Here is a 288,358-nt window from a genome sequence, read left to right on the forward strand (position 1 = left end):
GCGTGCTCTCTGATTTTGGGCTGCTCTGAGGGCTGGAGAGGTCCCCAACCTAATTTACAAAGCTCTGCTATGGCCCCATTCCCAACACACTCTACTGCCCGCAGCCCACTACCTATGCTCGAGCTTGGTAGGGGGTCTTCTGGAAGTAGCCTATTATCCAAACTTCCCAGCCAGAACTGGGGCTTTTAAGGCTCTTTTGCATCTCTCTGGCCCTATTATGCAGAGTAAAGAGGCTGCAGCAGGGATGAGAATCTTACCTTTGGTCCTTTCACTCTGATTTGTACTCTATATAGAAAGCTGCATGTCAAGCCATTCCACAATAGCTTTGGCTAACATGCACTGTGCATGTAAGCCTATACCTATAAATATAAATAACAGAGCAGAGAGAAGGAAGCTGCATATAAGGCACCACTGTATGCTCCCGTGCTATAATTTTAAACAATCTATATTCCGAGCAGGAGAAAGCTTATATGTCACATTTTCTATCCTGGTGACTGCTAGATTAAATGCTGATATTTGCAGATGGTTTTAGTAAAAATGAAGAGAAACTGTATCAGTTCTTCCCAAATTAGGGGTAAAAAATCTCATTATGTAAAAAATAATCCAAATTATGGCCATCCTCTTTTTGAGTGGGAGAGGAGGTCTTTAACAAGAAGGGGTGACTTGATGTATGTGGACATGGACAGTAGTGTGACCTGGCATTTCATACAAGTGTCAGCATCTAACATGGCAAGGGGGGCTGAGATGCCAGTGAAGGATTAGCCTTGTCATTGTGCACAAATCTGAAGGAACATCATACCATTAGGGCTTGAGTGGGAGTCTTTCCACTGACATCAATGGGAGTTGGGCAGACCCTTGAGCTTTCCTATATGGGCTTGTATTAGCACTGCTTAAGAAGTGGCACATTAAAATAAAGTTTGCAAGTGAAGTACTGCTTTGGTTTCCTTCACCAGTGTAATCAAGGACTTTGCAGGGGAGGGGGGAAATCAGCATTTTTGTTTCATTTGGGAAACAGGTAGTTTTTCTGGTTTAAAATTGGTGAGTCCTGAGAATTGGATTGTTAAATTAGATTGTTTTCTGTTGGACTCCCTATTACCCTGAAAAGGGTGGGATTAAACTGTGACTGGGCTGGAGGGCTAAATGAAGGGAGGGTGAACAACCAGAGGCCCGAAGTGGATGTCAGCAGGGGGTGCTAGCTGGGACAAGAACTGCTACACGAGGCCCAGCCATGAGTTGGTGCTCCAGGGGCAACACCACTCTTTTACCAGGTGATAGGATGCAGTGGTAAAAAAAATGCTGGTGACCAGTTTACCCTAATGTTCCTGGTGCTGCAGCAATAGTGGGAGAATTTCACATGTAGTTCCTTATAGATACAGCGATAGCATAGTCAAAGCTATTGCAGCTTGGTTCACTTGATTTAGTGACGCTTTTCTGGCTTTTTTTTTATTATTTATTACTTCTATCATTACAGAGCCAACAAAATCCTGGGAGAGAGAGCTGGAGTCTACTGTGGCTTGTGTGTCATTCCTGATATTTAAATTCTGAATGCAGAATCTGTTTTTGCTTCTGAGTGGTGAGGCATGAACCAGAAAAGACTCAGCTTAATGTTTAAAGCCCGGGTTGAGTTTACAAGCAGGACAGGAAAAACTCAAAATATGGCATTTTTCCTAAATAGAACTGGTTTGATCTGGAATTAAGGGAATAATCAATCTGTAATCACACTGTTATTTTTAAAATCACTTTCCAGGCTATACCTGCACTTTCAGAAGCTCATTACATTACATTCCTCACTGACCATACAAAAAATGTGGGGCCAGGTCTCAAGCTGGTGTAAATCAAGGCTGCTCTATTGGTTTTAATGGCACTAAATCAATGTATACAAGATGCAGATGTTGCCTATGGTTTGTGGTTTATCAGTACAGGAAGGTACACACACCTCTTTGGAGTAATTACCAGTTATCAAATCTATATGAAACATAGTTATAAAAAGATATAGTAACATTTCAGTGGCTGAGAAACCCTGCTCTTCAGAGGCTATGACATTTACAGCTGTAGATTATAATACTTTATATTTAATGACAGGTATCAGAGGAACAGCCGTGTTAGTCTGTATTCGCAAAAAGAAAAGGAGTACTTGTGGCACCTTAGAGACTAACCAATTTATTTGAGCATGAGCTTTCGTGAGCTACAGCTCACTTCATCAGATGTTTACCGTGGAAACTGCAGCAGACTTTATATACACACAGAAATCATGAAACAATAATGATTTCTGTGTGTATATAAAGTCTGCTGCAGTTTCCACGGTAAACATCTGATGAAGTGAGCTGTAGCTCACGAAAGCTCATGCTCAAATAAATTGGTTAGTCTCTAAGGTGCCACAAGTACTCCTTTTCTTTTTATATTTAATGCCTTTCATCTGAGAACATCAATGCCTCTCATGAGGGGCTTATTCTCTAAAACAAAGCTAAGATCTAGTTGTTGTCAGCTTCTTATTCATTATTTGTGTTGTGATAGTGCCTAGGAGCCACAGTTATAGACCACAGTGCTAGTTACTGTACAAACACAGAACAAAAAGTTAGTTTCTAACCCAAAGACCTTACAATTTAGGCATAAGACAAGAGACAACAGATGGCTACAGATAGATACACAGGGGAACACAAGCAAACAACACACGGGGGAACACAAAAAAAGAATAAGACATGATACACAGTGATCTGATCACGCCAGCTGCTAACCATTGTTGGTTTTTGTAGGCATCACAGCAAAAGGAGCTTTTTAAGAAGAGACTTGAAGGGGGATAATGAGGTAACTTTGCAGATGTAGCCTTCCCTGCTTATCATTACATTCTAACTGAACTTTTAGGCAAATATGGATAAGGAAGCATCTTAGAAAGTTACTTACACCAATGAATTAATGTCACATATACGTTTTTCATCGCAGGCCTTTGTTGTATAATATCAAAATGTACCAGAGTTTTGTAAGGCAGAAATCTGACTTTCTTGGCGCCTGATAGGGAAACAGTGGGGGCAAAAGACGTATCTGGTTTCAAGACTACGCTTAATAAGTTTATGGAAGGGATATGATGGGATAGCCTAATTTTGGCAATTAATTGATCTTCGACTATTAGTGGTAAATATGCCCAATAGCCTGTGATGGGATGTCAGATGGGTTGGGATCTGAGTTAATACAGAGAATTCTTTCCTCGGTGTCTGGCTAGTGAGTCTTGCCCACATGCTCAGGGTTTAGCTGATCACCATATTTGGGGTCAGGAAGGAATTTTCCTCCAGGGCAAATTGGCAGAGGCCCTGGTTGTTTTTCACCTTCCTCTGCAGCTTGGGGTAGGGTCACTTGCTAGAGGATTCTCTGTACTTTGAAGTCTTTAAACCATGATTTGAGGACTTCAATAGCTCAGTCATAGGTTAGGGGTTTGTTACAGGAGTGGGTGGGTGAGATTCTGTGGCCTGCGTTATGCAGGAGGTCAGACTAGACGATCATAATGATCCCTTCTGACCTTAAAGTCTATGATTCTATGATAGAATACCAATTGAAGTTAACAGAGCTTTTCCATTGCCTTCACTGGGCTTTGTATCAATCTCTTGTTCCCCTGGTACCTGGGTCACAACAGTCACAAAAATCACAATAGAATTGACTGTACAGTTTTACTATGCTAAGAGCCTTTACAGACTCCCAGTGTGATTCTGTGGTTGCTGACTGGTCTACAAAAGATATCTTACCTTTTTTTTTATAAATGTGATTGAGTGCAGTTCAGACAGGGATAATGAAGAAATGAGTGAATCTATAATCCTATTTTTATCGTGGGTGACGGAAAATAGAAATGACTCATGCTTTCACTCATCATTTGGCAGGCTCATCACACTCTGCAGCAAAGTTTAATCGTATTGTGTAGTGGCTTGGGCCAGGTTTCTGACTGGGAATGTGGGCTGGGGCAGCTCTGCGGCTTCCTGTCTCAGTTTTCCCTTTTGGACTCCTCAATAACCCACAAAAGGCTTTCACAAGTCCAACAACAATAGCCCTTCTTGGGGGGTCTCGTTTATTAACATAAAGTTGGAAACAAACACAAATGAGTCTTCCACCGCTGCCTCAAGTTGGACACTTCCCTGAGGGTCTGTCTGTCTTCCGGTTTCCAAGTTGGACACAGTTTTTCAGCCCTTCCCAAGTTTAGTTCAGTCTTTCCCCTTAACCCATTGTGGGATCCTTTAGGTCACTCCTGCTCTCTTCTGAGTAGCCACTCACACACCTTACTAGCTGGAGTCTTTCACAGGCGTCTGTCTGCCTTCTGGTCTCCTCTCAAGCCAGCACCCTACTGCTGGACTTCCTTCCTTCAATGATCAACCCTGCATAGGTGTATCAGGATGGGGCTAATGGAACAAGACTGACTGGTACAAGGCCTCTGGCCCTTAAAGGTGCATGCCACCCTGTTACAGTTATGCTAATAAATTCACTATTCTGGCTTCAGAGAAGCAGCATGAGATTTAAGAATCATCCCAGACTACTAAATAAAGGACTGGTCCTATAGTCATTTGACTCAAAAGAGTTTTGCTAGCATAGGAACTGCACGATTGAGTCTGTCATAGTATATGGAATTAAATGCCATCTTAAACAGGAAGTGTTTATTAAATAAAACAACTACAAACTCAGACACAATCAGACTTCCCACCCCATTGGAGTTCCAGCTTTGTCTCCCTTGTTTACAGAGGACTACATCCTCAATGCAGCATGCAGAGGCAGAGCGGCTGAATAATATTCTGCAAATAAGCAAATAATTGGAAGGCCTCATAAGAGATTCTGTGGCATTTGGAGGCAGCTCCATGATGAGGAGTGAGTGGCTTTAATCACAGAGGCAGGGTTTCTGGCACTTTGATAAGAGCATGGTATCGGAGGCAGTGGGAGGAGTGTGCCAGATACTCGAGTCCAAAGACCTTTGGCAACTGAAGCACCTACAGTGCTTGCTTCAGCCATGGTACGCCTGGTTTCATACCAGGGACTGTGTCATAGAAGTTTGGTACCATGGCATGCTGGAGACTCCATGAAAAACTGCTGTTACAATTATAGTGCAGGTTTCAGAGTAACAGCCGTGTTAGTCTGTATTCGCAAAAAGAAAAGGAGTACTTGTGGCACCTTAGAGACTAACCAATTTATTTGAGCATAAGCTTTCATGAGTGAGCTTATGCTCAAATAAATTGGTTAGTCTCTAAGGTGCCACAATTATAGTGCAGTTACCATGCTATGTAATGCAATTCTGGTGCAGTTACAGTGCAATGTACAATTACAGTATGTTACAGTGCAATATTATAATGCAAATTACTTCTACTGAGCATAGCAAATCAGATAAGCCATGCAGAAGGTTGGTTAGACTCTGTGCATAAATATATTAAACTTATCAAGCAATGGCAGTAAATCCAGATGCACATGTGGTTATACATTTGCCCATGAATTATTGTATGTAATATTTGAAAATATGCATTTCCTGGATAATATTATATAATATGGGCTGTTGATTAATTGCAGTTAACTCATGCGATTAATTCAAAAAAATTAATCACAGTTTCAATCGCACTGTTAAACAATACCAATTGAAATTTATTAAATATTGTGGATACTTTTCTACATTTTCATTTATATTGTGTTCTGTGTTGTAACTGAAATCAAAGTGTATATTATTTTTATTACAAATACCTGCACTGTAAAAATGATAAACTAAAGAAATAGTATTTTTCAATTCACCTCATATAAGTACTGTTGTGCAATCTCTTTGTCGTGAAAGTGCAACTTACAAATGTAGATTTTTTTTTGTTACATAACTGCACTCAAAACCAAAACAATGTAAAACTTCAGATCCTACAAGGCCACTCAGTCCTACTTCTTGTTCAGCCCATCACTGGGCTTGTCTACACCAGGCAGCTTTTAGCGACAAGGCTGTGTCGACACAGCCTTGTCGCTAAAAGTCAGCGTGCGTAAACACTTTGTTGGTACTTTCTTGGCACTTTTGCCGACAAAATACTTCCAGCCTTGCAAGTGGCATTAGCTTTGTAAGCAGGAGAGCGCACCTGCCGACAAAGCCACGTTCACACTGCCACTTGCATCGGCAAAACTTTTGTCTTTCACGGGGAGGCTTTTTTAAGTACCCATGAAAGACAAAAGTTTTGTTGACAACTTCGCAGTGTAGACATACCCGCTAAGACAAACAAATTTGTTTACCTTTACAGGAGATAATGCTGCCCTCTTATTATTTACAGTGTCACCAGAAAGTGAGAACAGGCGTTCACATAGGATTTTTGTAGCCAGCACTGCAAGCTATTTACGTGCCAGATATGCTAAACATTCGTATGCCACTTCATGCTTTGGCCACCATTCCAGAGGACACGCTTCCATGCTGATGACGCTCGTTAAAAAATAATGTGTTAATTAAATTTGTGACTGAACTCCTGGGGGGAGAACTGTATGTCTCTGGCTCTATTTTACCTGCACTCTGCCATATATTTCATGTTATAGTAGTCTCGGATGATGACTCAGCACACCGTTGTTCATTTTAAGAACACTTTCACTGCAGATTTGACAAAACGTAAAGAAGGTACCAATGTGAGATTTTTAAAGACAGCGACAGCACTCGACCCAAAGTTTAAGAATCTGAAGTGCCTTCCAAAATCTGAGAGGGATGAGGTGTGGCGCATTTTTTCAGAAGGCTTAAAAGAGCAACATGCCAATGAGGAAACTACAGAACCCGAACCACCATAAAGGAAAATCAACCATCTGCTGGTGGCATCTGACTCAGATGATGAAAATGAACATGCGTCGGTCCACTCTCCTTTGGACTGTTATCAAGGAGTTCCCATCATCAGCATGGATGCATGTCCTCTGGAATGGTGGTTGAAGCGTGAAGGGACATATGAATCTTTAGCGCATCTGTCATGTAAATATCTTGTGACGCCGGCTACAACAGTGCCATGAGACCACCTGTTTTCACTTTCAGGAGACATTTTGAACAAGAAGCGGGCATAGCATTATCTCCTGCAAATGTAAACAAACTTGTTTGTCTGAATGATTGGCTGAACAAGAAATATGATTGAGTGGACTTGTAGGCTCTAAAGTTTTACATTGTTTTATTTTTGAATACAGTTATTTTTTTGTACATACAGTAATTCTACATTTGTAAGTTCAATTTTCATGATAAAGAGATTGCATTTCAGTTCTTGTATTATGTAAACTGAAAAAGACAATTTTTTTGTTTTTTTTACAGTGCAAATACTTGTAATCAAAAATAAATATAAAGTGAGCACTGTATACTTTGTATTCTGTTTTGTAATTTAAATCAATATATTTGAAAATGTAGAACACATCCAAAATATTTAAATAAATGGTATTCTATTATTGTTTAACAGTGCAATTAATCGCAATTAATTTTTTTAATTGCGCGATTAATCGTGATGTAGAGGGGTTTGGCTGGGGTTCGTTCCCCTCCGGTACAGCAGGGAACCACACCGCCTCGCTACTTCCTTCCAGTTGCTGGTGGGGAATTAGCCGGGCAGCGGGAGTCTCTCGCAGTGGCAGCAATAGAGGCAAACACAAACAGTTATTCACGCCCGGCCCATGGTTTGGGGGCCATAGTGAGTCAATGGCTCAGGCCCTTAGGCTATATAGTTATATATACAGTTATATAATTGGCAGGCCCAAGCCCTGGATCAGGGCGGGGCAGCAAAGAGTCAGTGGCTCAGGCCCTCAGGCAGGGGCTGAGCAAAGGCAGCTAACCATCACTGTATGTATCCTGGGTGCTGGCAGACACGGTACTGCATTGCTACACAGCAGCAGCTTATTGCCTTTTGGCAGCAGACAGTGCAGTAAAACCGGTAGCCGTCGTCAATGTAGTCCGGGGTACTCTTTTAACCCACCTCGATGAGGTCAGGGGCGCCTGGGCAAACATGGGAGTGACTCAGCCAAGTCATTATCCTTTTAAGTTTCGTCTCATGGCGATTCAGTCCTGCCGGCAGTCCTACTGCACCGTCTTTTAATGAGCAGCCAGGAGACGATGATGGCCAGCAGTCATACTGCACTGCCTTCTGCCGAGCACCCAGGAAATGACGATGGCTAGTAGTCGAACTGCACAGTCTTCTGCCAGCAAGATGTATAAAGATAGATGAAGTGGATCAAAACAAGAAATAGACCAGATTTGTTTTGTATTCATTTTCTCCTCCCTTCCTCCCTCCCTCCATGAAATCAACGGCCTGCTAAACCCGGTTTTGAGTTCTATCCTTGAGGTTTTGAGTTCTATCCTTGAGGAGGCCATTTTGTTTCTTGCAAAGCCACCCCCTTTGTTGATTTTAATTCCCTGTCAGCCAACCCTGTAAGCCATGTTGTCGGTCGCCCCTCCCTCCATCAGAGCAACAGCAAACAATCATTTCGCGCCCTTTTCCCTGGATTGCCCGAGCAGGAGCAGACGCCATAGCACAGCAAGCATGGAGCCCGGTCAGCTCACCGCAGCAGTTATGACCATTGTAAACACCTCACACATTATCATGCAGTTTATGTAGAACCAGCACCTGAAAAACCAGACGAGGAGGCGATGGAAGCAGGGTGATGAGGACATGAGCATACTTTTCTCTAAAACTGCAGTCCCCCGCAATTTGGAGATCATGGGGTTAATGGGTTAATGGGGCAGGCTCATGCCGTGGAACACCGATTCTGAGCATGGGAAACAAGCACAGGGTGGTGGGACCGCATAGTGTTGTGGGTCTGGGATGATTCCCAGTGGCTCCGAAACTTTCGCATACGTAAGGGCACTTTCATGGAACTTTGTGACTTGCTTTCCCCTTTGCTGAAGCGCAAGAATACCAAGATGAGAGCAGCCCTCACAGTTCACAAGCGAGTGGCAATAGCCCTGTGGAAGCTTGCAACGTCAGACAGCTACCGGTCAGCCGGTAATCAATTTGGAGTGGGCAAATCTACTGTGGGGGTTGCTGTGATGCAAGTAGCCAACGCAATCATTGAGCTGCTGCTATCAAAGGTAGTGACTCTGGGAAATGTGTAGGTCATACTCGATGGCTTTGCTGCAATGGGATTCCCTAACTGTGGTGGGGCTATAGACAGAACGCATATCCCTATCTTGGGACCGGACCACCAGGGCAGCCAGTACATAAACCACAAGGGGTACTTTTCAATGGTGCTGCAAGCACTGGTGGATCACAAGGTACATTTCACCAACATCCATGTTGTATGGCCAGGAAAGGTTCATGACGCTTGTGTCTTCAGAAACTCTGGTCTGTTTAAATGGCTGCAGGAAGGGATTTATTTCCCAGACCAGAAAATAACTGTTGGGGATGTTGAAATGCCAATAGTTATCCTTGGGGACCCAGCATACCCCTTAATGCCCTGGTTCATGAAGCCGTACATAGGCACCCTGGACAGTAGTAAGGAGCTGTTCAACTATAGGCTGAGCAAGTGCAGAATCGTGGTAGAGTGTGCATTTGGATGTTTAAAGGGTCGCTGGCGCAGTTTACTGATTCGCTCAGACCTCAGCGAAACCAATATTCCCATTGTTATTGCTGCTTGCTGTGTGCTCCACAATCTCTATGAGAGTAATGGGGAGACGTTTATGGCGGGGTGGGAGGTTGATGCAAATCGCCTGGTCACTGAATACGCACAGCCAGATACCAGGGCGGTTAGAAGAGCACAGCAGGAAGCGCTGTGCATCAGAGAAGCTTTGAAAACCAGTTTCATGACTGGCCAGGGTACTGTGTGACACTTCTGTTTGTTTCTCCTTGATGAAAACCTGCCCCCTTGGTTTGCCTCTAAATTCCCTGTAAGCCACCCGCCCTCCCCCCTTCGACCACAGCTTGCTTGCAAAGGAAATAAAGTCACTATCATCGAAAAAACATGTATTCTTTATTAACTGATTATAAAAATAGAGAGATAACTCACAAGGTAGTCTGGTGGGGTGTGGGAGGAGGGTATGAGGGAAGGAAAAGGCCACTTTAAAACTTGTTGAATGACAGCCTTCTGTTGCTTGGGCTGTCCCCTGGGGTGGAGTGGTTGTGTGCCTGGAGCCTCCCTGTGTTCTTGGGTGTCTGGGTGAGGAGGCTACGGAACTTGGGGATGAGGGAGGGTGGTTAAGTAGGGGCTGCAGCAGCAGTCTGTGATCCTGCTGCTGTTCATGAACCGTTTGATCCCGCGGTAGCCCCAGCATTGCCTCATGCCTCCTCTGATCTTCCTGCCGCCACCTCTCCTAACGTTCATCGGCCACTGTCCTGTACTCTGCTATTGTGTCCCTCCACACAGCTCTGTCAGTGCCAGACGACTGCATGAGCTCAGAGAACATTTCATCGCGTGTGCGTTTTTTTCGTCGCCGTATCTGAGATAGCCTTTGGGATGGAGGAGGGAGGCTTGAAACATTTGCAGCTGCTGGAGGAAAAAAAAGGGAGTGATGTATTTAAAAAGATACATTTTACAGAACAATGGCTATACTCTTTCACGGTGAACAACACTATTCACATTACATAGCACATGTGATTTTGGTACAAGGTCGTATTTTGCATCTTATATTGAGTGCCTGTGGCTTTGGTGTTAGAGATAACACACGCAGTGCCGGGCAACAGAATTCGGCTTGCAGACAGGTATGGTAAGCCATAGTCTTTCAGCTTCTGCAACCTTCATAACAGCAGCACCCTCCTTTCCCATACCAAGCAAAGCCCATTGAGTTGGCCATTTAGTGCTGCGGTTTTCCTGTTAACGTGCAGCAGCAGAAACCAAACTAACCCCCTCCCCTCATCCAATTCTCTGGGATGATCGCTTTACCCCTCCCCTCACTGTCTGGCCGGTATCAGGGAAGATCCCTGCTAGCCTTACGTGAACAGCTCAGCGCCAATGCCCCCGCCCCCACCGTATGACTAACTGTGGGGAGGATTTCTTTTCAGCCACAGGCAAACAACCCAGTAAGAATGGGCACCTCTGAATGTCCCCTTAATTAAATTCCCCTATTTCAACCAGGTTACCATGAACAATATCACTCTCCTGAGGATAACACAGAGAGATAAAGAACAGATGTTGCTTGAATGCCAGCAAACACTGGGACCATACACTGCCAGGCTTTGTCATGCAATGATACCAGATTACTTGTTACTAGCATTGCATGGTAAAGTGTCCTACCATGGAGGACGGAATAAGGCTGCTCTCCCCAGAAACCTTCTGCAAAGGCTTTTAGAGTACCTCCAGGAGAGCTTCATGGAGATGTCCCTGGAGGATTTCCGTCCATCCCCAGACATGTTAACAGACTTTTCCAGTAGCAGTACTGGCCATGAATGCATCCCAAGTCCTCAGGGCTACTTAATTATTAAAAAACGCTTGCTTTTATAACATGTATTACATTTTAAAAGGTACTCTCACCAGAGGTCCCTTCTCCGGCTTCGTTGGGTTGGGAGGGTATTTCAGTCAGGGTGATAAAAAGATCCTGGCTGTCGGGGAGAACGGTGTGCTGTGTGCTCTCCCCAAGCTCGTCTGCCTCCTCCTCATCTTCCCCATCCGCAAAATCCTCAGGCATGGCGGAGAGTACCCCATCATCGGAGTCCACGGACAGGGGTTGGGTAGTGGTGGCGGCCCCCTCTAGAATTGCATGCAGCTCAGTGTAGAAGCGGTATGTCTGGGGCTCTGTCCTGGAGCGTCCATTTGATTCTTTGGTTTTCTGATTCGCTTGTGTGAGCTCCTTAAGTTTCACGCGGCACTGTGTTGCATCCCTGATGTAGCCTCTGTCCCTCATGGCCTCAGATTTTTTGAAATGTTTTGGCATTTTGTCTTTTGGAACGTAGTTCTGATAGCATGGATTCCTCTCCCCATACAGTGATCAGATCCAGTACCTCCCATTCGGTCCATGCTGTAGCTCTTTTTCGATTCTGGGACTGCATGTTTACCTGTGCTGATGAGCTCTGCATGGTCACCTGTGCTGATGACCTCGCCTGGCCAAACAGGAAATGAGATTCAAAAGTTCCCAGGGCTTTTCCTGTACACCTGGCCAGTGCATCCAGGTTCAGAGTGCTGTCCTGAGCGGTCACAATGGTACACTATGGGATAGCTCCCAGAGGCCAATACCTTCGAATTGCGTCCACACTAACCCTAATTCGAAACGACGATGTCAATTTCAGCTCTAATCCCCTCGTTGGGGAGGAATACAGAAATCAGTTTTAAGAGCCCTTTATGTCGAAAAAATGGCTTCGTTGTGTGGATGGGTGCAGGGTTAATTCGGATTTAACACTGCTAAATCCGACATAAACTCGTAGTGTAGACCAGGCCCAAGGGTCCCACACATGCCTAACACAACATGTGGTGTACCTCATCCAGTGCACTAAATGTCCCAGTCACAATTATGTGAGTGAAACCAGACAATCATTACACTTGAATGAACTCACACAGAAAAATGATAAAAGACAAAAACACCATCTCACCCCTGGTCAAACACTTTTCACAAAGCAATCACTCCATATGTGACCTCTCTGTCCTCGTCCACAAAGGAAACCTCACAACAGCTTCAAAAGATGAGCATGGGAGTTTAAATTCATATTTTTACTAAAAATCATGGACATAATAAAGACACTGGGTTTATGGCATATTACAATAATCTGTATCTCACCGACCACCCTTTTTAGTCCTTTGACTGCCAGATGCTGAGACTGGATGACGGGAGAAGGATCACATTATAATTGCCCTGTTCTGTTCATTCCCTCTGAAGCATCTGATATTGGCCACTGTCAGAAGACAAGATACTGGGCTAGATGGACCACTTGTTTGACCCACTACGCCCATTCTCGTACTCTGAGCTGCTAACTGGCCACCTCATCTTGAATGGTTTCTTACAATATGTGTTAGCTACTTATTCTAAACCATTTGTTCCACCTTGTACTTAGCTCTGACACTCTGAGTACTTTTCCCAGACCTGAAGAAGTGCTCTGTGTAAGCTTGAAAGCTTGTCTCTTTCACTGACAGAAGTTCGTCCAGTAAAAGATATTACCTCACCCACCTCTAAGATGAGTCATGACCTAAAATGAAACAAAGAAGGCCTTGAAAGGCAACACTGCAGAACTACAAAGTCTTGTTATTAATCATTAATAATTATTTCTTCAATGCCATGAGATAAAGAGAAAGGTTCCTGCCATCAAAAGCCTCCAAACTACAAGTAACTGAAATTTCAGCATGACTAAGAGTATGTCTATTCTGCAATTAAAAATCTGAAGCTAACTTGAGGTCACAGGCAGTGCTTAATTTGTAATGAAAGAGGTGCCAGGGCTCAAGCAATTTTTGTACATTTATAACTGATGCAGCAAGCCCAGAGATGCCGGGGCTATAAACTGCCAAGCCTCCAGGTGCCAGGGCTCACCCGAGCAAGTCCTGGCACAGATTAAGCATTGGTCACGGGGCTTGGGCTGAGGAACTGTTTAACTGCAGTATAGACATTCAACCTTGGGGACTCTCCCACCTCACAGGGTCTTAGAGCCCGGGCTCAAGCCCAAGCCCAAACATCTACACCACAGCGAAACAGCCCCTTAGCCCAGGCCCCTTGGCTTGCATCAGCTGACATGGGTCAACCACAGGTTTTTAATTGCAGTGTAGACATACCCTAATGGTGGCAGAATCAGACCCTAGGTTAAGAAGGCATTACTGTGTCCAGTGAATCACTTAGGTCAATAGGGAAGGAACAACAGGAAAGATACTGAAATAGTGACAATGGTCATGAACGTCATAAATACACAGAAGACTTTTTGAGCGTTACGGAGGTCAAGGGTGGCTGAAGGGAATAAAGAAATTGAGCAGGCAAGGGCAAAGCAGATGGAGGAAGAGATGGGAGTAGCTGAGCAGACGGATGTGGGAAAGATGTAAAAAGAAGAGAGATTAGTGGTGGGGGTGTGCGGGTGAGTATCCAAAAACAGAAGAGAAAAAAAAAGAAAAGAATTAGGTATCATTTTTGAAGAACATGATGATGTTGAAATTGTACCTTTGCAAAGATATATATGGCAGATTTTTTTTCTTGAAATGATTAAAGAACAAAGTATGCCATCCCTGTCTCCCAGGCACTCAAACGCTTCCCCCCGAAGGTCTAGGAAAGGATCAAGAAAACAGCATGTATTTCTGCTGTGTGATTCAAGTTTGTTTTCCTTCACTTGGCTGACGGATATTTTTCCACTAGACTTTGCAAAGACCTGAGTTGGGTGTTCAACTGTTTGTTTACAAATACAAAAATATCTCTGACATCTGTCTGCATTCTCTCAGTAACTACATCACATTTCCTGCAATCTCCCACAATCACATGCTAACCCTTGCCATAAACTTAGCATAGTTACATTTGCTGAAACACCCTTAGCTTTACTTTTCTTTTTAAATATCACAGCTAATGTAAATTGTTGTTTGGGAGTTGCAAATTTTAAGGGACAAAGTTAAGATGGATGGGTGGTGTAAGTCATCTGGGCTTATAGTTAGTGATGAAAGATGCATCCATTTCCAAAAATTATGGACAAATCATCAGCTGATCAGGGTGCAGTGGTGGAGAGATAAGGAAACCACCTTTGTATCTCTCCCAGTCACAGGCTACCAGGGCAAAACTGGTGGCTTAACTAACTCAGAGCAGCTAGAATAGATCCCCTAGGAACTGGTCCACTATCTGGGAATTGGTGGAACACATTACACAGTGGCTCCACTCTATCTGTCTCCTAACAACTTCCCAGGCCTGTCTCCTGCAACATGGGGTGGGCTGAATCCTTGGTGACCTAATAGTTAATTAGTAAATTTTTGCTACTTCAGTAGCACAAAGTGAATTTGGAGGGCAGAGGTTCTGGCCTTGTAATTTTTTTTTAAAATTAAGTGTGGATTTTTTGTAAAGAAATTACAATATTGTCAAGGGTGTTGGCTGGACTCCACTGATGTGCACATTCAACCTTAACTCTCTTTTAATAAAGATTTTTGTTTACGAGTATGTGGAAAAAGATCAGCGTGTGTGCCCAATTGTCTCCCAGCTCTCTGCATCCCTGCTGCAGACGCTATTTTCCAAATACAAATGCTTCTTGATTTTTATTTTAGCTCATTAGGCAATTCTTTAGGATAAAGGGGAACATAAAGAAACTATAATGGATAAAATATTGGATCACAATGGAAGAAACCACTTCAGTAACAAGATGATTCATTAAAATGAGCCAATGTTTATATTTCACTATTTGATAACTAAACAAGGATTTATTGTAGAATTCTTAGAAAAAGTTTAGAGTGAAAGACTTAGCCATCTGGTAACTGGGTATACTTTTACAGAAGGGACTGCAAAAATATAAGATAGCTGAAATATATATATATTTAATATTTAATATATATATATATTAAATTTTGTGTAGGGACAAAATACATATGGAACTTCCTGTTTTTTGTATTAGCCAACATAAAATAAACCTCATGCTGTAGAATTGTGCAGACAGTCTTAAAAAGAATGTTTTCCTGCCCCCATAACTGCAAGAAAATTGCATTTTATGTAGTAAAAATCATGAGAGTAAATGTATTTACAGGATTGCAAGTCTGACTGGAATTACAAATGAAGTGGCTTAATCAGAAATATATAGTGATCTATTCATAGCTGTTTCGAGGTGCCAAGAACTTTGCAGATGCCATTGGGTCACATTTTATAAAGCGACGGATTATAATGGGGACAGTGTGTGTGAGAATCAAACAAAACTCCTCAGAAATGTATTTTCTGACAAATAAGCAACATTATTCTCCCATGGCATGATTTCATAATTGTTAGCATTCTCTTATTTTTCATACAGATATGGGCTAGTTGTCTGATCACAGGATGGGGCACAAGGAACTCTTGGGGTGAAGTTCTGTGCTGCCCCTCTGAGATGCACAATACAGATCTCACATTTTATGGGGAGAAGGATAAGGTGGCTTTAAGCCACCCTTACCACCTTCCTGATCTTGGGCTTCTGAAAGGGCTGTAGAAGCCCACAGTGTAATTTAGCTCTGGTGCCCTATATAAATGAAGGGAGCCCTAGGGGTAGCAATGCTGTCTGGATTTTCCACAGCCTTACAACTGTCATAGCTTCTGTTCCAGGGGAATCACCTCCCAGCTGGAAGTGAGGCTTTTAGAGCCCTTTCCATGCTCTGAGCCTTTTAGCTAGAGTAAAGAGGCTGGAGCAGGAATGAGGATCTCATCCATAGTTTGGAATCCCAGTTCTGACACTGACTACTTCTGTGGGTTAGGTATGTTACATTTTTTGCCTGTATTTTGTCTATGAATGTGTACAATACTGTAACCTGTTTCTGCTAGTGGTTCTGTTCCACCGGTGGGGTTCAGAGATGGGAGTGCTAGTGTAGAATAGCCATCCGTGTTTTAAGTGCCTTGTCACCTTACCTTTCTCAGTTCTACGTGGCACAGTGCTTAAAACACCAGCAGATCTTAGTACCTTGTCTACACTAATGCTCCCATTGCTTTTACCATTGGTGGAGCTGAACCACTGGTTACCACAGTAGGAAAGGTCAGGAAAAAGTTTGTGGTGTAAACAATGGTTGAGTGAGTCAGTGACACAGCCAGGACTAATACCTGAGGGTGAGTAGGTTGAACATGGAGTGACTACACTGATGTTCATGAGAGCAGAATTGGCCTACTGTCTTCAAGTCACATGCCTTGTCCTAGAGACCACAGCATCTGTTGTTTTACTGTACGTAAATAACCTGAAAACCAAGTCACTACTGCTACATAAAGTATCTTGAATATATATTCTCATCAAGAGGTATGTTAAAGCAGACTGTTGTGGGAGAGAAGCAAAACTCTCATTGTAGCGCATAATGCTGGAAACATCCTAGTTTCCTAAACATCCTAAACATATAGTTTAGACTCAGTTTGTGGATTTAATAAGATTAGATGAGATCCATTACATTTGATTTTAGCTGACTAAATACTCTAAGAGGTGCAGCACAGGACGCACTGCCCAGAGGAAGGGGTGGGGTAAGCTTTAAGCCATCTTTGTGGACTCCTGCTCCCGGGCTGTTCTGGGGCTGGAAAGGCTCAGGACATATCTTAGATTGCTCTGAGGGCCTTTCTGAATTCTGGCAGCTGCTCTAGGCTGCTCTGCTGCCCACAGTGCTGGGTGCTGCCGCACCCCAGCTCCAACCCAGTCCTGTACAGAGGCTTACAATGAAATTCTTGGAATGCAGCCTTCCAGCTGTCTTCCACAATACCTGTGGTGGTGGAATCCTGTCTTATCTGGATACAGGGCTTTCCACTGCTCCAGCCAGCCCTTTTACATGGCATAAGAGTGCCAGAGTGTGTGTGGGTGGGTGGGTGAAATCCTGGTGCTATTGAAGTCAGTGACAAAATTCCCATTGACTTCAACAAAGCCAGGTTTTCAGCCAGTATATTGTATTTTGTCCATTATGAATGGAGTTGGTAAAATGATTGGATGGCACTGAAGAGCTATTTCCAGCTCACAAAAGCTAATGAAAACTCTGCACTAGAATGCAAGCACCAACACTGTTGCACCCAGGGATCTGACTAAGGATTAGGGGTGATGTAGAGCACAGAAGTGGTATGTGGAAATTGTAGAGATTAATTGGTACTAGTGACCTACGTTAGTCTCATTCATGGTTTGCAGAAGCAACAGCTTTTTCATATAGTTGCAGCCAACTTGGAAAGTATTATTCAGTAATGGGAAGCTCAAAATACACCATGGGAAACCCAGGTCTGAACACCCCCAAACTTTCAGTTTGAAATCTAGAGCCAGATTTTGTAATTTGAGTCCATGTCGAATCAAATAGAAATTGCCAATTTGCAGTTATAATTTATGGGTAACAGAAACAGGCAGTTGATTGAATTTAATCCTGAAATGAGCATGACACAAGGAAAGGTTGCAGTTTATTTTCATACTATGACAAATGTGGTTAGTTGGCTAAGCACACTGTACCCTTAAAATACACGATTCGCCTCTGCTGATAATATCAAGTGATGAAATCAGTTTTCAGCCGAGAGAAAACTCTAGTGCTTATTTCTTTTCGCAAGTCAAGATGATGGAAAAAGAAGAGCATATGTCACATAAATTGGAATTGATGGTATCCGTGCTTTCAAGACCTACACCCAAAACCAAACCAAAATTAACATTGGAGTATTTATCTAACACCATAATTAGTTAACTACAAATGACTCATGTTTAGTGCTTGGTTCAGCAGAAAAATTGCAAAACTGTTTTTTTGAATTTTTACTGAAGAGGCAGTTTCCCTTTAAAAGAGTAAGGGGTAAATCTGGTCACTGTACTTGCCTGGGAGGGGGCAAAGGATATATTATCTGTACCTGGAATCTGGGTTTTGAAGGAAGAGTGAACAGGCACTTTTGTTTTCTGAATAAGACGCGAAAAGTCATGACATAGAAGCCTGATGATGAACCTTAAATGTTTTTTTAAATGACTTTTTGCTAAAGGGAGCTCTAGAATCTAACCATGGAACAACCTATTCCCATGTTTTCACAGGAACATGGTATTTTGTTAGTGGAGTATAATCTGTACTAATACCACTATACATGTATTTGTCCACTTTGTCTAGTGGTTAGTTCACAGGACTAGGAGTCTGAACATGAGGGTTTCATTCGCCTCTGTCGCTAACCCCATCTGTGACCTCAAGCAAATCACTTAAACTGGCCATGCCTCAATCTGTAAAATGAGGTAGTAACCTACTTCACAGGGGGGCTGTGGATTAATTAATGTTTATAAGGCATGGTGAGATCCTCAGATCAGAGGCATTATATAAACACAAAGAATTAGCATAAATTCTGATTTCAGTTACATCCACAACCTGGTTGCTCATGTGTAACACAACATCATTTGGCCAATTTCTTTTTCTGAATGGCTTTGGTTTAACCTGCATTTGAAGTAAGATTAAGGAAAGAAATACACTCACCATTTTAAACATTTGATTTGCATAGACTGTTACTACTACCTGAGTGATTTACTTTGCTGGGTTAACCAGTTAAGAATTTCCATTAGGCCTTATCTCTGCCTGATGCTTTTCACTTCTGAGAGGGGCTGAGCTCCCTCCATTTCCACTAATTTCAGAGGGAGTTGAGGGCAGTCAACACTTCCCAGAATCAAACCCTAGATAAAACCATTTTTTATGGAGATAATTCGAGTTAATGACTGGATTGCTAGAAATATTGGCATTGACGACCAAAACATTTAAACTTTAAGAAGATTAAGCTGATACCATATAAACCAACTGTAGTTTTGCAAATACTATGCAACCATTAGGAAGCCCCAAATTAGTTAACTGTGATACCTAGATTGCCAAGGATAAATGGAAAAGGATGAAGAAATAAATATGCCAAAAGGGAACGCAAGTCAGCAGTCTATATGAGGCAGCTGTTTAAACAAACTGCTAGACGCTGGTGGTGATGTCTAAGAGGTACTTGCAGACAGAACCTTGCGTGTTCCTATCAATGGCAAAGTGTTTCACTTTGGGCACAAATGCCATTATGTTTGTCATCGGTATTTAATAATGTAAAATCAGAATGGGAAGTTTTCCATTGACTGCAATGGACTTTGGATCAGGTCCAGTGTTTCTAAAGCATTTGTCAGCATTTCATAGGTTGAAATTCACACACATTTCTACTGGATTTTTCAGTCTTGTGTATCATTCTGAAAGAGTATCCTGTCAGTGTCTGAGCTTTTTGATTGTGAGGAATGCTTGTTTTACATGGATGCTATATCAACTTTTGGACATAGCAAGGCTACGCATGGCAGAGTTTATATTTTTTACAAATACTTACTTGGCTTTTGCAGGATGGTTTGGTAATGCCAAACTTTTGGGTAAGTTGATCAGTACTGAATTCCCTCCATTTCCCCTCCATCAGGCACTGTGCTTTTATTTCATATTTAACTTCTCGCTCCTGTCTAAGGCTGACAGGGCTATGTTCAGCAGTAAAAAAAGATAAAGCTTGGTCTGTGTGTTTGACTCTCTGAAAAGACATTGCATCCAAATCAGTTACAAATCTGTAATATGCAATATCGTAGTAATGACATTTCTTTATTAGAGAACCAACTCAAATATTCATCCATTTCACTTGGTATTTGAGATTTAAATCTTCAGGATCACAGCAAGTACCCATCTAAGCAGGAACTGACCAGGCCATTCCTTGGATGGGAGACCTCCAAGAAAATCTGTTTCTGGAGGCTGAATGGAATTATATTGGTGAGTCAATTGATGACATTCTTATTCCTGATTCTGTATTGAACAAATGGCCCTCAAGAGATGCTACTTTCTTGATGAGATGTAAAACTAAGCTCTGATTATTAATGTTTCTATGGCACTTTCAGTAGGAGTGGAGAATATCTCATGAGCCAAATTTTTGGTAATTACCCTTGCCTGCCTAAAACTGCTTTAGTAATTTCAAATGGACAAGGCATTCTTCAGTTCTTGATCTGAGGGGCTGTACTCTGTCAGATTCTTATGCACTATTAAACAACTGACATGTTTCAGTGATGAGTGAAATGATTTCTCTGTATAGAGGACCTGGTACTGCAGTCTTTCCTGTCTAAACTTCTTTTGAGATCACTAGGAATTTGTCTTGAGTAAGGACTGCTGATTTGGACCTATACTTTCTAAAGCACTTTGTAACCATTCTGGATGAAAGGCACTATGGTCCAAACTAAAAGCTGTGTAAATAAATGAGACTTCACTGATGTCAGTGGTGTTTTAGTCAGTGGTGTTTTATTCCAGCTTTGAGTTTGGTCCTATGAAAAGTCATTACATTTCCATGAAAAAAAAGAAAATAAATGATAGACTCAATTCTGTACTATAATTTGGCCCCCTTTGTGTTGGTTTAGTGGCAAAAAGGGATTGGAAAATTGCTGGATCTTTCCAGCTCAAGGAAGTCCCCACCTAGTATAGCGCAAGTGTAGCTGTTTCCTATGTCACCTGTTCTGTCAGCTCCCAGTGTCTGGCTAGGTCAGGAATGGGAGGGGGCATGACCAGAGTATTACTACATTCACTTCTCAGTGTACCTTTTTCATTTCTAATCATGGGCCTGACCCTGCAAGCACAGAACTCCTGTTTACTTTGGTGGGAATTTTGTAGGATCATGCCCTGTATCACCTGGAAGCAATGGGAGTTCCTCATGCAGAAGACTTGCAGGATTAAGTCCTCTGTACTGCAGCCACAGTATTTATAAACATCAAACTTAGCAATATGTTCTAGGACTTATTTGAACAGGAAATTGTTACTGACCACGTTAATTTTGCTAAACAAATGAAACCACCACATTGCTGATTCAAGTCTATAATAAGCCACCAAACACAAAGGGAACCAAGCACTTTAAAACGGTTAGGAGAGAAGTTCTCACTTTGGCATTTAACTGACATCTAATTAAAACCAGACTCTTACAGGAGGAAGGAAGAATTAAAATGGTAACACATACACTATGAAACACTTTTCAGTCAGCATCTCATTATGCAATTTACTATCAGTATTAGCGTTTTCCAAAAGTCTATGCTGAGCATTACCTGCCCTTTAGGAGAAAAAGGCTTAGAATCTATACCAAGTACCAGATTATGTCCATTCTACTATGCCCCGTTGAAGATACCACTCAAAGAACATGTGAGATGACATGTTTTATTAGGCAGGAGACACAGCTGATATTTCATGCAGATTGTCAGCTACTTATGTTCTCAAAACTGGGCTAGGAAAATCACGTGAGAATAAGCTGTTTATGGATTTCCCAGTATTTCCTGATTATTGACTGACACCTTAAAATACAGAGTGAATACAGAGTGGTATTTTAGTATTCCCACTTCTGATTCTAGTTAAAATCATCATGTGCAGAGACACGTGAATAATCATTTTGGAGTCAGAAGAAAGAAAACGCATAATGATGTTTGTATAATCCCACACTCTACATTTGTTTGCCTTTATTCTCAACCTCAAATTTTTACCTTATAGCAAGGTCAGAATTTACATAATGCAACAGAATAAACAGATAATAAACAAACATAATAATCAGATAAATAATAAACAGAATTCACATAAGGCAAGTGGTGCTTTTATCTTACTTGAATGTAAAAGCTGTATGCTGAAACTTCATGTCTGATTGCTTTTATCTCAAAGAAGAATCCATACATGGAAATTATTTCTTCATGATATCGTGGCTCCTAAAGGACAATTAATTAAGAAAAACTCTCTCCAAAGTAAACTCAAAAATATGTGGGCAGAAATCACAGATAATTATTATTAGGAAAAATAGGGAGACATTTAACCTCATTTTGCTTGTCATGTAAAAGAAAAAATGCAGTCGCTGTGAAATTATATTTAAACTAGTGGAAAGCTATAAGCGGAGTGCAATGAAAATCAAATACAGACATTAAAAATTATAATGCTCTAGATCCACAAGAGTTGTAAGGGGGCGTTTAAGGCGGGGGGACTTTTAGGTTCAGGGGGATGTCTCTTGAAAGCCTGGGGTCTGTGTCTTATTATTCTTTGCCTCTATGTGCTCATCAAAACCAAAGTGTCTCCAATATGTATGGCAACTGGGATGGAGGAGCATTAGGAGCTTAGCCTGGAAGGATAGAGCAGGAAGGAAGGCCTTCTGTTGTGTCTGATTACAACATATAATGAATTTTCTATTCATCCAGGGTGGAATTCACCACAGTGCAGAAGGCCAACACAAGGCCAATGCCTTACTTAAGCCTTACCTAGGCCCTCAGAATTGTAAGGGAGACATTTAACCGCACAAAGCACATGCCACACTGGCAGCGCCTGTGCAAGCTTCTTCCCGCATGTGTCTCAGTCTGAGAGTGGTGTTCAGGTCCATTCAGTCACTGACTACTTCAGAGACAATTATGACAGTGAATTTTGTCTTGTAGACACTAGCCTATTTGGAATTGGACTGCAACTGCTATACATTAGATAGATAACTGTCAATTTACATAGGGTTTGATACAATGCCTATTGAAGTCAGCTCATTCCCAGCTTACCCTCTGCCGTTTTCAGGGTCCATGAATACAATGAAAAATAGGATTTTGAATTAATACACATCATCTAGCATTTCTACTGTGACAAAGTTCCTCCTCTGCCTTGGTGGGTCTTGAGCTTATTGGCAGATTTGCTTGCCTCAAAGATTCCCAGCAGCCCTCAGTTTGGCCACTTTTGCTAGTGGCTCAAACCTGCCATCCACTCAGCTAACCTCATCGCTGGCCAGCATGGGGGAAACAGAGAACAATCCCCGCAGTCTCTGTGTCCCACCTAGTGGGTCGGGAAAAGGCCATATCCCTTTCCAATTTAGGCCTTCCCTTCTGGTGTTTCTCACAGACCAGGTCAACTCCTCCTGTGTCCGATCAGGAGTTGGGGAGATAGGGGGAACCCAGGCCCACCCTCTACACCGGATCTTCCTCCTGAAGCCTGACCACACTTGAACTCTTCAGTCCTTCCGCAGCACGCCTTCTCACTCCCTGATCCTTGTGTGCCCCCCTACTAACTGATGGGAGGTCCTTTTTAAACCAGGTGTCCTGATTTACTTGCCTGCCTGGTGCTATCAGTATGGGGTTACTGCAGAGGGCAGTCCATAGGTCTGTGAAGGCTCTCTCTGCTGCGTCAGACCATCTCACCAGATCAGGTCCACGGGCCTTCACTAGGTCTGACAGAGGGCTTGCCCTTGTGGCAAAATGGGGGATAAATCGTGGGTAATACCCCACCACACCTAGGAATGCCCGGACTTGTTTCTTGCAACTTGGATGAGGCCAGTTTTGGATGGCCTCTAACTTATTCAGTTGAGGTTTTACCAGACCTTTTCTCACAATGTAGCCAAGATATTTGGCCTCTATAAACCCTATGGCGCACTTGGCAGGGTTTGCTGTAAGGCCAGCTCACCTGAAAGTATCGAGGACTGCCTCCACCTTCTCTAGGTGGGTTTCCCAGTCTGGAATATGAATGACCACATTGTCTAGGTAGGCAGCAGCATAATGATTATGGGGGTGTAACAGCTTGTCCATGAAGCACTGGAAGGTAGCTGGGGCCCCATGTAGTCCAAAAGGGAGGACAGTATATTGGAAAAGACCCTTTGGTGTAGAGAACGCAGTCTTTTCCTTTGCATCTTCGGCAAGGGGAATCTGCCAGTACCCCTTTGTCAAGTCTAGGGTAGTCAAGTACCGGGCATTGCCCCAACGGTCCACTAGTTCATCTATTCAAAGTATGGGGTACGCATCAAACTGGGATACCTTATTCAGTTGCCGGAAGTCATTGCAAAACCTTGTGGTGCCATTAGGTTTGGGCACTAACATGATTGGGCTGGACCACTGACTGTGGGATTCTTCAATGATCCCCGACTCCAGCATTTTTTTAAACTTCTGCTTTTATTTCCTCCCTTTTGGCTGCTGGCACCTAGTAGGGCCTCATTGTTACTCTGGCCCCAAGGTTCATGATGATGTGGTGATATGTCTCAGTTGTTCGACCTGGTTTTGTCGAGAACACATCTTGGTTCCGGAAGATCATCTCAGACACCTCATTCTTCTGGTCTGGCGTTAAATTGGGAGACACCCTCACCTGTTCGGAGGATTTGTTTTCTTGGGATAGGTCTTTTCAGACAGCTGTGCATGCCAGGGTTTCAGAACGTTGACATGATATATTTGCTCTTCTTTCCAACATCCTGGTTGTCGCACCTTGTAATTTACCTCCCCTACGGGTTCAGGTATTTCGTAGGGTCCTTGCCACTGGGCCAAAAGTTTACTCTCTGTTGTGGGTACCAACACCATTACTCGTTCTCCGGGCTGGAACTGCTGAACTTTGGCTTGGTGATTGTACTGAGCTCATTGGGCCTCTTGTGCCTTCTCTAGGTGTTCCCGCACAATGGGAGTGACCCGTGCGATCCGGTCCCACATTTGTAACACATGCTCAATTACATTCTTCCCCTCATTGGCCTCCTCCTCCCAAATTTCCTTGGCTATGTCCAAGTTGCCTCAGGGGTGGCGCCCATATAATAAGCTCAAAGGGAGAAAACCCAGTTGAGGCCTGAGGTACCTCCCGGAACCCGAATACTTGAAATACAAAAAAATGCCAATTTTTATGGCAAACATAACGTATGGTAGTAGGGTGTCCCAATCCTTCCCGTCTCGACTTACCGCCTTCCTTATCATAGCCTTCAGGGTTCAGCTGAACCTTTCTACCAGCCCATCGGTCAGTGGATGATAGCCCGAAGTCCTCAGGGTATGTATGTGGAGTAGATCACATAGGTCCCTCATTAGTTTTGACATAAATGGGGTTCCTTGGTCCGTCAGTATCTCCTTTGGTAGCCTCACTCGGGCAAAGATCCCCACTAGCTCTTTGGCTATTGTTTTAGAGGCTGTGTTCCGCAAGGGACAGCTTCTGGATACCATGTAGCATAATCCAGAATGACAAGTATATATTGGTGGCCCTGGGTAGTCTTCTCTAGGGGGCCCACTAGGTCCATGGCTATTCGCTCAGACATCATGGCTATGATGGGTAGGGGTACCAAAGGTGCTCTCAAGTGGGAATGGGGACTGTGCAGCTGACACTCTGGGCAGGAGGCACAGTATCTCCGCACTTCTTTGTGCACCCCGGGCCAGAAGAACCTTCGTAAGATCTTTGCCAGGATCTTCTCTACCCCTAAATGCCCCCCCAAAACATGGCTATGTGAAAGGCTTAATATAGCCTTCTGGTGTTTGTGAGGCACTAGGAGCTGCTCTACCTTCTGTCCTTGTACTGGTGCAACCCGGTACAGGAGATCCTTTTTTATAATGAAGTAGGGGCTAGGTCCCTGGGTTTTCCCTTCCATGGGAACCCCATCTATCTCTGTTAACTTCTTCCTAATGTTGTTGTACCTTGGATCTTCAGCTTGGTCCCGTCCGAAATGTTCCCTCCTGGGGCTGGTCTACCCGAGTTCTAGGGGACGGGTCTCTACTGCTTCTGCTGGTTTGGAGGCATTAGGGTTGGGGTCTGGCTCAGGTGTTTCTCCCTCCCGGGTGGCCTCCTTTTCAGCTGCCTGGGTCCACCTACCCACAAGAGCGACCCTCTGGCTTTGGGTCAGTATTCGGGTTCCCAAAGCCTTAGCTGCCCTTCTTTCCTTTTTCTTCTTTCTGCCCCACTTGGGAGTGGAGAAAATGTCTGGGGAAATTTCGGAGAAAACTGGGAGTTGATAGTCTACCGTGGATGCCTCACTAGCTTCAGGGTCCTCCCCTTTCTCCAATCCCCCTACTCAGAGTAAGTCATCAAATCCTGGAAAGTCCCTCCCTATGAGCACCGGGTAAGGGAGTTGAGACACTACACCTGTTGCTACCTCTGTAGCGTTCCCTTGGATTTCAATTTTTACCGGGATGGTGGGGTAGTAACTAATCATCCCATGGACACATGTCACCCTTGGGCATTTTGCCTGTAGTAACTGACAACATTTCACGAGCTTTTCTGAGATGAGTGTGATGGCGTTCCCCGAATCAATCCGTGCTGTGGTCTCTACTCCATTTAACCTCAGTGGCCTGGTATATTTGTGTGGGGTTAATGCAACCCCCACAATGTGAATTAGGGAGCATGGGTTTTCCTGGTTGCCTAGGTTATGTTGCATAGACTCCTCAGCATTGGGGCACTGTGCAACTATGTGTCCCCCCTCCCCACAAGCGTAACATCTGTATGGGGCCCTAGGCATTCCCTCGTCTCTCGGTTTGGGCAGTCTAACATCACGATCCTCTTCACTCTCAGTGCTTTGACTTTTGGTGGCCTCTGGTGGGCCTTCAGTCCCCCTCTTTTTCCACCTGGGCCTTCCTGAGGGCTCAGTTGACTGAGATCTGGGGGTCGGTGCCACTAGTTAATTCGGGGCACCTCTTCTTTAACTGTTTGGATCAGTTCCCTCGCTGTCCTTTGCCTCTCTACCAGTGAAACAACCTCATCGTAGGTGGAGGGGTTGCTCTGGCTTACCCAGGTGCGAAGGTCTGGCGGTAGTCCTCGCATGTACTGGTCAATGACCAGAATCTCTAGTATCTCTTCTGGACTCTGAGACTCGGTTCGTAACCACTTTCGTGCAAGATGGATGAGGTCATATAATTGGGACCACGGGATTCTGTTTTCCTGATACCTCCACTTCTGATATCACTGGGCCCACACTACGGTCGTTACCCCAGAACTGGCCAGGATCTCTGCTTTCAGATGGGGGTAGTCTGCCCCAGTCTCTTCAGACATATCATAATAGGCCTTCTGGGCCTCCCCACACAAGAATGGGGCGAGGATGCCAGACCACTGTTCTTGGGGCCAAGCCTCCCATATGGCTGGCCTCTCAAAGGCCAGGAGGTATGCCTCTATGTCATCCTCCTGCATCATTTTCTCCAGCCAATTGCTGGCCCATATGACCCGTGTCCCATCCTGGCTGCGGTTCAGCTCTGGAAGAGCCTTCACCTGGTTTACCAGTTCCCGTGACATAGCACGGTCTTGAGTGGCCTGGTCCATTAACAAGCAATTGGTCTCCTGCTGCAGCCTCACTGCCTCCTCACTGCTTAGAATAGAATCATAGAATCATAGAATTTCAGGGTTGGAAGGGACCTCAGGAGGTCATCTAGTCCAACCCCCTGCTCAAAGCAGGACCAATCCCCAATTAAATCATCCCAGCCTGACCTTAAAAACTTGTAAGGAGGGAGATTCCACCACCTCCCTAGATAACGCATTCCAGTGTTTCACCACCCTCCTAGTGAAAAATTTTTTCCTAATATCCAACCTAAATCTCCCTCACTGCAACTTGAGACCATTACTCCTTGTTCTGTCATCTGCTACCACTGAGAACAGTCTAGAGCCATCCTCTTTGGAACCCCCTTTCAGGTAGTTGAAAGCAGCTATCAAATCCCCCCTCATTCTTCTCTTCTGAAGACTATCCCCATGTGTTCCAGTCCCCTAATCATTTGTTTCCCTCTGCTGGACTCTTTCCAATTTTTGCACATCCTTCTTGTAGTGTGGGGCCCAAAACTGGACACACTACTCCAGATGAGGCCGCACCAGTGTCGAATAGAGGGGAACGATCACATCCCTCCATCTGCTGGCAATGCCCCTACTTATACATCCCAAAATGCCATTGGCCTTCTTGGCAACATGGGCACACTATTGACTCATATCAGTGTCATCCATTGTGGTGGGGGAGAAAAAAATAAACCCTCTCCCTCTTTTTTTTTTTTTTAAAAAACCCTCCTTTTTCCACAACGCGGTGCACCTGATCCCACTTTTCACACCAGTGTGACAAAGTTCCTCCTCTGCCTTGGTGGGTCCTGTGCTTATTGGTGGATGTGCTTGCCTCAGAGATTTCCAGCAGCTCTCAGTTTGGCCACTTTTGCTAGTGGCTCAAACCTGCCGTCCACTCAGCTAACCTCATCACTGGCCAGCATGGGGGAAACCGAGAACAATCCCCGCAGTCTCTGTGTCCCATTTAGTGGGTCAGGAACAGGCCAGATCCCTTTCCAATTAAGACCTTCCCTTCTGGTGTTTCTCACAGACCAGGTCAACTCCTCTTGTGTCCGATCAGGAGTTGGAGAATGCGGGGAACCTGGGCCCACCCTCTACACCGGGTTCCAGCCCAGGGCCCTGTGGATAGCAGCTGTCTACAATGTTCCCTGTATCAGCTGCATGACAGCTACAACTCCCTGGGCTACTTCCCCATGGCCTTCACCCAGCACTTTCTTTATCCCCCTGCAGGATCTTCCTCCTGAAGCCTGATCACGCTTGAACTCTTCAGTCCTCCCGCAGCACACCTTCTCACTCCCTGCTCCTTGCATACCCCCCTACTAACTGATGGGAGGTCCTTTTTAAACCAGGTGTCCTGATTAGTCTGCCTGCCATAATTGATTCTAGAAAGTTCATAATTGGCTCCAGGTGCCTTGATTAGCTTGCCTGTCTTAATTGGTTCTAGCAGGTTCCTAATTGCTCTAGGGCAACCCCTGCTCTGGTCACTCAGGGAACAGAAAACTATTCATCCAGTGGCCAGTATATTTGCCTTCTACCAGACTCCTGTACCCCACTGGTCTGGGTCTGTCACACTACTTTGTCTCATTTATTTAAAATATTTTTCGTTGTCCTAACAAAGAAACTAACTAGACTAACAAATGTAGGTCATCTTCCTTGATTTGTTTTCCCATTTAAAATAGATTACAGATCTGAAAACAGCTGCCATTTTTACAATAAAAAGTACGTGAGTAAAAATACTGGTATCCACTGAGAAACACACCAAAGCCTAGAGACTCCCACCGGACAATTTTGATTTCTTTGTTACATACCTGTTTAAGCAGCAGACCAAATCTCACAGCTTGCATAGAAAAATCTCTCTGCAATGTCATGTCACCACCATTCTCCAGCTGAAGGGAAAGGAAAATATGTCCCATTTGATGAAGTCCATTGATTCAATATATTATATAAAAGAAGCACAAAGCTAGGCACAAAGAACTTATGACTGTTTCTGCTGCTTTCTCAGTGAGGCAATCTTCATAGGAATGAGTATCCTACATTTAAATTGACAATGTATGGTAGATTGTACAGTTTTTCTTCCTAGCAGTTTGGAACAACTGAGCAATTAGTGACATGGGACCCAATTCTCCACTGTTTTGCATCTTGTGTAGTCATTTACACCTGTGCCAAGTGATTGAAAAGTGAGTGTAAAGGGGTACCAAAGCAGAATAGTAGCATTTTGCACCTACTACACAGGTATAAAAATCTACACAAGGTGCAAGACAATGGAGAATCAGGACCATAATATAAAAAAGATCTTTTTAGTGAAGTGGAGTATATTTATGTTGTGGAAAGTTATGATAAAATGTTCTGATTCAAGTTTCTTTGTCATTGTTATTTCAGTATTTTCTTTTAGAGGTAGCATTAACTCCCCTACACATTTTTCCCTCCTCAGAAAGTATGCGTTTGAGATATGCAGCTGCTGACCTGGGCAGCCAATTGCAACAAAACTCCTAAGGGAGCGGGAATCAGTGCAAACTAGCAGGACATCCTCAGTCACGGTCCAAGTTCTATGCAGCTGTGCTCTGTCTTCCTCTTCCCATTTTGCAAGGCCATTGACTTCAATGGGAGATGTACCTGCTTACGCCATGTGTGAATTTGTCCCCATCTGCTTATGTGGAAAAAACCCCCACAAATAGCAAAACAATAGAAGTGTCTAAGAAGTTGTTAATGGAAACAGACTCTCTCAGAAAGCGTAGCTGGGTGTTTGTGTATGACAGCATAAAAAACCATCATATTATCCACTATCATGCCTTAAGCTCAGAAGAAAAGATTGCCAAAGCAAAGCAATTTTACATAGGAAAAATTAGACTACAGCCTTTTTTAAGCCAGGGATCATCTGTTATTCCATTTGTACATTACCTGGCTGACACAATGAGGCCTATATCCTAACTGGGGCCTTGAGGCACTCCCTCAGAACAAAATATAAGAAAACGTCTGAGCTCCAATGAATATATACATATAAACACTTTCAGTTTTTGAACAATGTAGAAGCATACCAACTCACTGCATGGTAATGGTGGGACAGAATCTGTGTCAGCCATGGCAGCGGGAGGAAGTTAATCTGCCGCAAATCCTCCAGATGCTTACCTTTGGGATTTGGGGGGAAAGTTTGACAAATAAAATTGTATTATTAAAAGGAATTAAAGCAGACATATTACAGAGAACAGTTATGGCAATGTGGGAGGATCCGAATATAGAAGTCCACTAAAAATTCATCACCCAGCCTCACTTTTCAGACTCCCCACGTAATTCACGGAAGGGTTGTTGTGCAAATCATCCATAAAAGGAGCTAGGGAGGGGCATTCTGGGGATGGTCTCAGTGGTCAGGGTCATGATACACATGTTCGTGTGCAGACTGACACTTGCATATTAATAGCTCCTGCTTGCATCCAATTGTGCATTTTTTTCATATCCCTACCCTGTGGTAGGATTAATCCACATGGGGTGTATAAGGCTATGAAATTGGCACATGTTAACATGGTCAGCTCCAGGGATTTGGTACATCTTTAGATAAAATCCAATAAAATGGTATGGAAACAAAAACAATAAAATATATACCACACAGGTAAGTATTTACATTGATTTGGAAGGTTGCTGGGTTCTCAAGATCACCTTATTCACTTGTCCTTCACGCATTGGGTGTACATTTCAAGGGTCAATATTTTTCATATATTTCAGAGAAATCCAATTTTAAACACTGAAATATTGATTTCGGCTCACTTGTAGGAGAGTAGGAGTTTTCACTTTTAACTGTCACTATGCATTCTGCATGTGTGCAAAAGAAGTGTGCCTATGTAAGATAGGTAGACAGTTGCATAATTCCTTGATATGGGCATGCGCACTTGTGTACATAAATTGGGCTTTTGCACACAGTGAATTACTGTGAGTGTAATTTCAGATGACAGTTTGAAAGTGTGGGCCAATGCTTTGTAGGTCACAAACACACTATAAACTTACTTGAAGTTATTCCATGTAAACGAAGGGATTGAAAAACAGTTATATATCTCTGTCCTGCTTCCCTTTCCAGAAAGGAACACCTCTTGGGTAAACTAAAAACAAAACAAAGTAGCAGAAAACTTAACTTAACCCAAAATGATTTCATATCCACATTCTAAATTTCACTATTTAGGTTTTGTTTTGTGTATGTACCTCTTAACATACTAGCTTTCAGCTGGACTGTATTTGACCCATTCATAAGGCAGCTTTTATAGCATAGGAATTAAAAAGTACTGATTTAATTTCCTATCCTCTCACGGTGTTTTTTAAAGTAAAATTGACTTCTTGGAAGTTGTGCTTGGGTACTGATGGTCAGATTTGGATACACATGGTCACCAAATTTCACACATTTAAAGTAAAAAAACAAACAACCCACTTAGTGAGTCTGCTTTTAAAAATGTGCTTCAAATGACTATTACTTCTCAAAAGGAGATGAAAACATTATCATGCAAGTTTCTCAGAACTCATTTGGAAACAGGCTGTCGCTTACTAAAGGCAGATCAAGGCACGGACCAGCCCAAGACGCTCAGATTATTTTTCCATGAGTCAAGAGTTGCTCAAAACAAAAATTTCCCTGCCCATACCAAGCCCATGTTGTTGCACTAAGCTCTTACCAGCAACACTGTTGCCAACCTCCTTGCTATAGAAAAAATGACAAATGGTTTGGACAGTTTTTAAAATTTGATTCAGTCTCTCTCTCTCTTTTATTTGTGCCTCATTTCTGAAGCCAGGTGCTCTTAATATCATGAGTTCAGCTGTACAGAGATTGGAAGGTGAGGAAAATGATAACTAATATATGTAAAACATCTCTAAAAATGACCTAAAATAGCTTGACCTAGCATGTGACCATCACAGATGTGATGAACTGGGAAAGTGGTTGCATTGCTTTCTAGGACTATGTGTGACTTTAGTTTCCCTGTTCAGTTATGTATTGTTGCCTGCCCAAACACAGAAAGTTTAATCAAAGGAGGCCGTACATGGGCTGTTGATGGACCAAGTGGGAAAGGTAAAACAAGGACACAGATAAGTCAGCATCATGTACACAGCTTCAAAGAAGATAACAATGGCTGGGCCATCAGCTGTGGGGGAGAAGTTATCTAGCTGGCTCTGTCCAGGCTAGGATGTTTTACTCTTCCCAAGGCTTAGCCTGGAATCAAAGGAGACACAAAAGATCCAAAAACCCTGACTGGCAGAAAGGGAGTGGAGAAATGGTCAGAGATGCTGACCAGGACGTGTTAGTGAAAAAGCTGACATGCTGGGAGGACTCACTGAGGGTATGTCTAAACTGCACTTGAAGCCCAGGCTCTGACTCAGGTTTGAGCCCAACACCCACTTCTGTCCACACACAAATCAGTCTGACAGGTCAGCAAGTATTCATGACCTGGGTTCTAGGACCCTGCTGGGGTGAGGGTCGCAGCCCAACTCCTGTTGTCACTGAAGTGCAAACCCTGTCATTTTGCAATGTGGACGCAGCTCAAGCCGCAGTCCCAATTAAAAAGTCTGCACAGTGCAGCATAAACTTGTTAGCATGCCTGTGAAACCTGGGTCCAGCAATTGTAAACCCAAGTTTACAACACAGTGTGGGCACTCACTTGCAGGCTTGGATACACTGAGTCCATATGCCTGGGTCCCCAGACCTAGGTTTACAATGCAATGTAGACATACCCTGGAGAGACAGAAGGAGAAGGCTCAGAGATGGGGAAAAAGACAGACGGGCCTGAGCTATAAATGGAGGTTAAATTTAAATAAGGGAATACCATGATAGGTCTTTGTTGTTTTAAATCTACTTCTCCAAGCTCTGTGTACCTTTTAGTCCATAAAAATCACACTTTGTTTGATGAAGCTGTTTCTGACTCACCGCAAACACATACTGTCACAAGCTCCCAGAGAGAAACTATGGTAGGGTCCAGCCCCAGTTGGACCTGCTGAATTAGTCACAGTTAGTATTGGGGGCAAGAAGAGATATAACCTGGAGACACAGACAGAGAGTGGTTGAATTATAGGATCTTGCCCCAAAGAGAAGTGGAGTCATGGGCCTGCCACTTGAAAGGGGCGCACTCGGGGGATGAGAAGAGGGTCTCAGTGGAGCAGCCTACCCAGAGACTGTGACACTATCATTTTTCTTGTTCATCAGCAGTAACATTTGGGGAAACAGCCCAATCTCCATGATGGCTCTTTTTTTTTTTTTAATTGCCTGTAAGATTGCTCTAGGGTACATTCATTACAATATTGAAAGTCACAGTTTTCTAAGTGACTTTAAAACTCTGTTTGCAAATGAAACTTCTTGGGGCCAATGGTGGCCCCCGCTGCAGTCCCTATCAATCACTTTAAGGGCACAGAAGGACCATTAATCAGTCTCAAGGGGCTGAAGGAGGATTCCCTCAGCACAGGAGCAGCACAGACCCAACGTAAATGGCCCTGCACTGTCCTTTTCACAACCCCCAGTGTCCTGCTGAAAGCCACAGGGGATATATATATATAATGTCTAACAACTTGTGTTATGTAATGATTAATAGGAACTAGGTACTTCAAGATTTCCTTGCCAAGCTGGAAGAATACAGTCCTATGCAGACTGTATCCTAAACAAAGTTGCCAAGTGTTCACTAATCTACCCACATCACTTAGATTATATTTGATAAGACAAAATGCCTTTCCCCCTGTATTTCCTTTTAGGAGTTCTTGCAGTTGCAAGCAGTGTCCTTCAGACCTGCAGTTGCATGCTTTGCAGTACTGAAGGTTACACTGCTGAAGCAAATCAACATCCGGTAAGAGAAAAAGGCTCTTGCTTTGTTTCTTATGTAATTCACATTTCCTATAGCTTGCTCTCCATCGACATATTTGACAGCAGCCTAACCTTCAGCACTGCAAAGAATGCAACTGCAGGTCTGAAGGACACTGCTTGCAACTGCAAGAACTCATAAAAGGAAGCTTTAAAAGGAAATATCGGTGGTCTGATTCTCAGAGTTGCTTGGCCCCCATAGCTCCCACTTACTTCCAACTGTTGGGTACAATTTTTTTAAAAAATATAATTACAGACAGACTGGAAACGAGTTGTAATTCCTACCATTCATGTTTGTAATCAGTAGAAGTACCTGACCACTACTGAAAAGGTCAGTGCTGACTGGGCTTCCTCTGTTACTGTATCTCAGCTCAGAAATTGACAAAGGAACTTAAAAGGGGTTTTCCCCACTTCTATTTGTTTGGAAGGAGAAACAAGTTGTCTGAGCTACAGTACTGCATATGAGTAGAGTCTACCTAAGTAATAAAGAGGTTAACACACAGCAAATTCATGTAACCATTAGAAGAAATTGTCTTTGTAGCAATTGCTCCCTTTTAGTGTATGAAAGAATAGGTGCTTCATAAAACGTTCTTTTTAACGTACAGTAGGCTCCAGCCTTGCCTGTTTTCTCTGTACAGTCTTTATTTAATAAGGCTAATGGGCTGGGCCCTGAAAGGCATAGCCTCCTTGTAAATTCTCTGCACATTTCAGGATATGAATTAATCAAAATAATAAATGGGCTAAGTCTTGAACTCAGTCAAAATGCCCATTGAAATCTATTAATATAACAGATGGGGAAACAGAGGCACAAAGATTAATGTGTATGTCCAAAAGCATGCAATGAGTCAGTGTGAAAGCCCAGACTAGCACCAAGTTGAAGAATTCCTCTTTCTGCTATAACTCCTTAAACTGTGTGGCACCATAAGGGGGCTAGAAAAGCCTTGGATTAAATTTGGGAAGAATAACTGCAGGTTGTTTTACTAGGCCCCCTCCACACACCCCAGGGCCAGGAGGAGGCGCGACCAGGGGTGCTGGAATAATTTTTAAATTGGGGGTGCTGAGAGCCATTAAACAAACTGTAAATCCTGTATATGATGGAAACCACTTCAAGCCAGGGGGTGCTGCAGCCTCCCCCCCGCCCTGCATCCCTAGTTCCAGCACATGCAAGCGCAGCAATAGCAAATGCTGCAACACAGATTCTGGCCAACACTGCTGCTCTCTGGCAGTATGATTTGGGCTGCCTAAACTACTGTGGAGATGAAAGGGGTCAAGCTTAGGGAAAATGAACAAAAGAATCTGACCATTAGAGCAAACTCCAGTCCAGCACTTGGAATGGAACCCAAGATTCCTGAGTCTCACCATTGCTTTGCTATCAGCAAACATCTATGAAACTCACTGGCAAAGTGTCCTATTCTGCTCTAGTTGTAGTTCGTATGCAAGATGACAACCTACTACTGGTATCAGTTACTCCATTAGCTCAAGTAGCAAAGGTCAGTGTGGTGGATCTGAAGGTTCCAACCATGCTGATGAACCATGTGGGGGTCAATATGATGCCATCCCACATGATGGAATTTCTGGGGGGTTTTCAGGTTGCTTAAAAAAATTAAAAAATTACACACAAAAACCTATGTTAAAAGATAGTTAGCGTTGCAAAGTAAAGCACTCAAAAGTTAGGAAATGCCAGGATTACGGTTGCCTGTGCAACCTTAATCTGGCCTCTTGTGAATATGCATTTTGATAGTCATTAATTACATGATCATATGCTTTTCTCTTCTACAGGACTCCTGACTCATTCAGTGCATAGAATGAACCTGCTCTAGGGATGAATAATGGTTATGTAATAAAGGAGACTGTGGGACCCCTTCATCATTGGTTGCAGAAGTTGGAAATTGTGTTGTGATTCAGGCCGGGGACTGCAGAAAGAAAAGGGATGATCTCATGCTTAAAGAAGTTGAATGTTGTCCTGGAGAAATGGATGTATCCTACCTCTGTCACAGAATTCCTGTGTGATGCTGGGCAAGTTGGTTACACCAAACTTTCCACTTTTTTGAGTACCTGACTTGATATCCTAGGATTTGATTTGCAGAAGTCCTGACCACTCACAACTGCAACTGAAGTAAATGGAAGCGATATTTTGAACATATAAATGGTTATAAAATGCTGAGTAATCTGAAAAAACAGGTACTAGGTGTCTCACATTGGGCACCCTGGATTACTGAATACTTTTGATATTCATTTCACAGTGGCTCAGTTCCCCATCTGTAAAATGGGGATAATAGTAACCTCTCACCTCACAAGGGTATTGTGAAGATTAAATACTCTTTGTGAAGAACTCAGATACTATTGTGATGAGAGCCATAGAAAAGCCCATGAGGAATAAAACCCATGATGAAGTTAATAATTCTGTTTTCAGTGCACGATTTGGATAGTGTGCAGTAAATAAAGCTGGGGGCCACACAGCAAAGAATGCGGATAAAACAAAAAAATTGTAAACCTGATCACTAAGAGAGGACCGTCCATTCTGTGCATTGAATGAGGCATGGGCCTTGTGGAAAATGTGGTATGTGATCTTGCAATTAAAGACTATCATATTGCATAAGGGAGTGAAATTGAGATGGAAGACAACTTTAATTCTTTCATTTCCTAACTTGAGTGCTTGACTTTAAAACAACATTAAGTACTCCTGGGCTAAGTTCCCTGCAAGCTGCACAGGCGCACAGTAGCCTATTTAGCGCCACACAGGCGCTAAGGGAACCCGCCCGGGGACCTGCCATGGCCAGGGGAGGGACATCCCTCTCCCCCGGCCCCAACCTAGCCCAGCCCCCAACCTGCTGCGGCCGAGGCGGCCTGGACTCAGTCAAGGCCGGGGCGGCCCGGCCTTGCCCCAGGTATGGCTGGGGCAGGGTGGCCCAGCCTCAGGCATGTCTGGGGCAGTGCAGCCTGGCCTGGACCCCACTGTGGCCAGGGCACCCCTCCCCCAGCCCGAACCCAGCTCTGGCCCACACCTGGTGGGACTGGGAGAGGGGCGCCTTTCCTGCAGCCCCAGCCTTGGAGTTGCCCCTACAAGTGCTGCTGTGGGGAGAGAGAGCTGGGGGGAGTCCTCTCTCCCCACCGTAGCCCCAGAGTACCCTCCTGCACCCCAAACCTCTCATCCCCAGCCCCACCCCAGAACCTACTCCCCCAGCCAGAGCCTTCACACCCCTGTACCCCAACCCTCTGCCCCAACTCTGAGCTCCCTCCCACATGCTGAGTCCCTCGGCCCCACCTCCACCACATGAATTTTGCTATGTGCACCAATATGAAGGTAATGTGTCACACATCATCTCCATATTGGCACACATAACAAAATTCATTCTGCACATGGGTGGGAAAAATGAGAGGGAACACTGCTCCTGGGGAATTCTGCACCAAAATATTAAAAATTCTGCGCACAATATTTTAAAATTCTGCATATTTTGTCATAACAACACAATATAAGCACTCCAGTTTCAATTATTTTGGTAATTTATTTTAAAATACCTGTCAACAAGTATGTCAACAATACAGACAACAGCAAAAAAGATTCCCCTAGGAGCAGAGAGTTAAAGAAACCCCTATGACAACCTAGTTCCAGTTGGGGGAAGGGTGCTGGAGGGGGCTGTGTGGGTTCCCCAGAGCCCAGACACCTGCACTCCCATCCCCCCAGAGCCGAGCCACAGGGCACCCCCGGCCCAGACACCAGCACTCCTCTCCCACTACAGCCCAGTTGCGGGGTACCTTCTGACCCACCCACCAGCACCCCACTCCCCCCAGCCTCCAGCACCCCCAGAGCCTTTACTCCCCCCAACTTCTTTACTGTCCCACCATGGAACATGGCTTGGTGCGGCCCTGCCCTTCCTCACCCTTTGCCAGAGCTGGGTCTCCCAGACTCTCTCTTGTCCCTGGGAGACTGAGGATCAAGCAGACCATCCAGCCTCCAGCCCTGCCAGGCTGGGTGCTCCAGTCCCTGTGAGCTGGCCTCTGCTGAGTCCAGCAGTCCCTAGTGGAATCCAGCAGTTCTGTGGGGGAAGCAGGGAATTCTGCGAAATTCTGAATTGCGCAGTGGTACAGAATTCCCTGAGGAGTAATAAGGTTACAATAGGGGTTTTTTGTGTGTAATATAATATCTAAAGTGTCCAATGCTGCATTTATAGCAAACCTGCTTATAATCAACAATTGGCTTTACCCAAGGAAACCAAATGTGAAAATTCTGTATTTTTCCCAGTATTTAACAGTGGACAAAAAGTCAGAGTAGAGCAGCAAATGTATATGCTTTTATACATATTACTAATGCTCTGAAAAGGAAGTGGAAGGTAGTTCGCCTTTGTTCAGGAGTGAGGCAGAGAAGTCAAATTTCATTTCCTGAAAAATCACTTGCACAAGCTATATATAGTTTTACTCCTAAAGCATGGTTGAATAATTTATCATTTTATAGTACATTCTAGAGCTGGGTGAAATATCTGATGCAAAATGTAAAAGATGCAAAATGGGCTTGCTCCTGATTTAATGAAACTCCCTTACCCAGGTAGAGCAGATCCTCAGAATAGCTGAGCTCTGCTAAGCACAGCATTTGAGGGTGGGGAAAGGTCATTTAAAGTTACCCCTGCAATCTCCCATTTGTGGTGATGCAGCCTCAGGACTGGTTCTCACTTATGCTGGCTGTTAATAACACCTAAGCGTCTTGTGCTGCGGGGATAACCCCTGACATGTCCTCCATATTGAGGGGGGGTGGAGGGCCAACTATGCTGCACCCTGGGAAATTCCTGGCTGTCATATTTGGGCACAAAAATTATTGAAATTAGGCACAAAATATTTTGCATTATCTGATTATCAGCAAAATATACACAGTGAATTTGAAATGTGAGGTTTGAACTGGAATTATGCACATGGCTGAAGTCACAAGGTATTCCTTCTATTTTCTGATTGGCTGAGTCATTCCATGTGCTGAGAAGCCCATTTTGATTTTTCTCAGCAGGAGGGGCTGCAATGCATGTGTTTTTGACATGCTAGTGAGAAAAAATGAGCATGTCTTCCATAGGCCTGAACAGTGAAGGCCACAAGGTCTTGTGGGGCATGTCGATATCCCAAAACTTCTTCAGTTGGCTGCAGTAGTAGGGAGAAGCTCTGTGCTGTTTCCTGCTGTAACCCTCGGAGGCAGACCACTTATTTCCTCTCCACCAAAGCCATTATGGAGTGAGGGGCAGCAGACCTAAGACACAGAAGAGACCCTGCTATCTGCTAAAATCACCAGAGATGGAAGAAGGTAAGACGGCAACACAAAGTAAGAAAACAGGAGCTGAGTTGTGAAGGGATTGGGGAAGGGTGCTAAAATGCTGGCATAAAATCATAGAAGATTAGGGTTAGAAGAGACCTCAGGAGGTCATCTAGTCCAACCCCCTGCTCAAAGCAGGACCAACCCCAACTAAATCATCCCAGCCAGGGCTTTGTCAAGCTGGGCCTTAAAAACCTCTAAGGATGGAAATTCCACCATCTCCCTAGGTAACCCATTCCAGTGCTTCACCACCCTCCTAGTGAAATAGTTTTTCCTAATATCCAACCTAGACCTCCTCCACTGCAACTTGAGACCATTGCTCCTTGTTCTGTCATCTGCCACCACTGAGAACAGCCTAGCTCCATCCTCTTTGGAACCCCCCCTTCACGTAATTGAAGGCTGCTATCAAATCCCCCGTCACTCTTCTGCAGACTAATTAACCCCAATTCCCTCAGCCTCTCCTCATAAATCACATGCCCCAACCCCTTAATCATTTTTGTTCCCTCCACTGGACTCTCTCCAATTTGTCCACATCCTTTCTGTAGTGGGGGGACCCAAAACTGGACGCAGTACTCCAGATGTGGCCTCACCAGTGCTGAATAGAGGGGAATAACCACTTCCCTCAATCTGCTGGCAATGTTTCTACTAATACAGCCCAATATGCCGCTAGTCTTCTTGGCAACAAGGGCACACTGTTGACTCATATCCAGTTTCTCGTCCACTGTAATCCCCAAATCCTTTTCTGCAGAACTGCCGCTTAGCCAGTCGGTCCCCAGCCTGTAGCAGTGCATGGGATTCTTCTGTCCTAAGTGCAGGACTCTGCACTTGTCCTTGCTGAACCTCATCAGATTTCTTTTGGCCCAATCCGCCAATTTGTCTAGGTCACTCTGGACCTTATCCCTACCCTCCAACATATCTACCTCTCCCCCAGCTTAGAGTCTGTGACATTATGAGTGTAATATAATATCTCATTGAAAGGTGTCAGGGCCAGAAGGAGTTAATTAACTCACGGACTGACCTGACCCATGGCGGAATTTTAAAGACTGGTTAGGAAGATATGTAAATGAATAGAGCTTTGAAATGCAAGCCTGTATTGTTAGAGATAGAAGGGTAGATGTTTGCTCAGGTCTTGTGATGTAAGCAAACAAGTCTTGTCTCTTGCTATAGCTTTGATTCAAAGATCAAAAAAGGAGAATTAACATTTAAGAAGACACTTGAGTGAAATAGCATTATTGTCAATATATCTCTTTGAAGGTTGTGGTAACCTGTAGCTGAACTGTTTAATGGATAAATTACCCTGTACTAATTGCCTTGATGTTTAGGAGAAGGAAAGTTAAGCCTATTGTTTTCTCAGGCTAAAAGGCTGCTGGAAATGTATGAAAACCTTGCGACACGATCCTTCTTCATCTCAGATCTGCTTTGGGTTTCAAGAGGGGGAAACCTTAAGCCATAAGGATTGAGATCCCCAGTCACTGACTGGAGTCACCCTGAATATGGGCACTAGACTGTAACCTGTGGACTATTTCTAAAAGGACTTTTGGCAACTACAAGCTCATCTCTGCTATGTATCTGAACCTCAAGAATTGAATTCAAGTCTGTATGTATATTGATCTTTTAACCAAAACGCTCCCTCTTTTCTTTTAAAATAAATTTTGGCTTAGTTAATAAGAATTGACTATAAGCGTTTATTTTGGGTAAGATCTAAGTTATCATTTGACCTGGGTCTGGAGCTTGGTCCTTTGGGATCAGGAGAACCTTTTCTTTTATATGATGAAATAAGAATTTCAGCATTTATCATCATATGTTTGACATGTGTGTCTGGATGGAGGCCTGAGGCTGGGTACTTTAAGGGAACTGCATTATTTGGACTTCTGAGTAACCTGTGAGGTACTACAGAAGCTGTTTTGTGCTGGCTTGGTAAATCTAAGTATCAGAATATTCACCAGCGTTTGGGATTTGTTTGCCCCGTTCTGTTTGCAGTTCACCCTGATTGAGTGACCTCAGCTGGCTCCCATGGGCAGCACCATCGCAGAGTCATCCGCAAACTTGCTGAGGGTGCAGTCGATCCCATCATCAAGATCATTAATGAAGAAGTGGAACAAAACCGGCCCCAGGACCGACCTCTGGGGCACGCCGCTTGATCCTGGGTGTTCTCCAGTTTCATACTGGAGCACTGAGCAATCATACCGCTCTCTTACATACAGTACAACTCCTCCACCTTTTCTCCCCAGCCTGTCCTTCCTGAACAGTTTATACCGATCCATGAAAGTGCTCCAGTCATGTGAGTTACCCTACCAAGTCTCTGACATGTTCAGTGGTGACCACTGTGCATATGTGTACGTGACCACTGAAACAGCTTTGGGGAGGAAACTTGGGGAGAAAAAAAGTAACACTATACAGGTGTAAAATCTTTTTTCTTTCTTGCCAACAATGTATAAAAGATTTTTTTTCAAATATTTTACCAACTCTGTTCTAGGTTTCAAAAGAATGACATGTTGGGTATACTGGGCTTTTCACATCGTCATATTACAAAGGGAAAAATAAAAACGACCCCAAAGCCTCAAAAGAAAACTAAACCAAATAGTGAAAATTTTCACTAAAAAAATGCTTGACTTCAGCAGTCTTATTCAATCTTAACTTCCTTTCACAGAGATTAAGCTTGTTCTTTACAGGTGCTCTGATACTATGGTGATGGACATCCCAGAAATATTTTAGACGGATGGATGGGAATTTTGTCATTCCCTTCAGTGGGGTCAAGATTGTACCCTTAAGGTTTGATTCTCCACTACATCGTACCATAAATAAACAGTTGTGCACGTGCCTTGTTGCTGTAAAGTGGACATTAAAACTTTCCCCTACTGCCATGAAGTAGTTCTACACCTCTAAGGAGAGTCTCCGTTTGTTCAAAGTCCCGCTTGCTGAGAGCCAAAGTACAAATTCCAAAAAGGACACGGCCTACCTAAAACTGGGTGTTAGTAGATATAGTTCTTATACTAATTGCACATACCCTATTGCTGACCCTAAGCATTCAAAAATCATGAGTCAGGCCCCCAAACTCATGAGATTGTCTTAAAAATCATGAGAGTTCACAAAAATAATTTGGTTTCAGAGGAACAGCCGTGTTAGTCTGTATTTGCAAAAAGAAAAGGAGGACTTGTGGCACCGTAGAGACGAACCAATTTATTTGAGCATGAGCTTTTGTGAGCTACAGCTCACTTCATAATTTGGGCGTTCTTTGTATTTACCTTCTGTTTTCTGATCCTTAGGGTACACTTGGTTCAGGTTTTCAGGCTTTTCTCTGTAATCATGAAGTCTAAAAAAGTAACTTTCTTTTTTTTTTTTTTTAAGAATGAGGTTCTCACATCACTTGCCCTCAAGAGCTAGAGCTTTAACAACATATCAAATATTGTGAGATATACAATAAAGTTGTGAGACCTAGCAACAGATATATATTGCTAAATCCTGCCCTATGTTGTGTCTTGTCTATGTGTGCAATAGCATAGCAAAGATAAATTCTCTACCCTTCTTTTGAACAGAAAGCCTGCAATTACCAGCGTGGCCTCAGAGGACTGAATCAGAAATTCCAACTGTAATTTAAAAAAATATACATCTTCAAACCCAGTTTATGGTGGGAAGCATTACTTAATCTTTTGAATTTATAGGATTACTGGGATAAAAACATTGTTCAAATTTCCCTTTCCTCAAGAGGAAGCATTGTTTTCATGACAATTTTAGTTTTTCCTTTTTTGTATGTAAAAACACCCCACACCACTGTTGCATATAATTTAATTCTGGGAAATTGACTCTCCTCTCTTTCCCTCCTAACCCCCTGCCAGGTGACTGCTACCATGAAAAAGACTTTTTGGGCTCAGATGTGTCATGCATCCTGCAGTAATTAATAAAATCACTGGCTTTTCCTAAGCATCTGGCAAGGAGTCATTGCATAGGTTAAGAGCTGTCTACACTCAGTCTAGTTCAAAATTAATAAATCTGAAGGATTTAAAAAGCTATTCATCATTTTCTAATTTGTTTTTATTGGCTAAAATGCTAGAGTGAGTTCTATCCAAACAAATTAGGCAGCAGCATCTGTTTCATAACAGAATAAAATGTCAACATCTCATTTTAGAAAATGACTTTCAAGTGGCGTAGACAACACATTCAGGACTGGATGCTGATCTCACTTTCACTGGCATAAATAAAAGGTATGATCCGTTGGTTCTATTTATTGAGTTATGAGAGTAAATGAGATTGGCACGAGGCTCTTAGTTTTCTCCACTGTGTTGTTTCCCCTACTGTACCTGTTGTTTGCTCACCTTACCCATAGACTGGGCTAGATCCTTAGCTGGCGTAGTAGCACATAAGTCGATGGAGGCACACTCATTTACACTAGATGAAGTACTAGCTCTTCGAGCCAAATATTCTTTAATATACGGAGGCAGGAATTTTCAATATAATGTTTTTAAACTTTGTTTTTATAATTGTCAAGGCTCTTCTTCAGCTGCCCAGTGAGCAGTGCTGCCTCGCCTGTTTTCACAGTCTCAGTCACACAAACACACCCCCTGTTTCTTTTCCATTACATGCACCTTTAATCCTCTGTTTCCCAATAGGACAGGACATAGCATAGGTATACAGTAGGAGGAGCCTTCCGTACATCTTCTCGCCTCCACCCAAGCTAACCCTCTGAGCTTCTCCTTACCTCCTATTCCTCCCAATTACATAGGGCTAATCTTCACTAGGGGCTAAATCGGTGCTGAGGCAGCGGCATCGATTCAGCGGGTCTGGGGAAGACGTGAGCACTCTCCCGTCAATTTAATTAATCCACCTCAAGCTATGTCAATGGGAGAGCGTCTCCCATCCACATAGTGTGGTGTAGTCACCGCTTTAAATCACTTTTAGACTTACGTAACGTAACAAGCGTAACTTACATCGACTTACAGCATTAGTGTAGACAAAGCCATATGCTCCCTTTAACTGCTGGGCTAATGAGACAATTAGCTCAGTAACCACCAAGTGTAATCCCCACTAGAAACAATTGATTGGCTTCAATTAAGTCTGCAGCCTTCTCTGTGCTGCAGCAACTTGAGTGCCCAGGGTGCTACAGCTGGCATAGTACTGTCACAATAATACATGTCAAACACAGGCCTGACTTTAAAACCAGCATTCCATTTTGCACTTGTATCTAATTAAGGGTAGAAATTCACAGATGAAATGAATTGCAGGAGTAACTGATCGTTGTTGGATAAGTACCTCCTGATCTGAATACATATCAGGAGACATCTGAGAGACATAATTTTTCTCATGATTCTGCAGTTATTTGTAGGTGCAAAATGAGGGTGGGTGGGTCAGTGTTTTATACCAGGTCCCAGACTAACCTTGGCTGCCCTGAACAGAGGATGGGTACCAGTTGTGGAAACTATAACTCTGATCCTGCAAAGAGATGCACATCATGACCTCATGGAGTTCCACTGACTTCAGTGGAAGTTTATATTTACATAGGATGTGGTGAACTGGGACCTATATAAATATGTGCGTAACAACGTCTAGAATACCTGTACCTACCACTATGAGTGGAAACTATAATAAAGCACCTTCCAATTACTACATTAAATACCCCCTAAAAAACACTGCTAATGTGAAAGTTTTTACATATTGCTCTTCTCTTCTGCTACTCTTAGCATTTATTTATTTATTTGTAGCCTGTGCATGTTTTTCCACTGTCTTGTGATATAAGTCTCCTTGTTGCTTCTAGGTTTTTGGCTCCTGTTGTTGCATCAGGGTTTGGTTGCAAAGTCTGACCACATTTGATCTTCCTGAGATCTGGAACTTTTTTTTTTTAATTAGAACCTGAACCTGACAGCCCTTCGTGCCCAGTATAACTGTATGTGCATTATTTGATCTTAAAACTACAATAAATACATCATGTTCTCTCTCAAAATGTCATAGATATCAATATCGTAGCATAAAAATCCAAATGCATAAAGAATGCTCTGATGAGACAGTGATTTAAATTCAAAATATACATTTAAATCCACTCAGAATACAGTTTGAGGATTAAATTAATCAAATAAATAGGCCTGTTAAAATGTAAAATCCATGCTAAAAGTAAAACATATATGTATATATTAATGTAGGTGACATAACAGAGAAAACTCTTAGCTTATTAAAAACTTCGTATTTAGCACCTTCAATCATTTTAATCATGCATGACCCACTAACATTTTTACACAAACACATCTCAGGTCAAACTAGTAAATAATGAAATCATCCACAATTTCAGCTCATTTCCTATCTCTCACTGCAAAAATGTTGATTCCAGGCATGGAAGTGCAACTCTGAGCCAAAAAGTAATTACTTTATGGTGTTCATGACTCATAGGAAATAATGTCTCATGAGGATCATCTTTAAAAAAATCCCTAAATATACTGGTTTTAAACAAGAACGCTAGCAAACTAAGGAAAAGGGGTCAGGTTCTGCCCTGTGCTTGACCTCGGTATCCTGCCCTTGTGGCTCCCACAGAATCCTCCTGTCCCAGGAGTGTTCACCATCCAGCACTGAATTGACACAATGGCTCTATCCCAGAACCCCATGGAGTTTTTGATGCAAGAGCATATCAAAGGTGGCCCAGGAGATAGGAGAGGAAGGGACATGTGGCCAGAGCACACTGTGCTCCAGCTAATGGCCTCTTGAGGGCTAACACAAGCCAGTGCAACTTGGAGAAGCCCAGTTCAGAATTCAGGAGGCCTTCCCAGACCACTTCCTACCTTGCCCTGTGGTGGGCCTTTGCCTCAGTCTCTTCCCCGGCTCACAGTCTATCAACTCTATTCTCTCTATTCTTCTTCCACCAGCTCACCTCAGGGCTTCTTAGCCCTTTCTGCTATCCAGCTGGTTCTGCTGGAGAAGAGTTTTCTCCAAATCCCTCTCATGCACTGCCGGACTCATAATGTTGATTGAAAGGATTTCTTTTTACTCAGACCTTCACTCTGTTACCTGCTAAAGTACTTTAGGATTTTTTCATGAGATGGTATTATCTGAACCCTTGGGTTTAGCTGTAGGTAGGTCCAACAAAGAGTTGTTTTCAGGAGGTGGAATTCATTGTATGTAAACAACCTGCCAAGAAGAAATGATATATGAATAATAGGTTGGTATGGATTGCTTGTATTGTCATCTAAGGAAAAGAATAAATACCAGAGATTACTTAAAATTACAATTGAAGAGCATCAGGAGTGGATTTATAGATTAGGCTTCTAGAGATATTTGGAAAATAATAATACTTCACAATTAAACTGAATTTTGCTGCGTAAGAATTACTGTAGATCAGTCTAATGACCTATTTGCTCCCAGTATGAGATAGTAGTCAGTGCCCGATGCATCAAGGTAAGGCATCAGACTTGCATAATTCACTTACCGTTGGATGATATTCAACTTGGTGCAATAGGTCCATTACAGTTAAGGCTAAAGTCATCTTTCAAATCTTTTCTACCAGAGGGAGGGGGTCTCCCCTCTTGTCCCATATTGTTAGTGTGAAAGATGGTGATGGGGCCAGGCTGACTCACTGGCAATAATGCCATCATACAGAAGGGTTGCACTATTCCAACCTATCAAACTCACAGATTTCTCGCAGGCTAAGAAAACAGAATTTGCCTCTACAGCATTTCAGCATGCTTCCCCTCTGTAAAGCTGACTTCCTCAGGCTATATGCAAGAAAAGTGAATTTCACTCTTTGTGTGATAGTACAATATCATGGAGCAGGGTGACTGTTGGGGAACGGGGGAGTGGGGGAGGGGGAGAGAGAGAGACAATGAAAATTTCCTTCCCAGTATTCTGAGTTGTCCTTTTTATTGGAATTCTCTAATTAAATCGCCCTAGAACATAAGTGGGCACAAAATACCTGAGTTCCAGTTCAATACACAGCTCAATCAGACCCGCCTATTAAAATCAAATACCTATCACATTATATTATTCACAACTGTATCCTTCCAGTTATTGGGAAATTGTTACTTTCCTGAATTATTAAGACATGTTTTCCTCCATGGAAGCAATTTGTTTCTATTTTATGCATAAAGTGCCTGAGCATTAGGGAGGGGCAGGGTGTGGTGGCAGATGTTTTGAGCATTAGAAGGAAAAAAGAAATAGCTGGCTTTGTGAGGAGTGATAGCGTGAGAACCACAAAGTAACTTGCCTACTGGGCATAAGAGTATCAGATCTGATAAAGAAGACTGACAACTTGGAAGAGAGTGTAGAGAATGAGCTGCAGTTGTGGCGTGTGTTAGTACCAGAGATGTAGGGAAATATAGGTGAGAGGTCTTGGAAGCTAAAGCGAGACGGGTAAGTATTGTAGGAGGAGTAAGGCTACGTATTCTGTATTCCATACACAGCGCTAACTATGCATCTGGAATCCAGGCAGCTCAAATGCATGGCTGAAAAGATATTACAGAAAGGAGAGTCTCAAGTTACAGGGAAAGGAGAATCTTTCATTCATCATGCCATTTTTGTTATAACATGAACCTAGAGACACTAAGCAGTGGAGTGATATCTTCTCATTTCACATACATAGGGCACCAAACCATCATTAGATATCCTGCGGACAGGTACATACCAGGAGATAGAAAGCTCCTTATCACATAAACCCAAACTAATTTGTCCCCTACAATGAGTAGACTATGGCATTATTTGCTTATTTTTAATTGTAAGATCATTAGACTTTATTCCTCACTTCTCTTCATAATAGCAATTACCAGGTGAGATTCTGGTCCAGAGAAATAACACACAAGGGAAATATGCCCATCTACATAAGATAGAGGAGGTTTTAGGAGCAAAGAGTTTAGCACACCAGACTGTTCATGTTCTGAACCTTTAGCCAATCCACAAGTTGTTTTGAAATGAAACTAATATTAACCTCACCAGAAGTTTTCTATTTTATGGCCATCATAATTTTTCTCTGACAAACACCTCAACATAGCAGATATTCTGTGCAACAACACAGTATTTCCAGGCCTGTAAGAATGCTTTTAAATCTGAAGGGAAAGTCTTAGTTATCATCTTGAACTGCATGCTCAATAGGTATTTTCCTTTACGGGTTAAGGCAACAAAGTAATATTGATTAGAAAGGTTCACTGAGGACTTGATTCATCGTGGATAGGTATTCATTGTGGCTCGTGCATAGGGAGTAAAGAATATTTGCATGTCCAGAAACAATGAACAGCACATCAGTCTGACCTGGGAGATCTGAGCACTTTCTGCAGCAGTTCTTGTGGAAGTTTCCGTAGATGGATCTGAGAGCTAAGCTGAGGAACAAGGTTCACCTCTAGCCACCTTTCGCAGTCTGTTACCAGTGTTTCCTGTTTGTACTGTTTAAAAAACACCAAAAGAGAGAATAGAAAGAAATCTATAAACCCTGGGTACCACCTTGTGGTCAAAACTGGTAGTATTCAAGCTCAAACACAGAGCCAACCAAAAGATTGGAATAAAATGCGTTTTTTCACTGAAATGTTAAACCTTCAACTATATGTCTGTATATCACTCTGCATTCAATTAATGTTATCTTACACTTTTTTTTTACCATATTGCTCACAATCATTAGGATCTGGCCTGTTTCAAATTGAGATGGAAATTGTTTTAAAAGTTCAAAAGCCAAAGAAAAATCATCCTTTTGGGGAAAAATTTCATAGCCCAGATCATGTTGTTCATTGGAATATTAAAATATTAATTAGATGGTGAACTACTCAACATTTACATTTAGATCCAACAACCTAAACTAGGTGTTACATTTCATATCATAATTCCCAGAGACTGTTGATAGCCATATAATGTATTATAAATGTAAATAAATACCAAATATGGTGTTGCAAACAAGTCTGCACACCTGAAAGAATTTACTAATAGGAATCTAGAACCTTTAAGACAGTTTGAACTTTCTCTGGTCTGAGATATAACTTGAAGCAACCTTGCTACTCAAGTGAATTTTTTTTTAAACTTCAGTAGCATTTCTAGCTCACCTTGCAAGCAGCACAATAATAGCTACAGATATTGGCTGAGCAAATTCCACTCTTCATAATGGACACACACCTAGCACAAAGAAATAACTAGTTTTAAAAGCAAAATATAAAATATTACAGCATTAAAAAAACAGGAGAGTATGGTTTACTGGTTAAAGTACTGACCAAGAAAAAACACTCCAGTTACTCCTGATTGGGCCACTAAGTTGTACTGTAACATTAGGGGACTTAGTTTAACCTTTATGTGCCTCAGTTTAATCATCTTACCCATCAATTTATCATACTTTCCTATCATCCTTCACAGTAATAATTTATATGGTAAATTTAAACAGCTCTTTACAAAACAAGTCAGAACTCATAATGTAAGATAGACAGGAAGTTGCACACAAGACATGATGTGGACAACTGTTCAGGGAAAGGACTGCTAGGAGAGACTGTTTGTAAAATGAAGGAAGAAAGGATTCTTGAGAAAATTGGCTTAGTGAACTGAAGGGGGAAACTGTTCCAAGCACAGGAAGGGCCGCATGATGGAAGGCACAAAGCCAAGAATGCATTGGCATTTTGGGTAGAGTGGAATGAGGAGACAGAAGACAAGAAAGGAGAAGGTTACATTAGTGAAGACTAGAGGTGAGCAAAGCATTGATAAAGGTTTTTAATATTGGGGACGGAGAGAAGAGGAGATTTTGGTGAAACTGAGGGGGAAGGAATGGTGAGACTTAGCAAGGAACTGCACTTGGGGAAAGGGAAGAGCCAAAGGATGTACTAGAGTTGTGACCTGAGCTACAATAATGATAGTGGAGTCATCCGTTGTTACAGAGAAGGATGCAGAGCAGTGGACTAAGGAGGAAACGGGAGACACTGTTTTGAAAAGACTGAGATGGAGACATAGTACGTGGAATATATGTAAAGTGCTTTAATAAGTACCCATTTTACAAAGTAGTTTTACATGCATAAGACTACGTCCAGATCCCACTTAAATCACTGTAAAACTCCAGTTCATTTCTGTGTCACCGGGATTTATACCAGGTAGAAAAATGCATTTGCAGTATATTAATAACCTAAATTGTTCTGTTTGGTTGGGCAATCAGAGTTCATCACTGGTAGTGCGTCTATGTCTCGGAGTATGTCTTCACTGCGAGTGAAGGTTTAGCTTTAATCTAGCTAGCACAGGAAATAGTAGCGGACACAAGGTGGCATGGGCTTCAGCACTGGCTAGCAATCAGAGTAAAAGCCCCTTGGGTATGTATTAATGCAGTTAGTACGTGCTGAAGCCCATGCCACATTAGATTGAAGTGAGCACAGTTATGCCTATCCATTCGTTTGCAGTGAAGACAGACACACACACACACACATTACCAGTGATGGACTGTGATTGGTCCAACCAAACAGAACAATCAGAATCCAACACTGGTCGTGGGTGAATATCTCTGCAGATATTATACTAGTGTAAACGGCAGCTTCTCTGTAACTTGAAGTCTTTAAATCATGATCTGAGGACTTCAGTAACTCAGTCAGAGGTTATGGGTCTATTATAGGAGTGGACGGGTGAGGTTCTGTGGCTTGTAATGTGCAAGAGGTCAGACTAGATGATCATGATGGTCCCTTGTGACCTTAGAGTCTCACTTTGATTTAATGTGACTTTTACTTGGTTGCTAGCTTGTGCTGAAGCCCATCCCACCATGTGTACACTACTGTTATTACCTGTGCTAACGTGTATGCCTATCCATGCTACAATCACACCTTCACTTGCAGTGAAGACATACCCACAGAGAGAGACTGTGATTAGTCCAACCAAACACAACAATGAGAGTCCATCACTGGTAGCGTGCATACATATCTGAGGCTACATCTTCACTGCAAGTGAAGGTGTGATTATAGCACAGGTAGGCATACCCATGCTAGCTTTAATCTAGCTATCCTGGGAAACAGTAGTAATGTTGATGTGGTTGGGTCTCAGCATGTACTAGCTACTTGAGTACATACCCAGACTAACATGAGTATGCCTATCCATGTTCCAATCACACCTTCACTTGCACTATAGACATACCCTATGTGTTTGTAAGCATATTTTTCTCTCAGAGGAATAACTGATTCTTGTTTTTCACTTGTAAATATTCATCTCAACTTAAAAGTGTCTCCAATATTTCTCCCAATAAGCTTTCCCTTTCTATTTCTTTGGAGAACTTATGGCAGTTGTGGTCTACATTAATAATCCTGAAAGAAAGGCTTTCTGACAGTAGTCAACCCTTCAGCATCCATTTCCGGACTTCCATTTGTGGGTCTGCCTTGTCCCCTCAAGGGACCAATTGTAAATGCTGCTGAATGCTGAAATCAGCGGGACTTTAGGATGCTCAATGATTCATAAAATTGGGCATCAGTTGAGTGACTTTGATATTTTATTTTAAATATTAGTGTCCGTTAGTGTCCTTTTTGTTGTACTTTTAGAATTCTGCCCCTAGCCCAGACGTCTCAGGGCAAATGTTAGGGTGAATAGAAGTAGAAGAAAGGTATTAATTATCTCCTTTTTGTCTGTGAGAAATAAGTTTACCTATTCATAGCTCCTGAGGTCAAGTGCCCTTTGCCAAGAACTTCTCACTTGGCCAACTCAAGAAAAAATATTCAGTTGTAAAAATATTTTCCAGTGAAATAACAAACCAATGGATGATTCACTTCACGGCTGTTGGCAGATCAAGGGTGTTGTTTTGTGCTTCTGTTGGGTGACAACCACATATTTTTCCATCATCTCACCCTAAGGATGCTCACGCAAGGCCCATGTGCCAAGAGACTAAAAATATAGCCAGTGAGAAGTAAAATAAACTGTTTGTAGGATGTGAGCTACAGGCAGAGCAAAACACCCTTATGCCTGCAGGCTCATTGGCAACCGTAAACAGCAGTTTTATAGTTACTATACAGAAGTGCTAGTGTAATTCAACAAGCATTATAAGTTGAATCTTAAGTAAAAGCCATAAAGAAACTAATAGCAAACATACATGCATGATAGCAACTAACTGTGGCCCTGTCTCTTCTATGCTAGCTACAACCATGTGTAAATGCTAACATGGACGAGCATGGTTAACCTGAACAGTGTGGAAAAGAATAAGAACATTAGCCCAACTGTGCTACAGATACATCCTTCTTAGGTAGCCGAGACTACAGTTTTACAAAATGGCTAACACCATTTCAGCTACACTCACAAAAATAAAGACAAGCAAACATGATTAAGTTCTTAATCTAACTATTATTGGTTGCAAAGAATAAGAATTACAATAAACAGAAGTTCTGAAGCCTTATCGACGTAATTGGTTACATGATTTAGGGCCTGATGCAGAGTCTATTGAAATCAATACATCTTTCCACTGATGTCACTGGGCTTTGGATGAGGTCCTTAAAGAACCTGGGGGATAGATACAACTAATTGAAAAGACTGAGGAGATGCAGGGGATTTTCATTTGTTTTTCAAGCAACTTTCATGCTGGTCAAGAAGTCTCCAGTGTTTGGACACAAGGATATTGGGTTCATGTTAGTCATGGGTGTAAACTGCCAAGAGGGAAAAACACTGTTCTGGTATTTTTCATGTTTTCTATTTATTTTTTATTCTACTCTCATTACTCTGCAAGGTTTTGATGATTTACTGATGCAATAGAACCTACTCAGTTGTCACCCTGATATCATCTGTGTAGCTCTTTATTGGGGACTATTGCTAGGGAACAGTTCCAGCACGAAGTATTTCAAGGGTTCTGAATAATGAGCATCTGAATGACTGGCACAGCTGTTGTTGCCGGCAAGCCTAGTCTCTCTGGATGAGAGGTATAAATTGGTTTTTGCTGGCATAAATGCCCTGCTGTGTTATTCTTTGTATGCTGCTTCCCCTGCTATAAACAAGATGATTTTACCTTTCTGGGTGTTTTAATTTGTTGTTTGCATACTGCTATTTTAAAAGCAATTCATAAACTCCTAAGAGTGAGATAGCACAGTGCACGCCCCTCAGTCTCTGCTAATCAGAATGGTTACCCTAATCCAGCATTTTTCAAATGTGGCCACCATGGCTGCATGCAGCCACCAGGGGCTTTTCTTGCAGTCATAGCCTCCTGGGTGCTGACTGGGGTGATGGGGTGGCTGGAAGCAGTGGCCCCTCCCCCAGGCTGCCAGCAGGGGTTGGTCTCTGCCCTCTTTTGGAGCCACAAACACTATAGGAGCAGGCGACCAGGCTGAGTTCCCCACCTTCCCAGGGGGTGTGAGGCTTGGGCTTTGGGCTTGAGCCCTCAGGTGGTGGGCGGCAGGCTCTGGCCATGAGGTGGCAGGCTTCATCCCCCAGCCACAGGGCTTTGGGCTCTGACCCCGCCTCATTCCCCACACGTCACCCCTGGGCCCCTGCTGCCTCCTCCAGGCCCCAGCTGTGCAGCAGGACCCCAGGATCCAGCCCCAGACTCACCCCCCAGGTGCCCCATACCCCGCTACCTCTTCCAGCCCCCAATCCAATCCCCCATCGCCCCTGGCCCTCCTTACCCACCGCCTCATCCAGGGGTTTAATTTGTCCCCCAGCTTGCCAGGGATGAGTAAGTCTGCTGTGAAAAGTGACATTAACACATATACAAATATCACTTTTCACAGTAGCAGACTTACTAGCTAGCAATTTTTTTTTAAATCAAACAGAAAAGGAAAACATGCAAAGCACATTATTTGTGTTTTTATTCTGTTTCGGTTCAGTAAAGATTAGAGACAACTGTACATTATTTTTATTACTGAGTCTGCAAAAAATCCCTACATAATGACATTACAATGATTTGGACATGGATATGTGCATATGTATTTGTTTTTCCTGAAGTTAATTATTTTAGGAAAAATTAAGAGTTGGTGCCGGCACTCTGAGGCCTCCAAAAAATTTGTTGTGAGACCCCCTGCTAGCACATTTCTGATTCTATGGACATGTGCCAATTCCAGTTACAGCAAGAGGATTTATTTGCTGTATTGTATTGTTAAGCCACTACACGACCAAAGTTCTTCCTGGGAACTAGGTCATTCTAATATAGCTGGTGTCGTTGAAATCAATTTTCATTTGGTCCTTTCCTGCAGCACTGATTATCATCTGTTAGGGTTGCAGCCTCAGCATCAAGTACCAGCATTAATTGTTACGGTTTGCAACATGGCATAGTGTCAGTGGCTGGCCAATAAGACACATTATTAATTCCTCTTTATGGTTTCTGATGTACTCTGTCCTGCCATATAAAAAGAACTGTGTCCACCTCATTTTGCACTTTCAAATGATTAAACGTGGTCGGCCTGTTAGAGAAATTCAGTTTTCCAAGTGATGGCATCTACATTTTTACTGCCATATTTTCATTAGGTTACAGGGAAGACTCCATGCCTGGGTTTCCTTAGCAAGACCTTTGCCAGATAATATAAGGGAGTACTAGCGGGACAACTAACCCACTCAGCACACATTATACATAATACCTTAAGTCCCTACACATTAAGAAGAGCTTAGGACTTGACCCTCTAGTGGAGCAAAAGGTTATATTAGAAATAAAGCTCACAGGTTTTTAAATGCAAATACACAGGTACAGGTGAATAACTGATTATGAGAGAACTAAAGCAATATGGTTGAATAGGAGCACTAAATATATTTGGGGCAGTTTTATTTCTTTATCAAAGTGCAAAAGGGAAGATGCGGAGCTGACTTTGATGAACTCCTTCAGAGACTCTGGTGCTTCTTGGGGTTTTCAGGAGGAGGAGGAGGATACAGAACAAAATGTGACATCCAATGAGATGCTGTGAACTGCCAGCCACTGTATACAGAAGAGTTCTCAACAGCTGCAGAATCAGATGTTCTACACTTAATCTATCACAGCTATCCATGTACTAATCCAGCCATGTCAGAAAGAAGTGGCCATTTATTTTCTTGTTATAAAAATGACCAAGTATTTTGGGTTAGCCTGGCATTCTTCTTCTGCTCCCAAGACACAGCCCCTTTCTGATGTAGATTTGTGTACATTTGTGTACATAGAATCATAGAATATCAGGGTTGGAAGGGACCTCAGGAGGTCATCTAGTCCAACCCCCTGCTCAAAGCAGGACCAACCCCAAGTAAATCATCCCAGCCACGGCTTTGTCAAGCCTGATCTCAAAAACCTCTAAGGAAGGAGATTCCACCACCTCCCTAGGCAACGCATTCCAGTGCTTCACCACCCTCCTAGTGAAATAGTGTTTCCTAATATCCAACCTAAACCTCCCCCACTGCAACTTGAGACCATTACTCCTTGTCCTGTCCTCTTCTACCACTGAGAATAGTCTAGAACCATCCTCTCTGGAACCATCTCTCAGGTAGTTGAAAGCAGCTATCAAATCCCCCCTCATTCTTCTCTTCTGCAGACTAAACAATCCCAGCTCCCTCAGCCTCTCCTCATAAGTCATGTGTTCCAGACCCCTAATCATTTTTGTTGCCCTTCGCTGGACTCTCTCCAATTTATCCACATCCTTCTTGTAGTGTGGGGCCCAAAACTGGACACAGTACTCCAGAGGAGGCCTCACCAATGTCAAATAGAGGGGGACGATCACGTCCCTCGATCTGATGTAGATTTGTGTATGTTCACAGTCTGGTAGCAAGGCGGCTGGGAAGAGTGTATATTGTAGGTGTTGTGTTGTAAATAACCCATGTGCTGCAGGCAGCAGACAGTGATCATATAAATCACAATCATCTAGGGCAATTAGGCCTAGAACCCTAATCCTTCAGTTCCAAAAGCACCGGCCTCTTCCACTTGAGGTAAAGGGGAAAAAAATCACACAGCATCACACACACACACACAACCAGCATCTTACAGTGGCACAAAGTTTACTTACTTCTGGAAGAGGCTAGGGAACTGCAGCACAGATGCAGCTGCCAGGACTCCCACAACATCACCCTCTTCCACCTCTGGTTCAGTACTGTATAAATTCTTGAGTGCTATAGCAAAGGCTTCACAATGCAATATACAAACAAACAAAAAAACCTTCAGCATTAGGTTGTGCTTTCCTTTAAAATGGGGGCGGCTGCTGCACAAAGGACACGGCCCGTCTCCTGGTCAGTGTAGATAGTAAATTATTCGCTGAGACCACATGGTGGGGAAAAGTTCTAGTGTAGGCAAAGCCTTACTGTTAGCTTCATGCTCAGTTCAGTTAATGCTCAGAGACTAACCCTGGGCTTACAACCACAACCCAAGAATCTGGCAGTGCCCCTGAATGGTGAAAAGTCCCAGAAACACCAGTGTCGAGACCTTTAGTGGAAGATACTGAAAAAAAGTCCTTTGAATTTTTCAGCAAATAAATGTCATAACCCAGCTGCCCTTCCTGAGAGAGATGGTTTGCATGCTTTCTCAACATAACTGCAAATAAGTGAGATCTAGGCTATAAAATAAGCATAGGCTGCTCTACTATAAAATTAACTCCTGTGCATTGGGCTTGTACAAACCTATGTGCTGCTCCTGCTTAAATGGGATTTAAGTGGTGGATTGTCCTTATGCTGGCCCTCTGCACAGGCGTGAGTTTGACTGCTAGCATATAAAATGCCACCCCCACTCCATGGCTCAACAGCGAGTATGTCTGGTCTGATTGGCAGGGGATAGACAAGCCCTGGGGTCTTGAAAGGAGGAGGAGAGGTTAGCCCATCCCTGTTCCCTGCTACCCCATTAAAGTTAAAATTGATAATGTTGGGGTCTGCCACTTTAAATTCTATCCCTGTGTCTGCATTCCATTCTCATGTGTGTCCTGATCAATGGGCCAAATGTCAGTATCAGAAATCTCCCTAAAAACAAACATTCTAACAAAATAACAAATGCTTCTTTATATTGACATTTCAGAAGTGTCCAAATAAGAAATCTGGTTTTATTTTTGTCCCCCATAGAGCACAAAGACTTAATTTGATGTAGGAATGTCGCGGACGCAGTGAAATATCCAGTTTGCATTTGTGGTGATAGTCACTATCTAAAAGACAATTTGCCATCTCTACATTACCAATTCTAGTGACTTCTGGGTCCTGAACATCCAATGAAATGATGATCTTTTTCATTTTTGACTTCTCTTTGCCAAGTGCCTTAGTTTTCTGAGCAGCCGGGTTGGACTGTTTATTGTGTTTGCCTTCTACCAAGAAACAAATTTGAATATACATGAAGATTTCATATGCGACTTGTGGTATTGTATTCACAGTACACATTCTAGAATACTTTGCTACACAACTCACTTTGGCAACCAATAAATAATTCCTGCTTAGGTGTAATACACAAAGAATGAGATATTTCCCCTCCATCAGAATTGGCACCCGTCTTTGGCAATCTCAACAGAGAAGCCAAGAGACCATGGAAACTGAGTTATCCTGGCAGTGGTCCTTCCAAAATCAGGTTAAGGAGATATTGGCCATAAGCTGTACAATTTCCATTAACTTCAGTGGACTATGGGTTAGGTTCCATGTTTTTATTGCCATGCAGAACAGACTAGGAAAAGCTATCATGAGTCTGTGTCCACTCATTTCTCTCCTGTAGAGGAATTAACCCAGAAGTCCAACCCCTTCAGGAGCACTCAGAAGTCAGGACAGATCCATGTGACAAACTGTATTGACTGATAACTCGGCATTGTCCTTGAGAGAACCAAACCTTAATTATAGGAGATTAAAACCAACTTGGTTTCTTATTAATCTTCTCCTCTCCAAGACAACACCACAAGACTTCTGAATTTTTTCATTAGGCACTACTAAGAATACCTTTTTTGCTTTTGTGCTGGCTTTCCAAATCATTTATGTTCACTGGCTCTACTGCAGAAATTAAAAGCTGTGACAGCGTCTTGGATTTAAATAAATAGATACGATGAAGCTCCCATAAGAAGCCCAGGCACTCCAAGGCCACATCTAAAGAGACAGAATAGTTGGGTAATTATAACACTTGTGTTAAAATTCAGATTCTGATCCTAGTTACACCAGTGAGAATGTGGAGTAACTCCATGGAGCATTTTTTATTCAGATCATTATTTCTGTGACAGTATTTATCTGAGATGACCTCACCCGGTTCCATATCTTCTGTCATCTTCTGCGTGTGGGAAAAGATGACTTCTTTTGTGCAGGCTTGATTGGAGTGTACCCTCAAAGAAGAAAAGTTGAGGCAAAACCAACATTAAACATATTTATACATATTTCTCCTCTTGTTTTTTTTTTTAGGCTAGTATAAAAAGACGTAAGAAACATTTGTTACCTCTCCAGCTCATCGCCGTTCTGAGATTGTGGTGATAAACGTGGGCAATGGTCTTTTGTTTCAAGTTCCAGATCCGATGTCTGAATCTTTGGTTCATCAGACAGGGACACAGGTGTGTCAGCTGAAGAATTAAGGAAAGCACATTTCCTTATTATTGACTCAATGTATGTTGGTTAGGAAAATCCCAGGCAATGTCAGTTTAGCAAAACAAGACTTTTTTCCCACTCAGGAAAAATAGTTGGATTGATCACGTTGTTACTTAAGAACTCAAAGGGTTGAGTTCTTGATTCACAATTACAAGCTCTTTACAGTTTTCACATCATTCACAGAGGAAAATAATACTTTACTATCTTGTCAGAATTCAAATATAGCATGATTAGGGCTCCTATGTGCTATAGTTAAACAAATAATATTCTTGGGGTGAAGATGGCTAAGGCACGAGTATGGGGAGTTCAGTTCAATTCCTGGCTCTGCTAAACACATCCTTGGCTGCTCTTAGGCAAATCACTTAGGCCTTGATTTAGCAAAGCATTTAAACCCCATCTTAATTTTAAGCCCAGGATTAAAGCCCATGGACTTCAATAGGATTTAAAAATGTGTCTAAAGTGAAGGACATGCATAAGTGCATTGTTAAATAGGACTTTGCACTGCCTAAAAGAGCTTTGCCAAACTGGAGTGTAAAAAAAAAAAAAAAAAAATCTATCCTTGCCTCAGTTTCCCCATAATGAAATGGGAATAATGGTCTAATTAACTGGCCATAGGGCACAGTTGTAGTTCCAACTAGTGAAGGAGAGTAACAACTGTGAGCTTTTAGGCAGCTGCAGCTTTGCCACCATTCTTGCCCAACCTCAAAGGTGTATTGTGTGGCTAAGTTCATTGCTATGTAAAGCATTGTACAATGCAAAGTATTATTTACCACTGTATTTCTAGATAACTAAATCCTCTCTGCATTGACTTATAGCTGAAAACCCATGTCTCTGATGCGAATTGTACCTGTACTTTTAGTTTTGCCAGGGATTAGGCCTTTTTGCGGACCTATGGGTTAATAATGGCTTCACCTAAATGCACTGATAATCTTTTAGGAAGGGACCCTTAAAAGATTTGTTCAAACACGTTGCCATGTGATGAAAGACAGCTGTGACTAGGGCTGTTACAGTGGTTCAGATACCAACACAGAACTCCGTCCTCACAAAAAAAACCTTTCCCCCAGAACTGGAACCTCTTTTGAGGTTCTGAGGTGCTCAGCCACTGCGCCACCCAAAGCTCCCTCTTGGCTGGGGATCCACTCCCTTGGTCTGCAGCTGCAAAACCAGAAATGCTTTGCTGGGCTCTTTTGCTGCTGTCGAGTCTGTGAATGCTCCAGAAGGCTGTTGTTAGATCTGTTCACCATCTCTGGTCTTTGCTCCTAAATACTTTAGTGTTTAAATGAACAGCAGCAGCATTTCTGTGTCTCATTGCCAACGCCAAACATGCAAAATCAAGTCCATTCCAAAAAGGATGAGACTGGCCTTTTTTTTTTTTAGAAAGATTTTTTTAAAAAATAATAAATTTGGGGTTTTTTTCTTTGATTTCTGGTTTTTGAGTTTTTACAGTACAGGTGGTCACATTTTCAAGCTCTTCCTTGCAACCACAAGAATTAGAAACATATTTTTTTTAATGAAAGCTGAGACTCTCGTGTACTCGGTTGTCTCCAGAAATTGGGGCTTTAAGTCACACAGCAAATATGCAAAACTCACAATAACATTGCGAGAGCCGGCAACATTGCGTTGCTGCAGAACGAGAGGGTAAGCAAGCCATCTGCCTCCAGAAGATCAGCCCTACAGAGGTTGGGGAGGGAAGTGTGCACCAGCTGGTATGTCAAAGACATCACATCTATTGCTCAGCTCTAGCAGTAGGTTTACAGGCCAATTCTGAACATCCAAAGAAGGAGAAGGGATCAATTGGCTGGTTCCAAACATCTAGGAGGGTGTATAACAGCCATCTATTCATCCCTGGAATAATAGACTAGATCTGAAGGTGGTGGTTGATCAGATGGATTTTCCCCAAGTACCAAGTGGCACCCAGTTGCCGTGGGTTTTAGTTGGGAGGATGGGGGACTCTAAGTTCAAATCCAAACTTACCCAAAGTTCAGGAGTGTTTGGAGTGGAGATTTTCTTGTGGGCACATTTCTATTGAAAATGCATGAGAAATAGCAAATCATGCTTTCTCCTGTCTCCCTACCTGTCATCATCCTCTTCAGGGTCTCGTTGAGGCAGACTCTGAAAGCCTTATTGGCTTGTGCGGTTCCTAAGAGATCACAGCTTAGGCTGTAAGGGAACTGCCAGCGATTGGTGAAACCAGCTTGTATGCGGAAGTAACGTCTCAAGGGCAATGGAGCCTTAAACAAACATAACGATAAATCTTTGTAATACGTGTTTCTCAAGGTCTGGGTTTCTGCACCAAGAGTGTTCTTGGAGCACAGAAGCAAGCACTCTATCAAGTCAAAGCTTCAATGTGTACACCAGTCATCACTTCTCAGAATGGAGATGGGTGAAAACCAGAATTATGTAGTAGCTTCTCTTCCCTGACCTAGAGGTTTGGGAGATCTGATCAGATAGGACCCACATATACCACACTAGTCTTGGTTTTACTAAGCCAATACCCATCTGAAAAAGTTATGCAAACCCACCTTACTTAGAGTCTTTCTCTGACTTCTAAACTCAGTTCTTATCCCAATCAAAATTCCACTACAGGCATTGACATTCACTTGGCTTCATAACAAAAGCATAAAAAAATGCACATTTAATTTAGTTACTGTGTGAAACAATAAATTGGCCCTGGGTCACTGGTAATATATGTGAATCTTCTGATATGCTTAGGCTGAATTCTGAGATTATAACAAAACTTGAAACTAGAGGCCTTTCAAGGTCATAACAGACATTCTGCATTGCTCCAGTTATTGCCACACTTATTTACTTGCACCATTCTCTTACCCTGCTTTCTGCAAAGTCAATGGGAATTTTATACATGTATGGTAGAATGAGCAAAATATTGGCGAGAAGTGTTGATTGGGTCTGAAAAGAAAATTTTGCCCTTAGTACAAACATGTATATGCTTATATGAGAATTATTCCAAGATTTTCTCTAAGATGGCTGTGCCTTTTTCACTGTTTGATTTATGCTGTTTGGAGGTGTACTTATTTAACTATTAGTGATCAAAATGAAATAATTTGGTAGGCTGATAAATTATTTTGTACCTCACTGGATGGAAGGTTGGATTTGTGGGCACTTGATGGTGCATTGGGCCCACAAACAGGCAGTGGAGTGACAGGCAGGTTGCAGCTGGGCTTTAGGGACAAAGCTGTCCGTCTTTGATGGTATGGGAAGAGGAACATGTTGTGGGGGATACTTACATTCATCTACTGTACTGATTATTGCTTTAGGGAAGAATGATCTTTGTTGAGGCTTGCACTGAGATGAATTTGAGAGTCAGGATTTAGCAGGAATGCTGGTTGGATGCGGGCCAGTGGTGTCAGACATAAAGGAGGTTTGGTTTGAAATGCTTGCAAGGCAGCTAGGACAGGAAGCTGTCAAATCTCCTTATGTGGATCATGTCTGGAGAAGTGTGAACCAGGACATCGCTACAGTCTTATTGGACACAGGTGATACAATCACTGCATGCAGGAAAATCAGGTACAATGATCTTGAGCACTACAGGGAACTGGGCTCATTTATTAAACATGGAGGCCAATTTGTGGTTAGGAGAACTTAGAGATTGGATTGATGGAAGGCAGATACCAGGCACTGGGTGGAGGAACACGCCAAGCTAATTGCTGGCATCCCAGTGACCGTGCAGGTGAGATGCTCAAGGGTGTTCCCAGAGACAAGCATGGATGAAAGACCCTGGAGAGGACTGGTGGACTCTGTTAGCCTGGAGGAAGAAAGAGACCCCTTAAATTTTCATTGACTGAGGTGCTGTCAACCCTCCTCACAGAAAGGATCCAAAGGTGGGCTGAATTGTAGGGGTTGGGTTGAATATATATTTAGTAAGAGGCCATTTACGAGGCCAGAGGGTAGTTTAGACCTCCCTATTAAAGTTAAAGCATAATAAAATGATGGCTTTCGGCTTTGAAACCCACCCCTGCACCATTTCTGCATTTGCAGATCAATGGCACTTTGAATCTCATCAACTTCACAACTCCAAAAAGCTGGAGTGAAATCTGCAATCTCTGCCACCTAATTATCCTGTGTCACAATGGATTCGCCTTTAAGAACTGAATTACAATTACTACAGTTCTAGGGTGTCTATTGTTTTCAGGAGCCTGCCTATACAACAGTAAATACATATGTGTAACTCCCATTAGCATTATTGGTAGTTATCCTCATATATATGCTATTAATGAGAGAATAGATCATAGTCTTCAGTGCTTATAGCTACAAAAATCAATAACTGTCATATGTTTGGGAGTGACAGTTTAGAGATTCTTATGCTATTTAGACGTTTTAACTCTAACAAGACATAGGCATCAATCTGAAGATATTATACCTACCTTGGGTATTTTCTTTTCACTTGGGGAAAGTCCTCCCAGGGCTGCAAAAGGGACTGAGAGCAAATAGCTGAGAGGTAACGGAACACAGTTAAAATTTCAAAAAAACAACAACAACAACAAAAAACCTCTGCAATGGTTCTGTTCATGTCAGTAAAGCATGAGACCAAAACTAGATTTTAAAAATTCGTAATGTTCTTCACATTCTCTCTACTAGAGAAGGATCAAATTCTACCCTTTGATTTGGGTGCGCAATTCCCAGGGAATTAATGGGAAATGCATTGCCAGTTCTGAAGACAGAATTTGACCATTTCATATTTAAAATCTATGGGCCCTGGGATGCTCAGCACCTTTGAAAGTGAGATCGTGGAGGTCTCAGATTGAGGCACAATGAATTAGTGAGCACATTTGAAAATTCGGCCTTAACTTTGTGCCTTGGTTTCCACAGCTATACAATGGGGATATTTTCCTCCCAGTGCGGTTTTTTTTTAGGCTAAATTCAGTAATGGCTGCAGAGCCCTAGGAGCCCCGTAGATAAGAGGAGGAAAATGCGAGTATGTGAGACGTCAGAAGGAAGTTTTCCTGCAGCATGCATGTATCAGTTGCATAGTGTTGCAGGAATCATTTGAAAACAAAAGTCAATTCTGTGAGATGGGAAGTGATCTCTCTTATTAGACAAGGAATCATCATTCAGCAGGAAATCTCACTGCTCCTTTCAAATATATCTGAAAACATTCACTCATACTTACCAATCTGCTGGTTTAGTATCTAATGAAGGAATCTTGGGAACAAAAGTAGTAAACTGTGCTAACTCTAGTGATTTCCGACTGGAGACTAAACCAGCAGTAGTCTTTAAATTCGCCATGATGAATGCTGTTAATAATGGTAAACTTTCTTATGTATTGCTGGTCTTAAACGCAGCTGGGGAGGGTTGGGGACTAGCTGCAGAAGGATCACAGCCCCCTTCTCCTGCCATCCACTGCCTTGCAGTTCTTCTAGACAGGCTATTGCATCATGTTTCCATGGAAGACACAAGACACAGTCTGTATTGGAACACAAGGGACCGTTCTAGTGGTCATCAGACGCAGACAGTTTGTTACTATGACAAGTTCTTCCTATTATGACATCATGAAATCCTTGAAGAAATGATGTATAAAGCATCCTGCAGCTACATTGTAATAGAAACACCCCCATTTGATAATTCCCCATTGACAACTAGTATTTGAGATGTCATTTATCCAGTTCTTAATCCATTTAACGTGTGTTTTTTTATAGGATATAGACCTAACTTTTAAAATCAAAAAGCGTTACAGAAGTCGATGTATATCACATCTCTGCAGTTATCTTTTATCAATCAAACTTGTAATTTCAAAGAAGGCAATCAGGTTTGACAAGACTGTTTTCCATAAAACTCTGTTGAGTAGCATTAATTATATTCCTACCCTTTAATTCTTTATTGAATCATTCCTCAGCTTTTCCATTATTTTGTCTAGGACTGATGTCAGACTAAGTGGCCGATAGTTACCTGTACCTATGCATTGCATCAGAAGAACTGTGCTCGCTACATCCACATGTAAATGCTATTACAGCTAACTTAGCTCTAGCATAGTTATTATGAATAGTGTGGACAGAAATAAGAACAAGAGTAGCCCAGCTGTGCTAGAGACTAATCCTCCCTTGATAGCTGACGTACATTTTTACAAAATGGCCCAGATACTAGTATTATGGATCACAACTGGGAGGCTGCATGTCTGTATAATGTGAAGTCTCTGGATGGGTTGTCAACTGTAGGGCCTGAACCCAAAACCCTATGGATCAAAAAGTATAAATCTCTACTGCCTGAACAAAAAGACTGAGTTCTTAGCTTAAAGCCAGTAGCACAGTCCACCATTAGTCCGCCATTTGAAGAGACAAAGAGGCAGCATGGGTTACACTCACACTGAAACAGCCTTACAGCAGAATATTTAAGCACAGATACTGATTGACCCATGAGCTGCATACAAGTTCTTATTTCATTCGCTACCAAACAATGGTTTGAAATTGAAACTTCATGTGGAAAATGTTCACATAAAAGAAACTGAACTCCACTATACGTTCAGTTCCCAAATCCCTGGATGGCAGTTTAGATACGCACCATCATTAAAATCCACAGTCTATTTTTAAGTACTCCCCTTTAATATAGATATTAAAAGTCAGAAGCCTCCAGAGTTTCTTATTCCACATCAAGAACTAGAGACCAATCCTGAAGTTTGCTTGTAGTTGCAGGAAAATCTAAGGATGAAGCAAAGTCAACATAGATGTATAAATTCTTACAGGTGTGTTTGTCTCACAAATTAGACCAAAATTTTAAGCCTTTTTTAAAATCACACACATTTTAGAAAGACTTAATAGTAATAGGTATTTCCTGATTTTCTTTTTTCAATTTTTTATGTGGATTGAAATATTCTACTGCAGCCTTGAATCAAAAGATTTCAGTATTGAGCCAGTCTGAGTGCCTGAAACTCTTTAGAAAATGACTGCAATCAAAGGGAAACTAATTTACAGGGAAAGGGAGTGAAAGCTGTAGGGTTTGTCCATTAAGCAAGGGTTTGATTGGGGTCTGCCATTCTTACAGATGGTTACATTCTGGGAATCTGTGTCCCAGAAATACCATTCCAGAGTATGGATTCTTTTCATTGGGAGGCGGACATTGCCTGCCCACCTACTCCTCTCCAGAAGGTCCATTTAGTCACAACAGTCTCACCATCTCTGAAGAGACTGGGAAAATGAGGAAGCCCAGTCTCTGCTTCTAGTGACCAAAGGAGATGAACAAAGGAGATTTGGGGTATGTCTAAACTGCAAAAAAAAGACCCGCAGCATCAAGTCTCAGAGTCTGGGTCAACTGACTTGGCTCGCACTACAGAGCTAAAAATAGTAGCGTAGATATTTGGGTTCTGGCTGGAGCCCATGGTCTGAAACCTGGTGAGGGGGGTGGATCTCAGAGCCCAGGCTCCAGCCCAACGCTGAATGTCTACACTACGATTTTTAGCCCCATAGTATGAGCCCCTCAAGATGAAGTCTGATGACCTCAGCTCTGAAACTCACTGCCATTGGTCTTTTTTCACAGTGTAGACGTTCCATTTTGGTCTACTACCATAACAGGTAGAGATAAATGAGTGAGTCCACAAGAACCCACCTAGCCACTCCCACCTCCCAGGGAATAGTCATAGATCTCTAAGGTAATGAAGGTCAGAGGCTAGGAGTAAAACCAAACCAAATTATTGTTCCAACGGATCGCATCTTTGGACTCTCACTTTCCGGAAAGCAAGAATCAATTCCCATAATCAACCCCCATCCCATTCATCCCCATGGCCTTTCAACATTTTGGGAGGAAGAATTAGCATCCCTAACAGTCAGAAACGGGTAGACAAACTTGATCCTAGATGAGGAAAAAACTGGATGAAGTCCCTTATGTTTTACTTTTCATAAGACCAGCCCTGAACACAGAAGTTTTAGAACACTTCCCTGCCCATTTTCTCTGGATGGCAAATATTGACTTTTAGTGTCTGGTCTCACTGTATTCTGAATGGAGATCAATTTTATATGGATTTATATATTCTCCCCACCACCAACTCAGTCAATGTCTATATCTAAAATCTTTTTAAGACATCTCTTAAACGCTCACTCCACAGACATCATCCATCATTTATTTATTTATATAGATAAACAGGTTTAACATATATATTTAATTTCCAGTATTACAAATGTTACAAATTACAGTATTACAAATTAAATGTTACATGTATATAAAGGAAAATATGGTCCTTTAATGCTGAATAGTAGCCACTGAAGGAACTATCAGGTAGATCCAACTTGGCTAAAGGGCCTTCCCCAAATGCTAGCTTCAGCTGTTGGGTGAAAGGCAGCATGTATCCGAAGAATTAGCAATCTCCCCTTTTGTGCAATTTTTACAACTAACCACTACATACTTTTTTTTTCTTTTCTTTACAATATTCAAAGAATATATCCTGTTAAGCAATGTAATCAGTAGGGATTCTCTCAAGACATCTTAGCAGAGGAAGTGATTGGCAATTCCAGTTTAAAGATGCAGTTTTATTAACTAAGAAACATTATTAGACACTGCACACATTTTATTCTCTCATTAAAGTAAAAGTATGTAATGTAGAAAGACACTACTTCTGACCATAGTTTCACTATTACAGAACTGTCTGTAATAAAGACAATAAATATTTAGCAGAATATAACAGTTTCATGGAGCTGGATCAAAGTAATTCAAGCTAACAATAAAATGAAAAAACCCTGCTGATTTGCTAAATACCCTTTTATACATATTAGATTACATTTTTCTGAATAGTCTTAGTAAATACTCTCAGCTGAGTTCCTTTGTGTCGCTGCAATCTTATTATTATTCAATATTTCTATTAAGGTGGCTCCCAGGAGCCGTAGTCATAGACCAGTCTCTGCCCCAAAGAATTTACAATCTAAATACAAGACAAAAAACAACAGATGGGATACAGACAGATGGGCGAGTACAAGGAAACAATTCGATAACACTGGTCTGCATAATCAGCAATACTTTCAAAGCAGATCAGAGTTACACTATATCCTGAAGATATAGCAGCGTCAGCAATTTTATGTAAAGCAGCAATTAAGTCAAATGGATTTTACAGCCATCCTAAACAAAACGAAGGGAGTTTTGTAGATGCCTGCAGACTCCAAAGAATAAGTTATTGTCTTGCAATGATTTTCAACAAATTACTGAAGAACCAAAACTGGAAATCTAGTGAATTTGTAATTGTATTGTGAGTACAGTTGCATTTGTCTAGTGAGTTCCATAAACACAAACACCAGGTTTTTTTCAATGATTTTGTAAAGTTAGATCTCTAAATCCATATTAAAAATATACCCTCATTCAGCTATAGCAATTGGACTTGAAGCAGAAATTAACTCAGCGAAGTCCTATGACCTGTGTTATGCAGATGGTCAGACCAGAAGATTACAATGGTCCCTTCTGGCCTTAAAAAGCTATGAATATTAAGCATAAATTAAGATATTTAGGTTGCTATGGAGCACACAATAGTTGAACTACTACTAATGCCTGCTGTTTATCTAGTGCCTTTCATCTTGAATGACCCGAAGTCCTTTATGCTTTACTGTACAAGCAAATACACAAATTATTATAGTCTTGCTCCTGTTCCTATTGAAGTCAATTAGAGGAGAATCAGGCTCTATATACAAGGATCACTCCACACATTATTAAAATACCTACATTTAGGACAGGAAGCAAAGAATACTATATCCAATTGAAATCACAGAGGCCATTTAGATAAGCAGAATGTCATTACTCAAGTTGTAATTTGGCTAGGACACTGGGATTAACTCCACTATCCTTAAATCTAGCAACAGAGTAAGTTGATCTTTTGGAAGGAAGCCCACCAGTTGACAACCATTTTGCAGATTAATGTTGTTTTGCTGTTTCATAGCAAGGTTCTCAGATTGTCACACTGGTCGACAGAAAATATCCATAATGTAGAATCTTTTCATACATTGTTCCTCCTCTCCTCAACTTTGGTTTGAATGATTCATGTTAATGATAATGATGAACATTCTTTGAAGGATGGTTAGATACATTATGGTGTATTAGATTTTTCAATTACTTTTTGAAATTTTCAGTTTGTTTTTTAATTTACTTATGCCAACAATTCAAAATCATTTCAAACAAGTAAATCCTTCTTTACCATGCTACAAGGCTGCTACTTGCAGCTAAGGTGGTGGGTTTTTTTCTAGGTATAATATCACATTAATGTATAAAAGTTCTGTAATAATGTATATGTTCCAGTGGAACACTATATATTATCCCTAAAAGCTCCTTAGGCTAAAGAGGGGGTAGGAGAGGGAGGTTGCCTACAACTGTTAAGTCACAGTATAATCTATATCCGCCACTGTACATTTCCTTTGAGCCTCCATCTTTTCATGCCAGACTTAACTACTCCCTTTCAGATATCTCTAACCTCCACTAATTGTTGTATTATATGTGAGCAACATTCTTAGGACTAGTTAGTCATTTTTTCTAAAAAGGCAGCCTTGTAGCGTGGGTTTACTGGGGTTTTGTTTTGTTTTTCACTTCAAGTTAAACAGCAGATGCCACAACACTGCAGAGACAAGGAACGATAAGTGGCTTATGGAGATGGTGTTTCTTGAACCCAGGCTTTTGGCATTACAGTTGTTTGAATAACAACAGTGAACGCTCACTCCAGGTGCTTTGGATCCATCCCTTCTTGCCCGTTCACAGAATGATTTGAATGAACAGGACTTCATAACACCACCTACAACAGAGCCACATTTAATCCAAAACATATCAAGATGTTCAAGTTTGCCTACTTGTTTCACTGTCTTATTAACATGAATCTAAACATCCAAGGATCAAAGGTAATGAAGAGACGAGCATCATAAGAAGCAATCATTCTGATGCTATGGCATTTTTATAAGTCTGAGTTTATAAGCATAAATTAATTAATTCGAACACTTATTTTATTTCATCTACAATAATGCACATCTACATGGTGCATTATTATAGAGCATTAATAAGAAGAATTTAATGGCTACCTATATTACTATTTGTCACATTTCTGCTAATCCATACACGATAAGAGTTAAGATTTATTAACAGAACTTTTAAAAAAAGAGCATATGTTTAACTACCTATATTTTCTCATCATCTCACGACTAGCCTCTTCTACCAAATTGGTAATTTAACTCTCACAGGTATCTCTTGACAGAAATTAATACATTTGATACTTTTTGGTTACAATTTTGCAACTACTTACTTGCTTGTCCTCTTATGACTGCACATGCATCTGAGAGCCCTGGACATTGCTGAGTTCCTTGTCTGTTACATTCTTCATCACTAGAACCTACACAAGTATAACATTGCAGTGCTTCACCTGTCATTAAGAAAAATTACTTTACATAGGTATCGCTCCTGAACTTGTTAAGATATTTTAAAAGCAACTGTTCAATTTCTTGGTTTTATTTCTATCTGAAGCAAACACTGAAAACGGCTAATTTAGTTACACTGAACTTTTAACTTACAATGTGTCTAAGGATTTTTCAAAATCAAATCAAGTTTTATTTGTCAGATTTGGATCTCAAGATAGCTTTTAAAGACATACAATGCATACATTGCTTTGATTTTGGTATTTTGCACATAATGAGATATCTAAGATTATTTAATGTACTGTAATTGGCATCACACCTTTTTGAACAGTTAGGAAACAGATTCCACTGAAACAAACTGGAAGTATAACATATTTTTTCATCACTGTCTTCTTCAGTTTATAGTACTGTGAATAGAATACACACCTGAGATCTATAAACACCTACCTGTCACGATGATACTAAATAATGATACTAACTAAGGGCTAATTTTCTCCTAAAGTATCTAATTCATTTGAAATATTATGATTCATTCCTCCCAGTACTAATCCAAAGATAAACTGTGCGGTAGTTTTAAAGGTAAGCATGAATTTGATAAGCACTTTAAACAAATGAATTAAAACTTGCAAACACGAGCAGGTGCTCTCGCTGTCCACTGGGAAACATGTATTAAAAATCTATTAGAAGAAAGATTGTATTTTACAATAATTATGTTAGATAAAATTCAGCTCTGTTATCCACATTAACAAACTAATTTGATAGCATACAAAACCAACGGAAAATCAAGACTGGCAAAGATTAATGACAAAGATGCTGAACTCTTTGCATGTGTCTGATATCAGAGACTATAAACAGAATTAGCTGAAATTACTTACTTTTGATTACAAAAAGCAAGCTGAGAAGAACCAGGCTGAAGATTGTCTTCATCATGGATATCCAAGAGATGCACCATTAGACAAAGAAAGCAGTTTGTCTGTCATTAAAATCCTAATGCTTGTCTTACATACCTAATCCTCTATAGAGGATGACTTAGAGGATGAAGAGGTGTGCAGAATGCTACTTATCTAGCTTATTCTGGTTATACTTCTGACCAGATGTACTTGTCCATTTCCATATGGCAAATTCTTAAAGTAATATCAGGAAGAAAATGTATTCACTACTTACCCTAAATATACTTAATAGAAGCCATCTCATAAAAATAGATCCTGCAATATGTTACTCATATGAGTAGTCCCATTACACACCTGCAAAGGTGCTTTGCTGAGTCAGGATCAGAGTGCTCAGCACCTTGTAGGATTAAGGCCATGTGTACACGTCTACAGGGCCCAACTCTGCAAATACTTATGTACCTGAGTAACTTTACTCTTGTGAGCAGTCCCATTAAATACAATGGCACTGCTCATGTGAGTTAAGTTACTCATATGTGTATTACTTGAGCAGAAATGGCATTTCCCCTTACCACGTTTCTGGCATTACATGTAGAGAAAGCACCAAGTAAATAAAATCATGCTTATTTCCAAGTTTCAACGAAAAAATTTATTTACAATAGAGAATTTTATTTACGAGACATGCATTTTTTTTCATTTTTCATTTTATTTTACAAATCAGCAAATGCAGATCAAGTTTACACTCCTTAAGGCAAGAGTCCCCATGCAAGTAATACATGTTTATATTAAATCCAAAAGATATCCAACATGGGAACTCATGTACGAAGGGAAGGCTAGAATCAGCAACTTGTAATTTACTAGAGAACTTGACCATCTCCCTGATACAGGAACTTTGAGATCAACTTGCTATGAAATATACTATGAAAATGCAAACGATAGCAAGAAATTCTGATAGTCATCTTAGTACTGCATACAATTAAATCAACTTTATTTAGAAAGAAAATACAGTAGTGCATACGAAAAAGTGAAAATACAACCTGTCCACATCAATATATGGACATCAGTGTGCCAATGGTCATATTGCACTCAATATTGAAGTCCAGAAATTTGGTTAAAAGTTAGCTTTTCCCCATTTTGGCAATCAGTTCATCACAAATCTTTGTTAATTCTTCTATCTCTTTATTCTAAAAAACAAACAAAACAAATTAATAGTGCAAAAATATCTTTTAAAATATAAACATTTAAACAAATATAAACATAAGGCATCTTTTGCATTTATTATTATGTGATTTTAGGAAAAAAATCTTTTCCCCACTAATAAGAAAAGAAAGATAGAAATGGATAGTACTGCGATCAATGCAACAGTGTCAATTTAGCAGGTCTGGTGAAGACACGCTAAATTGACGGGAGAGTGCTCTCATATCGATTTGTATTCACCACTTCCCTGAGAAGCGTAAGGGAAGTCCGTGGGAGAGTGTCTCCCATCGACACAGCGCATTGTAGGCACCATGGTAAGCTGATCTGACTACGTCGACTTCAGTTATGTTATTCACATAACTGAAGAAGCGTAACTTAGATTGATTTACCATGGTAGTGTAGATCAGCCCTCGGCCTCTATTACCTCCCCCTCCCCATACGGTCTGGCAACACTGCCAAAGCATGGTTCTGCTCTGAAAAGTAGGTTGGGGTCCTAACAGACAGACGGCGAATAACTGTGACACTACTTGTTCTGTAAATCCCAATCAATATGCGTGACTTAAAAAAAGGATAAAAGCTGGTGCAAGTACATGACTTAAAAACAAAGTAATTGACAAACAAATAAAAAAATTAACGTTCCACAGAATTAACCACAATTTCTGTGCACTAAAAAACCTTTCAGTGAAAAGGAAACAGATATAGCTTAATCAAAGTCTAACAGGAAAATATACAATTTGTAACCCAGCATATAACACAATGCATTTTATAATGAAGTATGTATGATACACGAAAATTTTCTTCTTCGATTTAGCCTTCAAATTATCATCATAATCATCATCATCATCGGGGGTCATTCTGTGATTCTAAATTTGTTCAGACAGGTTAACTGCATTAGCTAGAGCAGGGGTTCTCAAACTGGGGGTTGGGACCCCTCAGGGGTTGCGAGGTTATTACGTGGGGGGTTGCGAGCTGTCAGCCTCCACCCCAAACCCTGCTTTGCCTCCAGCATTTATAATGGAGTTAAATATATAAAAACATTTTTTTAATTTATAAGGAGGTGTTGCACTCAGAGGCTTGCTGTGTGAAAGGGATCATCAGTACAAAAGTTTGAGAACCGCTGACCTAGAGCAACTGATGCTGGCAAACTGCATCACTGTAACTGAGTTTTAGTACAGAAATGCTTAAATTACCTTTTGTTCCAGTGTTCTTTCCAATGCATCCACTTTCAGCTGCTCTTTACGGAGACTGGCCTGATATGCTGCTTGTTCTTGTTGAGCCTTGCCTCGGACTTGTGCAATTTCAGCATTGGCTCTATAGAAATACAGGTTTCTCTGGTGAATGTTAATTCTTGCAAAGGGGAGGACTAAGGCTAAGGACAGCTAAAATAGATGTGGCGGATGAATGTGGTTGGGCAGTTGCTGGGCACCACTTTGAATGTGCCCTTGAAACTTTACAGCCACCTTTCACTAAGATAATAAGATAGTTCTATCTCATTCCTCCGGGCCTGCCTTGAATAGAGACTGTGAAACTCTTTTTATCAACAGTTTAATCCTGAGTTAACTGTCCTAGTGCCACAAAACTGGTTTCACTTGAAGCCCTTTATCAACCTCTGACCATGACCACCTCCGGTTTCCATGAACTAGATGGAAGCTGGGAGAGCCTTGGAGAAGTGAACCCAAATGTCACTTCATTTTCGACATAGATTAATTTTGGTGTTAACCTTTTGGAAATATCTCTTGTGTGTCTTAGTTCAGATAATTATCATAAGACTTAAACATAAGTGGGCACTAGAAACACTTACTTGATCTTACCAAACTAGCAAAGAAACCCTCTGAAGCTGTCTGTCTTAGGAGGAGGCCCTTCATGTAGTCCATTTCATAGAGCACCATTATCATTAACCAAATGGCTTTGCTTTGTTCTCTGTGATCAGTTAATATAGTAAAAAGAAAAGGAGTACTTGTGGCACCTTAGAGACTAACCAATTTATTTGAGCATGAGCTTTCGTGAGCTACAGCTCACTGATGAAGTGAGCTGTAGCTCACGAAAGCTCACGCTCAAATAAATTGGTTAGTCTCTAAGGTGCCACAAGTACTCCTTTTCTTTTTGCGAATACAGACTAACACGGCTGTTCCTCTGAAACCAGTTAATATAGTGTTGGTATTAATGCTCACTTGTCACCATGGATTTGTCCCCCTCCCCCACAGAAAAAAAAAGAAGAATAACTACTGGCGATTTATTAGTCCAGGCCCTCTCCATCACAGATGAACATGAACTCTGTCAAGTAAAATACAGGCATACAGTGCTGCAAGTCATAAAATATTAGGCCTGTCTATTGAGGATGTTCCTGTAATCTAAACACCTGAAAGGGTAAACACTCAAACAATTACCTGTCCAGTTTTTCTTCAGCATGAACTTTGAGGGCTTGGTACCTCTGCTCCTCTTTCTTTACTCGTGATAAATACTCCTGTGCACATTTCTTTAACACTTCTTCATTCTGAAATGAGCAGATTGAAGTGTCAATGGCATATCAACAAACAAGGTGACAGTTTTCAGTCTGTGCTGGTGAAATTACAGGATTTAAACTCCTGTAGCAAGATATGGCTACACGCACAAGTCATCTGAGGCAGTATTTTATGATCCAAAAAGTTACAATACTGCACTTCGTATGTTGTACTTGAGTGAAATTATTTGTTTTACAGGGTAGGGAGCCCCACTGCCCGAAGCCCTGTACAAACTTATAAGACATGGCCCTCAATCAGAAGAGCTTACAGGCGGAATTCCAACAACGCTAGCTATGCATGAGCCATCTCTTAATAAACAGATAATTCAAATCACCATAAACACAATATATACTGCAGTTGCTGTGTAGCATGTATGAAGTTGTTCTTTTATAATACTCTAATACTTCTGGAGCTATTCCCTCATAATCAAGCATAAACACATACATACATACATCTCCTCTCCCCCCCCCCCCCAATACAATCTAATGTCAATTTGTAACTTGGACAAATGACTCAAAACAATGACAGTAGCTAAAGGTAAGCAATGTTTGTATATACCTATAAGAGAGTTTCTTTAGTTTTTTGGAAGGAGGAGAGTTAAAACTTTGACTTACTTTCCGAAATCCCTCCAGAACCTCTTTCATTTTTTCATATCTCCTAAAAAGGTCTGCCAGAGATTTCTCCACAGAGTTCAGGTCTGCCAAAGCTTGTTCCTTCTCCACAATTAGCTGCTGGACAGTATGATGGGAGACAGATTTCTCTCTCTGTTCATCCTCTGCAATAAAAGCAAGAGTATGGAATGGGTTAAGAACACTGAATAACTATCACCTGTAGTTTTTATGATACTCTGCTGTGTAGCTTGTATTAATAGTTAAGTGTTTGTATTCAATCCAGAAAAGGCATTATACAGAGGCATAATCCTGTGCTCAGTGTAATTTCTCTAGTTATAGATTTTACTTTTGATGTGAGAAACAAATGTGATCAGATCTTGACACTGATGATTTATATAAACTTTGAACTCAGTTGTTCACATTAAAGAAAGAGAGGTTGGATTCTCCCTTTTTGCACCAAAGAGGAGCTAACCGTAAATAAGTTAAATTTCTGCACTATATTGATATGTGGCATGCACTATTTGTAATGCTCAATCTTCATGCCTCCTGGCATAGTGATTAATCTAATACAAACTCCTGGCTTCATTTAATTACTCTTGAGAAAATAGGCCTTCAGTTTATGTAGAACTGAAATATGATTTTGCTGTGTATTGTAGCCAATGCAAGTCAGGAAACTTGGCACCAGATTTATATTTTCTAAGTTATCTGTATGATAAACATAGGAGTCAAGTACAATGGCATCTTTTTTGATCTTCTCATCTCTGTAACTTCAAAACCAGGAATGAAGTCAAGGAAGAGCCTGATTCTATACAAAATATTCCACCACTCTTTTCTCCAAGTGAGGACTCAAGAGATAAACTGGCACCTCTTTGCAAATATAGAAAGGAAGCTCTGATATTCTGTTTCTTAAAATGCTTCATTTTTCATACCAGAAGCTACAATTCCAATGTTCCATATTTCAGAGTGCATTCTGAATAGTTACACATTGTAAAGAAAACACAACTGTGAAAGATAATTGTATACTGTTTTCTTAAGTCTGTTATGGAAGTTTAGATGAGGTAACAAGTTCTCTTGCAACTTTCCGAAGTGTTTTTTACACAAGCCATTTAGCCCTATTGTGTTTGCAAACATGGCAAAGAGTTCCATTTTTAATTTGAATTGGGGCTGTAGTTTGAAATAAACTTTTTGAAGTGCAGTTCAACTCGGAAACGTGACAACATAGAAATGGCACTCTCATACTCGGATCATCTTTCCTCCTGGGTATTCAGAGGTTTCTACTGCTTATTTTGTTAGTCCTGCTGAGCCAATGCAGTTGAGAGAAAGTGAGCTGGTTTTCCATCTGGTCCATCAACTGAAAATGGTTTTCAAAGTTCCAATCAGTAAATTTGTGCAAACTCACTGATAGTACTGGCATTACACAAGTGTGGCTGAGGGCATAATTTGGCCTCCAGATTTGTTTTTGTTACGGGTGATGTATGAGATGCAAAACCAGAGTGGTTCTCATGGTGAATGAGCTGGTGTGGGAATTAGAATAACATTCTTTCACTTGTAAACTGTACACATCTGATAAGGAGAAACCATTGAGAAACACTGAACCCCACAATACCATGTCACTTTGCAGAGTTTCCCTTTAATAATATTTTAGAAATCATTGTTAAGAAATTCTACGTACTTATTTCAACTGTGATCTCTAAAAGAAATGCTGTGAATATCTACAGACACAAGGGAATAAAGGGAGAACCATTTCCATTTTTCATCCCTCATTTCTTTTCCCAGTCTTCTCAGGGGTCTTCTGCTGAAGTCCCATCATAATATTAGTTTTTATTTCTGTTTTGTTTTTTTAAGGATCACATGCCACTTAAGGGCCTGATCCTGAAACAGATCTGCAGGTACAGGCCCATTCTCCTGCACAAAATCTCACCTCCTTGTGATTCCATGCAAGAATAAGGGTCCATATGTGTGGAACTGTTGCAGGATCAATCCTTTACCATACACTTAAGTGGCAACTCAAAAAACCAAAATTTTGCCTTTTTTCAATGTCAGCAATCACACTAATCCCTACGATATTTCAGTGACTTCCTTCTCCTTCTGTCTCTAGGGCAATCTGCACTGTAAAGAATTCACCACACACCTCTTCACATTCATAAAGGAAGTTCCTTTCCCTTCACCTCCTGGAATCTTGGCAGCTGCCCTATATCAAGAAGGGCTGGACCAGCTCCCACCAAAGCTGATCACCACCATCACTCTCTTCAGCTGGCCAGTGGAGATTAGAAGAGTGACATTTAGTGTTCACTTCATCTGCCTCATGTCTTGCATGCTGTCCCTGTCATGCCTTCATGCCAACATCTGGCCAGGTCCCAAACTTAGATCCCAAAGAAGGAGAGGAATTATTTAGGTGGTACAAGGATAAAATGATAAGGAAAATGTAGACTATCAGGACAAAGCTTCCTGACTGTGAGCTCTAGGAAACTTAAGAACAGTGTCCTAAGGGAAACGTTGAAAGCCCCATTGCCTGGGGCATTTTAAAAAGGGTTGGATGAAGTGTGAATATACACTATGGAAACTAATCCAACATTTCCTGGGGTGAGACTGGAAGACCTAATAGATATTTTCTATTACTTAACTTCAGTGACTTCCCTGAGCAGTAGTACTGTGCAGCTAATAAACTGCCAGCAACATCCTAGTTAGATAATTATAAATAAATATTTATATACAAGCTTATATAATTCCTTAATTAAAATGGCTTCTACATCACTTGAACATGCTGTCCACAATTCACAAATAAGAAAATCCTCCTTTATACTTAGAAGTGATATTTTTATTGAAAGAGCCAGAGAAAAACAGATACTCGCGAAAGAAAGGTATTACCCAATATCTTTCAAACCTATTTTCAATCTCAGTTAACATTTGCATTATTTAATGGGGATGAGGCAAATACAAAGAATAAAAGCAAAAAAAAAAAAAAAAAGAGCAATATGTCAAAGTTGGTGAAAAGCACTACTTACCAGGTTTGCCTGTTTATTTGTTTTGCAAGCAAATAGCAAGAAGCAAAAAAAAAAAAATGGAAGCAAAATAGAAAATCAGGGAATTTGTTAGGAAAGCAGAAATAAATTAATGCTTAACAACCTGTAATGCAGAAAGCATACAATTCTTTTGTTTTTATAATGAGATTTTTAAAAACATCTTTTAATTTTGAAATATATGAATATATTTTTGGAGAGAAAATTACAAATACATTTCCATTGCAACAGTGAAAAATAAACACAAAACAGACCTTTAGGGAAAAAATTATAGATGAATATGAATCTCATGAAAGCAAAGGACTATTGCTGAAATGCATCCTTCTACAAAGGGCCAGGACAAGTTAGCACTTGTTAATACTGCAGAGTAGTGAATTTTATAATGGAGAATTGACTTGAGCTCAACACAGTGAAAACAAGGGCAGTACAAGCTTTCTTACACAGTTCATCTGCACTCCATCCTGATCTGCAACACTGTTACTAGTCCACTCTATGAGCCTCTCATGAACAGAGCATGCTGTGTGTGTGTACAAATGTGCAATAGGTGCTAAGGCAAACAAACTAATTTAATGAAAAAGAAAGCAAAGACATATATGCAAAAAGGCACTAGTTGGGTATGGAGCTATGTATTGACAGCTACAGTGCTCTCACCCACACAATACAGATCACTGAACGGAACTACTTGGATGAGTTAAATAGAGCAATATTTGTCCCTACATGTATAAACTAGCAAATTTAGGACCTGCTCCCGCTGAAGTCAATGGTAAAATCCCCATTAATGGATTATATAGAGAGACAAGACATTCTAGAAAAGCTCTACTAGGACCTATTGACCTAATTGAATATTCCTTCCAAGGGATTAGAGAACTAGGTTCAGTTGTAATTAAGTCGACTTCTAGTAGATGGCTTTATAAAGAGATCAGAAGGATTCAGTCATAAATAGAAACAATTCAGGTGAGTGTACTCATGTTGAAGTACACTATTTTCCTTATTTTGTTTTATCATTAAGGCAGCTTTGTTTGCAACAACAATGCACAGCTGGCTTTTCATGAGTACAGGTATAGTATGTTGCCAATCAGCTTTTTTTCTACTTGCTAGATGACTCTATTCCTTATTCAATTAAGTGAGCTCATCTTTATCCAAAATTAATAACGTAATTTAGAGCCATGTTTCTAAATAGCTGCTACAGATCCTGTTTTGACACAACTAGACACAGTTCAACAAGCATCATCAATTTGTCTGAATTCAAAGTATAAGGATCTTACTGTTTGCTCTGTGATCAGAGATCAGAAATTTTAATTATTCTTCATTTGTTGGAAATAATGATAAAGAAAACAGCTGCAGGTCCTTAGAATTTACTCCATAGTGACACTATAGTAACTCCCCACTTAACGTCCTCTCGCTTAATGTTGTTTCGATCTTACATCCCTGCTCAATTACAGAACATGCTCCATTTAAAATTGTGCAACGCTTCGCTATAACATCATTTGGCTGCCTGCTTTGTCCACAGCTGGCAGCTCCCCTATCAGCTTCCCTACATCCCCTCCCCTGCCCACCAGCAGACCCTGGGGATCAGCACCTTCCCCCTCTTCCCTCAGCCTCCTGCCTGTGGCAATCAGCTGGCTTGTGGTGTTTTGGAGGGGGGTGGGGAGGGGCAAGGACTTGGCACACAGGCTCCCCCTCCCTCCCAAATGCCACAAACTAGCTGATTGCTGCACGCGGAGTCCTTGGGGAGGGAGGTGGAGCCTGCATACCGTGTCCTCACTCCTCCCCCCTCCCTCCTGAATGTGCAAGCCAGCTGATTGCTGTGGGCAGGAGGAAGGGGGGAAGAGCGAGGACACAGCATGTGGAGTAAAGAGGGAAGGGGGGGGGAGAAGAGGCGGGTTAAGGGTGGGGGTTTGGGGGAAGGGGTGGAGTGGGTGGGCCGAGGGTTGAGTCCCCCGCCCCTGGTGCTTGCAGAGTAGGGGAAGCTGCCACTGCTGCTGCTCAACGTGCTTCTCCTAGCCTACAGCACCTTCAGCCTCCTTGCCTGCCTCACTGTCTCCAGTGCCAGTGGGCTGTGCCTGTGTGGGGTAAGGCGGGGGCACCTCCCAACTATAGGACTGTGCTGTATGTTTGTAAACACACAACATGTGCACACTAATCCCCCATCCCCAGCCATTCACTGTTGCTTTATGGCCCAATGGCCCTGCTCGGGAATAGGACTCTACACAAAGTGTTTGCGAGGCCACCAGCTGCCTGCAAAGAAGCTGCAGGTGGTGCACAGCAGAGGCCCTGCCTTGCTGTCTTGCTACAATGATGATTGTAGTATTAAATTGCTTGTTTAAAATTGTTTAAAATGTATATAATGCCTTTTGTCTGGCAAAAAACAATTTCCCTGGAACCTAACCCCACCACTTACATTCATTCTTATGGGGAAATTGGATTCGCTTCACATCATTTCACTTAAAGTCGCATTTTTCAGGAACATAACTACAATGTTAAGTGAGGAGCTACTGTATTTCACAGACAGCAATTTCCATTCACCAAACATTACATAATATAAAATTGATACAGTGGATCAGTGAAAGGAGCTCAGGCATCCTAGTCATGGGTGCCTTAAGAGGCTACTTATAAAATAAATAGATAGGAGCAGCTTTGACTGGGAGGTACAGCTATTAAATTATATTTTATTTATAAATTTCAAACACTGAATGTTCATCTTCAGGCAAAGGCTAAAGATTTTAACAACATAGTAAGCTGCAAACTGAAAAATTGTGTGTGCAGTTTAAAGTAAGCCATCTGTAATGGGCACCCATTTGCTATTACCTACAGTGTCCCTTTTCTATAAAATTCCTGTGCTGTACATTTTCTTGCATCAGTAATTAGGAGCCCTAGTCATGGACCAAGGTCCCTTTGTAAAGCTCCAAGCACTAACTGAACAAAAATTATGTCACACTGAAATCACTGTGTAAGTGGAAATAAGTAGTCCCATCCAACAGGTAGAAAATAAGGTGCTCTAAATAGCTTAAAAGTAGAACGTGAAATAGTAGTCACTGAAAAAGAGTATTTTGGTGGTTAACTATTCAAACTAGCTTGGGAGAAAAGGACAGCTGTAGTATCTGACCAAATGTACGGCCAGGTGAGACTGAAGAACTTTCTACGTTCCTGTGGTGGCAGTTTGTTCCTGTGTGGAGGCTGAATACAGACTTAAGTATTGGAACATAAAAAATGGAAAAATATCCTCAGCAGGGACAGCTCTAGGTTTTTTGCCACCCCAAGCAGAAAGCTGCCAAAACAAACAAAAATAAAAGGTGTGTGTGTGTGGGGGGACACAGAATGCCACCCCTTGAAAAGTGCCGCCCCAAGCATGTGCTTGGTTTGATGGTGCCTAGAGCCGGCCCTGATCCTCAGCCTCCCTGGCCATGTGCTGCAAAACCCGAAAAAGAAGACCTATCTGGGATACTGGATGAAAATATTTGACATAGGGAAAAGCCAACTCAGTCCTGGGATAGATGAATCTTGGACATGAAACACAGGAAGCAATTTCAGATTGTATGAGAAATCAGCAAAGCCACATTTGGAAGACTCTAGTGCCTGATTCTCCACAGCACTGAGCCAGATTTATGCTGTTGCATCTCTACCAACTTCACTGGAGACACACCAGCAGAAATCTAGTCTAAAACAGTGGAGAATTCAGTCCAATGTGTTTTCTGCTATTATAAAATGTGCATTACAAATGGCAGGGCACCAGCCAAAGGCAATCCAAATTAAATGGGGATTTAAAGCTCTTAAATTCAAAAGGGTCAGAGAAGTTAGGTCAGCATTCACTGAAGAGGAGTTTAAGACCTTATTTTGAAGTCACTTATGCAATGCTTATTTACATTTTTCACCTGAATGGCAAGAGATGCACAATGCTGCAGTGAATGAAATCAGTGATCTGCAGGGGAGGGAATGTATCTCCCTAAGGTTCTACTATTTACGTCAAAAGAAGTTGAGATTTGTCGGTGCAAATTAGTCAAATTATTAATCATTATTATTATTGTTTGCTTTGGGCGAAAACAAGCAAGTCTGTTATATTCACCGGTTTAAATGAAATATGTTTAACTCATGTTCTGAGCTTCTTACTCACTTACTCCTTCCACAACATCCAGCCCATAGATATATGCAGTACATGTGGGGAAGTGCCAACATTATGAAAATATTACTCTAAATTTAGCTATATTAATGGAGAAGAAATGATAAAAATAACCAAAATATTTGGTGTCATGCAGGATGATACATAAAAAATTGAAAGAGCCAGTTTCAACAGAGGGTAACACAACGACGTTTATAAATGTCAATGATAATACACTAGTAGATGTAATGAAAACTTTTCTCATTATCAGTCTATTTTTAAGACAGAGGCACATACACATTACATGCCACACATATAGAGCTTTACTTGGTACTCCCCATGACCATTCTCTGCTATAAATAATGCTATATTATAAAGATCAGTAGAAATACACTGAGCACATTACAATACAACCACTTTCCCCTCTCTTTGATGAATTCATTAGTCTGAGCTGACCTCCCTTCTGAAGCTCACTTTCCAAAAGAAATAGATATAAGTTTATCTCTGATTGGCCTACCTTTCCTGGCCCTCGGAGACAAAGCTCCAAATGAAGCATCCTGCTGGACACAACACCAGCCACTCTCCCCCGCCTAGCAAGCTGAGAACCTTCTATAACAAGAAAGCCAGAATCTGAAGATAATATGGGTTAGGAAGTCCTTCAAAGAAAGCTTTTTAAAACAGTGCCTTTTGAGCTAGGCCTAAAATGCCACCAGAGTTCAGGAATCTTGCAATTTCTGTTTTTGAGAAACTTTGTAAGTAATCTTTTATTTGCAAGATATTTTGTGAACAGATATTTTCCAGCTTTTCTAGGGGTAGATCCTCTCATAATTTATATTCCAAAAGCCACATTAGCTTCAGTAAGTCACTCAGGGTTTGGCCCCTAGTGATCTCTGATCTGGGAGTGGAGTTAATTCACGGTTTTGCTGGGATAAATGTACCTAAAAAAGATGGCCTCTGTTGGTGTGAAGAAGCAAGTTTTGGTACTGGTAGTTAAGAAAAAAAGTTGTGTGTGTCTGGTAAGAGTAATTTAAATGACACAAATGCCTTTCTGCAAGAAATATTCTTGAATCTCAGCCAAAATAGTTGTGTATTCTGGACATGTTTTCTATGGAATAGCTTGCTTTGGTGTAGAAGAGAAACCTTGGACAATCTTGAATGCTTCAGATTATAGTATCTGCAGAATGGAGTATTTATTTTTCAGCTTAAACTAGTAGCACATAATTCTGCCCTCAGATGTATACACAATTCCCATGAATGTCAATAGGAGTTCAACGGGCGTATCCAAGGTCAGAATTAGGCCCCCAGCCATAAACATATTTCTGTGCTCTCTTCAGAGTCTACAACACCATATTCCATAGCAGTAACACCTACCTATCATCTGAGCAATCGTCTTCTCATATTCTGAAACTATTTTCCTACAAAAGAAATGAAAAGAAAAGCTGTGTTTGCAAATGTTATAGTTGCTAATGGCTTACTTGAATAACAAGGCTATTAAATAGCTGCACTTCTATATCATGGCAAAATGCAATACAGATCCACTTCACACACTTAGAAGCCATATAATCTCTTGTCCTTTTTTGTTTGAGGCTGTTGCATTATTATTGACTCTCTGAAACAAAAATAAGCGAATAAATTCAATACAACCAAGCAGTTCAAATGTTGATTCTAATTTTTTAATTTGCCATTTGAATATAAAAGGCAGAGCGGAGAAACTGATTTTATACAAGTTTCTTTTATTCACAATAATCCTAAAGTACTTCACCAATCATGAATTATATCAAGGGTCATATTTTCATTTAGGATCTGGAGCCATGGGCAGTTTGATTCATGTCGGGGTTGGGGGGAGAAGGGGGAAGAGGGAAGAGAGGGTAACACAATTTTCTTCCTTTTTCTCTCTCTCTCTCTTTTGATTAGCTTGTGTTTATTTTTACTTTAGGAAAAAGATGAGAGGCTTTCATTTTAAAGATAGCTACCAAATCTTACGCACGTCAAATACAAAGTAAGGGACATTCATTCAGTTCTTAAGACTGAAAAATCACCTGAAATAGTCAATCATGCAGCATGATTGCCCTAATTTTGTGCAATTTCTGTAAAACAATCAGCAAAATGATAATTTTATGCTTAGTCTATATTTTAAAAAATACAGTCACATCCTGTTTTGAATTTTCTTCTTGAAAAGAGGTTAACCAAAATAAGCAGATTAAAAGTGATTTGAAAAGCTGATCCATTCCTTCCCACATCCAAATCAAGCTAATGAAATGAGACTAGCCTTAGCTGTGCTTTGAATGATGAGCCATATATGACTGTCTATCAAATCAAAATAACCATGTGCTTAGTCCAAAGTGCGTATTCAAAATATCCCTTTTACATTTTTTTGTTTGTATTCTGTAAAGTCGATTTTAATTGCTGCATTTTGAAAAAGTGTATTGCAAATAGGTCGTGTTACTGGGGTGGGAGAAAGCTCAAGTCCAAAAGTTGATGATAAATGGGGAAGTGATGGGATAGCCAATACAAATGAGTTATTTATAACCTCTCCATCTAAACAAAAACAAAGTGAAACCCGAGTTAAAAGCGACTCCCGCAATTAAGGTAAAGCCCACCCTTAATGAACACTGTACTTAGTGTCATTGGCCCAATGCTGCCCCTATTAGCCCCAGTCCTGTCAAGGGGTCAGAAAAGCATGACCCTTACTCAGCTGGGAAGTCATGTTGACCTCAGTGAGACTCCACACTTCAGTAATGATCCAGGTTTGTAGAGCTCTTTGCAGGACTGGAGCCAGGAAATGCAAGGGCATGTGCTGTGCTCTTTGTGGAAAAGTAGGGCAGAGCTTTGGCATGAACTGCACAGCTCTGTAGCATCCACCTGGGGATTTGTTCAGAGTTGCTGAGGGTGCTCTCAAAGCATTAATTTTGCTGTAAAAAAGGCAATTTAAATTAAAAAACTAAGTTAGCTTTAGGAATTTTCCCTAGAAAGGAAGGGCTCTATTAGCATCCACAGAAGAGTCCAATAGCTACATAATGTCTTTAACAGCTCTGTATATCCTAGGAAGTTACATGGTGTTAGAACAGGAACCTGAGGAGTTACGGCATCAAATTTGTTGTTAAACACCATGTGCTAATACAATGTGATTTCCCAGGCTAGACTAGCCCACACAAGTTAGAAATAGAAAGAAAGGAGACCATCCTGTCCATTTCTTTGCCACCGTAGTACTGTTTGCTACAGAAAATGTTCTAGTGTTTTGCCCTGTCTAGATTTAATACTTCAAGGAGAACCTTGTGAGACTATTTCACAGCCTCAGAAGATCTAATGTCAAAAAAATGTTTTCCTAACATTCAGTCCACATTTTGCAGTACACAATTAGCTCCCCAGTTCTATTACGTTATTACCCTTGATCCATGCATACAATCCTCCTTGATAGCAGCAGGAGTTGTACAAATAGATCAGCATTTGAAATGCCCCTTAAATTTTTGCTGTAAAATGCTCGTTTAAGCAATGTCTTTGAAAGAAAGGTTTTTAAGCACTCCCCCTTGTAAAGCCTCAGATATGGTTGTGGTAGTTTGCTCCTTAGAGGAGTGACTAAAAAAAAAAAAAAAAAGGCCTGAAATAGTTCTCTAAGTTATAAGATTAAAATTAAAAAATACATCAAAAAATTAAAAACCTTTAAGACCCTTTAAAACATCTGTTATCAGATTTCTTTTCCTATTAATCATATTCTCAGGCTCAGTTTAGTGAGACAAACCAGCTCATCCTGTGTCTCATTTGGTCTTGTACAACCTATTTATGCGATGACACCAATAATAAGGAAAAAACCTCATTTAGTACACATCTGGTACTAAGACCAAAATTTCAGCAAAAGGGAAAAGCAATAATGATCCTTTGAGCAATACCTCTCAATGTATCAAAATACAGTGTCTTTCAGAAAGAAGCTACAGTTCATCACCCCCCTTTGGAATGGTAGAAATAGACCCAAAAAACAAAATCTAGCTGATCTTTCTTCTATGCATAGCTTTAAGATGACCTCAAGAGTTGGGTGAATACTGCCAAAAACTTCTTTGCCAATAGTCACTTGGATGTGTAAATGAATCTGCTTTGCTTTTACTGTTCGTGCTCTTTTTATGTTCACCTTCTGCAAACATTCATGCAATTGAATTTTACTGGCACAAATGTTATTAAATTTACCAGTGTGAATATTCCTATAAAAAGTGCAGGTGCATACATTCAGCTAGGGAACAGAAACAATACCAGGTTATCTATCTGACTAATGACAACTAAACAACATAGCCTGAATAGGGGAAAGTTCACCCCTGTGCAGAGAACCAGCCTAAGATCAATGCACCACTCCTCTTAACTCTCACTATTTTGAGGATTTTATGCAGTTAAAGTGGTGATTTGGCCTTATGTCTATCTGAACAGTGGTAAATTTCACCAGTAGAGAATAGCAAAAACTAGCAGAAAATGATTTAGGATCAATCCAAAGTGTGTAGTCCAAAAAAATAATGAAAAATTTCAAATAACTAATACATTTGTGCAAATCCCAGTTTGTTTGTGGATATTCATAAGCAGAAAGATTCAATTAATCTTATCAATGACTGCCTCACCTCATCTCCATTACTTCCCTTCGGCTTTCTTCATATTTGTCTTTCCACTCGGATACTTCTCTTTCTTTGGCCACAGTCTATACAGAGGAAGAGGAAACAGGCTGTAAGAAAATTAGGTAAATCCAAGGAATTCATTAAGACAGCTAGGTAGCTAGATACTAGAACTAAATTATATTTTAATGGGATACACAACTGCTTTTAAAATTTAATATTCAATGCTGATACTAGAGCAAGGCCTGAGCTGAAGATTTCATATCTAGATTTGGATCCAAATCTATTCACCCCCAAGGAATTTTTCCATTTCAAACCATAAGGTCTGCATTCAGACGTGTGTATGTGGAACCCAACTCAAACTTCCCCAAGCTCTTTTGAGAGATGGTAAATCCTGTGTTTAAATTTATGCTCCTCCCTAATTACACGTAGATATGTTTACAGAGCTATTCCATTCCTCTATAGATGGAGTACCCTTATATCTGATTTCACAAGGGACCAAATCTTTAAATTCGTAGTAGGTCTTGAGTAATGCCTTCAGGATCTATCCTGAAGAAAGGTTCTGTTCTCATGCATGTATGTCTGGACTGAGTAACCATGGAATCATAATATCCATAACCTACATTCCTCCTTGTCCCTCCCACTCCTGTTATATCCACACAGTTTGTGCTTTTCTAACATCAGATTGTATCATCTTTTCAGGCAGGGATCAGTCTTTCATATTTTCTGTGGAGCACCATGTAGGCACCACAAAAATAATAAAACGTAGAAGAAGCCTTATAACATTTGTTTTAAAAAGATAAACCAATATTCCTTTGCTCAAGTTGTATAGATTGCAGGTAACTGCATAGTGATAAGATTGCAGTAGTATAGTGTATAGATTGCAGGTAACTGCATAGTAAAATAAATAATACAAATTTCCGTATACCGGGTCTGCTTCTCATCTACACCAAGCAAATAAAACTTACTCCCATTTTAAGTCCCTTTTACACTGCCAGAGCAGTGTAAAGGGGCCTTACTGTATAAAAGAATCAGGCCCACAGTTTTCTGTACAGACTACATCTAGTTCAGGTGAATGGCTTTTGAGAAAACTAGAAAGAAGTAAACTACCAACTGAAGAAACTTCTTATTTCCAGACACTATAAAAAGTTACCTCCTGTCTGGCAATTCGTAGTGCAGAATCCAAATCTTCTTGTTGGTAGAGCAGATCGGTGGTATTTTCTGCCTCAGAAGTGCTGATTCGGGAGTACAGAGTACTTTTAGAGATGGAAACATCTGCTGGGATAGCAGGCTCTTTCTGTATTTAAAAAAAACAAAACAAAAAGAAATTAACCATTGATTATGGGTTTACTAATAGTTCAGCTAGCATTTAATGGGGAAAATGAAACAATGAGGAAATATGATCTTACAATGAATGGAAAACATTAGAGTGCCAATCTATTAATATTTACCACTTTGTTCTTATACAGAAAACAATAAAGAGAATGCTGGGAAATCTAAAATTAGGAAGCCATGAGTTAGACCTTCTCAAAACTACTCTACACCTGAGAAAAATGAAATGTCCAACAATAAAAACATTTGAGTGAAGAAAACAAGAAAAAAACAGAAGCAGTCATCACTGAAGGGGAATCAGTTTCAGTAAAACAATATTTAAAATGACAGAAAAAGGTAAGCTAACAGATATTGTACCAGCCAATGTACTTTATCTACTGTAAATTATATTCTATAGATGGTATTATAGATGCTACTGCTCCACCTGTATATAATGCGTGAGTACTATACGAGAAATTAATAAATTAAGTTCAGTTTTATTCTAAAGGGCCAGTCTTACACATCCTACTTGCATGATTCAGATCAAGTCAACAGGACTACATGAGTGAGTAAGGCAAACACACTTTGGCCCAAAGGTGCAAATAAAATAAGAAATGGGGAAAATATTTAAAAACCAACTATGCAAAACTTATATGCATTATCTTGCAAATAATATAATAAGCTAAACAATGCAAGATACAATGCATTCAGGGCTAGCCACAGAAAAAAATGAGAAAGATTATAAGAGAGAATTAGGAGGGTGCTAAAAATAAATCATCACAGTTTTAAGAAAAACATGTGGAGGGTGAAAATTGCACAAGAATTGTTTCATATGTGGAACAAGAGGACAGTGAAAGAGACAGTACAATATAGGTAATATATTGTTAGAAATAACAGCATTTTTAGCTGATGATGTACAGTTTCAAATTTTTTTGGACTCAGAGAAGATAACAGAAATGGGGTTCAATCGTCACAAGCACTCACATGGCCCACATTACTGTACTATCTCAGCATCACACAAACATTAATTAGTGTAACCTCACTATACCTTAGTAAGGGAGGGGAGTATGATCATCTTCACTTTACAGATGGGGAAATGAGGCACTAGAGATTGGTGGCCAGGTTCTCCATTACTATGTATCTCAGCTACTCATTTACACTAGTGTAAAGTCAGTATAAACAACCATTCAGATAAGCACTATTAAAAAAAACCACACACACACACAAAAAAACCAAACCCAAGAACACCCTACCCCACACACACACACACACACTCCTTTAGCAAGTGGATGGGACTTTGCAGTAAAGGGGACTTCAGTAAGATATACAAAATCCTTAAGAAAAAAGAGAACTGATGCTTGTAAGAATTTTTTTGATCTGTCACGTATAATACTAGGAATAATGGGACAAAATTCTGTTAAAGAAAGGTCAAGTGTCAAGGAAGTTTAGCTTAACTCTTTACACACAGAACAGCTAACATATTAAGTAAAATACTAAAGGTGGTAATAGAAGCAACTTGCTTTATCTACTAAGTAGCCATGCAGACTAAACCAAGTTTAAGGATAGGACTGAAGATGCTGACATAACTTGTGTCATTCAATTAGTAGTATATGAACAAGTACCTACAAAAACACTGCATGTGACAGCCTTTGGATTGTGTGCCTTGAATTTGGCTTCTTTCGGATTTGCCTTTACTGTTATGACTTTGTTTCAGATATTCATAGTGCTTTTGGGGTTTGTTAGTATTTCATTGTTTATATAAAAATTGTATTTGATCCTCTATGTTCAAAGTAAAGTACAAATATCGGGCCAGATCCTGCTTACTTTATTCAATAACATAAATGGTTCACTAAAGTTAGCAGTATTTGGCCTATTATTTAATCCGCAAAACATCCCTGTCAAATAGGTGAGTATTAGCCAGATTTTTACCAATTGGGAAACAGACAGAGGTGAAATGACTTGCCCAAAGACACCTAGTGAGTCCATGGTACAGTCAGTATTAGAACTCAGAACTTCCTGATTCCTAGCCCTGTGAAAATCCCACCATCCCATGCTGACTTGGCATCATGCTTTAGTTCAGTGGTTCTCAAACTTTTGTACTGGTGACCCCTTTCATACAGCAAACTTCTGAGTGCGACCCCCCCACTTATAAATTAAAAACATTTTTTTATATTTAGCACTACTATAAATGCTGGAGGCGAAGCAGGGTTTGGGGTGGAGGCTGACAGCTTGCGACCACCCCCCCATAATAGGGTCACGACCCCCAACTTGAGAACCCCTGCTTTAGTTCATCCATAAATTTATGAAGCTGTTTCCTTTCCTTAAAAATTTATATTGAATAAATTCAAGTATAATTTGTTTCTAAGTATACCTCGCTCTGTATTATGGTTGTTTCATTTTTAATATTAAAGTATACAGGTTATCATTTTCTTTTATTTATATAATTTATAGACATTTCTATGGTGCTTATTACAGTTGTTTTCTATTTATTAGGGTCAGGTGAAAAATTCATAGCAAATAGAGTTCAATAATTTTTTCTTATATTACTGTTCCAGAATGATCTCAAAGCAGAACGCAACCTTCTCTTATTATTTAAATTATTTCCTGTGTTGTGTGCACTAGTAATACCAGCTCTGTATCTCATTTGTTGCAAGTATTGAAACTCAAACTGCATTAGACTAGATTTGACGCAAGTGATATGGCATGTCTCTGTTCTGACTGGATGAGTGTAGTCTTGCTATCATGTTTCTGCTCTGAATATTCACTTTTTTGAGTTTAAAGTTTGTTTTCCATGATTATACAATATTTGTCCAGATTCATTCTCCCAGCAAACATTTCCAGCAGTTAACTTGTTTGCAAGAAGATTCAGGGAAAGCAAAATCAAAAAGGTACACAAACACTCAATCATTTAAGAATTTGAATGAACATCCGAACAATCTTTTACTCAGTTCTGCTATTCATAGTGGTATCATGTGTTATGTTCATCAGTGCTAACAGTAAGAGAATTCAGGTAGAGAGAATTTACAGTCAGTAAAGTTTATGAGCAACATATAGGAGCCAGGGAGAGGGGGAAAAAGTCACATTAACAAAACTAAAAGATACAATTAGAGAGGAACAAGGAGTCACAGCACCAACATTTCTAACAATCGAACACTGTTTTTCTTTGTTGAAAAGCAGTATTTCATATGGTAATGTCCACCTTTGCTTTATAAGTTCTTGATGCACTTGACAGCTTTGTCAAAGAGAGAAAACACTATTAAATTGCAGAAACTCAAACTTCAGATCAACAATTTCCCCAGATGCTCAGCTACAGTCTTGGATATCTGAAAAAATCCATGAAGGGATTGTCTTGTTTCACAGAAACGCAATTTTATTCAATGGAATTTACCCTTCAGGGCAGGAAGTCCCCTGTAGAACAGGTGGAATATTAAAGAACCAGGACTGTACCTGAACTGCAACAAAATAACATATCCCAAGCCACCATAGTGATATCACACTTAAATAGAATGCAATGATCAGGGATGTAACTTATTTCTCAAATAGCTCATTTGCTCTTAGAAACAAGCATACTGATGATAATTGAATGTTTTTTCAAGGTTCTCTTAAACCATAGCAATCCAGATAAAGAAGAAAAATTCCTTATGCCAAATTTGTACTAACTACTGTATTATCAATAAGCTTGTGCAGTACAAAAAGCTTGCAGCACTTCACTCAGCTCAAGGCGTTCCCCTCCATAGAGATTTTCAGCCTCATCCGACATGCACAGTATTTCGAATTCTGATACATCATCATTTGATATCAACTCAGCTCTATTGGTAAAACTTTTAAAACCAGTCCTTCCATGTAAACAAAAATGCCACAATGCACAAGAATTTGGGTAACAGAATATGTAGTCATTAATAACTATTCCTTTCTGATGAACCATCTATTATTCTCTTCTCTGATCCATATTACACATCTCCATTTCACATTATGTGCTACATTTGCATGCCTTTCCTACTGAACAATATTTCAGATGTCAGATCACTCCCATGACACACTCTCTCTCTCGCTCACGCTTCATATATAAGAATCAATTCTGGGTCCAGTACATAATCCCCAAGTTGCATTCTGGAGTATATATGTTTTACGTCTGAACTAACTCAGAATATTGTAGATATAAATCTGTTTTCACAGTAAAGTATTTTTTCGTCCTTCTTCCAGATGAGCGCTTTAGTAAAATTATTTTACTTAAGTATAAATATATCTGTACACATTCTTTATATACAGGCAGGGTGTGCCTGCATAGTATTTTAAAGCTCAGCTTTGAGTTTAGGCTAATACTTTGCTACTGGATGATCACACTTTCCTTAGGACAGTAAAACTGGTTTTAGGACCAGATTCCATTGCTGGTGTGATGTAAAGCAGCCAAAGCACAGCGCTAGAATCTGGTCCATGATTTTTATTTTTTGGAAGCCTATTGTACACTCATTGCACTTTTAATAACATTGATGAGATATTCACATGCGCACACAGATTCATATATGGTTTTTCTACTAAGGGATTTCCATTCTATTAAAAAGGGGGAAAATATTTTTCTAAATCTACTAGTTACTTTATGTGTACTGATGGAATTCTGACCCTATGTTTCACTTCTGTCCACACTGAAATATAGAATGGAAGTAGTCTATGAAACACCCAGCATTAAAGTTCAGACATCATCTCTATATGTAATAATTTAGTCCCTTTGACATTAGTCTTGATTCACAGTTACTGGAATAGTGTCAGTAGTTCTAGAGAGCTTTGAAATAGAAATCAGAACGTTGCATTATATCACTTGCAGCTGAAATGATAAGGGAAAGTACTTAATGTTCAAATTCTAGGGCCTGTTCCTCTCTCCACAATGTCCACAGCAATAGATCCTGTTAATATCAACACGACACAGTGAGGAAAGAAAATCTCTACAAGCTTTATGGTGTGAGTGAGATATGAGCCTGCTTTTGTACAGACATAGTAAAGGGGGATTTGTCAAATAATCATTCTACAAAATTATGATTAATGAAGAGGTATCTTTTCTTCCTTTGTTCTCAATTCCTCTTCTCGCATATCTCTGTCCTATAAGAAAGAGGGGTGCAAAATCCCAGGTAGTTCCTTTATAGGCCTTTCTGAGTTCTCATGCCACATTGTGTGCTGAACAAGCTATTTTAAAATATGTATATATGTGACAGTTTGTACAGTAAAACCATAGGGCCCAGTATAGTTGGATTCAGCATCTAAGAATCAACACAAAAAAGCCAGGCAAAGTGAGTTTAATTAGGAAACTAGCTAAGGGATTTACAAACGATCACATTTCACACACAAGGATCAGCCAGTAGGAGTATCGTATTGACTGGCATGGCTGCCCTCGCCCCTGTTTTTAAAGCTTAAGGGGTCACTGAACTCTTATTTTTGGTATTTGGGAACCAAACACATTCCTTTTCCTCTGGTCACCTTTCCTGCACTGGGACTGTAAGCATGCAAAATAACAGAAAATGAGAAGTGGCACATGACCAACTCCAATATAATTATCAAATGCTAAATCAAATCCAGTTGATTCACTGGTCTGAACAATAACATCAACATAGGTTCTAAGCACTATACTGTAGCCCATATTCTGAAATATACAATACCTCTCAATATAAAATAGTTACTTAAGTAAAGTACATTTCAGAAGACTATCTGAAAGTTTTGATTTTATATTATAAATATATATTTTACACACTTGCACACATGCAAAAAACAAAAATTCTTCAGTGGCCCCAGCCATTCAATAATTATGATAAAATCTACCATTTATAGGTAAGTTCAATATTATTGGGTGAAAAAAGATTTGTGTTTTATCTCTTCATCAAACACAAACACAAGAGAGAAATTAAAGGCAACTTTGGACTTGACTGCATACCGGGTAGTAGTTTGATGTCCAGTACACCCTATATGCGGAGCGCAAAGGACAGCGTTAATGATCCATGCTCTTTTCCATCTCTAACTCCTGTGTGCTCTTCATACTTCTTTAGTCTTAAAAAATTTACAAAGGCTACAAGAGGATTTCTGTGACTACGACAAGATACTTTTCCCTTTCCCTCTCAACACTGGGGATAAGTGCTCTCAAGTAACCCAGGAGTTCACTTGTTTCCATCCTCTCCAAAGCAAAAATACATGATAAGCAAAGGAGGAGGGTGAAAAGACTCTCTCTATGCCTCCTCCTCCCTCTCCCCTAGCAGAATGCTTTGTGGAAGTTGTGGCAGAGAGTGGTTGGACAATTCACTGGGACTTCAGCACAGCTGGAATTATGGGGCTAAGATCCAAGGAAAATGAGCCCAGGCAAAGAGATGGCAATTTGGGAGCAGCAGGGAGAAAACTGCTATCCCATTCATTTTTCAGCTCTCTGAGCCTCAGACATAGAATGACAGAGATGCATAACTCTTCAAATACAGTACACTATATTGAATACAGTACTCAACGATTCAACAGCTCAAGTACTTGTGCAATGGTGTGGAGTTCTTCTCCGAGTGGGTTTCATATGCCCCTCTGAACTGAAATACAGGAGATCGGATTAATTGATCATGGTAAATATAGGGGTCAGCCATGGCTGTGTTGTCTATAAAGGAACACAACTGTTGAAAACTACCATTCAAAAAGGAAGCCTAAACATTGGAATTGCATCAGTCAATGGATGAATTTTCTGTTAAGTGATAAAGAAAACAGACTGGGAAAGAGAGTATCAATCTTCAGATGCAGGGGACTTTGTCTCTCTCAGACCAAACCACTGGAGTGGGACAGGCCATTGGCACAGCATGTTTGTGAGGACACTGATAACCAGCCTAGACTAAAGCCCTCAGAACTTTATTGTTATGTTTTCCCGAAGTAACTGTTAGAAAACCTTCGCTGTGGTAGCAGGCACAAGCCCTACTTCTGATACAGATGGGATGGGGGACACAGAAACTGCCAAGATAAGGAAAAATTCTGAGAAAGGGAGAAGAGGAGGAGACATTTAAAAATGCTTCATCTGTAACACCGCAAATGGTCATTGTTCTTTCTTATACTCTGTTAGATACCTTGCTGATATATTTATTGAATTATGCTTTTGCCAAAATTTTCCTTTTTAACAGCTGAGAAAATGATAATTTGACCAATAAATCTACAGTATTCATATAAAATAATACTGTCAGAACTATGAATTCAGCACCTAACAACAGTACCATCACCACTAAAAAGATAAAAAGTTAATTAGGGCAATTACAAGCACAGGGCTTTATAAATCACTGACCCTTACACAGAGGGATTAGACTCTGCAGGGGAATTAATGTTACATGTGGGTCACTGAAATCTTAGTGTAAGTAACTGGGAAGCATATACATTTCCTTTGTCAAGCATCGCTTCTAGAATTCAGATATTTAATTAGGAATGTGACCTGATACACCTTGATTTACCAGCTACACAAATCCCAGCTCACAAAAGAATTCCAAGTAAACAAAGATATGCATGGGCACTGAAATGAAATGGAAGAAATTACTATAATATTCACATAAAATTTATCCATTTAGCTGGGCTGAGGTCTGGCTTTCCTTTTGCAGCAATATTTTCGCACTCACAAATGTACGATGGGCAAAAAGTGGAATAATCACACCTTTTAACTACGTGATTTGTGCTTCCACTCAGGTTAAACTGTGGGCCCAAAAACGTGGGCCCAATTTTGCAAGCATGACTGTGCAGAAAAAGGAAAGTTTTTGTATGAAAACTTACACCCCTTAAACTTTTGCTACCTCTGTCCTCTCAAAACAATTATGAATATTGCTTCTCTTACTGCCAACACCCTTTTTCCATTGGTTTCTCTAATTTACACAAGAGAAGTGCTGATTTCAACACCATAGCTTTACATGTTCCTACCTCAGCTATTCTTGAGCGGCTGACACAGACGCTTTCTGAGACCTGTCCTGCCTACACAAAAAATGGGAGCTGGACACACAAGGCTGTTCAACAGTCCTAGATTGTTCGGCCTAGCTGTGTTCAGCTATCTTAGCACTGGGAGGCTGAAGCCACATTTGCCAGTAACAGTTCTTTTCCTTTGACTGTTTTCATTCTTATTTTTCAGTTGTATCTGAGAAGAGACTGTCTGCATTGTTTCCATCTTTGGAGACTGAAGAAAAAGGGCCCTATCCTGCTGAAGTCACTAACAAAACTCACACTGATTTCAGGAGGTCAGGACCAGACCCAACGTCTCCTCTCACAAAAGCCAATCTTCATCTGAACAAAAAGGACTAATTCCTACTGCCCAGTAATATTATGATTCAAGCGTTATCATTTTTAGATTAGCACTTAATGCTTGAGTTTCTGATTTAGATGTAACTTAATCAATGTGAAAGGTAGTTTTGTTTTTATTAAAAAGATGTTGTAAGATTTTACATCGATATGCACCACAGTTATAAATATATTGATACCATATTAAGAAAATATTCAGTGCCTTTCAGAAAGTATTCCTGACAGCCAGTATCCTCTGTCTATCCTCAGTAGCCTCTGGATTTAAGTCACTGCAGTCATCTGGTGTATCCTATTATATTTAATCTACATTGAGTCCATCAGTCACTATAAGACACTCAGTGTTAGTCACAAGGGTTATCATCATGGGCTAATTTGATATTAGCAAGATCTACTTAAAGACTAAAGTTAACCAAGGACAAAAGTCCTTCTCAACCTACCATGACATCTGTATCATTCAGCTAAAGACATCACTATGCCTTAGTTATAGATGTATATAAAAAATACGCACATTTTTCAGGATTCAGAGCAGTAAAACTAATCACAGGTATTTTACTCCCACTGGGAAAATGCCATTTATCATTTCAACCCTTATTCCTTCTGTTTCTAATCAGAAAGTTGGGCCCAAACCTGCTACCATTCAAGTCAACAGTGAAGCTTCCCACCGGCTTCACTAAAAACAGAAGCCCACATACTCAGAAACATTCATATTTCCACAGGGAATTAATTACTTACTATCTTTTTATACCATTCATTACCCGAAATGAAATAGCCATTAGTCACTTAGACAATTGCATCACAGGCCACTATTTACCAACATAAGCTAAACTGCTCAAACTTGTTCTAACTGGCCATCAGTTAATCCATAAAAGTACAGTACAGTACCCTATCGAAAGAGACATACTTTTATGAACCGACTATCTTATGATTGGTTAAAGCACAGATTAAGTCTAATCTCTCAGCCAGTCAAAATGCAGTTATGGTGCAGTGAACAGCTGCCACTTAAATATTAAAGGAATTAGTTGGGGCCTCCCAATGACTTATTTATTAATCATTTACTGTAAGAAAAGAAAGGTCACTGGAGAACAACAAGGCAGAATAACATTCTCCTGATATGGAAATAAATGTCTCATGTTAGCAGTTTGCTGTTGTCCTGTCAGCATTCCATTCAGTTGATACCATTTTCGACGTATACCACCAAGATAAAACTCGTGGGGTTGCTGTGAGCTTTTTGTTAAAAGCATCATAAGGGTCTTCCTAGACGGGTGCAATGTTTTGTACTAAACATCAAAGATACTACATCAGAGATCACATTTCAGTCTCGTTTCAAACACAGGGGAGATCACATGCATCACTGGAGCAGTGTCACTCTGATGATGCATCACACTGACATGGCACTAGCCAGCATGCTGTAGAAGTATCAATACAGAAAATCTTTAGATCTTAATGAATAAAGTCGATTTATGCTGGGGAGGCTCTTTCCCGTGAGAGCCTTTGAGGTCATTCAAAATCATTTGAATCCCGTTCTTCAGAAACCTGAAGTGTGGGTAGATTGAACTTTTTAAGTTTTAGGGTCAAGTTATTAGATCTCATGCTTAAATGACCTGTAAAAGGCAAAATACACCGCTAGCCAGAATTTGTAAAACTCTATTCAAAAACTTTCTTATTTATTTTGCCAGCAAACACTTTAGACCAATCCTGATCTCAAATACAAACACATGATCATCTAAAAGGCAGAATTTGGCTGTCCCCTGTTTTATATGACGGCCTTTTGCCTCCAGATCTTCAGTCAACTTTGGAAGTAGAATTGTTCTGTGAGTGGAGCGGGTGACAGCATTTTTGTGTCGAGTGAGGCTATCAGCATGCTCTTTGGTGTCATATGTACTGAGGTGCACACAGCTTCAAACGTCACTCAGAGAGGCTTAGTTACCTTGTTGTTAAAGAAAAAGCAGCACTCTGGTTCTTTATCTGTGCACACACACACACATTGCAGGCATAAAACAGATACCTCGGTATCTAAGGAGCAGAAAGAAGACAAGGTAATCTGTCTGGCTAGCGTCAGTGCTTCTATCCTCATTGCAGCAAACTCTAACTCCTCCTGTCAGATGGTTTTAAGCAATCCACAGAAAAAAATGTATTAAGAACATGATGTAAATGTTTTACACACACAGAGAATGAATTTTAATGTATCATGATAATTTTTGGGTAACACACATTCAGTGTTCCTTTCATGATTAAAACATCAGCAGAACACAAAAGCAAGTTTTCAGGTAGTTTTGAGATATTTATATCCAGAAACTCTTTCACTAGAGACTAAGTGTTAACAACTTTTTGGGTGGGATAAATGTTTTTCAATTATGATGCCCAACTAGACAAAATTATTTCTTTGTCATGTTAATTGTTTTTCCCTTTCACTATTCACTGTATTTATGATTGCTGTCATTTTTTATTCAACATTACTTAGCAGTTTTGAAATGTAAATTTGCATTGGCTATTTGGAAAATCTGCCGTGATACACGTAAACCTACTCTCCAGAGAGATTTCCTTTTGTCAGAGGAAGCCAAGTCAAATGACAAGTTAAACACAATCACAAAAACAACACCTAAATCTCATTTTACCTGGTTTTAGCACCAATGTGACTCCGCTGATGTTAATGAGGTTACTCTGGATTTACCCTGGTGTACCTGAGAGCAGAATTAGGCCCTACATCTCTGAAACTGTCTCTGTGCTTACTGGCCCACCAAAGTAAAGTGTACTCAGTCAAGTTAATCCTCCACATTTAAGATTGAATGCAGGGCTCAAAATAAGAGTTTTATTTTATAATATGTTGTACTACAACACAGTTAGTGAGATTATCGAATTGAGACTGTTCAGCAGTGTTAGAACACAAGAGTTAGAGAAACTAACTTATTTGTTCAGAAAGTTAAGTCCAAATCTCACTATCTCTTAAAAGTTTCTGAAAGGCAAAAGGTACTTTGAAGAGGGCCTGAATTTTTCTTTAATTAACTTTTTTTTTTTTTTTTTAAGATAGTGAATTGTGTTCTCTACTGGTGTTTAGAGAAACTTAAGAAAGGAACACTGGTATTTACATTTCTGCTACAAACCTGAAGTTTCTGAGCAAATACGGGGGGGTTCTTTTCTGCTAAGTCAGGTTCTAGATATTCAAGCTGATCACATATTGATGTTTGATGTGATATCCTACTGAGAAGAGCATCAGCAGAGACAAAGGAGTCCTCAGGAGTTGTCTGAAGGGTAAGGAGGATATAGAACAAATAACAGAGGCTGCCAAAGTGGCTCAGGCTGAAAACCATAGATTTGCTTCAAACGTTTGTTTACTGCCTTCAGTAACATTTTCTTTCTGGCACACATGCATAGCCAAGCAGAAATAAATATAATGAAAGTCAGTTATCAATTAAAAATTTGAGTATGAAGAATGAAATAAATGATGTTAAAGCCTCTAAAGCAATGGTTCTCAAACTGCGGTCCATGGACCACTTTTAGGTACTTCTATGACAATTGGCAGTCAATTTTCTGTCAGACAGTCACCACGTTGTGTTTGTCTTAAAGCAAAGAAACTTCCTGTGAGTTGAAAGAAGAAAAGGAGTACTTGTGGCACCTTAGAGACTAACAAATGTATTTGCGCTCAGTCCAGGATTCTCACAGGAGTTTCAGAGTTTCTTTGACCAATTCAACTAAAACGATCCCCAAACAACTTTTTGCACTCACGACAATATGTCTTTTTGTTCCTTTGGTATTAACTCAATTATGATCAAATTTGCAGATGCCACCAAGATTAGAGAGGTCTCAAACACACCGGAGGTCAGAATCACAGTGTTCACCTGTTGAGATTAGAGCAATGGAAGCTCCACTCGAAGAGCAGAGTCTTCAGGCTAATAAATGTGAAATCCCCTGCCCAAGGACAGGAACTCAAAACCACAAATACACAATCTACAGAGATGTAACTCAGTAGCCATGCCTGTTGCATTATAAAGTGAGTGTATTTTAACTTTGTCTCCTTAATACTGTCGTTCTTCCTTATATGTCCAAGTGCCAGGGAAAACTGGGGGTCCTTCAGAGAATCTATCCATAATATTCAAAAGTTTGAGAACCAGTGCTCTAAAGTCTAGAAGCAGCTACAGCCTTCGAAGTAAGACTCAAAGTCTTTACACTGAGTCCACTGGGAACTAGATTGAGTTCAAAAGCGCAGATTTCTAACAAAGTCTCTCACTTCCAGTACAGCATAATATCAAAACAATTGGCAATTTATCAGAAAATGAGAAATATCTGTTCATCATCTATTAATGCTTTAAAACATCACAACAGATATGCTACACTCACAAAGCAATTCCACATATTTTCATACAAGATCCCCCCGAGAAAACACGGGCACAGCCTATATATTTACATTTCTCAGGTTAAAACATAACAAAAATCCTTATAACAAATAAGCTATTGAGAATATCTGCCTATAAGAACTGATCACAAACATACATTTGAGCTTAAGATAAGAACCAGGACAACTTTTCTCAATTCTAACAGTATTCTGTTTGGCCAAAATGGGGATCAATTCCCTCATTGGTGTCCCATCAAACCCTGTTATTGCCAATGGAAATTAAGCATGTCTATCAATAGAGACTAAAACCCACGGGAATGATTTTTGGCCATGTAGATTTGGGCACACATTGTGCACGGAAACCTTCCTGGTTAGTTACATGGTCTGGAAGAGCAAAGGCTGGTTTTGCTCGGGTGAAAGATTGCCCATGCAATTTTGCAAGCACAACGTTGGAGGCACTTCTTAAAAGTGACCTTTCATCCTTATGATTAATGTGAAAAGGCATAAAGCTAAAGATGCTAAATTTCTCAGCAAGTGATCTTGCTTTTTAGTTTGTTCTGGTTAAGTAGTTTCCATTTGGGGTTTTCATATTCTCACTCCGTAAGTTTTCGTCTAGCTCTACGCATGTTATAATTGCACAGTCTGTATGTTCTCCTCTCTTAAGACATGGGAAGATTGCTTTTTGGGAGAATGTTTCCATCACTCTTCTCATATATTACTTACTATTTCAATGGTGTCTGAAGCTGTTCCTAAACTCATGGGCTCCAGTTCTTTCTGTTTTGATTTGTCAGTTGACTGTAAGTGCATATCTTGGCTGGCGGTTAGAACCCGGGAACCTGGGTGTTGTATTTTCATTCCAGAGGATAGCTGGGCTTCAGTTTCCTCGAAACTTGATCTGGGATCAGATAGATAGTGTATATGTTTTCAGATTAGGCTAAAAGCCCAGTCTCTGCTAAAAACACAGCAAATCCTCTTCAGTTAAACTGTCATGTTCTCATCTTCACAAGAGCTTGATAAATTAGGATAATTGACATAAGGTTGAATTATAGCAATATATCTTGCAAGATTTTGAGAAATGTTTTCAGAGTAGTACCCAAAAGAAATCTGGATAAACCCTGTACTACTGGATTAGATCAATGAGTTCATGCACATCCCTCACATCACTTTGCACTTATTTCTCACTTCTGCATAAATCTCTATCAAATAAAAATTGTTACGTAGCAGCAGTTTAACCCCCGGGACAACGCCATTTCTAAAAATAAACAAAAACCCTTAAGATACATAATTTAAAAATGGATTAATTGTTCAGAAAAACAAGTTTAGGAATGCCAAATGAAGAATTACAATACGAGGAACATACTGAAATGAAACTATCCTTAATAATGAAGAAAAAATGTAAGTAGAGAACCATAATCTACACTGAAGGCACAGCATAGTCTTCACTGAAGACTTTAAAGTAATCATCATGACTATGCAACAGAAATATATATCCTGATTCTTCACTCCATTACTCCACTGACTGGTGTAACAAGGGACAGTTGGACCCAATGTTCCCTCTAATTTTTTATATCCATGTATGGAATGAATTTTGTTATGTGCACCAATATGGAAGTCATGTGTGGCAGGGGTGGGGCTGAGAGGTTCAGAGTGCGGGAGTGGGCTCAGGGCTGGGGCAGAGGGTTAAGATGTGTGAGTGGTGAGGGCTCCCAGTAGGGGGTGCGGTCTCTGGGGTGGGGCTGGGGATGAGGAGTTTGGGGTACAGGCTGCCCCGGGACTAGAGTCAGAGGACTCCCCCTAGCTCTCTCCCTGCTGGCAGCAGCTCTGGGGGAGAGGAGCCTCTTCCTGACCGCAGCAGCTCCGGGGGAGAGGCGCTTCTTCCTGCTGGCAGCAGCTCCAGGGGAGAGGTGCCTCTTCCCACCAGCAGCAGCTCCGGGGCCGGAGGAGAGATGCCTCTTCCCGCCGGCAGCAGCTCCGGGGTCAGGGGAGAGGCCCGTGGCAGCCCTGCACACCCCAACTTGCTCCCCTCCCCAGCCACCCCCTACCTCTCTCCTTTCCAGGCCCCTGTGGCTGTGTGCCTGCATGGCCCTTTATAGTCTGTTGCATGGACCTGCAGCTTAGAAGGAACTTAGGTGGGACGCTATACGTTTAATAGATATAGATTGTGTTTTAAAGAAAACAGACAAAAACTAAAGCACACAACAGAAGCACACCTGACTGGAAATAATTTTACTGTTATCCTTTTCCTAACAGTCCTTTTATTATTAAATGTTTTTGTTTGTTGTTTGCTGTGTGTGTGGGCGGGGCGGGGGTTGGGGGTTGTTTTTTTTGCAGTGATGTACCCTGAACATGGAGTTGTAGAATCAGATAGTCTGACCGGAGGAGATTTGACTGGACTTTCCTGCTGTGCATCAAATACAAGGTACAAAGATTGTTTCTTCAGGGTGCTGCCATCCTGCTGTCAAAAGAAAAGGAAATAATTATCATCCAACTTTCCATTCTCCGTTAAGGTTAATTCATTGCCTCAAGTGACCCAGTGACTGACAAATTCCATTTCTCTTTTGAAAAAATTCATAGGTTTTGCAGAACCTATGTTCTGCAGCATAGCACTCCCTATGGTGCTACGACATAGTGGAAATATTAAAAGAACAGCCTATTTTAGAAAAGCTGCTGACCACAGCACAGACTGTGTAGTTCATAATTTTTATTAGTTCCTCCACTATCATTTGGGATTAATTAGAATTCAGGTACTGTTCTGCACCTGTTCTTTTTGAATGGGTTATATAACATTCGCTGACAAAGTGTTATCAAAAATGTAATCAGAACCTTCTTTATCTCATCAGATTGAGCACCCAAGAGTCTCCACACTAACAGACTGTTTCATTCTTATAAGCACTGTGGGAAATTCAGACATTTGAAGCTTATTAATACTATCTAATTAATCAAGTGAATACAAGTTAGGCAAAAAATGTTGATGTTATAAAGTACTTTATTCCCATATTTTATAGTAAGTCTTTGTTTTGAAGAGAGTCCTCATCATTTCTTTTCATAAAAGCTTGAGTCATGGTTTTGGAGAGTTAAAGATTTCCATACATTGTTTGGTAACCCAACATAGAGTGCTCTGCACTTGCTATGGCTTGAAGTATTGAATACCTTTACTTCTCCAAGAAGTGAAACTAAACCTTAACATTAAAACGATTAAATAACTTCTATAAGGATAAGGACAATAAAGCACGTGCAATTTACTTGACTACGCTGACTAGAAAGAACCGTGTTTACAATCTGCTGCAGATGTACAGTTAATTCACTGTGTAGCAGGGAACTATCCATACAGCATTATCACAGCAACAAATAATGACTACAGCGTGTAAATAAATGTAAATGAAAATTTGAGAGTGAAAACTTACCGGCAAGGAGGAGCCTATTTTCTCCATATATTCTATTTCATATGAGTTGCCATATTCCAGCTCTGTAACAGAAACAAAGAGAAATGTTCTCATGCATGGGGTGGGGGGATATAATTTTTGCATGTGTGAATGAAATCTTGGCAGCTTGTTGCTAAGTGTCACCCTGGCCTGCAGCTTTATTATTGATGCTTTTTCTAACAGGCCCTACAAACAAAATACACAGAGACACTTGTGCCTTGATTTTCAGCTGTCAATCAACATGGCATAGCCAAAGGCAGAATTTGGTGCAAGTCATTATGAATCAATTTTCCTATAAAACTCCAGATTAATCTGCTTCCTTTGTTCAGGATTCTATTACAGACCCCAGTGGCTTTACTAAAATTGCAGAGCCCTGTGAAACACTCCAGTATATGGTATCTGAAGTGCTGTGTCACATTACAAATCGTTGAAAATATTTTGATGTAGTCTTGATAGCTATTTCTTCTATTGAAAGAAAGAAGATTGCAAGATGACAAGTAATCAAATGATTCCACTCATAGTAAAGCCATGCAGTTTTTAATTGGGAATGATGATGATCTTATTACTTGATATTAAAAAATGGATAAACCATCCATATGCTTATTTGGTGACGGATAGGACGGTAGCATAGATACACTTATTTTCAAATTTTAGTTACAAGGGACAGTTCAAAGCCTGAGTATTTACAGAGAAGCCCTGCCCTAACCTCTAAAAAACCTTTTGTTGCTCTACTATTTCAAATCCCTTAATTATACAATAAGAATTAACAAGCACTTCTTGCAAACCCTGGTCACTCGACAGTGTACTGATATAGACACACACAGAGACAAAGAAACTGCTGACAGAACAGAAGATAAATGCAACAAATACAGGGTGTAAGGTCTGATCATGCAAATACATAAAGGCAATAGGACAAAGCAGTAAAAAAAGATTGATAGGTACAACAAATGTATCTCAGATTTTGCATCTAAATCCAGTCACCACTGATGTTCAGAGAAACACTCTAACACAATGGTGAGTTTGTTTCCTGAAGATAAAAATTAAGGATTCTTGTTAAATAATATTCATGCCTCAAAATTGTTTATTTTTATTCAGCTTTGTAGTTTGTTATGTTCCACACAGTAAGTCAGTTCTCTTCCTAAGGGCCCAATTCAGGAAATCACTGAATCACATGCTTAATTCTATTTCTGTATAGTAAAAAACAAGTGACTGGGATTTAAGCATGTGCTTAAATACACTTCCTGAACTGTGACGACATTCTGAATAAGGGCCTATGTCAGGTAGATATTTTTTAAATAAATTAGGCTGTTTTTCCCCAAGACTAGTGTAAATGTCTTAATTGTTTTGAAAAGTGAAAATCTCACTATGAAAACAATATTAGAGGGCATTTGTGCAGAAATTCAGATGCTAAAAAATGCCCACAAATATTGTTAACTTCTCTTCTAGTTAAAAGTCTCTCTGGGTATAAATAGCATGTTTTTGAAAATTCATGCATTTCACAGGCCATACATTTAAGAAAAATTGCAATAGGTGAAGTTTAGGATATTGTATCCATTAATCTTTTTGCTGAAGGGAATCCTGCTATAGCAGGTTCAGTAAATTGAGGTGTTTGGCATCCCATGGTCTATTTTTAATGGTAACAGGCATTCAAACAAGGAGGAAAAGCCTACCATATGAAATACATGCTTCTTTCTAGCTAGAGCAAAAAAAACAAACAACCACACAAATAATGACATTAAGAGTAAAATGAAAGAAAAACAGAACCCGAGGAAGACGTTTTGGAGGAACTATTAACTATAAGACAAAACAACATCAAATGCTTAGAAATGCCTTTCTCCATTTGTTATCACTTCATATATTACAGTGAAGTCTTACAAACTGGTTCTTAAACACTGGGAAACAATCTGTAACAATATATACAAATGTTCTTTATAGCCAGGAGACATACTGTCAGTGTCCTCTGCTGGCCCTAATAATAACAACCCTGCATCTGCTTAATCCCCACTCTTGCAGCTGTAATCCAAAGGGTTTGATTTTTAGGTTGATTGATATTTAACCCTATTTGACACAAAAGACAGTTTGTGGATTAAGATACATCAACTAGAAACAAAACAAATAATGTGGCTCATTAAAGATTATTCTTTTGTCTCACTGCTCTCAGTGGTTTCAAACATACTTGTCATAAATATAAAGGGAAGGGTAAACCCCTTTAAAATCCCTCCTGGCCAGAGGAAAACTCCTCTCACCTGTAAAGGGTTAACAAGCTAAAGGTAACCTTGCTGGCACCTGACCAAAATGACCAATGAGGAGACAAGATACTTTCAAAAGCTGGGAGGAGGGAGAAAAACAAAGGGTCTGTGTGTCTGTCTATATGCTGCTTTTGTCGGGGATAGACCAGGAATGGAGTCTTAGAACTTTTAGTAAGTAATCTAGCTAGGTGTGTGTTAGATTATGATTTCTTTAAATGGCTGAGAAAAGAATTGTGCTGAATAGAATAACTATTTCTGTCTGTGTATCTTTTTTGTAACTTAAGGTTTTGCCTAGAGGGGTTCTCTATGTTTTGAATCTAATTACCCTGTAAGGTATCTACCATCCTGATTTTACAGAGGGGATTTCTTTATTTCTATTTACTCCTATTTCTATTAAAAGTCTTCTTGTAAGAAAACTGAATGCTTTTTCATTGTTCTCAGATCCAAGGGTTTGGGTCTGTGGTCACCTATGCAAATTGGTGAGGCTTTTTATCCAACATTTCCCAGGAAAGGGGGGGTGCAACTGTTGGGAGGATTGTTCATTGTTCTTAAGATCCAAGGGTCTGGGTCTGTAGTCACCTAGACAAATTGGTGAGGCTTTTTACCAAACCTTGTCCAGGAAGTGGGGTGCAAGGTTTTGGGAAGTATTTGGGGGGAAAGACGTTTCCAAACAGCTCTTCCCCAGTAACCAGTATTTGTTTGGTGGTGGTAGTGGCCAATCCAAGGACAAAGGGTGGAATATTTTGTACCTTGGGGAAGTTTTGACCTAAGCTGGTAAAGATAAGCTTAGGAGGTTTTCATGCAGGTCCCCAGATCTGTATCCTAGCGTTCAGAGTGGTGGAGGAATCTTGACAATACTTATAGTGGATGGCAAGATGGAGGGCAACTCCAATGTATTAACAAAGTGCCGAAGTGATATGCATGAGTCTGAGCACTATGTATTGTTTGACTGCAAAGATCTATCTGTACAAAGGTAGCTCTTGGTTATAGGAGGACAGTCACAACAGTATCAAGCGTGGTATAAACCGCTGTATTAAGAAACATCTCTTGAATTACTTAGATTTCTCAAAGCAGCATGAACAGAACAGTCAGTGGAAATCATGATTATTTTAAATGACCTCAAAAGAGGAATCACTGTTGATTATAATTAACATGTAATCTGAAACTCTGAACACACCACCCAGCACGCTTCTGAAGCAGGATGATTAGCATTTAATTAGGAACTCTGTTCACTTTCTGTTACCAGTCTGAGAGCTGAAATGATGGTTTTAGTGCATCCATACATTATGTTGTTTGTTCAAAAAATCATTTTTGGCTCACTTTTTCTTTAAGGAGGAAACATTAACATCACACAATGAAGTCAAAATAGATACATTTAGTTATAATTTAACATCAACAAAAATGAATGGATTATTCAGATTGCACCATCTGAACAGGATATCCAACAGACCCCATAAAAGCCCCAGAGCCTGCATACTCTTACACATGTGCATTTGAATGTTCACATAAGCAGTACCATTAAAGTCAGCAGAGTTACTCAGATGCACAGGTTAAGCTCATGTGTAAACTGTTCGCAGGATTGGGCCTAAGAGCCAAGTCCTGCAGCCCATAATCATGCAAAACTCCCCAGATTTTTGCCTTAAATTATTCAATGATATTTTAACAGTACATTGGGCATGTGGGCAGAAAAGATCAGGCAAGAACCATGGAAATAGAGCCAACAAGATAAAAAAGGATCATAAAATTCTGAAGTATAAATAAGCCCCCCAACCATAAACTAAGTTGGAAATTGGTTAGTATTTATTTATACATTCATTTATCAGATGTACCCCTAGGGTAAAACCTGCAAAGACTTACTCCTTCATGTAGTCCGAAGAAAGGCAATATGACTACACATGCAAGTGAGAAATACTTAAGTGGGATAGGTTCTGATCCTTTCACAGTTCATAAATAATAATAATATAAAATAATCTAACAAACTTGCAATTATTTGCCTCATACAAAAAGACACACATCCTTCAGGACATGGAAATGGGGATGAATACTGTGCCTGTGAAAGATAACCGTCACACTGCTAGATATTGTGGGGTTTTATGTATTTCTTATGCTTGAAGAAAGCTGAAGCTTAGGAGTTTGGAGAGATGATATGTAGCCAAGAGACTGATGGCGAGATCTGAAGCTGGGACCTTCAGTACTGAAACACAAGTCTCTATCACCTGAGTTAAAGTACTAGAGGCCTAGCAAAACCAAAGGAAAGCCTTCTACTGATTTCAGTGGACTTTGGATTGGGTCCTAAACCCATTAGCTGGAAGGAATAGCAGGCCACCATCCCCTCTGATTTAGACACAGCAGGGAACGTGTAACATGCTCTGAACAGTGGATTATACTTATAATTAAGTGTACTGAAAAAGAAAAAATTAGTCATATGTTGCTCTGAAGTGCTGCTCTGCTGTCCTATCTGCAGCTGAAAATAAGAGTGTTTCCAGTCTCTTTCAGTTTCCTCTCTACTCTTTGTCTTTTCCTTGATAAAGAAAACATTGACTGGAGCTGAATGGTGATTTATAAGCTTACCCTCTGTAGGGGAGCTGAACTTGGTCTCATTTACAAATGTAGATAGATCGGATGGTTGTGGGTAATCCTGTTTATCTGTATCCAGATCCACAGTCATGCAAGTCCATTTCTGACTGGTTACGGAAGAAGCCAGTTTTTCCTCATCTGTCGCATGAACCACGGTGGATATAACTGGGGGTGTTTCTGGAGTAGGCAGTGGAGTGGAATCCTGCAGAGAACATATGTTAACTGAATCTATTATCTTTCATTACCGCATTGAGCCATCAGTTAGAAATATTTGTCTGAATTCTTTTATCTATCTCTCCCGCTCCCCCCTTTCCTGTTTTAATTCCATGCTACCTACTACAGCTCCATATAAAATGAGGAAAGAGACCCAGCTCATATCTGTAGCATTTGGAATTACACCAGGAATAACTTGTCTCAATAATTAGACTCTCTTTATCTGTACAATGAAACTCTTTTATAATGAACACAGATATTGCAAAGCTGTGTTGATGAGGTAGAATGAAAATCCTGACTTAAGTGTACTGAAATGTGCCAACTGCAATCAATTCAGTTGGGAGGGGAAATTGGGGGAAAGACTTCAGCATACAAGGGATCCACAGGAGATTTTCTTTGCCATCTTTACTGAACACTTTTTTCATACTATCTTTTCCATGGCATCATTTATGATGTATGTATAAGTTTCTAGATTCTGTTGATGCAGGTAAAAAAGATGGACGTTATTTGGAGTTGACGGTCATGCATGTGAGCTCAAAGATTTTCAGGATTTAAGATAGAAATATCTGCGGTTGGAGATCAGTACATGATCAGTACATAAGTGACACATAAAATGCATAGTCTCCTAGGAATTCAAGCGTGATGGCTAGGCCAATTGACTTTTGGGGCTTGTCTGCATGGTGAGTTAATGCCAGGGCAGTCTACAGTGCACTAGCTTGCTGTCTGGACCCAGCTTCCATAATAAATGTTTTGTAATGTGCTTTGAAGTACTGCTGTTTGAAACACCACACTCACCATGTAGATTAGCCCTGACACTTCCCTTATGGTAATGATCTCACATAATATAAACACAGATCTCAAAGGTCACGAATCCTCCCCCTCTCTCTACAGTGTCAGCCAGCTGAAAGGGAAGGTTAGGATACATAACGTGGGAGGTGGACAATGGCATGAAAAGAAATGTCCCAGATTAAAGTAGTGAGCCAAAGGCTATTTATTATCTTATACACGGCACAGCCTTTGCTAACTCCTCCCCGCAAGAAAAGCCACCCACCAGTGCTTTAAGATGACAAATAAAAATACTATTTGTGTCCACATACTCAGCAGACTAACACACTGGACATTATTTGTACTTTTCTTTCAGCATATCATTTTTATTTGTGCACTTTAAACTTTTCTGGTCTAATAGGTTAGATCGGGGTCGGCAACCTTTCAAAAGTGGTGTGCCGAGTCTTCATTTATTCACTCTAATTTAAGGTTTCGCGTGCCAGTAATACATTTTAACGTTTTAGAAGGTTTCTTTCTATAAGTCTATAATATATAACTCAACTATTGTTGTATGTAAAATAAATAAGGTTTTAAAAATGCTTAAGCAGCTTCATTTAAAATTAAATTAAAATGCAGAGCTCCCCAGACCGGTGGCCAGGACCCAGGCAGCGTGAGTGCCACTGAAAATCAAGTCGCATGCTGCCTTTGGCATGTGTGCCATTGGTTGCCTACCCCTGGGTTAGATGAATTCTTCTGAGTGCTAATATCCGAAAGGTATTTGTTCATTACTATATTTATAAGATTTCCCAAAGGATTTTATAAGGATTTCCCAAAGAGTATTTCTGAACAGTCCAACTGGAATTCCTAGGACAAATACCAGGTCTAACAGGCATTGTACAAATTGATCTTAAAACTGGAGGACAAAAATTAATAAACCTTAGCAATACTTACAACTATTCAAATATAACAATGTTGCATCAAATTTACTTTCCTTCTATTTGCAAAACTAATGACATATGTCAAAACATAGCACTTTACCTGAGAGGGCGCATCCGAGAGGGGAGATCTTTTTGGTGACTTTTTCACCCTAAATGTATCACTAAAAACAAAGTTAAAACAGTAAATATGGCATACAAAAGAGAATCAGCAGCATATAACATTTAGCAATACAGAGCTAAAGAAAATACTACCTCTGTAAGCCCTCCTGCTTTAAGACTCCTTCTATTACAAAGTAATACCACTGAAAAACATGCTTTAAGTATTGCTTTTTATCATGCACTTTGATACAGGACTTTGTTCCCTAAACCAGTAAGATAAACTAAGTAAGGAAGTTGAACAGCAGGATTGCCATGTGTCTAAATTCATTCAAAAAGACTATTCAAGTCAAATATTGATAGGGAATGAGGATTACCTAGTGGTAAGGGCACTAGGATAGGACTTGGGAGACCTTGGTTCAAAAAGACCCAGCCCCATCACAGACTTTCCTCTGTGACCTTGAGGAAGTTACCTAGCCTCTTTGTGTCTCAGTTCCCCAGCGGTAAAATGGGGATAATAGTACTTTATCCTCACAATAACCCTGTGAGATAGGAAATACATTGAAGATTGTGAGGCGTTCAGATACTATGGTAAAGGGGGCCATATATGCACATAAGATAGATAAGAGATTAATTTCCTCACCACTTGACAACAGGTTTTTTGATGAACTGCATATGAAGGTTTGTGGCAGGATATGCACATTGTTCCTGAGATTTCAGGACCAGATAATCACATTAAGTTCACAGTGATGGTAAAGGAAACCCCACAAACTTGGGACTTTCATGGTATTTCAAGATGAATATATTTACTGACATGGCAATTCTGCTTCAGGCTCTTCTAAATCCCAGAACATAAACTGCCAATACAACAGTTTTAACTAGGGCTGTTGATTAATCGCAGTTAACTCACGCGATTAACTCAAAAAAATTAATCACAATCATTAATCGCAGTTTTAATCACACAGTTAAACAATAGAATACCAATTGAAATTTATTAAATATTTTGGATGTTTTTCTACATTTGCAAATATATTGATTTAAGTTACAACACAGAATATAAATGCCACCTCTCTGCTGGTGGCATTTGACTCAGATGATGAAAATGAACATGCATTGGTCTGCACTGTTTTGAATCATTATCAAACAGAACCCATACAGTGCTCACTTTATATTACTTCTGATTACAAATATCTTCATTGTAAAAATGATAAACAAAAGAAATAGTATTTTTCAATTCACCTCATACAAGTGCTGTAGTGCAATGTCTTTGTCGTGAAAGTGTAACTTACAAATGTAGATTTTTTTTGTTATATAACTGCACCCAATAACAAAACAATGTAAATCTTTAGAGCCTACAAGTCCATTCAGTCCTACTTCTTGTTCAGCCAATCGCTAAGACAAACAAGTTTGTTTACATTTACGGGAGATAATGCTGCCGGCTTCTTATTTACATTGTCACCTGAAAGTGAGAACAGGCGTTAGCATGGCATTTTTGTAGCCGGCATTGCAAGGTATTTATGTGCCAGATATGCTAAACATTAATATGCCTAATCATGCTTCAACCACCATTCCTGAGGACATGCTTCCATGCTGATGATGCTTATTTAAAAAAATGCATTAATTATATTTGTGACTGAACTCCTTGGAGGAGAACTGTATGTCTCCTGCTCCATGATTTTACCTGCATTGTGTCATATATTTGTGTTATACTAATCTAGGATGACAACCCAGCATATGTTGTTTGATTTAAGAACACTTTAACTGCAGATTTGACAAAACACAAAGAAGGTTTCAATATTAGATTTCTAAAGATAGCTACAGCACCTGAGCCAAGGTTTAAGAATCTGAACTGCCTTCCAAAATCTGAGAGGGACGAGGCATGGAGCATGCTTTCAAAAGTCTTAAAAGAGCAAAACTCCGATGCAGAATCTACAGAACCTGAACCACCAAAAAAGAAAATAAATCTTCTGTGCTGCTGGCATCTGACTCAGATGATGAAAATGAACATGCATTGGTCTGCACAGTTTTGAATCATTATCAAACAGAACCCGTCATCAGCATGGACGCATATCCTCTGGAATTATGGTTGAAGCATGAAGGGACGTATGAATCTTTAGTGTATCTGGCACGTAAATATCTTGCCACACCAGCTACAACAGTGCCATGAGTACGCCTGTTCTCACTTTCAGGTGACTTTGTAAACAAGAAGCAGGCAGCATTATCTCCTGGAAATGTAAACAAACTTGTTTGTCTGTGCGATTGGCTGAACAAAAAGTAGGAGTGAGTGAACCTTGGGCTCTAAAGTTTTACATTGTTTTATTTTTGAATGCAGTTATTTTTTGTACATAATTCTACATTTGTAAGATCAACTTTCATGATAAAGAGATTGCACTACAGTATTTGTATTAGGTGAAATGAAAACATACTATTTATTTTGTTTTTTACAGTGCGAATATTTGTAATAAAAATAAATATAAAGTGAGCACTGTACACTTTGTATTCTGTGTTGTAACTGAAATCAACATATTTGAAAATGTAGAAACCATCCAAAAATATTTAAATAAATGGCATTCTATTATTGTTTAACAGCGCAATTAATTGTGCGATTAATCGTGATTCATTTTTTAAAATCGCTTGACAACCCTAGTTTTAACCCTTTAAAGCATGGTGTTTTCCAGTCAAAGATGTAGAAAGGAGAACACCCACACATTATCATGTATAGATATGTAATGTACGCTGCCTATATGTGTGTTTGCCATTTCCAAAAGGTTAAAAATTCCCTAAAGAGAACATTCCAAGATAGATGCAAGATCTACCAGTGCTCCAGATGCAAGCTGCTAGACCTGACCTAATTGGCTTTTGGTATTAGGCGGAAGACGCAGGGAAACAGCCTGCACAATTTCACACCAAGTTACTCAATAAAGCCTTTGTGGTTGAGGTTCGATGCATTGGTGAAAATTATAGCTCTGCTCTGATCAATAACTTGCAAGGCAACAAAAGGAGATTATAATGAAGCATTTCAAATGATAGAGAATAAGTCAATACTTCACCTATCAGCATACATGACCAAAAAAACTGGCCAGCTGTTCGCTGGTATAAGTATTCTATTCAGCCTGTTAATTACTAAATATGAAAACATAAATAATGAAAATAATTGTTTCCTTTAAAAAGTACTTATAAACATTAGATAGTGTTTAAGAAAGAATGGCTGTACAGTGTTGTATAATGCAATATTTTATTAATCAAGCTAATAAGAATGTGTTAATGCTTTAGCTAAGGGCATCATATATATACAGTTTTAAAAAAACAATCCTTCTAGACAGGCAACCAGACACTGACAGAATAGCTTCCCTCAAGTGTATTCACAGCCAGGCAATTTCACTTAAAATAACTTTTACATAAGCCAGTAAAAATAACACCATAAAGCTCCATGCCCAATAATTCTTGATCATGCTGCAAAATAAAGTAAAATAATTTTTTTAAAAAAGCCCATAAACCATTAACAAAGTATAAGGCACTTTCACCATAACAGGCCCGTGAGATTAAATTTACTTACAACAGAGAACATACAGACATCACATCTTCTACCATCCTAAGACAAATAAGACAAAGAAAAGAGAGACAGACAGAAGGAACTGACAAAAAGGATAAATCTGCAGACATTCAGTTAATGTGTTAGAGCAAAATCATCATACAATTTTGATATCCTTTGAAGTCTGCACAACCTTAAAACATGTTTTAATGGGAAGCGGGGGAGAAGAGAGGTGATAATTCCTAAACCAGTTTATGTTCTTAAATTCAATATAATTTTCTGACATGTTTTTACCTTATAAAAACCATTTTTTCATAGCAGAGGCCTACCAGTTTAATTGCTGTCAATGCTTTACCCATTCTTTGCCTTTCCTGAGGTAGCCATCTGTTTTCTTTTCAAGATAGAGCACTAGTTAATATACAGTATATAAAAAAATGTTCCCAAGGAAGTTAGTAGCAATTAAGTTTAAAGAAACAGGAGAACCCTAGGTTCTTTTATGACTATTGATCTATCAGTAAAAGGCAGCAGAAAAAGCTCCTGGTCTGTGTATTTCAAAATTACTTTCACACTCTGAGAAAGAAAGGGAAATTTCTTTAAGTTTTCGTATTTTTGGTTCTTAATGAAATCATAGTTTGAGTACTGACAGTTCAAAGCAAATGCTTAATAAACTGGGACAGTTCTATTTGAATAACCAGGGCTAGAAGAAGTCTTCATCCTCTTCCATGCTTGTCAGCTTTAATGCCATATTTTTAAGCAGGATGATCTTGAAAGCTGGCACCTTCCATATCTAAACACAGTCTTTTGAAATGGTCTGGATGCTTCCCAACCATCGATACAGTTGAGAGTTGAGGTTTAGATCTAAACGGGCCACCCATTCTTTATTCATAACCAGGGAGCACTGAGGGAGCAGCTGCTGCTCTTTGTTCAGTATCATCTCAGCAAAATGATCGGTCTCAGAACCACAGTTAAATATTTAGATACATGACTGGAATGCAATTTGAGTTGAGCTGAAATCCATTCCCACGTCTGTTCTTTTAATAGAGTGGTGAGTGAGTGTTTAGCATGTTTACACTTTTACTCCAGGATGATAACTCATTTGTATTGCCACTAATGTGCACTGCAGAATCAAGCACACTGTAGTGTTAGTGATGCTTAAGCTAGTGACTCACTCCTAGGCATCCTACAGGTCTGGCCTGGAAATCACCATGCTCCCCTCGGCTAGAAAACACAATAAGCAACACATTTTCAAAGCAGTCTGCAGGGATTTCTCCCTGCAACTCTCAATGTTAACAAAGACTCTTGGCTTTGAAAAACTAACCCTTAAACTAGTTTTTAAAAATAAATAAATATAATCTTCGGATATTACAGTATCAGTTTAAACTGAGTCAAGTAATTCCTGAAATGAAGATCAGCAAGATAAGTCACCATTTAAGGTCCTTCACGTTAATAGCTTCCTTTCTTCTTCTAGGAGCTCCCCTGAAGTATTTGTGACTGGGCTCCCCAAATGATGGTTCTCCTGCAGTGGACCCCATTAAGCAATCTCATGCCACGAACTCTTATGTGGGGAGGGGACAGACTGGGACACAGACACAGGGTTGCCCATTTCACCCCCCAACAAGCCCTGCAGTAAATCCCCTAAAAGAACATTATAGCTGTAGGCTGCATTCTCATTAACATGCAGCTCCTGCGCACTGGGGACAACCTTTTAGTGGGATCCCAGATACTGCTGTGGGCAGGTGATTCCATGGAAGCACAGCACAGCACAGGCAACTGTGTTGCCTGGAGCCAGGGAAGAGTAACAGATAAGCCTTGTGCCTCCTGCAGACATGAGGTCTTTTGGAGGGGGTAAATCCCTTCCCCCAGTGAAAGACTACAGAGAAAATTCTGTGGAAGGAACTTCATGGAGTGCTCTCACTAGCTCCTGTAAGTTTTTCCAGGTGATGGGGCAATCTGGACCAGTGTGTCCCGTCACAAACCTCTGTTCTCAATGATTAAACAACACAAGGCCTGTCTTGCAATTTACAATACATGGGCTCGCACACGGACTTCAGTGGATCTCCATGTAGGCCCAGGGGACCTCTTCCTGGCAGTCAACTGCTGGACTGAGGCCTTGGATATTAAAATCCCCTCTAGAATGAAATTCAAATCTCACACACACAGATGCACTTTTTAGTCGTGTTATTTTTGTTTAAAGTTGAATATTCTATTCTTGGGGAATTCTTTAGGTTTTAGGAATATTGAGTAAAATACCCTGGCTCAGTAGACATTTTTTATTTCTCTGGCACCTACTCTGAACTCCAGGCATTTCCCAAAATTTAAAACACATCATCAGAAAATCTGGCATCTCCCTCAAAAAAACTGAAGTCATTCTGCCCAGTGGTATCATATTCTATAACATTCACGTAAGTAATTCAAAAATGGCTTCAACTTCAAAAAGCAAAACACCCCCAACCATATACAAACCTAAATTTGGCAAATGGCTAGAGTTAGAAGCCCAACTGGTGCCAGGAAATAAAAAGTACAATTGGACATTCTCCATCCTTCATTTTACAGCATTATGGACACTGTACAATGTTTTACATTTGTTTTACAATGTTTGTTTGCCTTATCTTTAGCTCTTCGGTCTTTTGTTAGTTTTAGTGAGAAACTTAAATCTTAAAATGTAGTATGTTATCTTTAATTAGCAGACACTATTAAGATAGAAAGCGACTTTCAGAGCCATCTTATTCGATATGTTCTCTGTTTATCTGAAATCTAAAATCCTGTGAATAAAATCTGTGGTAACTAATTCAAAGAAAATTATGCCTAAAGGGATAAGATAGCAGAAGTGCGCATCAGCAAGTTAACTACTGAATCAGTACGGCTGGATACCAAGTTTTATTAACCATCCAACCAAATGTAGCAGCTAGAACCATTTCTCCCACAACTTGGCCTATGGACATAGAAATAGGAGATAAACCAAGGGGTTTTTGATCATCCTGTGAATCCTTAAACTACTTTTCTAGAAAAAAATATTTTCAAAGGTTATAGCCTCACATTAAAAAAAATATGAAAAAAACCCCAGGAATTCAAACTAGTAAAAATAAGACAGTTTTCCGCTTCTCATTCATACATATACATAAAAAAACACTGGATGAAAACATGGCCCTACTGAAGTCAATGCGAGTTTTGCCACTGATTTCATTCACTATGTCCCACAAACCCTAACTCACACGAGTACTCTTCATTTACGTGAGCAGTCCCATTAGCTTCAATAGGAGTTTGTGTGTATGACTACTCGCACACAAGTAAGGGTTCACAGGATCGGCCTTGCATTAGCAACAGGCCGGGGAATTATTTTTTCCCATTGCTGAACTCACTGCACAACGAGTAAGCTAACATTGAAAATGTGGCACAAAAATTGCTAAAGGCCCAATCCTAGTCCCACTTAACATCAATGGGCATTCAGGCACTGATGTCAGTGGGAGTAGGACTGGGCCCTTAAACTTCCAACATCCAATTATTAATCCAGTGACCTGGTCTGGGTTCAATTCTCTGGGTTTTCACTACAAGTTATTTGGTGCTGGGAGCAAAATGGCATTGATAATGTACAGGAAAGCCTATGCCTACCATGCAGAAAAGGAGTACTTGTGGCACCTTAGAGACTAACCAATTTATTTGAGCATAAGCTTTCGTGAGCTACAGCTCACTTCATCGGATGCATACTGTGGAAAGTGTAGAAGATCTTATTATATACACACAAAGCATGCATCCGATGAAGTGAGCTGTAGCTCACGAAAGCTTATGCTCAAATAAATTGGTTAGTCTCTAAGGTGCCACAAGTACTCCTTTTCTTTTTGCGAATACAGATTAACACGGCTGCTACTCTGAAATATGCCTACCATGGTAAGCCATAAACATAAATCCGGTTGTCTAGTTAATACGTTCATCAGCACAATGTTTCTAATCTTACTAATGACAGGTTTCAGAGTAACAGCCGTGTTAGTCTGTATTCGCAAAAAGAAAAGGAGGACTTGTGGCACCTACAGCTCATGAAAGCTTATGCTCAAATAAATTGGTTAGTCTCTAAGGTGCCACAAGTCCTCCTTTTCTTTCTTCTAACCTTATTGAAACCCATGAATTATAAAACTATAGTAATAATTGCAAGGAGGAGCACTTCACAATCCAGAAATGTCTTTACCCTTTAACTTACGTTTTTAGTGGTGTCTTCTTCTTTTTTGCAGGTTTATTTAGGTTGTCTCCTTCAGTTCCATTTGTTTCACTGCCATTGGCTGGTATCTCAAAGGAGGCTGGAGATTTAGAAGGTGAGCTGGTGATCTTCGAAGACAGCCTGAAAGCATCAATTGAGTCCTCGCAGGTGTCTGGATCAAAACTGTATGTTTGTTGAGGCAATTTGGGAGATTCTTGCATTTTTGTAGTGGAAGAGAATGGGTTAAAGTTGGGATCATCCCACTTGTCAATATCAAAAGTATAAGAGCCTTTTGAAATCGGGATATCACTTGGATCAGTGAGTGACTTGGTTGGTGTGGTGGGAGAATTGTCAAGCTTTTCCACTGTCTTTTTAGTCTTTGGCCTCCTTAGTGGCATTTTGGCACCAGATTTTTTACCTGCTCTTTTGGGTGGGGGAGTGCTTTCTTGCTGGTCCTCTCTGCTGCCCTTTTCCTCAGAATAATCAAACTCTAGTCTCACAGCTAGACCTTTGACTGGAGGATCCTCTTGTCCTCCAGTGTCAGATGGAGTCACCTCCACGGCCTCTGGTGCCGTTGTAAGAGGTTGGGTTTTTTTACTGGCAGGGTGAGAGGTTTGCACTTTGCTTCCTCCAGTACTAAATGTACTAATTTCTTCAAAGTTCTCTCGATCAAAGGGATAGGAAGCGTCAGGCACAGCAGGGGCCTCCTGTTTCTCCGTAGAGATTTGGGAAGGTTCAGTACATTCAGGTTTAATTGATTCAATCTTTACCTCAGACACCAGTTTTTCTTCACTTGGGACAGAAGCTTGTTGGCTAATGTCAGATGGTTCTTGTTGCGTTTCTTTCACGGGTGGAGAGTCTGCAGATTTTTTTGCGGATTGCTTCTTCTTTAACGAAGGTGGCCTAGGTTTCTTTGTTCGCTTAAGGGTACTAGAAGCACTACTTGAACCAGTACTGAACACGTCTGCCGTTGGAATTACTGTCTCATTATTGCCAAGATAGGAAACTCCATCAAAATCACTAGCTTGCAAACTAAGAGACCGAGACAAAGTAGACCTGGAAACTGGGACAGAATCTGTGGATTTTCTTCGAACATTCACTTTAGGGTCACAATTCTTAGCTTCTGGAGTGCTAGGTTCTAAAGTATGGAAAGAATCTACCAACTCACTGTTATCAAAGTCTAAGTTGTAAGTCCCGCTGCTGGCTATAGGCTTATCCTCATCAAAGACAGTAGAAAATGAATGGGAGGGAGGACGGAAAGGGCTTTCTTCAATTGATTCACTATGTGATGCATCAATTATGGACACAGTATCAGAACAGAATCCTATGGGAACAAACAGAAAAGTCAGTGAATGAAACATATCAGCCATTAAGCCCCAAATGCTTTTCTGTTTAAGTGTTTTATTATATTTTATCTAACAAATATACCAAAAATGGAACAAAACCAAAAAATACAAGTGAGACAAATGGACTAAATCCTAAATGAAAGAATATATGTACACCAGGGGCATATTTAACTCATAGTATAAATGCAGAAGAACATTTGAACAGTTTTTTTTTTCTCTCTCTCTTGTAGTTTGGTGACAATACATTATATACACTTGTAAAGGTTTACATGGAGTATTTTTAGTTGCTATTTCAGAGCGAGGTAAGGAGACAGAGATGGAAATCGAGTTAGTAGAATATGCTAAAATACTCTAAATACTGGGTGATCTGACCATCAAATACTGGTTCACCCACACTTCCCTCTAGGATAATGGTTTAATACCTTCATTTACAGAATTGTATCAAAAATATTCTTTTTACACGTTTCAGAGTGGTAGCCATGTTAGTCTGTATCAGCAAAAACAACGAGGAGTACTTGTGGCACCTTATAGACTAACAACTTTTTACAGTAGCTGGTACCACAGTCCTCTAATTTGACTGAAGCTTCAGTGACTTGCATATTTTTTTCCCAGTTTAATGTCCCCACATTCCATCTTGACCATCCTTCCAGTGCAAGAGAAGACTGGGTATGGCTTTCTTTCCAAGGTTTATCTATACTACTCTTGTTTTGGCCGGGGGAGAGGGAAAGAGGGAGGAGAAGGAGAGTCAAAATTCAGAGTTGAGTTGATAACTCCATTTTTTATATGTCTTTACATATGAGGTATTGAGAATTTCAATTTAAAAAAAACCCAAGAAATAAAATAGGGAAAGCAGGCAAAGAGAAAGCTGACTGTACAAACGTTTCTGAAATTGCACTTTTCCATTAGAAACAACATTGGAAATGGCCTCACTTTACTATATTTGTAATCATTAGTGGAAAAAACCCCTATTTGTTGAAGTTCTACAACCAGAATTCTCTTTCTTATGGTTAAAGTATATAGATCTGTTCATGACAATGTCTTCTAAAGAGGTTAACAGAAGCCCCATGACTTGGGACATTTAAAACTAAGCTGTTAAAGCAGAAGCAAATATATTTTAGGACACAGGCAGAGAAGTAAATGGATTAACTGACCTTGTGACAGAGATGGCAGTTTCCTGCCATATCCTGGAAAATCTTATTGAATGAAGTTAAAGTATCTTAGCCTCTCATTGTATTAAAATGGAAATGTGTAATTGTGGGATTGTATGTAGCTTGTTTAGGAGACCTGACTAATATAAATCTTGGGAAGTGTTATGTGCTTAGGCCCACTCTTTTAAACAACAGGCTAAGACAAGAATGAATTGTTAATTGAGTAGACTTCCTAGGAAATAATTGGGAAGAGAGGAATACAAATGACCCACCTTCAGATCCATCCTTTTGAAGCTAGGCCTTGAGCAGAACCCATTGTCTGGCTGATTACCTATTCACAGTCTTTTCAAAGACCCGAACTGGACAAAGAAGTGACTCTCAGATGCATGGGTGGGGTTTAAAAGACTGACTGTTCACCAGCCAGAGTCATTGTTGGAGTCAGGGGTGATCTCTGGTAAGTTTATTAGCATATATGTAGATGCTTTTGTTGTTTTTGATATGGTTTCTCTGTAATGCTTTCACCTTAAGAACAAATGTTCTTGCTTAGAAAGAGCTGTGCAGTAGCTTCATTATGGAAATTACACTGTTTGCCATTTCTGAAGAGAAAAGCAAAGCAGGCTTGTTTAGGCAGCATGACTTTGCTGGGGAATTCAGAGCATAGGCTGGGAGTGGTACAGAATGGAAATATCCCAGTCAGAAAGGAGGGAAATGTGTGTGTCTGCCCAAGAGAGGCAACAGCAGGGGAGCCAGAAGTCTAAAAGTGTGTGCCCTGGCTGTACCAGAGAGGGAGATTACAGATGCAGTTGCCCTGAACTGTGGCAAACCCATTAGATCTTTTTCCATCTCTAATCTTAGTTATGTGGATTACAAAAAAATTCTGCAAATCCTGATCATCCCTAAGAGACCATCCATGAGTTGAGAATTGGTGGAGCCCTTAAGCTGAGGTGGGAGTGGTTGGCACAGGATCCAGCTTTGATTTTCCCCGTCCCCCAGCTGGAGGAATTCTCAGATGGCCAGATTTCAGCCCTTCTGTTTCACCTGAGAAGTACAAAAGAGCTGGATAGCAAAAAAAGACCATGGGGTCATGTCTGAACACCAGCTTAGCAATGCCTTCATTGCATGGATGAAGCTCAGGTGGCTGGAGAACTCTGGTATTCTGGGGATGCAGCTAATCATTATCTCTCTGTATTATAGGGACAGGCCCCCGGAGCAGCGGCTCTTACTGGATGTCCCCTGGCAGACAACTCACCCCTGCCATTGCACTCCAAAACCAGAATCCCTAGCCATAGGTTCACAGGGATTTGCATTATACCATAAAAATGTAATATACACACACCACCGTACTGTAGCACGATGTTTGCATCCATCAAATTCTAACCTGCCATTTTGGGTGAAGTCGAAGTGGATTTCAGCAGGTTGATATTTAAAAATTTGCACACGCCTATTTTAGCAAGCAGATGCCCATTTGCCAACTTGTAGAAATGCCTCTTATAAGAAATTTAATTTTTGCCTAGTTACAATTTTTTCTGCATCTATTCTGGTCTCAATAAAACAAAACAAAGTTAGAAAATTAAGACACCAGAATTTGTGAAGATGATCAGAAATAGTGATGGTCTTATTTTCTCTTGGTTTATAAGTTGGCTATGGATTTGAAAATGGATATTTTGAAAGGGCTGTGTCATTAGTGGGATTCATGAGTCTTTCTTCATCTAATACTGACTTAACTTTTCCCCAAATACCTTAACAATACTTAATAATGATTCTTTGGGATGGACTGTAACAAATACATTCCCATTTTCTCTTGAAACAGAAAATGAAGTCCTTTAAATTCAGATTTCAGGTGCAAGTACTTTGCAGACCAAACTCATGGTTACCACACTTCTGATGACTGCATTGGTCTGGCCATATTACCTTCCAATTATTCTGCTCTGCTTGTGTTCTAGCTAGTAAAGTTCTAGCTACAGGCAGAGACCACAGGGCATTCACAGTTGATTTAAATACTATACCAGTGGTTCTCAGACTTGTTGCACCGCTTGTGCAGGGAAAGCCCCTGGCAGGCCGGGCCGGTTTGTTTACCTGCCATGTCCGCAGGTTCCGCCGATCACGGCTCCCAGTGGCCACGGTTCGCTGCTCCAGGCCACTGAGAGCTGCTGGAAGTGGCGGCTAGTATGTCCCTCAGCCCGCGCCGCTTCCAGCAGCTCCCATTGGCTTGGAGCCGAGATCGGCTGAACCTGCGGACGCGGCTGGTAAACAAACCGGCCCGGCCCGCCAGGTGCTTTCCCTGCACAAGTGGTGGAACAAGTTTGGGAACCACTGTACTAGAGCAAGGCATGTGGTCATCTGATTACAACTACTGGTTTAGGAAAAAGACATTAAAAAGACATTTTACGGCTTATTTACCAAGGTGTTTTAAATTATGCTGAAACAAAGACTAGTAGTAAACTGGAAGGCTACAAAATAAGAACTCACACTAACTGAATAGATATTTGCTGGTTGCCATCCTTTCACTTGTATCAGAATCAAATACATTTATCTATGAATAGTAACTAATCAAATCAGATTGTATTGGGATTTGCTTCAAAGACAGCACTGCAGTCTTTCAGGTTAAAAGCACTAAGGAGTCATAGAATAGTCCAGAATCTGGTAACATTCATATTTCCTTTCAGTTTGTCTAGGTACTCATACGTCCTCCATCACCATAACAAATTTAAGCAGTGTGCCCATACGACATATATCTCATCAGATATTACTGTGTTTGACTATCTGTTCATTTTTTTCAGTCATTAATGACAGAATGCTAAACAACAATTAGTTACCTTTTTTCTTGTCTGGACCTGACATTCATTAATTATTTCCTTCTACTAGACAAGTAATTTCAAAAGTATGGCTAGCATATATGTTAGAGTTGTCACTGTCACTTCACTGGGATAAAGACTCACTAGTAGAGCTAACTGGAAAATTTTAGAACAGTTTTCTAAATGGAAAATGCTGTTCCATTAGAATCGGAACAGAACCAAATTTTTGAAATCTTGAAATTCTCCATGAAATTACATTTCTTTTTCCTGCACAATTCTGCCCATTAATACTTTGTGTTAAGGTAGCATGGATGAAAGAGAAATACAAAGAATCTATACTTATAACTATTATTTAAGTCCTTACTACTATATTTTACTACTAGATCCTGTGGATAGAAAGCATTTCCTCTTTGCTTCAGAGGCAATTATGTATCTGTGTGAAGGTTTTGCCAGGAATATTATTTATGAACATAAAGTGCCAGCCACTTTGAAGATAGCAGACACTTCCTAAATCAGCACCTTCAGATCAACCCCTACATTTTTAGATTTCTTTCATTGGAATTCTAGCTACACAATTCCATGTTTCTCTTTGAAAATTTAGTGAGTTACGTGAATTAAAAAACGGATGCTCTGTGATATTCTTTAAAATAAATGCTAATCAGGTGGCACTACTTTAAGAGTGCGTATTTTTTCTTCTTACTCCAAAAGGGTTGTGTTTGGGTTCAGTCTTGCCGAATGTTTTTTTAATTAGAGTTGCCGCTGGCAGCTGAGCTGGCTTTTCACACAATGCGATCATTTTTTGACACTGATCAGTCTACCGCTAAGGAGACACCAGAAGTGTCACAAGACTCCGGTATTAGTCTAATCTGTACACTTTACATGGGAATGGAGTGGAAGATAGCTAAATGCAATTAATATAAACGACTGAATAGCTCTGCCAGCATAGTCCAAAATATAGGTCAGTGTGAAATGAAAAGGGATTCCATCAAGGAGTCTTCAAAAATTGTGTTAATAATAATAAACAACATAGTATTAATAACAAAGGCTTTCGTTATGTTAGGCATCAAAAGGACTGAGGCCCCATTGTGCTGGGTATTGTACAAACATATATAAAAAGATGATTTCTGCCCTGGAGGGCTTACAGTCTAAAAGACAGAAACAAATAATGGATTGGGGATATATCATAAAGCAAATTAATATGGTGAGGAAAGAGCCTGAGTAGTTACATTATTTGCTTTTGTTGGTAGTTAATTTCTTTAAGGATTTAAGTTCTCCTGCAGCCAGCTATAAGTAATAAAGACTGAACTGTCTAAGAAAGCTGCCGTGCTTTCCAACAGTGTAAAATAAAACAACGTTGAAATTCTGCTGGCAGCTCCACATATAGTGCAGAAGCTGATTCCTGCTTATTATGTTGCTTTTCCCACCACATACACAACACACTCCTGATCCAGTCCTTTACTTATTCCTGGAGTCTAGTGCTCTCCAGCATACATTTCAAATTAGCACTGTCAATTTTTGTTATTTTGTGAATACATCCAAAATGTGGGCTTTTGGTAGAAATTATTTGTTACGTTGCTGTAAGACTCCTGCTACATTACATCATCAATATCTTCTAATGATAGAACTGCAGCGGATGGAGACTTGAATTGTACTTACTGTTGTGAGACAATGCAGCTTTATTACTACAAAGAGCTTTTTAGACCATGCTCTTTTGACATTAGAAGTGCATCAACAGTGCAGTGAATTTTGCCCTTTCACATCAAAGTGATCTAAACAAAAGGGTTGTGTTCCTACTCACAACATTTTATCACAAAGGCTGTAGTTTGTTCATTAAAGAACGCATTATGTAATACACATATTATGCAGTCATAAGAAGGTGAAATACGCTCCTGCGCAGAGGGCCAGCTCAAAGTCTAATGTACCACTTAAATCTCACTTTTGGCCCTATTTTGAGGACTTACATGGTTAATAGGCCCGCTGTACAGGGGTGAAATTCACCTGCAAGTTGTTATAAATTATGCATAACATCCATCCATTGTTAGATACTAAGCCAGATATGGGCAAACTACGGTGCGCGGGCCACATATAGCCTCCTGCCCGGCCCCTGAGCTCCTGGCTTGGGAAACTAGCCCCCGGCTCCTCCCATGCTGTCTCCTCTCCCCCGCAGTCTCAGCACACTGCACCATCGGTGCAATGCTCTGGCGGCAGAGCTGTGAGCTCTTGCCGGGCAGCACAGCTACAGAGCTGTGGCCTGACCCGGTGCACTGTGCTACATGGTGTCGTGGCTGGCTGGCTGGCTCCAGCCGGGTGCCGCGGCTGCCTGTCCTGGTGCTCTGGGCGGCGTGGCTGCAGCACCGCCAGCCACCTGTGCTCCAGGCAGCGCGGTGAGGGGGCAGGGAGGGTTAGATAGAAAGCAGGGGAGTTCTGGGTGGTGGTCAGGGGGCAGGGAACAGGGGGGCTGAATGGGGGCAGGGGTCCTGGGGGGGCAGTCAGGAAGGAGAGAAGGGGTTGGACGGGGCGGTGGGGGGCAGTCAGGGGCAGGGGTTCTGGAGGTGGTCAGGGAGAAGGGGTGGTTGGATGGGACAGGGGTCCTAGTGGGGCAATCAGGAATGAGAGGAGGGGTTGGATAGGGTGGCGGGCGGCAGTCAGGGGCAGAGGGTCCGGGGGTGGTCGGGGGGGTCAGATGGGGCGGGGGGCTGTCGGGACAGTGGGGTTGGGTGGGGCAGGAGTCCTGGAGGGGCCGTTAGGGGTTAAGAAGCAGGGGGGGATGGATAGGAGCAGGGGCCGGGCCACGCCTGGCTAGTTGGGGAGGCACAGCCTCCCCTAACCAGCCCTCCCTACAATTTCAGAAACCCAGTGTGGCCCTCAGGCCAAAAAGTTTGCCTGTCCCTATACTAAGCTGTACGCAGTGGATAACTGATTACATAAAGTACAAAAGTGCAACTCAGGTGGCTTACGAATAGAGGTAGAGCCCAGGAAGGCAATTCCAGCCTTTTATTCACTATGATACAGGGCTCAATCCTCCATTCCTTACTCAAGCAAAAGTCTCTGACCTGAATGGGAGTTTTGCCCGGGTAAGGCACGAAGAATCAGAGCCACTATGTCTAAGTCACATCTAAGGACATACAAAAAGTTCGAAGAATTGATGTTGATATAAACTAAAAAAGAACAGCAAGTAATGGATTAGAGCAGCAGTTCTCAATCAGGGGTTCATGGGTCTCTGGGGGCATCTGTGAGCCGGTTTCAGGGGGTCCACGAAGTAGGGCTGGTGTTAGATTGGCTAGGGCCCAGGACAGAAAGATCGGAGGCGGGAGTTGTGGGGCTAGAGCCCAGAGCCCCAGCGACCTGTGGGCAGAAGCCCCAAGCCGCCCCCGCCCCGCAGCTGAAGCCTAAAGCCCCCAGTTCTGCAGGGCTAAAGCCCAAGCTCATCACCCTTGGAGCAGAAGCCCCTAGACCCACCACTCCATGGGGCAGAAGCCCCAAGGCTCCCTGGGCCATCAGCTGAAGCATGGAGCCCGGAAGCCCCCCGCCTCCTGTGACTGAAGCCTGGAGTGCCCTCCACTATAGAAGGGGGGGGGGGAACGGACTCAGAAAGAAAAAGATTAAGAACCCCTATTTTAGAAACCACTATTCATTCTGGCTGTTGGAGATCACACAATGGCCCACTACATAGGGTACTGAACCGGGGACTCATAAACCCTGGGTTCTGGTCCCGACTCTCCCACAGGCTTGCTGTGTGCCCTGTGGCAAGTTGCTTCACCTCTCTGTGCCTCAGTTTCCCCTCCCACATTTTGTCTGCTTAAACTACAAACTGTTTGTGGCATGGACTATCTCTCCTGCATATCTGCGGAGTGCTTAGTACAATGGGAGCTGATCTCAGTTGGAGACTCTAGGCATTAGTATAATATGATAAATAAATAATGAGTGGATGATAGTAAATGTGTATGCTGATTTTACACTTCTACGGATGCTCTTACGTGAGAGCATGATGACATTGTGTAATGTTTGGCATTTTAATCTATAGCTTATTATCTGACAAATGGATGAGGATAGAAGGGTGTTACAAAGAAATGAAATGTTTGCACAAATGGTAGAGGAATGTTATTTTCCTCCATTGATATCAGGAAGAATGAATTACGATTTAATGCTCTGTGGTTAATTAGAGAGAGAACTCAACCATCATTTATGCAGCATTTTATAAATCTATTAGGTGTTGACGACATTTTAAACCATGAAAGTAAAGCTCCAATAGTCTGCAATAACAAGGGAAGCTATCCTAATGTACTTATATTTGTAAATAAATAATAATAATAATACATAAAAAAAGACCTGATCTGTAACTGGCATGAAAATGGCATGAATTTTCCGTGCCACAAAGGAGTGGGGGTTTTATTAGCATGAATACCACTGTTATAATATATTAGAGATGGATGGAAGAGGCAGTGTTCAAGTCCAGACTGAAGTTTGGAACTGGGGTTCAAAAGACATTCTGGGTAGAAGTTGACATTTGACACAGCTTCCTTCCTCTCCACTTCTTGCACCCTTCCTTGTGGCCTTGGGGAAAAACTGCAGACAGGAACCAGTCAGGGATGCCGGCCAGTAGAACAGCTGCAGAAGCAGCCAAAGTCGGGACCTTTCAATGTTCAGACAACTTTCTGAACTTTTGACTGGACTTGTGCTGATTGGCTGTTTGCTCCAACCCTCCCTCAGAGACTCCTCCTCCTTCACTCCACACCTGCCCCTATTATCCTGTTCTCTCCTTGTCCTGTCCCCCTTATCCTTTTTCCCTTCCATGTCCCTGCTTCCTTCCCTTTTATTTCCATTTATCTGGTCCTCTCCAAACTAAACCCAGGCCCTCGAAAAAACCATAAAACTAACATGACATTTGCTACCATCACTTTGCTGCTTGTGTGTGATCCCTTTTGCCCACCTTTCTGGGGCAGGGTCTGTGCTACTACTGTGTTTGTACAGTGCCTAGCACAATGAGGCCCTGTTCTTGGTTGCTCCTTAAGCACTACCATAATAAACAAGAATAATAATAGTAAATCCCCTGTTGTTCCAAAATGCTGTAAATCTGATAAAACCAGGTAGTCTCATGAAGTTATTTGCCACTGTGGGCAGAAGTCTCACGAGAACAGCTAATCTTGCATCCAAACCAGGTCTCCGAGCAGTTAGGCAACATGGTGGTAGAAACACTGGTTAATGCTAGTGCCCTCTACATTGGTACCAAGGAGGGAGCTGCCTCAGGGCTAGTACAATGGGAGTGGGAAATGGTGGGAAATTTCCCCAAAAGTTTAGTTAAAACAAGGCCTCTGCATCCACCCACTACTGCCAGAACCACAGCAACTAATGCAGCAGATCTCTTCTCTTGTGCACCTCCCACCAGTGCAAGCACATGTGAACAGGGCGTACTCCATATAGCCCACCCTGCTAGCTGCTCAAGAGGAGGATAAGCAGAGTAGGAGACAAAGCCAAGCTGCTGCTACTCTGAGTAGGTGTCCTGCAGCCTGCCCATGCTCAGCCCAGCATCTGAAGAGCTGGTAGTGGGAAGGATCCTGGAACCTTGTTTCCTCACCCACAAGTCAGAGGAGACCCAATCTCCCACCCAGCTCACATGGAGAGAGCGGATACCACCAGCAGTCAGAGGAGAACTGTGTACCTAAAGAACTGGTATCTAGCCTTAAGTATTAACTACAATTTTACTTTCATAACCTTTATTAAACTTACACTGGAGTTAAATAAATTAAAAACTCTCACCACGTCTCCTCAGCAGCAGGGTCCAGCTGTTGTGCTAATCATATCATGAGGCATAATTACAGTCCTCTGCATACGTTATTATTGTCAGGCCTACCTGGAATCATATGTTCCAAACTGACCATTCTCCCTCTTTCCCCACCCCCCAACCCCAGAAGACAAAGCTGCCTGGTCTCTAAATTGGAACACAGATTTTATGTTATTTTCTCAGTTTGCCAGGCCTTGCAGGTACCCTTATTCCTCTTTTACTGAACTGGCACCAATGTGACCTTTGTTTCCTAGATTTATGCTACCAATTAGGAGCTGTGCTTCAGCTCCATGGAAGCCCTGTATAAGGGACTGACTCTGTGTGTGTGTGTGTGTGTGTGTGAGTATAACCTATGAGGCAAGTTAACACTAAGATAACGGATTTTTAAAAGTGGCTTTCGAAGTAGAAAACATTTCACTGTTCACATTGAAATAAGCATTCAATTAACCAAGTAACAGGGATGTTAAGTGATGTCTCCTAATAGATTTTAAAAACAAACAAGTTTTAGTTTTTTGGCATCTGTATACTGGACATTGCTTCTGCTAATTATAATTACAATCAAAACTCCCATAGTTTGAGTATTTTAAGTCCAGAAATTCTGAAGGAAGACTAACTAGCTGGAGACATGTCTGGAACTCGTCCAAAGACACCCCACCTCCCCCCAAGAGATTGACAGACTTTACAGACTACTCACAACTTACTGATATCACTTTATCCATCTTCTGTGGTGAAAGCTGGCAGTTTTAGAACAACACACAGCAAACCTATGCATCCATTCAGATGGAGAGAACCTTGTTCTAATGAAATACATGGGAATTTTGGATAGACAAAGTGAAAGTGTTTCACTGGAATTTAACCAAGATATTGAGCTAACTGCTCATCTCTTGCAAAAAGTGTGATGAGCCATTTAATGACCTTAAGTAGTCAGATTGCCTGTTTTCCAGCTCAGCTGACAGTCACATTGAGCTCCTTGCTAATAGAAACTGCTTCTACTTTCACATCTTTCAATTACTTAACTCAGCAAACAAAGGAAATTAGGGTTTTTTAGACAGAATTTCTTCACATAAAATACAATATTCATGTTTTATGGAAAATATCTGTTTCATTGCCGTGTTATGTACTAATTCTATACATACTGTGTGTTATATTGCTCCACTGCTTCACAGAATTAGTCTTAACGCTCCTATTAACACATCCTGAACTTCTCAGAATATATCATCATGTGGTCACTTGCCATTTCAGGGGAAATCAGATCCGAAAATACCCTCCTATTAACTGAGATTATTAATGACACCTAATTATATAGCTCTATGTGTTTAGTCATCTGACTAGTTTCATACAGTTCTGAAAACATCAGGAATAAAGAAACTGATTTAATATGGAAGAAATGCACCCAAGAGAGTTTTTCCTTGTTTCACAAATCATACTGTGGGCTTGATTCATCACCACTTACTCCATAACAGAGTGGAGAATCAGGCTGTATTTTTTAAACAAAGAAGATGGTGCCAAAACATTACTAAAGTTGTATCGGGAGATGAATGTGTTGATTGATAATACCGAAAAGGACTATGCTGATGATAGTATTTAATATGTAATTGTCATTATCAAACTATGATATATGTTATTTTTTTCAGTGTGAAGAGGACACAGCATATACTAACTAATCTTCCAGCCATCCTTTTATTAGCACCCTTTCTTTACTGGGATTAACACTGATGTCCCCTTTTACAGTCATCTTCCTGAGTGATTCAGCCCACTCATTATATATATTCATTACCTGTGTCTTCCAAGGGCAGCTGTGGCCTTATTTCCTGTTCAGCTGGGTCTACTGGTGCTGCTGCTTCTACCACCGCTACTTCCAGTGGTGGCTGCGGGGGTGCAGGTGGAGTCTTTACAGGAGTGGTGGATTCTGGTGTCTCAAATGCTTCTTCAGAGTCCGAACTCCTGAGGAAAATACAAAACAAGAGTTTCTTTAACAACCTGGGCTAGTGAGCAAAGTGAGCTTTCGTGTGTGGAAGGGGCAAGTCAGACTTTGAAATGCAGGGTTTTCTGAGTGGAAGAAGCAAACCTCAGCCATCAGGCTACCTCTGATATTCTCAAAGGCGGACTATGATGGATTAACGTCACACATGATTTCTAGAGCACGAATATCATGGTTACAGGTTTTCTCTGAAGAAATCTTTATGCTGCTTAAGATTTCTCTGTCACCAAGTGAACATGCGCTCAGAAAGTAAATGCTTCCTGAGAAGCCTGCTGTGCAGCGTAACGGAGACTCCAGTATGAAAGGCAAAAACAATGGAACCTTTTTCTGAATTTCTGAAACTTTTCTTGTCACGAGCATAGACAAACCAACACAGAAAGACAAAAAAGGAGCTTCTCAGGAGAGTTTCATAGCTGTTTATTAAAGGCTATGGCTCTAAAATAACCAAGCCTTATATTGCTGTGTGTGTTCTGACAAGCTAGAGAGCACACACGAGCATAACTGATGGGTAAGTCTCAAAGCAAGCCTCTGGCCAGCCCAGCCTCTCAGAAATATTACATTTCATCATGGCTGTATTTTTACATAGCATTTTAGGCAATGGTAAGTGACACTTGCTGGAAAATGCATTGACTCCTGTGTGCTATCAGTAATATACTTCCACCACTGCATTATCACATAGACATAAAAAAAAATAGACGGATCGGAATGCGCGCAAGCGTGTAAAGGAGGTGCACAGTGGACACAACCAAATGAAATGCAAGCTTGAAAGGAAACAACTATACAAAAGGATGCACTAAGTTAGCCTAAAAATCAAATGAAGATCTACATTGCACAAGGACATAACATGTTGCTCTACGGGGAGAACCACTTTAGGAAACTGTCCTTCTAGAACTGAAAGCTATACACTTGATGTACTTTTAAACAAACAAAACAAACTATATTTTAACATTTTTAAAACAATTTTTGTGAGCCAAGAATGCAATAACAATATTGTCTTGTTAATTACTTAGCAAGCATTTCTGCAGTTCAGATGCAGTTTTTCCCCCACTGGGTCTGTAATACAATGAATTGAATGGTGTGACAGTTTCCTGAAAGACAGGACTGACTTGCCTATTTCCAGTGATTCTCTGCATGGCTAGGAGACTGTAGTCTCCACTGCTTCTCACAGCTGTCCACATCCAGCGCGCCCACTGCATTGGGGACAAAATTTGCCATGAAGTGAAAGCCATTTCATCCGTGGAAGTACTCTACAAGCCGTCCTGATACAGTATGTAGAATCAAGGACTTCTCTGACTTCGTTAAAGTTAAAAGAAAACTCTGTACTGCCAAGCAATAAATTCTGTTTGGGTTCTCAAGGCTTTTAGATTATCTGAAGCAGCTCCATGTCACATAAAGTGCAAGTGGTGGATTTGCATTCTATTACATTTGCTTAAATCTCTCAGCATGAAGCCTGTGTGGGCTATAGCAGAAAAGACCCTGTCATTGTTCCTGACAGCTCAAGTGGTTAGATGGACCGGATTCTCTTCAAATTAGCTCTGTAGAATTCCAATGAGAACTCAGTCTTACTAGTTATGTTGTCACAGCACACGCATCTACTTGGACCCTACCATTAGCTCTGGAGCTAACTGATTACCACTACACTGCTGCAAAGCAGAAGGATTTCTGCTAAGTATTATTCTGTTTGGGTTTTTTTCTGGCTAGGTCTATTGTGCATAAAGTTACCTCCTGCCTGGGGAACTTCAAAAAGGGTAAAGTGTCTGTCTGTCAGTTATTACTACTGCATCAACTTCCGCAAATGCATTCTTTGCTTCAGAGCTCACACCATATTTGGTTCAGCAACCTACACAGCTGAGTGAGCTTATTGGAAGAGGTGAATTGTAGTTTTTTAAATTATATTCCTTCAAAGATGCAGCATCTCTCAAGTTCACAATATTTTAAGATCAAGAATCACTGCAAACAGAGAACTTCTGTAAACAAAAAGAAAGCCTTACTTACAATGAGCATCTAGCTGAACAAACACCGTCCTTTCCCGTTTCCTGACAATTGCAGGAACCTTTAACCTCACTTTGTCTTTGAAACTATCTGGGGGAAAGCAATTTGGTTACTGTTTGATGTTTTTCTAACAGAGAAAAATAAATTTATTTTAACTAAAAAATAAAATGAGAACATTACCAAGTTTATGAAAAGGGCTGAAAAATAACACATCAAACAGCTTTTTATATAATTTGATCATGTTTTATGCATAAAAGAAAGAATACATGTCCTTTTCTCCTTTTAAATATGTGAATATAGTGAATTGTGATACAGCATGGCCAGAGGGCAGCAGAAGAGTGTGTGTGGTTTTTTTTTTTAGGCTTAAAGAGTTTTTATTAAAATTTATAATAGTAAGTAAATGGTAAAATACCCAGAGTTACAAAGTTACAACTGCATTACTGCTATTCAAAAGATACATATGATAATATAGTATTATATGCTACAAAGCTTTGGTCATTACATTCACACCCTTCCTTGATAACCTGGGGGTAAGAGACACAGGACCAGCCTTGCAGTTCAGGTTTCTCAATTCTTGAAGCAGAGCTTAGAAAAACTAATGCTAAGAGCTAACTTAGGGTTTACTTGACTAACTTAAACTTAAACCCTAATAAAACAAAACAAAGAATAAAAGCTTAGAGAAACCAAGCTTAGCCTAGTTCCCTTGAAACTTAAAGTTTAAGAAGAACAAGTATAGCCTACCAATAGTAGTAGCCATTGTAGGTAGAATAGATAGAGTGAGTGTAAGACAGAGTAAGTGAAAATGATAGAGTGGAGTGGAGTGAAGTGAAGTGCTCTAGCGAGGTGCGTAACCTCTTTTACAGGGCACAAGTGCCGGAAATCCTCCCTCCTATGCCCAAATTTTATTCCTCACCCACAAATGTTAGGGTACACTTACCCCATAGGCTAGTAGGTTTGTGCGTATTGATGACACGTATATACGCATGTTAAGTTTCCTTGTGATGTACCTGTTAAGTCTGTGGGTACCACATTAAAAAAACCCCTATGCCATTCTTCATTATCTGTTGGTCTAGATAGAAGGTTATAGACATATGTGTGAATACTTATTTATTTGGGTAACAAGATATAGGTTAACTTTACTTTTCTGGGTAAATGGTCTTAATATAGACGTGTTAACTGTCCTTAGCTTAACATACAGGATATGGCCTTTAGGTCTCTTGCATTACAGCCAAGCTTACTTTAATATAAATCTCTAAACCTATTACAATAAACCAAATACTTAAACGTATACGAAAAAAATATATCTATGCAAGCAAGCAGGTTAGCTCTATAAGCTACACGACTCAGAATCAGGACAAGAGATTCTCCCATTGCATTCTCCTCTGAGCCATTCAAACCTCCTTCACTCATTAGTTCTGAGTCATATTATTTACAAAAGTTCTAGTGTTGTCGTAATGGAAAAAACCAAAAAACAAACAAACCAGCCAGCCTCCCCATCTGCGAACAATCCCTTCTCAGTAGGAAAAGTCCTACAACAGGCTTTGCCAACAGTTGGAAACTGGGATTTAAACTCCAAATGATCTCACTGTATTTCAGATCCATTCAAATTCCCCATCTAGATCTGAATGCATCCGATGAAGTGAGCTGTAGCTCATGAAGCAGGAGAGTGTTAGAAGGGAGCCTTATTCCCTATAGAGGGAAGAAAGTTTGCTATAGGTTAATTAAAGCACATGAAGCCAATTAGAGCACCTGAAGCCAGTCACATGATAAAAAACCCCAGCTTCAATCAGACAAGAGGAGAAGTTGAAGCAGAGTAGATTGGTGTTGGAGCAGAGAGCAGTTTGGAGGAATTGAAACAGAGTGGATTGGTGTTGGAGCAGAGAGCAGTTTGGAGGGAAGCAGAGGAGAGTTTGGAGAAGTGCTGCGGTGGGCTAAGAAGACTAAGACTCTAGGTAAAGGGACACCTGGTTTGTGCAGAGGGAGGGCAGGAAGCCCCACAAGCTGAAGGGCAGGAGAGGGAAGTAGCTCAGGGGAAGGAACTGCTAGTTCAAGCGGTTTACCGCTATCCCTAGGGCGCCTGGGCTGGGACCCGGAGTAGTGGGCGGGCCCGGGTCCCTCCCTCTCCACCCCCTCCTCTAGGACACTAGTGGGGCAGTTAATACCCCAGTTCAGGGGCAAGAAACGGTGCCCTGAACCCCCCCCCCAAGAAAAGAAAGCGTGAGACCCATCATAGTAGTGCCAGCAATTTGCCACAGAATATAGTGTGATATTATATTGGTGTGAGTACACTGTAGTCCTAAAACAGTAATAGCTGCATTTATATCTAGAAAACAAGTATTATGAATATATATAATATGTAGCATGTGTATTAATTATGTACATATAAAATACTGTATTACATATAGTGCGAGGAAAATGTTTATTTTCACACCCTCTTCAAACTGTAATTCATGTATAAAAACTGGCTTAATGACACACTCCAATTTCTATCATTATGTATGTGCTACTGCAAGGCTGCCATTGTTCATTTCTTTTTACAGCTGAACTTACTACTTTCTTGGGTGAAAGGCACACAACCCATGGCCACCTGCTGGAAGTATCCACAGGAATCTCCCTGAGTTCAAACCAAGTCTCGTGGATAAGAAAGAACAGGGCCCTATGTTTCTACCCTTTATGTCTACAAAGATATCCTTACAAATGTGAACTCATGTTCTGCTGTCATCCTGAATCTGCAGACAGGCAGCTCTAGTTCCTTTCCATAACTTTCCTAAACAGCAGCAGACTGAAAATGAGAAGACAGATTCTGGGCTCTTCCACTGCTGCTAATAGTCTTAAGCCAGTGAGCAACAATGAAACCAATAAGAATCACATCAACTTCATTCTGAAGCAGAGCTGGGAAATGGAGCTCAGAGGAGGATCCAAGAAACACAGAGGTCTAGAGAAGGATCTAATACCACAGAATACCCTGCCACAGCTGTGGACATACACACACACACACACACACCCCTACCTATCTTATAGCAACTAGGAGGTGTGAGAAGTGGTAATGGGGAGAGGGAGAAATCTCTACTTCCTTCCAATAGCCAAAAAGATATCAAACTCTGATATAAATGATGGAGCCCAAGATAAGGTCCCCAAATGACCCCTTGATAGGAATCCTCACCCCTTTCCCAGAACTGGATTTTGAAGAAAGGATGGTTATTTCATCAGGGAGTTGCCCCTAGAACTCACAGGTTAGGTCCCCCTCATTCTTCCTAGTGACTCTAGCTAATAAGTTTAGTTATCTGGCCACTAGTAGCCTGGTAAATTTTTCAACTAGTATTTCATCTTCAACACTTTTTTTCTTTTGATTAAGTAATATCAGTGAATATTCATAAATGTCTTTGCTATCCTAAATAGAGGAAAAACATAGTAAAGAACTAGATAATACTGCTGCAGTATTTGAGATATAAAAGATAGCACTTAAGGATGATCAGTGTCACACAGCAATGTCAATGGTTCCTAGTCCTCTGCTCTAACCATACTTCCTTTGGAAGTATTAATCCGGAAATGCTAATTGATACAGCAAATTAGTACAAAACAGCCAACATTTGAGATATGTGCTACAAAGGAAGTTTCCTCTTGAAACAAAAGTAAACATCATCACTTTTCCAATATTATCTGTTCTAAATGGAATTAAGATGCTAGGAATATAATGATATCACAATGGAACCCAGGATGAGTTATGAAACTTAAGTCTTTCACACATGAACAATTACCTGCACGTTAAACTTTTGTTGTTTAGGCTAGAAGCAGACTCTTACACAACCAAGTTCCTCTATTTAAAAAATATGAGCATATGTATAGTAGAGGTTACATTATCACCTTCCTCCCTTTGTGACAAGTTGTTTTATAAAGAGTATAAGGAAAGACTAGTAAAGTTTTTGTAAGCAGGATTACAGTGAATATCTATGCTTCAACAGTTTCCTCTAGAATTTGTTTGCAAAACATACTATTAGCATCTTCAGAGAAAAGAAGAAAGTGCATCTCCCCCCCCCCCCCCACCATCCCCTTGAAGCTGACATTATGAAATATAAGGTAGCATTATAAAGAATAGTGCATTTAAACTGATTATTTTGATTGATTTATTGAATGTTTTCTAGATGTGGCAAGTAAAGTAACAAATATTTACAAAAGATTCCTGGAAGTCTGCTAGAGTAGAACCTCAGAGTTAGGAACACTGTGGGAATGGAGGCTGGTCATAACTCTGAAATGTTAGTAAATTCTGAACAAAACATTATGGTTGTTCTTTCAACAGTTTACAACTGAACAGTGACTTAATACAGCTTTGAAACTTTACCATGCAGAAGAAAAAAATGCTGCTTTTAACAATTTTAATTTAAATGAAACAAGCACTTGCCTTGTCAAATCTTTTCTTAAACTCTCTTTTTTTTAGTAGTTTACATTTAACACAGTACTGTACTGTATTTCCTTCCCTTTTTTTTTTTTTTGCCTCTGCTCCTGCTGCTGGATTATGTACTTCCAGTTCCAAATGAGGTGTGTGGTTGACCAGTCAGTTCATAACTCTGGTGTTCATAACTCTGAGGTTCTACTGTACTTTGTTTACAGTGATCACTGGTTGAAGGGATTTTAAAAAAACATGGCAAGCGATCAACACTTAACAGACTTGTAAACTAGTCAGTAGGTAAATCTGTTTGATTAATGTGCTTAACATCAAAGGGAAAAAAGTACCTTTGACAAGTAATCAAATGAAGAAAATGGTTAAGAGATATAAAAGTAGGTCTTTTCCATCTCTAACTTCTATGATTGTGTATTCTGCACATACCTTGACAATGAACAGAAGACGAAAATCAGTTGAGTTAGGAAGATAATAAAGAAAATACAGATGGCAGAAGCTTGAACTGGACTACAGAATGATTAGGAGTGTATACAAGATTCCAGAGTTCAGAGAGGGTCTCATTGGTAGCAGGGTACAATGAATGTGACTAGAAAGAGGGAGATGAAAGAATCTTTCTCCAAATGACAGGTTTCAGAGGAACAGCCGTGTTAGTCTGTATTTGCAAAAAGAAAAGGAGTACTTGTGGCACCTTAGAGACTAACCAATTTATTTGAGCATGAGCTTTCGTGAGCTACAGCTCACTTCATCAGATGTCTTGTCATCTGATGAAGTGAGCTGTAGCTCACGAAAGCTCATGCTCAAATAAATTGGTTAGTCTCTAAGGTGCCACAAGTACTCCTTTTCTTCTTTCTCCAAAGTTACTGTATAAACAGCAAATGCAGTAGACATACAGCATTTTTGGACTACAGGGAGAGGCAGGAAATGCAATAATAATACTGGATCAACACAATTCTGGCACGTATGAGAACACTTGTGAGAATTCAATGTTCCCACTCCAACTGGGAAACCTTGGGATTTTGCCCAGTTGTTACACAAATCTCAGGAGGAAATAATAAAGGAAATGATTTGGGATGACTTCTCTTCCTCAGCGTTGTCCTCACAGAAACCCCATCCTCATTAGATACTTTTTACTCCACTAATGCACTGATGGGTACACATTACAACAAATCCTCACTTACTGTAATTCAGTCTGAAGTGACACTATTTTCACTGACACTACAGCTGGACAGAATTCAGTAAGTGCGAATGGGATCTCTCCATTCTGATCTCTTCCCACCCACACCACTTCACCCTATTAAAGTGCTGCAATCACTAAAGTGAAGGGATCCCAGTCATCACTTTGAGACTAGGCTCAATATAAAACCTGTTACAAAGCTGACAGGATTTCCTCAGCTTTATCAAGAATGGGGGGAGGGATAGCTCAGTGGTTTGAGCATTGGCCTGCTAAACCCAGGGTTGTGAGTTCAATCCCTGAGGGGGCCATTTAGGGATCTGGGCCAAAAATTGGGGATTGGTCCTGCTTTGAGCAGGGGGTTGGACTCGATGACCTCCTGAGGTCTCTTCCAACCCTGATATTCTATGATTCTAATCCAGGATTTATTTCATGCTCTTGTTATAATTATTACTCAGCAATAAGAAAACAGTGCAACTGTGCATGCGGTCTTCATCTAGCAAGAAAAAGAAAAATTGATATCTTTTACTGAACCTACACTAGACAAAAGACCAAGGGGATTTAGCACAAGCTCTGTAAAATGTGGTTTAAATAAAGTACATCGTCCCAATGTTGAGCAGATTTGGAACCAGTGTAGATGAATGCAGCTTTATTAACCTCTGTGGAGGTTTCCTCCAATTTAATCAACTTTATATTTGTTTCTGTTCTAAGCACACAAAAGAAAATTCCTACCCAGCTACCCAAAAGCCATGGAGCATTCTGATGTGCTAGCTACTATGGCACTTAATCTTGGGGTGCATGCTTGCATGACATTTTTGAGGCAGAGGGTTTTGAAACAGTACCAGCAGCCAGGGCTCACTGGAGTGAAGAAGTGCCCTCGCCATGCCCCCTCCTCTGGGAATGCTCCCTGCACTGGGGCCTGGGAATGGAGCTAAAGGGAATCCGCAAGCAGCCAGTCAAGCCTTCTTTTAGGTTGCTTTTGCTTCCAGAGCTAGAGAGAGCAGCTAGAACAAGAACTAGCATCTGTCCCTCTATATTTACATTTGAATATTTTCTCCATAACTTCACAGTTCACTATTAAGGCAAGAGTAGGCAGATTTGCTAAAAAATGAAAGCTGGTATAGAATAAATGAAATCTCTGTCTTGTAAGGGATATGTAGAATTTGTGAGTCTAACCTGCAGTATTACTATGTAAAGCCAACATCCTCCAGAAAACACAAAACTCATCCTTATTGTTAGAATTCAAGCTAACTATATCTGCCATTTCTTTTTTCTTTATGTAGCAGTCTTGTTTTAGTGATACTAGGACACAGAAACTACAATATTTGGCAGATTCATATCCTACAGGAAAATAATCTGTACACACCAGGAGTTGACTACATGTATTGAGTTTAGCACTGTTAAAATATGCACATTGTCATTCTCCAACAAAAAAATATGGACTCTATGTTCCATCCCTGTGCAAAAGCGTATGAAGGGTAACAACATTAATGCAAACAACATTAACAAGAACTGTGCAACTCTATTGGATATACGTACTGTAAACATTCTCCGAAGTCTACACAGCAGTGCATCAGCCCCGCAGCCCGAGGCCTGGGAGCCTGAGTCAGCTGGCACAGGCCAGCCATGGGTTTTTCTTTGCTTTGTAGACTTACCCTCAGTGTTGCTCCTCCATGTCACCTCTGACTCTATACACTTTTTTTAGGAGGCCGTGTTTTGCAAGTGGCTACATAGGTTCATTCCACAGAACTGCTTTCTCCTCCAGGCCCTATAACTCTATCATGGCTCTTTCTGAAGATTTGTTCCCCTGGGCATCATATAGTTTGTTGAAAGGTGATGGGGGAGGGAAGGATTTGGTCCAATATTACCAGAAAAACATCTTCATGGGGGCCTTACCAAATCATTACTTTCTTTGCACCAAAGTTTCTATGAAATAATGCTCTAAGTCATAAGTATAAGGGGATCAGAAAGTCTTGAATCTGATGGGACAGTGTAAGTGAACAGCCTAATGCTGATTCATGACTGTAATATGTGTGGTATTGTCTGAAGGCAATGAGCATCTCCCACTATAAACATCCCACTAAAATGTCTGTAGCTGTTGTATACTAAAATTAAGCTATAAATTTCAGTATTTATTGCACTATTTGTCAGCCACCCAGAGAGGAATCTAAATCAGCAAGAAAAAAGGGATGTTTACCATGTTAGAGTTTAGTATTGAAAATATCCTTAGTTTTTAATCCCTGTAACCTCAGTAAGAAGTGAACTGGAAGTACGAATTTTATGGTCTTACCTCCATCCATTGCTTTCAGAAATATTTCATCATAAAAATCACTGTGCACAATTCAGAATCAGTGATGTTGCTGCAATCAGAACCAGAACTCAGCTAGTTGGGATAGTGGGACTGCTTCTGCTCTGATGTCAACGGGAGTTTTGCCAGTTACTTCAATGGGAAACAGGTACTATAGAGATGAGGACCATATAAGCAGATAGACTTATTGGGCATCGATGCTGCTATCACTTTACCCTAAACTTTGGAGAACCTAAAACTTCCAAAGCAATATCAAAGCTCTAGAAAAGTAGACAGAAGATCTGTATTATTTCTGCCAAGCCACATGATCCTTTACCTTTCCTGTCCATAGGAAAACTGATTCCCCTATATAATTTCTCAAGAACAATATTAAGCAGCAGTATGTTTTAGTGATAGGGCACTGGACAGAGACGCAGAAAATCTGGGTTACACTCTCAGTTCTGCCTTTGAACTACTGTATGACCTTTGGCAAGTCACTTCACCTATCTCCGTAACTCTGTGTCCTGCCTTGTCTAATTAAATTCTCAACTCTCTGGGGCAGAAAACTGACTGTTACTATGTGTCTGTACAGACTCTAGAACAACACAGAATCTTCACTGGGACTTAAAGGCACTTCTTTCTTCATCCTCCTGTACCCTCAAGTGCATAGGGCATCTACCAGTTTCCTCCATTGTTGGATCATATTAAAGAAGTTCTGTATTAAAATCACAAATGAGTTTGATTCCCCATAGTTTAAATTCCAGGGTATTACTAATTAAGAGGTCTCTTGGTTTTTGGTACTGTTTCTCTCCATGTGTGAAACTTGCAAGCTGCTAATTGCCTTAGTACATTCTAAGACAGAATCTGTTCTCAAAGCAATTCACACAGAGAGAGACTCAAAGCAAAACTCTGTAACAACAGAAACAGCACCCAGAGACTCCCCGCCCTTTTGTTGTATTAACAATTGTGATTAAAATAGAGATAGAGGATGTATGTGGACGGATGCTTGGTGTGGATAATAACTGAATGATCAGGGAGGTGCCAGCCTAAGAATCCAGTGTCCATCGGCTGAAGAAGGCGTCAAGTGGAAATAATCAGAGGACCCCCGGAGGGCAGACTGGAATCCACTCAACAGCCTCAAAAATGGGAGAACCAAAGAACAAGATAACATCTGGCAGCACGGAGCCGTCAAAAATGAGCCATCTGCTGATTGATTCAGCAACAGCATGATGAAGCAATTCCCATAGACTGGCATAGGAAGAAATTCCTATAAAAATAGACTAGAAAGTGAGAACTTTGGGGTCTGATTCTGCAAACCAACTTCCAGGAGCATCAGATGAGCATCTGACAAGGCCCTGCTCCCTCCTCACGTCCAGGCCACCTGGCCAGTGGCTTGGCATGAGCAACTCTAAGGCTGGTAACTATGATAACAACCTTGCAGAACCTGTGTGTGTGTGTGTGTGTGAATGAATATGAGATTGAATGGAATGTTATAGCTATAACTGCTTACTATGATTCTTTCTGTATTCACAATAAATGTGGTATTTTGCCTTTTCCTCTTTAATAAGATCCTGCTGGTTTTTATTTTATTGGTATAACACCATTTCACCTTTGTGCTCATCTGTTCAGGCTTCTAAGTGTCATATTGATGGATTAGGCTTCTTTCTTTATTGTCCTGTGCAATATTTCTCTAGCTTGCCCTTTCTTCCCCCTTCTACCCAGGTGCTATCCATGTTATCACTCGACTTGGAAGTTGTATTGGTGGCATCCTTAAAGCAGGTCCTAAATATGTCTGTCATCATCTTCTTATCATGTTTGATGCTTTAGGTTGGTTTGCTCTACTTAGAATTTCTGAAGTTGCAAGAAACTCTTTCCAATGGACTCTGCAGATCTTCTGCAGGCATTTACTTTGGAATGAATTGCACTTAAAGATAAATACAAAGTATTTCACTTAGGAAGGAAAAATGAAAGGCACAACTACAAAATGGGGAATAACTGGATAGGTGATAGATCCTGAAAAGGATCTGAGGTTATAGTTGATCACAAAATGAATATGAGTGAACAATGTGATGCTGTTGCAAAAATGGCTAATATTCTGGGATGTATTAACAGGAGTGGCATATGTAAGATGCAGGAGGTAAGTGTCCCACTCTATTTGGCGCTGATGAAGCCTCATCTGGAGTATTGTGTTCAATTCTGGCTGCCACACATTAGGAAAGATGGGACAAATTGGAGAGAACAACAAAAATGATAAAAGATTTAGGAAACCTGACTGATGAGGAAAGGTTAAAAAAACTGGGCATGTTTACTCTTGAGAAAAGCTGACTGAAGGGGGATCTGATAACAGTCCTCAAGTATGTTAAGGGCTGTAATAAAGAGAACAGTGATCAATTGTTCTCCATGTCCACTTAAGAAAATATGGGCTTAATCTGCAGCTAGGGAGATTTAAAAAGTTTTCCTAATATCCAACCTAACTATAAAGTTAGTTAAACTCTGGCATAGCTTGCAAGGGAGACTGTGGAATCCCCATCATTGGAGGTTTTTAAGAACAGGTTGGACAAACACGTGTCAGGGATGGATTAGGTTTACTGGGTCCTGCCTCAGAGCAGGAGTGGACTTGATGACCTCCCTTCCCAACATTTCTATGCCCTGGTCTACGCTAGGACTTTAGGTCGAATTTAGCAGAATTAAATTAATGTAAACCTGCACCCGTCCACACAATGAAACCCTTTATTTCGACTTAAAGGGCTTTTAAAATCAATTTCCTTACTCCACCCCTGACAAGTGGATTAGCACTTAAATTGGCCTTGCCGGGTCGAATTTGGGGAACTGCGGACACAATTCGACGGTATTGGCCTCCGGGAGCTATCCCAGAGTGCTCCATTGTGACTGCTCTGGACAGCACTCTCAACTCAGATGCACGATTGTTTGCCGTTACTCTGATGCAGGGAGGGGCGACTGACGACACGGCTTACAGGGTTGGCTTACAGGGAGTTAAAATCAACAAAGGGGGTGGCTTTACATCAAGGAATATTTCAGGCAGGACTTCACGGAGGGTTCCAATAAAAAATGTGCACCAATGGCTAGATTTACCTCGCTGCACCTTCTCTGTGAATGACTGCAGTGTGACCTAGAGGAATGAGTCCCCTAGACGGGGGCCAGAGAGGGGGGGTTTGCAAATGAGTACAAAACAAATCTGGTCTATTTCTTGTTTTGATCCACTTCATCTATTTTTTACATCTTTGGCTGGCAGCAGACGGTGCAGAAGGACTGCATGCCATCCACATCTCATGGCTGCTCGGCAGAAGATGATGCAATAGGACTGCTAGCAATCCGTATCACCTGCCTACTCATCATAAGATGGTTCAATAGGACTGACTGCAGGACTAAAGAGAATGACCTGGTCAAGTCACTCCAAATTTAGTCCCTGCACCCATGTCTACCCAGGCGCTCCTCATCGACCTCACAGAGGCGACCAGGAGCACCTCGGACATGACGATGACGGCTACCAGTCCTATTGCACCGTCTGCTGCCACAAGGCAATGGGTTGCTGCTGCTGTGTAGCAATGCAGTACCGCGTCTGCCAGCACCCAGGAGACATACAGTGACAGTGAGCTGAGCGGGCTCCATGCTTGCCGTGGTATGGCGTCTGCACAGGTAACTCAGGAAAAAAGGCGCGAAACGATTGTCTGCCCTTGCTTTCACGGAGGGAGGGAGGGAACGGAGGCCTGACGATATGTACCCAGAACCACCCGCGACAATGTTTTAGCCCCATCAGGCATTGGGATCTCAACCCAGAATTCCAATGGGCAGCGGAGACTGCGGGAACTGTGGGATAGCTACCCACAGTGCAACGCTCCAGAAGTCGACTCTAGCCTCGGTACTGTGGAAGCACTCCGCCGAGTTAATGCACTTAATGCACTTAGAGCATTTTCTGTGGGAACACACACACTCGAATATATAAAACCGATTTCTAAAAAACCGACTTCTATAAATTCGACCTAATTTCGTAGTGTAGACATACCCTATGATTCTACAATTCTTATCTGTAGTAGATTTCCATGACTCTGTTCCACAAAGACACAACAGAAATACAAATAATAAGCTACTAATATCTGTGGTGAAAAAATGCAAATAGTGGCCACGAGTTTTGTTTCCGGTTATAAACAGATAATCTGTTATTTTACATTTAGTATAAATTATATTGCAGTTCCAGAATTGTAACCTGCATCAGTGCAGTGTATTTATTTATGATCTGACCGTATGAACTCAGTCCTCAGTTTCATGGTTCAGAATTAGCAAAGATCACCTAAACTCTAAATATTGTTTGGAAAGTTAAATTAACTATTTAGGATAGCTGGTATTTACTGACCACAGAATATGTTCCATAAAAGGACTGAGGGGAAAAATATTTCACAATTATGGCTGAAGATGATTTATTATTTCTAGTACCAGACATGGGAAACATTTTACAATACAAAATAATTGTTAAATCAGATTTAATTATTTTATTGTATAATATTTGCCTACTCAGTGAGTTCCAATAAAACAAGTTAATATGGGACTCTAAGTTAAATTAGCCACTTTAATACTGTGATTGTTAGCTGTATCCATGTATTCTTATATAATCGTTTTTAATATCCATCAGTGGTCATGCTCAAAAATGTTGTTATATATTTGTATAGGGACCCGTAGGAAACAGTGCAAATGCTGAGGTAAAGTAATCTAATTATCTAAGGCAACTGATACCATTAGATGTTATAGTGATGAGTGGTATAGAAAAAACTAAAGAGAAATATGCACAAGTTAAGTAGGACTATTGTAGGATTCATTATCTGCAATCGTTTCCCCTGCCCCTCCCTCAATGTACATTCTGTAGGCAATCAAAATGGCGAAATCCTCAGACACAGTGCAGCAGTACAGCCAACACAGTGAACCTTTTTCCATTCATGGTGAAGGAAGGAACAGTGACCTTAGTCTGACCTATAGAAGCTGGGTCAGCAACTTATCAGGTGCCATTTAAAGCCATCTGCCCTGCTCACTCCATTTCTTCCCAGGAGGGAGCATTTTCAGTACAGGACTTTGCCTTTATCTTGGTCAGAAGATGGGGGAGGTGCATACATGTCACTTATGTGTCACTGGAATCCATTTACAAGATCGTTCCTTAGGGGCACATTTTTGACTATTAACTATTAATGGACTGCTATCACACAGTTGTAAGGATTTTCAGTGACAAGATCATCTATCTTATGATTTAATAAATCCATGTTCAGTCCATACTGGGAGGAGGCAAACTGCAAAGCCCGTCACAATGTCTGGACAATGGTGCTAACCAATGAAGAGGGACTAGCTGAGCTGAAGGCAAAATTACGGATCTGATTCCAATCTCACTGACACTGGTGTAACTTCACTGTCTTAAGTAGACCATTATTAATGGTTTGTACAGGTATAAAATCAGAATCAGGACCTAGTTTATGGCTGTTTTTATACAAAAAGTCACCATTTCTAATACTAGCTGGACTGCTGCAGGATTATGTGTGTGTATGCAGGAGGGTGGGGGTGGATTTAGCAATATATTATTCTGTGAAGGATTCTGGGGAGTCTGTGAGATGCGGAATGCCCTCAGTTTCCACAGAAGCCAATGGGAAAATGACAGTGCTCAGGGTCTTGCAGGATTGGGCCCTTTGTAAATAACTATGATTTCCAGGGAAAATAATGTGGTCTGTTTAGGGATACCAACCAGGAGAGAAGTATTTAAAAGCCAATGTGTGCCTGACATGCCTCTGAACAATGGGATATTTGAAGGTTTCTTTCTTACACAGTTTAATGCCAAAAAGCAGCAGAGGATTATCTTGTCACAGAACAATTTCATTATAGATTACCTGGTTAGTGGGTTTCCTTGCACCCTCCCTATCATTTAATAGCCCCTGTAGAGCATCTCATGCTGGAACCACCTTAGAACTGGACCATATTATGCCAAAACACATCAAAGCTACATCTGCAGTGGCCCAGGCATCCAGCTTCCTGAACCAATGCAAATAAAAGCATCTTCACAAAAGATATACATCCGTCTAGGAGGAAGGAACTTGTGTGAATATATTCACTTATTGGTAACAGGCTACAGAATAAAGCTATCTGGATAACTTCCTGCTGCAGTAAATTCTGCTGAACATAGTTTTAGCAAGTTAAAACATGGCTAAACAACTAAAGAGTTTTTTCCTTTTTTGTCCAAAAGAATTTTCCCCCAAGATAAGGAGTTGTTAAGTATCATGTGACTATTTTATGGCTTGAACTAGAAAGCAAGAGAAGCATACTTGGCAGTTTTCATTTTTATTTTTTAAAGGGAACTCATAAAATAAATTCTGTTCATCTGAAAGGTAGCCTATATTAGTGCAATGCAATTATACAAGTAGTAGTAGTGGCATTAATGTGTGCAGCAAGCAGGGTGGGAATTGGTGTCTAGAGAAGGATTTCAAGATTATTTCAGCATAAATATACTTATAGAACCTCAAGGAAAATATGGCTTCCCAGAAAACAATCAATATTACATTGGAGCTGATGCTTCCCAGTCCATAAATGATGGTTCATGACAAGCACAAGGTTTAACTCAAGGACATAAAGGAGAAAGATAAATCTGCATAATGTGCACTAGAAGCAGGGACTGTTTTCCTGTTTTGGACAACCCTCCACTCTCCCCCTCTTCCACTTCTACACCAAAAAAGTACCCTCTGGGCCTATTCGTCCCTCAGCTATACCAGTGTAAATCAGGAATAGTTCCATTGCAATATTAATGGGAGTTACAGCACTATAAATTCAGTGTGATGAATAAATCTGTCCAGTGACATACTTGGACTAATGTAACACAAATTAGGTGTCAGAGTAACTGCCGTGTTAGTCTGTCTTTGCAAAAAGAAAAGGAGTACTTGTGGCACCTTAGAGACTAACCAATTTATTTGAGCATGAGCTTTCGTGAGCTACAGCTCACTTCAGCGGATGCATACCGTGGTTTACATGCTATCAGAAGAGCAGTGAATTTTCAGTTTGTGATCTCTGGACAGTTTAGCTGTGAGAACAAGGTGGTGGATTTAGTCTCTAAGGTGCCACAAGTACTCCTTTTCTTTTTGCGAATACAGACTAACACGGCTGTTCCTCTGAAACAGATACTTAGATGCTGTGGACTATATTTTCAAAGTATTGTTTGGACTTTTAGCTGTGGCAAATCCTTAATGGGAGTTGTGTCTAAAATACTGGAAATCACTTTGAAAATGTCTTTTTAAAACAGATTACAAAGGGAAAACTGTAAATCAAAAACCACCACCCACTCTATGCGAAAGTCTGATTTCTCATGGGCTGACTATTCTGGGAGTCAGGTTGCTAATTTGATAATGCAACTAAGAAGAATTAAAGGTAAACGAATTTTAAAAAAACAAAGACTTCTGATTTCCCCCCTCTTTTACCTTCTATTGTTAAAAGAACTAAATAAGATTGGATAAAAATGAAATTATTTTTCTACTTGACTTTGTGAATTTGACTGACAGTAGTGTTTAGGTCAGATTCACTCTTTCCCTAATAAAGGTCAGTTCCCACCTTTCACACAGCAACAGAGAAGGGAAAAATGTAATAAAATATAGAAACCCATAACTGAAAAAAAAATCTCAAAAACTGACAAGGAGACACAGGCACAAGCTGTGCAGAAGTACCCAAAACTACTTTTAACTCAATTTCGAAACTGACTAGAGTCCAAGTTCCTGGTATTGCTTTAAGTCAAGAGAGCCCAAACCGAATATTAAAAATCTCCTTTTAAACGTTTATAATTTTTCCTGAGAGCTAACAGCTCTAATAGGGTTTGCTTTTCAGCACTAGCAATATTAATGAATGATGAAGTTAATCCCATCTCTCTCTCTCTCTTTCTAAGCCCGTTTGTCCTCTTTCTTTACCCCAGGTTTATTCTAAATGATCACATATATGGTATTGAGACAGGACTCAAAGAACAGACCCAATATGTACAATTTTCTATTCTCAAACCTCTTCTTAGCCTATGTTTCTTTTTCAATAGAAATCACTTCATCAACAGACAATTATCTTGATAGCATCACAACAAGATTGTCATCTGTGTACCTCTAACTAACCAGGTCACTGTTCTATATGCACTAAAAATGCAGAAGTCTCTTAAGAGATGGGAGGAAACAAAGACATATTTAGGATATCCCAATATTCAGAGCTAAAAAACAAACACTTACCAGGAAAACAGTTAAAATTATCTAACAGTTGGACTCCAAATTACTGGTGTACCTTATTCATGGTACTGAGGTTACAGACTGATGGCATTCAAATTAACATCAGCTGTTAAAGGCAGAAGTATTTCCTACTCAGGACAGGCATCTTTCATTTGCCACTTAGTGCCAAGTACTAAAATCTTAATGCAGGAAACAAAAGCCTGTTAAATATACCTTTGGTATGCAAGCCAAGTGGCTCCATTCTTAATGCTTTACAATAGCATGCAAAGACTGCAAAGGAAAATCACCAACACCACATTTGAAACAAGAGCTATATGTTTTGGTTACAGAGTAACAGCCCTGTTAGTCTGTATTCGCAAAAAGAAAAGGAGTACTTGTGGCACCTTAGAGACTAACCAATTTATTTGAGCATAAGCTGTCGTGAGCTACAGCTCACTTCATCGGATGCATACTGTGGAAAGTGTAGAAGATCTTTTTATATACACACAAAGCATGAAAAAAAGGTTTGTGTGTATATAAAAAAATCTTCTACACTTTCCACAGTATGCATCCGATGAAGTGAGCTGTAGCTCACGACAGCTTATGCTCAAATAAATTGGTTAGTCTCTAAGGTGCCACAAGTACTCCTTTTCTTTTTTGTTTTGGTTACTTCATTCATCAGAACTTTCCCTTAAATCCTGCTAGGGACAGGCTCTCTGTAGCCCACAGATTAGCTCAACTACAGAGTTCAGAAGACAGCAGCAAAAAACCCGTCTCTGCAAGTTGTGGAAATGGATCTATGACTTATTTAATCCTCTGGGAGAACCCCTGGCTATGGTAATACTGAAGATTCATGAAACAGCATTAGTCTGTAATGCAGAGAGAAACTGTTCCCTTGTCATTCTGGTGAAAACCTTATACTGGTTTGACTGTGGATCCTTCCAGGGAGGGGGCGAAGGATTAAATTTGTCATTTGACAAATGCAGTACAGGAAAGAGGAGAAGTTCCTAATATCTCTTCACCAAGACAAATTCTTCCTTGCTTATCCTTGTGCAACCCCTCTGAACTCACTGAATGCATGGGAATTAAAGCAGGGCAGAGTTTGGCCCTCCAGGAACAGATTTTCACTAAACTTTATTCCTCCATGGCCAACATGAAGAAAACTGAATGAAAGACAACACTGCCAGCCCGTAAAAGGGAGCAAAGGAGTGACACAGCCTCATCAACTAAAAAGACAACCATTGTACACGCTAATTATGTCAGAGAACAATTGCTCCCTTAGTTATTTTCCTTTTTGAAACAGAGGCTAGACTGCACACTTCAGGTGAAATGCTGGCTGATGGAAGCCAGTGGAAGATTTGACTTCCATGGAGTCATGACTTCACTCTTCATGTTACAGACCATATGCTGCTCCAATTCTCTCAATACAATAAAATAGCATCTCAATAAGCAGTGAGAGAAAGTCCTGCCACATTAGGAGCCTTCTCAGCACAATGGTGTGCTGGTAAAAGTGGTAGGTGATTTAGGATGACACCTAATTGACTCGCGTCATACTTCTATCTCCCAAGAACATGGAGAGATAAGATACACATTTTTTGTTTCTTCCCTAGTCCCATCTGTATTCTGAAGTGATGGCCCTGCACTTTGGAAGTTAAAATATGAGGCTCTCAGATTCTTTCCCTGAAAGATTAAAAAAAAAATCCATTCCCAGCAAACCTCTGAAGTCTCTTAAATTAAAGCAAGAAACAGATAGCAGGCTCAATAAATGTAACTTTATATACTGAAGCAGATGAAAATTCAAGCAGAGATTTCCTTTGAGCCTAATTATTTCTGCATTTCAAATAAAAGCTGATATATGTTTAACATGAGGAATAACGTCACAGTGTGCAGAAAAAAAATGCCCACAATCGGAGAAGTCTGTAAACCTGAATATTTATTTTAATTTCAGAACCTTCCCTCTTTTGAAGAAACTTGAAATGAAAAAGGCCTGGATTTTTTTCAAACTTGATTTTTCACTCCAAGGAAACTAAGGCCTTGATTCTGTAGCTTGCAAAGCTGGGAGGTGCTGAACAGCCTCAACTCCTCTGTTGGCTGGATAGATGGCAGCTGTATGGAACACTTAAGATGGATAAAGTTCTACTGCTAACATTGACTATAAAAATGGTGATGCTAAGTTCAACATTTAGTGACTCTAAATGATTTTCCAAATAAAAAGTGTTTAGTTTACAAATTAAAACTTCTGTCTGCCAGGGCCAAACTCTACCTGGGCTTCAAAAGCTTCCATCTTGCACATTATCCCCATCTATATAGCTCAGAGGTGGCCAACCCATGGCTCCAGAGAGCCATGCGGCTCTTCAGAAGTTAATATGTAGCTCCTTGTATAGGCACCAACTCCGGGGCTGCAGCTACATGTGCCAACTTTCCAATGTGCCGGGTGTGTGTGTGTGTGTGTGTGCTCACTGCTCAACCCCTGGCTCTGCCACAGGCCCTGCCCCACTCCACCCCTTCCCACCTCCTCCCCTGACCCTGCCACACCCTTGCTCCTCCCCCTCCTCCCCAGAGCCCCCTGCACGCCACGAAACAGTTGATCGGGAGGTGTGGGGAGGGACGGGAAGGCGCTGATCGGCGGGGCTGCCAGTGGGTGGGAGGTGCTGGGAGCGGGTGGGGGGAGCATATGGGGGCTGCTGACGTATTACTGTGGCTCTTTGGCAATGTACGTTGGTAAATTCTGGCTCCTTCTCAGGCTTAGGTTGGCCACCCCTGATATAGGTTATGCAGGCCATACTAGGCCCTCTGTGGCCTCCGTGCAACCTCATACAATTCAAATATCTTTGCACAGGTTTGACCAATTGGAATGTAGTAAACAATTCTTTTGATGACACAAGAAATACAGAATCCAGCTAGTTTTCTCTTTGTTTTGTTGGCTCTGCAGAGCTACAAGGAGTATAAAGCAGTATTACTTATTTTGCCAATAAAAGCAGCCACTCTAAATACACATATATCTATTAAGTAGGACATACTACTTTTCCTCCCTCCCCTCATTTTTCACACAAGCACTTAATGTTTCTTCAGGTAGGCAGAAGACCTCAAGAATTCCCTAGGCAAAATATAAAAACGCCTCACAGAGGCATCTAACATTGGGGGTAACAGCTTGCATAAGATTTAGTTACATAATTTCCATATTTTTATTAAACCAAATTGAGGCCTCAATTAAGCCCTGTGCAGCCTCAGTTGAAGAATTTGCCCCATTGACTTTGAGGGGAGGGACATTATATAGCTAATTCCTTGGCACTTTTTTGTAACAAAATAAATAAGTTAGGGAATGCTATAAAGCCAATTAGTAAATGCAAAAACTCTGTATTGAGATAAGATCTCAGAAAAAGGAAAGTTATGTATTTATGGATAGAGCTATTTTGAATGTACCATACAAGTATTACAAAAAATGAAAATATCCGCAGGCATTAATATTTCAAAACACACTGTTTGAAAACATGACTGATATAAATTTAACAAGCAAAAACTTCACCTGCAAATTACCAGTCGTTTTCATAAATTTAAAAAAAAAATTAATGGGTGAACTATTTAATTTTAAATAATGGCTACAATGTATGTATAGAAATGCCTTTTTATACAGATTTCTAATAGCAATACCAGTATACATTTTACAAATTGCCTATATGAATAGTTACAGAACAGGTATAACGATTCCAAAGGAGCCATTATGGTCCATATCACAAGCACAATGTAGGCAATTGTAAAAATACATTTTATGTGACACAGAACTGTATTACGTGCCTTGGAAACAAAGGATAAGTGCTCAAATTTTGTTCATGTCCCTGTATACCCCCTAAAAACTTTTGGCTAACTTTTCTGGTTTTGAGTCTCTGCACACTTGACCAGACTGCTGTTAGTGATACATATGGGCATATAACAAAGCCCTCTGAAGTCAATAAAAACACTTCCATTGGACTTCACTGGATCAGGCCATTATGAGTTCAGACCAGGGTTGCTAGGATAGAAGATGGGAAGTTTGATGGCAGAAATCACATGGCATTTCTCCTCTTTCCTTGACTAGATGAACCATTCTCATTAATTCATGCAGGTAACCCCCGAGTAGAGAGACCTCTTGGACTGAATGTATTCCCCTGCAGGATAGACAGAGTGGTCAACAAAGGCTGGATCAGAAATTAAACTTATGCTGCACTAGTGCTTACTACAACCATGCAGGATGGACAACCTATCAGTCTGGATCACTACCAATTTTGGTTAAATAGAAAACAAAAACCTTTAACACTATTAGTATAAACAAGTTTTATATAAAACAGCTGCACTTTTGCCAGAATCAGGTCATAAAAAATCCTTCCTCATACTATTAAAATTATTTTTCCCGAACAACTAAATTAGCTAGAGTAATTAATTTCCTTTAAACCTGTGAGAAGGCAAAGCTACAATTAAATTTAAATACATGTAAAGTATTTTTAAAGAAAAAAAATAAGAAAATAAAATGGTCAACGATGCCTGTGTTTATGTACACACAAACATAAAACACCCAGTTAGCTAACTACAGCTCTTAACACAAATCCGACAGCCACTCATGTTTGAGCCTTTCTAGGCAACCAAGATACCAAAAAAAGACTACACACAATGGAAAGGAATACTGAACAACAACCTGCAGGGGCACCAAAGCTTTGGCCTAATACCAATGATCTGTAGCGTTGAGTTCCTTTTCTTGGGTTCTGATCCAGCTCCCACTGATGTCAATGGGAGTTTCACCACTGATTCAGTCAGAGTTGGCTCAACTCTCAGTCATTTTCTCCTTGGATTGGCAGGGGGTGAAAATTTCACAGAGACAGCTCTCGATGGGAGGAAGTAACATCATCAACCCTTTGGCTAATCAAGGAATTGGCTGATGGGCTCTGAATGAATCTTAACCAATCCCCTCTGGCTACAAGGATGGTGTCTATAATGAGCCTCTCAAAGCAAGATGTGTTTCGTGCAGGGGAAAATCTTGGAATTTGATAAGGAGCCAAGGATCAATGAGATAAAACATGGATAAATATTCACTACCAGTTCTACTTTGCTAATATTATGAAGAGTTAGAAATATTATTAAACACTAGAATATAAATAATGTAACAGTTGGCAGCTGAATATGATTTTTATCCTCAAAGATTCTCTTAGTGAGTCAGTCAAAGGTTAAGCAGGAAAAAAAATCTCACAGCCACACATTTTGTATGTGTGTATATAACACAAGTATTCACACACCCAAATACAGCATACAAATATTAACCTACACTCATTTCAATCAAGTCCATACCCATTATTGTGACTGAAACAAGCACTTGATTTTGCTATCCATCTGACCACCAGGGTGCATACTGCAGTTTGTACAGCACATGGCAGAGCTTATAATATCAATAACCAGGTCTGAATTACACAGCTTTTATTATCATGCACTTCCCTTGGACTCTTTCCTTTTATCCCATTCAGAACTATGACCTTCCTTATTAAAAGTCAACTGTTTACTGCCAATGACGGCGTTACCAATAACCCCTGGCGAAAGCAAAGAAAACTGATCAAAATGAAGGGTAGACATTCTATTATTTTTCAATTTGATTAAAGATTAATTTGATTAAACCTTCAGGAGCCAAATTAATAGAGGTTCACATAAGCCAGTGAGTACAATATGTGGGAAGACAAATTTTTAAAAAGCCTAGCATCCCCTCTGACAAGTGCAAATTGTGCTTTCAACTGATTGTATGTGCATGTAGTACATACAAACCTGCCCAAAATCTAAGCTTGTTAAGCAATCTGTCTTTAAGAGATTTTTCCCAAGTATACCGGAATCTAGTTCTCCTCTTATGCTGATTTTTTTTTAAATCAGCGTAACTCCATTGACTTCAGTAGTGACTCCTGATTTACAGAGTTGTAATCTAGAGGAGAATAGAGCACAGAAAGTACAATTCTTATTGCCAACTCCATTAAGAACCAATCCTTGTTGGATCACAGAAGGGTTGCTTAAGATCCAGTGAAACTTACCAGATAGCTTACCACCTGATTTACCTGTGTAAGTCAGATATTTAGCTACCCAAACTGCCAGTATTGGCATCCACAATTTGTTTGCAGGTGCAAAGTTATATGGGTGCAATTTTGCAGAAGCAAAATGCACCCACAAAAAGAGAGGCAGATAGGAAGCCGAGCAGCAAATGCAATTCATATATAGATATGCTCAACTTCATACCATAGCAGGTCTCCACAAGACATAGCAGTTAGACGCACATTTTGTCAATATAGGCCCACACATATTCATGGAGAAAGAGAGGGGTCCCCATGCTTTAATAGCTTATTTTTCATAGCAGGCAGTTTGGATTTTTTAGGAAATACTATATTTTCTTAATTCAATATTATTTATTATTCATGTGCTACAAGACCATCAACATCTTTCACTAACTATTCCCAAATACATCACCAGTTTTCTACTGACTTATGAACAGAAGGTTACGTCAGTGGTTCATACTAGGCACAAAGAGGTTAAATTGAAACTCTATAGCAATTCTTTTAAAGATAAAGGATCTAGAATATTATTTCTGTACACAAACATTGCTGAAAGATGTGACAGTTAGTGCATTTGATTTTCACTGTCCATAAGACAAGAACTAGTACTGTTTCATCAATGTGTTTTCAAGGCTGTGATGTAACGAATTCTTAAAAGGCTGTGAAAATTATAAATGAAACAATGCACTATGCATATTGCCTGACAACGTGAGTCAATGTTAAAAAAATAGATACAGTTCTGTGTGTAGATGAAAACATAAATTTAAACAGGTTTTAAAGATAAAGAAGCATCACTTCATTCCAATTAAAACAGATGTTTAACGTGAGAATATTAGCATTACATAAAACAGGACTATATGGAAAATATCTGCACCGGTATATCGGAGCTAAGAACAAAGGCTGCCGAAACCCATTTAGGCCAGTATCTTATGAATGTAATAACATCATATCAAGCAAAGCTCTCTGCAGGGTACACTGGAATCTTACAATAGGAGCTGTATGGCCTTATGATCAGGCCAGTTAAAAGCCGGTTACTGTACTATTACTCTCCATTGACTCTGAAGACATTCTTATAAGAAACACACACAAAATGTTTAAGCACTCTGAGAATGTAAGATTTATATTAGGAAAAAGACGTTGCATTGAAAAAAGTAAATAAAAATGAGCTAAATTAGGTCAGTTTTAGACACCTGTCTTTGTAATGACATACATACATTGTGGTGAGCTTAATGTATCTTACTGAGGCTAAACTAAATTTTGAACACGTTAATTAAATATGGTCTGTATGACTGAAACAATAAAAGACATGGCAGATCTAATAAAAATCCATTGGAGGATAAAGGCCACTTCCTTATACATTAGCTCGGTGGTTTACAGGAAAAAACAAAAAACACACACAGATTGCTGGCTAGTGAACTGATAAATCCACAAACAATAAATGATCAATTCCAGTTTACAAATGGTAAATGACTTTGTTGTTAGTGTATCCGATATACTCTTCTGAAAACAAAATTGTACAGCAGTAATTGTTTGCAAAAGGAAAAAGCGAACAAGTCTATCGTTCATGATTGCCCTTCAATGAGAAGGGATCTAAGGACACCTTGTTATTATGATTCATCACAGGAAATAACGTTAAGACGACATAGGTTGATGTTGATAAGGGTGATGTGAGTTGAAAAAATACAAAAAACCCCCATCTGTATGGAAAGGAAAGAAGCCCTGGAAAACTGTGAAATGCAGCTAAACACTGTACATTTTAAACAGAAACATGGAGGTGATTTTCGCTGGAAATTGTCATTGTGTTTGATTGATTATGCATCCACACCATATAAAAGACAAACATAAGGTATACAGCTATGACCTGACATAAATGAATCGAGACAGTGAGTCAACCCAGAATGCCTATGGGCTATGAAAGTATTAAAGAAATAGCAATGGTCAAAACATAGCAAAACTTTAATTGTATCTTCAATTAATATTAACAAAGGCCTCTCAGTATATACCATGCATGTAAAGTGCAGAAAGGTGGAAGGCCTGGCAATACAAAAAAGAAGGGAGCAAAGGTATTCTACACTTACATTGCCTCTGAAGGTTCCCGATTCAGGCTACTTATCTGTGCCTGCTGCAGAGACTGCGAACCTCCCATCCTCAGCGTGCCTTGAGCTGAAGCTAGCTGCAAGCAAGGCCAGCTTCCTTGTTAATTCCCGCAGCAAAAAGCCCTGAGAGGTCTGACTGGAGTGGCGGCAATACTGCAGTGCAGATGGAAACAGCTGCTTGCATCAGTGGCAGCAAGAGCAGAGGCACTTCAGCAGCAGCTTCTTTTCTCTGAACTGTTGCCAGGGGTTTATTTTTTTTTTCCTGTCCAGATGAATATTATTTAAAAAATATAATAAAATCCCAGCCAGTGTGTCAGGCACTGAGGTTACCAACCCTTAGTCATCAATGGTCCTCTCAGCTACAATGAAGCACCTCTATTAACAGAGCCACTGGCTATTGAGAAGGACTTTAAAAAAATGAAGACCCTCCTCTTAAGCACACATTGTCAGCTACTGTGGCTCTCCAAGGACCTACAGGCAGGACCATTATATTGTGTTGACTCAGCTGATTTGAAATGCAAATGGATTTTGTACTAATCCTGCGCCTGCATTTCCTTCTAATAGTAAGCACATTGTATCGTCCACAGTGATTACAACAGAGAGAATTACTGTATATTTGTATTATTATTATTAAAACAAAAGAGCTCATCCCTCTGGCAAAAATGGAATCTTCCATCAGGGAAATAGGGAGAATGCCACGAAGAGCCAAGGTAAACAAGGCAATGTGTGAGCAAACCGGGGAGCAGTTCGATCCAAAGATATTGTTACAGTTAACCGTTTTGCTTCTCTGTGTGTGTGTGAATCTTCTTGTCAAATGATAAGCTAGGGAACCTTGGGAGTGATGCTGTTCATAGGCTGTGAGAGCTAGGGATACTTTAGATAAAAAACAGCATTTCAAAATCAATGGAGAAGTTTGTCTTTCTGTTACTGCAAAGGTTCCAGTGTTTCAGGAATATCTTCTGTAAATTGCAGCTGCTGGAAGGCCTAGGCACTACCCACTCTCTTCGCATTTCCATATTTGGCAAACACATGGAGGCTCCATAAAAAAATTACACTTCATATTTCCCAGAGATCAAAATGTCAGCAGCAGTACTATCTACATTCAGGATCACTCTGCTAACTCCAGTGACTCTCATGCTTTGAAGCTACATAGTTAACTTCAGTTAACTGGAAGAAAGTCAAGAGATTAGACATTAAAATAGAAATATTAAATCATTCTAACTGTAGAGTGTGTAGCCGTGTATTTCTTACAGATGTGAATAAAGACGCCCCCACCTCTCCATGTACACACAGCTGAATAGCTTGTGTGTGGCATTTTCTGCTTTCAAAAAGTAGAGTCCTTTAAGGCTTGTCTACCCTACAAAATAACCCAGGGCTGACAAGTGCTGAATGTAGTTTAGCCACAAGCATAGACAAGGACAAAGCATATTCCACACCATTTCATTAACTGTGGTTAAACTGATCCTGACTAGGGACTTTGGACACTACCACCATGAGAATAATTAATAACAGTTGGCAATTTTTTATTATAACACTTTTCATCTTCATAAAGATTGCTTAATTCATCTTCACAACACTGCCAGCAAAACATATCTGAGATTCACTTCATTTTACAGATGGAAAAAGCCTGGGACACCAAAGTTTGTTTCCAAATTGCCAAAACGGCCTCTAATTTTTCGGGCAAGTTAGACACCAGAAATTAAGAAGCCACTTTTCAAAATTTGACCCTAATTTACTGGCCCAAAGAGACAGAGGTCATATCAATATCAAAGCCAGGATTTTTTTTAGGAATTCTTGGCTTCCAGTCCAGTGCCCAGACCACTGAACTATTTAGGATACCATAAACCAGGAGTGGCCAAACGTACTGACCCTCCGAGCCACATACAATAATCTTCAGAAGTTTGAGAGCCGCAAGACACGCACAACTTGCCCTGCAGGGCGGCACATGCCGGGGTGCAGGGCTTCTGTCACAATGCCCTCTCCCTCCCCCCCGCCCCGACTAAAGCCTTTAGACCACCCTTTCTGCAGGGCAGAAGCCCCTAGTCCCACCACCCTGATGCTGCAGGGCAGAAGCCCTGAGCTCTCCTTTGCCCAATCTTGTAGGCAGAGACTGGGAGGGGAAGTGTGGAGGGGGTGCTCCAGGAGCCACACTTTAACTGTAAAAGAGCCGCAGGTGGATCCTGAACCACAGTTTGGCCACACCTGCCATAAACAGTTACAACTCTGTAAAACAGATAATAAAACCAGTAGAGTGTTACTATTTTGTTAATTGTTTTACATTTTTGCATGCTCAGCATGTTAGGCACAAAAACTGAGTTCCATTCATGCCTGGTATAACTGCACTAAATTCAATGGAAGTATACCAGGCTAAGTGTAGACTACTGTGTTTATATAAGCTGAAAGATTGTATGAAAATCCTTGTGAAAGTCAATGCAGCCTAATAAAAACATGACTCAGTTGTACTAATATTTAACAGCAATGTCGCATATACAGCTATCAAATCAGGAGCGTTACTAACAATATAAAATGTGGAGTTTCAAGAGGGCATTGAAAATAATTTACTTTAGCAATAAATGTGAAAATATTAACATGACTCTAGTGTCTATCTAACACAGGAAGCAGTAACAGCCAGGAAGCTAGAATTGTGCTGCTGTTTTGGGGAAATTCCATTATGTTGAGGCTGTCACTCAATGTCAGTATTATGTGCTATTTTAATACTGAGTTACTGGTTAACGCTTATTTCAGTGTCATACGAACTTCCCGCTGTGTTTATTTTTTATAGATGAGAGGAAGGCAGACAAGAGTTTATCGTACTTACTTTTAGAAAAATCCAACTGGGGAAAAAAGCAACAGGGTTATCAGTTATGCTCTGTGAAGCAAAAGGGATAAGAGAAGTATGTGTTCTATTAAGAGTAACACTAACAGTATTTGTTAATGAACAACAGAAAACTAGTGAAATGGGCATTTGAGACATGTTTTCTGGTTATATCAAGTTTCAGGTGCATCATCATCATCATATAGTATCTTGCTATGTTTAAGTTTTTCAAATGTTACAAAAGCACAACAGAATTAAAAAAATGTGTGGGGTCAAATACTGCACTATGCAACCCGGGGAGGAAGTGATTACAGGGTCAAGAGAACAGAATATTTATCCCACCCCAAACACGCCTACATAACAGCAGGACAAAATTCCCCATTAGCACCCATGAGAGCTGGCTAACACACTCATCACAGAGGCTCAGGAGCTGCAAACTTTGATGAATGCCATACTCTGGCCTATCTGCACATATGCTATGCTTGGCACAAAACTTTAGTGGGGTTGCACTCTGCTTCTTTCAGGAGCAGCAGTAAGGTGCATTGCAGAACACAACCTGCCCCAAGCCACTCTGTCTGCACCAACACCATGGCTATGAGACCCACCATGAAGACAGTTCCCCTTCCCCAACACTGTTCCTACTTATAGGCAGTATGGGATTTTTCCCTTAGCTCCAAGAAATAATTTTTTTCTAACCAATTTGGATACAGCCGTAAAAACAGGAATATAGAGTAAAAGTAGGGAGATGAGTGCACCACTGGAATGCTGTGGCCAGTTCTGAAGTCCATACTGTAAAAAGGAAGCTGAAAAACTGGAGAGCGTTTAGAGAATAGCTAGAAGAACAGATGTCAAGTCCAGAACACAAGCTTTGCAATGTGAATTAAGAAGCACAAGCTGTATGTTATCAAAGAGAAGGTTAAAAGGTGATTTCATCGTGGTCTTTTAGGCACTTGTGCAAGGAGAATTTATCTGACCTTTCATCTAATAGATGAAATCATGACAAGATCCAGTGGTGGTAACTAAAATCAGAAAAAAATATATAAGCTTTTTTCCTTCTTTGGAAGGTGAACACTATACTCGTGAAAGATTGATACACCTGGAAATGGAAGTCTGTGTCCACAAAATAGGTACACTACAAGCAGCAGCAATGCAAGGTTTGTCCATATAGCCTCCCCAATGATCTACCAGGAACACGTCCATGGGAGAATGAGGAACTCAGCCTTCCTGCCTATTTACTCACTGGCCTCAGCCCATCTGCAGGTACTGCCAACAGAAAAGACAATTAGTGCTGGGTGTGATGGGGTGCCACTGGGGTGCCACCTGGAATTGGGGTTCCACTGAGCCCTCTAACCCACCAGCCTGGGCTCCCTCTCACACTGTGTTGCTGTGACAAGCTGCAAAGCCCTCCAAGCTTGCACTTTCACCAACATTCACACAGGTAGGGGACACAGTACCCAGCTGCAGTTACATGGAGGGTCTCTAACTACCAGCCTCCCAGGCTAGGACCCCAGAGCAGTAAGGTCCTGCCCTGGTCAAATCTGGCCAGTACGTGGGTTTAATACCCAGTCCGCCTCTCCCTCAATGTGAAGAGGACCATGCACACTTGTGGTAGCTGAGATTTTCCCCAGGCATCTTAGTCAAATGCACACTGGTTTGGATTAAAACACAAAATAAGTTTATTAACTGCAAAAGGATAGATGTTAAGTGATTATAAGGGATAGCAAACAGATCACATTACCTGGTAAATACACAAAACCGCAAACTGAGCTTAACAACATACTAGATAAGTAGGATATGAATTAGCAAATTCTCACCCTCAGTGATAAACAGGCTGGCAGATTCTTAAGGCACACGCTGCCTTTGCTTTGCAGCTTGGGTTTCCCAAGTTTTCATACACAGGCTGGAAATCCCTTCAGCCTGGGACCATCACTTCCCCCAGTTCAGTCTGTGTTCCTCAGGAGTTTCCAAGTTTTTTAGGGAGAATAAGGTACCATCATGATGTCATTTCCCCCTTTTATATCTTTTTCCAAGTTGCTGGAAAGCTCTTTTGCTGTGACCTGGGTCAAACAGTTCCCATTGTGTAGTGCTATCTCTGAGAGGTTTCTATTGTACACAGTTCCTGGGGTAATCCTTGTGCTTGGGTGCATTTCCTCAATGAGCCATTAACATTGTTAAGTCTTTTTACTGTTGTACCTGAAAGGCTGCTTGTGGGTGTTTTCTACCTCACAACATGTTTCAGTAACACAAACATAGCCAAACTTCACATACGATGACAGCACATACAATCCAATGCAATATTAATGTCTAGCAGATCAAGACTTTTAGAGTGATACCTCACAAGGCATACTTTGTGCAAAACATATCCTAATTATAGGACAGTGGTGAATAAGGGGATGCCAGGGCGTCACACTGGGTTTTAATGATACAGGGACTAGACTGAGACCACAACTGATTTTGCAAGAACTTGACTGTAACCTCAGATACACAGACATGCCTCATGATGTCCTTTATAAAACATGGTCACACAGAAGTGATGGTTTCCAGGCACATAGTGGCACCGTGGTTCAAAGTCATTCAAAGACTCTAAAGTTACAAGGGACCATCATGACCATCTAGTCTGACCTCCTGCACATTGCAGGCCACAGAACCTCGGCCATCAACTCCTGCAACAGACCCCTAGCCTCTGGCTGAGTTACTGAGGTCCTCAAATCATGATTTAAAGACTTTGGTTACGAAGAATCCGCCATATACACTAGTTTAAACCTGCAAGTAACTGTGCCCCATGCTGCAGAGGAAGGCGAAAAAACCCCAGGGTCTCTGCCAATCTGACTCTGTGGAAAATTCCTTCCCAATCCCAAATATGGCAATCAGTTGGATCCTGAGCATGTGGGCAAGATGCACCGGACAGGCATCTGGGAAAGAATTCTTTGCAGTAGCTCTCCCCATCTGGTGTCCCATCACCAGCCGTAGCAGTCACAAGTCAGCTATATGTCATTGTAGGCAGTCCCATCATACAATTGCCTCTATAAACTAATCAAGCTCAGTCTTGAAGCCAGTTAGGTTTTTTGCCCCCCACTGCTCCCTTGGAAGGCTGTTCCAGAACTTCACTCCTCTGATGGTTAGAAACCTTCGTCTAATTTCAAGCCTAAACTTGTTGATGGCCATTTATATCCATTTGTTATTGTGTCCACATTGGCACTTAACTTATATAACTCCCCTCCCTTCCTGGTATTTATTGCTCTGATGTATTTATAGAGAGCAATCATATCGCCCCTCAGCCTTCTTTTGGCTAGGCTAAACAAGCCAAGGTCTTTGAGTCTCCTCTCATAAGGTAAGTTTTGCATTATTCTGATAATCCTAGTAGCCCTTCTCTGCACCTGTTCCAGTTTTAATTCATCTTTCTTATTCATGAGAGACCAGACTTGCACACAATATTCCAGATGAGGTCTCGCCAATGCCTTGTGTAACCGTACTAACACTTCCCTATCTTTACTGGAAATAACTTGCCTGATGCATCCTAGGACTGTATTAGCTTTTTTACAACCACATCACATTGGCAGCTCATAGTCATCCTATGATCAAGCAATACACCCAGGTCTTTCTCTGTCACTTCCAACTGATAAGTTCCAAGCTAATAGCAAAAATTCTTTTGTTAGTCCCTAAGTACATGACCCTGCACTTCACACTATTAAATTTCATCCTATTTCTAGTACTCCAGTTTTCAAGGTCCTCCTGATCTTCTTGTATGATATTCTGGTCCTTATCCGCATTGGCAATTCCTTCCAACTTTGTGTCATCCACAAATTTTATTAGCACACTCCCACTTTTTGTGCTAACATCATTAATAAAAATGTTAAATAAGTTTGGCCCCAGGAATGATCCCTGAGGAACTCCACTAGTAACCTCCCTCCAGCCTGACCTGTTGCAGTCTCCCCTTTAGCCAATTTCTTATCCACCTTTCAGTTCTCTCACTAATCCACATCTTCTCCAATTTAATTAATAATTTCCCATGTGGAACTGTACCAAATGCCTTACTGAAATCCACATAAATTAGATCTACTGCATTTCCGTTGTGTAAAAAATCAATTATCTTCTCCAAGAAGGGGATCAGGTTGTTCTGGCATGGTCCACCTTTTGCAAAACCATGTTGTATTTTATCCCAATTACCGTTAACCTCTATGTCCTTAACAACTTTCTTTTTTAAAGTTTGCTCTAAGACCTTCCATACAATTGAAGACACAACTAAAAGGCTCGTAGTTTCCTGGAACACATTTTTTCCTTTTCTTAAAAATAGGAACTATATTAGTAATTCTCCTGTCATAGGGTACAGCCCCGGAGTATACAGATTCATTAAAATCCTTGCTATTGGGCTTGCAATTTCATGTGCCAGTTCCTTTAATATTCTTGGATGGAGATGATCCAGGTCCCGCAGTTTAGTCCCATTAAGCTGTTTGAGTTTGACTTTCACCTCAGATGTGGTCATTTCTACTTCCATATCCTCATTCCCATTAGCGACCCTACCACTACCCCATTAGCTTTTCATTACCTTTATTACAAAATGAGGCAAAGTATTTGTTTAGGTGTTGGGCCATGCCTAGATTATCTTTAATCTCCACCCCAACCTCATTGTATAGCGGGGCCACTTCTTTCCTTGTTTTCTTTTTATTTATATAGCTATTGAACCTTTTACTACTGGTTTTAATATCCTTTGAGGGATATCCTTTTCAGCCATCTCTGTTTGGCTTTTGGCAGTTCCCACTTTATCCATACACTTTCTAACTTCCAAAAGGTAGCTTTCCTTGCTCTTCCACCCCATCTTCCATTCCCGGGAACTCAACTGTGTTGTCACAAAGGAAAAATGTTGGGATACCAACACGGGGGAAGAACATTTACGGTATCAACCTGCCAATGACGGCGCTACCAATAACCCCTGGCGAAAGCAAAGAAAACTGATCAAAATGAAGGGTAGACATTCTATTATTTTTCAATTTGATTAAAGATTAATTTGATTAAACCTTCAGGAGCCAAATTAATAGAGGTTCACATAAGCCAGTGAGTACAATATGTGGGAAGACAAATTTTTAAAAAGCCTAGCATCCCCTCTGACAAGTGCAAATTGTGCTTTCAACTGATTGTATGTGCATGTAGTACATACAAACCTGCCCAAAATCTATGCTTGTTAAGCAACCTGTCTTTAAGCAGATACATTTTGGCCCTAAATTAGTGACAAAAATCAAAATTTTCAAACCTGTGTGTCTGTTGTTAATCACTTAAATCCATATTTAGGCACCTACATGTGTGACCTGATTCAGCAGTGGTTGGACCCACAAACCTGATCGAAGTGACTGGGTGCCCAGCACTTGGGACACTGATTAAGGTGCCTATGCACATTGATTTAGGTGCCTAGCTTCAGGCACCCAATTTGAATATTTTGTCTTCAAGAAGCAACTCTGGACAAGGCTGAGAATGGCAAACATTCCAATGACAAACATTTATTCCTAATGTTGAGGCTTTGGAATGCTGCTGTTTGTCTTAAGAAAATGTGCCAATAAACAGAGGACAGACTGTTTTTATACTGAATCCAAGTATGCGAAGTGCATTTGTATGGTATCAGTGCTGAATTCTAACAATTGGATGGCATACTGGGAAAGGAACTGTGTCAACACCACTAGTGAGGGTCTAACAGGACTACAGTAGATAAAATCCCAATTATGCACCGTTTAAACAGAGTTACAGGGCAAACCAGTGACAGGGAAGGCTAGCCATACCCCTGAGAAATGGTCAGCACTTAGTATTTACATCTCAGGAAATATAGCATTTTAGGAGCTATGTCAACAATCCGTGACAGCTAGGGCCCCAAAGAAGTGGTCAAAATACTGTTACCCTTCCCTCTGCTCTTACAGACTCTCCCCATCCAGCTTCCTTCAGCCATCTACAAAGAACCACCTCCACAGCTTGCTCCGTGTAGGAGCCCCAAACATAGACCCATGTGCCCCCTGGCCTGTTTCCTCCTTCTGTGCTAAACAAAGGGTTGAGCAGCATTGATGGGTAGCGGAGCCAAGCTTGAACCCTCCCAATTACTTTCGTGCATTCCTGCAGATAACGCCAGAAAGATCCCATGCTCAGCTTTTGTAGGGAGAAAAACTGGCCCGTCATAGTCCCTTCCATGCTTGCTTGCTGTTACCATGTGAAGGAAGGCTTCAGTAGAACTATGTTAACCTGGGCCAGATGCCACCCACTAACAGTGCTCCTCTCCAGTCCTGCTAGAACAGCATCAGCCCCAGTTTGATCCTACTTTACCCAGAGGTCCAAAACTCTGTTGTTACACCAATGTAAATCGGAACTAATTCCTTGAGTAGGAAGGATTTACATCAGTGCAGAATATTTGGGCAAGTTTTTTTTTAAATAGGGATGTTATTAGTAGGATTTAGCTCCACTAATTCCTAATTACCAGCCATGCCTATAAAGGAGATATCGCAAACAAATGGGAATTTTCATATGTGCATTCGACATTCATTTAAGAAAATTAAATAGAGAGGCAAAGATTTGTTTCATGTCCCATGAATAGATGGGGAGCACAAAGAGAAAGTTTAGAGAAAGTGTTTCTAATATAATGCTGAGTCCTAGACAGCTGTGGCAAACCACCACAGAAAGGAGACAGCCTGGAAATTAGTCAAGCAAAAAGGTTAACGAAAAGCAAGCGAAGTCCATCTGTTCTCACTTTAGAGTCTGCACTGTGGATTAAAGCAATACTGTGACACTGGCAGACCTGGTTCCAATTCATGCCAAGGCCCCTGTGCCTCAACTGAACACTGACAAATGCATAGCAGGAAACCAGTCTGGCTCACCTGTGCGTTAGTGTTGTTAAAACAGGTATTCGGTTTATGAAAATGTGTTTAGTGTTTATACTTTATGAAATGCATGTATGTTGCTACATGCATTAATCTCACTGTAGCTCATGTTATAAGACAATAATTAAGTGTTTGCTCTGAAACCAGTCAGAAGAGAAGCATTACCAAGTGTGAAATACTAGTTTACCCCAGGAGGTGTTATCTCCTGCCCAAAAAAGAAAGGCCCATAGACACCAGGCAAACCATGTGGAATGTCAGAGGACAAAAGATTTTGTTGACTGCTCCCTCCACACCTGTGGAGAGGAGACGTACACAGGGACGCATCATCAGCTTTGGTGGAAGGGAATAAACATTGGTGGAAGGGAATAAAAATCCAGGACCAGAAGAAGTTGTATCACTATGCTGCTTGGACTTTCTAAGCAAAAGCAAGAAATCCCCAGCTGCTTAGCTTGGGTTAACTCTAGAGAACATATAAAGCTTGCCATTATAGCAGCTTCTATTACCTTTTGGAACCTAAGACTAAGTCATTGGTGTGTATAGGTTTGCCTGCTTTAAGCTTGTAAATAACTCTCACTTCCTTCTTTTAATTAATAAATAATACCTTTATTATTGGACTGGTTAGAAGCATTATCTTTGCTGTAAGATCTAAAGTGCAACTGACTGGTGGTGACTGGTCCTTTGGAACTGGTAGTAACCTGAATGTTGTTGTGATTTTTGGTATAAGGGATCATCTATTCAAAGGAAAGTGTGCCTAGGTGGCAAGATAGAATGGAGTACCCAAGGGCAATGTCTGTGACTCCATGTTAAGGCTGTTGCAGTGCTTGGAGGGTTCATACTTGATACTTGGTTGGTGAAATTTAAGTGTAATATTCACAACCAGCTTGGGGTTTGTGTCCTGCTTCTTAACAGTCTGCCTGGAGGTTGGTACTCACCCTCTTGAGCCACTCCAGACAGCTTGGCACAGGAAAATTCACCTTTCTAACATCCCAGATATAGAAAAGCTTACCTTAAAAATTCTAACAGTTAGTTTTTGTTCCATCTGGTTTTCTAGCACTGGTAAGACATTAATCAGATGTCATCAAAATTGTGGCACCTATGTTCAAAAGACTTGGTGTCATATAAGAAGTGTCTAATGAAAGCCATCAAGCATGTCTTTGATCTGTGATCTATAGGTCAAACACAGACCAGGTTAAAGTTAATGGGTGTATTAACCACCTTTCATTTAGGCTAAATAAAAAGAACTGAATGTCCCTTTGTGTAGTGACAGCTGAAACAAGAGTGAGCCTCTGCCCAAGGCAATGAGCCACATTGCAAGGCTGATCAAAAATTAAACCATGTGGCCAAAGGGACTGATTCTCTGGGATGACTGCAAATACAGGAACTAAGGGATTGATTAATTGATTGATTGCAGCTGTGTTTGTGTCTGTGTGTGAGAAAGGCAGAAAGTCATCAGAAAGCAAGAGAAGCAGTGGAGGATGTGGTCCTGAGAGAAAGCTGAAAGACAACTTTTTGGGGGCACAGTACTCACTAGAAAGGTGAACTTGGATTTCTGAATAAGGAAATTGCCTCCTGTTTGTTCCTACTGTGTTCAGGGAAACAGGACTTTGTAAATAAACAGGACTGCAACAAAGAAATACCTGACTTGTATCATCTTTCATCTTATAACAGAAACAACCCCGCAAGGCTCCAAATATTGGCTAACCACTCGGGGAAAAAAGGGAAAATAGTACTGTTTTAGATTATGCTCCCCACAGTGCGTGGTGTGGACCAGCCAGTAGGATTGAACAGTTTAAACCAAAATGAAAGAACTCCCACATCTTTGCAGAAACATTGTACAAAAGATCAAATAGGCTGCAGATTATAGTTAATGAGGATAACAAATGTTACTAGATGAAACAGGAAATTACAAATTCAGATCTTTGATTGGTATCACAGAAGCACAAGTAACTTGAGGCTTGAAATGACATCAGAATACTAACACTGATATACAGCTGACATCTATCTGTATTAGTACTCTGGGAATAATGATGTAAACATTATAAACTCTGCCACATTTTGTAAAGCAGAATATTTTGTTTGAATTCCTTGTTGTGTGAAAATTATGGGACCCTGTACAAGCAGGAGCAACCCCAAATGAAGTCAGTGGAGCATCACATGTTATGCCAGTGGTGAATTTGATCTGATTATGCTGCAATGAAAAGAGAGTAAAGTGTCTCTGGAACAATGGGCCAGTTGATTTGGTTATTAACCAAAGGTTGGTTGCTCTAAAGCAATTGGGGATATAACCATTTCCAATTTAAATCCAAACTACAGAATGGGAAAGGGTCCACCAGCATGGTAAAATTGCAGGGTTGGAATCTTAGGCCTGGGCTCCACTGGGGCGGGGGTTCAAACTAAGATACGTAACTTCAGCTACGCCATTTGCGTAGCTGAAGTCGAAGTATCTTAGTTTGACTTACCTGGCCGTCCTCACGGCGGCGAGTCGACCGTGGCGGCTCCCCCGTTGACTTCGTTTACTCCTCCTGTCGAGGTGGAGTACAGGCGTCGATTCAGGGATCGATTTATCGCGTCTAGACGAGACATGATAAATCAATCCCCGATAGATCGATCACTACCCTCTGATCCGGCGGTAGTGAAGACGTACCCTTAGACTGTGAACTGTTCATGTGTGGTTGTACAGCACAATGGGGCCCTAATCCTATTTGGGGTGTCTAGGCATGACTAATGCAAACACCCAATGACATAGGATGGTCATATGAATTGTCAAAATTACCAGTTAACTTAAAGATATGTGACAAAGTATTTATAATTATGCTGCGTACCATTCCTCTAGATTAATGCAATATGCATAGTCCGATCATTTGTATTGGTACTCATTTAATTCATTAAAAATAGAGTATATCAGGATTTTTAATTTAATAGGATTAACATGTTCAACATATTTTCCCCTGGTCAATTCAAAGAAAAAATATTTAAGTACATAAAAAGGATACAATGAGAATGGCTATTGCAACTCACAAGAAAAAGAAGTCTGACCGATTAAAATACATTTCTAAAAATGCACCAATTGATCACTGTTTGCCAAGTTCAGTTGGTAAGGGCTCTGCTGAATCTAAATTGAATGTGAGATCAGTAGCATTAAAAATTATGAAAGAATTAGCATACCAATATAGTCTTTGAAACATCCTGTGTCTGGAACCCACTGTAAAGCTAATAAAAAGGCATGCAAATGACGACTTCTGGGACTCCAGCTCTAACAAGTGTCTTTCAGATGAGCTAGCAATTAATTATGACTGATAAAATGATAGCTGCACATATTAAAGGATTTAATGCAAAGGGATATTTTAGGGAGGAATTAAGTAAATCACCAGGGTGGTAAAACACCATGGGCCTGATCATCCCCTCCTACAGGGAACACCTCAGGATGGGAACTTACCAATTCACTGTGCAGAATCCTAGAATGTAGTTTTACCAAAGGAACAAGGGATATGACTTCCCAATCATGTGGGCATATGGGGGAATCCTGAAGATGTATGCGGTCATTGGCTCTCCACCTGCTCTTTTCCCTTCCTCTCCAACTGGGATAGAGAGTGCTAAGTACAAGTTAGTGTTGCAATGAGCATGCAATTCAGCTGGAATTTCTTTTAAATCATGCTACTGTATGTCACCAACTGTGAGCAGAGGTGCTGGAACAATTTGTGTAGTGGGGGTGCTGAGAGCCATTGAACCAAACTGCAAACCCTTAGTTTATATGATGGTGACCACTTCAAGCCAGGGAGTGTGGCAGCACCCCCAGTGCTCCTAGTTCCCAGCCTCTATGACAGTGAGTCTTTAAAGTGAACCACATCTGAGTTCAGGTTTCTTTCCAAGCATCTTGCACATCTCTAGGTCAAAGGTTCCACCAGATAGAGCCAAGAGCACTGTGGAGAGTAGCAGTGGTTTTCTCCTCAGGGAGCCTTCCCCAACTGGGTCCTTTCAGGAGTGTAAAGGAGTGGGATTCTGAAGAAGCCCTACTCTAAATGAAGAAGTAAACTATGAAGCAGGATGAGGGGAGCAGACCAATATGGTATTTTGATTGGTCTGACTCACTGTCATGACTGGGGAAAGGGGAAGAACTATGAAGGACGGAAACAACTTTTTTTCCCCCCCTCTACAAAAAACTGGCTTCTGACAAAAACAAAAGTTGTGGGGGAAGTGTTTGCTTCCTTAAAAAAAATAAAATAAAAATTATTTTTCATGGGAAACTAAAGCTGAAATATGTCTGATAACTGAAACATCTTGGGATTTGGCAGTTTGGGGCTGAACATTTTTCCGTTTTCAGCTTTTGGGTGAAAACTCCAAATCTTCAACGGAAAGTGATGATGAAATCATTACATTTTGTTCTTATGGTTCATTTTTGTCAACATTTTTGGCAAGAAAATACAATTTCTGAGCAGCTCATTTCAATCCTTTCTAAAAGTGCTGTAAAAATCCATTCCTTACATTTAAATCTGAGTGAAATAGTTAAATTCTTATACAAATCAGGGGATTAGGTCCACAGGCAAACATCTAGAGAAGCTCCTTTGAAATCACACAAGTTTCTCTGGATTTACACCAGCATAGCCAAAATCAAAATGTGTCTCTGGGAATATAACAACAATACTAAAACTAATCTTCTAAAGAAGAGATAACTAAGACCTCTTTCTGGGTTCAGCAATACAATCTGTTCCAGCTAAGGTACACTTTAAAGATGGATAACACCAGAAGCAATTTTTTGTTGTTGATTTATTCACACAGTATTGTAAGTCCCATGGGCAGATAGTAATTAGACATGCCCCCCTTATGGAGAAATTTATTTGTCAAGAATAATATATTTAAATAAGGGCAATGGTTCCGTGTTATCAGTCTCTGCAAACTTTAGCCCTATCACATTACTATTAATAAGTTTCAGTCCCCATCATCAGTAGATTTACTAGGCCAGAATTCTAGAATATAGCATGAAAAAATATGTATTCACTGGTTTGCCTGATTTGCGCATGCAGTGTTTGCAATGTGCATGCAGTTGTGCCAGTTTCAGAAAAACCACACGTAACTGCTCACATACAATAGTGTGCAACAAATGTGAAAATTATATATTCATTTGCTGTGACATTACAACATGATGTAATTTAGATTTTTAAAAATTTTTACTATATTATTTTATTTACTTTAACATTAATTATAAATGCAATTATTAACATGCATGGGTCTATTAGCATTGTACCGGCTTCATAATGTGAATTGATATAATTCACTTTAAAGGAGGAATAGTGAAACTGACTGTATACAAATTACTGACAAATGCGCCAAAACAAATAAATTGGTAAAATGGAATAAAGATTATTTTCTTGTAATCTTAGTTGTAGTAACTACAGTACATAAAAAAAAAATCAGACTGTGATTTTAATTAGACGATGCATCTAATACAGAATGAAAAATATACATTTTTATTTTGTTTATCTCTATATATTCAAGTGTCTTTAAGGACCTGAAAAAAGGCTCACAAAAATCAAGCACATTTAGCACAAATGACAAGTTTTTCTTACAGAGGTTGAGATTCCAAAACTGCATTGACACTGGCAAAATTGATGCCCTTAATTTTTCATTGTCGGAATCTGAAATGCAGAAAAGACTCAGATGTTTGTCAGCTAAGCCTGCACTACGCTAGGCTAAATGAAATGGTGGCAAAATGCTTGAGTCTTGCCTTCACTAGATCTTCCACTGTTGCAACTACTGGTGTAGCTGCACTGGGAGTGAATTACTCAGTGCAAGCAAGGACTCACAGTCTGTTCTATTTGTAAGGCTATTGATTTCAGTGGCAGATAAGAGCATGCTGATAGGGCAGGATGACAGGGTAGACTCCACCATGCAGATCTAGGGGAACAATTTTGCACCAAGGTTCAAACATCACCCATAATTCTATTGCTCTTGAGTAACCAATCTGTGGCCACCTAGCACTTCATGGGCCAAATCCATATTTGATCAAAATACACCCCACAAACAACAAATCTCCGGTGGAAGTTTACCTACATAAAGGCTAAGTAAACACTCAGGATTTGGGTCAGTGGACATTTTACTTGGGCAAAATCTATGCAGGAACTTGGGAATTTGGCCTCCCAGATTCTTGCTATATTACACAGCATGGCCACTTACAAGTTCACAGCACCAGTGGGGATATAACTTAAACCCTCCTGCTCCAAAGCACAAGCCCCCTACCTAGCTAAAGGAGAATATGGATCAGTTATTTCTGATTCCGTCTGACAGAGAACAGTGGTATACCTACTACCCAACATATTACAGAACCCAGGTATTTTCTGGATCTCCAAATAGTAGGTGACCCTACACAGATCCCAATTCTACACTGAGTTTTGGATTGGCAGACTTCTGCATCCCACTCCACAGAGGCCAACTGGAATTCACTCACACTTCTCATTAAAGGATTGTTCATGTACACATCACATAAAGTAAGTGCAGCAACACTTAAGAACAGAGTAAGCCAGATGCAGAGTGTCCACCTTATTTCTTTATTGCCATGCTTTTTGTGAGTTAAGGCTGATAATTAATATTGTTTGACCATTCTTTGTGGATGGATTAATTAGTGTAATGCCAGATTCATTTTCACACTGCTGAATGTATGTTAAAAGCAAAGACATATCATATACTGCCTGAGGGAATCTGTAAAATACACAGTAATAACTAGGAAACAGAGGGCTACCGCTCACCCTTTTGTCCATGGCTGTATACTGATAAATGGGTTTAACACTGAGATCGGAGTTACACAAACACTCACTAGATATGGCTTCTTTCCAACTATAAAAATACTTCTAATATATACCCCAAATAGCCCACCTCTGAAGAAAATGGTGGGGAAATGCTGCTGAATTTCAAGTTGCAAAGAAGAACCATCTAAAATTCCACATATTACATTTTATAAACAACTGCCACAAAAATCCTGCTCTCTGGAATCAATTTTTATTTTACAGTAGGGGTTGTTTCACATCCTCCAACACAGGGCTCAGGACATCCCCCGACAAGGATCAATCCTATAGGTCCATCTCACATACACACATGTACACCTGCCTGACTTCAATGAGAGTTCCATGCATAGAATGCCTGCAAAATCTGTCCCCTAACCCTAAGGACCTCACTATTTCCCAGTCCTCACACAAAACGCCAGTTTAGATACGGCAATTTGGCTACAATCTTTCTGGTGAAATACTAGACAGGGCACACCGTCAGATTTGTCAGTGTTACTCCATAATCTGCAGGAGTGGTATCTATTTAGCAACACCAACCATCCTGCAACCTGGGGCTGAGTACGTTCTGCACACATCACCCATTGTTCTTGTTAGCCCAGTAAGCAAGTGACCAGAAACACGACCCAGAAGCTCAGGGATTTTTCACACCCCTGAGCCAGCAAGTTAGAGCACTATCCAATGTAAGTGTAGCCAAGCTGTCAGTAACACCAAGGTCTTGCTGTTTTACATTTGTATATCCACTTTGTAATTTCCATCTCATTTGCTCAGTATACTTGTCAAACTTAACAGAATGATCCATACCTTCTAAAAGGGTCAAACTCACACATGGGGTGTGTGTGTGTCTTTTTTGAGTGCTTTAGACATTGTAATCAAAGCCAGAGAGGAATGAAAAGTAATCTTTGATTCTAGAATTATTTTTGTTGGTGATTCTAAATGAGGGAGGCATGCAATGTGAAGAGGATACAGCTTGATTCTGTTGAAGCAAGTCATCCTCTAAGGCCTGAGAAAAGCAGAAAACTAGCTTTCACTACAGCACCAAGTGAACCTAACCTGCTTCTGTAACATCCACGTCAAGTCCTGTGTGTAACTCCAATGAAGTATTCTTACCACTTCCCAGGGAAGCTTTATGAAAACAGCCTTTCAAAGCCAATAATGGGGGAGCAGGGACATACTGTAAAAGTAACAAAGTTCTTCCAAGGATCTGTTGGTTTCAGATAGATGATGTGCTACAACAATTTAAATTAATTCTATGAAAATCGGTCGGACCTGATCACAACTTGATATAATTGTGACCTCTACAATATGTGTTTAACTACTGATAACACTGGTACAGATACCAGTGATGAGGCAAGATGGAGGTACCCTAATCACCCAGCTCCTCAACGTAATCTGATTCTCTAGGTTTATGAAAAGGAAAATTGGAATTATGGGGTTTGGAAAGAGAGACCATTCCAATTATATACTTGATACACTGCTCACCATGTAGTCAAATCCTGAGCTTACTAAAATCAGTGACTTCAGCCCTTATACTTGATCTCACTTAAAACCACTCTCTTTTTGGATAAATAAACTTGTTTTTTTTTTTAAATCACAAATCAGACACAGCACTGGGTTGATTTAAAGTGATTTAAAGTAACTCCGGGTAAAGCAACAAGTTGCCGTTTTTTTCACTCTTTAAAGGAGCAATGGATCTTATTTCTCCTCTGACTGTTCCAGGAGAGGGCTCAACAATTCAGGGTAGATAGTTTTGGGGAAAATCAGCACTGGGGTGGGGGTCACTTGGCTAGTAGTAACCAAGGCTGGTGTAGACCGGAGTGTGACTGTGGTGTAACAAGCAGGCTGAGTTGGAGTCTGAGTTTCTGAACCAAGGTTGCTCAACACAAAGTCACTCAGTGCATGCTTATATCCTGGCTGGGAGCATCCAGACAGGGAGGACCAGCAGCAGAGCATTTTAAGGCATTCAGGGCTACAGGACAAGTGGTGACATAACCTCTCACTGAACTGAATTGCACCCCAGACTCTGACAGGTATATCTTACTAGTTCATGCCAGATGATGCCGAGCACAGCCACTATCCTGTCCTGGACTGAACATAGACAGTTCATCAGAAAAGCAATTCTTGAATCCAACTTCAAAATGCAAAATCTGGCTTAGTAACTCAATTCACTAACACTAGATCTAAAAGGATGTGCAACATCAGAACAACCACCACTGACGCAATCCAAGCTCCCTCTCCTGGCCTTTGTGCATAGTGCATATCGGAGCAAAACAAGATAGTTGTGTACCTCTTTCCAAAAGCTACCAGCCAGACACACATATCTGGACAAACATTTCAAAATTATTGCATATATTCTGAAGCAGGGAACACCCAAGACAGAAGTTGGATAAAACGCATCATTACACAATACCTCTTTATTTCCTTTGTCAATCCCTCACTGTCTTGAACAAGCGATTCTACATCATTAGCTGGTGTAGGAGCCAAGGATGCATCCTCAGGAACATATGTAACAGGGTTCTCAACTTCTTTGCAGCTACCAGGCTGGGAAGTGCTGCAAAACAATTCAATTATTATAAATAACAACCTCTGCAAAATGTAATCAATGCCAAGAAGTTTTCAACAACATTTGCAAATTACCCTTGAGACGCTAGCTTACTGTCAGACTGATTTGTTACGAGTCTGCCATGTTTTCTTTTCCCACATATAGAGCCCAGAATAAATAAATAGCTAATAGCTACTATCTATCTACTTGGCAGTTCACTGTGTAGTGTCTTTATGCAATGATCTCAAATCACTTTGCAAACCATAATTAAGCCCCACAACACCCCCAAGAGGTTGAGAGCTTAGCAGTTTGTCATTTCCAATCCTAAAAAACAATAGTAAAGTTTTCTTTCTTGAAACATTCAATATGCTGAAGAACTAAATGAATTCTCACTATAAAAACATTAGGGTTAGAGATCTGCGGTATTGTTTTAATACCGAGCAACTGCCACCATATTGCTAAGTCTCACAGCGCTGAGTTTAGAATACATATGAGATTTCAGTTCATGAATTTCAGAATAGGTAAAATACATTTTTTAAAAAGCCAACAGGGGTGTTTCAAGGATGAGGGTGATGGCACAAAAGTCATTTTGGTAACGGAGTGGCCCTCTCCTGACTATATCAAGAAAAATACTGGTGATAAGTTACAGCTGCAGTTTTGTCAGGGTGTCTTTTGTTTTAAATGATGAGCCACAGGACAGTGAAAAGGACAAAGGACCTTTAAGAACAGCAGAAACAGGCATGACGCCAGACACAAAACATCACTGGTTGTCTTTATTCCATTTTCGAGCAATCAGAACAGGAATGTGGTGGTACAACAGTGAACACCTTTGAATATAAGTGTTGCGATAATGGAGACAAACTTTGTCCAGCCGTCCAAATTTTTCAAAATGGTCTCTTTTTTTTAAATCTACGGTGGGGAGGAAGGTAGCCTGGCATTTAAACCATGAAAGAATGAAGTTTTCAATTAGGATATCTTCAAATACTTGGTCCAATACGTAATGCCTCCAGAAAGGGGGGGAAGAATAGCTCAGTGGTTTGAGCATTGGCCTGCTAAACCCAGGGTTGTGAGTTCAATCCTTGAGGGGGCCATTTAGGGATCTGGGGCAAAAATTGGGGATTGGTCCTGCTTTGAGCTGGGGGTTGGACTAGATGACCTCCTGAGGTCCCTTCCAACCCTGATATTCTATGATTCTATGAAATAGGCTTTCACCCACTGCATAGTCAACACATGCATTTGCACCCACAAAGAATGGATGCAAAGGTGACTGGAATGCTGATAGGTAGCCCTCTGTGGATACAAAATTTGTATCCGCATCTGATGCTCAAACAAGGTCCATGGCTATCTGCGTCCCTGGATATAAAATGTGTATCTGCAGATTTGCAGGGCTCTTGATATACAATTTGGATCCACATCCATCTGTGATCCACAAACATGATCCACAGAGATCTGCATCTATGGTACCCACAGATACCCACAGATATAAAGCAGATATCCAGAGATTTGCAGGGCTCTACTGATATGTGGGAGACAGCCTTCCTCCTCAACTAGAACAACTTCCACGAAACGCTACCTGGCAACAGATGTCCCAACTTTGCAACTTACAAAACTCAGGAAGGGACGAGCAGTGCATGTGCAAAACCCACACAGCAGGTTCTGTTAACAAGAGAGAAGACCACGATTTGGCAGACAAATGCGTCTGCAGTGTCATAAAAACAAAACCATTAACCAAATGCAAAAATTAAAAAGAATGCATCAGGCTTTATAAAATGAACAGCAATACAACCAGCCAGAACATGCTGTTGTAACATAAATAAAAATCCCCTGCCCTCTTTGCTCATAGACTTCCTTTCTGCTCCATGCTGTGCTGTCCACTGAATGCATCCGATGAAGTGAGCTGTAGCTCACAAAAGCTTATGCTCAAATAAATTTGTTCGTCTCTAAGGTGCCACAAGTCCTCCTTTTCTTTTTGCGAATACAGGCTAACACGGCTGCTACTGTGAAACCTAACCCATCCTGTGTCTCCAGAACAGGCTCCCTGCCATCTGTTAATAATTTTAACCATTTAGTAACTACACTGTTTCTGCCTTTGTCTGCAAATGATTATTCTAATGCAGAAACACTAAACTCCAAAAGATTTTTTTTAAGTAATTATGGTTCTTGTAAGAAAACACCCAGTGTAAGAACAAATATTGGTACAGATCAAACCAAACCAGGATATTAAGTGACAGAAACCAGGTAAAAAGCCATGGGCAACAACACAGATCATTTCACACTATTCTCTTTAGGTAAGCAGAGCATGCTTTTGTGGCTTACAGGACTCTCTAGTCTCCTGTCATGCGTGCATGTGTGTATATGTATTAAAGTGGCAAGATCTGCGGTCACTTTGATCTCTTCTGGGAGTAAGTTTCACATTTTGAAAGAAACAAGCTATTTCCTTTTTCATTTACTATTTTCCCCTTAGCTAAAAATTGCCTTTGTCCTTATATAGTAATAATGTCAAATATATACAGCAGTCGGTATGACTATATAGGGTCGCACCAAAACTAGAGGAAAATACTAAAAGCAAAAAATAAACTGCCAAAAATAAGTGACCATCGAACATCTGTTAGGAGTGTAAACAGAGCATCACAAAAGGAAACAAATGCACAAGGAGGCTAGTCAAGACAGGAACACACCAAATATAGATACAATTTATGAGGTGTTTTTTATTACATGTATACCCTCCAAAATACTGCAAGAATATTCTGAAATAAAGGCACACCAGTGAACTGCTTACAACACTACTCTCTCTCTCTCTCTCTCTCTCTCTCACACACACACACACACTTACTTTTTGATTCTCTCCCACCAACATTCCTTTAAATCTGCACATAAAAGAGAAACTTTTACCATAGAAACATATTTTGTCTACTGTCATTTCTAATGTGTTTCAAAATTAAACTAGCTGCCAAAACTGATTTTATAATAGGGATGGTTTACTTTGTATGGGCTATGACATAAGCCATGGATTATAAAAACAATTTTCGAACACTTCACATTTAGAGAGCATTTTGCATTTTTCAAAATATTATATAAAACATGGCTAAATTCCCACAATGACCATCTGGGGCTGGTAACTATATTGGGCTCAGTTCATTGGTTGTGTAAATGATGCCAGAGTGATTTCGATACAGACAAAATAATCACTCGGGGCGTGGACGTGGGATAAAGTGCTGCTAACATGGGTGTACAATTCACTGCTTGTGTGACTGGTTGAACCACCCATAGTTGGGTTCGGGCCAGAGGGAATGTGATGTGTGCAGAGTGAGACCTGTCTGCCATTACTAGCTGTTCAACTCATGCAGCAATGATGTCAGGGTGACTGAACTCAGGGTATCGCTACATTGCGGCTGTGGCGAGCCTCCCAGCCTGGGTATACAGACTTGTGCTACCTCCACTCAAATTACCAAGCTAAATACAACACTGTGGACATTGTGGCACGGGCAGTGGCTCGGGTGAGCCATGGGAGCTTGGACCCCAGGAGTCGGGTAGTCCTGGACTCCGGTGGCTAGCCTGAGGGGCCACTCGTGCTGCAACATTCACCCTGCTGTATTTAGCAAGCTAACTTGAGTGAAGCTGGAGCTAGTGAGAGTCTGCCTACCCGAGGGGGCTGGATGGCTCACTCCCAGCTGCAGTACAGACATACCTTCAGCATCTAAAGCAAAGCAGGTTCCCTCAACCTTCCAGATTGACCATGGTGCAACTCTGACTTTCAGGCAGTATCTGCACCAGTTCACATCCCCAAATTTGCAGTGCCTACGTTAGAACTCAACAGTCATTACTGAAACAGGATTCAGTATAAAACTGTTTTATTCTCAAAGCAAATTGGCAGCATACCCACTATGCCTAGCTAAGACATCACCAGAGACACCAGCTGGCCACTGTAGCACCCAGAGCTTTTTAAACTCCTGCCTCCACAATCATTAACCTACTGAGCCGAGCACGTCAGAAATCAAACATTTTTCAAACTCAGGGTTTTTTGTAAAAAAAAAAAATTAATTTTGAACAAAACTTCCTGACTGTCTCTATTGCTAGATTCCCCTGTTCCTGCAGAGCTTGCAGTGAGGAACAATCCCCAAGAGGCCTTTGCTGTGCGGGCATATGATGCAGTTAGGCCACACCCACTTCCCTATATAACAGTGCTGCCCTTAGTATATTTTAATACCACCACCACAGATGAACGTCACTCACATTTCATGCCCTCGCGGATGCCTGATTCCCATGCAGAGTGAGTTTCCACACTAGGAACTCAATTTGACACAACATCCCTGACTAACATCCCTATTTCGCAGATGAGAAGACTGAGGTAGAGAGATTAATTGATCTTTTCTGAGGCCTCACAGCGAGTCATAGGCTGGCTTAGAGCAACCGATTTCCTAGCTCCCATAGCTGAGCTCCATAATTTCACTTGCCTTTTAATATTTTTAAATACTTACTGTGGATTTTGTATCCATTCTTCTCCCCTTGCTCATCTTGAGCAACTGAGCTGGGTGCTGAGAAACACCATGGGAGAAGGAACTTTCCTTCTCAAGCTGTGAAGCAACAGTGATGCAGGTCTGCAGTTGCCACACCAATTTAATGGCTAGGGCAGAAGCTCTCTTTAGTAGGTAGAAAAGCCTAGAGGATCTTCATAGAATCAAATCCCTTGGTCTCTGGGCTCTGTACCATACAGGGCATATCCTTGGCCTCCCCAGCCCTCTCCAAATTCTTTCCTTCCCTATGCACAGTGGCACTGTTGCTACAAAGACCTTTTGCACTTTCACAGTGGGGGAAAGGTATGCCCTTGAATTAGTAAATACAGCCAAACTATTTTCTCATGCAGCATGTTTACTCATGTTTTCTCATGCAGTATGTGGACTGGGCGGGGGAAGGAGGGCTGTTTTATGTCTGAAATGGAAATGGCTTGGCAGAACAGTTGGTGAACTCATTACCTATTTAGTGTTAAGACACTACTCTATGGATCTGGTAAATAAAACCCACTTATATGGACCAGACCATGTGGTGCTCTCTCTGATCAATGTTATCACTGGAGGAGGGTGGGGGCGAAAGCTGCCCTCAAGGGCAAAAACAAAGATATAATTTCTTGACTGGACAGATGGAGGGACAGTATCTGATCTCATATTACACACTGCCATCTGGAAGACATTAAGCACAAACTGACCCCTCCTTTATATGCTTCATTATTTTTCCTGTCAAAGTGCAGTCTATCTGAATTCTAAGACATCCCTTATGGGTACACATACACATGGAAGCAAAAGCAACTATATATAAGTAACCCCAAAAGGTGCTTTGCATTTGCTTTTATTGCCGCTGAAGTGGAATAGCATTGAGCCATCTGTGTTGCAATGCACTACGTTTTGATCAGAATAATGAGGGATAGGAGGCAGACACTGTGCGTATGTGCACTGAAAAAACTTTTCAAAGTAATATCAAAAAGCAACTGTGGAATAATTCTATACAAAATGCTGTAAAAGCAACAGCAGTAAGTGGCTATGCTAGGCTAAATAAACAAGCATATATTATGCATAACAGAGGGTGTGGGAAGGTGAGACACCACTAAATGATAAATGTAACAAACATTTTGCTCCATTGTTTTAAACGTCCTCCTTGGTCAAGAGGCACCTGATTCTGATCTTATTTATACCAGTTTTAAATCCAGAGTAATCCTGTTAACTTTAATGATATTGTTTGCTTATACCGGTGTAAGATTTTTACTCTTGTTAGGAGATCTGCCTTGCTTTTGTTTGTTTGGAATGGGAGCTTAAAAAGTGAGCTCTAGCCACACTGAGCTTGAATACTCTTCTTCCAGGTGTACAGGTGACATTCAGAGAAGTTATAGCAGATCTATCGCCATGACACTGCAAAGTGCCCAGGCAAGACAAATTCATTGTTAGCAAATAGCAGGGAATGAAAGTTGCCAAGAATAACAGGCAAACAGGTACGAAGAAGATAATTTGGCTTTGATTTCTGAATTCATCTTTGTTCTTATTTTCTCTTCTTATTAATCAATCTCAACAAGAACCAACCTGTGCAGTGATTTTTTAAGAACACTGAGTTTATTAAAGTTCTCTGGTTACAGGTTCACTGTAATTGCTCAGTGTATTACTCACCTGCTTTTTAATGCACTTTGACAAATGGACTGAAGGGATTTCTAGTTTCATTCTAAATACTTCTATCCCCAATTGCTATTTTGTTACCTCCTGCAACCATGTGTGGTGAATCACTGCTGATATCCTTGCACCTTCCACAGTGACATTATATGGAGATCAAGTCTAGCCCAATTTAAACTGATCCCTACACACTGTACTCCTCAGCAGAAAATTTGCACAGCTACCCAGCATAGATTGGGGCAATCACAAATAATTATAGTATTAAGCAATAATACTCTTATTAAATAATGTTAACCATGAAAAAGTCTGTGGCAGTAACTTCTGGGAAAAAACGAGAAAAATCAATCTAACATCAAAAAATGGTTTCCCACCCCACCCCTCCACGTCAAAATCTTATTAAACTATTTGACACAGTTAACCTTAAACTTGTTTCAGAGTAGCAGCCGTGTTAGTCTGTATTCGCAAAAAGAAAAGGAGTACTAGTGGCACCTTAGAGACTAACCAATTTATTTGAGCATAAGCTTTCGTGAGCTACAAACTTAGCGTTCATCCACTGCTAAAGGGTTCCCCCCAGCCTAAGTGGGGGATCCACAGGACCTGGAAGCCAAGTGATTTCAGGGGACAACTAATAAAATAACAGGAACAGGAGTGCGGACAAAGTGTCAAACAAAGGGAACCTGACGGGGACACTGAGCAGAGAACTCCGGACAGCGCCCACTGCTCCTCGAAGGCATCAAGGGAGTCAGAGGACGCCACCCAGAGGAACTCTTCCCGGATGCGTGAATGGACAGAGGATCAGAAATAGGCCCCACAGTCACAGGAGTCTCCATTGGCCAACCTCCTCTCCCTGGTTTTATAGATGGCCAGTTTAGCCAGGGCCAGGAGGAAGTTGACCAGGAGGTCCCGTGGCTTTGTGGGGCCATGGATAGGGAGCGCGTAGATAAGTAGGTGAGGGGAAAAGTGTAGCCAGAAACTTAACTAAATATTTGTGAGGCGCCAGAATAGGGGCTGCAACTTGGTGCACTCCAAGTAAACGTGCGCCAGGGTCTCTCTTGTGCCGCAGAAGGGGCAGGTGTCCGAGACAGGGGTACACCAAATACACGCCCGTACTCACGGCCCTGTGAAGGAGCTGCCAACTGATATCCCCAGCGGGCCTCAGGAGCAGGGTGGAGTATAGGCTGGCCCACGGAGTTCCTCACCCTCTAAAGATGGCAGGAGGTCCCGCCACTTTGTGTCGGGGCAGAACGCGAGGTTGAGGACGTGAAGGGTGTGGAGCACGAGCATGTATAGATGTTTCCTTGGCACAGTCTGGAAACGAACCGGCTGCAAGTTGTGCAGCCGGCTCACAGTGAAGGGGCGGGGGCACCGGTTGGGTCCACGGGGCAGGGGCCCAATGAAAAGGTCCGGAGGGCCTGGGGTGGAGGGTGGGTGGGGCGTGCCCTCTCACAGGACCAGGTCGAGGTAGGCCCGAGCAGCAGGCGGTAAAGCAGCCCTCACCTCCTGAAGTATGAGCCAGGGAGTACGAGGTCTGGAGAGCCCCATGTGCCGAGCAAGCCTCAGGAGATCCAGCCAGTCTCCCCGGTTGTAGTCCAGGAGGTCTCCGACTCTGGTGACTTCTGCCAGGACCAACTTCTGGCGCACCGAGCGGGACTCCGCCACCTGCACACGGAGCTGGGGGTTGTGTAGCAGGGGCTCTGCGAGGAGATCTGCCCCCTCGGTGGCCACCACTGACCTGGTCCCCGAGAACAGTTTCCAGGTCCGGAGGAGGTTCTGGTAGAAGTCCGGCAGCCCGGAGAGGAAGACAGACATACCTCTGACTTGTGGGAGCTCATGAGATTTGAAAGAAGCTAATAATGAACATACCACAGGAGATTGCTCTTCCTGAATGCCTTCTAAAATAACAGCTAGTTGGCACTGTAGATCTATCTGATTGTCTCTGTAGGAGCACAAACTAAACATCCACCCAAAGGCAGCACCATTTAGATTGTGTTCAAAAGACCATTTGTAGATGCTGCTGAAACTGCTGGTGTAACCCTTTCTTATTCCTCTGCTGTCAGAAAGAAGTGCATAGCTTCAACTCATTAACAGTTCATTCTCTTTCTAACAGGCTCATCATTACGGCAGAAATTCAGAATCATAATGATGAGGACGCCTCCATTGGTGTAAACAGTAACCAATTACATTTATAAAAGAGCTATCAATGAAATCTGCATATTAATTAAAACCTTGCAGTGACAGCAGGAAGAAATCACTAACTTCTCAACCTTATCTCCCCAAAAACATATGCTAATTACCCTCAAGTTGTTAGGAAGCGTTTTGTTTAACCTGAACAACAAGTCTACTGGCACCTTAAAGACTACAGACTAACACGGCTACCCCTCTAATACTTTGTTTAACCTGCCTCTTTTCAACCTCAGTTCTCCCTATTGTGAATTGAAGTAATATAATATTTGAAATAGCAGCGGGGGGAAAATAGGTTAAATTTTCAAAAGTGCCTAAGTGATTTAGGAGCCTAGCCCCTGGTCTACACTAAAGGCAAGGCAGCTTATGTTGACCTAACTATGTAAGTGTTTACAGTAAAATTTCACTCCTGCCGACGTAACACCCACTACATTGACTTAACTCCACCTCCACAAGGTGTAGAGCCAAGATCGATGTAGTTATGTCAATGCAGCGTCAGTGCAGACACTGCATGGCTTACATTGACTGTTGCTGCCTTTCAGAAGCTGTCCCACAATGCCCCACACTGAAAGGTCAATCAGTGCAAGCACTCCTGGTGAGGAGGCGCACTGCCAACACAAGGAGCAAAGCAAGAACACACACAAGTGATGAAATTACTGCAGCGGTTGTATGCTGACGTAAGTCAGGTCGACTTAATTTTGTAGTGTAGGCGTGCTCTTCGTCCCATTTTCAAAATTATTACGCAGTTAGAAGCCTAAAACTCATTGGCTGTAGATTCCTTAAGGCCTAAGTCACCTTTGAAAATGACTTAGATGTTTAAGAAAATTTAACCCTAAAACTACATCTACTGTTGCAAGTTTAAAACATGAACTGCTATGCCTCAGACCTTCCTTCCTTGAAAACAATATCGGTAAGAACAACAGTAATCTGCTCACATCACTAAAAAAGCAGCGTATAATAAAAACGGGAATTTCCAATCCACTCCAAATAACTAACTTTGTTAATATCAGCATCATTCCAGCAAAGAATCTGGCAAATTTAAATATTAGGAGAAAAGGTCTAAACATGAAGGGCCAACTCACCTTGTGCTGAGAAAAAGGTGTAAGTTAATAAAGGTATAAATTGCATTTGCCTGTGCCACCAGCCTCTGCTGTGCCCCAGGGGGATTTACTCCCCCGGGGATGGGATATGCCACCTTTCCTTGCAGATTCTGTCTGAGGGGGCAGCTTGAAATTCTGGCATAGATTCTACAGGAGCTTCAGTGACAGGCTGCCAAGAAGAGGCACTGAAACAGCATATCATTTGGCCACCCTAGACACACCCCATCCCAAAACCAGTGCCACTTATTTCTTAGCTAGTGCCCTCCATGACACAAGGAAGTTTACAGTTGCTTTCCATCCCCATGACTGTAATGAGTCCCTTACTGTACCTTGCTGCAGTCAGCTCAGCGGCACCCAGAGGAGCAGCATTTTCACAAGGCAGAGAATCAGCTAACAGTTGTTTGGAAGAATCAGTGGAAGAAGCCAATTTTATAGCATCACCTGGCACAAGAGAACTGTATAAAAAGAAGAGAGATGGAAAAATGACACAGTTAGAGGTCTTTGTAGAATTACAATTGCTTTTAATCCCTACATCTGGAGACATTGTTTAGCATAGGTAGTCTATAGCAACCTTACGTATACGTTTCCATGTGCATTACCTAATGCAGGGAAAGAGCTTTTTTTAAAAATCACCTATGTGCATGGCTCAACCGTCTAGTCTTTGGGTCTGCACATGCCTGTTTGAAGTCAACAGAACTTTGGCCTACATAAAGACTGCCTCACTGTATAATAGTGAGGCAATGCCAGTTTTGCTTACAATGTTAAGAATGCATGGGGAAATAAACTGGTGTTTGACACTAGAAATGGCAAGATTTCCTTATGTTGAGATTCATAAGAATTTTTTTCAAACTAGTAAGGCAGAGCTGCACAAGCAAGGGTGAGGAGGGGTTGGGGTGCAGTGAGTGGCAGCACTAGGAGAAACTGAATCAGCCAGAATTCCTCCTGGAGCTCCCAGGGAGTGAACACTGTAGCAGCAGCTCCAGCCATCCTTGCAATGGGTACAAAGCCCACTCTCTCCCCACATTGCTACTAATTCCATTAGCTGCTGGAGCAGGGGTGGGTGAACTACAGCACATGGGCTGGATCCAGCCAGTCAGGGCTTTGGATTCGGCCTGCAGGATTGCCACCGCCGTGGCACCGTGGGCCCTGCACCGCTCCCAGAAGTGACCAACACCACATCCCTGTGGCCCCTGGGGGTGAGGGGGGCAGAGGGCTCCGTGTGCTGCCCTTGCCTGCAGGCACAGCACCCACAGCTCCCATTGGCTGGGAATGGGGAATCGCAGCCAATGGGAGCTTCAGGGGAGGTACCTGCAGGTGAGAGCAGTGCACGGAGCCCTCTGCTCCCCCTCTCCTCCAGGGGTCGCAGGGACGTGGTGCCGGCCGCTCCCAGGAGCGGTGCGGTGTGGGGCCAGGGAGCCTGTCTTAGCCCCGCTGCCACCCCGGAGCCACTCCAGGTAAGTGGTGCCGGGCCAGAATCCGCACCCTGAACTCCTCCTGCACCCAAACCCCCTGCCCTGAGCCTGCACCCTTCCTGCACCCAAATCCCCTGCCACACCCCTCCTGCACCCCAAACCCGTCCCGAGCCCCAACGCACCCTGCCCTGAGCCCCCTCCTGCACTCTGCACCCCCTCCTGCACCCCAATCCCCTGCCCTGAGCCCCATCGTACACCCCACACCCCCTCCCACACCCCATACTCCCTCCTACACCCCAGCCCCCTGCTCTGCATTCATTGCCCTGCATGCAATTCTCCACCCAGATGTGGCCCTCGGACCAAAAAGTTTTCCCACCCCTGTGCTGGAGGGAGATCAACTCTGGTCACTTCACACTTTGTTTTCTGGTCACCTCAGGACTGTGCCTGGCTGCCACAAAGCAGCACAGAACATGGAGGGCTCCTTCTGCCATTGTCCCACATCCTCTTGCTATCACAGAATCATACAAATGTAAGGCTGGAAGGTACCTCTAGAGGTCATCTAGTCGCACTGAGGCAGAACCAAGTATACCTACATATACTGAGTATATCCATGCACAGCAGGACACAATCTGGATCTAAAATCTTGTTGACACTTTCTGGTGTGTAAGTGCTGAGCAGATGGATCAAAGTAATATTATATACCAAACACATTATCAAATCCATAAGGAAAGAGTCTTCTCTGAGGAAGCTATTTCTGGGAAGTCACCAGAGTCACTGTACCGCCACAAACCACAAGAGAGCAACGCCCCTGGAATTTATTGCGGAGTCCTTTTGCCCAGATCCTCTAAAGGTATTTAGGCACCTAACTTCCACTGATATCAATGGGAGTTAGGATAAATATAATTGAGGATCTGGGCCATCAAGACCAAAACCTTGGAGATGCCAAGTAACTCCAACACCCATTGAAGCCAATGGGAATTTCAGATGTTCAGTCATACTCACAATTTGGCCCTAAACTGAGGCCTCCAGTTACACACTTGGGCACTGAGAATTGGTTCCTGAACAAGAGTACCTAAGGTCTACACTACAGACCTTACAGTGGCACAGCTGTACCGCAGCAGCTGCACCACTGTAAGGTGTCCATGTAGCTGCTCTGTGCCAACAGGAGAGAGCTCTCCTGTGGGCATAATTAAACCACCTCCAACGAGCAGCGATAATTATGTCAGCGTGAGAGCATTTCCTGCCAACACAGTGCTGTCCCCACTGGCGCTTTTGCCAGTGAAACTTACGCTGGCCATGGGGGTGTTTCTTTCACGCTCCCCACCCTCCGACTGACAGACGTTTTTCCGACAAAAGTGCAAGTGCACACATAGCCTAAGTTTTAAGTTGGGCTCCCTATTTCTGACCCAGTTCTGCTCTCTGAAACATGTCCATATTACTCCCATTGATATCAAATGAATAGAAGCTGCGTGCATGCTGATTCGGCCAGAATCTGATGCTAGGAAAAGGGTATGAACCTACATGTAATAGCTGGAAGATGACCATGTGGATCGATATAATTCCAAATGCTCATATTTCACACCAAAAAACAAACTTGACAAATGTTTTACCACTAGACTGTTCCTTCCTTAGATAAGCTGAGATCTAGCTTCTAAACGAGATACTGTACAGTAGTACAGTTTAGTTTAAAAGGACACAACAAGGAGTTAAACTGCACTGTAATGATGCAATATTATATTGGCAATATCCAAAAGTTACTATCTGAATATATCATTATTTTCATATATTTTAACCAAAATGTAAAGTAACATACTCATATGAGAAAAATAATTCATAAAACTTTTTTTTTTAAAGTCCTTACAATTACATCCCTTACTGAGCTAGTGTTTTCTTCTACTTTTCATTTCCTATAGTACTTATGGTCACATTCTGAAACCATTCATGTTGTGTAAACAGAGAACCCACAATAACTTCAGTGGAGTGTTCCTCAATTTACACTGATGCCAAGGAGAACAGAACTGACCCACTGTGCTGAACTAAATTTCAAAATGACAACCTACCACATTTGCCTGTTTTTGAAAGGTGTAATATTACTTTTATGCAACTATTGGTAGAAAGCTAGATGAACAAAGGTCCTCATTATCCTAGGTTAACATCACCTCAGGGATCAGCTCTTGGAAGGAAATGTTTTGCCAAGATGTTGTAGATTACAAAGTTTTCTAGTTCGGTTGATAGAGTGTCTTTGCCTTTATTGCCTTTATTGAAAAAGGGGGTATATCTTTTTATTAATAAAATGGAGCTTGACCTTGAGTGTCATCTCTGCAGCTGGTCATAGGCCATTTCTTAAATCTGTGTTTTACAATTTTTTAAAAACTGAGCCCCATCCAGAAAAGTGAAACCAGCTGCACCTCTGCTACAAGCCTGCTAAGTGCTGGGCTATTAAAGCACTAAACATCTTAATTTACATCTTTATGTCCCTCAGTTAGTTCTAGAGGTCCCATCCTTAAACATGCTTTGGAAAATGCGGGTGCAGAGCTTCTTAATATGATGATACTTCCTCTCCTTTCTTACATACTTTGATGTACAATAGTATAGTTAACATTGTTGACATTTAAACTATCATCATTGGTATCCATGTTAGCACCTATTGAAGTGAATGTTTCAGAGTAACAGCCGTGTTAGTCTGTATTCGCAAAAAGAAAAGGAGTACTTGTGGCACCTTAGAGACTAACCAATTTATTTGAGCATAAGCTTCCGTGAGCTACAGCTCACTTCATCGGATGCATACTGTGGAAAGTGTAGAAGATCTTATTATATACACACAAAAAGCATGAAAAAATACCTCCTCCCACCCCACTCTCCTGCTGGTAATAGCTTATCTAAAGTGATCACTCTCCTTACAATGTGTATGATAATCAAGTTGGGCCATTTCCAGCAAAAATCCAGGTTCTCTCACCCCCCCACCCACCCCCCCCCAACACAAACTCACTCACTTGAAGTGAATGTCATCAGACCTCAGAACCAGTATTTTAGGCTCTTTGGAAACTCAGGCCTATGTGTCTTCATTTGTTATACTTGCCTTACATTTTAAAGGTTTGCTTTGGCAATGGTAACAGGGCTTTGTTTATTTTTTAAATGAAAGCTGAACCTCTGAAGAACAACTGGGAGGTCTGTGTGTGGTCCCTCATCCAACCTCACCACCTCATCTTTTGCACAATCCCAAGGTGGAGCATCATCCCTTTTGGGAAACACTCCCTTCAAAGGGACTTTAAGTATTCACGAAGTGTGCAAGTTTAACTAATTAGCTCACCATTGTACACTGCTTTGTGGTATAAAAAGCTATGTAAGTGTTGAGTATTATTATAATTATTGACAACACAGTCACGAACAGTCTTCTGTAGATACACAGAAAAGTACAGCACAGGTCATGGCTCTGAAAACTTCCCAACCTTGCCATGCTGATGTACCTTCATCTGCCATAACCTGGAAGGACCAACTGTAGAGGTAAGAAGCAGATTACATTTCCATTCTCATTCAGTCATTTGCATCTCTTTGATTCTGACAACAACAGACACCTTTCCCCCTCGCAACAGGAGACCAAGAGTTTGTCTACAGTGGCCCTTTACAGCGCTGCAACTTTCTCCCTCAGGGGGTGTGAAAAAAATACCCCCGAGTGCTGCAAGTTTCAAGTTGGAAGCTGCGCTGGCAGCTATTCCCCTCGTGGAGGTGGGGTTTTTTAGAGAGAGCTCTCTCCCAGCGCTGTGCCGCAACTACACAAGCCACATTAAAGGGCTGTCATGGCAGCGCTTTAACATTGCCGGTGAAGACGTGCCCCAAATCTTTTCACACAGGTCACAAACTGTACAACTTGAAACCCATTTTGAAACAGAAAAGATGGTAGTGAAGCAGTTTATTACTAAAGCCACCCTACTAGACACCAGCCTAATAATAGAGGGAACCCAAAAAAGTGTTCCATCTAGTTCCACAACAGAAATTATTTTAAATCAGAGCTATATTAGCCTAATACATGCCTTTCAGATTACCAACACCACAAGTCCCCCACAGTACTAAGAAGTCTTTCAGGACAACTTTATCTCAGCATAAACTCTGCATAGGGTGATCAGTAAGGCCTCTTTTCATTCTACTGACTGAGTTCTGGGTCGAGTGGAATCTATTAAAGAGATCTACTAAAAATTACTTCCAAATTCTCCTTATGGCTAGCATGACTGAAATATTTTTCAAAGGAAAAATACTTCACAGTTTAACAACCAGCTGCTTAATAACAGCTGCAAATAGCACACTATAAATTCAGTCAAAAGACCAAAGGACTCAGTTTGCAATCAGTATGTCACCCGGCTAAGCCTTCTATCAACAAGTGTCCTTGGTCTCTCGTGTTTCACAGTTTTAATCTTAAGGTATCTGCTTGGCCTTGAGGAGATGCATTTCAAATCATTGCTAGGGAGGCACATACATAAAGTCACTAATGAGTCTCTCAGATGAAGTTTGCCCCAATTTCCTGATGTGCATTAAATATAAATGAATAGTGAATAATGGCATGCATATGTGATATTTCTTCTATTTGAGAGACTAAAGTCCTGCTTTAATTAAAAAAAAAAAAAGCAGCTGATTTTGACATAGGTAAAATTTTGTTTTTTAAATAGGTAAAAGCAAGGCTTAAGTGGTTTGCTGACACGTGACAATGAGTGCTAGCAGGGATGAGCTGACTCATCAGGGATGATTATAGCTTTGCTTACAAAATTAGGGCTAAATATTGTCTTGGATCCATGTACAGGTCTCCCATTGTTATCCACAGTATCTGTATCCTGAACCAGGGGTGCCCAACCTATGGCCCATGGGCTGCACGTGGCCCACCAGAGCATTTCATAAGGTCTGCTTCAAGAAAATACACTAATGGATGATTCATAAGCATTTTGTCATCATGTTTACATCATTTTAGTTTATATAAGTGTGTAAATAGACAATACTGTACCTAGAAACAACCTATCTAAATACATATGAAACAAGCTGAACTTAAAATATGTCAACACAGGTGACTTTAAATCCTATTAAAATATGTAGAATCTGTTTGGCCCACACTAGGCTGTGCTTTGTTTTATGTGGCCCTCCTGTGTAATAAGGTTGGGCATCAATGCCCTAAACGACAATTTTACACTAAGGTTTTTGAAAATCTTGAAGTCAGGAGGTTATGGGGAGGAGGGGAGAGAATCCTCCAGGCTGATCAATATTTTCCCCTTTATTCCTTCCACTTCATGTTCTTTCAGTTCAGGAGGGTTGGCTACGGCGCCCTTTGCAGCCTGTCAATAACAGGCTCAGGTTTTCTCTGATAAAACCAGTAAGTGTCCAAGTCCAGCTATCCTCCAGTTATCTGCATAACCCATTGCTGCCCTTAATATCATGCAGCCCTGTGTGACTGCCTGTTTTTCACATATGGTAGATCCAGCCCTGCTTGAAGTGATTAGGGAAAATACTGGAGAGTAACACAAAATACTTATAAAGGGAGGACTGAGCAGTGTTTGTGTTGTTGGCCCAGCATATTTTTAGAGAAGAGGCATAGGAAGAGAATGTTGTCTAGTGGTTAGAACAGAGGCTGGGATACAAGACTCCCTCAGTTAATAGTAATACCATATATTTAAACCAGGACTGATATTAGGCCAATCAGTGTCTCTGAGCCCCAGCTTACCTGTGTACAAAATATGTGCAACAGTACTCACCAATGTACGAGGCTGTTGTGAGGGTTAATTATATAATTTATGTAAGTGTCTTGTTAGTATACCACATATTAGCAACATTTTATAATGGGAAGAGGTCCAGTAGCCCATCTAAGTTAGTCCGACTACTTGCCTAGATTGCTTAATGTTCCTTCTGTTTCAATAAGTGCTTGGCTCACTCCTTCTAGGATAGGTGCAGAGTTTTAGCTTCTCTTGCTTTCTTTGGACGTTTACTCCATAAATTAGTTTCCCTTGATGATATCAAATTGAACTGAGGGCAGAACAGTGAGATAAGCTGCTGTAATTACTCTGCACACTCCCAAATACTTTTATTCTTAAAAAACAAGGAAAATTACACTCTGAGATTCCTATAAAGATTATTCAACAGGCTTAGGAGGGAACAGGCCATTCTGTGCTGGTGTCAGAAGGAGACAGTCAGGACTGGCTCTAGGCACCAGCAAAGCAAGCACATGCTTGGGGTGGCACATTTCCAGGGGCGGCATTCCAGCCATCTTTTTTTTCAGGGCAGTTGCGCTCTTGGAGCCGCGCCACTTAGACGGGGCGAGGGCGCTGCGCCCCTGACCACAGCGGGAAGGGGAAGACCCAGCCCCGAGATGCTGAGCTGCCAAGGCCCAGCTGCCACCTGGGGACGAGAGGGCGAGTCCTGCCGGGCAGCTGGGGCTGCGCTGCCTTGTGCCACCCAGTATATTGGGGCTTCTCTGCGCGGCCGGGCAGGGGAGGTGGTAAAGCCCCTGCAGGCGCTGGGAGAAGGTGACATCACTCCCTCCGCTTCCAGCGCCGCCTGCGAGCCCCAGCCCCACCTGAGCGTGGGGCGGCAAATTTTTTGCTTGGGGCAGCAAAATACCTAGAGCCAGCCCTGGAGACAGTATCTCACTCTGATAAACAAATCAAAAGTGCTGACTCAACAGCTGTGAAGGACAAATAACATTCTCCTTCCTCTATAATACCTCCTTCAAGGACACTTAGGAGAAGTCTCTTAGGTGTTACAGCAGAAGGACAACTGCTACTCAGGGTAGTTCTCCTTAGTATACTGAGTCAGGTTTTTGTAACCTAATGCGGAAGTGTAGAGCACAGCTTATATTTCCTAATTAACTAAAATGAAGCCAGTATAACTTTTAATTATCCAAAGTTTTAACAAATACGCTGTCATTTAGAATAGCTAACAAATATTTACTGGTGCTTCAAATGTAACAGAAAAATCTCCCATCAGCTCCTGCATGCATCTCCCTTCACACAGGACTGGTAGTGCCTAAAAGCCTCAACCAGTTTGGGTCCCATTATGCTAGGTGCTGTAAAAACAGACAAGACATAACAGATGAATGGGACTAATAAGAGGTCAGGGTGAGGCAGGGCAGATGGAGGTGTTGGAATTATTAATAATGTTTGAAAATATTAATATTAATTTGGGAAAGTACCTAACACCAATTTAGCCATTTTTAAAGTTACATTCAAAGGCCAAAAGGTACTTTATGCAGTTGCGCTAAACATGCCCCCAAAGCCTAAATAATAAGCAATTTACTACATTCAAACAGTAACAAAACATTTATAAGCATTTGATTAAGACACTTACAAACAGGCTAAACCCAGGGATGCTTAGACCCCATGTTGGCTGGCTCCAGCATGGTCAGGCAGGTATTAGCAATGAACCCTTTAAGTGTTTACTTTTTTATGCGCTTTAATAAACAAGTGATGTTATTGCCAATTACTGACTTTAGCTAAAAACCAATTTGCTTATTCACCCTTATTTCCGGTCTTAATTCAGATAAAATTTACAACCTCCTTTCTTCCAAGGCCTTTCCTCCCCCTTCTTACTGTCCAACAGTTTTCCCATTTCACTTGGGTTCACACAGGCTTTAACACTGGTGTGTGGGTTGGGGAAGAGCTGTGCTGGCTTTTTTTAAGACAAATTTTCTCTCTTTGATTTAACCATCTGCAGTCATCTCTCTCGGTCAGAGGCCCTCTTTTTAGAAACTTCCCCTTATCTCATTAGTTATTCTTTAAACCAAACATTCACCACACTTTTTTCCTTTTGGCTTTATCAAACTCATTATTTTTTAAGACCTTCCTTCTACAGTACTTGCTAGTCCAGGCTTTTCTTTACAATACAAATAAATTTCCTTAACTAAACTTAAGTTAACTAATTCTTTAATTTTATTCTTATCCTATACGGGTAACCAAATATAATATGTTGCTCCAACAAATATAACAATATCCTGGACAAATCTTACTGAGTTCAATACCTTGGGGTCCATTGTATTAAATATCCAATTGTTTATGAGTTATTGTGAGATTGTATGTATCTTCTTTAGGAGAAGGGGGTATGCTAATATGATTCCTCCAGTTATCAGCCCTTTGAAGCCACCCCCCGGAGAGTTTCAGTTATACTAGTTCAAACTGAATTCTCTAGGGACTAACAAAGAAAGTTTTTTTGGATAAATAGCCTGGTTTTAAACAGGCTCAGGGGTTTTATTCCTATCCAGAAAATGCACTCCTTAGGGAAGGGTTGGAAGGACAGACACTGACCAGAGCCCATGTGGAGATGGGTGTGGGAGAGAAATTTCTGGTATACTTAGTAGAACACATATATTAAAAACCATGAAAGAACCTATATTTTTTTCTGTCGCATTTTTATCTTAAGGATAAAATATGCTTGCTTGGAAGAACTGTGTGATAACAGCGCTGTAGCAATTACACCATGTCAGGTCTCCGAGGAGAGAAGTGAAGCAGGCCTGCTTAGGCAGACTGTCTTTTGCTGGGAATAATACAGTGGAGAATTCTGGGAACTGTGCAGCCTGGAAATATCCCAGTCAGAAGGGACAGAGATGTGGGTCTCCACCCAAGAAACGCAACAGCTGGGGAGCCGGAAGTCTAGGAATAGGTGCCCTTGCTGAACCGCTAAGGAAAAGTACAGGTGCAGTTGCCCTAAACTCTGCCAGCTGTCCATAACATTCCTTCTCTAACTATTCTTTTCTCTACCATTCACCAGAAGCCATAATTCTTGCCAGGATACGAATACTGGCTTCTGTGGAAATAATTCTGATGTCACAAATTTATGAGGCCTTCATATGAGGAATAAGCAGCCAGAGCAGAGGAATTCTTCAGAAACAAAGATCCTCAACCAGAATGTGCATGGACCCTGTCTGAGTGTGCAGAAGAGAGTGGATATGCAGCAAGAACCCTCTACCCAGCGCCTACAGCTCTGCACAGTGACTGGGCACAATTGCCATATGTGCAAGAACACAATTAGTGTCACCTGTAACATTAGCTATCCCAAAGGAAGTCAGGTGGTAGGAGAGACAAGCAGCAAAGTTGGCCTGGCTCAAAGGGCAGCACAAACTATAACTTCCAAATGGTTGGCATAGTAGCTGGACTCCTCAGAAGCTCTTTAAAAAAAGCCTGCCTGAAACACTAGGCTTCCTGAAATCCCTCCTGGGATACAGCTCCATGCTGCTTCCACCCAACATAGTGGCTTCAAGGCACAAGGAAATTGCCTCTGTGTGCAAAATATCCTTGGTGACAAAGAATGGAAGGAAGATAAATGCAACAGTTGTATTGAATAGAAACTGAATTGTTTCTAAATATAATCTTCTCAAATGATTTTTCCTCAAGGGAGATCCCCATCTTCTAGAGAAAACCCCAACTCAACTTATGTTGCATTTTGCAGTCCCTGCCAGTAATCACAAAATACCACATACTAACTGGAAGACAATGGCATCACAGACTCAGCCAATCAGAGCACCCAATAGCAAAGAGTAATTTTCTGAAGCGTTACTTTTCTGGCAGTATTTATGGAAATGCTGACATGATAAAGAATTTCCCTCAGCAGGTAGTGATGTTAAGTCATAAATTACTTTAGGGCCTGGAATCCCTCTCAAATATTTATACTTAATTTACCCTATTAATGTGAAAAAACACAATCAATCATTAAGATAGAAGAGAAAGTCTAATTGTATGGAATGTTATATTAATATGATCAAATTAAAAACTACAAGTTAAGGTGGCATATCATGGTCAGTATCTACGTATAGTTTAAAAAAGCCTGTAAAGTAAATGTACTGAAAGAGCATTATAGATTAAAATAATTTTTGCTATGCCCTCTGTAAACAGCAGTAAGAAGTTGCATGAAATATTACAAATATAAATGATTGCACAAGATGAATAAGCATAATGCATTTGCTACATTACTGCCACAATAACTCTCATTGTATTTCAGCTTTTTAGAAGGACAGAGTATTCTTAGTCACGCTGTGATGTAATTTTTATAGAATTTAAAAGTCTCCAATTTATGAATAGTAAACGTGAGTCAGAAGTTTCATTTTGCAATATAACTAACCCTTAAGTCTCCATTGAACTGCTAAACACACACTGATACGAGAGTCTAAAAGGAATCCAACCACATTCTATGGCAATATCCACAAAATCCAAGTCTTTTCAGCTACTTTGCGATAATGATAGTTAATCCTCATCTAATTCAAGACTCTTAAAAAGCTCAGTACAGAGCTATATGAAAGACAGCATTCCACTCAATATGAATATTGAAGACACGTTACTCTTCAAAAGTGAACGGAGAACAGCGTGGAAGCAGCAAAAAAAGTGTGACAGCTTTTATAAAGAGAAATAAAGAGTTTGCATGGCAGGACAGAAACAAACTACTTTTCATTTTTGATCCCCAAATGCTTTTTTTTTTAAGTTATTTTAAAAACCAACCCATATATAAGTTTAGTTGCATAACCATTTTTCTCAAACAATTCACACTTACCAGTGTCAAGAAATAATAGCCAGCTCTGCCATTCCAAATCATCCTCAGCTCAAAAATACAAAACAAAAACACGCCCACCAATTTAGCACAGATTCCTTTACCAGAGCAATTTCTAAACTTCCATCCTTTCAGTCCAGACTTCAAAGTCAGACTTTAACGGGACGATTGACTTCACTATATCCACTGCTGAATCCACTGAAAGTAAAAACTTATCCCAGTCAGCCAAAGAAATATTCCAGAAATCTGTGTTTGGTGCTGCATTTCCAAAGTGCTTCTCTTCTGAATGGAAGGCTGTTTGAAAGTTGAAACACACAAAAGGCCAATGACTATAAAACTGGAGCCGTCTGACAAAGGCTCCTCCCATGAGGCTCCCCAAGGAAAGGCCAGTACTGTGTCTAACAAACATACAATTGCTCCAAAGGCATCTGATCCTGCTTTGGGTCAAAGGAATGCAGGGCTGCATTACTGTGGCACGCCTCTGCATTTCTGGACATTTACACCATGCTTGAGAGGAAAGGACCTAATCGATCATTAAGCAAACTGCTCCTGAATTTGTAGGAATTTTGACCTTGCTCTTTCTTACACACACACACACACACACACACACACACACACACACACACACACACACACACACACACACACACACACACACACACACACACACACACACACAGAGTAAGCCAGTGAGACTGACACGTGGTTTTCATTCTTTTCTCTTCAGTCTGTTACAAAGTTTCTTCCAAAACTTTTTGAGTCATGACAAGCTGATAGCTGTTTTAAGTTTTCACATTTTCCACTCTGTATGACACTAAAGACTTATACAAATTAAATGATTACAAAATAAACAACAATCCATGCAGCCAAGCCACACAACTGGATATTTAATTTTTAAAGACACTTCGCGGAACTCCGATTGTTGATGTTGGCAGAGTGTTTGGCCCAACTTTAAAGATGATCTTTCCAAAGTTCCAAGATGCAGGCAAGGTTCTGCCTAGTTTTACTAGCTATTATTGAAGCCTTACTTATTTAGAGTTGTAAACTTAAATCCAGACCCTTTAAGTGTGTTGTTAAATTCCAACTCCTAAAAACATATGCTATTGCCCTGTAGCACAATGAAACGGAAAGGGTTAGCTGTATCCCTAATTAATCCCTTCAATTCTCTATGGATGTAGGTCACCACAACATAAATATGTCCCTGTGAATATGGAATTATATCCTTATTTTCCATTGCTGTTTACTGCTCTGTGGCCTGGGTGTATATTCAAATTGCCAGCAACCAAGGAGTTAATCACCAGGCTATTTTGTATGTAAGTCTAGTTCATATAATAGAAGATTTAATAGAATCACTGGTCACCAAATGTTGTGTCCAGGTATTTGATATAAATGCTTAACTATAGAGGTTCAATTCAGCAAAGTTAAGAGTCTGCCTGGCTATGGCTGTAGAAGCCTGCAGACTCCCACAGCTCAATTGTGGTGCAGACTAATCCTTATTCAGGTGACAAAACTGGCTTATTTCCTCAGCTTCAGAACTTGATCTCTCAGAACTTTGTCCAGCTCTTGGTCTTGCACAGAGCTTAACAGTACCGTACGCCTCCTTTTTATGCTCATATGTCTCAAGATGGCTAACAGTAATGATGTCAGCTGGACCTCTCGGAGCATATAGAAAAGTCACTAATATTTTCATTAATTCTGACTTGCTTTTTTGCCCAACCATGTTCACACCCCTCCTTGTTCAATTTTCCCATAAAGCATTTGCCAAACAAGTGGCAGTAAATTAAGAAAAAGCAAAATCATTAATAAAAAGGGTTAAGCTTGACAAATAAATTGGTTTGCTACAGATAGCCCACTCAGCTCCAGAACTGAGAATCAGCATCAGTACTGACAGCAAGAACTGAGATCCGGAGAGAGGTAATATTACAAGCAGCTGCTAGAGAGGATGATTCTCTCTCACCTCCCTTCTCCCCCTCCCCAAACCTGAGCTGCAGGAAACCAGGAATGGAAAAAGAAGAGTTAATGGGATTTTCCTGGTGCAGGTAGAGGCTCCCAGCTATCCTCTGGTGCATGGGGAGTCAAGGGGGGGGAGGAAAAATACCAATTCCACTTTCATCTGGAATCCATTTTAAAAATAGCTTTTGCAGGTACACTAGCTCTAGAGGACAGAAGAAAAAAAGTGAAGAGACTGAGTTGCATTAAAGGCTCCTCTCTCCCAACAACCCTTAATCCTGGCAAACATCCATAGCCAAAGCTTATCCCAGATCTTGCTGATAGGGCCAGTTTTAGCATTTTTTACCAGGACTGAAACACATGTTGCCACCAACTCCCTGCCACCAAAAATATTACTGACTCAAGTCCTAGCTTTCCAACCACTGAAAAAAATAAACAGTTGACTGACTTGAACACCATGCTCACACCCAACTCTGAATTAATATGAATGAACAACACAGTCTCAGACTACATAAATAAACTGGGTAACCATGGGGAGAGGATCATGAGATGACTTTTTAGCTTAATTAATCCGTCCCCTCCCTGTTTATTCACTCATCTCTTATCGTATCTCTAATCACAACCCCTTCATTCATCCAGTGCCATTAAACTCGACACCCCCAACCCCCTTCCGTTGGCTGCTTCTCCAGCAATTTATTCAATTTCTTACCCAATGCTCCTCCTGGTGGACATGGAGTTGTTACATAATAATCCAAGAACACTGATCATTTCATGGATACTGTATGAATCATTTTATGGATACCCTGATTAGTAAAATGAAGTTACTGTACAGTGTGTTATTAGACATCCCTGTATGACCATACTGATCTAGCTTAACAGGGGACTGATGGAAAATGACCAGGGAAGAAATAAGCAACCTCCCAATAAACTGTTTGGGGCAACTACAAGACATCAGCCTGCATCCAGGTTCCAACCAGAAGTTACACAGCTGTTTTTGTAGGAGTCTAGAGATCAGAGGGATATTAAACAGTTAAAAGGACTCTCCAGAGAGAGTGTGTTGAGTGTGCTCTTCCTGATGAGAGGGACTGACCTGGACAACAGAAACACAGGTCCTGCCAGGGTAGCTGAAAGAAGTTGGTATCTTTCCCCAGCTTCCGGGGAATGGTAAGACTTAGGGAAGGACCGGCACGCATATAGGGTGTTTATTGTGTTAAGATCAGTTTTTCTCTTAAACGCTTTGGTTCTAAATAATGTAATACTTGGTTTTAATAGTCTTACACTATGAACCACTGGGCAAAGCTGCTGGAGAGAAGAGAACTGCAGTGCTGAATTTAAGTCAGGCCTGCTGAGGTGATTACAGTTAGTACCTGAGGTCTGCAGCCTAAGGCCCCGTCTGAGAATGGGAGAATCATGTGATTCCACACCCAACAAAAGCGATGGCTCAAGGCCCAGGACCTGAGTGAGAGCGCTCTCCACGAAGCCTGGAGGAGTCAGAGATGGAGTCAGCCCTTATGCATGAGGTATCCTCCCTCAAGTGAGCCTCAAGGCCAGTACACCTCTTCACCTTCACATCACGTCTCACCAAAAAACCCCCAAATATTTGCTGGGACACCTACAAGAAATTAGACAAACTGGGGATCATTGATATTTATAGGGGAAAAGCCCAAGAAGGGTTTGTATGTTTTTATCCCATTTCCGCAGCCTTCATTTATTAAATGGCTTAGATTTAGCTCTCTTCTGACTAGAGACTGTGTTTTATGTTTGGACAGTGCATAGCATTTTGTGTGTACTATAACACGCCCAACAGAAGTGATGGCTCAAGGCCCAGATCATTATTATCATAACAACAGTTTACACGGGGGGCGGGGGGGTGTTTGTAGGAGGGTAGAGGGGTCTTTAAATCCTGACCCCTTATCCCCCAGCTGCAAAAGCAGATTCCACTGCTGGAGAATTGGGAGGCAGCTTGTTCTGTGTGCATTCTGATGAGTTTTAGAACTTCGGTCCCAATCCCGCAATCAACAGTATTCATTTGGGCTCCATGGAGGCACAGCACATGTGGTACATTACAGGATTGGGGCCAAACACAACCTGTTGCAAATATTCTCCTTTGAGAGATAGGAAAGTTTATCATTAGCCCCTACCAAGGGGTGAGACTCCTTGTAGCCTGGGTGGTGCACTGCACTCAGAACTCCCCCTACCCCCGAGGTTTTCAATAAATTACCAGACTTAGGTTGGTTCAAAAACCCACACGCCCATCATGGGGTATGACTTATTCAGTTTTCTAGAAAGGGTGACTTACTTTGTTAGTTGCCCCGAAACACCCATCTTTGGGTCCCTGTAAAAGTCGTGCTCAGCTCTGCATCCCGGTTCAGGAGACACGCCTCCCAACCCCCTTCCTGGGGCTGGAATAATGCTTCCAATTCTCTCTCTCTCAAAACAGGAGTCTCCCAGCTCTCCTCCTTGGAGCCACGTCATGAGTTAACCAGTCTCCCTGTCTCTCGTTGAACCAGAGTCAGTTTCCCCACCCCCCTCAGCTCTTCTCCTGGAACAGGGTATATATACATCAATGAAACAGTCATTCTGTCTCTTCTTCTGTCAGGAGCCCCAGCCCTCTTGCTGAAGCCAGGTAATTCGGGCAGTTATTACCTCTCCATAGACATATCAGCTCTCCTCCATGAGGCTGGGTGATAATGTAGGGCCTGAGCCAGGTTCTCCCTCAGCTGGCCCATTTTCCCTTTATTAATCCTCAGGCTAGGAGGATCCACCAGGCAGGATTCTGCTACTGGTGCCTGCGCTGCTATGAGGGAGGATACCATTGGGTCCCCTACTCCCAGCTCACTCCCAATTGGTTGGGTGGGAGGGGAGCCTTGCCTCCACCCTCTCTCCAAGGCTCCTGGCCCCAGGGCCCTTAAAGATACAGTGATGGGATTTTCTCTCAAGCAATAATTATTCCTGGGACCACTTCCTCCCTCTCTCTCAAAATATTATCCCTTTCAAACCTTAAAGGGTCAAGCCATGTGACAGGTGGGCTGACTACTAGCAACCACTACCCTTAAGAGGGCAGACTACCTATTTTAGTCCTATCACAGTCCTATTTTACAAATATGGAAACTGAGGCACAGAGAGCTTAAAGGCCAACACTTTCAACCTGGGTGTCTGATGTTAAGCACCACGTCTTTAATTCTGGATTCAAATGCCTAACTTTGGGTGTCCACATTTGAAAACTCTGCACTATGTGACATGACAAAAGCCACAGAGGGAGTCACTATCAGAGCAGGGATTTGTCCCATTTAATCCGTGAGACCATGCTACTAAAGCTGCCCCTCCCTGTGGCTAGAAGAGCTGCCTCAGTGCAGGCAGCTAGTGGTGGCCCTCGCTAGCTAGCGGTAGCCGGGCCAGCACTGGCCTCTTCAGCTGTGAACTTAATCTGAGGTTTTTCAACACACTATGGCAGTATTGCCAGTCTCATGTTTTCAAAAAACTCATGAGTGAGACCTCAGAATGTTCCCTTCCCCCCAAATAAAAATGCGGTCTATGCCCCTCTTTACTGGGTACATAGTACAAACACCCACAGACCTTTTCTGCGGAATGGAACCTTATATTTACACTGTTTCCTGCACATGAATACAACCTCATGAGAACTATTTGTGGTGGCTGAACGTTAGAGCTGTGCAAATCTCAGCAGTTTTGTTTCTTAAGACTTTGAGAGAACCTCTCTTTCAAGTTAAGTTTTGCATAGGGGTTTGAACCTCCAGAATATCACTGTGTTTCAGGTTTGAGCAAACCATATTCAAATTTGGAACCATCAAATTTTTCCTGGTCTGGGGTCAGAATGATGGGAAACCAAAGACTTTTGCACAGTTTCCAGTTGAAAACAAAAATTGGCCCAAGCTGTCTTGAAAATCAGCCCAAGTTTGCTGAAAGTTTTGTAAAACTCAGTGATCAATCCCTTTGGCAAACCCCGCTGTTATTTGTGAAAACAAGCAAACAAGGAAGCAAACAAACAACTAGAGGGACTTTGTGGAGAGGAACCCTACTGCAGAAGTTTCACACATCACTGTAGCATTTTCAAAAAATTTAATCAAATAATTACATAAATTATTGTAGAGGGCCACAGTAATCAGTTTCGCAAAAAGAAAAGGAGTACTTGTGGCACCTTAGAGACTAACCAATTTATTTGAGCATAAGCTTTCGTGAGCTACAGCTATGCTCAAATAAATTGGTTAGTCTCTAAGGTGCCACAAGTACTCCTTTTCTTTTTGCGAATACAGACTAACACGGCTGTTACTCTGAAACCAGTAATCAGTTTAATATTTTGCGTGAATGAGAGGAGGAATGAAGCTATCAAAGTGAGTTAATACCAATCTGTTTTGAAACAGACAAATCATAAAACTACCCTAATTGTTAGAAAATGACCAATTGTATGCACACTTGGGAAGACAGGACTAGAAGTGATTGAGTCCAGTCCCCTGCTATGGCAGGCAAGCCTGTGTATAATCAATTTTTCCTTCCCTTTGAAAAACAAATCCAGTTTTCAGTGAGTGCTGAGTTATTCTTAGCTTTGATGCTTCTATCAGCAAGAAGTGAATAACAATGTTATCATAATAACAAATTCCAAAGGCTTCACGTAAGTTCATAAAATCAGAAGGGTTTTACAGATTACATTGTTTTATCTTTCATTAGCCAAGTTAGCTGTGAAAAACAATGGAGTTCAAAGAAGTAAAAGCTGGTTGGTGACCTTCAGGTGCCTTCGAACAGGAGCATAAAAGCAAGCATGTTGGGCTCAGTAAGTGTATAGAGCACATCATCTACAGAACAGGAACCTATACTTTCTAGGAACACTGGTCACAGATTGAATCTCTCCACAACATCAGAATAAATGAGTGCATGTCTGGATGAAAAAGTGGCTAGTTATGGGCCAGATTGGCAACCAGTTTAGGTCCTGTCCAATTTACAGATATCCTACCTCCTTCGTTTGCTACTGTGGCAGTTGAGAGAATCTGAAGGGCTCGAGCAAAGAGCTTCCCAGTTTAAACACGAATGGAATGTTAGGCAGGGTGTACCCGGTAAAGAACACTTGATTCTGCAATGCATTCCCCAGCGGGTCATTCAGGTGTGTCTACACTTCAGTAAAAAACTCACTGCCCCGATTCTCAGAGCCCTGGTCATCTGACTCCGGCTTGTGGAGCTAAAAATTGCAGTGTGGACATCTAGACTCAGGCTGGAGCCTGGGCTTTGATACCCACTCCCCTCACGAGGTTTCAGAGCCTGAACTCCAGGCCAACCCCGGATAGCTACACTGCAGTATTCAGCCCTGGAGCCCGAGCCCCGCAAGCCTGTGTCAGCTGACACAGGCCAGCTGTGGCCGTGTCACAGGTCTTTTATTGCAGCATAGATATGCCTTTAGAGGCCAAGTGCCACATTTTCTGTTGGTATCACTGCACTGGAGCAGAGAATCTGGCCTAATGTGTGTTGACTTTCAGACTATGCTGTGAAGACCTACCTATTTTTCCAGGCCCTCTCCACTGGGATTTGTCAGGTGGTGGTGAAGGGAAATGAAAGAATTTAAAGTAGAACCATTCTAGAGACCAGAGTCTTACTGAACTCTATGATTCTTTACTGAAAGAAGATCAGGACTGAAGGGGGTCTGATGGAGAGAGTCTAATGGATGGCCTTCAAAGAAAGGGAGGAGGTGAGATCAAGCTTATAAAAGAGGAGACCCCCCCGATATGTTTGAAACACCTTCAGGGATTAGCCCTTCACTAAATTAGGTCCTGATCTTGGAGGGCACTCAGCATCTTCCGGGAGTGTATCCTTAGAGAGTTAACAGCAAAGACGCCTTCGACTGTAGTGGCTAAAGTCTCCACTATACACTCGGTGCAGGGGTTTTTCAAAGTTGAACTACAAGAATAATCCAGTATGTTACTGGTCACAGCAACTGTAAATATACTGACTAAAACCAAATCTATACAAGGAAGGATGGTCCAGTGGTTAGAGCATTAACCAGGGCTGAGTTAGATTCCCGCTCTGTCACAAATATCCTTTGTGACCTTCGAAGTCACTTTGGGTATCTCTGCACTGCAGTTGGTTGTTCTACTCCATGGGAGAGGTTTACTACAGCTTTTCCAGGAAGTAAAAAGCAGGAGGACGATTACCCTGAGACTGTATCAACTCCTACAAGTTCCACCCCATAGGGAGGTTTGCATATGCTGGGTCAGGCTGGGTTTTCTTGGTATAAAAGGATGAACTTGAATTGATTTATGGGCTTCTTTCAGATCCAGCAAACTGACATGATCTTCTGTCCAAGGCGAGGGGAGGGGGCACCCCTTGTGGCAGGGATGGAAAGACTTCAGCCTACTCAGGCCTCATGAGACCGATGGGTGACTCCTGGTATGTTTGGTGCGTGTTTAAAGCTATTTATTAGGTTTTCTCTGGCATGCTTTTACCTTAAGAATAAATGTTCTTGCTTAGAAAGAGCTGTGTGGTAACTTGTAACTGCTGGCAATACACTGTTCGTAGTCCTTGCACAGAAAGCAATACACTGGTAGACTGACTTCCTGGGGATATCACAGTGTAAGACAGAGCTGTACAGCCTCAAAACCCCTGGTCAGGAGGGAACAGGACAAGGGCCTCTGCCCAGAGACAGGTGATGGCTAGAGACCTAAGACCTGACTGGGCACTCCTGGAGTGGACCGTGGAGGGGCAAAACGGGTTCAATTACCTTGAAACTGTGACAATAAGTACGTAACACAGACAGACTGATCCAGAACTTTTCATGCAGGTATACAGCACCAGCAGCAAGCACTACCTGAATGCTAAAGCTTAGCTAATTTTGCATAACTCCTAGATGCTATGAACTCGGCACACTTTGGCTTCCAAGCTCCTAGGACAATACATATTTTGTAAACCGAAAGTCTATCATTATATCAACATGCAGGTTACAAGTCATGCTAATTGAAAATTATCTGATATCACATTCAAATTGCCATGATTATAGTGCTTAGTCCAAAGTGCCAGGTGAGAATGATTACATACTGCCTACACAGGATTTGCTTCTCCAAGTACCACACAGCCTGTTGAGTGTATCTGCATGCATGATAAGGTAGGCTGACGCACAGAGGCAAACACAAATTTGAGTCAACTCTAAGCATTCACTTACCCTTGAAATTACAAGTGTACTGCCAATTGTGGTCGCTGATATTTAGATATGGGCATTGAGCCATTTGCCTGGCCAAATCTATACACCCAACTCATTTGACTCTCATTCTGAACATAACAATACATATGCTTGACCTTTTCCATACAAAACAGTGTCCCACCCATAGGAATTGCCAGGAAGGATAGAGAATATGACCTTGGTTCAGAGGCAGGAACAGAGAAAGGAAAGAGAAGGAGGGAGTAGTTGCAGAGCATAATCAGAGTGAAAATGGAAAGCAAAGGGAGGGGGAAACATTGGGAAAAATGGATCTTAGAACATCTCTGAAGAGGAGTCTTTGTTGGGGGGCATCAACAAGATGTAAGTGTGCCAAGATGCAGAAAAAACTGGAACGAATCCACAACCCAAAGTCACAGAGAAAACGACTGTGTCTATAACTGCTTTTCTTTGAATTGCCCACCACAGGGCTCAGGGCTGGGACTAATCCCACTTTACATATTCCATTAGTAACAGGGAAAATAGACCTAATTGCAAGGTGTCCAAATTTGCAAAGAGAGTACAAAGAGAGCAGCGATAGCTGACATATGGAGAATTGCAAGGTTGAAACATGCATTTGGGGAGAACTAACAAGAACATAAAAGAATCAAAAGTGTTTTAGATAAATGAGAAAGAAAGAAAAGAAGAAGGAAATTAAGAAGTCAGGGTGCCTTGACTACTCATACATTGAAAATATCACAAAGCAATCACTGCATTTCCTTAACAGAATGTTTACATTTTATTAAACAGAAATAATGTTTCTCTAGAGGCATTAAGGGACCTTTTAACTTTAAAAACATATGCAGTATCCAAGTCAATTTCAGTACCTATTTTAAGAGTATAATTCTCAAAAATATACTTGAGTGTAATTGCAAAATAGCAAGGTCCACCTGCAGCTGGCAGGGGATGGATTAGTAAATAAATAGTTAGTTCTTTGCTTTCATGCACTTATCTCCTTTAGTTCATAAACAGATTAATTGAGGTAAAATGTTTAACCAGAATACTATGATGGGTCTGGTTCTCCATTACTCTGCACTTGACCCAATGTAGGGATATCATGGGAGTTATATTTGGGTAAGGACTACAGGACCAGTTCCCTTGTGATTAGAAAGGTAACACTTTACTAATGGATATTCCTATGAGGTAGAATGAGATTGATGGACTGGAAAACAGAGAGAAAGAATATGGATGCTGGAGTGCCAGGAAGAAAGGCAAACAGACAAAAAATGTCTGATGAAATCAGATACTCTTTGTTTTATGTGAAAGTCAGCTTCAGCTATTTTTTGTTCTCTGTGTTGTAATCCTGAGATGAATGCAATATCTGAAGAAGGTAAAAAATACAAAATAGTGAATTCTGCAGTGGGGAACGGAGCGGTGGGGGGCAAGGGGGCGTTGCATAATCACAGTTTAGATACAAAATTAATTTTAACACAATGATTCTGTTTTCAAACACCACAGGACTCAAATAGGCATAACGTTCCAGCAATCAGAACCTACTTGAGTGCACAATCTGAGAAAGAGCTATGCATTCCATACCTCTCTCAGAAAGACTGTTAAAATATTTAATACTCTATTTACTATGCAGGGGGGAAAAAGATCAAGTCAGTATTTACTAAGGAGTCAACATTCTTTTCAGACAGCTTACTAATCTTGCCAATTTCCAACTGCAAGAATAGTGCATGAAAGAAAATTAAAAAAACATGTCTAGGCCAATTTTACTTATAGGATTACTGTCTGGCCTACGTAAATAGAATAAAGAGGGTTTTTCAACTTACCCTGCTCTGACAGAGTGCTGTGATTTATTTGGCATGTAACAATATTGTTAAGCTTTATAAATGACATAGCTTAATACAGGTATAAAAGAGAATGAAAACCAATGTAAATATTGGAGGGAACAGGGTCTGCACCATTATGGAATGAGCTTCAGTAGGCATCGGGTGCAATTTTCAAAAGCACCTAAGAGATTGAGAGTAGGGCTGGCTAGAAAACAAAAATTTCATTTTGCAAAAAATGTTGAGGTTTTGACGTGTCTTTTCATTCCGATGTGTAACGAAAACAAGAAGAAAGAGACACCCACCCCAGAATAGCCAATAGCCCTGCGGTGTGGGAGACCCAAGTTCAAGTCCCTGCTCTGGTTCCTTCCTTGCCTCCCTCACCCCACAAGAAATTCATTCTGCTACCCGAGAAATCTTCCTGACACAAATTTCAGTTTCAAAAATGAATTAGCATGTTCGGACAAAAAACAAGCCAAACATTTTCTCGAAAAATTCCCAACCAGCTCTATTTAGGAGTACAAGTACCACTGCATAATGCCTTCCAGAACTCCCAAGGCACTCAAGGGCAGCAGAATTAAAGAGAAAGAATTGCAGCACACACTATCGTTCACCACAAGCCAGCTCTGCTGCCTGGTTCAGGGGGAGGCTAGAGCTTCATCTTTGGGGTAACTGCGCTCAGCGGAGATTGTGCAATCATATCTGCAGTTGTGGCCAGCTTTGTGGCTCTTTACACCCTTCCCCCCATTGCATACCTACACAATCTAGCCCCAGCTTCGTAAACTGAGCATCTCTAACCCTCTGAACTGTCTGGAAGTCCACTAATAAATTGGATACTTTGCCAAATCAACTAATCTATTCCTAGCACCTAAAAGCAGCACATCTGGGAACGACATCACAGCATTTAATCATTAAACCTCCCAGGGTACTTTTTCAAGATTGGATATTTGTTCTGGTGTCCCAGCCAAATTCCCATATAGTTACAGAAATGTATCTAAAAATGCCCATACCACTTTCAATTGGATATAGAATTTTCTTCATATCTTGTTCTAAATGGCTGTGGTGCACTGCTCAATAACTCCTCTGCATATCAGTGGTAGGTGCAATGATTTCTAAGTATATATAGGCCTATGTTATTCCGTTGCATTTGTACAGGAAGTGCCTTTGTATAGGGAACCTCTTCCCTCAGCATACCTATGCAGCAACAAGAGCACAGGATGCTATTCTGGTACTCTCTTGAGCAAAAAAAAAAGGCCTCATCTAATGAAAGTGCTATCACTCCATAGTGCTGAGGATTTGTGGTCTGCAGTTTGGGGGCATGTTCAGGCCTTTTCTACGTATATCTCCTTTTCTTCCCCAGTAAAGAACACGCAGGAGGAAAGTAGAGGGTGATGGAGTAGCCATCTGCTAAGCACGAAGTGATTCCAACCCCATGCATTCCAAACTCGGAATCCAGGCCCTCCAAAATCATGGGACTGGCTTGGGATTTTGAAAATAATAAAATTTGGGTTATTTTTGTTTGGCTCCTGGTTTTTGAGCCTTTGGAGTGATATTATTGAGCTATTCTCTGCAGCCACAAAGGCAGGAAATTAACTTTTTTTCCCTTCCATTTAATCATCACAAGACTCCAGGAGCTGGGGCTTTAAAATAAACCCACAAATGTTATGAGACTTCCAAACAATGGCAAGAGTTGGCAATACAGCAGGAGCCAGTAAAAGAAGTTTGCTGCCCCTGGAGAAGAGGAAGGAAAGGATAGTTTCCCTCTCCTTAAGCGTCTGTAGTCACCAACAGCTTGGCCTGCATCAGAGACCTGCCAACACAACCCTCCTGTTTCTACTAGTAGCACTTTGCTCCACTTTCCCCCAGAAGCACAAGAATTTCTGGCATAACCCACTCTCCTGAAAATAATCACGCCAACCCATGGTGGATATTAGAGAGGAAGGCACTGGAGCTGGAATATCCCCTTTACCCAGGCAAGGTCTCAGCATAGGTTGGGACTCTTCCTGGTTGTTATAGGGGCACTGTTTGGATCTCCCACTTGTACTACCACCACAGAAGCAACCACCTAGCCCCTGCCCGAACCAGAAAGTAGAGGAAGGTCCTGAAAATTAAGAATTCCATCTTCTAAGAAGGTGCTTAAATAAACAACAATTTAGGCCCCTTCTACCTAACACAACTGAAGTTTCACTATAAGTTATCTTGGAATTGACGAGGGTTGAAAACCACCCCTTACGTAACACGAGACACACCAATTTCCTTTTCCTAACAAAACACCTATTTCCACTCAAATACCCTGGTTTGGGATTTTTCATGACTAGAATCTCCTCTGCCCCTACTGCAGATAAACATCGCAGGTCCAAATTCATGTGCCATTTTCTCATGTCTGCAAACTTTACCCTGGATATTTACTATAGCAAAGGGATAAACGGATACCACTTTTTTGAGGCAGAAGATCCTGAGACGGGGATATATGGGACAGAGTACGAAATTAAACAAAGGACGTTTTAGGCTGCATATCTGGAAATATTTGCTAAGAATGAGACCCACTGGATTGTAGAACAATCTGCCAAGGAATATGAAGGAAGCCCCTGTTCTTGAGTTATCTAAAAATGGACTGGTCAATACACTAAAACAACAGGGGATAAACTAGCTGGCTCAATAGATGTTTTCTAGCTCTCTTTTTTAATAATTCCATATTCTTATGAGAAACAAGACTAAACAAAGGCAGGGTCTCCTCTTTACCTTTGGAAGTCCTTGTTCTGTGAAATCTACACTCACACAGATTTCAAATTGCTCGGCACACAGTATAGCACATGCACTGACAGTCATATAGATATAAAAGTTACATTTGTGCTTACAGAAGTAGCAGCTGCTTGTTGGTACAAAATACTCATACTGGAAAAACAGGTGACAATGAATTCAAGCATATGCAAGTATTAAGCAAATAACTTATGAATTGCCAACAGCTGTTCCAAAGACCTCACCCTGTTTGCCACAGGTATTAATTTAAAGAATGATACCCACCCTAATTTAAACACATACACACACTCTTTCTTGGCTTCTGAGCTATTTTAGACCAGGCAGACAGTTGGTATGGTAAATTTGAAAATGACTATACTATGCATCCTCCATCCTTTTTAAAAAAAGACACACGCACAGGAAAACAAGCTCAAGAGAGAGATTATGAAACTTGGGATCTAATTTTATCCTATCAGTTTATAAACAGATTTCTAAGGAGACCAAAAGAAAATAAATTTTGTTATTAAACCTTATCATAATTTGATGGCTTTTTTAGTGTATATTTTGTTCAGAAAAGTATGCTGTATTGAGCTTCTGTCCCAGAATTACATAGAAAGGAAGTAAAACCCCTATTTTTTCCACCACAATGGGCAATATTAAAGGATGGAGGACAGAGACCTTAATTTTCCCCTCATATCACTGTTTTACCATGGCAACTTTAAAGAATGTGGCATTGATAAACATTATTTTTCCTTCCTATTCAATTACATCTTTTTCATATCTATAATACCAAGAAAGAATGCATCTAAATAGAGCATTATTGCCCTCTGAAATACTTAAGCTTTTCACAGTACCTTTCTACTCTGATGTCATCTCTTGCCTCATGTGAGGTGGCCTTGGCTGTTACAGTTATAGCATCCTTTTCAGGTACAGGAAGAAGAGAATGACAGGGCTCAGGGAAGTTGCTGAGGTTATGGAAAAAGCAGGGATATGATTAGTTAGTGGTAAAGAGGTTATAGGTTGATATTCTTTTGAATTAACATCTGTGCTCATACTAGAAATTCAAAATTTCTTCAAAATGCACAGAAGAAAACAAATTTCATTTACCGTTTTTAAAATAAAAACCATGTTTGAGGCATTCTTGAGCTCCCAACAAAATATTTTGCACATACACAAACCCTTAAGAAAGCTATACATATGAACTCCTAACATAGTACACAGATAATATACAAATGCAACCTCAGTTAATTGAATGTCTTTGGGGACACTGAATATTATCAAACAATCAAGGGCATTGTTAACATAATTAGCATGTGTACTCCCCTGCACCCCAAAAGTATTCATCTTTTGTCGGTCTTCTATTTAGATTATAAATTCTTTGGGGCAGGAACCATCTTTTTGCCCTGGGTTTGTACAATGCCTAGCACAGTGAGGCACTGCTCCATGACTAGGGCTCCTAGATGCTGTGGTAATACAAATACTATTCAATATATCAGGGAATGGGACCATTCTGAACAACAGTGGATCAGGATAACTGAGGTTAGAGTAATCAAGGTTATAAGGTAGCTGAGTTTTTTAACTTTCAGATTACAGTCTACAAGGAAAACACTGCAGGCCCAATTTTTCAACTAAAGCACACCTATTTAAGGCTTCTAAATTTAATTTACTTCACTAACTTTAGGCAATGCAGTGTGAAAATTGGGGTCATAACAGAATCACTACAGAGTAGTTTAAGAACCGGAAAGGTCAATGAAGCTGTTGAAAATCAAGGTCTTTACAAGTCCCAAAAGGTCACTTCTATTATATTTAGACCTTACAAGCGATTTAAAATGTCTTCCACTGAGACCAAATTTTAGTCTAAAGTCAATGGGAACCATGCCCACCTGAAAACCTGCATCACAAACAACAGATTTATATGTGTAAAATATATCCCTCTGCAACCCTAGGACAAGGACAACTCTGTCTCACAAAATTAATTTAAAGTAAGTACCTTTCTGTAGGTAATCCTTCAGTAACCATGTCCAGAAGTTCATTGATGTGATGTTTCTTAGGCTCAGTGAATGAAGGGGTTGGTATCTTTTCTTCGGCATCCAGCGGTGAGCTGTCATGTTCTGAATGCATCTTGCTCCATTGATTTTCAGAAGCAACATTAAAATCTGTACTTACAAAATCCTCTTCTGGCTCCATCCCTGTAATAGTTTCTGAGTAATGCTGGTTTGTATCTGTCCCTTGATCTTGAATGCTTGCTTTCAAAGCTGCATCACATTCACTAATTAATACTGTCCTTGTAATACCTGTTTTAGGGGTGTCTCCAAGTTGCTCACATATAGAAGCTTCTGCCTCTGCTATGCTGAACGTGGTGTCACTTTCTTCCTTCACATCCCCCTTAGTCACACTGCTGAGTTCATGTTTAAAGTCAGCCTGGGAATGATCATCGTGGCTTAGTTCATTTTTAACGTGATCTATTAATCCATGTATTGTTGCTTCTTTTCCCTGCTGTGGGTCTTGACGATTTCCTAATATTTCCAGGCATTTTCTACTTCCCAAAGCATCCAGCATCATACATGTGTCATCCTGAGACTTAATTTCATGCACAACATTATTGTGAGTGGATTTCTCTTGGGTTTCACCAGACAACATACAAAGATCATCTCTTTTCATGTCAGCTTTGAAGAGGTCTCCTTGAACAACTGTTGATGCTGACATGTTGCAGGTACCATTGACAGTGCTTGGGTGACAATCTTTACTTTTCTTCTGCTCATTTGGCATAAAGTCCTGGCAATGATTTTCAGAAGATATCAGATCTTCTGATTCTGCATTACATTGTACAATTAAATTACATTCCTCTGCCTCTGGGATGGCAGCACTTTCTAAATCGTTCTTTGGAACAGTGCCTGTATCTTCTGAAGAGGTCCCAGGAATAGTGGGCTGGTCCTTATTGTCATAAGATGCAGTTACGTTTTCAGTTTCGGCCCCATCAGATGAATCAGATTCCAGCTTTTCTATCTCTTGATCCACAGGAGCTCCAGCATTCATACTGCTAGTATGTGTACCTTCCTCTGTTTCCATCTGACTGCTTTTTGTGCTGTCAGTTTTGTTGTCCAGCTTTCTTAAATTCGTAAGAGGCAGTTCAACAGGTTTAGAACCATCCAATTTGGAAACTTTCTTTTCTGAAAAGGTACCTGCCTGTTTATGTTCCTCGTTTTCTGGAAGCTTTAGTTCTCTGAGCATGTCTTCTTGCTGTGCTGACTTCTCTTTGGGAACTTTGCTAAAAATCTCAGAATCCAAAGGCAACTCTTGTCTCTCTATTTCTGAGTCACTTTCTTGTCCTGCATTATTGATGCTTCCATCAACTCCTTCACCTACTGTGTTAGGCTCTGAAAAGTTCTCAGCACTTTGCAGAACAGGTATAACTTTACCCATGGGACTCTGCCGACTGCCTGCATACATTTCAGATGAAAGCTGGGGTAATTCAGCATTCAGAGCGTTGAGCACAGGTTTCTCAAATATTTTACTGAGATGCTCCCTGAAATCAGGAAAGCTGGCATCAGCGCCAAAGGTCCTGGAGCTCGGAACATCATTCTCCCTTTCTGCCATCTGCTTGGAAATATTTATTTTTGTCTTGGTTATGCTATTATTCTCTTTCAAAACATTTTCAGTTTTCTCTGCACTTCCAGAGTTTTCTAAGATCTTCCTGTACTTGTCATCTACACCGATATTTGTTGCAATTTCCTCATTACATCCTTCTTGTTTACCAGCAGATGAAAGACTCAGCAGCCTCTCTCCTAGGCTAGGAAGACTGAACAGAGGCTCCGTTGAACTGACACTTTGCTGTGCTTTGAAGTTTACATCACTTTTTGTTCCTTTAGTTTTAATTGCAGATATCTCCTTCTTCAGCTTCTCAAAATTAAATTGTGATAAGTTTCCTGCAAACTGCCCTGCATCAGCAGAATCTGGTATGGGTGAAATACTCTCTCCTTCACACTGGAAACTTTGGCCAGGAATACTTGTTTCTTTCATGGAAGTATTTTCTAAATGGGCTGCTTCACTGCTGTTTTGATCAGCTGTGCTTATTATCCCTGGTGAAATATCTTTTAAATGCACAGGTACGGTAGCATCAGCTGTACTCTGTAAATCAGAAGCAGCTTCTAAGACATTTTGGCATGTTTTAACTATCAGCTTATTATTTAGTAACTCACCCACAATACCGTCATTCTTAGAGTTTTCAGGTTGCTGGCTAGCTTCACTATGATGATCCAATGCAAAGGTCGATGTAGAAAGAATTGGGAATTCTTCCGTTTCAGAGCTAGCAGGCAAATGCTCATTCTCGGCTTTTTTAATGCAGTTTAATGTATATGAAGCATTGTTGGGCACCACTTCCCTGTGTTCCTGTAATTCACAAGGATATTCCTTTGCACCTGAATTTGCATCTACTTTCCGATTGCTTGTCTCTGCGATAGAAGAGTCCCGTTCAAAATTTAATTTTATATTTTCAACTTTTGGGATGATTTCACTGTCTGAAATCAGATCCTTTTTTGTTTCTAGAACTGAGCCTTTCACCACCGATTGCATTTTTTCTTGGTTTTCTGAACTAGGTATTTGAGTATCATTCTTGTTTTTTTCATATATATTTTCTTCAGAGTCATCATCAGAACAGGTTATTTCAATACCAGTTAGCGAAGTCTGTGGTATCTCAGTGACACTTATTGAATTCTGTACCCCTGGAATACAGTCAATAGCACCAGCACTGCTTACATTAGTATTGTCTGCTGTCTTACATATGCTGTCTGGCTGTTCATTTATGTCAGATTCTTTTGAAAATGCATCATCTTGACACGCTTCTTCATGATGACTGACTGAGATCAAAGAATTATTCTCCTGCTTGGGCTTGCTAGTGATCTGCCTACTGAAGCGATTTCCTTCTGCCTCTGGGTCAGTTTTACTTTGCTGAGTGCAGTCTTGCAAAGTAGCTACCTTCAGATCAGAAATATTCTGCAAATGCTCAGTGTTGCACATGTTTCCTTTCAAGCAAGCAGTATTTTTATTTGAGTCCTCCCCTGGCACTGCATCAGGATTATATTTGAATGGCTCTGGCTCTAGCACAGAAGGTGCTGTTTGAGGGCTGCTTGTCATGTCTAGAGACATATCTGATTTGCTTCTGCATGTGTCCTGACAGTCACTCTGATAACTTAACTCCACTAAATGCTCATTTTTCTGAGCCATTTCTTTATGTTCCTGTTCATCAGTACTTGTGACAGTTTTCAGATTGCTTTGGTGTTTGTGTTTTTCAAACCCTATATTTGAAATGTGCTGTTGACTATTTCTGGCAGCAAAGTTCAGGCTCTCTCTTTGCTCTGTTTGTGGAAAGGTTATTGAAACATCTGCCATTTCTTGCTTTTCTTTAATACAGCTTTTAAGGGTCTCTGGAGAGCCATCTTTGTCACTCTCGGATGGCTGTTTATTCTCAGTTATGCTGCTATCATGGGATTCTTCTAAACTCCACTGCTTTTGCTGGGGACTGAACTCCACAGTATTTGCTGATGCTTGAGAGATTTCAGAATGAGCCACTCGCATACTTTTGTCACCTTTTGCAGCAATTTGTTCCTGCTGAACTTGCTTTGGTGTGTCAGATGTGCATTCCTTTTTCAGTGCCAAATCTTTATCATCTACACAGCTTTCCACTTCAGCTCTGCAGTCCTTCTGCTTAATTTCATTCTTTTCTTTAATGTCTACAGCACTGCTATGTTCAACAACAGTTGCAGATACGCACGCAGGATCACTATTAGGCACCTCCGCTACTTGTCTGGTCCATTCTTTGCTTTCACAAATACACGAGGCCTCCTGAATTTTTGCTGTGTGTAGTGCAACACAGCCAGTAGTTCCTATCAATTCACTTAAGCCCTGATGTTCAAGTTCTGATTTGGGAGTCTGTATATTTTCTTCAGACCCTTCATTGCTTTGAAACATTTCTTGATGCTTCGTTTTGCACTCAAACTCCAATATAGCGTCTTGAGCAAAAGTGTGTTCCCAGGATTCATCTTGCTTAGTTTGCATAATATTACTGTCCTGAGAGTGCAGAAGTGGTGAACCATGTGCATTAATTGAACAAACCTTTTCAGTCATTTTACAGCCTAGCAAGGCTAAAGTTTTGTCTTCTGTGTCAGAGTTAAAATGATCAGAAGTCAGAGGGCATTCTTCCCTGCCTAACTGTGGAGTTTCCACAAGTGGAAAGCTGCACTTTGAGGACAAGTCGTGTGTGGCAATTGCTTTCTCTTTGTTCATTTGTTGTTCAGGTTCACACTGGAAACAGAGTGAATTATCTTCAGCTACTTTCAAATGACTCTCTGAATTCAGATGCTTTTCCACAGCATTTTCATTTATGTCACTGCTTAAAGTCTTGTCTGAAAAGCTGATTTCTTTTAAATCATGCCCCCAGTTGGCATCCTTCCTGTCCTGCTTGTTGCTATCATCAAAGTTCAATAGCATCCCTTCTGCCTCATTTAACCCTTCAGGTGATGCACTCGTTGCTATAACTTGCACTTCCTCTGTTCTGTCCTTTCCCATAGAGTCTTCAGTTTTTTTTGCAGGTACTTTAATGACAGTTTCTTTTAGATTCAGCTCTGTGGGTGTACTCCCACAAGTTAAATCCAATACATATTTTTCCAGTGCCAATCTTTCAGGTACCATGGAATCTTCCTTGGTGGAATTCATAGCATTTTCTACACCAGAAAGAAGGATGTTTTCTATTGACACAATATCAGCTTTTATTGTTTCATTAATGCTATCTTGATCTTTGGTGTTTTCAGATGTGAGATCTGGTTTTTGCTCTCCCTCTACCTTAAGCAACAGAGGCATGTTGAAAGGTTCAGTGCTAACAAACAAATTCACCTTTTGAGGCTCTCTTTCAAACCTGGGCTCCACTGTTTCAGAAGTTGTTTTTTGTGCTTTACTTCTACCTGGATCTTGGTGTTCATTTGCAGACACAGATTCCCCTGGAGGTTCATCTGGCTTTGGTACCAGGAACAGGTCCGAAGGGTTAAAAGCCAAACCTGGCTTTAAAGTGCAAGCTGCTAGTTGCTTCCCATTGTTTTCAGAGAGATGTAGGTTTGGGTCATTCCCTTTAGTTGTGGTTATATCTCTTCTACATAAATTGTTGACATCACTGAGCTCAGGGTTATCATTCAAACTCTGAACATTCACAACTGCTCCATATTTTTCACTGTCTGAGCCTCCTGTTGTGGGATAATTTAGGATTAAGGTTTCCTTTTTCATTAACAGACTCTCTGTGCCATCTGTTTTCTGTCCACCTCGTTGTATTACAGTCTGCTCCTTATGACCCACTTCCAAAAATCCTGGCCCCTGCTTGGCCTCTTGAGTGGTAAAGTAATCTGCTTCTTTACCCTGGGGTAATGAGACAGCATGCAAATCCCTCTTGCCATCCAGCTGTTCACTCTGCCATAATGGTTCTAATTCACATGAATTTGTTTGTGTAACTCCTTGTGTCAAAATAGCTTCTGCAGAAGGGCTAGATTCTAAGCTTGTATTTTCTGGATCATTCTCACTCTTTTTGATAGAAGAGGCAGCAATATTGTCACTTTCTGGGCCACTGTCCACAAATATAGCATCTGCTGTTCCTATTTCTTTGTCATCCACCGTGTTTGGGGAAGGCACCGTTACAATACTCTTTGGGGTTGGTAAATCATCACTGCTGTCTGTGAGATTTGCTGTGACATATTCTTTGGCACATTCTGCTAAAGGCATGGAGATAGGTAGGCTTCTCCCCTTTGCTTCTGCAGCCTGTGTCAGTAAGTCAGAACCAGTTTGTCCTCCATGTTCTTGCAGGATATTTCGCTGTGCCGTCACCTCTGCAGACACTGCACATGAATTTGGATCAGATAAACCTTCAGCAGTGTGGCTACCGATGCCTTCATTACTGCTGCTGCCAACAATGGAAATGATTATTCGTTTCATGTCAGCAAAGAAAGTGGAGCAAAACATAAAAACAATTCATGCCACTGAGGTTTCAAAGCCATGCAGTACGTGCATTGAAAAGTTGACAATCTGCTTTCAAGAGGCAAGATATCAGAGGCACACTCTATAGTGATCCAAAACCTCATTGCACTGAAATATACTTCCTCAGCCTTGTCTACTATCCGTCATACTTGTCTTATGTTTTTACCTCTCCACAGATTTGGTATTAATAATTTAATTCCTACACTAATGTGTTTTTCCCTCCAAAATGCTGACAGAAAAACATGAAAAAAATTATAAGAGAGAACTGGACCAAAAAAATTAAAAAAATCCTCAATTTTGCAGTTCCTCCTAGCATAGACCTACCAGTGGAGCTAGAAATGTTTGTTCAGGGTTAAAGGACCTGATGTCCCTGATCATCATCACCATCATTTTGTAGTGCTTTTCTTGATCTTATTCAATTAAGCAATAAGGGCCCCATCTACTAAAACACTTACTTCTGGGTGTGGTGCTTACTTCTGAGAGTACAACAGTCCTACTGATTTCACTGCAACTAGTGATACTAATAAGCGCTGCACCGGGTAATAAGGGTTTGCAAAATCTGGCCTCAAGACATGACTGTGTTACTGCATAAAACTCCATTTAAGCACAGATGAGGCTAGTCGAGGCTAAAGGTTTCCGCCCACACATTGCCATGCAATAATACATACTTTGTCTAGCCTTTTTGATATGTTGTTTGTTTTTCAATACATAGAAGAAATAACTGCTTGCAATAGCTATTTTTCCCCCTCAGAGAAAGGTTGAGGAAGAAGAAATGAAGAGAATAAGATTGAGAGTGTCTGTGTAGGAGGGAATAGGATATTTTCTATGATTTATCTCCATATTCATTTCACTTAAAATTAGGGCTGTCAATTAATCGCAGTTAACTTACGTGATTAACTCATAAAAATTAATCACGATTAAAAAATTTTTTAAAAGCGAACAGCATGCTGGGAATAATTAAGAAAGGGATGGATAACAGGACAGAAAACATCATGTTGCCTCTATATAAGTCCATGGCACGCCCACATATTGAATACTCTATGCAAATGTGGTCACCACATCTCAAAAAAGATATATTGGAATTGAAAAAGGTTCAGAAAAGGGCAACAACAATGATTGGGGTATGGAATGGCTTCCATTTGAGGACAGATTAATAAGACTGGGACTATTCAGCTTGGAAAAGAGACGGCTAAGGGGAGATATGATTGAGGTCTATAAAATCATGACTGGTATAGAGAAAGTAGATAAGGAAATGTTGTTTACTACTTCTCATATCACAAGAACTAGAGGTCACCAAATGAAATTAATAGGCAGCGGGTTTAAAACAAATAAAAGGAAGTATTTCTTCACACAACGCACAGTCAACCTGTGGAACTCCTTGCCAGAAGATATTGTGAAGGCCAAGACCAAAACAGGGTTCAAAAAAGAACTAGATAAATTAATGGAGGATAGGTCCATCAATGGCTATTAGCCAGGATGGGCAGGAATGGCGTCCCCAGCCTCTATTTGCCAGAAGCTGGGAATGAGCGACAGGGGATGGATCACTTGATCATTACCTGTTCTGTTCATTCCCTCGGGGGCACCTGGCACTGGCCACTGTTGGATTGGCTAGATGGACCTTTGGGGGGATTTGATAGGTGCTTTCAACTACCTGAAGGGGCTTCCAAAGAGGATGGATCTAGACTGTTCTCAGTGGTAGCAGATGACAGAACGAGGAGTAATGGTCTCAAGTTGCAGTGGAGAAGGTTTAGGTTGGATATTAGGAAAAACTTTTTCACTAGGAGGGTGGTGAAACACTGGAATGAGTTACCTAGTGAGGTGGTGGAATCTCCTTCCTTAGAAGTTTTTAAGGTCAGGCTTGACAAAGCCCTGGCTGGAATGATTTAGTTGGGGATTGGTCCTACTTTGAGCAGGGGGTTGGACTAGATGACCTCCTGAGGTCCCTTCCAACCCTGATATTCTATGGTTCTATGCTATGATTCTATGACCCAGTAGGGCCATTCTTATGTTCTTATGATTAATCACCATTTTAATTGCATTGTTAAACAGCAGACTACCAATTGAAATTTATTAAATATTTTGGATGTTTTTCTACATTTTCAAATAAATTGATTTCAGTTACAACACAGAATACAAAGTGTACAGTGCTCACTTTATATTATTTTGATTACAAATATTTGCACTGTAAAATTGATAAAGAAAAGGAACAGTATTTTTAAATTCACCTCATACAAGTACTGTAGTGCAATCTCTTTATCGTGAAAGTGCAACTTACAAATGTAGATTTTTTTTGTTACATAACTGCACTCAAAAATAAAACAATGCAAAACTTTAGAGTCTACAAGTCCACTCAGTCCTACTTCTCGTTCAGCCAATCTCTAAGACAAACAAATTTGTTTATATTTAAAGGAGATAATGCTGCCCACTTCTTATTTACAAAGTCACCAGAAAGTGAGAACAGGTGTTCACAGGGGACTTTTGTAGCCAGCATTGCATGCTATTTACGTGCCAGATATGCTAAACATTCGTATGCCACTTCATGCTTTGGCCACCATTCCAGAGGACATGCTTCCATGCCCATGACATTCGTTAAAAAAATAATGCGTTAATTAAATTTGTGACTGAACTCCTGGGGGGACAATTGTATGTCTCTGGCTCTATTTTATCCGCATTCTGCCATATATTTCATGTTATAGTAGTCTTGGATGATGACTCAGCACATATTGTTCATTTTAAGAACACTTTCACTGAAGATTTGACAAAACGCAAAGAAGGTACTAATGTGAGATTTCTAAAGATAGCTACAGCACTCGACCCAAGGTTTAAGAATCTGAAGTGCCTTCCAAAATCTGAGAGGGATGAGGTGTGGAGCATGCTTTCAGAAGGCTTAAAAGAGCAACACTCCGATGAGGAAACTACAGAACCCGAACCACCAAAAAAGAAAATCAGCCTTCTGCTAGTGGCATCTAACTCAGATGATGAAAATGAACATGAGTCGGTCCACACTGCTTTGGATTGTTATCGAGCAGAACCCGTCATCAGCATGGATGCATGTCCTCTGGAATGGTGGTCGAAGCGTGAAGGGACATATGAATCTTTAGCGCATCTGGCATGTAAATATCTTATGACGCCAGTTACAACAGTGCCATGAGAACACCTGTTCTCACTTTCACGTGACATTTTGAACAAGAAGTGGGCAGCATTATCTCCTGCAAATGTAAACAAACTTGTCTGTCGGAACGATCGGCTGAACAAGAAATATGACTCAGTGGATTTGTAGGCTCTAAAGTTTTACATTGTTTTATTTTTGAATGCAGTTATTGTTTTGTACGTAATTCTACATTTGTAAGTTCAACTTTCATGATAAAGAGATTGCACTACAGTACTTGTATTATGTAAACTGAAAAAGACAATTCTTTTGTTTTTTTTACAGTGCAAATACTTGTAATCAAAAATATAAAGTGAGCACTGTATACTTTGTATTCTGTTTTGTATTTAAATCAATATATTTTAAAATGTAGAACACATCCAAAAATATTTAAATAAATGGTATTCTATTATTGTTTAACATTGAGATTAATCGCAGTTAATTTTTTTAATTGCATGATTAAGCATGATTAATTTTTTTAATCACTTGACAGCCCTACTTAAAAGCATTAACAATACACCATAAATTTCAGGGTGCTGGGGAAAGATTGGAAACCTATGTGCTGGTGGGAAGATTTGGTGTGGCTTGGGAAAATACCAACTGTTTATATCTGCCAGAAACATGCTCATAATGAATTCAGAGGTAGTAAAACTCAGTTTATAATATTTAGAAATGGTATACTGTGCTTTACACACTCAAAGCACTAGACAAACTTTAAGGCCTGGCTGCCTCTGCAGGGATCAGCTTGGATTAGAGTTAAGGTTGCCACTGTCCAGGTTTTCCCAGGATCATCCCTTTTTTGAGGTAGCTGTCTGGGAAATCTGGAAGAGTGCTCAGTACACATTGCAAACATTTCAGTTTCATAAACTCAGGATCATCGGGTTGTCCTCATTTTTTGTACTTCAGAAGTGGCAACTCTAACTGGACCCTAACTAAATAATCCTTGCAACACCTGTGATGTAGGTGAGTATGATCATCTCCACTGTACACATGGAATAACCCAGGCAGAGAGGGGAAGAGACTTATTCAGAGTCACACACTGAGTCAGTGCCAAAATGGTTAGAACTCACTATTGCCTCGCTTGTAGTAGGTCTATATTTAGTCTACTGCTATACCACACTGAGCCTCAGGTGACTAGTGAAATAGAATGAAAACCTCAGATTGTTGTAATGCACTACAAGGTGCAAACTGCTACAGCAGTTGTAGTAAAAATCTCTCTTTGTACTGTGAAACTGTCCTGTAGTCCAAATGACTTCCCCATAAGCAAGTTCCAAGATACTACCCTATTCCTAAACACTGCAAAATAGTTTCCCCATATCCCCCAAGATTTGTTTTTTATAAGACTGGTTTCTTTTCAAGGCACACCAACTTTAAATGGCCAGCCCCCTGAATTTGCATGTCTTAAAGATGAACTACAAGTCAAAAGTAAAATCTCAATCAAGACCAGAAATCTGTGCTTAATTCTATTAAGCAAGCTGCAGGGAATCAATCAATCAGTACTAATTTACAAACTGAATTGATAACATTAAGGGGCTTTAAAAATTATTTTCTCCACTGTTACACATTCCTGGCACTTTTCAGCGCTCTAAAAATACCTTGGAATGTATCATTCAGTGACTTTTATGGCAACATAAATGGCAATGAGATATCTGGTATCAGTGATGTCACAAAAGGATACCCTCAACAAACCAGAATGTGCCAGTGGGATTTCACTAAGGAAGGAAATAGTTTCCAATCATAAAAGTTTCTTTCTGTGCTAAATGCATCCCACTGCTTGGCTAGGGGAGGTGGGGCAACCACCACATATCTGGGATTAAGTCAATTTTCATTTTAGCTTTTTGTTCCTTTAGCAGTTCACCTCTTCCTTAAAGAAATTATTTGGTGGAAGTTGTTACATGCCTAAGACCTGGTCTTCACCTAAAACTTAGGTTAGCCTAGCTACGTAGCTCAGAGGTCGCAAAAATTCACCACCATGAGACTGAGAACTGGGAGATGTGGGAAATGATGGTACTTACAGGCACTTATGTAATGATAGATGTGTTGCCAACACATTAACCCCAGATTATGAACTGAATTATCCAACAGCTCAATAGTTAAAAAGATTAATGGTGGGGAATCAGAAATGAAGAACTCAGATTCAGATAAAGAAAAAGTGACAAGGGCATAAATTCTAATAGAGTCCTGCTGCTGACTGGAGTATCTTGGAGACCTGACAAATGCATGTGACATCACAACAGACTATATTTGCAGAGTCCACATTGTGTAAGGTCAAACATCTGTAAACCGGTGTGGAGTTGTTTCATTTTCTTGAATATGGATCTGTGAGTTCTTGATCTGTCTAATGCCATGTGGGTAGCTATTTTCAAGGGCTAAATTAGCAGACTCATTCACCAGAGCAGATTTTTTTTCTTGAAAATCTGCACGCCAGACTGTTTAACACTGTATGAATTATAGCACACAAATATCCCTTTATGGCCTTGGTGTTTGATTTAAAGGTAAAATCTTGCCTATCTTATTCATGCCAGTAAGACAAGTAGGGTGACCAGATGCCCTGATATTAGGGGCTTTGTCTTATATAGGCAACCTGTTTTCCCTGACTCCCCCCTGGTTCCGCTTTTTCGCACTTGCAATATGGTCACCCTAAAGACAAGTATGATTTGTATATAAGTTTTAAACCTTAAGTGTATCCTGCACAGAATCAACTGACAATGATAGCATATGTTGTACTGACAACATAGGTGACTAGTTCTTATTCTTTGTCCTCTTCTACCATATGCCAATTTGTCTTAAATTTTTATTCTGGGCTGCAATAGAGGAGTTAAAAAACATATTTCCTAGCTATAATCCAACCTCTGTGAAAAAATATTATTCATCAGTAATTACAAGGAGGGAATATATATATTTCCATTATTTCAGTAATGTGGCATGATTAAAAGATGCTATCCCTCTGAAAGTCCTTTACAAATGTAAAATAAATGTACATCCTCTACTGGGGTTCTTGGTCTTTCTTTGTACATAATCTGTTTTTGCTTGGTATCCTTAAAGGACAATTCATACCAAATGGGTAATATTTAAAATGAGAAACACAGGTACATGCAAATGAGGAAGTGTAAAAGAACATAAAGTAGGTCTTCATTGCTTCAGTATAGCTTAAGGCATGCAAAGGAATTTTGCTAAAATTAGTTTTGCATTCAGTGAAAGATATATCAAGCTGTAATCCTGCAAAGATCTATGCGCATGTTTAACTTTAAGCATGTGAGAATCCTATTCCATTAAAATGTGCTCAATGGGGATTATTCAAATGCTTCAAGTTAAGCATATGCTTGAGTCTTTGCAGGATTGGGCCTAAAGTTTCAAACATACAAACATTACCCTAAAATTACAGTCTCAAATAATAATAATATTCTTAATTCTTATTTGGCTAAAATTATTTAAAGTTATTTTGCATAAGACAGAAGAAGTGCAGAGAAATATAGCTTGCTTGTAGTCGAACATTTAAAGAGCCCTGTCACTACAAAAGTTATAAGTATGCAGCCTGCTACACCTTTTAGAACATACTGTGACAGAAGTAGACTGCTTTGTAATTTATTAAACACTGTATGTTGACCTGGTTGTTGAGATATTTACTGTATAATTGTATTGGGTTAAATATTGAAATGTTTACTGTATAACATGTAAAAAGAAAAGGAGTACTTGTGGCACCTTAGAGACTAACCAATTTATTTGAGCATAAGCTTTCGTGAGCTACAGCTCACTTCATCGGATGCATACTGTGGAAAGTGCAGAATATCTTTTTATACACACAAACCATGAAAAAATGGGTGATTATCACTACAAAAGGTTTTCTCTCCTCCCACCCCACTCTCCTGCTGATAACATACTGGCAGGAGAGTGGGGTGGGGGGAGAGAAAACCTTTTGTAGTGATAATCACCCATTTTTTCATGGTTTGTGTGTATAAAAACGTCTTCTGTACTTTCCACAGTATGCATCCGATGAAGTGAGCTGTAGCTCACGAAAGCTTATGCTCAAATAAATTGGTTAGTCTCTAAGGTGCCACAAGTACTCCTTTTCTTTTTGCAAATACAGACTAACACGGCTGTTACTCTGAAACCTGTATAACATGTGGGGGTTAAATCAACAGGGATGATGGGGAAACAAGAAGGAAGGTGAACCAAAGGCTCAAGAGAAGACATCCTTTGGTAAACACTTCAGGGTTGTTAAGAGACAATGCCCAAACTATTAGCTGTGTAGTTCTGACTCCAGCCAAGTTACAAAACTTGTTTTACCACCTACAGCATTCTAATGGTGATTAAGGATGTAAATTAAGGATGTAAATGGTGATTAAGGATGGCTTCAGGATAACTTAGTTTACTTTATAAATTATTTTTTGTTAGTTAACAACATATTCATGATGCTGTAATCTAGCCTGGTTGAATTCTCTGTCACAGCAAGTGGTCCCCGGTCTCTGTGTGGGAGACAGCCTAAGAGCCACAGAAAATGTGGCACTGAATAACTGAATGTGGCAGGATGCATGGCAACTTGAAACCTCCTACTGATGCGTAGCTCTTTATAGCACAGGGCTGATCTCCAAACTGTGGATCCCACAGGATTTATATGGATCATTGAGGACTGGCCTAAGGCTAAGATCATCCATGCAGAAGCCTTCTGCCTCAGCACTTGCTCTGGGGCTCTGGTGCCCTCCTGACAGCAGGCTCCAAAGGAGCATATACTAAGGCTTCCCTTGGCCATGGCTGCTACTGAGATTTTCTTAAAGAGAGGCTCTTGATCTGTATTACCGTTCCTGGTCAAACTTCACAGGGCCTTTAGGGGTATGATGTGCTCCCTGACCCCCACCCACATCCCTACCAACAGCCCACCCTGCCCACTTTCCCCATACAGATCTCCTGCCCACTTTCTCCATACAGATCCCTGGGAGGCTGGTACAATGGAGGTGTGAGCAGAGTCCCCGCTGTGTATGTACTGGGGGAAATGATCTAGCTATGTGTTAGTCACATCAAGGCCAAGGCAAAGTTTGGGATTGGCTAAGAACTCCCCAACAGTCCTACTGCATCTGTAGAGACGAATGGTGGGGAATGAATAATTGCTGTTAAAGAGGATATTTAGTACTATAAAAGGGAAAGAGAATCTAAAATCGGAACCTTTCTTTGCATACCGAAGTTAAGTGCCCCTCCAGTAAAAATTGATTTTTCCATATTTTACACACTGATATTCTAACAGGAGAATGCAGGCCATGCACAATGAGTATTAAAACACTTTACAGATTGTTATACAGCTTTTCTGTTTAGGTCTATCTACATGCATGGAAGAGATGCGGCTAAAGTAGTATGAAAGAATGAGAGTTTAAAATAAACTGGAATCTGAAATATTTGTGAACATCAGGTTTCTTCCTTTTATTGTCATTGTTTTAATTTTGCCAGGATGTAATAGTTTAAACAAAACATAACTGGCTATTTGCCAGCAATTTAAAGAGTGGGGGCTACTGAAAGCTCTATTGCCCAAATTACCCTCTACCATCCAGGATGTCTTCTGAAACAAGAATTATTCTTTCCTAAATTTTCATCCCACTAGTTTAAAAAAAAAAAATCAAAATTTTCCATACCAAAATGTCAAGTTGTCTCAACCAACTACTACAAAGCATTTGGGGCTGCTTTGCATTTCAGACCATGAAAAGCTATCGAAAAAGGGGTATGTTTACCATTAAATAAACTGCCTTTGGATGATAGAGGAAGGAGAATATGAAATTTTAGTACTTCTTGGCATTGTGGGTTCTAAATCATAATTAAAACCAGTCAAGTGTATCAAATTGTAGTTTTAAACCAAAGCAATTTGTTTGTAATCCTTTGCTTCTTCAATGAACTTATTGTTTGGAAAGCCCACGCACAAGAACTGCGGATATTAATGTAAGGTATCTCATACTCACACCACATGTCAGCTAAAGCAGTTGTGTTATTTTTGATTCACACTTAGCATTTCTATACCTGCTTATAGCTGGGATCTGAGAACTTGCATCTTCACTAATATCCAGACCAGCAAAAAGAAGATTATTGGGCCCAACTCCTTCCTGGGGTTCCCCTTTCTTGAAATCAGATACTACTGACCAGCTCTCTCTGCCAGAACTGGAGCAGGAAAAAGAGAAACACTCACTACATGGGTTTTTACAAATATATTTGCTGTTATTTATCTCAAGATAACAAGAGTCTATCAACTTTGTATAGAACATTTTCAAAATATCATCACATTCTTCCTGATAACCTTTGAAATTAGTACACTGACAGGATCAAATTCTGGTCTTGTTATCACCAGAGCAACTCCACTGAAGTCAATGCAAAAAACTGAGAGCAGAATTTAGCCCATATGCTTTACAGCACGTGAACTGGATTTCTGGATATTCATGAGAAACCGCACCAAAATTATAGTAGGCCAGATCAATCATTAACCCATCAAAAGCCACAGGAAGGTCATAGTTAAGCAGGAAATGTGATAGCCTTGTTCCCTACACATTGTCTCCTCTTGTGGGTAGGGTTCGGCAGGCAACAGAAGGACAAAACTCCACCCCTAAGAGGTCCTGAGATCTGTGGGTCTCTCAAAAAACCCATAAGGTACAGGCCCTGTGAGAAACTTCCTAGGTCTCCTCTGTCCCCACACAGTGGCAAAGACCTATCTGAAGGCTGGCTGCAGTGGCTTTTCACATCTGAATGGCTGGAATAAAAAATACTTTGAGGAAGTTTGCAGCAGAAGAATGAAAACTTGCAGGAATTGCAAGGACAACATTCCTCTCGAGGTCTGCTGGGAGATGATACTGCTGAGAACATTTCTGCACACACCTTCCTGCCTAGATACAGCTCCCAATCCCAAGGAGCTCTAACTCTGTGGAATTCATGTAGAGGGGCCCCCATGGGCTTTGATAAGTAGAAGGAAATGTTGCTATGCAGATAAACTCAGTTTCCTCGCATCTATTTGAGGGACAAGTGCATTCAGCCGCCAGAGACTGAGCAAAAACAGATTTATGGCCATTTGAGCAGGTTTACTCTCTCAATTCATCCTCTCCATGACAAAAACTCGGAGGACAGGGAGTTGATGTGGCCCATACTGAATGTAGTTTAAAGAATATCTGGAAATCATTTTGACAAGAGCTGGTTGAAAATTTTCAAATTTAAACAAACCAAGCCCCCCCCCCCCCCCCCCAAATTTGAAATTATATTTGCAAATTCCCTCCCCCTTCATTTTTTTTATAAATCTAAAGGCTGGTCAAATATATCAAGTTTCAAAATTTTTATTAAGTTTCAAATTTTAAAAAAATTGGGGGGAAATGTCATGAAAATTGTTTTGAAAATCCATTTATTTCCTCTGAACTCTTGGATGGAGTCCTGATGATTTAGTGTGCTTGAACTTTTTGCATTGCTTCCAGCTATCTTCCTTAAGAATGCAACAATAATGTTAGCCTACAGCTCACTGCTGAACTATGCAGAGATTTAAACTTTCTGATATATCAGCTGTTGCTCTTTAGAACATTTTCCACCTTAAGGACTCATTTGAGGATGTCAAACTCCTTTACAAATATCAGCGTTTTAAGCCTTCAGCACACATCTTAATAAAGTATTACCATCCCCATTTTACAGACGCAGAAAATGATGAGCAGAGAGGTTCAGTGCCTTGCCCAGGCTGACCCATTTGGGGGCTTGTCGACATTGTGGAGTATAGTGCACTATGGGTATGTGATTTCTAAAGCTAACATGTGGACCCTAATGGTGTGCATTAAAGTAGGACGGTTTCAAACAGCACTATGTTAAAGTGCACTAGGGAAACTTTAGTGCACACCAGCTCAGTCTGCATGGACCAATTAATGTACAACTAATCAGTGAACTTTAGAAACCACACCCCCATAGTGTGCATTGCTGTACCGTGTAGACAAGCCTTGATCAGGGACTAGAACACATATTTCTCAGTCCCATGTTTTAATTACAATACCATCCTTCCACTAACCTTCTAATTTTGTTACATAATTGGTAACGGGTTGAAAGGGCCCACAGATAGATATTGTAGTAGGGTTTTGTATGTGTTTTTCTTAACCATGTATAAAGGCTGTAACTGTATCAATATCAAAAGGTGCTTTTTGATAACTGAAAAGAGAAAATAAATTTCGCAATAATGCTTTGGAGCTGGGAATGAAGCAGCAGAGAGAGCAAGGAGGAACTACTACACACTAAAGATCTTGGAAGTTAATTATGTTATAGATGTGGGTACAAACAGTTCTCCTCAATTGTAATGAGCACCACTAATAAAAAGGATGTGTGTGTGGAAATGCAGTTTCAAATATATACCCCTCATTTCACCAGTTTATAATACCCATAGGCTTTAAAAATGTGCTAGCTACCATGCTATCTCAAACATAGTGCCAGCCATCATTAATCCCCATCCTACCCAATTTCTTTCCCTCTCTGACCCTAAAATACACTGAATTTTAGAAACAGGAAATTAAAGAGACAAGGCAGGAAGTGCCCACATAATACATCAAATGGTAACTTACAACACGTTTAAAATAATTTTTAAGAAATTTAAATTTTCATTAGTTATCCCAAGCAAGTGTACTGTATAATGATTACTCAAGCATAGACTGGCTAAGACACTGTATACACTAGGGAAAGAATCTGCGTAGCTGCATGTGGTATGTGTTAACCACAATAATAAACAGAGAGGAGAAACATGTGCCTTTGAAATTCTCCTCCGCCTCAAGTTTACATCACAACTTGGATTAATTTTGCCAAACTAATGTAAATGACACATATGGGGCCTCACTGATTTTGAAGATGCATATAGACAGACACTTTGTGTGATATTAGGAACTAATCCAAGAAAGAACATGTTTTCATGTACAGACCTGGTCAATGATATTAAAGTGATTCCACATGGCAGAGATTCATTCATATATCGTTAGAAAGTGCAATACTTCATCAACTTAACTTTGTTAGCAAGAACAAAACTGGGAATTTGTCCCACAGGAACTATGTCTATTTATTTATACAACAAATTTTTGATGGAAACTTTCTTATTAAAACCAGTTTTGACTGTTAATGTTTTTTCATGGGGCTTGCCAATTTTGCTATATAAATGATACTCTGGGGCAGATATAGAGTGTGTTGTGGAGTTTTGTCACAGACTCTCTCATTCTTAACTCCCTCACATGAGTGCTTTGAATAACTTATATAGTTATGGTCATGTGATTCTTTTTCTGTAAAATATTGTATGCATTGAATCCTGATAATCAGTGGAATTCTAAAGCCTTCAACACAACAGCAGGCACAAGACAGCAGCCAAACAGATTTTAAAACTGGCCTCCTTTGGGTAAACCTTTTTGCTATAAAGCTGGTTCCCTTGGCTACCATCTTTGGCAGCCATCAGTGATTGCCTCAGGCTATGTCTACACTATGCACCTTTTAGCGACACAGCTGTGCTGCTACGGCCGTGCCACTAAAAGGAGTGCTGTTTGTTGGAGGGAGACAGCTCTCCCGCTGACAAAAAACTTCCACCCCAACGAGCGGTGTTAGCATTGTCAGCAGGAGAGCGCTCCTGCCCACAAAGCGCTGTTCCCACCCGCGCTTTTCATCCACACAACTTTTGTCTTTCAGGGTGCTAGTTTTTTAACACCTCTGAACGACAAAAGTTTTGTCTTTCACTTGCCAGTGTAGACAAAGCCTTAATGTCTGTGCTTGTGGGAGCTTACATCCAGCCTGCCGCATGACAATAGAGATTCGTTGTGTGCTCATTCCCAATTTGTATCATCACTTAAAAGAAGAAAGAGATAAACTAAATATCTTGGATAGTTTGAGACAGTATTGTTATTACAGTGTTGGATTATTTTATTTGGCTCTTGATGAGTCAGGAACCAGTTTTGAGAAATTTGTGTTCGTAAGGGGGTTCCTGTTAAAACATATTTGCTACTACCTGACTTTTGTATAGTAACTCCAATTCACAGTCACCTTACTAACGTAATTATATGTTATAAGATATATTGATTACATTAAGAAGAATTTTTGCCAGTTTTGATTATTTCTGCAAGACTTCTTAAAATTAAATTGAATCATTTGCCTTGGTATTATAACAAAGAACACAAAGGGCCAAGTTCTGATAGGCTCTGGAAACAGAGATAATAGCTCCCAGAACGAGTATACTAATACACTACAAAACCACCCTATTCTGGGTGAGATCAGCTGACTTGCAGCTCCCACATATATACTGATTCTGCTATGGTCTGTCAGTGTCCACCCGTTATCTTTTGCTTTATACTTAGATTGTAAGCTCTTTTTTGTTCTGTGTTTATACAGGATCTAGTACAGTGGAGTCTTGGTCCATGACTGGGGGCTCCTAGGTGCTACAAGAATACAAATAAATAGTAATAATAAATTATAGTAATAGCCAGGGGGCTCCGAGTAGGGCAGGGCAGCCCCATATGTATATAAACTGAAATAAATTGATTGCTCCACCTGACCATCCACGATGTATGTTGCAGAGGACGTGCAGAGCAGCGTCTCTCTAAATCTTTCACAGTTCAGACAGCCAAATTTTGTTCTGTCAAAAAACATGTTGCATGTTTGGTAGAGATTGGAAGTGGTTACATTTATAACACTATACGACTGTGAAAAGAATGAAAATATAACGTAAATGTATAAGTATGAAAATAATTATTTTTATCTCTAATGTTTAATGATAATCATTGTTTCCAGTGTTTTGTTGTGTCTTCTCACCCACCACCTTTTTAAACATAATTTTGGTTAAAACGTTAAAAATGTAAAAAAGCTGCTGAGAGAGAGAGAGAGAGAGAGAGAGAAGGAAACTATTGTTGGTGGGGAAAGAGGAAAGTCTATGTGCATATTATAGGATTTAATTACTGCTCGAGAAGAATGCACTCAAATGGTGGCTACTTTATCTTATTGAAGAAGTGTCCGTGTAAATACAATTGAAAAATCCTATCCACACACCAGTAAATAATTCCTGCCACTCCTTGTGAATGGTAGATATCATTTACATCCTGAGTCATGCTTATGATTTGGAAAGAATGCAACCCTGTCGAAATCACGCTGGCATTAAACAGTCTTCCCATTGTAACGGCTGAAAACGTTACTTACATCAGAAAAGTAGAATTCAAATTCTCCTTAGATGGTATCAGTGTCTCAGGGGAAAGCAGTCTCCCTGTGTTATTTAATGAAGTCCAGGTTCTGTTACCCTCTGCCATCCTTAATCATACCACATAGTACTTAACTCCTTGAGAAATCCATTGACTCCACTGTGATTATTCAGAGAGTAAAGTACTACTCAATGTGAGTAAGGGTGGCAGAATCTATCCCTAAATTATGGCCTTTCTAAAACCTCTATTATACACATACTAACCACTGTACTTAGCCATATTTTAGCACCTAAAAGACATTGCTCAGTATTTTTGTGCCCCAGGAAAGGTTTTATTAGCATGAACAAAGGAGATTTAGATGAACAGTTATTATGGTAGCTAGAGAGTACTAATTTACAATGATGTATTTAAAAAAGAAAGATAATTTTAGTTAATATTAATATCCTTTGCTTTTTGATGTGCTATTTTGCAGACCATCTCATTGTCCATGAGTAAGACAGATTTTAAATATTGATTGCCCACTAACAAAGTCTGGCAACGACACACAACCAATCTCTCAAATAACAGAGCTTAATGTTACATTCTGAATATTGACCATATGCAGAAAGAAAGTCCATTTCCTACCTCGTAGCCCTTGTAGTTAATGGTGAGACATTATCAGGCAGTGGTGCAGCAGCAGCAGCTGCAGGTAGAAGATTCAAGACGTCTTGACCACCAGATCTTTCTGTACTCTTCTTTTCCTGTTTTTTCTTTTTTATATCTTGCCCATTACCAGGAGGCTGGCCTGGTTCCAGAGCCAGGGCTGAGGAAACATTCTGAAACATTAAGGAAAAAGGTCAAGTAAGTATCTCATCATATAGTCTAGAGCAGTGCTTCTCAAGCTATCTGATATGGGGGACTGGCAATTTTTTTTCCCAATGTGTGCGCAGACCGGCAGCCGATGCCTTGTGGACCGGCACTGGTCCGCGGACCACCACTTTGAGTAGCATTAGTCTAGAGTACATAAGATTTTGTAGACCGTTATGTAGCTTCCATCATTTTGTTCCATACACTGACAAAACTTTTGAGTAGGGTAACTATGATGGAACTCAGAGATTCCATCCTTAAGCCATCTTCTTTTCCTAACTGTATATTGAACAGAGGGAAATTGTTGAGTCAAAAATAAATATAAGAAAAAGGGCATAGATGGAAGAATGCCTGAAACTGCTCAAGGCATTTACTGGCCCAAAGAGGTATGCATCTTCTCTTTCTCAAGCCCAGCAAATGCTTTCTTGTGCTAAGTACATTTACAAGCATCAGAAGGAAGAAGGATGGAAACAAGCTATAACTTATTTATTCATAAAGGTGACAAACAATTTGCAAAATAATATAAAATAAATCAGCATTAATCAGCCTAGGACCCAAAGCAAGATATTCAGAGCCAGATTTCAAATTCTCCCCCATATTACAAGAGTGTTCAGATCCAAGGTTTGGCATTGGTTAATTGAAGTTAACAAACAAAACAAAAAAAAGGAAGGCCTGATTCTCCACTGCCGTGTACCTTGTGCAATCATTCACACCCACACAAAGTGGGTATGAAATGTCATTCTGACTTGGTAACATGTTATATCCACTTTTCACAGCTGTAAATGGACGTCAGAGGAGAACCTGGCCCAGAGCACGAGCAGGCTCTACTCAGGACTCGGCAGGCCAAGCATGCAGCCTTGTTGGCAGCACAAGAGATCATATCAATATAGCATGAATTTTTATTTACAGTAGCTTTCCATAAGCCTGAGCCTCCCCTCTCACATTAGTTTCCCCACTCACATTCCTACAAATGGAAAAGGTTTCAGAAATTTCAACATATTAGCTTCCTGGCTCACAAACCTGTATTTCAATTCACAAGAGAAGCTGTCCTAAGTATTATTTTCTGCATGAAGGCTGCCAACGTCCCACCCACCCAACTGAAGCTTTAAGGGTATGTCTACAGTGCTTCTAGGAGCAAGCCTACCAGCTGGGGTTGACGGACCTGTGGTAGTGGGGCTTGGGCTAACGTGCTAAAAATACCTATGTAGACATTGCAGCTCAGGCTGGGACTGAAGCTCTCAAGCCTGGGGCATGGTGGGGTGGTTGGGGGGAGGGCTTCAGAGCCCAACCTTCAGCCCAAGTTGCAAGGTCATAGCAACATCTACACACATTTATTTACAGGAATCTCCACAAATATTGTCAAATTGGGTGCAATCCTAGATGGCACTACGACATGTTATCCGTTCAGAGTCGAATTCTGCCTGGACCTTACTCAGCGAAGGGAGGGTGCAAAAAGCCTTCCTACACCTTGCACCATCTATGCAAAGGCCACCAAAGTGGATGAGCAGAGAGGACATGGGGCCATTTTTCTGGACCTGCTACTCACTATGGGGTCAGTAGATCTGGCTGGCTGCATAAGATAGAGGGAGGAGAGGTAAGTTGAATCCCCAAAAGTGGTACATAGGCAGGTATGCATCTTTTAAGTGCCAAGATGCTCTGGGAGGAACTGCCTCCCCAAGGCAAAATGCTTCTTGATGCGCCCCGTGGGGTGGTGCAGCCAAAGGGCCCAATCCTGAATCAGCAACCACTAATACGAACCTCTGCATCTGCGTGGAGCCTCATGGGTATATAAGACTGATTTCTAGTTCTGGGTTTTTGTATTATTATTTTCTTCATTGACAAATGAAGTTGATACATTTAATTGTAGAAAGACTTTGCATATGAAACCACATTTCTTTCCTTGTTAACATGCTGTGCTGTCATGCCAACACAGACTTTTCACATTAACACTGCGCTGTCACACCAACACAAAGTTTTCATGGTCAGAGTGGAGAGCCAGAGACGCTCAGCTGGGATAGGCTGACAGCTCTAGGGTTGTTTATTGTGTGTTTGGACATCCAGCTTGTGGGCTTTTCATCTGTTTGGGTTTGTATACGGCTCCTATCACTACAGTATCTGAGTAGTTCCCAAGATTTGAGAAGAAAATCTCTATCAAGAGAGATGCGTATACATATGTATGTGTGTAGGAAGAATTCACTGGGAGAAAGGAATATTGAAGAAATGTGTTTTGCATTTAATTCTGGAAACCGTGACCTCTGTCTTCATCTCACTCTTGCAGGAGCAAGTTGTACAGCCTAAGTCCTGCTCACCTGAATGTTCTGTCTCCCACACTTGTGAACCTTTCCTCTGCTGGTTGACAGTTTCGTAGTTCCAGTGGAACGTAACCTTGAACAACAGTTATGATCATGGCAGGAAAGGAGCTCTCAGGAGATCTTTGCACCATTATTCTAAAGTCAGTCCTTGAACTGGACTTAATTAAATGGGAAAGCAGTGCAGAGAGTGGAGTACTAGGGTGATATGCTCACAGCAAGCTGTGCTGCTAAGCAAATAAACTGCTGTGTTTTGTACTAGCTGTAGCTTTTCTCAGTGTCTGTGGCTTTACTTCTATATATGACGAGTTGCAATAATCAAAACCTGGTCACAAATACAAGTATCATAGTAGGCAGCTCTCTGTCCAATAGGATGGAGCGTAATCTTCTGGCCACTCACAGATGGATGTAGGGTTGTTTTTTTTTTGCTGCCACAACTATTTGGGCCTCTAGTAGCACAGAGAAACATAAAAGAACCCCAAGGGAAGAGACCAATCTAACAACCGCTGTGCAGATGCTTTCAACTGTTTGGGGATGTTACAGAGGAAGCTTGTTCTTCCAAGTACTTTTGTAGGGACAGGATTTTATAATTGTACTATAAAAATTGATGTAAACTTTGAATTAATTCCGCCAGCCACCCTTTATGAATAACAGAAAGGAATGACCGTCTGAGACTGGGATCTTGTTTCCTATATGCATTATAAACTGCCCTCTAGTCATTTCTTTGGTTTAAGGTTTAGTAAGTAAAAGATGGGATCTTGTATTGTGTCTGTATTAATTAGATTAAAGGAATGTTGAAGGCCTGAGCCACAACGTAAACTGTTTTTGACCACAAGATTTAGTGAAGTTTAATTTCTGTCTTCTCTGTGAGAGACTGTGTGAATGAGGAATGTATGCATCAGGAAAAGATAAGGTGTGAAGGCCACTGTTAACCATATGGTCAAGAAAGAAGGGGCAAAGACGCCTAAGGAGATTTATCTACGCCAGAGTACCATCAATGCGCATCCATGACTGAGGGAAGTCAAATTGATGACCCTGAGGTAAAGGCTGGCACCCCTAAAGACAAGTGATTAAGTACAGGATGACCCTCTCCGAGGTGTTTTGGAATGTTTACATCAAAAGATACACCAATTAAGGAGTAACCTGTCACAAACTGACACAGCAAAATCCAGACTTCAACAGAGAAAAAGAACTATAAGAACAGGGTGCTTTGCCATGGGATTTTCGGTTCATCTTGACACTACTCCAGGCAGTGGCGGATTAATGATTTTGCCGCCCCTAGACCCTGAAATAATTGCCACCCGCCCCAGCAGCACCCCGCCCAGGCTCAACTCCGCTCCGCCTCCGCCTCCGCCTCCGCCTCCTCTCCTGAGCGCGCCACCGGGTCCTGCTTCTCCCCACTCCCTGCCAGTATTTGTGTGCAAAACAGGTTCGCGAAGGATGGGGGGAAGAGAGAGGAATGTAGCGTGCTCAGGAGAGGAGGCGGGGCCGGGGCGGGGATTTGGGGAAGGGGACCAATAGGGGCAAGGAGGGGGTGGGAAAGGGGGCGGGGAAGGGGTGGAGTGGGGGCGGAGGCCACGAACCGGCGCTGGGAGAAAGAGCCTCTGGCTGCTATTATAAATTTGCTGCCCCTGCAATTTTGTCGGCCTAGGTGTTAATACGCCGCTGACTCCAGGAGCATCGGATTTCAACCGACAAAGCCCAACTCCCCTCTGTGACCAATCTGGCTGGCCACTAGATTGATCCAGACTCCAGACTGGTAACTATAAAAACATCAACTGGCAGGACTGTGTGCATGATGTGTATGTGTGTGTGTGCCTGAAAAGCATATGCTAACTGTTGTATTTTCAATAACTATGGCGTATTTGCCTTCTCTCTTATAAAAGATCCTGTGTGCTTTGTATAGCATAACACTTTCCTCTTCTTCTAACATCAACTTAATGTTTCCTGGGATCAGTTTTAGTGAATTGCTTTAATCAAGGTGCTGACTTCAGCCAAGAAAGGGGGAGACTGTACTCTCTGTGTATAATGTAGATAGAAGTGGCTGTTGTCTGCTGGCACTAAAACCTGCGTAGTCTCCCCAGATCTCCCAATGCCTTCATATAAATGTTGATGAGGATGGGAAAGAGGACTGAGGCTATTGATATATCACGGTTGTGGGTAATGCATGTGGAGAAACAGTTGCTCACAATGACTGTTTGGGTTAAATTGGAGATATCAGAATGCTCAATCAGGAAACTGAGGTTATTTAAAAAGTTATTAGATTGTACTAGCGCTTTGGGACAGGGACCATGTCTCCCTCTGGGCTTGTACAGCACCTCGCACAATGGGGCCCTTATTCTGATTGAGCCTTTTGGCTCACCTTACAAATCATGAACAACAACAATCTATGCACATGAACCACCGGTAGCTTTCAGCACCACATTTTCTGTCAGGATGTCCCACTTTCAGGCTCAGGCAGGTTGAGAGGAATGCAGTTACGAATTTAGGCATTAACCCACTATGGTCCTGGTATCTACTCCTCATTCCTAATTAATCTCTTTCACAAGATCAGCTCTTTAACTCATAGGTCTCTTTCAAATTACAAATCCTCTGTGTCCTACTGACCTGAAGTCATCCCACTTTCAATGCCAAAGGGTAATGGAGGATGTCTCCTACGTACAAAGACATTTATCAAACCTGTTTCCTATAGAGGCAACTTATGTTCTCTAAATTTACAGCCAAAGCCAATGAATCCTGAAAGTAGCATGGTTAACCTGAAGTTAATAAATAGGGTGGACCTGATTATGGTATTGAAAAAAATTCTTGCTCATCAGCATGTCAGATAGCAAAATTACCAAAGTATCGTCACCAAAACACATAATACTGGTAGTAAATATTCCTGATCAAAAACAGTGGTGATGTCCATGTTACACATTTGCAGCATCACAACCGGATTCTTCCAGACCCTGTATTGTGTCATATTGCACTGTCATGTACATCCAATTTTTCTAGAAAATCTGTTGCTTCCCAGAATACTTTGGGACCAGAATGATTTGGCAGGTTTTGTGTTGTTTTATGTGTGACATCTACTATTCCAGGGATTGGCAACCTTTGGCATGTGGCCCATCAGGGAAATCAACTCGCGGGTCGGGACGGTTTGTTGACTTGCAGCATCTGCAGGTTCGGCCGATCGCAGCTCCCACTGGCCACGGTTCGCCGTTCCAGGCCAATGGGGGCTGCGGCGCGGGCCAAGGAATGTGCTGGATGCCCTTCCCGCAGCCCCCATTGGCCTGGAATGGCGAACCGTGGCCAGTGGGAGCTGTGATTGACCAAACCTGTGGACGCTGCAGGTAAACAAACCATCCGGCCCACCAGCAGATTTCCCAGACAGGCCGTGAGCCAAAGGTTGCTGATCCCTGTATTATTCATTACCACAACTTATAGGTTACCTACGTGCACACATGTTAATTTATATTATGTACTTGTTTATATTACAGTATAATATATGCCAAGGTCAGGGCCTCTTTGTACGAGGCATATAGGAAGGTGCATTGGGCCCTGTCCCAATTATTTTATAATCTATTAAACTAAGAAGCAATGAAAAATGTGTGTAACAAACAGTAATAGGAAGAGGGGTGAGAGGACAAGAACAACAGTAATGAGAATATGGTTCCATAGGCTAGCTATAGGCACAAATTGAAAGTTATAAATCATTTAGAAGTTTTTTTCCCCACTGTAAATAAGTAGGAGAAAATCTTCTGTGACTAATTCAATTCAGTTTAGAATGCTGGCTCTAATATTTTTTCTAAATATCTTTCTATTGTCAGTGACTTAGTATTTAAGAGATTATGGCCCATAATCAGCCTTCAGCTTTTCCTGTACAACTCTGATTGGCTGAGGGTAGAACTTGGCCATGTTATATATTTTCTGAATATAGCTGTTCTAAACAAGCATAACTTGCACAGAGATGTATATATTGGCTCAATGGTACTCAGCAGTTTGAAGGCAAATCTCATTCTTGCCCTCTCATTCCCACACTGGCAGGTGTCTGGACCATCATCAATGACAGGAAAATAAAAAACACTTCTCATCTAGTTAGGCAAGAACACATAGCCAGGCAACTAAATTTTCAATATCTAATATTCAATAGCTAACAGGGCCCAAAATCAGGATCTTAAAAAAAAAAAAAAACACAACAATCAAGGTGTAGGTCTTTAAACCAAAAGAGGAACATTACCTTTTAAGTGACCAAGAACTGCATTTTAAAGTAGGTTTGTGTTAGCAGATTTCTAGTTCACTGCTACTTTTCCCTCATAAAAGGGTATGCACTTGTGAGTCTATGCCGAGCGGCAGAGAAACAAAATTCAACTGTTTTGTCAATTTGTTCAGAATTCAAATCACAAAGATATGCAAACAAATTGCTGTACTAGATTTTCCCCACAATACATTCTTGTTAAGGTAGAAAGTTACAGGATCGGATTCCACCACAATTCTTTTTTCACCATGAATAGCGTTCATTACACAAAACGTACAGTTAGAGAGCTGACATTAAAAGAATGCATGCATATGAAATTAAAGATTACTACTTGTTTGACCTCTTGAAATCTCTGAAGTGATTTGACACTGCAATTTTTCACTGCAATTTAACCAGTCAGTGGAGCATGACATTTTTTTAATTTTTATTCAATGATCATTGATGAGACAATTTTTTAAATCAGAAAAAAGTCACAGTTAAGAGTGACTGACATTGAGGATATACAAATATCAGAAGAAACAGCAAATATCTCAATACTGCATTTTTCTTTAAGCCTGTATTATACTTAAGGGAGTAAAATTATTTCTTCTGGAAAAGGAAATATAATAGGGACTGTATTTAATCCTTCCAAAAGGACAGATCGCTTATGAAAGCACAAGGCAAATGTACAAAGATCAGCTATCAGTATCCCAATAATTGTTTTCTTCTGGTGCAGTCTGTTTGACCAGGGGCTAAAGAGACCAATGATTTACAAGAATAGTCTATTATTAAATGATTTTAGAATCCAAGAGATTTAAATTATCCAGTAAAATCCACCCTTATACTATGGCAAACATTATTGAATCAGAAAGTTGCTTTAATACAGCATTTGATTCTATTCACAATACGGTTCCCTGAACGCTCATTGAATCTCCCAGTCTGATTTAAAGCCCTAGCAACAGCATTAGCTGCTGCCATGGTATTGTATTACAAAATTCCAAGAGGTCTGACAGTTTCCCCAACAGATCAGTAAGCTCTTGATAAGGCACCACTAAAACGATTGTTTTAAAAGTAGAAATTTGTACTTAAACACAAGGAATGGGTAGATGCTATTTTTTTTCTTCTTTGAATGAAGGAAGTTGCTTCCTTTTAAATCTTCCCCTATGGTACATTCCTACATTAAACACACATCCTTTTATGGCAGTTGTTGGAACATGCCATCGTTCTGACTCTAGTTGAAAGTAATCTTTGAAGAGTTACACTCAGTTTCCATTTCTCATAGCTTCTAATAGTGTTTATTGGGAAGGGGGGAAAAAAAAGAGATGGAACAAAGCTTTGGAAGTCTTAATCAATAAACTAGCTCTTACCTTTTATTTTCTCCACATCTTCCATTGCTCTTTTCTAACATGAGCTACAAATTATTTCTTAGATTAGTTTAAAAGTTTGTCTGTTTGAATCATCAGTTCATTCACTCCAAGTCAACAACTTCCTCCGTAAGAAGCTTATGGTGAACAATCTGACTGCAGGTGAATGCTGGGAAGTGGACCAAAGGTCATCCCCATGGTGTCAGGAATCAGATTTCAGAAACAACTGCCAAGCTGACCAAATAGGGAGGGTAACACATGTTAACTGTTAAAGACAGCAGGCCACACATCTTTTCAGCCAAATGGTTTGCACATGTGTGACTTAGCAGGCTATTATCAAGTGAAAAAAATGTGTACATGATCCTCTAAAAAAATGGTCCATCTGTAACACTTTGCCGCCAGGACACTCATCTTACTGCCCTGAACTGATTGCAGAAAAGGGTAGTGGAAAATTTGTTCATCTAAAACTCTGAATAGTAGAGCATTCGTCAGTATTCTTGTTATACTTATGAATTAAATTAATTTCTTAAAACTGCAGCCTAGCCCTTGTGAAAAGAATAGGCTGCTATTCATAGTGCACCCAATACACAAAGTGGGATACTGCCACTTGCCTGAAACACTAATCTAATACCCTAACAACTATTAGACAGGAGTGCCTGTGTGTGTGTGTGTGTGTGTGTATTAATGTTCCATCTACACTATAAAACTGGTCAGAAAAAAAGAGTTTACAAGAGGGATTCTTGAAAAAGGTTTCTGATAACATAGTTGTGTCGATCATGTGGATGGGAAATCACTAGGGCTGTCGATTAACCATAGTTCACATGATTAACTCAAAACATTAATTGTGATTAAAAAAATTAATTGTGATTAATCGCACTGTTAAACAATAGAATACCAACTGAAATTTATGAAATATTTTGGATGTTTTTCTACATTTTTAAATATATTTATTTCAGTTACAACCAGAATACAAAGTGCAGTACTCACTTTATATTATTTGTATTACAAATATTTGCAATGTAAAAATGATAAACAAAAGAAATAGTATTTAATTCACCTCATACAAGTACCATAGCGCAATCTCTATTGTGAAAGCACAACTTACAAATGTAGATTTTTTTTGTTAAAAAAAACAAAAACAAAACAATGTAAAAAACTTTAGGGCCTACAAGTCCACTCTGACCTACTTTTTGTTCAGTCAATCACTAAGACAAACACATTTGTTTATATTTACAGGAGATAATACTGCACACTTATTTACAATGTCACCTGAAAGTGAGAGCAGATATTCGCATGGCACTTCTGCAGCCGACATTGCAAGGTATTTATGTGCCAGATATGCTAAACATTCGTATGCCACTTCATGCTTTGGCCACCATTCCAGAGGACATGTTTCCATGCTGATGACGCTCATTTAAAAAAAAAATGTGTTAATTAAATTTGTGACTGAACTCCTTGGGGGAGAATTGTATGTCTCCTGCCCTGTGTTTTATCTGCATTCCGCCATATATTTCTTGTGATAACAGTCTTGGATGACGACCCAGAATGTCTTTTTAAGAACACTTTCACTGCGCATTTGACAAAAACGCAAAGAATGTACCAACGTGAGATTTCTAAAGATAACTACAGCACTCAACTTAAGATTTAAGAATCTGAAGTGCCTTCCAAAATCTGGTCAGGGAAGGATGTGGAGCATGATTTCAGAAATCTTAAATGAGCAACACTCCAATGCGGAAACTACAGGACCCAAACAAACAATCAAAAAAGAAAATCAAATTCTGCTGGTGGCATCTGACTCAGATGATGAAAATGAACATGTGTTGGTCCACTCTGCTTTGGATCGTTATTGAGCAGAACCCATCAGCAGCATGGACGTGTCCTCTGGAATGGTGGCTGAAGCATCTGGCCCATAAATATCTTGCAACGCCAGCAACAACAGTGCTAGGTGAACACCTGTTCTCACTTTCAGGTGACATTGTAAACAAGCAGCAGGCAGCATTATCTCCTGCAAATGTAAACAACCTTGTTTGTCTGAGCGATTGGCTGAACAAAAAGTCAGACTGAGTGGACTTGTAGGGTCTAAAGTTTTACGTTGTTTTATTTTTCAATGCAGGGTTGTTGTTTTTTTACATAATTCTACATTTGTAAGTTCAACTTTCATGATAAAGAGATTGCACTACAGTTCTTGTATTAGGTAAATTGAAAAATACTATTTATTTTATTTTTACAGTGCAAATATTTATAATAAATAAATATAAAATGAACACTGTACACTTTGTATTCTGTGTTGTAATTGAAATCAATATATATGAAAATGTGGAAAACATCCACAAATATTGATATAAATAGTATTCTATTATTGTTTAACAGCACAATTAACAACGATTAATTTTTTTTTAATTGCTTGACAGCCCTAAAAATCACTTTGTAAAAACGGTTGTAGAGAATTGTTTGAGCAGAGTTCCTTGCAAGGTCAGGCCCATCATTTGCATTTTCATCCCATCCTTGTTGGCAAGGTCACTATACTTTACTGCAATCTCCTCTGCCAGGTAAATGATATTTTTAGTACTGAGGTCTTCGGTGTTGTCAGTGCCTCAGGCGAGATTTTATTGTGCTGTATGATATTGCAATAACAAATGGAGCAGTGGCAGGTGCAGCCTCCCGTCCCGGGTTGATGGGTGAACTCCTCCTCCTGCAGCAGCACCCTTCGCCACAGCACCATAACCTTAATCCTAGCCCAGCATGGAGGGGAAGACCCAGGAACTCACCCAGCAGTGGAGGCTCCTGTCCCATCGGAGAGGGTCCAGCTCCCTACTCAGGGCACTGCAACCCTGCACCCAGGCCAAACCGGAGCAGCTCTGCAACCACATGTGCCAATTTGCAACACCCGGAGTAGGGAGCCAGGCCCACCCCACATCTGGGGTGAGTGCAGGGTGGCTCATTCTCCAACACACACACCCAGGCCTCCCCTCTGCATCAGTCTGAGATTAGGGTTGCAGGGTGGGGGGCGCAGAGTGTGCTGCTGCAAGTGGTCAGTGCCTCCAGGTCACAACTTCTGGAGCAAGGAGAAGCACACTGGGAAACTTTTAGGGCACCTCAACAGGGTCGACACAGCCAGTTAGTGCCCACTAGAAAACAACCCCCCACTGGTGTGCACTAAGGCACCATGTAGATAAGCCTCTAGCCAACACAGAAGTTGCTGCTTGACAGAGCTCCAACATGAGGAGTTCTCTACCAACATTGCAAAGGCAGTGGCAGCTTTCTGGGGGCAGGGATCTTTTTGTTCTGTCAGTGGCCCAAGTACAATGGCCTTGGTCCTTCACTAGGCCTCATAGGCACTATGGTAAAGCAAATACAATAATAAAAATAATAAATAAAAATAATAACAACAACTACTCATGCTTTATATCAATGTGTCTTAAAAGAAACCTTGGAGGGACTACTTCTGTGGGTAAAGTAATTCAGCTTTCACAACCCTTCAGTCTTTAGTCTCCCTGATAAGGGTGCCAATTATCATGGAGGTTTTTCCATGCCATTTTATAATCGACACTAACAGGACAAAGTTTAGGCAATTGTGAAAAGAAAGCAAAAGCAATTTTAAAATAATTCTGCTCCGAGACTTTTTAATCTTATGACCCTACAGTAGTCTGTTATTTTCCTCCTTCTGAGTCATAAGTTAGAAATCTCTAACTGCGCATGTAAAAAAAAAAAAATTAAAAATGTAAAAATGCTGTGCTTCCATACTCAGCCACTGTCTTAATCTCCCTGTCTCACATACCACGTTTCTTTTCCCCTTTCAGAAAAAGCAATGGCAGTCTGAACCCAAAGGTTGCACTCCTTGCACTGTGGGTGTTTATGACCTTTCTGCACGACTGAGGAGGCTGAACTATTTCTCCCCAGAACAGGTGCAGCGCAGGCTGCGGCAACGTAAGCTTCTTCACAACAACCCACCAGCGTGCTTCAGCCCTGAACTGCATGAATGTGTGCAGCAGATGCTTAAAAAAAGTGCACTTGGGGACAAATGCGTTACAGCTACGGAACGGCTCTCAGATTTCTGGGAACTGCTCTGTGGTTTTCACCTGCCCATGTGATCGACATCACTGGGTTGTTGGGCAGATGTCTGTTGCCCCCTGGAAATTCTGGGCTTCTTAGACCTCATGTTAAGTATGACAACAGAAAACAGCAACCCGGGCTTCATATAGGGTTGCCAGGCATCTGGTTTTCGACCGGAAACTGCTGACCGGGCCCTTTTGGCTAAGGCAGGGGGAACCTGCCCTGGCTCCGGAAGTGGTCAGCATGTCCCTGTGGCCTCTAGGCTCAGGTGTGACCAGGGAAGCTCCGCGCGCTGTCCCCACCCCAAACACCCACTTCCAAAGCTCCCATTGTCTGGGAACCACGGCCAATGGGAGCTGTGGGCACGGTGCCTGCGGCCATGGGGAGCACGCAGAGCTGCCTGGCCCCACCATGTAAGGGATGGCCATGCTGGCCGCTTCCAGGAACCGTGTGGAGCCAGGGCAGGCAGGTAGCTGGCCTTAGCCCCCCTATGCTGCTGACCGGGAGTCGCCTGAGGTAAGTGCTGCCCATCTGGAGCCTGCACCCCAAACCCTCTGCCCTAGGTTGGAACCCCCCTCCCGCACCCTAACTCCTTCCCAGACCTCACACCGCAACCCCCTGCTCCAGGTTGGAACCCCCTTACGCACCTAAACTCCCTCCCGGAGCATGCACCCCAACCCTCTCCCGCACCCCAACTCCCTGACCCACTCAAAACCCCTCGGCTCCAGCCCAGAACCCCCTCCTACACCCCAAACCCACCCCAGAGCCTGCACCCTCAGCCAGAGCTCTCACCCCCCCCCCATCCCAACCCCCTGCCAGGTGAAAGTGAGTGAGGTTGGGGGAGAGCGAGTGACAGAGGGACAGATATGGAATGAGTGGGGGGCAGGGCTTCGGAGAAGGGGCAGGTCCGGGGCCCCAGGGAAAGGGCAGAGAAGGGGGCAGGGCAAGGGTGTTTGGTTTTGTGCAATTAGAAAGTTGGCAACCCTAGTGACAATTGCTGTGTTTTTAAATACCTAACGGGAAGCACAGTGACTGGGCTCTCCTGGAGTGCCAGAAGTCATTGTGCCTCCCACGGGTTTTCCCCCTAGGAAAAGGTGACTCTGCATAGCAGCTACTTGAAGTGTATTAAAAACTGTGTTAAAATCCCAAGCTATCACTTTAAGGGTGAAGGGTTTCCCGGTCCTGCTTGTGTAACACTGACAGATCCCGGTGGTCAGTGGCTGGGATCAAACCTGGGATCTCTGGAGCTTAAGACATGAGCATCTACAGCATGAGCTAAAAGACGTGTCTCTCTTAGCATGGCTGTAGCAGACTCATCAAACTCTAGTGCCACATCAAAAAGGCATGGGTTGCACTTGCAGGCTAGAGGACTCTCTAGGGAAGGGTGCCATCTGGACCTACAACAGTCAGGGTATGTCTACACAGCAATTAAAACCCCTGCGGCCGGCCTGTGTCAGCTGACTTGAACTTGCGGGGCTTGGGCTAAGGGGCTATTTTAGCCCAAGCCCCCAAGCCCAAGTCGGCTGGCACGGGCCAGCCACAGGTATTTAATTGCAGTGTAGACATACCCTCTGTCTACAGCCAGCCAAAAGGTCAGGTAGGGTGAGGTGTGCCTCTGTTTTACTGAGTGGCCTGCAGCTCTCTCTCTCTCTTTCTCTCCCCCTCCCTCCCTTGTGGATTGTTGTTCTGAATTTTAAGGCATAAAGTGGTGTTACGCTGCAACCTTCCAGCAAGAGTATTTTGTTTTTAATCTAACTTCTCTGTGTGTATGTTGTGAACATAACACTAATAAGGACTAGGCCTTAATTGCACAATCTGGGCCAAAACTTTTGTTGTCACTAACTCTCCTTGAATGTAACAACACAATTTCCCCTTAATTTGAACTGTTGCTTTTCAAAGGAAATGTGACTTTTGGCTTCCACTGAGTTAGAAATACAGGGATTTTAATGCGTTATGCCACCACCAAGAATAATTTTCTGAAAGTAACTTTTTCCCTGTTTCTAGGATGACCGGGGGTGGGGTGGGGGGGAAGGGAGCCGGGGTGTTAAAAATCACACAGCAGCTGAGAACTCATTCACTGCCAGAGCCAACTTGAACCTTAAAAGTGCCAAGTTCAGTTCTAAACCTAGAACTTTCTGCTTCACTTTATCCCTTTATTACCATTACTTGTTGTGTGATTTTTGAATGTAGATTGTATACTCTCTGCAGCAGGACTGTGTCTTTTACTCCTTTTCTGTGAAGCTCCTAGCACATTCTTGCATGCTCAGAATTAATAAACAGACCTTCTAACTTTTAAGTTAGTGCTAAATTTAGCATACAGTCTCCCATCTTTGATTTGTGCTTGTACATTTTGTTCATGACACATCTCAGTGCTGGAATTTTGGGATTTTGCTACCTGATAAATATATCAACACCACATGTGAATTGGTATTGGCTCCATCAACAAAATTCATTTCTCCATCTTAATTCATAAAAAACAGGAAGGAAAGCTGGCAATGCAATAACATACTAGCATTGGACATTTCTCTAACAGCATAGAATGTTACTGAACAACTAAACACATGTTTAAAAGTAACTAGATTTTGATTTTTTTTTTTGACAACCTCCTGAAAACATATACATGACTGCTTACTAAATTTGCAGTCAGCATCAAGAAGAGAAAAGCCAAAAGGTCATGCATGTCAAACAAACAGCCAAGACTTATGTTAAAATGTTGAAACACAAACCATGCAAATCATTTTCATTGTCTAATACCTGCTGTGTTCCTTCATTGGGTGGTATTAGGATGACTTTATTTGTGCCAACAACTTCTGACTAAAAACAAATATAGTTAAACATTTATTAACTAAAACGTGAGTTTGGATCACTTGATAAACAAAACATAACAAATCTTTTCAATGGATGCTTTGCAGATTTCAGTGATTCTTTTAATTCTAATTATTTGTAATGTTATCTGCCTAATAGTGCATTTTCTGTTAACAAGAGACCCTGAAAATAATTTGGGCTTGTGTCCTTTTTTTTTTTTTTTTAAATCACAATGTTGCAAATGGTTTGGGCCAGATCTGGCATTTGTCCTGCCTTCTCAGTACCACTCCAGCTGCACATGGCAGGTGGAAAGCTCACTTAGCCAGTCAGCGGGTGATACCCCAAGGATAGAGATGTATGGCAATAAAAGACCTGTGGCACAGCTGCGGCTGGCCTGGGTCAGCTAAAGGCTTGCGGGGTTTGGGCTGCAGGGATATAAAATTGCAGTGTAGGGCTAGAGCCAGACTCTGGGACCCTCCCTGCTTGCAGGGTCTCAGAGCCCAGGCTCCAGCCCAAGCCTGAAGTCTACAGTGCAGTTTTATAGCCCTTCAGCCTGAGTCCTGTGAGCCCAAATCAGCTGACCCAGACCAGCTGCCAACTTTTTACTGCTGTGTAGACATATAGAGTCAGCATAATCAACTCTATGAGATCCCACTCCCAGCCCCAGCGTAAAGAAGAAATGTGGCATGGCCAGACAGCTGCTGTGTTCCGGTGATCTCCAGCTCCTAAAACAAGGGGCCAATCACAACTTTTTCTCACATGTAATCAATGGGCCAAATCCTGAGAGGTGTTGAAGCATCTACAACTCACTATTCGCAGCCCTTAGAGTTACATTGGCTCTAGCTAGCCATATATTTAGCAAAGGGAACGATTACAGGTACTTTTCACTGCAGTGATTTAAAAAATAAAATGTTTGAAGGATAAACACATCTGTACATTTATCAGACAAATAATCCAAGATCACCTTCCACCAAAATTAAATACTAGAAGACTCTTGTGCTGAGCAAGGTATAAATGCCTGGATCAACACATGTAAACTAGACAGTTATCTTGAAAGAGGAGGAAACTAATATAACAGTTTACTCTTTAAGGCCCAGATTTTGCCCGCAGTTGCATTCATTAAACTCCTTGGTCTTGCATGGGTATTACAGAGCAGAATTTAACACATCAGGAAAATGAGCAGTTCTCTGAAAAGACTTGCTCTAAGATAGGCAGTAAGAACAAGGGGGAAGGAAAGTTTTATCACACCCACCTGATTTTCTGTGCGGCTGTTTTCATTCCCCATTGTGATGCAAGAGATCCAGTATCACACAATAATTAGGTTAAGCCAGATAACTAGAAGAAATGAAAAACTGTAAACCTTCATCGTATAATCAAGAGATTTGAAGCTTTGTCTCCCCATCCTTTTTTCTCCTAACGTTAAGGCTCATAATGTTCTTCATCTCCAACGCATCAAGGGAAAATAGCTTTCTAAGGGTTCCTTCTGTGATGCTCCTCCCTGATCTCTTCTCCAACATTGTTTTTGCTGAAGCTGGCAGACTCTCCTCTAAATACAACTTTGTTGCTATGTTTCTCAGTTACCACAAGCACTGTGTATATCATCTGAGTGGTTAGGGATTTTCTTTGCCAAAGTTAGTTCTGATGGACAGCTCATTTGAAACTTTTTGGTTTTAACTGTATTCAAATAATTTTTTAAATTCTTATACTACCTTGAATTCATACGGAGTCTGGAATTGTAATGTTAAGTCTGTCAACTTACTACATTAGAAGTACTATTTTTCCATTGAGTTTTAGATAAAAGCATTTGGTTTTAACATTCTTAACACTAAATGAAATCTTATCCTGCTGCCCTCATTTAGACAAAACTCCACTTACAGGCAGCGGGCCTGACTGATTTCATACCAGTTTCACACAAACAGGGCCTGATCTTCACTTCCCACCATTTTGCACCAGTGTAACTTCATTGATTTTAATGGAATTACTCCTGACTTCCAGAATTTAAGCCCAATGGATTATTTCCTTGTGTAAAAAGTTCAGAACTTTTTGTTCATCCAATCTACACAAGGAGATTAAAAAAAAGGATGGAATTGTTCTCTACTTAGGGGGTTACTACAAGCTCATTTTCCTAATTTATCAACTCACTGTTATGATTGACTCAAGATACTCAAAACATAGCCTGCACAGTAGTTCAGACTTCATTTCCAGTAGTGTAAAATGCAGGTGTATTCCCCAAGGAACCCTCCACCAAAATATTACAAATACTCTCTTTACTTTTTGCCTTATGATGAAATTCCAGACTGTTGGCCTAAATCTGCTCTCATGTTCTGGAATAAAGCAAGAGTAGCTAACTAAAGCTGATGACACTATGTGGGTGTAAGAAAAGAATTGGGCTCTAGTAGTCCATAAAACGCCATAAGCTTGTAGGGTATTTTATTACCATGATAGAATAGAATGGTAACTTTTTTTAAATTGGAGGGGTTTTTTTATGTTATTTGGTGCTGTGCTTATGTACAGTGCCTGAACCTGCTCCCATGGGCGCAGGATTAAGCCTTCAGGGTATGTCTACACAGCAAAGAAAACCCGTAGCTGGCCTCTACAAGCTCGGACTCATGGAGCTCAGGCTTTAGGGCTGTTTAATTGCTGTGTAGACTTCTGGGCTCAAGCTGGAGTCCGAGCTTTAGGACCCTGTGAGGTGTGATGGTCCCAGATCTTAGGCTCCAGCCTGAGTCCTGAAGTCTACACAGCAATGAAACAACCCCACCGCCTTGGCCCTGCGAGCCTCACTCAGCCAGCCATGGGTTTTTCTTTGCTGTGCAGACATATCCTTAATAGGAGCCCTAGCTTTTTCCTGTTGAAGTTACTGTCAAAACTCCCATTGGTTTCAAAGGGAGCAGGATCTGGCTCAGAGATCATACCAAATTTCAGGATGGGTTCTCCCAAGAGATAAAGTGGCTCATCATAGAATGGTGAATGCTCTCGACTCCCATTAAAATCAACAACAGTTGAGGATGTTCAATCTCATCATTTTGCCGTCTGAACAGGACCATCCTTAGGATTTATGGGGCCCTACCTAGTTTTATTAAACTGGTGCCCCTATGCCTGACTTGGGCACAGCCACCACCCCCACCCGCAGACCCCCAGAAGAACCCGCTGCCCCCCATTACTGACACACACCGAGCTTCGTACAGAGCAGACACAGCGGCACCTCGGGCTTGCAGCCTAGGGGGGTGGGACGAGGCAGCAAAGGATACCGAGCCGCCCGGCCCACCTCACGGCGGCGGAGAATCACAGTTCCCCACAGAGACCCCTGTACCCTCTCCCTCACACAGAATGTGCTGCGCTGACGCATTCGGCTCTGTTAATATGGCCCCTGCCTAAGGAGACTGCAGCATGCGCTAGGTGTTCAGGAGCTGACCCGCTCTTACCTGCTGGGCTGGTGGTGCCCCAAATTTTCAGGTGCCCTACACAGCCGCGTACGCCTAAGGACGGCCCTGCATCTGAAATGGAAATCCCACAACATGACCAAAAAACACCTGTGGATAAACCCTTTTCACAAAGCAATCACTCTATATCTGACCTCTCTGTCCTTATTCTCAAAGGAAACCTGCACAACGCCTTCAAAAGACGAGCCTGGGTCTTAAATTCATAACTTTGCTAGATACTAAAAATCACAACTTTGCTAGATACTAAAAATCACGAACAGCAGAGACACACTGGATTTATGGTTTATTACAACGATCTATAACTCACTAATTTACCCCCTCCCCATCAATGACTAGAGAGGTGTTAATGGGCCACTTCACCTTGAATGGTCCCTTGAAATATGTGTTAACAATTTATGTTAAACAATCTGTTCCACCTTGTATTTAGCTGTTACACTCTGAGTTCATTTCCCAGATCTGAAGAAGAGCTCTGTGTAAACTTGAAAGCATGTCCATCTCACCAACAGAAGTTGGTCCAATAGAATATATTACCTCACCCACCTTGCCTCTCCAATCTCACAGGATGAGACTCTGAAACAAGGTCCTATTGAGCCATCATAGGCTAACAGGTAAATATTATAATATATTTTGAAATAATACATGTAACAGTGTCTTAACAAAAAGAAAAGGAGTACTTGTGGCACCTTAGAGATTAACAAATTTATTTGAGCATAAGCTTTCATGAGCTACAGCTCACTTCATCGGATGATGCATCCGATGAAGTGAGCTGTAGCTCACGAAAGCTTATGCTCAAATAAATTTGTTAGTCTCTAAGGTGCCACAAGTACTCCTTTTCTTTTTGCGAATACAGACTAACACGGCTGCTACTCTGAAAAGCGTCTTAAGAAACTGTTTAAACAACTACTCCAAGACACTAGCAAATTTAATTCCTTCCCCAAGGGAAGACTTTGTTGACGTTTCCACGCTGCTGACCAAAAACTTTTTCTGTTCCCACAGTTTGTTCTGTGGCAGGAAAACAGCTGGGCTTGTACTCAGATAATGTGATTGTGATACTAAATGAAAAAGTCAGGAAGTTCAAAGTCAAAGCTCCCAATTCTGCCCTCTGCTGGATGTGCACAGCAATAGCATCTGTGGAAGAAGCACACACCTGAGACCAGAATTTAGTCCACTGGCCTTAACCTTCATGTCCTCTCCCCCCACACCCCTTCAGCATTGCGAATCATCATCAAGAACAGAGTTTGGGGCTCAATTCTTCCCTTGCTTTGGTCCGCTTGTGTCATGTTAGTGTTATTTAAAATGTCTTTCAGGTGAAATTCACTCCGTTTCAGAATATCCTGCAAGGCTTGTTACACCACTTCAGTACTGTTAAGCACAGCAACTACTAAGGGAGACTAAAACTGTAAGGTACGATTACAACCAAAATAATACAGAGTTGCTTACAGGACCTTATTAGAATTTACAGCCATTAAGATACATGAAAATGCAGCAGACATATAAGTACTAAAAACTCTAATCACTAATCCCCAATAAAATATTTAATTTTTTTTTTCTTTCCTTGCAATATAAAGCTGTCTGGGCTCCTCAGCTCAGATCTCGTCCCTTATCCAGGAGTTAAAATAAATCTGCCAGAAATTAGGAGTAAAAATAAAGTCTCTACATTAATAAGTGAAGTGTACATTGCTGAGTTAAGACATTTTTGCCAATTAAAATATAATTCCAGTGGGTTTATTTTACATATATGTGAGTCCATATACGGTTCTAAAATACTTCCTCAATGCAAGTCACAACTCTGGTCTGGTCTGAGTGTTCTTGCTTAACATTTTCATATTTATTTTATTTCAAGTGAATATTAAAAGCTTGCTAATAAAACAAATCTCAGCCTATAAATTAAATATTAGTTCAGTTAAAATATAGTGTATCCTTCCTATGTTCCTAAATACCATGGAACAACTTTAAATAAATAATTTTAAATAACTTAAATGTAATTTAACACTTCACATTTCAAAATGTAACTGCTAGTACAAAGCTGGCCTGGTAAATCCTTCAAGCCCTTTTCTGGTGTACAATAAAATCATTTGCCCCCTTAAATAAAGAGAATACTTTATTTTGCACTTACATTCCAGGATTAAGTATGGTTGCTCTGGAACTACTGACACTTCAGACTGTTGTCTTTAAACCATTCTTTTCGACTGCACCTCAAAAACCTCCACCTCTTTTTCCACCTCCTCTTCCACTCAGAATCACATGAAATGTAGGCTTATTTCAGCAACACACCCACTTAATTTACACATAACCAGTTGAACAAACAACTCTGCCTCCACCCCAGGCACAGAAGAGAACCAGTTTCTCTCTCTTTCTGTCTCTCTCTGTACTGTTCAAGTGAGAGATTATGGATTTGCAATTTCATTTTAAAAAAAAATGCTACTGTATTACACAAATACCATTTCAGAAAATGTTTGTCTCTTCATCACAATGTATAGTACTTGTCCATCTAACGCATTAGCACTTCTACTTACACTGAAGATTTACTCAAGGTGAAACTGTATCAATATTAACCAGGTGGTAGTTTATTTTAATAGAAAAAAATATTATTTTCACTGTTTTTGCTTATTTGTATTTTTTAAGTTTGTCTCATTTTCTGACCCTGCTGTCAGAAACTCCCGGAAGTGTTTACTGCCAAAGGTAAATATTCTCGCACAGGCTGTATGTTGGAGTAATTTCCCAATGAATCATCTTGAAAGGTGGAGGCCGATAACAAAAACTCTTTGAAATGTGATTGTGCAAGAAGGACAGGTTTATAGTGTGAGCCAATTGCTATTATTGCTGCTTGCTGTCAGTTCCAGGAAGTGCACCCAGAAAGGGAGCTCACAAAGGCAGCTGACAGCAACAGTCAATGAATTTCTCATTTGTTAGAACTGCAAGTGGCTCTTGCTGGTACCACATGACATGACAAACTGTCCTTTAGTGCATTTTGAGGGATTGCACTACTGTACTAATTTTTGCACTGTTGAATGCATGCTATCTCAAGAAGCAAAAGTAGAAGGACTTTCATTGGGCAGCTGTCAAAAATGAGCTGTCGCTCACAAAAGCTTATGCTCAAATAAATGTGTTAGTCTCGAAGGTGCCACAAGTCCTCCTTTTCTTGTCCTACAGTTACTCACAACTGAATTCATCTCAGAGGATTTTGCAAATGACCCTGGTTCTTCAAATATGCAATTTAATAACTTTATGCATATGAGCAGTCTGACTGAACAAAGTATTTGCAGGATCAAGGCCTAAGTGAATTCCATTGCTTCTGTACCATTTTTGTTAACAATATACTGGAAGCGATTCTGTCCCCAACTCTAACCATTATACGCTGGTGCATAGCTATTGACCAGAGAATTCCCTGGTGCAGGCATAAGTGACTATTTCCCTACTCTCTTTTGCAAACCCTGGCATGCCCAGGGTGGAGTTAGTGGTGGTTCTGTAGCATGTAGTGTCATGGGGATTCTGTGCCACAGCTCACAGGGAGCTCAGGATGGGCTGCCATAAATGAGAACAACAAAATGCTGGTCTGGGTCTTCACAGTAGCCTACAAACTGGAGGGAACAAAAGTGGCTTTAAAACACCTATCCCCGGGCTCCACCTCCTGGTTTAGGTTCTGTAAAAGCTTATTTTATCAATGTTTTATTTAATCAAGCTTATTTTATGAAATTTGGGTCTTCACTGTACCTGACAATACCCCCTTTATTTATTTATTTTTAGTTGGGCCATCATAATGTTCATTGTTGGCAGACAATAAAATTATCTAAAACGTATGTGTGAGCTCTTTCTCTTCACCTATAAAACCAACGGCCTCTTACTGGAGCTTAGGAAAACACTGCCAGCTAGCACTAGTAGTAGGCAGGTACCATATCCTCTCTCTTTGCCCATCACGAAAAGGCAGCATCATTCACTCATACACACGCGCACACACCAAGCCAGTACATGGCACTATTCCACCTATCATATCAATGTGGGTAAACCCAACTATCTGAAATTGGGGAAGGTGCCTTGCAGAATATAACTTGCTCAGCACAAACTGGGGGTGGGAAGAGAGGGGAAATCAACCTTTTGTAGTTGTTCATGATTCAGGCCCTCTTTATATTTGCTATCAGAACATGTGCAAAGCAGCATTCCTTTGTTTGGCCAAACTGCAAATATTTGCACAGCTCCTACGCAGCAGTTTACTACTGCCAGAAGCATGAGTAATCTGAAAGGTGGATGGAGTGGCATATGGGATCAGGTGGCTATGTGCTAAGACACATCAACCACACCCCCAACCCTTGGACCTACTCCAGAACAGCTCTCAATGTATTTGAGGACATTAAGAGGGTAAACAACATAATTTTGGGGAAGCTGCCAATGAGCTATATATCATTTAGCTGATTCTACATATTTGTAAGAGGTGACCTGAATTTGGTCCTAGCATATAAGTCCTTTGTAGACTTAAAGGTCCATAGGCTACTCATGTATTGTGACTTTTAGAGGAGCAGAATATTCACTGGCTAAAATCTATATGGGAAAAGAGTTAGCTCAGGGTCATTTTACTTTAGAATCCAAATACTGTCAAAGGAAGATGGGATACATTTTTTCCTTAATGTCACACTGCCTGATACTGTGAAATAAATGGATTAAATTGCAGAACTCTATGGAAATACTGAGCATAAAGTTATGCATCTGCTACACTCCGAGGGACGACACAGCAGCCGGGTGTGTTCAGAAGAGATATAATTTCGGCATTGTATAATCTTAACATACCCACTGCAGAACCAGTCTGTTTGCTTTCTGAATCATAATAATATCTTGAAGGCCTATAACGAGCATCACTCTAAAGTTGTTTCCAGCCCTAATTTCCTGTCATACAACAACTAGCAAAAGCCAGGCTAAGATCTAGGAGAAATCCCATAAAGCACTCTTCCTATAATGGATATTACTGGATTATTCCAAAAGTGCACACATTGATTCCACTTGATGTTGCTTAGCAACTTTGGCAGCTGGAGCCACTGTGAACACTGCAGAATTATACTGTTGCTCAGCAGCCACAACCAGAGTTGGCTTTTAAGGGGGGAAGCCTGTGAAACCATTTTTTGCTGCCCCTTCCCCAAATGGACTGCAACCAGTATTTGTCCACCATGGTTGCACCACTATGCACAGGGACAGAGAATCTGGGGGAGTGATTGTGAGAGGATAATTTTGGGATACATCCCACATTTGTCTGATTCATTCTACTTCAAAACTTACTTTTACCATTCTGCTGCTACAGGACTAAAGATATTATCATTATTAATTTTTTTTTTAAAAGAAGAAACCTAAGATTCTCCTTACATTTCAAGGTCCTCCAGATCTAGGGCCCTATTTTCATCAACTTTAGGGGACCCACAGTCTGGCTTTTTCTGGAATAATACAGGGCAAGCAGGGAACTGTTCAGCCTGGAGCTACCATGGTCAGAAGGGAGAGACACACAGGTCTCCTCAAGGTGCTCCAAGAAAGGCAACGGCTAGAGAGCACAGAGTGAGAGCCCTTGCTGATCCGCTAAAAGGAAACACAGGTGCAGTTGCCCTAAACTGTAACAGAAGGGAACATAAACTTCAAGTGCTGTGCTGTAGCTAAGAGGGCTAATGAAATTCTTGGATGTAAAAGTAGAAGAAGGAGGAGCAGAAAGATGGTATTACCCCTGTATATGGCATTAGTGAGATCCTGATGGATACAGTATCCAGTGCTGCTGGCCATAATTTAAAATGGGTGTTGAAAAAAATGGAAAATTCAGGAGAGAGCTGCAAAATGATTTTAGGTCGGAAAAAACTGCTTTATAGCAACAGATTTAAGAAGCTCAATCTGTTCAGTCAATCCAAGAGGAGGTTATGAATTAAAAGGTGATTTGATCACAATCTACAAATACTTACATGGGGAAGAGATTTCTGGTAGGTTTTAATCTATCAGAAAAAGGCAGAATGAGATCCAATGGTTGGAAGCTGAAGCTGGACAAATTCCAACGAGTAATAAGGTATGCATTTTAAAATAATAATAGTAATTAGCCATTGGAACAGCTTTGTGCTAGATTCTCCATCACCTGAAGTCTTTAAATCAAGACTGAATACCTTTCTTAAGGATATGCTATAGCTCAAATAGAAGTTATATGCAGAAACTACTGGGTGAGATTCTTTGGCATGTTTTATGCAAGAGGTATGACTACATAATCATAATGGTTCTATTTGATGTTAAAATCTATTAATGACATTTCGCTGATGCATGTAAGTCTGCGTATATATGTTTTTACATTTGCCTTGTGTGCTGTGAAGTTCTTTTTTTTCTGAGTATTGTGACTCCATAACTTACGTTTGTTTCCAGCTTGTTTACTGAATTTCCAGAGTGCTTGCTAAGACTAAGGAACCCTCTGATTATGATTCTGCTCCTATCTGTTTTGATTTCAAAGCGTGGGCTGTGAATATGCTATCGTGATTTACTGAGATCACTGATTAAACTGGAGAACCAAATGGATTATTAGATTTTGACATGGGGTAAAATTTTCAAAAGTACTCAAGTGACTTCCAATGGGACTTAAGCTCCCAAGTCATCGAGCTCTTAAAAATTTTACTCATGGTCTTATTGTTATGAAGTAGCTAGATACTGTAGTGACATGTTTAATACACAACCATAAGATAAACAAACAAATGCTTGGTTCCACATATCACCTTCGTAAGTGGTTTTAGAAAATAGCAAACAGCATTTATGGGAAGTACAGAATACAATTTAGCAGCCACTTGATTCTTAATTAAAGTGACGCTTACAGGCATTGCACAAATTGTCCTTTCCCCCAAAGAGCTTACAATCTCTAAACAGACATGACAGACCAAGAGTAGGAAAGGAAACGGAGACAGAGAGAGGTATGGTGACTTTACCCAGGTCACATGAGTGGCAGAGTTTGGATTAGAACACTGCTCTCCTGAGTCTTATTCCAATTCACTAGCCTTTCTATTTCAAAATTTCTTAATCTTTTTAAAAATCGCCCAAGATATTGCTTTTGAGTGAGTAAAAAGCATCTATGTACTCAGAACATTGTCCTGTTCCCTGATGAAAGACGGCTATGCTAATTAATAGTGAATTCTAGACCTGGAATAATATTTCCCAGGTTGAAAAAACTGTGCCCCATTTCAGCCTTTAGTAATACCAAATAGTCCCATGGCAATATAGGATGAAAGTTGATCTGGAAGCCTCTAGGATTTTCCGCCTGATTGTGTGGCACCATGACTGGGGCAGAGTATCCAGGTTTCATGATTGCTTGTGTCCATTCCATATTAATTTAAGAAAATACCTCACACCCAGTTATATCATTAGACAACTATGATTACATAATTAGGTACACAGTCAAAGTGCCTGTTACGGTGGGTGTCACCATATTTTAGACACACGACACTGGGTAGGAAATGAAGGAACTGAATTCCTAAACCTAGCTGAGGCAGAGGCTGGAAGGACATTGCTCTGACTTTGTGAGGGTGGGGTTGGGAGAGAGCACGCATGAATGCTGGGAGGCAAAGATCTGAGTTGACGGGCACGGTTGCTGACTTCTGGGCCATACTGAAGGGGCATTTTCTCCCCCAAACTACAGCAATAGGGAAAGTGGGACAAAAGCCACAGACAGCCAAAGATGGTCTCAGTTATCTGCTGGCAGAAGGGGAAGGATAAGCTGCTGCTATTTGGCTCACCAGATCACTAAAGCCACATACAGAGAGGGGAGACCACACTGTCAAAGCCACACATGGAACAGTGCCAGGAATCTTTCATCTCCTGCCTAGCTCCAGCTTCCTTCTCCTCCCTACTGCTCCCCTGGCAGCAGCAGCTGTAGAGTTGACCTACTTCCTCTGCCCTCTCTGCTCCCTCCTTCTTCCCAGAGACAGGCAGAGAGAAAAGAAAAGAAAAGCTCCAGGGGTTGCCAGTAAGTTGAGTCTGGTGATATTGTGACAGCTGTGGAGAAGGACAGACAGGGAGCAAGGGCTACTTGGAAAATGAATGATTCCTTTCCCCTCCCTCTGAAGCTGTGGAGGAACAGCCTGATCCAGCTGCCAACAGTTGCCTCTCCCTGCTTGTGGCTGGCAGCCATGTTTCATCTTTTAATTTCTGCCCCCCTCCCACCCGCCCCGAGGCTGCAGTGGCAAAGCAGAATTGCTGGGCTGCGGGACTACTCTCAATTCCTCCCTTGCCCTTCCCTATCACTCCCATGCCAGGGCCATGGAATCAGTGGAGATGGTTCTTTGGCTCCTACAGAAGGTCTCTTGCACTGGGGTATTCACTTGGGGACCTTAGGTTTTTTTTGTGCTGCTCACAGTACACGTAGGAATTCCTTTGATGGTGTACGTCCCCTCCAGAACCCATCCAGCACCCTCAAAAGCAGACAATTTAGCCTGAAACTTCCTTTCAATGAGAGGAACTTAAAGTAGCCACCAAGAGAAGGAAGCTCATACTAACTGTTGAAAGCCACCTTATGAGGTCAGAGTTATGGAAGAGAATGACAAGGGAGCCACTCGATCAGTGGCTGAGGATAAACGTTGTTTTAAAACACCACAACCTACCAACTCTCAACAGAGTGGCCTGACAGAGAAACAATATTCTCTTTTCTGAAAGTGCACTGGTGCTCTTAATATCTGAGGGCAAAGCACCAAAACAGGTCCCTCATCCCAACAGGATAAGTGCCTCTCAAACTCAGATGTTAACAGTCAGACCATGACTTTGGTACAGTGTCCAATCCAAGTGCAAACAATAGCTCAACAGAATGACCACCAGCTCTGTCAGAGATGAGCTAGTAACCCAACTGGGATAGTTTACTAGTCATCATGACCTTATTCTAAAGACTCACCTTTCACACTGATGTTAAAATCAACTGGAAGAATATTTTATGAACTGAAGCTTGGCAATCAGCAAGAAAGTTTTTTAATCTTGCCCATTATCAAAAAGAGTATATTTTACAATAATTATACTTAGCACTGATAATAACACCTTTCACACAAGGCTCTCCAGTGAATTACAAAGAGGGATAATAATGCTTACTAACAGAAGGGGGAAGTGATGCACAAAGAGGCTAAGTGACTTGTCCAAGGTTACACAGCACATGAGGGTACAAGTCAGGAACTCAGGGCTAACTCCCTGTTCCCTGAATATCATTGCAGAGGGAAAACTGCTACTGACTCAATCCAAGGTAGTCATCTTGGGATAGCAGAGCATGTGCTGCAGGGAACAAGTCCTGTAGCAGTGGTCTTCCTAAAGTGGCCATATTGTATCAGTTCTTCACAGAGAGTCCCCTTCATATTTTAAGGCTGAAGGAACAAAACAGACTGCTTGTGATGGCTCTTAAGAGTAGGCCAGGAAGAAGAGCCTGACCACAGCAACATCACACAGAGGCCATTAAGCAGTACAGAGAAGGAAGGGAGGGAGAGAAGCAGCTGGCATTAAGCCACTTTTAATTATCTTATTTCACATGGAAAACGATTAATACTATTGGTGTCTCCTCAGTATAAATATTATTAAATAACATTAGTGTTTAAAAAGAAAAGGAGTACTTGTGGCACCTTAGAGACTAACCAATTTATTTGAGCATAAGCTTTCGTGAGCTACAGCTCACTTCATTGGATGCATACTGTGGAAAATACAGAAGATGTTTTTATACACACAAACCATGAAAAAATGGGTCTTTATCACTACAAAAGGTTTTCTCTCCCCCCACCCCACTCTCCTGCTGGTAATAGCTTATCTAAAGTGATCACTCTTCTTACAATGTGTATGATAAGCAAGGTTGGCCATTTCCAGCACAAATCCAGGGTTTAACAAGAACGTCTGAGGAACAGGGGCGGGGTGGCGGGGTAGGAAAAAACAAGGGGAAATAGGTTACCTTGCATAATGACTTAGCCACAGAGGGAGTGGCTTGTTTTTTCCCCTTGTTTTTTCCTACCGCCCCCCCCCCCCCCGCTGCCCCTGTTCCTCACACGTTCTTGTTAAACCCTGGATTTGTGCTGGAAATGGCCGACCTTGATTATCACACACATTGTAAGGAGAGTGATCACTTTAGATAAGCTATTACCAGCAGGAGAGTGGGGGGGGAGGGAGGAGAGAAAACCTTTTGTAGCGATAAACACCCATATTTTCATGGTTTGTGTGTATAAAAACATCTTCTGTATTTTCCACAGTATGCATCCGATGAAGTGAGCTGTAGCTCACGAAAGCTTATGCTCAAATAAATTGGTTAGTCTCTAAGGTGCCACAAGTACTCCTTTTCTTTTTGTGAATACAGACTAACACGGCTGTTACTCTGAAACCTGTCATTAGTGTTTAAAACTAATGTGCAAATTATGCACCTAGATTTTTGTCTTGATTGCTGTGGTACAACTCAATATTAGCAAGCAGGTACTAGGTGAATTCAAAATATCAAGAAAAAGAAAGTCACTTAAACACAAAACCTGAAGTAATTGTTATGACCTAGTGAACAAGACTGGTTGCTAAATACATTATCACTTCCTAAGATGAAGCATTGCTTCAGGTTTGTTCACGTGGTGGTGGCTTTTTTTAAAAAGGTGATCTAATCGCATGGTAATGGATAGTGGCCCCAGGTCCCACTGTAGTTGTTGAAGATAAGTAACTAAGCCAGTCGCTGTTATCACAGATGGCACAAGTCTTCATCCTTTAGACAGACATAAGGCCTAATCAGCTTCTCCTAATGACAGATTTAAATTCATAGCACATTACCTTGCCCCTTGGGTCTGGCACTATTTATATTTATGTTATCATTTTCCAGTAATATAAACACACTGCTGGGTAGTGAGAAAGTACCTAGTGTCAGAAGCTCACTCTTCTTTAAAGTTGTATTTTTCCATAAGGATTTCACTACGGTTAGTACACACATCGGGCCTGCCTAAGATTAGCTGTGCTGTAACTCAAACTTGTGTTTGCTTTGGGGAGAATGCCCCAGAGATTGGAAACCTTATTCAGCAAAAGTTTGGGGCAAAGTTTAGTTGTATGTACTGGATTTAAGTTTTTTAAGCAGGAACAGTAAAGTTGAGCGAAAGGTTGGAAAGAAAACCTTCAAAATATGAATAAAAAGTCACAATATTTTTTCCTGAGTCTGCAAACAGGCTGGAACAACTGCTCTTAGAGGTGTGAACATCCCCACACCCATTAATCTCAATGGGGCAGTGACTCTACAGTCCAATGAAGTTGCTTTAAAATGCTATATTAACTATTTAACTGCTGGCCATTTTAGTGGACAAAATGGGAAAGAGGAGGACAGCAGTCCATGGGAAATGGAATTGGTGCAGGAAAGGAAAGACAGAGATGGGGTATGAGGGAGAAGAGAGGCAAAAAGAAAAAGGAGAGAAACTTAGAAGAAGAAAGGTGCAGGAACAGAAACAGAGGACAAAAATAAAACTAGTATAAGTGAGATGAATCAGGACTTATTCTGTGCATGAGTAAACTCTTTCAAGGCATAATTAGTAAAATCTAATAAATATGAAAAGGAATAATATTGCTCTTCGAAAGATTTGGGGGCCTTATGGATAGGATGAAATGTTTAATCTAAAATATGAGAATATAACTTGCCAAATATAGCAGGATTGTAGGGTACACTGAAGAAATCTCATGTTATTCTTTATTGCAAGGCTTAGTACCACTTTCTGAAACTATTGCCTCTTCTTTATATTAATAAAAAATGTCTAATGTTGCTGTGATTAGAATATTGGCTTTGGGCTGGTAATTCTACTTGTAAAGGGTATTTACAGAGTACAATTAAACAGATTTTGAAGCTAGTTTGATTAGAATGTCATCACTGGTGAAAATAACCTGATGCCTACCTTCCCTCAATAGTCTTGCCATGTAAATGGCAGAATGGATCAAGCTCCTGCAAAAGAAATGGAAAGAAAATGTTTTACATCATGAATTTAAAAAGCCACAACATGGTGAGTTTTTCTTCTGGATTCAGTAAAACTGGGTAATACTCCAGATTTGTGGTTAACAGCAGCTCTTTTTCATAAAGAAGGTGGTTGTGTGTTATCTTCCCGTTTTCAGTTAGGAATTGCATGGAAACTATGAGTAATAGTCTGGGTGTTTCACAGACAACTTGTTTCAATAGCAAGTAAAGATAATTGCTATCATTTTAGTTTCTCAAATATTTTATATAATGGCAACACAAAGTATTTTACTCTAGGATATATTAACCAGAAGCCATTTTTTAAAACAATGACGACAAGAGTGGGATAACATGCCAATTACATTAATTTGGGATAATGCTGCAGAAAATTTTGTGCGATAGATAGATGCGACTCCCCAGTGCCAACCTATCTTGCAAGTAAAATAACATTAAAAGGTAGGCATAAAAAACCCACTGTGATAGATATGGCAATTTCCTGCAATATCTTGGAGACATCTGACTGTATTAAATGTATGTGTAGGCCAGTGATTGTATGTAATTCCATGGGGGAGGGTGCCCTCAGCCCTCCAGGAACTAAGAACAGTTGGGGGTGATTAGGAAAATTCACCCAGTTTGTAACACTCCAGAGAGATACCACGACTTGGAGAGGCTTGCATATACTGGTTCAAACTGGATTCTCCAGAGACCAACAAAGGAAGGACTTTTGGATAAATAGCCTAAATGTAAATAGACTCCGGGCCTTCTTTCTGATCCAACCAACCATCAGGATCTTCTGTCTAAGAGGGGCCTCAATCCTTCCTGAGAAGGATTGGAAGGACTTTGGCCCCGTAAATCTGGTGGGTGACCTTTGGGAAGCTTTTAGCATGCAGATAGGAACTTCCATTGTTTTTATAGGTTTGCTCTGTAATGCTTTCACCTTAAGAATAAATGTACTTGCTTAGAAAAAGCTGTGTGGCATCTTATAACTGTGGGCAATTACATAGTTTATACCCGAGAGAGAGAGAGAGAGAGAGAGAGAGAAAGCGCAAAGCACAGATGCTGCTCATTTAGTGGGAATAACAGTATAGGCAAGGCATTGTGCAGCCTGGATAAACCCCTGCTCAGGAGGGTGAGACATGGGTTTCCACCCAAAAGAGGCGATGGCTGAGAAGCTGGGAACCTATAAGTGGGTGGACACAAATGGGGAATACAGGTGCAGTTGCCCTGAGCGGTGACACCCGCCACTGTAAACTTTCTGTCCTGACCCATAAAAATCAGGCTCCCTAGCTAAGAAGCCACAGAATCTGCTTCCCAGTCTAAGGCACGTCTTCCCACTCAACAGCAGATGCGTATTACAATTAGGTGTTTTAATCCCAGCCAAGGCCATTGTCTTTCCCATCTAAGGACCTGATCCTTGGGTTCAGGTGATCTGCGATCCCAATCCCAGCCACAATCAGGAGTAGTTCAGCCCCATAGGGGCTGTTCAAACATTCCAGTGGTGTAAGCACAAGGTGCATCAGCCACATCCTCCCCAACCTCTATGGCAAAGGTGAGAAGAAATCTATTCACTTTTCCCCCTGTTCCCCCCCTCATACACCCACACACTTATTAATAAAATATGCTCTTCTGAACAAGGAAGGAGGGAGCACCGTTTCACTAACATTTTATGAAGTTCATTTGCTAGAAATTTACTCCCAGAACCTATTTTTGCTAGCACAGTGTAGAATTTGAAATGGGTGGAGACAAAGATTTTAGAAGGGGTCTGGAATTATCCTCCCCAGGGAATATTTTGAAATGCCAGTCATTTGGTAAAAAATAGACGCTACAAGCGGTGATTTAGTATAGGTGTCCTCAAACTTTTTCACAGCCTGAACCATCTCTTGACAGACAGACTGTCTCCTGTGGTTTCAGACCATCTTGGGGCACCACCGATATAATTTTTGTTGCATGACAGATCCAAGAAAAGTGTAGAGAACACCACCAGCCGTTGTCTATGGCATTTCTTGACCTAACTAAGGCCTTTGAATCCACCAGTCGTGAAGCATTATGGAAGGTACTGTCTAAGTTTGGTTGTCCATTAAAATTAATTCGTGTTCTCAGGCTACTTCGTGATGACATGACCGCCACCATCCTCTGTAATGGGTTGGAGACAGACTCGTTCATCATCTGTACTGGTTAAGCAGGGCTGCGTTATTGCCCCAACTCCTTTTTCCATATAGCTTGCCATAATCTTGATTCTTATTCATGACTGCCTTTCTTCTGGAATTGGGATTGAGTAGCGAATGGACAGCCAGTTCTTCAATCTGTGGCATCTTCATTCTAAAACTAAAGTCACCAGGACTGTTGTTATCGATCTTCATTATGCGGATGACTGTGCTATCCTCAGCACACTGAGGCTAACTTGCAATCCACTCTAGATCTCTTCTCCGGTGCCTACTATACCCTAAGACTTTCCCTCAGCATTGGGACAACTAAGGTGCTCTACCAGCCAGCCCCAGCACAAGTTGCCACCCACAAATTGTCATTCTTCCCCCACAATTTGTCATTGGTGGTGAGCCCCTGGAAAACATTGAGCATTTCCCTTACCTTGGTAGCCACCTCTCCCAAAAAGCCAATCTTAACGGGGAGATTCAACATAGGATACATTGAGTCAGTGTAACCTTCAGAAAGTTGCTCCGTCATGTCTTTATTTACAGAGATCTGCGGATGGAAACTAAGATCCTGGAAACTAAGAGGCTGCAGTAGTCATCCTCACTCTTCTTTATGGGTGCGAGACACGGATGACATATTGAAACCATCTAAAGCATCTGGAGCGATACCACCAGCCTTCGGAAGATTCTCCATATCAGATGAGAAGATTGTCGCATGAATGCCAGTGTTCGCTCTGCAGCTAACATCACCAGTGTCGAGGTGAAGATTATGAAACCTCAACTTAGTTGGGCTGGTCATTGTGTGCAAATGTCTGATACTTGTCTTCCGAAGCAAGTCCTCTTTTCTCAACTTAATCATGGTAAGAGGACCTCATGGGGGACAGAGGAAATGCTACAAGGACACCCAACATTGGGAAGAGCTCAGCTTGCTGGTAATAGACTGCAATGGCATCACATCTTACATCAAGCCTCAGTCCGTTTTGAAGAGAATCACCTTGCGCAAGAGGCTGAGAAATGGCAGAGGAGGAAGGAATGCATACAGCATCCCGGCCAGCAGTTGTACTCTCTCCAAGCAACCACCTGTCACATATGTGGAAACACCTATACAGCATGAATTGGACACCTCAGCCATCCTAAATCTCACCGGTGATTTTCTCCATGGCAGAAATCATCCTCATATAGAGGGATAGCTGCTGACATCTCATGGTCCTGCTCTTCTACTTGTTATTACACTGATCACATGCCCTTCCAAAACATCTCTGTGGCAGCTACAACAATTGCTTACATGGAAAAGTAATAATAGGAAAATATTTAATGCATTTTAGCTGTCGTTTAATGTGATTTAGCAGCAGAAATAAGACAGGCAACACCATGTATCCAGCAAGCCCTCCATGAACCAACATATCCTGCAGATCACAGTTTGAGAACCCATTCCTGATTTAGAAATATTCAGGGAGCAAATTTCAGGGGCAGTGAAAACATCCTAAGCTTCCCTTGTGTCAGGTGGCGGAACTTTTGAAAGGGGTACTTTGAAGCCCCCGCCCAAAGATCCTAGCAGCATGTTACTGCTTTAAATATGAAACAAAACCAACCCCAACTCCTTTGCAAAGACTCAAAGAATTGGATCTTTGGTGTCTTGTGGCTGACCTGGAACTAAAAGTGTTAGTTGTCATATGCCTGCTGTGAAATCCGTGAACTACGTTTGCCAAGTCCTAACTAGCATGTTATGATCAACTTAATTAGGCAAAGAATGTATCCTTACATAGCTTGCCAAACTTTTTGAGCAATGCCTTCTGGGAATGTATTGTGATCAACTATTTTCTTAATACCCTGTTTCAAGTGCTTCTAATGATGTACAGTATATAAAAGTGAAAAAAAAAGCAAGCTTTGTTCTGTCATGCAGTACTTAGAAACTAGTACTTTAAACTAATTTGTCAAAATAACATTAATCTATGGGCCTGATTCATTCTGTTCTCACAGTTGCTTTACACTAATGTAACTCCATTGAAGTAAACGGAGTTACTGCTGATTTACACTGGTGTAAGTGAGAGCAGAATCAGTCCCTATTAATCTCTGAAATTTATAGCACTGGGTCAAGGTGAAATCAGTGCATTGAAGTGTAACCTCCATAAGATTAAACACTTGTTTGTGAGCCCTATTATGCAGACCTAGGGAGCTCATGTAAACACAATCCCACTGGCAACAATCACTGCAGAACCAAAAAATGATCTGAACTGGAACACTGTTATAGGCTCTAGCAATCACAGAAATTAAAGCCCATTTTTCCCAAAAATAGCCAGTGCAGGTTAGGAAAGGACCTTTTGAATGGACCAAAAGCCAGAGAATTTTCTCCACAGGTAAAGGAAGTAAGTGCTGAGCTGAAACTTGAGAGAGTCAGTTCTCTGCTATCACTAGTTTTTGCTATTGACACAAAAGCATCTGAGACTCTGTGTAGTCTGTAAGGACTTTGGAAGAGAGCCAGCTCAGAGACCCAGAAGCACTTCCCCATTCTACACTCCTCAGAAGCTCCTGCTTCTCTCCTCTTATCAAGGTGAATGGAATCTCAAGTGGATCTAGATAACCACCTGCTATAGTTTAGAGTAGGTTCCACAGCCTTCCCCTTTCACAGGAAAACTCATACCCCATTTGTTTCTGAGAGATCTCCAAGCTACTGTTGCTTTGTGCAGTCTTCTCTTCTGTTCCCTGTCTCCTGCTCACCAGTGTAACAGGCCCCACAATCTGCTAACACAGTCTGTAGTTTTTGCATAAGTGAGACCCATTCAGTGGGGGTGTTTGTGGGGGAGAAACTGTATTCTGAGCAATTAGATCATTTATTTTATCTGCAAGAGAGTTGTTTCAGGTGTGAACAGGTGCCCTTCCCAACCTGCTCTACAAGACAGTCCAAGCTCACCCATTTCCTGGGGGTTGGCTTTATTAACAAATAAACTAGTTTTTTATTTTTTCAAATTAAATTTTTTAATAAAAAATGGCTTTTTAGATGAACATTTTCATGAAAATTTGTCAACGTTATGGAAGTTTTTGCTTTGTCATTTTTATCAAAATACCCACTGAAATTTTTCATTGACTGAAAACTGGGTTTTTAGTAAACAAAATATTGATAATTTTTCAATAAAAAGTCATTGAAAAAAATCACTAAATAAATAATGGGTGCACTTGGAGTCCTGTGAAACCACAAACCACCTCTGAATGTTTTCCATTTGTTGACCACTTCTACCATGGATGTCATTGATATGTTACTGCCACCTGTTGGAAGGGTTGGGGAATACAGGGATAGAATGCAAAAGAAGAGAATGCCTGGCTTGGGGTCTACGTAGTGAGCCCAGAATTTCTCATGGATCTCTGGCATCCCAGTTATCTGGTCAAGCTTCCTGCCCTCACTCTGTCACATCAGAACTGTTTGATGCTGGCAGACCAGGTGCCGCCTCATGCCTAGGCCTCTCTGAACACTGACAAATGCATAGCTGGAAACCTATCTGACTCACCTGTGTGTTAATATTGTTAAAATAGGTACTATATTTAGAGAAATGTGTTTAGTGTTTGGACTTTATGAAGTGCTTGTGAGTTGCTGCATGCATTAATCTCAATTATAATATCTGTATCCCATGTTATAAAGCAATATTTAAGTGTTTGCTATGAAACTAGAAACCCCCATAGTCAGGAGAGAAGCATTTCCAAGTGTAAAATACTAGTTTACAACAAGAGGTATCAGATCCTGGCAAACAAAGGAAGACCTGTAGACACTAGATGAACCTTTGTGGAACATCAGTGGACAAAAGACTTTGGGAATGTCTTCACTGCACTTAAAGACCCATGGCTGGCCCACGCCAGCTAATTCAGTCTTGTGGGACTTGGGATACAGGGCGGTTTTAATTGTTGTGTAACGTTCAGGCTCAGGTTGCAGCCGAAGCTCTGGGACCCTCCCATCTTGCAGGGTCTTAGAGGCAGGGCTTCAGTCCAAATGTCTACACCACAATTAGATAGTCCCTTAGCCTGAGCCCAAGTCAGCCAGCCAGCCATGGGTTTTTATGTCCAGTGTAGACATTAGTTTTGTTGATTGTTTACCCTATACCCATGGAGAGGGGACATGCACAAACACTTGTCCCATCACATCTTGAACTCTGGGGGAAGGGAATAAAAATCCCTGCCAAGAAGAAATTGCCATCACTAGGCTGCATGGAATTTGAAGAGGGCAATATTTCTAAGCATAAGGAAGAATCCCCAATCTGCTTAGCTCTAAAGAACTACAGTGTTAGGTTCCAAAACCTAACTCATTTGTGTGTGTGTGTATGTTAATCTGCTTTAACCTTGAAAATAATGTGTTTCCTTTTCTTAGTTAATAAATCTTTAGTTAGTTGATTACAAGATTGGCTACAAGCATTGTCTTTGGTATGTGATCTGAGATGCAGTTGACCTGGGGTAAGTGACTGTTCCTTTGGGACTGGGAATAACCTGAATATTGTGATTTTTGGTGTAAGGACCATCTATCACAAAGGCAAGTTTGCCTGGGTGGCAAGATAGAACAGAGTGCCCACGAGGATTGTCTGTGACTCCATGGTAAGGCTGTTATGGTGCTTGATGAGTTCACACTTTATACTTGGTTAGTGGAATCTAATTATAGAACACACAGCCAACTGGGGATTTGTGCCCTGGTTTGTAACAGTCTGCCATGAAGCTGGCACCCACATTGATGAGCCACTCCAGACTGCTTCACTGAGGGGACATATGGGATTGAGACTATTTTCTTCCCTTCTGTGGATTTTGACAGTTGAGAAGAGCATGAACTATAGTGACTGCTGCCTTCTGGGTTATGTTACAGTAGGTAGAGCCTCTGCTATGTAATTTTTTCACACTGTTACTGACATTTATATAATACTCTGTATAAGTCTTGCCAAAGAGACACAGATCATTGTCCCAGAAGAGACCTACCTAACTGGCAGCTGCATATAATACTCAACAACACATGTTAGAACAGACTAACCTCTCGAGCACAGGATTAAAAACAGTGCATCCTTTTTTTAAACATTTCCAGCTCCTCTTGTGCTCTCTTTCTGAAACACAGTAAAGGCTGCCTACTTGAATGCAAAGTTAGCATTAGGAATTTTAAACATAACTTCTGACAAACATTTGGCAAAACAAGTTCTTCCATCTCTATGGTAGCAAGTAGGCAATTGCAACATCTCCTGGAACAAAGCAGAGACTTTGGGGGGGGGGGTAATTTTTGCTTTGACATGTTAGATTTATTGCATAGAATTTTATTTTTAAAGATAATCTGCCAAATGCTAGAAGTCAAATCCAAAAGCTAAAATTACAAATACTCTTTAAAAGGTAGCATTTAAAAATATCCCTCCTCTTAAACTCTTCCTCCCAGCCCTACACCCGGGAAGAGTGACTTGAGAATTATGGAATATAAACAAAGTGATTCTGAACTCCCTGCACCACCCAAGCTAGCCATCATTACAGATCTATTTTTAAGAAGGAAGCACGCATGGATGTAGATAATTAAATACCAAGTGAAAGGTAATTGCAGCATGCACAGGCTTTTCCCCTGCTATTGGTGTAGTAGAGTAGATCTTTAGTGTCAGGATCAGACCTTAAAAGAAAAATACACCAGTCCATTTAAAATATATAAGGGCCTGAATGCAGCAGACTCTTTAGGGAGTATAGGTAAGATACAAAGAACCCACAACGAGAGCTAGTTTAGAGGGGGTTTTGGACACAGGGTGAGTAAGGCATAGTCATGAGTCCACCGGGCATGGTCCCTATGTGGATTCACCAGCCAACTGTCTGCCTTCCATATTTCTCCTCCCTTCATCTCCTCCCCCGAAAAGTCTGGGTATGTTGGGGGACAGGGTTGTGGAATACAACTACTCTGTTGCCTATTTCAGCTTTGATACTGCAGTAGTAGATTCTGCTGCCACCCCATGGCTTTAGGGGAGGGTGAAGACTTATTTTAACCCCTATATGTGCAGTAAGGCTCTAGCCCACTTACTCAGGCTATGCAAAGTGAACATGATTTTCTCCTAAGTCCTGATTCTCAACAACTGAGGCAAGGAGAGCAAACTCAAGCTCTAGAACAGCCAGTTTTGTTCATATACACAAATACTGTGTAGATCATACTGTCTTCATAGTATAAACAGACTCTGCCTATAGAAGGACCAGAAACATTGTCAATTTATATCTCTCAGTTCTAAGCTTCATTCCTCTATCTAAGGCAAGTCATGAAACTACCTATTTGAGGGTAGATTTACTGTAAATTAGTTTCCATAATAGTGGCAGTTTAATGTTTATTCTAAAAGAGTCATACTTGTAAGCATCAATGGTTTACACATGGAACATATAAATCAATATTATGCCATTGTTCAAAATAGCAATGCAAAAAATCTAATTCTAATGCATCTCAAACTAGTGAAAGACTGTATTACACTGGTCAATACTCTAAAATAAAAGGCTAGAAGTCCAACTGACTAGGGATATGTGAAAGGATTCAGCTCCCCAAGAATCACAATTTGCCATTGATATGTCCAGAGTTTGTGTTTTAAAATTGATGGGAGTCTCATTCATGCATGAAAATGCAACATTTTATAGCTGCTTGTCATTAAGAATATGGATTGACAATTTGCATAATATCAGTTTTGAATGACTAGGCAGTTAATGTTATCACTGAAATACTTTATGGGAAACACATTCTTATCATTAGACCATAGCAATTTAAAATCAACAAGCAACACTTTCTCAAATAAGTCCTAGAGCTAGTCCTGGCATCTTAAAGAAAAGAGAGCATTGGTGGAAGACAGACATGATTAGACTCCAACATTTGTAAGTAGCTATATCTGTCAAATGTTTTATCATGTTTTCAAAAACCTGCTTTTGGACATAGTTTGTGACTAGCCAAATAGTAGAAAAACTGAAATAAAAAAAAACTTTCCATACCACACACACGTGCGCGCACACACACACAACTTTGCAGGTTATATGGATTGTAAAACAAGTTATGCAAAAGATTATGAAAACAAAGCCTCAAAATGAGCCTTTAATTTTGCTTATAAGCAAACAAACTTTTCTCCAGCACTTGGATTTTTTGTAATGCCTAAAATTCCAATTAGCAATTTCCAATCTGTACATTATTAAAAGGATTAATGAAAAATACGATTTGTGATTTACTTACCCAGCTTTCCTCCTAAAATAAAAAAGCCACAACAATGTGCCACTCTGTCCCTATTTTATAACTCTCTGTACTGCTTTCCTTCTTGGTGGTGTATAGAACCCCTTTCCCCTGGGATCACATGAAAGTGTTCTATTAATGTGAATTGGCTTATGTTTGAGAACACTATGTTGGATAGCAATGAAGTGTAAGGAATCTGATCCTGGGAGCTTTATAGCTATGACACATCAGATGCTGGATGAGAACAACATGAGAAGCAGGCAGCCCCCAACTACTGCAAACTGAGTGCAGTCTGTTTTTCTTTAGCTGTTTAAAATAGTGGGTCAAGTTCTCACACCAGTATAACTCCACAGGAGTTACACCCACTACCTTTCTGTCCTATGGCTACACCTCTGTGACTTTAAACTGTTTGCCTCACCTAATGAACATTTTTCAGTGGAACATGACAAAGGCAATGGGAGTTCTCTCAGTTAGGAGTTCAGGATTGGGTAGTAATAAAAAATTGGGTACAGATCATACCACCATATTTAGGACTGTACTGCAAATCCAAGTGTGTCGGGGGAAAGCAGGGGGAGGGGTGGAGCATGAGATGCACACCTGAGCAGTAGAGATTGAGATTCCCCTGGAATTAGAGATCTATCCCTAATATCAGAAATAACTCTTAAAGATGTTTTTACCTGATTTGAATTATGTAGCAGCTTTGGTTAAGCACCTTCTGAAATGGTTTATTGCTGAAATGAAAACAAACCATTTACTGAGATAGAGGCATTTAATTGCCTCATTGGATACATATCCAAGTCAGCAAAAAAACATTAAGAAATTATCTATTTCACAGGAGTTTTGAGGCTTAACTAATTTTTGGTGATGCCACAAATGCAAGGTGTTACAATAAAGACAAATGCATTAATATGGATTATTTGACCATAAAGTTGTTATCAGCAAGTTAAAGTTCAATGCATAGGTATCAGAATAATTGCTATATTATTTACCAAAAATTGCAACTCAGGCAAATCACCAGCTGGATCTTAATACAATATCCTGGCATTGCTTCTGCTTTTAATTCCTTTTAAAAATCAGAAGTACAAAGTGTGGAATATCTAGCCAACCGTGAGCTGGTTATTCTTATTAATTATTCATGTACATACATGTGAGAAGGAAGAGGAAAAGTGTTTGTAAATAGCTGTGGATTCCAGGGAAATAGATGGCTTTGAGTATTCCATTCTCTGCCAGTATGTTACCTTATCATAGCAACCTTGTCTACTGTTTCACTCCGTTCAATTCATTAATCTTTCCTTTTGAAAAAAATTCCTGGCGCCCCTTTGAAGGCTTTATCCTGCAAGGTGCTGAGTGTTCTTCCCTGAATTCCCAGCACCTCACAAGATTGGGCCCTAAGTTTGCTAGATTTCCATCAATAACTGGTGATCTTCATCCTCTGAAAATACCTACTCAGACTGACAATGTATATTATGATTTGATGGGTTGTAACCAAACCCACTGTACTGAAAGAATATCTGGAGGCAGAATTTTACCTCCCTCTGAGGTGAACTGCAAATGAGGAAAGGGAAGCATCTGTAAGAATCAAGAAGTGTTTTTAAAAAGATACCAGCACCAGTTAAACTACCTCCTTCTGTTCTCACTTGCAGAAATTGTTCCTTGAGAGGTAATCTGTATATCAGAAAGATCTATGATTGGACTTCTCCAGTTTACAATATTTAAAGAGAGGTGTGAAATTTCCTTAGTAGTAGATAACCTATTAGGCTACAATCAGGGAGAATTATGTCTGAGAGGAAATCCCTAATTATGGCAAGCAGTTACTTCCTGGTAGAGATGTGTGTTTGGAGGCTACAGAACTTGGATAGCCTCCAGTTACGGCCTTTTCCATGAGCTCTTTCCTTATCTTTAGGCTCCCCATCCCCTTCTCTGGGTTATACAGCCTCACAATTCCCCAGAGGAGAGGATGGAGGAGTCAGAAAGTAAGGAAAGGGCTCAGGGAAAAGGCAATAAGGTCCAGGAGTGAACAGACCTTGGCTGCTGAGTAGAGGGTCCCTGAGCTGGAACGCAGAGTAGAGGCCAGGGCAGGGTTCTCCTTCCAGCCACTGAGGAAGTGGTACTATGGGGCTAGTGAATGGGAAGATTGCCTGAGACTGTTGTCAAAGAAAGACTTGGATACCCAGGAAGGGAGAATACACAGTGACCTGGCCAAAGGGCAAGTCATGAAGAAGGAGCACCTGGAGTCAGAGAGAGAGAGAGCACTAATCCCCACAGTGGCCAGCAGGAGGCACCCCTAGCAGTAAGTGGACCCCAGGACCCTTTCATTAAGATTTAAAAGCAACTGGTAGTGGCTAGTGAATTTCTACACCAATAAGTCTCTCTTTTGGAGTTAGAGAAGTGGTTTATGTCATATTGGTATATAAAGGTGGCCCAAGCATGTGCCAGCAAAGGAACATAAAGTTGGAGCTGATTTCACGGCATCAGCGTTAGCACTGGGGGCAAGTCACTTGGCTGTCTTATAAAACAAATCTGTTCCTGTGTACAACATACCAGTGGAGGCTGCCGGACCCTGCACTTCAGCAAGGAACAATGTAATCACTTAGACTGTTCCATTAAATCATGGTATAAAAAAAAGTATGAAGCAATCTGAAATTCAATTCAGACTGAGCTATTGTGCCAAAGGCTAGGAAAATTGTGTATGTATTGCATTTGGTCCCGGTGGAAGAGGACTTGGGATCGCAAACGCTGACCCTTCACAAATCACCCATTTTTTTAGGTTTCACACACTGATACATCTTGTAATTCCAATGAAAATACATCACTGAAGGGTGAACCTAACAGAGTCTGATGGACAGCAAATAAAAACAGTCCTGTCAGGAATAAATCATTGAAAAGCCTACAAGCAACTGAACATAAACTAGTTTCTTTTGCCACAATCTTGGGTGTTGATGATACCCATTGGTGTATAAGCCTACTTATAGTCAGGAAAATGAGGGATAAGGTGAGCTGAATAGGAGGAAATATAGAAATCAAAAAGTAGGGAAGATTTAGGCAATATGTGAAAGTATGCAGTTCGCAACAGATGCTTATTCATAAAAAGATAATTCATATGTACTTGCATTAAGCCAGTGTTTCTATCCTGCCATAAGGAATCACTGGGAGTGCATATAATCACTGGCAGTGCATATATGTTAGTTATTTAAGAATACTACCCTAAATTGCCTCAATTTCAGAAATAATGTGGTTTGTGTTGGCTAATATTGCTGTAAGTGAGCCAATAGAAGACCTTGGTATGATTTTGGAAATACTGCTCTTTAAGCCTTCAGAGGTCATCGTGATCAATCAATCAGAGATGTTGCATATATATTGCATTACAAATTTACGATAGTGTAGGTTGTTAAACAGGAGTCCCTCTGGAAATTGCTGGTAGTCTGCAGGGATCTGGCTGATCACATGATGCTGGCTTCTCATTTCCAAGAGCTGAATTGTTTAAAAGTCATCTAAAAATACGAAGTGGATATCTGTCTGTGGAAATAATTTCCACAGGGATTGTTATATGATGGTGAAGGGAAGGGGAACAATGCTGCCAACTCATTAATAATGTGATTCATGCTCGTGTTATAGTTGTGAGTCCCACACGTGCTATTCTGGAGCCATGGAGAAGGTGCACTAAACTGCACAGCTAGAACCAATGAATTTGGCTGCTAATACTTTTGTGCTCTTCACAATCCTTATGACAACCCAAATCCTGTTACTGCTGCCTTGATGGAGGTAACTATCATTCATCCCGTACACAGATAAGAACTCACAGTAGATCACTTCCGGTAGAGCTGGAAATAGAACCCAGGTCCCTAATATAACAGAGCCAAGTTTTATCTGCTCGACACATTACCTCTGAGGGACTTATGGCAAAGTTAGGTGTGCTGTACTCATCTGCATTGATCATGGCTCTGTCACCCTTTACTGGCTAGACCACATAGAGAGGTTTGGGACTGCCACTGCTTCCATTATAGGACCACTGATTCCAGGGCCGGCTCCAGCTTTTTTGCTGCCCCAAGCGGCAGAAAAAAAAAGGAAAAAAACAAACAAACAAACCAGTTGAGTTGCCGCCGAAGTGCTGCCAAAGACCTGGATGTGCCGCCCCAATAACTGATGGAGTGCCGCCCCTTTCTATTGGCTGCCCCAGGCACCTGTTTCCTTCGCTGGTGCCTGGAGCTGTCCCTGACTGATTCTGTAGCTCAAGTGATAGAGATTTATGATTTTACATTCAGAAGTCCGAGGCTCACTCCCCAAAGATGAACCAACCATGGGTGGTGTGACATTTGGCTATGCTGTCTGTATACATTACACTTCTCTACTCACAGGGTCAGGAAGAGAAACCAATATCCCTAACGCCCAGCATTCAAATTCTCACAAATATTTATGTAACCCAGGGCACAGTGTCCTCCTCTGTATAAGTTAGACCACAGGGGATAACAGCATGCGTCTCTCCCACCATGGGGTTGCATCTCTGACCATCTTGGCTAATAGTAATTGATGGCTATCCTTCATGAACTTTTCTAATTCTTTTTTGAACCCAGTTATACTTTTGCCCTTCACATCCCATGGCAATGAATTCCACTGGTTAAATGTGTTGGGTGAAGAGTACTTCCTCTAGATTGTTTTAAAGCTGCTACCTATTAATTTCCTCAGATAACCCCTAGTTCTTGTTATGTGAAGGGGTAAATAACATTTCCCTATTCACTTTATATCTGTACTATTTATAATTTTATAGACCTCTATCCTATCCCTTAGTCATCTCTTTTCTAAGCTAATCAGTCCCAGTCTTTTTAGTATCTCCTCCTACAGAAGCTGTTCCATACTCTGAATAATTTTTGGTGCCCTTCTCTGTACTTCTTTCAGTTCTAGTATCTTTTTATGAGATTGAGTAACCAGAATTGTATGCAGCATTCATGGTGTTGGCATACCATAATTTTATTGGGGCATTATATTTTCTGTCTTATTATCTATCCCTTTCCTAATGGTTCCTTACATTGTTAGTTTTTTTTGACGGCTGCTGCACACTGAGCAAACTTTTTCAGAGAACTATCCCTGATGACTCCAAGATCTTTCTTAAGTGGTAATTTAGACCCCACCATTTTATATGTATAGTTGGGATGAGATTTTCCAATGTGCATTACTTTACATTTATCAACATTGAATTTCATCTGCCATGTCACCCAGAGTGAGACCTGAAGAAGAGATCTGTGTAGTTCAATAACTTATCTCTCTCACAAACAGAAGTTGGTCCAATAAAAGATATTACCTTACCCACCTTGTCTCTCTAATATCCTGGGGCCAACAGGGCTACAACACTTTGTCCATTTGTAACTCTTTGCAGTCAGTTTTTGTCTTAGCTTAAGTAACTTTATAATCTGAAAATTTTGCCATGTCACTGTTTACTTCCTTTTCCAGATCACTTATGAACATTGAACAGCACAGGTCCCAGTACAGATTCTTGGGAAACTCACTATTTATCTTTCTCCACTGTGAAAACTGACCATTTATTCCCACCCTTTGTTTCCTATCTTTTAACTAATTAATGATCCATGGGGACCTTTCCTCTTACCCCATGAATGCCTAATTTGCAAAAAAGCCTTTGGTGAGACTTTGTCAAAGGCTTTCTGAAAGTTCAAGTATATTATATCCACTGGATCACCCTTGTCCATATGCTTGTTTACTCCTTCAAAGAATTCTAATAGATTCATGAGACATGATTTCCCTTTACAAAAGGGATGTTGACTCTTCCACAAAACATCATTTATCTATGTGTCTGATAATTCTGTTCTTTAAACAATAGTATAGTTTCTACCAGTTTGCCTGGTACAGAAGTTAGGCTTACTGGCCTGTAATTGCCAGGATCACTTCTGGAGCCTTTAGAATACATATATCACTGTTACATTAGCTACCCTCTACACATCTGGTACAGAGGCTGATTTAAGTGATAGGTTATATACCATAGTGAATAGTTCTGCAATTTCACACTTGAGTTCCTTCAGAACTCTTGGGTTAATACCATCTGGTTCCGGTGACTTATTACTGTTTAATTTATCAATATGTTCCAAAACCACCTCTATTGACCCTCAATCTGGGATAGTTCCTCAGACTTCGCACCTAAAATGAATGGCTCGGGTTTGGGGATCTCCACCACATCCTCTGCAGTGAAGGTCAAAGCAAGAATTCATTTAGTTTCTCCACAACAGCCTTGTCTTCCTTGACTGCTCCTTTAGCCCCACAATCATCCAGTGGCTCTACTGCCTGTTTAGTAGGTTTCCTGCTTCTGGTGTACTTCAGTGGCATGCTATTTGTGTAAACGAGGCATGCAATGCATGCCCAAGGCCCATGAGACAACTCCATCCAGCCCCTGAATGTGCACGGAGGACATTATTTTGCATGCAAGTGTAGAATTGCATGCCTGACTAAATGTCATTGTACACCACTGATGTACTTAAATTGTTGTTAGTTTGTGTCTTCAGTTAGTAACTCCAAGTTCTTTCTTGCTTTCAATAAACCAGTTTGTGTATAGTCTTTTTAAAAAGATAGTAAGAGTTCTTGTGAATCAAACTGTACTTTTACATATTATGTATTGTATCAACTACTTATTTCAGTAAATCTTTGATAGTGATATTGGAATTTTAAAATAAAATTATACAAACTTGTTAAAAAGACATTGTATTAAGTGATGTTTGTTTTGCCTTGTAACAATATACTACGCCAAATTCTTCCTTGGTGTAATTTGACTGAAGTCAGACTTGCACTAGGGATTTTTTTTTCTGCTGCTGCTCTGTGAAGCATAAAGACTGCATAAACTTAAGCTTTTTTAATGGAATATACTAACCTGTGTTTCTGCTGTTATTCATCAGGCATTTGGATCTTGAGTCAATCTTCACAAGCTTGTTTCTTTTCCAACTTAATTTCAAATGGAACATTCCTCTGGATTGATGTTACAGGACATAAATCAACAAATGTAGATGAAAATGGTGAATCTGAGCAACACATGTAGTCAAAACAAGATTATAATTTGGGACTCTCCCAGATTGCAAGTTACTTCCTTTCTATGTTATGTATTCAGAAAGTGTCTGAAATAAATATCTAGGAAAGAATTTTATATTAACGAGGCCCAAATGGGTCAATGTAGGTAAGAACTAGCTTGTTTTAGTATAGAATAGCTTTTATCTGAATTATAGAATACTCCACCTTAAATTAATATTCATCATAACTGTCTTCTCAGCAATAAGCATAAATTATTTGTTGTTCTTCTCAGCCCCTTGAAAGGCTCCCAAAAGTAAAAATCCTCTATAGTAATCCTTTTAGCTGCAATTCCTTCTTCTGCTTCTTTTAAATTACATAAATATTCATTGTTAAAAGGTGAGTCAGAGGTCCCAGTCCTGCAGCTGCAAGTTCTATATGAAAAAGTTTTGTTTAAAACCAGTACAAAAAGTAAACAGGTTTTGAATAACAAAGTTTTGAATTTTTGGTCTCTCTGTGTTGATTGGTGATGAGATTACAGTGCCTAGCACAGTGTAATCCTGACCTAGTTAAAACCTTAACAAGCTATTGTAATACAAGTTAAGAAAAATAGCTATCGCTATGTAAAAAAAGTAAACAATGTTTTAAATAGGATTCTTTGTTGTACTTTTTTGGGGGATGGTTAACAGCTCTTACAAATTGCAGTGATGGGTCTGACAGTGGGTCAGCAAGGCACCATAAACTGTAATTCCAGATGTAACTTTACATTGTTAGAGTTTAAATAGATCTATTTTGAAAAAGAAAGTTATTTGTCACTTTAAAATGGGTTTTTTACCAATGCACATAAACCCATTCTGAGCAACGGAACAGGATATTAAGGCTTTGAGGTTTCCATTTTACACATTACTTAGATTGTTAGCTTGTTTGGGCAGGGACTGCATTTGTGTTGGTACAATGGCTAGCACACTGGGGCTGAAGCTGTACGCACTACTGTATTATTATGGAGGCACCAGTCATTATTCCATAACTAAGATTGAACTCCATTTCATGCTTCTATAAAGCAGGAATTAAGCCTGTTTCTTATGAGTTTTTAAAATATTTACAGCAGTTACTCAGGGTACAGAATGAATTTGCTGAGAATTCACAAGTTACTATTAAATAGTTAAGGAGTACTTGTGGCACCTTAGAGACTAACCAATTTATTTGAGCATGAGCTTTCGTGAGCTACAGCTCACTTCATCGGATGCATAGCATGGTATGCATAGATGGTATGCATCCGATGAAGTGAGCTGTAGCTCACGAAAGCTCATGCTCAAATAAATTGGTTAGTCTCTAAGGTGCCACAAGTACTCCTTTTCTTTTTGCGAATACAGACTAACACGGCTGTTACTCTGAAACCTATTAAATAGTTGTTAAATTTAAAAGTGGTTCTTTTGTTGTAGTAGCCAGGCAAGGTACTAACAAACTTCAACAGGACTTTATTTTTTTAAAGTGGAAACCTCTTTTCCAAGCTGTTGCTGCACCCTCAAAAAGAAAAGGAGTACTTGTGGCACCTTAGAGACTAACCAATTTATTTGAGCATAAGCTTTCGTGAGCTACAGCTCACTTCATCGGATGCATACTGTGGAAAGTGTAGAATCTCTCTTTATATACACACAAAGCATGAAAAAATACCTCCTCCCACCCCACTCTCCTGCTGGTAATAGCTTATCTAAAGTGATCACTCTCCTTACAATGTGTATGATGATCAAGTTGGGCCATTTCCAGCACAAATCCAGGGTTTAACAAGAACGTCTGGGGGTTGGGGGGGTTGGAAAAAACAAGGGGAAATGCATAATGACTTAGCCACTCCCAGTCTCTATTCAAGCCTAAGTTAATTGTATCCAATTTGCAAATGAATTCCAATTCAACAGTTTCTCGCTGGAGTCTGGATTTGAAGTTTTTTTGTTTTAATATTGCGACCTTTAGGTCTGAGATCGAGTGACCAGAGAGATTGAAGTGTTCTCCGACTGGTTTATGAATGTTATAATTCTTGACATCTGATTTGTGTCCATTTATTCTTTTATGTAGAGACTGTCCAGTTTGACCAATGTACATGGAAGAGGAGCATTGCTGGCACATGATGGCATATATCACATTGGTGGATGTGCAGGTGAACGAGCCTCTGATAGTGTGGCTGATGTTATTAGGCCCTGTGATGGTGTCCCCTGAATAGATATGTGGGCACAGTTGGCAACGGGCTTTGTTGCAAGGATAGGTTCCTGGGTTAGTGGTTCTGTTGTGTGGTATGTGGTTGCTGGTGAATATTTGCTTTAGGTTGGGGGGCTGTCTGTAGGCAAGGGCTAGCCTGTCTCCCAAGATTTGTGAGAGTGTTGGGTCATTCTTCAGGATAGGTTGTAGATCCTTAATAATGCATTGGAGGGGTTTTAGTTGGGGGGTGAAGGTGACGGCTAGTGGCGTTCTGTTATTTTTTTTGTTAGGCCTTTCCTGTAGTAGGAGACTTCTGGGAACTCTTCTGGCTCTATCAATCTGTTTCTTCACTTCCTCAGATGGGTACTGTAGTTGTAAGAATGCTTGATAGAGATCTTGTAGGTGTTTGCCTCTGTCTGAGGGGTTGGAGCAAATGTGGTTGTATCGCAGAGCTTGGCTGTAGATGATGGATTGTGTGGTGTGGTCAGGGTGAAAGCTGGAGGCATGTAGGTAGGAATAGCGGTCAGTAGGTTTCCGGTATAGGGTGGTGTTCATGTGACCATCGTTTATTAGCACTGTAGTATCCAGGAAGTGGATCTCTTGTGTGGACTGGACCAGGCTGAGGTTGATGGTGGGATGGAAATTGTTGAAATCATGGTGGAATTCCTCAAGGGCTTCTTTTCCATGGGTCCAGATGATGAAGATGTCATCAATATAGCGCAAGTAGAATAGGGGCGTTAGGGGACGAGACCTGAGGAAGCATTGTTCTAAGTCAGCCATAAAAATGTTGGCATACTGTAGGGCCATGCGGGTACCCATAGCAGTGCCGCTGATCTGAAGGTATACATTGTCCCCAAATGTAATATAGTTATGGGTAAGGACAAAGTCACAAAGTTCAGCCACCAGGTTAGCCGTGACATTATCGGGGATAGTGTTCTTAACGGCTTGTAGTCCATCTTTGTGTGGAATGTACAAGCCATTTACAACACACACTTTGCTTCTCTACAAAAGAAAAAAGATACTAAACTTTCTAAACTACTACATGCCACAAGGGGCCACAGCAGTGGTTCCCTCAACCCACCCAGCAATATTGTTAACCTATCCAACTATACTCTCAGCCCAGCAGAAGCAGCTGTCCTATCTCGGGGCCTCTCCTTCTGCCCCTCCACCCCCACGAACATGATACAGTTCTGTGGTGACCTAGAATCCTATTTTCGACGTCTCCGACTCAAGGAATATTTCAAACATACCTCTGAACAACATACTAATCCACAGAGACCTCCCTACCAACACTACAAAAAAAAGGATTCTAGGTGGACTCCTGTCAAGGTTCCTCCCCCACTCTGAACTCTAGGGTACAGATGTGGGGACCTGCATGAAAAACCTCCTAAGCTTATCTTTACCAGCTTAGGTCAAAACTTCCCCAAGGTACAAAATATTACACCCGTTATCCTTGGAATGGCCGCTACCACCACCAAACTAATACTGGTTACTGGGGAAGAGCTGTTTGGACGCATCTTTCCCCCCAAAATACTTCCCAAAACCTTGCACCCCACTTCCTGGACAAGGTTTGGTAAAAAGCCTCACCAATTTGCCTAGATGACTACAGACCCAGACCCTTGGATCTTAAGAACAATGAACAATCCTCCCAACACTTGCACCCCCCCCTCTCCTGGGAAATGTTGGATAAAAAGCCTCACCAATTTGCATAGGTGACCACAGACCCAAACCCTTGGATCTGAGAACAATGGAAAAGCATTCAGTTTTTTACAAGAAGACTTTTAATAAAAAATAGAAGTAAATAGAAATAAAGAAATCCCCCCTGTAAAATCAGGATGGTAGATATCTTACAGGGTAATTAGATTCCAAAACATAGAGAACCCCTCTAGGCAAAACCTTAAGTTACAAAAAAGATACACAGACAGAAATAGTTATTCTATTCAGCACAATTCTTTTCTCAGCCATGTAAAGAAATCATAATCTAACACATACCTAGCTAGATTACTTACTAAAAGTTCTAAGACTCCATTCCTGTTCTGTCCCTGGCAAGAGCAGCATACAGACAGACCCAGACCCTTTGTTTCTCTCCCTCCTCCCAGCTTTTGAAAGTATCTTGTCTCCTCATTGGTCATTTTGGTCAGGTGCCAGCGAGGTTACCTTTAGCTTCTTAACCCTTTACAGGTGAGAGGCTTTCCCCTGGCCAGGAGGGATTTCAAAGGGGTTTACCCTTCCCTTTATATTTATGACAACTCCTCCTGAAGGTCGAAACAGCAGACTGGACTTCTACATAGAGCGCTTCCGCCGACGTGCACGGGCTGACATTGTGGAAAAGCAGCATCACTTGCCCCACAACCTTAGCCGTGCGGAACACAATGCGATCCACAGCCTCAGAAACAATTCTGACATCATAATCAAAAAGCCTGACAGAGGAGGTGCTGTTGTCATCATGAATAGGTCAGAATATGAACAAGAGGCTGCTCGGCAGCTCTCCAACACCACTTTCTACAAGCCATTACCCTCTGATCCCACTGAGAGTTACCAAAAGAAACTACAGCATTTGCTCAAGAAACTCCCTGAAAAAGCACAAGATCAAATCCGCACAGACACACCCCTGGAACCCCGAGCTGGGATATTCTATCTACTACCCAAGATCCATAAACCTGGAAATCCTGGGCGCCCTATCATGTCAGGCATTGGCACCCTGACAGCAGGATTGTCTGGCTATGTAGACTCCCTCCTCAGGCCCTACGCTACCAGCACTCCCAGCTACCTTCGAGACACCACTGACTTCCTGAGGAAACTACAATCCATCGGTGATCTTTCTACTACAGGACAGGCCTAACAAAGAAAATAACAGAACGCCACTAGCCGTCACCTTCAGCACCCAACTAAAACCCCTCCAACGCATTATTAAGGATCTGCAACCTATCCTGAAGAATGACCCAACACTCTCACAAATCTTGGGAGACAGGCCAGTCCTTGCCTACAGACAGCCCCCCAACCTGAAGCAAATACTCACCAGCAACCACATACCACACAACAGAACCACTAACCCAGGAACCTATCCTTGCAGCAAAGCCCGTTGCCAACTGTGCCCACATATCTATTCAGGGGACACCATCACAGGGCCTAATAACATCAGCCACACTATCAGAGGCTTGTTCACCTGCACATCCACCAATGTGATATATGCCATCATGTGCCAGCAATGCTCCTCTTCCATGTACATTGGTCAAACTGGACAGTCTCTACATAAAAGAATAAATGGACACAAATCAGATGTCAAGAATTATAACATTCATAAACCAGTCGGAGAACACTTCAATCTCTCTGGTCACACGATTACAGACATGAAAGTTGTGATATTACAACAAAAAACTTCAAATCCAGACTCCAGCGAGAAACTGTTGAATTGGAATTCATTTGCAAATTGAATACAATTAACTTAGGCTTGAATAGAGACTGGGAGTGGCTAAGTCATTATGCAAGGAAACCTATTTCTCCTTGTTTTTTCCTACCCCCCCCCCCCCACTGTTCCTCAGACGTTCTTGTTAAACCCTGGATTTGTGCTGGAAATGGCCCACCTTGATTATCATACACATTGTAAAGAGAGTGGTCACTTTAGATAAGCTATTACCAGCAGGAGAGTGGGTTTGTGTGTGTGGTGTGGGGGGGTGTGTGTGTGAGAAAACCTGGATTTGTGCTGGAAATGGCCCAACGTGATTATCATACACATTGTAAGGAGAGTGATCACTTTAGATAAGCTATTACCAGCAGGAGAGTGGGGTGGGAGGAGGTATTTTTTCATGCTTTGTGTGTATATAAAAAGAGATTCTACACTTTCCACAGTATGCATCCGATGAAGTGAGCTGTAGCTCATGAAAGCTTATGCTCCAATAAATTGGTTAGTCTCTAAGGTGCCACAAGTACTCCTTTTCTTTTTGTGAATACAGACTAACACGGCTGTTATGTTGCATCCTCAGTAGCTCTCCCTCAGCCTCTTTAACTCCTCCCCCGTCCTTCCTGATTCCTGTCCTTTCAGACTCCCAACAGTGCTCCCAATCCTAATAAGCAACATCTAAACACCACATCTTTTAAGAAACTTATCATCTGCGACACAGTTTTTTCTTTGTCCCAAACCGTATTAAAATATCACTAGAACTCTTCAGACTTTCCAAACATTCACATTAATCAGAATCTTGTGCACTGGCTATATCTGGAAACATTAGGTTATAACTAAGCTAAGTTACTAAAGATTGTTTTATCTAGTTATGATTATATAGGCTACAAACAGGCTCAGGTCAC

At 40.9% G+C, this 288,358-nt stretch overlaps 2 protein-coding genes and 1 long non-coding RNA gene across 12 annotated transcripts; 1 reads left to right on the top strand and 2 right to left on the bottom strand.

Annotated features, from left to right (window-relative positions):
• Positions 1–18,014: 18,014 nt before the first annotated feature.
• On the bottom strand, positions 18,015–64,157 carry BTBD16 (BTB domain containing 16). The gene is made up of 18 exons (XM_048858890.2): positions 64,042–64,157; positions 63,296–63,362; positions 60,988–61,144; positions 58,768–58,888; positions 58,581–58,657; positions 58,284–58,427; positions 57,542–57,667; positions 56,393–56,507; positions 49,556–49,625; positions 48,777–48,907; positions 46,548–46,667; positions 31,453–31,544; positions 30,500–30,582; positions 29,265–29,342; positions 22,065–22,163; positions 19,787–19,975; positions 18,320–18,365; positions 18,015–18,100 (listed from the first exon to the last, which is right to left on the bottom strand). The coding sequence occupies exons 1-18, from the start codon at positions 64,155–64,157 to the stop codon at positions 18,015–18,017; spliced, it is 1,917 nt and encodes a 638-aa protein (XP_048714847.2).
• Positions 64,158–71,801: 7,644 nt separating this feature from the next.
• TACC2 (transforming acidic coiled-coil containing protein 2) lies at positions 71,802–235,398 on the bottom strand. Of its 10 annotated transcripts, none has more exons than XM_075131038.1 (22): positions 235,209–235,398; positions 214,270–220,215; positions 213,134–213,244; positions 187,038–187,163; positions 177,144–177,284; positions 131,877–132,043; positions 119,032–120,352; positions 114,864–114,899; positions 111,312–111,372; positions 109,290–109,497; positions 104,452–104,513; positions 103,387–103,502; positions 101,771–101,942; positions 99,819–99,959; positions 98,723–98,812; positions 88,283–88,426; positions 87,139–87,215; positions 83,912–83,955; positions 75,428–75,588; positions 74,700–74,806; positions 73,503–73,623; positions 71,802–72,299 (listed from the first exon to the last, which is right to left on the bottom strand). In XM_075131038.1, exons 2-22 carry the CDS (start codon positions 220,038–220,040, stop codon positions 72,234–72,236), a joined length of 9,243 nt encoding a protein of 3,080 aa, XP_074987139.1. In that variant the 5' UTR covers positions 220,041–220,215; positions 235,209–235,398; the 3' UTR covers positions 71,802–72,233. The 10 variants fall into 10 exon arrangements, with proteins under 10 accessions (XP_074987139.1, XP_048713562.2, XP_048713560.2 ...); XM_048857605.2 differs by having other exon boundaries at positions 103,387–103,499; positions 214,270–220,218; XM_048857603.2 differs by having other exon boundaries at positions 214,270–220,218.
• Positions 235,399–258,712: 23,314 nt separating this feature from the next.
• LOC125640470 (uncharacterized) lies at positions 258,713–272,064 on the top strand. Its single transcript, XR_007357785.2, has 3 exons — positions 258,713–259,648; positions 265,489–265,580; positions 267,632–272,064. It is a non-coding gene; the product is annotated as an uncharacterized LOC125640470 (long non-coding RNA).
• The last annotated feature ends 16,294 nt before the right edge of the window (positions 272,065–288,358 follow it).

Source organism: Caretta caretta, chromosome 7, assembly GCF_965140235.1.
Source record: "Caretta caretta isolate rCarCar2 chromosome 7, rCarCar1.hap1, whole genome shotgun sequence".
In the NCBI taxonomy this organism is placed as follows: domain Eukaryota; kingdom Metazoa; phylum Chordata; order Testudines; family Cheloniidae; genus Caretta; species Caretta caretta.

Coding starts and splice junctions, on each gene's coding strand:
- BTBD16 (XM_048858890.2), bottom strand. CDS start 64,157: ATGGCGAATTTAAAGACTACTGCTGGTTTAGTCTCCAGTCGGAAATCA. Junction 58,658..58,767: donor AACGGCGATGAGCTGGAGAG/GTAACAAATGTT, acceptor TTCTTCTTTGAG/GGTACACTCCAATCAAGCCT. Junction 29,343..30,499: donor TGTCCCACCATTACCATGCA/GTGAGTTGGTAT, acceptor CTTTCCCTTCAG/CTGGAGAATGGTGGTGACAT.
- TACC2 (XM_075131038.1), bottom strand. CDS start 220,040: ATGCCTTTAGCAGAATGTGCCAAAGAATATGTCACAGCAAATCTCACA. Junction 87,216..88,282: donor TACGAATTGCCAGACAGGAG/GTAACTTTTTAT, acceptor TCCTCTGTATAG/ACTGTGGCCAAAGAAAGAGA. Junction 74,807..75,427: donor TTCTGGAGGGATTTCGGAAA/GTAAGTCAAAGT, acceptor TGCTCATTTCAG/AATGAAGAAGTGTTAAAGAA.